Raw genomic sequence first — 288,358 nt, forward strand, 5'->3', positions numbered from 1 at the left:
TACAAACTACATTTGAACATTCAATCTTCTATTCAGCCCCACCTCAGTTGGCATTTGTTCCTCCCCACACTGCAAATGAAGGTGTCAGACACCACTGTAGCTAACTTTTATTTTCTCCTCCAGTTTTCTGTCTCTCTGTCTCTGTCCATGCTGCCTTCTTGCCTTCTTTCTATTTAGATCTTTCCCAGAGACCCAGTTTATTTGTGATCTCACAGACACATTAATCAGCTGTCTTCACCACCCACATGTTTAAGATGAAGAAAGTGAAAAGAAAAATGGTGACGTTTTCTGTCGGAGTGTCAGAACATCCTACCTTGTCTGCATTTATTTCCTAAATAGTTCAGACAGAGACACTTGGGTCTGGGTTTTTTCTAAACAGCAGTGACTTTACAAACATAAGTAATAATAACTGAATTACTAGCTAGTTCAGAACAGTCTAAAATTGTCAGTTGTATGCAATGTGCATGTTGCATTCATGTATATTGCATAAGTACATATTCTTCTGTATCCTGTGAATAGATAAAGGAATGTGTGTCATGAAACCCCCTGCTTTAGACAGCTTATAGCATGAGGCTTGCAGACACTTTTCCCCTGTTATTTCTTTATCAATATGTATAAAAATCCATGCCTTTAACACCAGCCTAACAAGGTTTTCCTGGGAAATTGGATAAGCTGAACTGGCTGAGGCAGTGGGGACTGCCTCACCTAAGCCCTTGAAGAATCTGAGAACTTCTGGGCATTCAAAGCCTGCATATCAAAGTAACTCTCTTTGGTAAAAGGGGTATAAGTTAACTCTTTCTAGAGAATGTTATCACATTTTCTAAAAACCTGCTGGGAAGATTACTATCGGTAAGTAAACCAAGCACTGATAGTGAGCATGTATTTGTGAGACATTCTGCACCTCCTCGCAGCTTAATTTCATTGCTTCACTGGGATCAAGCATGAACCTGTTTTCCTACCTGCTGGGATGGCACAAGGCCTTTGGAGCCAGGTGTTCCTGCTAACAGTAAGAAGGACCGTTTTTAACACCTTCTGCTGCAGTGACTCCAGTCATAACCACAAAGGCAAGGCACCCAAAGCAGATGCACATCAAAATCTTAAAATACAAAGCTGATAATACTGTAACTTACTTGAAAACTTCTTTCTCCTGTCGCAAGAACACTATGTTCTATTCTGGGAGACGGCTCTCTTCCCAAAGTGTTCTTGTTTGCCTAATGCATTTGCTGAAGGATAGGACATTATCTGCCTACGCACAAAATGCAGCAGTGGTGTTATTTCTCTAATTTGCATTATTCATCCAGAAGGAGAAAGCTTTTCTTGTCAAAAGGAAGCTTGCTGGGCTGACTTGCTCTGCCTATTATTAATAAATAACTGAAGCATCGTTTTAGTCACCTAAACATAGAACAATGCATTTTATTTGTTTAAAAGCCAGAGCCAAATGAATAACCAAACATTAATTTTGGTAAAAAACAATAGAGTAAATTCTACGGAGAGGCAAGATTTTTCCAACATGTTCTTACCTGCAAAAGGGCAAGGAAAAAAAAAGAAGAAACGAAGGAGGAAAACAGAGTTCTGACAGTTTAAGGTACTGAATCACTAATTTCAGAAGATGCCCTTTGTAAAAACAGCAGGGTGTGAAAGGCAGACAGGAGAAGGCGAGGATCAAGCCAGGACAGGAACAGAGAGCCAGGCAACGGACTGCAGAATGGGCTCTCAAGTGTTCATTGTTACAACCCCTCGCGTTGGATGCTAGCAACAGCTGGATCCCCAGCAGTTCAATACATCTCACGGCAGTGTAACATTTGGCGCTGATGGGCTTAACATGCACAGCGTTATTTTCACATTTTGCAGAAATATAAATTTGATATCCCTCGGTCTGCCATAGAAACTAACTGCATAGAAGTTACATGCTTTTCTTTTTGGTGTGCTATGTTTTAACACATTTCACTGTTATGCTTTACCCAATTAATCCAGAGTTAGAGCTCGAAGGTGGGGGAAGAAACCCTCAAAAACACAAAATGCAACTCTTTTCCAACATCGTTTAACTGTGGCTTTCCTGGCAGTCAAGGGAGACTAGCAGGGCTCTTGTCCCCCTATTTGTACCCATTCATGTAGTGGTGCAACCTCCCCAACCCAGCTGCAGCAGCCACAGCCATAGCGCAAACTTCTTGAAGCACAGGAGGAACAGGACTATTATTTCTGTCTGTGGTGATACTGATTTGTGCCACTTTGGAGAGTTCAACCTAAATCTACCTCTCTGCCAGTTTCAGTAGTCTTGAAAAAAAACTTCGTAAAAGTGTTTGATATTTAAAGAAGTAAGAGACTTATATAAAGTATTTATAATTATTATTTGATACTTAAACATGTGAGTTTAGGACAAACTGCGTTAGCCAAGATTTTTGTTCTTAACACATCTGCCTTCTGTATTTCCTACAAATTGGTGTACACATGTGCTTTTGTAGTTACGGTTGTAGTGATATGTTGCATTGACATTATGTCTGTTAACAAGTTGTTGTGCCAGTTTTGCATGACACACATGACAGCAAATTATTGCATAGATGAACAGTCTGCTTAAGCCTACTTGCACCAGCTTTCCAGTGGGAAGTCTCTTCTGTTTGGTATCAATGTCACAGTGACACACCTTGGCTTTGACTGTAGCTTTGAATATTCATGTGCTATTAGGTATTTGTCCTTTGGAAGGTGCTGAACTCACGGACTATAAGGATCGCAGGTGACTACATTTCTCTGGAAAATCTGGGAAATTATTAAGAGAAACTGCAAAATATGTGATGCATTCGTAGAAATTCTGCACAGTATGGCCAATTTAATCAATGGCTTAAAAAACCAAAACACAGCTCAAGTGCATAAATCCAGGAGTTACACACTCACCCTAAAAACTAAATATAGACATATCCCTCAGGCTAGCATTTGACATTTAATACTTTTTAATGAGATGCTAAAAATGGTAGGGTTTGTATCATTCCTGCAGCATGGATATTTTTCAATGCCGTAAGTGGAAATAAGTAAATTTTTAGTTAAAGAAAACAATGGAAAAGGGTACAGTGCAAACATGTTACAGTCTACATGTTGCAACACACATAGTGGCTGATGACTGTAGTGGCAGGTCTAACCCTAAGGTGCACATAGGTCATTACTTCTCTGCAAAACATGGGTAAAAGTAAACATGGGTATGTCTGAAGTCATTCTCACAACAAAGTACAGGTAAGCTTTTCTACTTCAGCAGAGGAAACAACTGTGTGGAGTCAGTTGCTGTGGCATCTTTGTAGAGTTGCCCACCTTCCAGCTGGTAATTTCAGGGGACCAGAGCACAGTTACTCCAGGGAAGCCTCTCTGCTCACTGCAGGCAAGTCATCATAGACTCTTTCTAACCTGTTTTTGTCTCATACTTCAGGGAAGATTTCTTCAGTGTCCCCATCCCAGAAATTCATCCATACTGTTCATGTTTTACACAGATTCACTTTTCTGTATGAATGGCCAGTTAGTGTATTTCCTTGTTGCCACTGTCCTCACAGCTACTTTCCCTGTCTGTAGAAAAATGGCAACTTTAATTAAAAAAAAAAAAGTTTGTCATATTCTAGCTATCATTTTAAAATTGTGTCACGATGTACCAGTCCTGCAAATTCATTTTTTTAAATTAACTGCATATTAAGGCATCTGCCTAGGCAACCAGCAGCTTAGCTACAACTACTACCTATGGTGAATAAGACCCGAAAATCCAGACCTAGCCAAAGACAAACAGAATGCTGGCCATGAGCCAAATGTTGTTCTCCCACATCACTGTGTGTCATTTTGGTGCTGCCAATCTTTTGCTTCTGTTTTCTATTTCATCAGCCTTCATGTCTTCCCTCTGCCTGACTTCACTGCTGGCTTGCCCTTCATCCCAGAGCCTGTTTTGCACGTGAGCTTTGTAGCTGCTTGACTTTCAGTCTTGTCTCTGACCACAGCTCCTGCCCAAGTTCTTGGAAAGGTGCAAGTTTCTCCACTTCCTTACCAGGACTCACCCTGATTATCTACTGGCTGCTGGAGATCTGTCTTCTCCTAGCATGTTCCTCGTCATTGGCCACATCTGTCCATATCTAAATAAATATTGTCCTGCAACAGGAAGCAGGCAAAAGTGTTACATCTGCCGTGCTGAAAATGAAATGCTTAAAATCTGAGTGTTTTAACTTGTTCCTTTTTCTTACGTAAACTTCCAGCTCAACGCAGCTAAAGGAGTCAGCTGCTGGAGCACCAGATACAATGTGGAGTGAAATATGAGTGTTGACAGGCCAGGGAAATGTCTGAACAAACAGGTTTTTTAACACACCTCCATACTTTTCATGGCAGAGTAGGAGTTGAGATACCTTTCATCACCATGAAAGTCCTAAAACAGTAGTAGAAACAGACCCCTTGTTGTTGCAGCAGCTTTATTACCCATCACTGGCTTTTATACTATTTCAGGCATTTTTGGTGGGAAAGAGACTAATGGAGAGAGAAAAGAAATGAACAGAGGATGGTAATTCTGGCACCAACTGAGCAAGCAGCTTTTCACTGTGCTATGAGCACAGGACATCTTTTGCAGGGTTGCTAGAATTGAAATAGCTTCTGAGAAGTTTCTGAAGTCAAACTTGCATCTCAAATGATCGATCTTCTCATTTTACCTCCTTCCTGCTCTCCCTCACTCAGTTGCACAGATCCTTGGCCATTAAGCAGTGGATTCTTAAAGCAGGGGGCTGGCTGGCATTATAAAGTACATCAAAGATAACTGTTGCAACATTTCATTACAGTGGATGTACCAGACCTTATGAATCTGGTCTTCACTGAGTACCTAAATGTCTCTTCAAAAGCACAGCAAGTCCATGCCAGAACAATTTCTGGGATCAGAATCACATTTACCCACCATGAACCAGATTTGCTTGACTAATGAAATAAACTGCTAGGGCAAGGGTTATGCTTAATTTTTCTTTCTCTTTGAAATAGATAACAGATAGGCCTCTTGCAAATGCTCAAGGCACTCTGGCAGATGGAAAGCTCATAAACCCCAAAGAGGTCTTATGATTTATTAACAGAGTCTAACCAAGGCAATTTAGTGACGGGAATGGAGTGCAGGCTGCAAAGTAAAAGTCTTCCTTTTCTGCTCATCTTGTGTAATGACAGCATATGTACATGAAGAAGAAGAAGAAATTCCCTGTCTGGCAATCTGATATATTATCAATGTGCCACTGTTTGTTGATATCCACAGAGAAAGAATTTTGCTAGCCTGGGTGTGTCAGCAGCAAGGAAATAAAATTTGGATTTGCTATTCTGGTTATTACAAAGAGACATCTTTACTATCAGAAGTCAGCCTCCCAACTATCCACCATTTGAACTGGTGCCTCCTCTTCTTTCAGAAACCAGAACTTTGTCTGTTCTTCAGCATTCTTGTTTGTCATTTCTTTGGACATCGCAGAGGCAGATATTTTGGGAACTCCTTTGGACAATGGCTTCCCCAGCATTTTGCTGCATACCGGCTGGCTCAGAACTGGCATCCTGAAGCTCTGAAAGACAGGGAGAAGATAGGGTATATGTGGAGAAGGTAGAAAGGGAGATGGGCATAGGACAAAAGAAAATAAAACTGAAATAATTGTTTAGGTAATTAACTATATCTGCAGCCTTAGTCAGCCCTTGGTGGCTCATTGTCCCAGTAAAACAAATACGTATCTTTTTGTTCTGTTGAGTCTAGTAGTAAATATGTACTCCCATTTCACAGTATAATTTATTCCCAACCATTTCTTTTCAGATGGAACTTTCCACAGTTGAATTGTTTGTAATTTTTAAATTTTCATTCTGGTTTCATTCAAAACCTCATCAGCTCATCTTTGCTTGCTCCAAAGCCTCAATTAATCCTTTAGCACAGGGCCAATGAAAACTTTTTAAGCAAAGTAACTGGAAAACAAACAAACAAACAAACAAACAATTTGTCTAGAACTGTTTTTTCATTCTTATGCCCCAGAGAAACTTCTGCAGATGATGCTACATTATCATTTAATAATTAACCAGTCATTTTAGTATACAGACTTGCTTTTGTTGCCATGTTAATTACCAGATAGCTATAAATCGGGGGGGGGGGGGGGGGGGGGGGGGGGGGGGGAATGTTCTTATCAGCATTTAGAATTTCAGCAAGCACTTCATGATGTTATCAGCACTGCAATTTTCTACTCCAAAAATTAATAACTGGAATTATGTATCATACATCCCAAAATTCTTCCAGAATTCAGGTAAACTGTATCCTGCTTTTTTGTTATATTTTCCATAATATTGATTTCCCAAATATATCTAGACATTTGCAGATCTGAACATGGTTTTAAGTGTCTAGGGTACCTGTTGGAAAAATATTTTTGAAAAATAGTTGAACTGTTTATCCAAGAAACAAACCACAGAATCAATGTCAGATTTGACAAGATAACTCAGATACTATCACAACTAGCAGGAAAGAGAAGACTGCTTAAAATCATAAATTATTTAATTGTAATCTCTTTATATTTGGCAATAAAATAATGCAAATTTCTTATATTAACAAAACGGTGGTTCTTCTCTTTCTTTACATTTTCTAAAGTGTTACCCTGCATCTAAATACTGTCTAAAAAGTTGGTTTTAAAAACTAAATGGCAGCCATTCCGTTCTTAGGAGCTAAAATTATCGAAGCAATTAGGCCAAGATATTTGTATGCATTGGTCTAAAATGGCTCAATCTTTGAAAAAATGAAGGTATTTTTTATCCTATGGCCAAATATTCTCTTTTCCCACTCAAAAAGTAAAAGAACCAGTAACTAGGAAAAAAATACACTATATAAGTATGGCTTTTTTCAACTGATGAAATGGGACAAGGGGTCCCATTATAAAGGAAAAGCATCAGTACAGTTATGTTTCTGCCACTGGGCCTTCCTGATGGGCTCTGTTTCATTGGTCTATTAACACTATAAATCTATTTTTTTACAGTTGGGATGGGGAGCTGTGCCTTTCTATTTATAGTAAAGACTCTTTTCTTAATCATCTTGTTAAAAATAGCTTCATGGATGGATAAAAGCACAGAATATAACAGTGCAGTCTGGGTTAGGGTCATCAACAGATTATTTCCAGATTATCTGGATTATGCAAATACTCCTGTGAAATGTAGGTGTGTTACAAATTAGAAATTAATCAGATTTTACAAAAACTATTATTAAATCAAGATGACAACTGTTGGCCTCCTTGTATCTAAATCATGATGTATTTTAGTGTGGACTTCATCATTAATACAGCAAAGCATGAAAAGACTAGTAAAACTCATATTCTTAAACTCATTTAAAAAGATCTTGCATTGACTATACCAAGTAGTCTTGGTGTAGGGGTTTTGCTGCTGTTACCCTGTCCACTCCCAAATGAATTTCAAATATGTCTTTATCGTCAAGATTTCCCCCTCCTCCAACATTCCTCCAACAGCTTTAACAAAGCAAACTTCATTTTCACTTGGCAAGTTGGAGCTTTGATTCTTCCTGGAATAGAGTGCAGAAAAAGGCCCATACATTTCCCTAGTTACACAAAATTCAGTGCAATGGATCAAAACTGTAGCAAAGGGAAAGAACTCCTCTGGATTTTCTCTCATAAACCAAAACACCCTTTCCACAAGAAAGGTCATGCTCTGACCAGAAGAAGCAAGTCAATTCCAAGGGACTCTCCAGAACAGTCTGGCACATAAAATAGCCCTACTCACCAGCAGCCAACTGCAAGACCTACTAATCCCTCTGCATTTCTTGGAAAGAGATAACTTTACAAAATGTAGTGAAGACACAGTCCCACGCTGTATTCATATCTTAAAGTTTATAGACAGACATCGAAATCTTTCTTGCAACTATCATACAACAGAAGTTAGCCTTTGACTGGTGGACTAGAAAATAAATCAAAACACACATTCAAAATTCAGGCCAAAATTTGCTTCCACTCTTCACCAGGAACAGTTCATGTTACAATGGCATTGCTAATACCACTTCTTTGAAAAGGATATGTACAGGAAAATGTAAGCAGAGTTGGTTAGTGCCACTCAATGCACACTGCAGGATCCTAGCCCACCAGAGGAACTAAATTAAAATGCTGACTTAGAAATCAACAGTCAAATTTACTTCAGTCAAATTCACATTAAAACTAGCAAGAAATCAATGGAATGACTCAGAATAAAAAATTGAATGAGGTGCAAAGTATATGAAAATAATCCTTCTGTTCTCAATCATTAAATACTTCATGTGAAAGGAACTGTATTTCTCCTGCCCAAATAATGGCTGCCTATAATCTGTAGGTTAGCAAGGTTAACACAGAAACACATTAATGGACCACAATGGAGACAATTTGAAAGCTCTTCTGTGCACGCCTAATAACTACTTGCTATATGTAACTTACCTATGTGTGATTTAGGATTTCATTATTTGTAATGCAGTCTAATTACCATTTAGATATCTACTGTTGAAGATTCTATTATTTGTTTTAATTTACATGCTATGCATATTTTTGGCAAAATAACTTTCACATCCTCAGACGTGATCATTAGGAAGTACTCTGTCAAAGAAGACAGCCGTCAGAGCAACATCAGAAGCCCTGGGAGAGACTGAGAGGGTCACAGGTGGTTCAGGATGAATTTGCTCCTGTAACAGCCTGGTAACAGTGGTCATGAAATTTTGAATTGTCCACTATTACGCCCAGGTCTGAAAACCTTGTCCTCAACATTTTTTGACTCATTGCCTTGCAAAAGCAGGCTGCAACTTTCTAATTACTTAAGCTTGGAAGTCTTCCATAGATTTTAATGAGCTAGGAGCATTCAATCTGCAGTGTCATAAGCTGCCTTGAGATGTTCAAGTACATACAACCAGCTGTTAAATTCCTATGGAATTTAAGAATGCCAGCATGTTAGTGAATATATGCAGAATCTTTCACGCTTGCCTCTTTGTGCATAAAAAGTCTAAGGTCCTGGCTTTTATTGGCATATTTTTTATGTTTCAGCATTTACAGGGAGAAAGGCAGTCGTATATTTCACCATTATGAAATATTAATAACTGGGAATAGAACATCAGTGTTACACAAAAATTTCTATCATCTCTTACTTTGTTGCTTTTGTGATTAGGTTGTGGGGGTTTTTTATTAAAAGGAAAAATATTGGTAGACTTCCTCTGTGATACTTTAATTGGGACCATGGATAGGATTACTGATACCATTTCATGGCACCAGCTTATATGTCTACAGGATTTATTACTCAGTTCATGTCTGCTCTTTTATGGATTTCATCCAAGAGATGCTTGAACAGCGAGCTCTTGAAATGTCTCCCTTGTGGTGGTTCAACTGCACTGAGCTGCATCAGCAAATAGCATTGATACTCATGAAGGCAGCAACTGTTACATTCCAGCAGTTTGATTTAGTGCAGAATTTTTATAGATATATTCTGCTGTAACCCTTTTCTATCCATTACTTGATGTAAGCCAGGTCTAAAAATAAGTTTAATACCAGAGTTTAAAAGACTCTGGTATTCTTCTGAAATTTTATCTTGCAAATATGGTAAATACTAACACAGATACAATCCATCATGTGAAGAAAAATCCAAATGCATAGTATTTTTCTTAAGTCATGCTTAACCACTTACAGAAAAATGGTTAAAGAAAATAATCTTAATTATCAAAGTATTTTTAAAGATACTTCAAAACATGTAAAATCAAAGATCATTTCTAGAAAGCAAGGCATAGCATCTCTACACAGCTGGCATCTATGTCTTCATATTCAGTTTCAGTGCTGATTCAGTTAGCCTGCTGCATACATAATGGTGGTAATGAGTGAAAATTTGGGTGTGGAATTATGGAAATATCATTAAATATTTGGCTCTAAGCTTTACACTGATATGTCAACATACAGTGAATATGAAGCAGGTTAAAGGAAGAGGTCAGTATGCTGCTAGTTCACTAATCAGCCACTGGCCTCTTACCAGAAACAGCACTCAAATCTCATTAAACTGCTCTTTATCCAAGAATGCACATCAGCTGCCTTCATTGGAGGACAAATGGCATGCAAGCATTAAGGCTCCTAATGCTCTCAGTGGTGAAGGGAAAGAACAAAAATGCAAACAAATAGCATCTGCCAGGTGTTATATTGTGATTATTAAATAATGGACAACACTGGAACAAGAAAAGACAATGACTGAGGCATGGTGACAGGTAGGAGGGAAGAGTCCTCAGTGTTGTGGTTATAAAGCACAAGTCTCAGAACTGATAGATTAAAATGAGGCTGGTAGCTGTTCCAAAGACTTCTCAGGTGATGCCAAGTCACCTAGGCATCAATTTTCAAAATTCTGCTTTTGGACAAGCTTGAAAAATGGGACATGGAAATTATCAGGAGCTCAGAATATCTCACTCTAACCCTAACTCTCTCAATAGTGCCCACAATACAGGTAGATTGTCATGCATTTGCCGTGGTTTAACCCTAGCCAGAGACTAAGTACCACGCAGCTGCTTGCTCACACACCATCTCCCATAGTGTGATGGGGAGAAGAACCAGAAAAAAAGTTAAAACCTGCGGGTTGAGATAAGAACAGTTTAATAACTGAAATAAAAGAAAATAAAATAATAATGATAACAACAACTATGATGACAACAATAATAGCAACAACAATAACAACAATAATATCATCATTTTAATGAAAAGGGAGACAACAAAAAGAGAGAGAGAAATAAAACCCAAGAAAGTGATGCACAATACAACTGCTCACCACCTGCTGACCGGTGGCCAGCCAGTCCCTGAGCAGCGATTGGCAGCCCCTGGCCAACTCCCCCAGTTTATATACTGAGCATGACATTCCATGGTATGGAATATCCCTTTGGCTAGTTTGGGTCAGCTCTCCTGGCCATGCTCCCTCCCAGCTTCTTGTGCACCTGCTCCCTGGCAGAGCTGGGGAAACTGCAAAGTCCCTGACTTAGGGTAAGCACTGCTCAGCAGCAACTAAGGCATCAGTGTGTTATCAACATTATTGTCATACTAAATCCAAACCACAGCACTGCACCAGCTACTAAGAAGAAAATTAACTCTATCCCAGCCAAAACCAGGACACTATTAAAGGTTAATGGACATCAAGTAGAATCTCTACTGCTTGAGGTTCCCCACCTGAAAAATGGCTGCTGCTTCAGGTTAACAAACATTAATGGGAGTGTCTTCACTGTCTCTTACTATAGCATCACTCTACCAAATCTGTATAATTCCAACTTGTATTGCCTGCCTTTCTTAGAAATATTTATTGAAACCTCAAACAGATAGACTTTGGTGGCCATTCTTCCTTTGTAATCTCCCCTACCTGCTGGCAACATCACTGTAAAGACTGACGGATGAAGTGCACAAAGAACTGATGCTCCTCTTGGTCCACTATGATTATGTAACTTCTTCACTTTCTCTGCCAGCTTGTTCTAATTGAGGATGGGCAATCCTAACTGATAGAATGAGCACCCAAAAGCATGCTACTTGTCCTGATTTCAGCTGGGATAGAGTTAATTTTCTGGTGCAGTACTGTGTTTTGGATTTGGTGTAAGAACAGTGCTGGTAACACTGACGCTTTTAGCTGTTGCTAGCCAATGTTTATATCAAGTCAAAGACTTTCAGTTTCTCAGGCCCTGCCAGGGAGAAGGCTGGAGGGGCACACAAAATTGGGAGGGGGCACAGCCACGTCAGCTGACGCAAACTAGCCAAAGGGATATTCCATATCATATGACATCATGCTGAGTATATATAAGCTGGAGGAAGAAGAAGGAAAGGGGGAGCACTCAGAGCAATGGCGTTTGTCTTCCCAAGTAACCATTATGTGTGATGGAGCCCGGCTTTCCTGCAGGTGGCTGAACATCTGCCTGCCCATGGGAAATGGTGAATGAATTCCTTGGTTTGCTTTGTTTGTGTGTGCGGCTTTTGCTTTACCTGTTAAACTGTCTTTATCTCAACCCACAAGTTTTCTCACTTTTACTCTTCCAATCCCCTCTCCCCCCCACTGTGGGGGGAGTGAGCGAGAGGCCACATGGTGCTTAGTTGCCAGCCAGGGTTAAACTACAACACTACTCCATTTCTGTTTTTTTCAACACCCTTCCATGGTCAATATAACGTGTTCTACCATGGCACAAATATCCAAGGCACTGTATGAACATCAAAGCAACATTACAGTGTGCATGTCAATAACCATTCATTCATGGATTCTGTTCTGGGAAATTACTCGTTGTGCTGAACTACAAAACTGGTGCACTAGAGGTGGGGTATTATTTGGAAATTATCTCAAAATATGTACTACAGGTTAAATAATGAAGTAGATCCTGTTACGGTTAATTTTAGAAAAAATACTGCCTTCACATTGTCCCTGAAAAAAGCACCACAATAGCAAAAAGAAATGTCTTAAATGTTGAAAAAAAGTTAATTTTCCAGAAACAAGTCCCTAATAAAAACATTGCAAGAAAACAATTTCTTATGTAGATCCCTTGCTGCAGAGAAGGCTAATGATACCCGCTGCATTAGGAGGAATATTGCCAGCTGGTATAATTCAGTGTACCTGAATACCTGAAGGGAAGGCACATAGAAGATAGAGCCAAGCTCTTTCCGGTGGTGCCCAGTGGCAGGACCAGAGGTGGAAACACAGAAGGTTCCTCCTGAACACACACTTTTTTTACTGTGAGAATGACTGAGCAGTGGCACAGGTTGCTCAGAGATATTGTGGAGTCTCAATCCTTAGAGATCTTCAAAAGCCATCTGGACCTGGTCCTGGGAAACCATCTTTAGGTGGCCCTGCTTGAGCAGGGAGATTGCACCAGATGACCTCCAGAGGCCCCTTCCATCCTCAACCATTCTGGTATGCTATTCATTATGATTTGAAAAATACCTCCAAAAGAAAATAAAGCCATTCCTGAAGTCTATATAGAATCAGATCCTGTTATGTATTCAGAAATGAGATTTTTCTTACCTAGAACTGCCATATGCTACTTTCCTTGACTGCAAATGATCTGTCCATCAGTTCTAAAATTCAGCATACCAAAGGAATGAACGAAACAAATATTGAATTGCCTTATTGTACCTGAACACATTTTCAGGTTCATAACTTGTTTTTTTTCTGATTTATGTGTATTTTTTTGTATTTTTTCATAAGGGATATAGCACAGTGATGAGCACAGTAAATCAGTCTTGAAGAATTATATCTATAAAGAAATCATTAGCATAGCTTTCAAAGAAACAAAAAGAAACACTTCTCCAACTGGGCAGTAATATAAATCTTTTGTGGAAAGAGACTTCAGTAATACTTCCTTTTTTAATTGCTAGGAAAGTGAAGATGTTTGATGAATATAAATGTTATTTAAAGATGACAGGCAGAAAGGATGATCAGCTCCTTTGCAGAGCTGGGAAACAAATAGGTTCGCTAGTACACAGTATTTCTTATGGAATAGCCATGTTGGCTGTCAAGCTCTGCTACTAGCTGCTGTCTAGGAAAATTGTTTTCAAACTGAAACCACTGATGATCCATGTGGTCATGGTAGTTGGTCATAGATATATAGAGAGCAATATAAAGCAGCAAACACCAAAATGTGGCATTTAGAGTTTTAATGTTAAACTGTGCAAAAAAAGGCTGCAAAAAAATTTGAGGGTTGGCAGAAGTCCATCTGTTCAAAAGGCTGTGGGAAAGAGTTTGCAGTAATGCCAGGAAATTGATACAGAGCCTAAGGTCTGCAAAATTATTACAAGCACCAAACAATCTGCTGTCCCTTTATGACAAGAGGAGGTACATATGAAATAAATACACAACCTGAACATGACAGATCATGAGGCACTTAGAGAAATTCTCCATGTAGAGCCTCTTGGGACTGGAGACTACCTGTTAAGAACTTTGAAAAAGAGACACAAGGTCTCACAGCCTCAAAAGAATTCAAACTAGAAATTTTATGCTTATATTAATAATAAAATCCAGAATTATAAAATTTTGCCCACTGTAGCTGTTTATTTTTCCTTTCAACATCCAACACTAGAAAATAGCACTGGATGAAGATAATGGGAGCCTTTTATTGTACTATATTGTACTCTATTGGCCTACAATATTGAGAGCCACAGACTGTATAAAAATAGAGTAAGTGTATAGAATTTCTCTTTGTAAATGAAAACAATATCTAGTAACACAGTGCTGCTAAGATTGAAAGATATAAACAGCTGACTTTCATCCCTTATGATGCACATTCCTTTCTTCAGCTCCCACGTCTCCAAGGGGAATGTGCCTGGTGCAGTATGAAGTACCTCTCTGAAAGCATCTGTGTGTCTTCCTGGAATTATCCTTTCCAATGCCCAGGGTTGCAGAGGCAGAAGAGAAAGGACCACAGGTATCACGTCCTCCCCAGTCCTCCACCTTTGAGATGGAGGTGAGAACTAACAATATTCCATGCCCAAAGATATGCAAAAGAAATAAAAGTACATTGTGTAGTCTCCACCCGTCCTTTTATGTCTGCAATAGGATCAGACATTATTTTGTGATTTTTTGTGATTTTGTGAAATTATTCTTGCTTTCAAACTGCAACAGTGAACGTAAGAAAGGTTGTGCAATAAATGCCTTCAGTAATCTCCAGGATGATTCTGGCCAGCAGTCAGAATACCCCTGGGGATCATAAAGAAATACATGTCAAAGTAAGAGCTCTGCTGCCATCCAATCAAACTTAATACCTCAAATACTGTAAATTAACTTAGCCCAGTTAAGGACTGTTTAGAACTGTGAGGTTTTTTTCAGGCTCATCTCCAGTATTTTATAGGGGGATACACTGACCAGGAAAGGTCAGTTAATGTCTTTCTAAACATGTGTCCTTAGCAAGAATGTTTACAGCTTATACTGGAACACTTTCCAGGGATGTTTGTCCTTTGATAAATTTCCAGTATCTAAATAAACACAAGTCCAATTACTCATTGTTTCTTCTGGTGGGTTAGGGAGAGAGTGAATTTTTCTCTCATGCCTAACGTGTTCATCATTCTATCTTTTTTTTTTTTAATCAACTTGGAATTTGTTGTTTCAACAGCCATTTTAATCGCGGAGAAAAAAGAGTGATGCTTTTTAAATTACGGTAATGATGCCTTGCTCAAGAGCTGCTAGTATATTTTTCAAAGGTGCTTGTCACTGCAGTGCTGTAATCACCCAGAGTTCCTTTGGAATCATTTTTCTAAGTTAAACTTCAGCATTTTACTAAATATTGGACATCATTATTATATCAGATTGGGTATTCCCATATTTAAAAAGTTGGTGCCCTTTGTGAAATCCAGCTCTTTGGCCTTTTGGTCTCCATTGGGCAATGAGTGAAATGCTAGCACCATATAAAATGTGGGAATGCTGCCAATGCTTTTGATGCAGCCAGTTAGTTAGGGATGATGTCATAATTTTATATTTACTATACAACTTTCCTGGCTATGTAGACCTGGATATGACTTGGATACCATAATATATTTTAAGCTGTAATCATGAAACACATACGATTTTTTTCTTTATATCTGTCAACATAACAAAAAACCTCACCCTAAAACAGAGGAGAAAAGCAATCTAACCTTGTTTGTAATACTGAGATGCTTCATATTATAGCTTTTATACTTCATGCCATTTTGCCATGTCATCATTTTGGCTTTTAGTATTAAGTTATTTACAAATATAACTTGCTGGAATGCAAGCAATCAGTTTCTCTCTTTTTATATCATCATGGCTGAGCACTTTGGGACCATGTATCCTAATGGATGAGTAATTGCATTTCTTCTTAAGCATAGAGTGTAAGAGGGCACACAGAAGTCACAGCTGTGTCAAAGCTAGCACAAATCTAGCCGATGGAATTTGGCATTTTTCCTTTCACTAGATGAGGATTCATTGTCATCTCTTTGAGGATAATTGTGAGAGAAAACAGTAAAATTATATTATTTGGGCAAAATACTGCAACAAGTACTTTTATCAGAACATTTCAGGGCACATACAGATGTATGTGGTACATACAGGATACAAGATCCCTGGATATCCCTTGTATCCAGACCCTTTGAAACTATTCTAGTCCCTTTTTAAAGGATTTGGTAATCACTCTAGACCCCACAGACAGTGCATTTGTTGTGTGTGGGACTTCCAGCTGTCACACAAACCAATAATAACCTCTGCAATTGCTAAGCCAGACTTTCCAAAAGTCTTTTTAGCCAAAGACACTCTGAAAAATTAGTGGTATTCTACAGAGTGCTTGTTCAGCCTCCCATACCTGTCGCCACCTCTCCTTTGCCCTGCCAGCTGTACTGCTAGTGCTGGCAGGACTCTTACCCAGCCAGGCTCACCAGGCAGGCAGGACCCTGCATCAGCAGTGCAGTCAGCTCTGCCCTGGCTCCCAAGCACACCAGTCCCAGAAGCACTGTGCAACAACAGCCAGGCTGCTTCTTCAGGGCCAAGACAGCTTCACCAGGTACACTCCACACCTCAACATTTGAAGTGGGCTTCAGATATAGCAATTTATAAAAACTTAAGTCAAGGAGCAACAAATTAAGTTATACAACATTTTCTTCTAAGAAATAACTGAATAAACTAAAGAGAGGAGAAGAAAGCTGGCAATCCTCCTTCCCTTTCTCTGAGTCCTTTTTATTCCCAACTCCACTGCTCACACATCTTGGATATCTACCTGATATCCTCACTATCTTTTTGTCTCTTCTACAGCCTTTCTCTTTCTTCTAGTACCTTGTCTTAATTTCTTCTCCACAAAGTTTTCTTCATCTTTCTCAAGTTAGCCAATCTCTAACTTCTCACAGTATTTCCTTTCTTTTGATCTCCAGCACTGCTGTCTGGGAGATAACCCACATACAGACCTTCACAGCTGACTAATGTAGTCACCAGCACTGCTCCTGAAAAGAAGAGGGACTTTCAGTGCTCCTTTACTGCTGTTGCCTTCACTCACTGTACAGAAGGAAGCAAGCAGGCTTTGCCTGCATCTCTATGCCACTTTTTGTAAATTTTGTCATTCCCACATAATAAATCTTTGCCTGCTAGGCACTTAACATCTTTTCTGCCGGTTCTACTACTGTCACTTTTCTGGAGTTGAAAACTTCTATAAAACACAGTGCTAGTGGCAACAGATAACATTCTGAGTGCAGATCATTCATCTCCTTCAGATATCTTTAGAAATTTCCTCTGTCTACGAATTCCTACTGTTTCTAAGTGGACAACCAGTAGTTTTATGAAACAGGAATCAAACAGGTTCCATTGTTCTATTGAGAAAACTTGGTTGGCCAACCGAAAACAACAAGAAGATGACAGAAAATATTCATGACGAATTTTCAGCCAGAAATGCTACCTGGACAGATGGTGAATTTGTTTATTACATCTGCAGCTGCCACCAGCCTTGGTTTACATGTTGATGGCCTGCTTCACACGTTTTCCCTATTTCTTTATTTAACATACCAGCTTTTAACCTTTTTGACCTTCAGCCTGTTCAGTGAAACTATATCCTTAAAGCATGTATTTTGTTTGGTTTATTTTAAACACAAGCTAATCAATACACTTTTACCTTTGCTACAGAGCATTTATATTTTAAATTCCACTTAAAATGTACTTGGCATCCTATGACTAATCTCAGAGAAGTGGCTGGTGTAGATTGCTTCAGGCAGTAACAGCTTTAGTTGCTACTGTTAAATTTATCTTCAATTGTGAATCAAAACCTTTAGGAAGGCAGCTTATTCCTTTGTAGTGATAGGAAATAGGAACTAACTTGAGATAGATCTCAACAGCTAACACTAAACACCGTCTTGCCTGTATGTAGTTGAAAAAATATTTTTAGCTTGGAAAAACGGTGACCCACACGTAAAAAGTTCATAAACATTTCTGTTACCAGCGAGAACTTTCAGCCCCCAGCTTAACAGAGATAGTTTATGAACTTCACTAAAAGAAATACTCTTTGCATAGGCAAAATAGCAGAGATGTTTTCATATTCTTATAGATGAGGAACTAGTTAAGTTAGTAATTTTGCACATACTGAAGGTCAATGGAAAATGTTGTCTATGAAATTAATTAATTATTCTCTGATATTTCTGTCTGAGCAGCACCCCCGGTTGATAATGTATTTCTCACAGTTAGTGACCAAGTTACTCATCTTACTTTGTTCTCACATATAATGCTTCCAAAAGAAAGTTACTAGAGTAACTAACTGTACACAAATATATATTTCATTAACTACTTAAATCTTCTTTTCTTCCTTCCATCTGTCCTATTCTTCTTATTGTCTTAAAAAAGGTGTATTAATGCAAATACTCACATTTGCATTTTGTTCTCCCTTTTTAGGACAGCAGTTTTCTATCAGAGTTCTCATTTTTTGCCGGGTTTCTTCATCTCAGTTATTTCTTTTCTAAGGAACACAATAACCGCTAGTACTCTGAAAAATCCACCAACATTAAGAAAGAACAAACATCCTGGCTATCACATGATGGAGAATCACAATTTTGTTTTTCCCCTGACTTTGATGGTCAATAAAACAGTAATATTAACATTTAAATATGGTTCATAACCCTCTAAGTTGGCATCTCACTGATATAAATCGGACAATAACACCTCTTCTACCTGTTGTTTTGAAATTTGCACACTCAGACAAATATCACAGCACCTTTACATTAATTTCAAGGTTTTACTCAATCATAACTTTACACTTACAAATAAAAGACAAAAAATTGGGGCAATTGCGGGACACATTATCACCATCCATAGAACATGTCAGGTTGTTCCCTATTTCTCTGTTCAAAGAACCAAAAATTCAGTTAAGTGATTCTTTGTAAGCTAGAGAACAAATTTGCATGGGAAGTGCACAGCTTTCCTCATGACTAAGAAAACTGCTCTTGCATCCAGATGACTTATCTCCACTGCTTGATCCTGCCAAGGAAAATCAGATGCATAAAAGACAGTTGATTAGGGTAACAAATAATAGTGAAAATAACTAGAACTGCTCCTAAGAAAAAAGATCTGTAGTCATGCAGACAGAATTGCAGCCTCCAAACAAAAGAAAATTAAATGCATGTCTGTATAATGCACCATCTAGTGCAATGTAGAGACAATTAAGCTGGTTCCAAATAAACTTAAGAATTCTCAAACACAGGACTTTGTCTTTCCAAGGCAAACTTATTCTGCTGAGAAAATAGGTTCATTAGCTCATGGTTTGCTATGTGCTGTCATGACTAGGCTGTGTTTAGTACCCAGGTAACTCACCCTCACAACATACTGCAGTGCATGAACATGGAGACAAAGTTCATTTTCAATAACCTGTTTCCTTTGTGCATTCTTGATAGAACATCAGCACCACCTGAAATGAACCACCAGGGAAGAACTTTCATTCATACAGAAGACGTCTTTGATGGACCTCTTCAATTGATACTGAGTGTATGTGGAAAGCAGAAACTACCTAAACAGTTTGTGCTGCTGTCTGTCATTAGAACAAAAAAGAAATATATTTATGTGCCTTCTTTAGGTGTAGCAGCCTAGTGCATCAAGTCTGAAGGTACATTTCAATAGAGCCTAGCTAACCGAAAATGTGTTGTTTGCTTACAATATTTCATTTTATTAAAACAGAGAAATTGTAAGAAAGTTGTCAGGAAGTTAATACTCTGTATTTACCTTAAATCTGGTTAAAGTCAGGCAAAGGTCATTCTCATCTTTCATTCTTCCATCCCTTGGTCTCCAGCCAGTGACACACTAGGCCTGGATTGGTTTAAGTGTAATAGCCACCAAAAAGGCTGTTCTGCAGTTGGATATTGTGAAGTACCAGGGCAATGTGGCCACACTGGCTTCCCTGTCACTTTTAGCAGGAATAATTGAATATTGATTATGACACTTTTGTAGCTTTCTTGCACTATGAACTTATTTTAAATACCTATAGTAGGAAGCAGGACATACACCACAACCTAGTATTCTTGTTCCCCACCATACCCACTGAACCCTGTGTTACCGCGAGCTCCTTCCCTCATCTTTGGACTGAAAGCAGGGCCAGAAACAGTGTTATGAGTCTCGTTTTAAATTATGTGTGTGGGACGGACTAGCCTGTATGTTGGTACTGACAAACAGGCAGAAACTATTCCTTCCTTCTACCCCTTCCAACATTAGTACAGTCCCTCTCCTCTACCTACCTCCCTGCTGTTTGTCACAAGACAAACTTCATTCTCAGTCAAATTTGACTGCAGCTGACCAACGGGTTGAAAACTCTTAGGAAAAGAATAGCAGAGGACTGGGCATCCAGGCAGACAACAGAATCACACCGCATTGTGTCAGGAGGAAAGCAGGCCAGGACTCAACTGATGCCATAAGAAATTGATAGGTATGTTTTGTGAATTAATTGCAAAAGTGTGAAAGCTATAGTACCCTGGATTTGAAGCAGCTGCTGTATTTGCAGTGTCCATTTAGATATTCTAGTTTGGATTTTATGCATTAAATGTAAAAAGTGAAAAAGTTAAATGGGCCCATTTTGCTTACATAAATGTACACCTTGTAAATGTTTGCCATATATCACCATGTAAAGCATACAATTTATACTGTGCAAATATATTGTAAATGATTTTCATTGCTGTGCTGTTTAACTTCTTTTTGATTAGAATAATTGTTCTGTTTCTTTCAATATAATAATGTATTATTAAAAAATTTCTACCACCAGCTTTTACTCCAGCCTGTCCAGTTTCATGTTTTCAACATGAGACTCAAGAATCTGGCTTTTATGTCCTTCTTCCTGGCCACAGTAACTGCAACTAATACATTTGCAGCCTAGCACTAAGGCATCTTGCCTGCTGTACCTGTAGCTGGCATGCAGATCCCCAAAGCTAGAGGTAAGCTATAGGACTTAGGTCTCTGTACTCAGGAAGGCTGAACTGGAAGACATAGCCCCATATACCTGCTTTCATGTTAGCTGAGAGATTGGGTTTTATTGTGAGATTGTGGATATACAGTGATTGTTACAGGTATAAGTATTAAGCTATAAATCAATGTATTGTAACTAAATACAGCCTATAACTACAATGCAATCTGCTCTGAACATTATGCAGTAAAATAATACCTGAGAAAAATACCAGGTATTTAATTGGATTGTGTGGATGGGGCTTTTTATAGGGGGAAGCAGCCTTCTGAATATGCACATACAGGTCTTTCAGCAAGTGCTAGTACTTGCAGAATCACCAGACAGGTCCCATGAAAATCATCAAATTGGCATAAGCATTGGAATAATAGATGATGGACTTGTTATGGGTATAAACTTCTGGTATTCAGACCAGTTGTATTTTCAAGTTTCCCTCTGCAGTGATGAGGATTAGAAAATGACCTTTAAAAGATTTTAAAATTAAATTTTAAAAAAGTTGAAGTAGCCTGGCATATGCTAGAGCTGACGTAACACAGTGACATTAGACAAGTGGCTGGGAAAGCAGATCACTTTATGGAAGACACTGTCAAGGGATTTTGGTTGTTGGGAAAGCATGGTAGTATGCAGTGTGGGCAGGAGGGGCATGTCTATGCCTAAGAGGCAGACAGAGAGTAAGGGAGTATCATCTGGGTGAGGAGTGTGCCTGAGAGAAGGCCACGTGTCCCCAGAAACAGGAGATGCCCAAGGGGACTATAAGCAAAGTTACCAGCTCTGAGTTTGTCTCAAGACTGTGCTTTTCTAAATGTTCTGTAAGCTTTAGAAAATGGGTGAAAATATTTAGCTTTCATTGTTAAATAGCAGTCAAAGAGATAGGATTGCAGAGCAAGTAGAGTTTGCTGCTGTAACTCGCTGGGGTACGCACAGCCATGAATGAATGTGCAGTGGTCTTTCCATGAGAGCTGGCCACAAAAGTCTATCAACCATAGAACCACAGAATAGTTTGGGTTGGAAGGGATCTTTAAGGATCTATGAGTGCACCCACCCTGCTAGGGGCAGGGCCATCTTCCACTAATTCCAGTTGCTCAAAGCTGCGTCCAGCCTGACCTTGAACACTTGCAGGATGGGGCATTCACAACTTCTCTGGGCAACCTGTTCCACCCTCACTATAAAAGATTTCTTCTTTATATCTGGTTTAAACCTACCTTCTTTCAATTTAAAACCAGTGCCCTTTGTTTTGTCACTACAAGACCTGGTAAAAATTCCATCTCCATCTTTCTTACAAGCCCCTTTAAGTATTGAGAGGCCACAATAAGGTCTCCCCAGAGCCTTCTCTTTGCCAGGCTGCACAACCCCAGCTCTCTCAGCCTTTCCTCACAGCAGAGGTGTACCACCCCTCCTATCATTTTAGGGGCCCTCCTCTGGATCCCCTCCATGTCTTTCCTGCACTGAGGGCTCCACAGCTGGATGCAGTACTCCAGGTAGGGTCTCACCAGAGTTGAGTGGAGTGGTAGAATCACCTCCCTTGACCTGCTGGCCAGCATACAATTGTCTTTCTGGGATTTGAGCATACATTGTGAGCTCATGTCCAATTTTTCATCCACCCGTACCCCCAGCCTCTTCTCCACAGGGCCGCTCTCAATCTATTCACTCCTAGAGAAGTCTGGGAAGACCTTGCCTATGCACTTGCATGGCCTACCCTTGATGAAATTGAGGATGCTGTGCCTTTGCTGCCTAGCCCTTCACCTCATTTTTCATTTTTGAGATGCTTGACATGCGTCAGCTGCCTCCTGTGGAGCCCCGACAAGTCCCTGCTGCCACTGGTGTGGGGAGAGGAGCCTGGCCTGGGGGAGCCCAGTGGGGCCCGGGGGTAAGGGCACCTGAGGAGCCTGTTCTTGGCGGTGGGTTGGAGGGACAGGTGCTGCTGCTGAGGGATGAGAGCTCCCTAGGGGAGGTGTGCTGCCCGAGAAGCTCGTGGCCTTTCACTTTTGGGCCTCTCTGGAGGAGGTGGTGGCACGTCAGGAGAAAGGGTGCGTCTGAGGAGGGCACACCCATCCCCAGGGGGACAGCTGCTGGACGCAGTGCCTCGGCACAAAGCCTGCGTCCGAGGGTCTGCAGCGCAGAGCTGCGCGGCACCAGCGAGGCGCCACGAAGCAGCGTCCGTCTGCGTGGGAGCCCGGCAGAGGCCGAGAGGCTGGGTGGGGCCGGGCGGCCATTTCACTGCCGTCTCCATCACACCCGCAGCCGCGGGCCGCAGCTGAGGCCACCGTTGCCGGGGTGACCGGCCAGCGGCGCCCCCGTCCTCGCCGGCACGCCGAGCCCCGCCCCGCCGCCGCCCCCGGCCAATCGGAGGGGCGGTGGCGGCGGAGCGAGGTTCCCTTTGTTCAGCCGTTTCGGGGGCCAGAGCGGGCTCGGGCGTAGCGCTGCGGAGGGAGAGGACGGGCTGCTCCCTCGCCACTCCCCTGCCGCCCACTCCCCTGCCGCCGGGCTCTGGGATGGTGTGGGTAGGTGTCCGGGCTGCGAGGGGCGGGCTGGGACGTCCCATCCCCGGCCGCCGCGGCCAGCCCGCGAGAGGGGTGCCGGGCCGGGGCGGTCAGCTGCTGCCGGGGCTGCCCGGCGCCGCGGGCCCGGCCGGTGTCAGGGGCCTCCGCGCCGCCGCTGGGAGGGGAGCTGTGGGAGCCCGGCCGTGGGCTGCACCTTCCCGCCGCTGCCGCGGGCTCTGCCGCCTCATGCCGATGGATGGTTGGATAGTGGTTGCGTGGGTGGCGGGCGGCCGGGACGGGCGGCGGCCCGAGGGGCGGTCGCGACCTGAGGGCCCACGCGTGGCCTGAGGGGCCGAGCACGCGCCACCTGCACCGCCCGGCTCCTCCCGCTGCTGCGGCTGGTGCCGTCCCCGCCGCCGGGCCGCGGAGTCCGGCACTGCAGCGCGCCGGGAAGTGGCAGCCGGCTCGGGATTCAGGAGCATGGCCGTATTTCCTGCCTCGTTTTCTGGAGCGCGTGGGGTCCCAGCTGTACAGATTTGGCTAGATGGGATAATTTCCAAACACACACACACACACACGCACACCCCACCACCACCACTACCCCCCGCGAAAATGAGAAAGGAGGGAAAACTTGTTTCTGTTTTGTATTTTTGTTAGCGTGCTTAGGGAGGTTGTTCATTTAGGCGCTCCGTGGAAATAGCCAGTGGAACTGGCAAAGCTTTCGTGGAGTAACTGCATAAAGGGCAGGATTGCTTTTCGAGTTGGTGTAAGTAGCTTGATTAGTCAGTAAGATATTTGTCTCCTTGCTGTGAAGGTAATAAATCTTCTCAGCTGAATTTCAGTGCAGGACCTGAGAGATCCTCCAACTGTGAAGATTGTTCTGCATTGTATTCTGGCCATCACAGCTTCATAACTTGTTTGCTTGCCTTCTTGCACATTTAAGTAGTCCGTAATGTGGTATTTGAATACTTCACAGGTGTTCTTCAATCCTTACAACACTCATTGAACAAAAAGTTGACTTGTGTCCTATCTGTACATGAGTAGTTGAACAGAAAAAATAATCACATGCCCACAATCATATAAGGAGCCTTTGATAGAAATGGAAAGTAAGCCTGTAAGTCCTCATTCTGCGTCTGCTGTGTGAACTGTAGTTATTTTTGTGTTATATGTGGGAGGTTGGAAGAAAGGTGCCTACAACTGGGAAGAATAGTTTCTATATGATCAGAATTACTTTAGAATGTGTTTCTTAAAAATCTAGCTAGCTAATATTGAAAGCAGTGTAATACAAAAGGATGCTTTTGCAGGATCAAAAGGAAGGATAAAAAAGCAGTTTATCAACTGTCTTTCTCTTAAAGGAGTAAAACTTTGGTTAGAATTAATATAACTAAGGACAATGTTTACCATTGCATACAGTAGGGATGCACATTTCAGTGACCTCAGAAACTAACACAGATGTAAGCACAGCTGAGAAATAGAGTTAAGCCTGTCTTGTGACAGGAAGGTGAAAATAACATTGATGGTTTTATGAATTTAAGCTTGTCTTGGACTATCTGGCATACCTTTCTATTATATTTATTTAAAACCCTGTTTAGGAGTTCTTGTATGTGGATATTCAAGAGAAGCCAGATATGTGTGCTCAATTTTAGATACATCGTGGCAACCCCAGGGACAGAGCTACCTTATAATCAGGTGATAGGTGTGCACAGAGCTGTCCAGCAGACTGGCAGAGCGGGAGTAGAGTATAATTCAAGTTTCCTTCCCATTCCTGCCTCAGGCACACCAAGATGCTGTGGCTACAAAGGAGGCTGGCAGAAGGCCAGGTATAATCTTCCTTCGTTGAAGCTGCTGTTCACGATCTGTACAGTTTGAAAACTGGGGCTGAAATCAAGATAGATTTTTATCCTTGAAATGTCTCATTGATAGAGATGTTCTTTTGTAGACCTAGTGTTGTTGTCACTGTCATAAAATAATTTGTACAGGTTTGTGAAATTGGTACGCACTGATTAATGCATTATTGTCAATAATTGAAGGTGTGCCAGTGACATGCAACAGGGGAAGGATTTTTTATTTGCTTGTTTTTTAAAGGATAGAACTGGTTTTCCATTATTTTCATGACTTAATTATGTTGCAACTTTGATTAATTTTGACCACAGAAATTAATTTTACCTGTTAATTCTGTTCCAGAATCTATGAACATTTAAACACATCTAAAACGTGTAGTATGTTTTGATCACCAATTCCACTTCTTTGCACTCTTTTCTAGTACTGATTTGGATAGTTTAGGTAGGTTTTCTATATGTTGATAGACTTCAGATATATATAATAAAGTATTACTTATTATATTTCTTCTATTATTAGATATCTTTTTAACATTATAAATATATTCATATAGCTATAGAATGCAATTCACACTGAAATTATATCTATTTTTAAATCTGTCATTGATAGATACATGTGTAGATTCAGTGTTGCTGGGTACATAATTGTTAATGTGTGTACACGTGGATGCCATGGAGTAGGGCATCTTTTAATGGTATGTTATGAAATAAACTTTTAAATGTCACTTTTAGCCTCTAGAAGGTTGTCCTTTGTAAACCAGACTCCAGAATGAAAATTAAACAATTTAAAATATTCCCTGATCATTTCCTGTGTACTGAATTCAAAATACAAAATTCTGAAATTTTGAATTTGCATATATATATATATGTATGTGAGTCAAATCTGAAAGGAGACATAAAATCAATAAAATTAATGTTTAAAGGAAACTTGGTCTTTAAATATTGAGTATAAAATAGGAAGTTACTCTTAAATTATTCTTCTATTAAATTAATTTTGTAGAGCATTTTCTACAAGCCATTGTGAGATACCCTTAAATGTTCAAAACGTGCTGTTTCTGATGAGCCTGACGTTAAGTGCATTAGTTTAAATAATAGATCAATGCTAAATATAAAAGCAGAGGGAAAGGCAAGAAAGAATGGTTTTGGCAGGGAATAGAAAATAGGTAGCAGTTGAGTAGGTACAAAGACAGAAGAAAATTCTTACTGTATTAGAACCTAGAAAGGACATTTGCAGAAATGATGGTGAGGTACCCGAGACCACGGTTTCCAAACCTAGTTAGTGGTTATATGATCAGCATCAGTAACTTCTGGCATCCAGGGTCATGTGCTTTCCTAACGATGCAAAAGCAGAACCTTACATATGGTTCCCACCTTTCCTACTGCATGTTCCCTCTTCAAAGTTAGCGTTGTCCAATGCTCACACTTAACCTTCTGTATTCATTCATGCACCCACAGAAGCTTACTCTTAATTTCAGACGTCAGCTGCGTCCTTTGTCCTGTACACACCCAAATCCTGAACCTTCACTTTGAATAAATACAAAGCGGAACCTTGGCTTCCCCTGTGTGCATGTTCTTATTTGACCATGTCTTGGTCTTCCTGTATCCTGAACCAGCAGTGCTGATCTGCCCTGGCAGCAGGTAGAGCTGTTCATTATTGTTGAATGCCAGTGGTGGCTGCGATAGTTCCAAACTGTTTACACAGGCTTTACAGGACCTAGGACTTACTAGAAGTTACTTGTGTTGCTTGTATAAAAGCAGTGAGACACAGAACCTGTGGCTTGGTTCAGTATTTAACATACCATGGAAGCAGACACGAGTGGCTTGTGCACTAGAGTTTGGTTGCCTCTTTTATGAGAAACAAGGAAAAATCAGTAGCAGACAAGTGTGGAGAGGCAAGAGTCTAATTCTCATCAGAAACTAAAAAGCACAAGTCTGCTTTTTATACCAAATAAGCTAAATCAATGCAAAAGTCCAAATAGATACCTGTGTTTTAGTCTGGTTTATATCAGTTGAGCCCAAGTCAGTTGCTCAGGATGGGGGGAGCATAAGCCAACGTTGAATTGAAAGAAATTGTTTTGCACAGGATTTTCCAAATTGACGTATAGGCAAGTTTAAGCTAAATTAGCCTGACTTTCTTGTGCAGGCAAGCCCTGAACTACTTGGCTGGAAATCAGGAGTGACTTCACTGCACTCCGTTAGGTATGTAAGGAAGAAGTAGAAGCTTCAGTTGTTGAATCTGGCTGGTAAGAAGTAGTTCAAACAAGATGAGGTTTCAATGGAGCTTTTGAACAAATGAGAACCAACTGCATTAACAAGAACACAAGCGTCATGTTATTGTAGTCTTTGCTTGTGTGTGAGAAACGAGTTAGCACAAGGCTGAAAACACTAGAGTCTGAAGCAGTGGTGCTTTTGGAGCCCCTTGGAAAAAGAATTAAAGTAAGCCAACTGATGAGAGAAAGTGGTTGGTGTAAAAAAATTTAAAAATGTATGGTTGTTTCATGATGCTCAAAGTGTATACACTAGTGCAAATATGTGTGTGTTTGTTAAAATCTTCTAACCTTTTGTATGTACAAATCCAGTTTAGGCACGCTACCAAGTGACTACAGACACCTTCACTTCCTAAATCCTCCCCCTCTCTGTAGAAGACTTTCTATGGTCTTCCTCTGTTTCTTCATTTAACTGGGTAGGATGCTATAATTTCACACAATTCTTTGCTTCTGGAGAATACCCTATTCTCCCAGAAGAGAACCCTATTGGTTCTCTGAGCCAATGAGTACTTGTAATATGTTTTACAATTTATGGTGAATACATGCCTTTCAGTTTAGCAAGGAAGCGTATTTTAGGTTAGGCACTATCTGTTCTAGTGATTCTCTTGGTGATCACACAGATTCAGAATAGCAAACAAAAATTAAGTACAGCACAAGTTGGCACTATTCACAGCTTCCTTCATTTGCAATGTATGTTTCAAGGTAGGCTTTATTTTGTCTGCTGATTCCATTTGCAGTCTTTTAGTGGGTTGGAAAAGACAATACTGATAGGGGAATTCTGTGAGAAAGAGGTTACTCTTGCATGTAACCACTTAAAAGCTTAGTCTTTTTTTGTTTAGTAATTGTACAGCATGTTTGAAGGATGAGGTATGTAGCTTCATATATTTTTTTTTCTAATCTAAAAGAAACCTGGGTTTAGTATTTTTTCCTTTTTAGAATAGGGATTTTTATATTGGCGCATGAGATTGAGGATGATTATACGTTGAGATTACTGCCCTTGCTTTGTTTCCTTTACCCTAGGTAACAGGACTAATGGATCATAGTGAGGCTTTGATAACAACAGCTCCACTGGGGTGGGACTCTCCCATTATTTTTTTTTTTTCTTTTAAAGATAAAATAAGTTAGTGCAGCCTTTTGAGGATCTGCTGGTAGGTTTTGCTTTGGATAAACATATTTCAGGATGTTTCTAAATTCAGAAGTAAAGCAGATTTAATTGGAAATAAGGATGTTTTAAAACTTCTTTACGACACTTATTTCTTGAAGCACTGGAGAAAGAGTATACCCCTGAAAACAAGTAACTATCCTAAATTATATGAGGTCATACAAGTTTGGTTTATACTATGATAGAAATTTTAAAAGTTGGCTTGTAAATTATTGGTAATCTGAGTTGCTGTTTTCACAAATAACACCTGATACTTTAAAAATATTTGGTTCTAATGTAAAATTCTACAGCTAGACAAATAATAGAAAACAACATTTCTATTTTTCATCTAGTTTTTCTGATGCTCTTGTTTTATCAGAGGTAATAGCAGAAGTCATAATGAAGTGTCAGAATTGAGAGATCTGGCGATAAAGTGATAAATAAGGAGGTGAGGTATTATCCAGTATAGGAGAACTTGATTTTTATGTGATAAAACATTAAATCTGTCAGAAGGAGTTCTGGAAAAGGTGCTATGGTGTGTGCTTTTGTGCTCTGCAGTATCCCTTGTGACAACTTCCGTGGAGCTTACAAGAGATACCTCAAGTTCAGAGGAAATTTAACAAGATGTCTCTTTAAGATAATAAAAATCATGACATGGTTGTGACCATATTGCATAGATGAATTATCTCAGCCTTGCATCTAGGAGTACCTGAATGAAGGCAAGCAAATGTATCTTTTCACTTGAGTGAAGTTTAGCTGTTCTGTCTACACTTTCGGTAAGCGCATATTAGAGAAAACTTGTTTATTATACAGATGTCCTTTAATATATGATTAGTCATAGGTGTGTTTGGGACTGAACTCTGCTTTCCTCAGTTAGACTTTTAAGTTCAATTTTGAAGTCCTGAAACAAATAATTAAATTTTGAGTTTGTCTTATGCATGCTAAGCAACTTTTAACACCATTGGTATGCTGTGATGGTAGGGCTAAGTTTCACAAATTTATTTTTTTAATTGTATGCGAGATGCCATTTTAAAGCTAGTACGTTGTCAAATGCTGTTTTGTTATTGAAGATAATTTGGAAGAAATTTTTGAAAAATAATTAAAAGAAAAAAATTGGCTGCCACATCATGTGGAAAGTAGCCAAATCTTTTTTGCAGCTGACTATATTTCATAGTTAATACTGAGTTACAGCAGTGCCCACTAGTTTCACATACAAATTAGGGCTCTAACACATCAGGCAAATGTAACAAAATAATGGCCTTTTCTGCATATGGTTTACAACCAATTACAAAACAAAGGATAAGTGTTCTACAATAGGCAGATAAAGGGAGAATGAGAGCTATGAGAGAGGCTTAAGGTATCTGTGAACACTGCACCAAAGGAGAATTTCCACATGAAATGTGAGAAATGACAGAAAGTATCTAGTAATTTTTGAGGGGTTTTTTTGAGTGGTCTGATTTAAACAAACCTCAAACAAAAAAAGCCTTTTGTGTTACTTTTTTTTTTTAAGAGCAGCATATGAGAAAGCATGCTGCAAATCAGTAAGTTGAGCCTCAAAGTGAAGACCATAAAATCAGTAGTAGGAAAAAAAGCCCAGATTCTGCACAATGGTAATGATATGTGGTACTGAGACATTGATTTATTCATGTCTGTAGAGAGTTTAACCTGTGACTGTGATTTCAACTCTTCATAGTTTTATGTTTCAGATAGTGGTTATTTTATTATTTTAAGACAAAGTTGGTATGTAGAATGCCAGCATATTTATTTAGTGGAGTTGGTAAAGCTATTTGCAACAGGGTTTTATTTAAAATGTATTAAAATGGCCTTAAAGTTATTAAATTACCTGTGCACTTAAGGTAAATTGAATTATTTTAAATTACAGTTTCTCCACTAAATAAATTTCCTTTACCTCTGGCAAGGGAAAAAGAAAAGCAAACCTTTAAAAGCCTTGAAATATTTGTTTTGTATTGGTTGCATTATTAGTAGCATTTTAAGGGAATTACTTTACATACGTAGCTATTTCATAAACTAATGTTAAAGTATTTAAATGCCTAAAATATTGAAATCTTACAACTCAAGAATGACAATGAAACTCATCATTCAAAAATTCATCATTAAGATTCATCAAATTAAACTTTTACAGGTTCAGATTCCTTAAGTCTGTCTGGCTTTTCTAACCTGAATGTGTAATGTACTTTTAAGTTATTTTTTTTTTACTTTTAATTTATAATTTTTTTTAAAATACATACATTTTAAAATTTTTTTTATGTTTATTCTTTTTGGCATGAAATGCTGCATTTGAACTAGAACGAGGTAAAGTAATTGCTAAGGGGACTGGTATCACTTCGAATGTCTGTAATTTTTGGCAAAGGCTGCATTAACTCCCCAAAGAATGTTACCTGATTATTCATTTATGCAGCAGTCTCTATCTGTTCTGTGTAGAAACAGTAACGTAGCCACTTCAGTGCAGAAGCTTTATTATGGGTGCATTGCTTGCACTTGGACTTGCTTGCAATTTCTTTTACACTCGTTCAATATTGTTTCAAAGCTGGTTTAACAGATACAGTTGTGAGAATGCTTTTTCAAAATAAAAGGGTAGAAATGAGAGAATACGGTAAGAATTGTATCATTATACATTTTCAATTCCTTCCTGTATTTGTGCTTTTTTTTAACCAGACAGTGTAATTCCACCTGTCTAACTGGAATTATTCAGTGATCTCTTAACACCTGTTGCTGGAAAGGGTCATGAAGAACTGTGTAAAAGAACTATAGGCTTTCTTTTGTGATATCTATTGGCTTCAAGCTGTAGCAACATGAATATCTTGTTTAATTGAAAGTCCAAGACTTCTTTCAAATCTCATCGTCAGACATCAAGTCCAAGAGCATTTAGAATATGACTGAATATGCTGAAACTGAAGAAGTAGAAAAATTATTTTGTTGAAACATCCATTTGTATTAGGTAGTGTTCATCTATTTATTGAAATAGTCTTCACTGCTAAGATTATGCTATTTTCTTTACAGATTATCTGGCAAGTTTTATTGTTCTGGTGAGATGAAAACTGGAAATTTTCTAAAGGAGTTTTTAATACTGTTTTAATTTCTGAGGATATTTCTGTATTCTTTTATGTTTGCCTCACATAATTCCTTCTGAGTTAATGTTGAGGTACTGGTATCGTACTGGTTTTTATATTAAACAATAAACAAATCCAGCTCATTTTTATTTGCCGTCTAAAAATACTGATGTTCAGAGGAGGCAAAACCATAATGTGTCTGCAAATTCCTCTGTGTATTTATATGCAGGAACAATCTGGGGGTTGCGGAGGGGTGTCTGTACCTCTACATTTACCCCTCGTTCTTTTTTACCCTCTTCATCATCTGAGGCTTGAAAGGCAAAGAATGTCTGCAGTGATCCTTAGCAATCTCAGTAAGATCAAATAAGTCCTATTTGCTTGTTTACCTTAAGAATTTTGCTTCTTTGATTAAGGTGGCTAGGGCATCATTCCTTTTGTTTATGTGTATGGTTGGAGCAGTTAATTCCCCTCACTGCTAATCACATGTACAGCTTTTTTCTCTTTTGGAGGAAGCTCCTTTCCAGATGAGTAATTATTTGCTCACCCTTTTCCAGGAGGATGCAATTTCAGAATATTTATCTGACATTAGAGATTAGAGAAGGCCACATAACTATAGTCAGGCTCACAGGATAAAAGACTGAATTCGGTTTCTCTCTGAAGCTTTTTAAGTCTTCCATTCATGTCACTACCAATTCATATAGGACTCCCATTAGTCCCTATGCAGCACAGATACCAGCTTTCTGGAGTCACGCAGGGACTAATATAAACCCAAATACTGTCACTTCCTTGAGACAACAGCATCTTAAGGACCTTAGATAAGCCACTTACTGCAGTAAGGAAATTCATCAGCCATCCCGGGAACAATATACTAGCCTTCTGTTACAATGACCAGCAGTGGTGGTTTAGCTTACAGTATTGGTGTCAGTATTGCAGGTATCACCAAAGCACCCGTGTTGCCACCAATGACAGATCTGACTGTGGTAGTGTCACTGGCAGTAGTATGTCTTAATGTGTGTTCTGTATGTGGATGTTTCAATACACATTGAGTATTCAGGAAAAAACAGGAAGTAGGTGAGTGTGTGATTTTGAATTCTGTACATCCTGGATGCAATATCTTTTGCCATGAAGTAAAAATAAAACCTAATCCTGGCTAATCAGTTCTTAGTGTTCCCATTATCATTTTTGCCTTGACCCCTATACTGAATTCCTAATAATGCCTGATGAATTTTGACCTGAGGAGACTCAGGTTTTTTGAGACCTTTGTGCTCATTTATTTACAGTTGGTGCAGGTGCTTACTGTGAAAAGACAGTCTGATTTAAACAGTGTAAAATAACTAATTTAATGATTTACAACAGAAGGTAATTAAAAGCAAATACATAAAATTAAACTTTTTTTGCTTTACATTTGTAACTTTTTTTGTCCTCAATAGATCAGTCATCTCATTTATGCATCAAAACATACCTGCAAATAAATACACCATTTGTCTTGTATTTGTTACTTCTTTCTGCTACCAGAAGGACCTCAGTACCTTTACATATTCTGTTTCTTATTTAATGAGATTCCTAATTTTTACATTTTAATGTAAAATATACCAAAGATGTTTCTAATGCATAGTTATTATTTATGAGTGTTAAGATGGTGTTGTACAAAAAAAGTACTTAAGCTGGTGAAGTGTTTTACAGGGGATAGATAAGTGATTTATGCCTTAAAATTGGTTGGTTTATTAAAGTATGTATTGACTACAGTTAAGAGAACCACGGATGTATTTTGGTTCATCATGGTGCAGATTTTTCAAAGTTAGCTTAAAAACAGATCACCACTTACTTAAATTACACTTTTTCAGTAATTGTGAATGACTTAATTTTTAAGAAGCAATGCACTCTTTTCAGAGCCAAGAACTTCCCAGATTTGACACTACCCCATGATGAGGTGTACTGTCCTTTGAATTTGCGGTGGTGTACTTCTTAATTGTTGGAACAGGAGATCACTTCCTCTCTGAATGCTTTTGAGAGAGAGAGATGTTTACCATATGCCTATGTCATCAGACCTCCCCCTTGTGTGTCAAGGCAGAGTCATTGTCAGAGGATCAGGCACCTTGGAGTCTCATTCAATTACTTTCCTTCCAAGGTTTACAGGGGCTAGGCCACTTTGTCAGACAGGACGTAGAGATAGGAATCTCAGCTGTGTTTGTTGCTTTGGTTTTAGTAATTTCTTCTAGTTGACAAGGATGAGCACATAACTGAACAAAAGTAAATGCTAGAGTTTCAGGGAGCTTCACAGCCTTACATCATTCTCTTCCATGGATGTGGATTTTTCAGCTATAACTTAAATGTTAAAATTTTATCTGCTACTTTTCTCAGGTGTTTTCAAAAGTCTCAGTTCTGATGTATTAATGCGAAACAGGTTCAAAAGCTATGTAGCACTTGGTTTTGTCTCCATCTTAGTGCAGCCTGAATCATCAGTTACAGAAACTTAAGTTAAACCAAAATCCTGCAGCAAACACCAGCTGTTTTGCCTCCTACAGCTAAGAGAAAGAAAACTTAGGGAATTGAATAGGGTTCATATGCACCTGACACTAATCTTACTTGGAAGACTTTTAAGCTGGCAAAAAGCACATGCTGAATTACAGGCATGAGATTTGACAGTAGAGATTTAAGTAAGACTCAATATCCTCAAGAATGACTGCTGCCTTTGCATACGCATTTATCCCTTTGGAATAGACTTGGCCTGTTACAGTAATGACTGTTACCTAGGGCAGAGCATTACACTTTCACCTCCCAGTCAATACTTAATCTTTATTTTCCATGCCTTCAAAAATCCCTCTCACATTAGGCAATTACAGAGGTTCATATGCTTCATATAGGAGGGCTAAGTAAACTACTGTGGAATTTGGAGAAAGAAGTGTGTGTCCGCGAGGGGGAAAAAAAAACCCAAACCCCACACAAAAAAGCAGAGTGGGGAACAGTTTTACCATTTTAGAATTCAGCTGACAGATCTGCTATCTTCTGTCACAAATTCAGGAGGTGGTGATTTTCTCAAACAGTTCTCCATTCAGTTTCAGATTGTTTTATGACTGCCAGCATTAAGAACATGTACTGCTATTTTAATAGCTAGCATGTGTGATTATAGTGGGGCAAATCATTAGCAAGACGGGATCCTTTCACTTGGCATCTCTGGCTGTGGAAATGAAGCAACAGCAAGTTCAATGCGTCCAAATATATCCTTGTGCAGACTACTAGTTGATCAAAGGCATTTTAAATCCAGGTATCTTTGCAGTTTTGCACTATGTCTACCACTTGTTCAGTCAGCTGGACATTTAATGAATTGTGAGAATGGTGTTTCATCCTATCAAAGTGGAATTCAAAGGACTCCTGATGGTTTCCAAATTGGTGAAAGCTTTACAAGTTTTTTGTCTCTACTGCCTGACAATGTCATGTATCTATTTGAACCCAACAACAGCAATAGACTTGGGTTTCAGTTCTAACTTGTACACAGGCCTGTGCTATGTGTTGATGTTTGTAAATCAAATTTGCATTGTCTTGTTCTAGAGAACACTGAATGTTAGTGGGTGCTGTGGCCTGTCATCCATTTTATCTGCAATGGTGTGGTGGTTTCGCACCTTTGTCAGTATAGAAACTATATTGCTGTACTCTTTCCTTGGATGCATGAGCAGCAGAGGTATTCATTAAATAAAGAAGGAACATACTTCTGTCAGAAGAGTGGAGTTAGCGGCTGTCAGGTTATCATACATAGTATTTCATCCGCTCTGTGGGATTCCACAGTGCAGGCTTTTACAGATATCTGCAAAAAGAAATACTACTCTTCACCTTTGGGAAAAGGAACAATGAAAATGTGGACAGTTGATACCATAACGATGAGCCAGAACAGCTCTCCCTTTCTCACAGGCAACAGAGTAGCAGATTTCTCAGCAGGAATGTTGCCATAACTGCAGGTACTCTCAGAACAAGTCCATCGTCAAGCAGATGGAGAGCAAATCACATTACAGATTTACTTGCTTCCAGTATTGAAATATCCAGTGTTCTAGAAAATTTGAGTTCAGCTTTGTTACAGTGTGTCGTACTATGGGATCTATTGTACACATATACCACTTTCAGTATGATACACAACATGAGACAAAACCAATTATAGCTGTAATTGTCTCGGGAGAGTAGGAAGCTAGTTTCTTCAGCTTCTTACACTACTGCTAGACATACCAGCTGCAGGGAATGAATGACAGTAGGAAGTGAAGGTCAATTAACTACCCAAATCTGAAATTGTGTTATCTGAAAGCCCATACGTTTGCTACTTTGAATGTTGCTATTAAATTGTGCCTTACAGATAGAAGAAACTCTATCCATAGACAGAAGAAAAAAAGTTCTTTTTTAAGGTAACCTTAACCCTACCAATGAGGCAAATTCTTGGTTTGGTACATTACACAAAACGTTTTACTTTAGTCCAAAGCTTACTGTTGGATTTGCCTTGCCTTCTGTTGGGTGGATTTCCTGCTGGTATTGTGTTAGTCAACCTTTTGTCATCCTCTGACATTGAAGAACTCCTAAAAAATGTTTTTTGTGTCCTTAATTACTGGAAGAAGATTCCACTCCTGCATATGGGAACTTTAATACCATTTGTGCAAATTTCACCATGAAGTCCTGCGTTCAACAGAATTGTACTTGCAACAGTGAAACTGTTGCATTAGCCACCAAGTAGTAAGCTTACAGCCTGTTCTGACTCATGTCCAACGAGTCTCTACAATGTTGAGATCCCATCTTAAAAAAATTCTTCAAAAGTTTCCTCAGACTTCAGTTTAAAACTGTCCTTCTACCTTAGTACCCAAACAGCTCTGGAAGAGTAGAAAATTAATTTCCTAGGTATTTCAGTCATGGATAGAAAATCCTTTCAGACTGTCTTTCTATCCGTCTCCTCAGTAACCTCTCTGGTGCTTCACAGGGTCAAACTGTCTTCTTCTAAAGACTATTCAAATAAATCATTGTGTAATAAATATTAATCTTATGGCTGAACTCAGGAAGACTGCACTAAATATTTTCGAATGGGTTCTCTGATATGCTAGATGTGAGGTGTTTAAGTGAAAGCTTAGGACATGTCTCAAGGTAGTTGGCATTGCAAAATAATACAGCAGTAGCTATTCTCCATGAGCTCCTTCACATAGACACTTTTATTCTGTATTATGCGAGCTTTTTCTCTGCTCAGTTTAATTCACATTAGCCTAAAATAAGAGGGTTTACACAGAAAGGTATTGTGGAATATCAGATATTTCCTTTGTGCATACACACCTGCTATACACAGAGGTACAGAGAGACACTATAAGTAGCCTGCACGGAGAATTGGAAGCCTAGATTTTAGCAATGGATTGAATAATCGATTCCATTATTAAATACCTATTTTACAGGTAGCAGTGCCTGAATTTTGTGACAAGAAGATAGCTTATTATAAGTCTTTCTAAAAGAAAAAATATCTAATATTACCAGTGTAGTACAACTAAAGACTGGAAAAAAATTTCTAAGTGGTAAAGTGGCTGAAAGTATCTAATCATTCTGAAATTAGGGCATATTTGAGAATTAATTTTGATTAGAGAGTCATTATTTGAAATGTGTTTCAAAACCGTAGCAGCAAGAAGTGGTACTTCCTAATGATACAGCTTGGAGGCTATGGCATTTGAGGGATGTGACATCTTCCTAGTAGTGCACATCTCTCTTCTGTCTGCTTGTTGGGAGGGATTTGCATCCATCCATCTCCCATTTCTCTTTTTAGTGCACTGAAGCTGCTGGAGGGGTGGGGAGGGTATTCTGTTATGAATCTCCTCTATTTGTACATTTGTCTGTTAACTGTCCATTATTATACAGGTTGCTGATTAGAAAACGGTTCTTAATCCAAGTTCCTGTAATACTTTTTATAACATAATAGAAAGAGATTAAAACACCTAGCACCAAGTACACTCTAATGTGATAGTAATGACACTTTCCGGAAGAAAGATTGGGTTCATCACCCTAGGAAGATGTAAGAATTGAAGCGTGCCTCGTGCATTCAGAGCTACTGTTCTAGCTAGTGGACTTGGAATAAGTTAGCAGCGCTACATATTGTTGCCATTCCTTTTGTCTCCTTGCATGACAGATGCCATGTATGTGTCATTTCAGCCTGATCTAATGGAACATTCTGTGAGAGAAAGGGAAGAGTGTATTGGCAACAAACCCAAATATAAGAAATTTACTTTTTGTGGATACTTGAGTAGAACATGGCAAGGTGTGTGGAGAAATTAATTAAAGATTAGTGTTTGGGGGGGATTTTTGATTATTTATTTTTTTAAATTGCACATTGTGATACCCATGGATTCTGCTAGTGCTTGACACCTGCAACTTGGATAACATAGAAACCAAAGATTAGCCTCAGCATTTGCACAAGGCTCCTGTCTTCAGTGAACTTCTGTCATCTTAACATATGTAGGTGAAGTGTTTCAAATTTATTTCTGGTGCATTCTGCTGATTGAGTGGGGTTGAACCAGGCTATCTTATGTTTTGAATGGTAGCTTTCCTGCCTCTGCCTGGTACTTTGTTTAACATTGATTCTGATTTCTACATGAGAAGATTTTTGCTTGAGGGAAGAAGGTAGTAGAAAACAATTTCTTCTTGACTCAGTTAAATTATTTTCCTCTGTCCTGCTTCCTTACAGAATTTATAGGTTTGTAGATGCATAAGAATAGCTTACAGGTAATGATCAAGAAGAGAAGGCATCCAGCAAGATGAGGGATCTACTTTGATTTCTATATATACCAAGTAGTTCCGAGTGGCAAAGGATCCTGTATGAAACCTAAGGAGGAACCTATCTTGGGGGATGATCATCTATAGGCATTTAAATGTCCCCATTAATTGTAGCAACTCCCATCCATACTCTGATTTGTACGTCTTTTTGTCTCCTTTGCACTGCAGAAAGATCTTACCAGGATTTGATTCTGGTCACAATCATGGAAAGGAAAGCTATGTTTTTCTTAGTTATGGATCCGTGGCCTGCTTCTCTTCCTGCTCTTTCTTGTTCTGTCTCTCAACCTTCCTTTGTGGTCTTTTCCCTTGTTACCCATATTTAATGTTATTTTTTGTCTAGTGCACTTGGTTTCTGATAAAATCAGACAAATGTAATCCTTCTGTATAATTTCTGAATAGTAACTTCTGAAGCTCTAATAAATTTCAAACAAACTTGACAGTGGGCCCAAAGTCTCAAAGATAATCAAGTTTCTACAGCCTTCCTGGTAAGGCAGCATTTAGGGAAATGAGGTACAAATTGGCATGTCCTTGATTTTTTGGACCTCAGCTTTCATCTGCTCCAGCTGTGCAAGCTTCAGTATGGGGAGCCCTCCTACGCGTATGGTATGAGCCATGAACATCAGTTTTAGTGGCCTGGGTCCACATCCTTTGTTTTGACGCTTTCTTGTACTAGAGGGAGACTAGTGGAGATTCACCCTGGTCACAAAAATGTCTTTTTTCATTGTGCCCATCCTTTCCTAGTAACTGGTGGCATGCCTTCACACACCTATCTTTGGTGACTCCATCTTGCAGACATTTTAGTGTGACAAGCTCTCAGGAGGTGTGCTGCTTTAGTAGTCTGTCTCCTAAACAACCCTGTGATAACTGTGGCAATTGGTTAAAGAGAAGAGCTTAAGAAACATCTCATTTCTTTTTTTTTTATAAGTTGGTTTTGTTCTCTCCATTGGTTTTGTTCTCTTGTGTGCTGTGCTGCATACTTCTCTGCTGTTTAGCAGGTTTTTGCTGCTTATTCCAGCATGCATGCTTTCCTGACCCATCAAGTAACCCCTTTCACTGTCCTCATTATCCAGATACGTAGATACTCTAAGTACACTGCCTGTCTTGTTGCCTGGGAGGTGCCTTTAGCTGTTTTGTTGGAGACTGTGGTACTAATTTTGTATTCTTCAAGGAACAGTCATTCATAGTAATAGAAGGAAAGTTGGCTCAGGACACTTCTTAAAGGCACCTGTGGCTGGACAGCTGGCTGTCAGCGTTAGGAAGGTGAGGCACACCGTTAGGAGTCACCAATGTTCCCTGTCCTCAACACCTGTGATGTGCAGCACACATACGGAGTCCTATACTGCAGCAGAAGCAACAGAGCATGAAACTCATTTTCATACAGTCAAGCAAGATGCTTACACAGAGACTAGAAGTTAAGACCATAAAAAGCCAAGGAATTATTTTTTTTCATATTTTAGTGAATTTGAAGTGGCGTGTCTTCATATTTTGTCCATTAGTGTATCAATAAAATAACATTAAAATTGTCATATATAGGTATGTAAGGCGTATGTATTTTATGTATATATAAATATATGTATATGTATCTAAATTTCTGATTATGACCTGAGATCTCCCCTGATCTATTTTGAGGCTAAAGATAAGAAACACTAGCTATGCAATGCAGTTTCCTTTGAGTTCCCCCCACCGTGCCTTCTTGTGTGGTTGGCCTTTCCCTCTTTACGCGGGTAATGGGGAGCTGCGCAGACAGGCTCCGCACCGAACCCAGTCCCGCAGAGCTACGGCAGGCGGCCACGCAGCTACCGCGGCCCTGCCGCCTGCGCCGGCTCCGCACCGCGGCTGCCCCGCCGCTCGCTGCGCCCCCGCTCGGGCCCGGCGCAGCGGTGCACGCCCGCAGCTGCCCCAGGGGGCCGGGCCGGGGCCGCGCTTCGCCCCGCGTCTTTCGCGGCCGCGGGCGGTGTCCCTGTGCTCGGGCGGGGGGCTGCGGGTTTCCCGCCGGCCGGGATTGAGGGGCCCGCGTTTTGTCGCCACCAGGCTCCTGACGGTGTGGGACGCAGCAGGGACAGGCTGACGACGGCGCCGGCGGGCCCGAGGCGGTCCGGGCGGGCGGAGACGTGCCCGGCGCTAGGACCCAGGAGGACTACAAATTCGCCGTGACTCAGGCTGCTCGGCGCGCAACGCGGCGGGTGGTGACGGGAGTAGGTGGGTGTTGTCCGTGCAGCGGCGGGGCCGGGCGGCTGTGGGGCGCTTGGCTGGGTGCGCGCTGCGCGGCCGAGAGCCGGGGCGGGCCGGGCGCCGCGGTGCCCCTTCCCTCCCTGCGGCCTGCCTTCGTTCCCGCCCCACCGCCCCTCCCGGCCTGGGCCCTGCCGCGCCGCTAACCGCGGCCGCCTGTTGTCTGGTGTTTTCCAGGGAACCAAGATGGAGTATGAGTGGAAGCCGGACGAGCAGGGGCTCCAGCAGATTCTGCAGCTACTCAAGGAGTCCCAGTCCCCGGACACCACCACGCAGAGGGCTGTGCAACAAGTATCCTTGGCCGAGGCCTGCGCCGCGCGGGCGGGACGGGACGGGCGGAGCGAGGCCGCAGCGGCTCGGGCGGGCGCTGGGTAGGCCGGGGGCGGCGGGCGGGGGGAGCGCGGCCTGCGCGGCGTTGTGTCGGCGCTGCGGCAGGCGGCGGCCGGGCCTGCCCGGGAAGCGCCACAGCGCAGTGGGACGAGCCGCAGCCGGAGCAGGCAGCCGTGGCGCGGCGTTTGAACGGCCGAGGCGGCCTGTGGGCCCCGGGGCCGCCTTCCCTGCGGCGGGGCCCGGGCACCTGTTGCGAGCCTGGAGCCAAGGGCCGGGTTGTTTGGTGGGTTTTTTGTTGTTGTTGTTGTTTTGGTTTTTTCTTTTTAAAGCCCGGGCTCTGGCGCGGCTCCGCCGGCGTCCGCCGCTTTCCCGGGTTGCCCCGCGCTGGGCCGCCGTCAGCGCCCAACCCCCCGCCGCGGCGGGCGGGAGCGCGGCCCTGGCGGGTCCCGCCGAGGGGCCGGGGGTGGCCCGGGGAGGGCCGGGCTGAGCGGGCGGCGCGGCGCGGGGTACCCGTCGCCTCTGCGGCACAGCGGGGGCGAGCAGCGGCCTTCTGGGGTAATCCGGCTCTGGGATTCGAGGCGAAAGCCGTATCTGATGTGGGGGTGTGCCCCTGGCGGAGCTGCTGCCTGCACGCCCTCGCTGGCCTGCTGGCTCTGTCACTGCGCATTTTGTTACGTTGTGAGGATGCTTCTGCTTGCCTAGAAGCCCGAGCCGAAAATACTGCTCGTTACACTCGTTAAAATCCACGGGAAGCGGGTAATCTCTGTATGTGGCTTCTTGTGCTGCGTTGCAGGGCATTTGGTGTTGTGTTGTGTATTGTTGGGTTTTTTACCCCCTAAGTGTCTCTTGATTGTCGAAGTGATGAAATAGCAAGGCTTTAAGAACAAAGACTGAGTAAAATAAATCAAACAGAAGCATAGGTCTTGAAAAAGAAAGCCTCATCTGCTGTCTCCTGCTCCTTGAGCTAGCCATATAAGCACTTTAAAATATCTGGAAGTCATGATATTCTATGAAGCATATGAGTTTATCATCTTGATCCCTTTTTACTTAAGGCACTTGTGTGAAGACCTTCACACAAAGCAACGGAATTTATTTAAGTAGGTAAGAATACATATTTATGTGTCCGTATAGAGATATTTACATTATCTTTACAGTTTAGCTTGAAGACATATTTGTTCCACTTTCATAGCAGATGCGGTCAAGCTTAGGAAGGCATCTGTTTTTATGTGAATGATGTAGGGAGTTTTCATCTCAATCATCTTGTTCCTGCAGATGTGTTTCAGACTTTTAAGATGCTATTGCTTCCTTTGAAAAATTCAAAACAGAAGTGCCCGACTAGGTAGAAAGTGTTCTGATAGTGCCCCCAACTTAAACTAGTGCTCTTTAGTATTTAAAAAGAAAAGGGTTTACAGCAACAGTGTTTGTAGCATAGCTTTGATGTAAAATTGTATTTTAACGCTCTGCTTCAAATAATACTATCTGGTTTGTTTATTGAAAAATAAAAGTGTACATGTGGGATGGGCATTATGGTTCATGCTATCTGTCTTGAAGATGAGTAGAAATTAATTAACAGAACTTTTTTTTTCATTCAATGTTTGAAATTCTTTTTAAATGGTAGTGGTAACTCCCTGCTGTTCTGAGATACCTATGTGGGCATTCAAGGTCCTCATATATTGGCCTGTAAAGGTTAGAGAGGTGGTGTGTTTTTACCATTGTATTATACAGCAGTTTGGGAAAATGTTCTAATATAACTTGAATGGCCATGTCCTATAATTTAAAAATTAAATATATATGTATATGGCCTTTGAGACTATCTCCACAAAAAAATTGTGATGGCTGTTGTATTGTAGAATCCTACTTGGGTGGTGAATAATGGTTTCAAATTTGAAGTACTCTCAGCTGATAATTTTTCGTAAAATCTTCAGTGTGTTGATTCTGTCATGCTCTTCCATTACGACACTATTTTGGCACGTTTGGGTCCTTAGAACTCAAATATAACAAAGTGGGGAGTATAGATTAGCCAAAACCCTTTGTTAACAGTTATGAATGCTTAAGGTTTCAGATGTTTTTTAAATTAAGATGCTAGATGTTTCTTGGAGTAAAAAAGAAGTGGGTGAAGAAGTTGTTAAGAAAATACGGCTTATAAGCTGTTCTTTGATTCCTAGACCAAGTAAGTGTTTTGTCATTAAGTTTCTGTTAAATACTGCTCTTCCAGTTCTTTCTGCTCACTGCTTCTGCTGCTTCTTGTTTGATCCATGGTTAGTTGGTCCATTGATCCAACTGCTAGTAATGTTCAACTGACTGATTTGGTGATTATGTTGCTGAAGCTTGGACAACAAGAAAAAAATCTTTGAAATGTGCTATCTTGCTACTTGGCTGTTCCTGGAGGAGCTCTTCGGCTTAGCAGCTTTGACAGCAATCTTTGGATATGTAGTTTTTCATTTCTTGGGGCCATATAGAGTGTTCTATATTATTTTCACTTACCTTGACGGTCCTGTTTACATTTCATCTCCTGTGTGTTACACAGAAGAGGAGCTTGTGTGTCTGATCAGTATGCTTTACTCTCTTTATTGAGGGCAAGCTTCTCTAGCAAAGTTAGTACTTGATACGAACAGCCTAAATATCTAAAAACTAAGTTTCTTAGTGTTTGAGACACTGGCTGTTGGTTGTTGGGAAGAAGTAGATCCTTTAGAACTGGAAGGGATTTACTGGGCCATGAAGTCCTAACGTACATGTATTTGACTAAAGTTTAGTTGGTTTGAATGTTTGCAGATTTAGCTAAACAGCAAGCAAAATAACTGCCTATGGGACAAATGATGTTACTACTTCTAAAAGTAATTTTTTTTAATGTCTTGATTGTTTGCCATACTGATGATATCTAGTAGGTTTAGTAACTTAGAACTGATACTGCACTGACTTAAAATATTGTCAAGCAGAGTACCTGTTAGTACCAGGGCATGAGAACAGGATACAAGGAGAATGCCAGATCACTGCACTAGCCAAGCAGTGTCAGAATAATGGGAAATTAGAGGCAGATGTAATGACAAATTTTGGGAAAAGCAACTACATACCTTCACAGCTGTTGATAAACGTAAGGATTCTTCCTGCAGTTAAGGAGGATTTTGTCATTTGTTTTTTTGTTTTGTTTTATGAGGCTGTGGATGAGCATGAACTTCTAGGTACAACTATCTGTGCATTTACAGTTAAACAAGTTCTCACTGCTGAAAACTCAGGCTGTGGCTAGTTACTATCATAAAGAAGTATGTGTCTACTGTTAAAATGAGTCACTTATCAAAATCATAGCTGTTGTATTTTGATGCTGAAATGCTTTTATTTATTGTGGAGGGGAAAGAAAGATGTATTATGGGGATTATGTCTCAGTAGATTCCTTAGGTTTGGCAGTCTTGTAAGCGTAAATATTGAAATCCAAAACTGTACAGAGGAAGCTTTTTTGAGTGGCTTTACAAATATTTTTAAGGATCTATTACTTTCTGTGTCTGTCCCTGGATTTACTTTTTTTTCCCAGATTTTCCCAAAACTGAAAGGTATTTCTTCAGTAAAAAAATTACAGAAACTGGTTTTAGATTGTTCATACTCTGCAATTATAAGCTTATAGTTACAGCTGGTTGAAGTGACACAGCAGTACATAACTCAATAATCTTTGTATCCAGAAAGATAAATGTTGTGTGTGAAGATTCAGCTTTCCTTAACAGTTTCTCTCTTCAGAAACTAGAACAACTCAATCAGTACCCAGATTTCAACAACTACCTGATTTTTGTTCTTACAAAGTTGAAGTCTGAAGGTAAGTTCTTGAGATGTTTACTGTTTTATTCCTTTTTTTTTTTTCGTTTTTAAATTTACTTTATTTGGCTTGAAAGAAATAGGAAGCTGATGCCTATGGTCAGTTTGCTGGTTGGTTGAGCTCTATAGTCATGTAGAATTCATGTATCCTCTTGGAAGTCTTTTTGGAAAAAAAATCTGGTAACTTACTGATGCTTGTAGTTTCAGCTTTGGAATAGAATCCATTCTGAATGGCCTGTGAAATCTTCCCAGAAATGTTGGAGTGTCATACCTCTGTTAGACTGCAGTGAAATTGTGGAATAACTTTTATGAATCATGACTACACACATAATAGTACATGCTGATAAATTCAGTTATGATAATGATCTCCCTAGTAATGAGACTGAAATACTTTGGAGATCACATGCTAGAGCTGTCCAAAGATTATGTCTATCAGAATCTTCATTCTGAAGGCTTAATTCGAGTAAAATGCAGTTAGAAATCAACTGGCTACTTACTGTTGTCTTTTTCTTATGGATGTTAGTACAAACTGTATATGGCATACTATGTCGCCTTTACCAGCTGGTAAGTTCAGACAATTCCTTACTAATGGTCAAGGTGTGTGAAAGACTTGTCTTTTTAGTGTACTAAAGCCACTAATTTGTGAGGTTCTTGACAGTGAAAGAAATTTGTTTCAAGATCTGTTTTAGCACATCTGGCTTCTTTATATTTGTTTCTAATTAATGTGTTCAATTTATTGGATTGTTTTCTGGTTATTTTTCTTTTTCCTTAATATCCTGATACTAGTGCTTTGTGTGCCTTCTAGTGTTTCACCTCTGGGTTTCTGGATGCTTGCTTTTTTCCCTTTGAATTAATTTTACCTACATGTGACCCTGTAACATTCAAAGAATCTGTAAGAACATTTATCTTAACTAGTGTTTTGGTTGTGCTGTCACCTTACTTTGGAAGGAAGGAAATGGAAAGAGGGGAACAAAGTAGATTTTCATATTTGAAGGGGAGAGTGTTTTTGTCCTATGTTGGAAGTCTCCTGATCATCTCCAGGGCCTTGGGGGAATACCTCAGATTTGGGAGAGAAAGCTTTCAAGACCTAAATCAGCCAGGATACTGAACTTTTGAGCAAGGTGTCAGTGTAGATACACCATGTGCTTTAAACCATCAACAGAGAAATGAAAAGCAGAGCAAGTCCAGTAGTGGGATCTGGAGTCTGTACAGACGATGTGAGGAGAAGGATGTTCCACTTTTTTCCCCCACAAATTTGTTTTTAAACACTGCCTTACTTGCTGATTTCCCCGTTTTCATTCTATTCACCACTTGAAGTTCTGGATACTGTTCTGTGTTTAGCAGTGCATCAGAGTCTGTCTTCCCAACAGATCATCTTAGATTATCCAGTAGTCTTCTTTTACCCTTCTTGATGTTTGGACACATAGAGTGTGTTTGCGTGGCAAGGTTCTGGTAGTGGGGCGGGGGGCTACAGGGGTGGCTTCTATGAGAAGACACTAGAAGCTTCCCCCATGTCCAATGGAGCCAATGCCAGCTGGCTCCAAGGTGGGCCCACCGCTGGCCAAGGCCGACCCCATCACAACGGTGGTAGTGCCTCTGTGATAACATATTAAGAAGAGGGGATGGAGGTGAGAAATACGCACCAGCAGAAGAAAGGAGTGAGGCTGTGCGAGAGCAACAACTCTGTAGATACTAAGGTCAGTGAAGAAGGATGGAGACAAGGTGCTACAGGCACCAGAGCAGAGAGATTCCCCTGCAGCCTGTGGTGAAGACCATGGTGAGGCAGGCTGTCCCCCTGCAGCCCATGGAGGTCTGTGGTGGGGCAGATATCCACCTGCAACCTGTGGAAGACCCCACACTGGATCAGGTGGATGCCCAAAGGAGTCGGTGACTGGTGGGAAGCCTGTGCTGAAGTAGGTTTGCTGGCAGGACTTGTGAACCCATTGAGAGAAAAGCCAACACGGAAACAGGTTTGCTGGCAAGACTTGTGACCCTGGTGGGGACCTATGCTGAAGCAGTCCGTTCCTGAAAAATGGCACTGGAGCAGTGTGTGAAGAACTGCAGCCCCTGGCAAGGACTCACATTGGAGAAGTTCATGGAGAACTGTCTTCCATGGGAGGGACCCCATGCTGGAGCAGGGGAAGAGTGTGAGGAGGAAGGTGCAGCAGAAACCTGTGATGGACTGACCGTAATTCCCATTCCTTGTTCCCCTGCGCCACTCAAGTGGGAGGAGGTAGAGAAATCGGGAATTAAGTTAAGCCTGGGAAGAAGGGAGGGGTGGGGGGGAAGGTGGGTTTTTTTCTGATATGAATGATAATATTTTTAATTTCCCCAAGTCAAGTCCGTTTTGGTCGTGATGGTAATTGCTGAGTGGTGTCCCTGTCCTGGTCTTGACACATGAGCCTTTTGTTATGTTTTCTCTCCCTGTCTGTTGAGGTTGAGGAGGAGAGTGTTAGAGTAGTTTTGGTGGGCACCTGGCATTCAGCCAGGGTCAAACCACCACAACACATCAATCTGTTTGGAATTGGATGAAGAGTAGGAGATGCTAACTGTTGCAAAATGGTTGGATGAAGCTGTTTTATCTGAGGGGGAAAAATTAGGATCTGGCAGATGGAGGGGGCAAGAAAGTTGGGGAGAAGTGACAAGTTAATGTCTAAGAAGAGATGTTTCAGATCAGACTGCACTGATACCTTTCACAGCTACATCAGGTCTTTTGGAGACTGCCGAGAAGCAGCTGTTGCTTCAGACATGCTCTTGTGCTGCATCAGTGACATTTTTAGAGTCATAATCTTTTTGTCTAAAACCATTATTTCCTAACTTAGTATTTCTAGTTCAGGAAACTTGCAGAATATTGAGGGTGCCATAACTGAGTCTGATGTTCAGGCTTTTCATATTATTTGCCAAGTTCTAAATACCGTGTTACTTCCCTTGTTAGTCCTACCCAAGCAATGACGGAACACTGTTGGTTGGATTTACTTTGAATCCAACCAACAACCCTCTGTCATCCCTTATTAGTCCTACCCCAGCATGGTAGAGAGACCATCAGATCTGCTGTTCAGTAGCTGCAATACTCTTGCAACTTCTTTTGGACCAGTAAGGGGAAATCGTGATGGACTCATCAGGTAGGTAACTGTCTTCAGTGCAACTGGGAAAGTATTCTTTCCTTTCCCCTCCTGAAGAAGATTCACTTGGCACTGTCCTACAGTCTTGCAAAGTTTGTTGACTAGGGGAAGGAACTTCTGTGCTTTACACCACAGACTAAAGCATAGATATTCATACTTTTGGAAGGTCACACTTTTGTTATGGCCATACTGTCTCAGCAGAAGGAGCTGAAAGTAAGGTTCCAAGATCACTGCCAGTTTATTCAATAAAAATTAATGTGTTTTGATAGTGCATGAGAAAGAGAGATTGGTTTGATAGCAGGTGGGACTAACCTTTTGATTCAGTTTCTGCCACTGTTGAAATCACTGCTGAGAAAACTTTGCTTAAGGATACATTTAGGTAACAGCTCCTCAATGTGGGAATTCTGTAATGGTTCATTGAAGTGTGTGTTGAATAGCCTAATTGTACGGCAGTGGAGGTTGTACACCTCTGCAGGCAAATAACTTTGCAAGCAAACTTTTATTTGCAAGCAAATAACGTGGCTTGCAAAGCTGGCTGTTCCAAGGCCGGCCTCTAAGATGCATAGGTAAATCTTACGTGTAGGGAATTTGCTTTGGTTTAGCGCCAGAGAGACTGCTTTTCAGTTGCAAAAAGTAGTAACTTCATTTTCCCCCCAATGTTAGCTGCTTCAGATTTCTGCGTCTGAATGCTTGTGACTTGTCGGTTTTAGGTCTGCTGTGATACTCCTGCAAGTACGTGGTAGTTTTCTTGGTTTACAATTATGTGGGCCTTGTTAAGCTGTCAAAGCTTGTTAAGCTTGGGTATTCCTGGAAACAGATGTTGCCCTGCTACCATTTCATCTGTGAAAATATATAGCCTGGCTTGCAGCTTCCTTTCTTTTCCTGAAGTAGTGTGCATTTCTAAAGATAGTGCTGTGAATTTGGATGAACCACAGAATATAAATGATGTTGAGGAAACAGCATTCAGTCCTGGAAGCCAGACAGTAGGTGGGCTGATGGAATAAAATATGATCCCAAGCCATTAAAGTTTGAGGTGTAGGTCTCTGGTATGTACTTCTCAGGAGGCATGGTGCTCGGAGGTCTTGCTTAGGTGGGTGAGATGGAATCCAGATTAAGATCTGAATGAAAGAAGCTTGGTTTTACTAATTTATCTGTAAATTAACATATTACTCAGATGCTTTGTTAGGTGTAGCTGTGCCTTCTTGGTTCGGTAGGTATAAAACCTCACAGACTATATAGCGGCACTGCCCTGCCTTAGTGTTGGTTTCATGGTTTTGTTTGAGTTCTCTGTGGGGTTTTTTTTCTGGTGTCCCCTGAGCTGAGCTCAGAATTCTGTAGGCTTCTGTATTTTGTTGAAGAGCTGTTTTGTGGAGTGTTTTGAGTTCTTTGATTGCTTTCTGTATTTTGTGTGGTTGACTGAAACAGTCCAGCACTGCAAGGGAGTACCAGCTTTGCCTCTTGTTGCTTTCTTTGCTTGCCTTCAGCTTCCCTTCCTTGTCCCAAGTCATACATTTAGATTCTCCTGCCCTTGTTCGCGTTTTTCTTCTTTAGTCCCAAGTCTGTTCCCTTGATTGAAAATACAAGAAAGTATTGTCCCAATTTCAGCCTTCTTGCTGAGGCCAGTTCTAACCTTTAGTGAAGGTACGTTGGAGCAGTTGTCCCAAGACATCTGAAGACTGAAGGAGGTGTGAGGTCCTGCTCTGCTATATAGGGAGAGATGAGTGACTCAGATTCACTAGTTCCCCAGGCTGGATTAAGGTGAAATGGCACCAGGGCCCATAAACATGGGGTCTTTGTTCTGGGCTCACACATTGAAGTGGCAATAATAACACTTGGCAATTATCAGTAACTTACAAGGGTAAGGTCTGCATTTCTTGGGAAAGAGAGGTATTGAGTAAGAAAAGGAAAGGAGCAAGAGAAAGAGACGGTAAGGGAATGGGTGGGTGGGTGTAGCTGACAGTCCTGGATCCAGCATTGGTCTGGCCCACAGGGAGTGTCTGGTGCAAAGAGTCACCAGAACCTTTGGGGAGTCCCCCTTTACATATGGTCTTTCTCCACCCCCGACATGCCTTCTCCACTTCTCAGGTAAGTTAGCTCACATGCGTAGTTAACGGTTTCCAGGACATTCACCTTTTGAGGAAGGGGATTCATGAGCTGGGGTGCACCTGCCTCTGCATGGTGACTTTGCCTGCCTGCATGTCAGTTCGTCCTTATGATGCTGCCATGTCCTCGGCCGGGTGGCTTGGTTGGCGCAGTGATCCCTTGCAGTTGCCTCACTGCTTGAGAGAAACTTCTCAGCCCAAACTCTACATACTTAGTTCCTTCTGGGTGTCACAGCAGGTCAGAGGAGGGACCTCTAGGTGTCATAATGCAGACAATTCATACTGCAAGCGTAAGGTGAGTTTGTTTCAGACCTTGGTGACCGTAATGAAGAAACTCCTGAAGTTGTCTGTAGCAAAGCCTTGCTTTGTTTGTACCTTCTGTAGATAAATGTTTATAAGATCCCGTTTATTCCCCCATGTAAAATAGACTGACAAAAAGAGCATTCTTCTTAATTCTTCTGTCTTTTCCTTTTGTGGGACAACTTTGTGAATTGCCTAGTATTTTCTTATTTTTAGCCTGGAATTACTCCATGCTTCAACTCGCACAGCATCCTGAATTTTTGCAAATGATAGATCTGGCTTGCATTAAATTACCAAAAGATGGTGTCCATTGTCATTCACCAAGAATACTCTGTAATCTTCAGAAATTCAATTTGTCAGTTAGGGTGTTGGGTGTGATGACTCTGTTGTAATCGTGCCGTAGTATTTTGTTGATGCGAGGTTGTATGAGCATACTGTGTGATGATAGGCCTTACTTGCATCAGCAAAGACTACTCTGTTGCCTTCTGGTAACATTTCTCCCTTCAGCTGTAAGGAGAAACTAAATTGAAACTTTGTAATCTCTGCAGAGCTTCCTGGTGTTTTTCTGCATGTATCCATTGTTTGTGAACTTCACACCTGTGGGCGAAAAAAGGGAAGCTGTCTTTATTTGAGGGCAGAATTAATGCAGCATTCTGCTTGGCCTAGTGTGGCTTTCATATTGGTGGATGTTTTATATAAATATTGCAAGAACAAAAGTGGTGTCAAAGATTACCACTTCTTAAGTAAGATTTGACATACCTAATACCTCTTTATGTGGTGAAAAAGGAACAGAACTACTGATAACGATGTGTATTCCAGTTAAAATTCAGACGGTCCGTCCTTATTCCCAAAACTCGCATGTCCTTTCTCAAATCTACCTTTTTATCCTTGGGCAAGAGACAGATGACATGGTTAGTTTGTGCACAGTTTCTGTAAAATTTTGCATTTGTCTCCCTCTCCCCTGTCTGCTGGGTTCTTGTCAGGACCTAGTCTAATGAGAACATATAGACACAAATGCGTGATGGTTGTGGTGGCGTTCTGCTGCCCCATATAGCTGTAGCTAGCTATCCTGTTGCAGCTGTGCAAAGCGTTTGCGATTCTGATCTTGGAATGTGTTTTAGCAACTGACTCTTCTCACCATCCTGACATAACATGGGAACTGTAGTCTTTGGTCTCAACAGGATGTTATCATGATGGATTGATCATGACTGGGTGTAAGGCTATCACAGTCAAGGATCAGAATCGGAACTCTTACTCTGAAGGTGAATGAGCTGGGATTGAGAACAACTGCCTTAGTACTGCCTTTATCATAGGCATTAAGAACGGTCTTTTTATTACCAAAATGCTTTGGATTTTTATAAATCAGTTAGAGCACTGTCTCTGCAATTTTTGATCTTGTTCATGTGATGACTTAGTCATTCGGAGTACCTTATTTTGACATGGAACGTTGTCACGGAGAAGTATCCCCATCCTCCCAACCCCTCATTTTTGTTTCAGCAGAAGTCCATGAAGATGGTAATTTATTTTCTGGGAATCATGACACTAATAATTCATATAGCTTTGCAAGCGGAGTTTGGAATGGGGTTTTGTAACCCATTACTGGGATCCGAAGTGGTGGTGTGGGTTTGGTGTGAATGTTTTCTGATGAGTGTTGGACAACAGGGCTCATGAGTCTATATATATTAGCTGTATACTATATAATTCTTCCTTTCCATGCCTCTGTAGGGATATTGTAATGCAGATTTAAGGAAAAGGCTTTTCCTAAGTAGCTGTATGATATAGATGCCACATGTGAGAAGTGACAGATTGTTTATTTATTTATTTAAAGTCATGAAAGCAACTTTGAAGTTATCCAGTGGATTGAATTTTGTGATTCAGTGTTTCAGAAATGCTTTCCTGGAGCTCACTACTCTGAGGAGGCAGAATCAGAGTACGGGATTGCCATTTTTATCTTTCCCTGTCCCTGAAGCCCATACAAGGAAAGCATTGAAAAAGAACAAGTAGAGTAACAAGTTTCTTGATCATAGAGAGAATTTCTAAAGAGCTACTGGGCATGAATCTTCCGTCAAAATACCCAATGGTCTTTGAGTAATTACCTTAGAGTCTGGGGCTGTTACCTGAGAATTGACTTACTTGTGTCCAGAAGAAACAAAGATCTGCCTGGAGATGCCTATGAGAAGCCCTGGTGACCTGACAGGAACGAAACCGCCTCTAACATTGAAAGAACTCCTCAGGTAGCTGCCTTGGAGGAGTCTGGGGCTGCTACCTGGGAATTCACCTGTATCCAGAGGAGACCAGCACACTCCTGGAGATGTCTGGGAGAATGCCTTGGACCTGCAACCAACATTGAGAAAACTCCTCAGGTAGTTACCTTGGAGGAGTCTAGCACTGTGTCATGAAGGGAGTGGTTTAGGTTAAGTCACGTGAAGAATCACCATCAAAGGCATGAGCAAAATATTTTGAATAGGAATTTGTGGCAATGCAACTTAACAAAGTTTGGTGGCAAGGTTCATTCTGTTACTTACTGCACAGATACATCACACAAAGAGGAATCAAGTTAAAATGAAGCTGGAATGATTTACAGAGACTAAAAATGTTAAAGGGTAAGAGAGACCCTCCCGTTGAGTCACAAGGTTCCCCTTGCTTTCTAAACTCTTAATAGAGCTTAGGTATGGCTAGATCCAGTCTTAGTCTCGGACTTGGTCAATGCTGTATATCTAAAGGATGTCTAAGGTTTGTTCACAGTTTAAGGTTTATCATAGGATTTAATTAAACTACAAAAGTAACTTAATTACAAATTTGAAATGGTAATACTTATTATGATGTACCTAAATCAATTCATACTGACATGCACGCAAACACAAAGGAATAGATACCTAGATATATGTATGTACAAAGGTATATATATACCTGTTAGAAGTTTTCCTTGAGTTTGGTGAAATACACCAAATGCCTTGGCATTCCTCAACAGGCAAGGGGGTTGAGACTTGAGAAGCAGTCAAATCAGCCTAGGCCTCATCGTCAGCTTTTGGCAATGGTCCCCCTTAGTATTGCAGACTTGGGAATTCGTGAGCCCTGAGTGGTGCCCCACTCCAGGGGAGATTGCTGGTCACAACCTGCTGCAGTCCAGGAGCTCAAAGGGTCTCACTTAGGACTGCTGTTCATAGGGTCAGAGATGATTTGCTTTAGTCAACAGTAACTTCCATCCTGTCCACAATCGTGAGTTTGTAATTACTGGAATTTTTCAAAATTCCAGTGATGGTGGTACATTAGATTCAGATAAAGAGTGTTCCTGGTCGTCTTAGGAGGTGTTATGTTTCAGATAAGGAATGCACCAAGGCTGTCAGGTGGTGCTGTGGTTGAGATAAGGAATGTTTCTGGTACAGCCAGTGCAGTTTTCCACTCCAGCCATGCAAGAGTTGCTGGTGTGGTCAGTGGATGCTTAACTGTCCAGTTCATTACATGGAGAACAAGGCTTAAGCGGGATTCCTAAGATTGTAGAGCAGCCCAGGAGAAGAGGGTGAGATGCACCACCACAGGCTGCTATCTGAGAACTCTGCTGTCTCCCAAGAAGACCAACACACTCCTGGAGATACTTGTTTCCAAGCTCCTGAATGGAGGGAGTCTTTTGTATGTTGGAGACTGATCCATGCTCTGTACCTTGCTGGGAGTGCTCGCAGGCAGCTTTGGAGTGTTTCAGCCTATTGAGTCACCTAGTGCCTTCATGTACTTAATCACATTGGGTTAGGTTCTTCAGAAGTCCTGTTCACTGTAAGCATTTTGGGGGCGAGTCTTGGTATATATTTTCTCTCTAGTAGCTTGTAGAGAGAAAGTACAAAAGTTTTCAGACTTTCCCTTGATTCTTAAGGTTATCAAACTTGTGGGTTTGTTTTCTATGCCTATTTCTGAAGTTCAGGTAGTCTTGGATGAGGTCTGTTTTGGCCTTGCAATAGATGTGACTTCTGGGGGGTAAGTTGGAAGTATGTAGCCAGCTATTTGAAGCCTTTATTTAGTGTGTCCTGTGAGTTGAATGTAGTCTGCTGCAAGGGATAGCAGAGGATCAGTCACTTTGTTCCTAGTAAGAACTCTTGTGTAGCCAATACTAGGTCAACTAGTCCTTGGTCTGTGCCCCCCTCTGCCACCAACAAATAAACACCAGAGAGAGATGACAGTACTTTTTAGACCTTCTCAAACTGCAGCAATGTCCTGCGCTTGTTACATAGTTTGGGATCTTGTAGTGAAATCATACTCTCATCGCACTAAATCTCTATTTCTTATTAAGGATTCTTCTGGTCTTGATAGAATTCTAGCACTGGTTTAACTGCAGGATCAGGTGGTGATACATAAAATGGCATTAGATAGGAAAAGTGCCAAGACAACCAATTTGTGGTGATGTGACAGAGAAGATGAGAGTAGGAGTGAAACCTGAGGATTAGTTCTTTAAACTTTTTGTGGTTTTGGAAGCCTATAGGGATGTACAAATTTTGGCATTCTGATTGACCTGTGGTCATTATTAGTTAGAATGCAGAAAATTCTGTAACTAACCAACAAGCTAATTTTGATCAGCAGTTCAACACCCTTCCCGTATTATCTGCAGCTCAGTTTTATTTACAACATTGTCTTCAGAAGCGCAGCTGTTGCTACTTACTCAATAAATATGCAACAATCAGCATTAGCAGACATTTTCAGCTTTGTTTTGGTGTCTTTACAGATGTTCCTAATCTTAGACAGTTGTGTCAGATTATTTTCTATGACTGACACAAGTCAACTGAGCACTGATTCATTTCAGACTAGCCACTATATTTCAAGGTCATTTTGTGTTCAGAAACACTGAAAGTTTTGAAACATCATCAGTCCTGCTTCTAACATGATACCAAACCATACCAGTTTAAGCAAGAAGTGGTATGCTTAAGGTTAATTAAAAATCCAGCTTAAAAAAAAAACACAAACCCAAAACTAGACAGTTTTTCTGCTAAGAATCTCCTGAAGGTTTCTCCATACTGTATTCTTATACATTAGGGCAGAAGAAGTTCTAAATCTTCTGCTTCCCATATGACACTGCTGTGGTGGAATATTTTTTTTATTATTATTTTATCTCTTTTAAAAGACAGTCTCTCAATAATGGATCAGAAATCTTCAAGTGCAGCAGACACTGGTCATGTTTTTTATCGCATTTTGTATTTGTATGTATTAAATCCATATCACTAGTTAAAACATTGAGAATGACAGCTTTTCTGAAAAATACTTAACCGGTTTAAGGCTGAAATCAACAGACACAGCAGTTTTGCTTTAGGGAAAAAGTCTTACCCTAACATTTAAAGTTGCCAACATTACAAGAGTAATAGGGAAAAATATAGCCATGCTCATAATCATTATATCACAATCTGTGAATGGATAAATGTTACCCTCATCCTAGTCACTCGGTTCTTTTAGCAATCTAGAAAGTTATGTTGTAAGGAAGAGAGGATGAAAAGGCATGGTGAAACAAAAGCTTACCTTGAACTTGCAGGTGAGCTACAAAAACCTCATTGCTTTCATATAGGCATCCTGTGTCATACAAATCCTCATTAGAGGAAATACAGCTGGTTGAGGACACAAAAGCACTGCAGTAGCCCTAAAAAAATTGAGATCCATGTAACATGGGTTTGTGTCCATTTGCTCTGTCTATAAACCATTAAAATCTGGAACTCATATTAAAGGCTTGCAACAGATTTGAAAATTTACCGAGAAACAAATGGTGATTACGTGATACAGCTTTATAATAAAGTGAGGCAGTGTAAGAGGGGAATCTTCCACTGAACTGATTGGCACCAAAGATGATAGCAAATGCCAGAGGTCTGCTTTGCTTTCTTTTTCTTGTACTATATGTTCTTGTCAACTATATTTCCAGGTTGACTGAGATAGAAGGAGGCAAGACTGTGATCTTTTTTCTAATGGCTGAAGCATATGGCTGACAGCAGTTATCACAGAATCTATGAAGACTAAAGAGTGTATTACTCAGCTCATAGGCCATCTGCCTGTAATCTCTGTGTTACAGCAAGAACTCGATCCAGACCTATATTACTGTCTTCTGACAGTGTAGCTGTTAAGTTATTGAACACCTTGGATTCCATAAATACCTTTGTGTAGTCATATCAGAAAAATCTTTCTCTCAAACTAAGATTTTGACTATGGTATGTTTTGGTTTGGGTTTTTTTGTGGTTTTGGGTTGTTTTTTTCCCAAATGCCAGGGTATCAGGTTCTGTCCTGCTTCTCTAGCTCAAGTGATTGCTGTGTGCTTAGCACCAAGTCCTTTGTGACTTTTGCTTGTCACCTCTCAGTATGGTGATGGTTAGTTTTGCTTTTTTAAAAAAAACTTTATTCTTTTTCTCACTTGATGAATTCTTTTTCATTCATCAGAGATGCGTTTTTTGCTATGAATCCCGTGGAATCTTTGTTGCAGGTATATAATATAAACACTTAGCATACAGAATAGTCTTTCTTTTATGTTGGCTGAAAGAATCAATTTAACATTCTTCATGAGCTGCATACCATAGGATAGTTCATGAAGAAAAAAATGGTGCTAAAGTTTCACCTTCATGTGACCTTGATTTTTATCTAAACCAGCTGGCTAATCTGCCTATTTCTGACACAAGGAACTTAATAGTACCTGTATCTCTGATTGGTTAAATTGGAGCTGTTGCCTTGTCCCTTTTGTAATTGTAGCCAGGCATTCTAAAGGATTAATGTTTTTCTTGAATGCACTGTTTAATATTTTCATATTGGACTTTATGCTAATAGTGGCTAATGTACTGTATTTAGTCAGGTTTGGTTTTGACTTCTTTCACCCCCAGAAGATACTGCTGGCTGATACAGAATGAGTAACTATTGCATTCTGCATCTAACCAGCTGCTGACAATGATGGGTTTATTGTGGCTTGAGAGTATTTTAAATCTGTGGAAGCATAGAACAGGCTGGGTTGGAAGGGACTGTAAAGATTATCTAGTTCCACCCCCATGCCATGGGCACGGACACTTTCACTAGACCAGGTTGCTCAAAGCCCCATCCAGCCTGGCCTTGAGCATTTCCAGGGATGGGGCATCCACAGCTTCTCTGGGCAACCTGTTCCAGTGACTCGCCGCTCTCACAGTAAGGGATTTCTTCCTAATGTCTAATGTAAATCTACCCTCTTTCAGTTTAAAGCCATTGCCCCTTGTCCTATCACCACATGCCCTTGCAAAAAGTCCCTCTCCCTACAAGCTCTCTTGCAGGCCCCCTTTAGGCACAAGAAGGCTGCTATAAGGTCTCCCCGGAGCCTTCTCTTCTCCAGGCTGAACAAACCCAGCTCTCTCAGCCTGTCTTCATAGGAGAGGTGCTCCAGCCCTCTGATCATCTGTGTGGCCCTCCTCTGGACTCACTCCAGCAGGCCCATGTCCTGTGCTGGTTTTGGCTGGGGTAGAGTTAATTTGCTGTATAGTAGCTGGTACGGGGCTATGTTTTGGACTTGTGCTGGCAATAGTGTTGATAATACAGAGATGTTTTTGTTACCGCTGAGCAGGCCTTACACAGAGTCAAGGCCTTTTCTACTTCTCACCCCACCCCACCAGAGAGTAGGTTGGGGGTGCGCAAGAATTTAGGAGGGAGAACAGCTGGGACAGCTGATCCCAAGTGGCCAAAGGAATATGCTATACCATATCACGTCATGCTCAGCGTATAAAGCTGGGGGAAGAAGGAGGAAGGAGGGGGACGTTTGGAGTGGTGACATCTGTCTTCCCAAGTAACCATCACACATGATGGAGCCTGGCTTTCCTGGGGATGGATGAACACCTGCCGGCTGGTGGGAAGTGGTAAATTAGTTCCTTGTTTTGCTTTGCTTGTGTGCATGGCTTTTGCTTTACCTATTAGCTCTCTTTATCTCAAGCCACGAGTTTTCCTACTTTCACTCTTCCAGTTCTCTCCCCCATCCCACTGCAGAGGAATGAGTCAGTGGCTGCATGGGGCTTAGCTGCTGGCTGGGGTTAAACCACAACACCTTATGTTGAGGGTCCCAGAGCTCAACACAGGACTCCGCATGGGGTCTTACAAGAGCAGAGTAAAGTGGGGAAATCGCCTCCTTTGACCTGCTGGTCATGCTTCCTTTGATGCAGCCCAGGGTACAGTTGCTGTTCTGGGCTGAAAGCACACATTACTTGGTCATATTGTCCTAATTGTTATCAATACCCCAAAGTCTTTCTCCTCAGGGCTGCTCTTAATCCATTGGCCAACCCAGCCTGTATCTGGGCTTGGGATTGCCCCAGCCCAGGTGCAGGACCTTGCACTTGGCCTTGTTGAACTTCATGAGGTTCACACAGGCCCACCTCTCAAACCCATCAAGGTCCCTCTGGATGGCACCCCTTACAATCCAGCATGTCAACCACACCACACAGCTTGGTGTTGGCAAGCTTTCTGAGGGTGCACTTGATCCCATTGTCCATGTTGCCGACAAAGGTGTTCAACAGGACTTGTCCCAATACAGACCTCTGAGGAATGCCACTCATCACTCGTCTCCATTTGGACATGGAGCTGTTGACCACAACTGTAAGTGCGACCAGCCAGCCAGTTCCTTATCCACTGAGTGGTCCATCCATCAAATCCATGTCTCTCCAGTTCAGAGACAAGGATGTCATGTGGGAGGAGAGTCAAATGCTTTGCACAAGTCCAGGTAGATGACAGAGGAAATTAAGGAAGACATTTGGCTTCCTTCCTTGCCACAGGCAACTTTGAATCTTAGTAACAATTTGTGGAGGACTGGATTTCTTGAAGATGTGTGTACCTATCAGTGGGTTACAGTTATGTAAAACAATCAGAGTTTGATTTTTTTAATTGGTGTAAAAGTTCATGTGGAGATTTTACTTTTAATTCATAATATTTCAGGCAAATCTGAGACTGATAAAGCGTTCAAGTGAGAACTTATTTCTTTAGGTCACTCTCCACCTCATCTTTATTAATAATATCTCCAAAACTTCAAACAAAATTACTTGATTTAACTTGCCAAGTAGTGACTACTAATAATAGCAGTAGTACTTGCGACATCTCACAACCAAGTTATGTGGTTGAGAAATGTTTGTCCACTCATTCAGTCTTCAGTATTTTTACTTAAAATAATAAAGCCTTTCTTCTCTCCTTCTCCATTGTCCCAGATAAGTTATTGGCCCTTGAAATGCAGTGCTGTATAATTGAAATATCTAAACAATATAAAAATTAGAAGTTTTATATTGGTGGGTATTTACAGCTATAGTATAGGTAAAGCTATAGAGTTATTTCAAAGGTGTATGCATAGTGTGGCTTCCTGGTTTGTGATGTTACTGAATTCTATGTAAATGATACATTTGTAAATCAACACATATATAATTATGGAGCATGAAAAATAGTGCTTCTTTAGGAGAACTGAAATACGAACATAAAAACAAGACTCGTCATTATATGATGGCGGCCTGTTTTGGCATTCAAATAAAATCAGTTGAAATTAATTTTAGTTCCTGATCAGCCAGACAAAACCCCTCTTCAGAAAAGTTTCTGTTCTAACTAGCATAGATCACAATGGAAAGCGTCTTTAATGTTCATAAGTCAGACCTTGTGAGTGTAGTGAGTTTTGGTGTTGTGATGCAGTAGCTCTAGTTTGAAAATACTTTCTGTTTGAAAGTTTTATCTCTTATTTGGCTTATCCTTATTTCTGTTGGGATGTTAATAGTTTTGAATGCCCAGAATAGATCCATGTCTAAACTAATTCTTGACAAAAAGGAACTTTGAAATTTTTTTGTATGAAGTCTTGATTTGGGCAAGAAATAAGGATGCTCAAACAAGTGACTAAAATGCTAATTAAAATTCACTTACTGTGCTGATTAGGGTTGCTGGAAACTGTAAATTCAAGTTTTCATATACTAAAAACTAATCCTTTCTATCTAGAATATCTGGATCTCACTTCCAGCATATTTCAGAAGGATTGCCAAGTTACTCATGCTCTTGCTTGAAGAACCAAGCATGAGTCTGCTCCAATATAAATGAAAAATCTAGGCTGTTCTTTTTCTGTTCCTCTTATCCCAATAATTGACAGAAATTTGCAAGTGTCCTGCTTTTGTCAGGGATAGAACTCATTTTCTTCTCAGTAGCTGGAGCAGTGCTGTGTTTTGGATTTGGTGTGAGAACAATGCTGACAGCACACTGATGCCTTTAGTTGTTGCTGGGTAATATTTATACTGAGTCAAGCAGTTTTCAGTTTCTTAGGTCCTGCCAGCAAGAAGGCTGGAGGGGCACAAGAAATTGGTAGGGGACACAGCCGGGTGACCTGGACTAGCCAGAGGGATATTCCATACCATAGAATGTCATGTTTGGTATATAAACTGGTGGGAGTTGGCCAGGGTCTTGGGATCGCTGCTCGGGGACTGGCTGGGCATCGGTCAGCAAGTGGCGAGCAATTGAATTGTGCATCACTTGGGTTTTGTTTCCCTTCCCTTTGGATTTTATTCCTTTCTCCCTCTCTCCTTTTTCTCATTATTATTATTATCATAATTATATTTCCATTATTAAACTGTTCTTACTTCAACCCTTGAGTTTTACCTTTTTCCAATTCTCTTCCCCATCGTGGGGGAGTTGGCAGGGGAGGGTGGAGTGATCAAGCTGCTGGTACTTTGTTGCTAGCCAGCCACCTACAGCAGGCAAAAAGAGCTTAGTGGAGAGTACTCAAACTGTTGTCTGAACTTAAATTCTTACTCAGTTCAAATCAGTTCTGGTCACTTTGTTCTTACAGTTCACACTATATAACACTTAACTGTTAACATTGTTTAAAATCTTTTTTCCCCCTTCTCTCTCTAATTATTAATTTAATAGATTAGTAGAACAGCTGATATTTAAAGGGATCACAATACCTTATTTTGTAGAAAAATTGAACACTTTCTGTGGGAGTAGGGGGTGGAGGATTTACTATATATGTGTATATAAGTTTTGCTTTTTTGCATTGTTCTGGCAGTCTGCCTTATTCCTATGAGCTGATTGAAGGTTGACGAGTTATTTTCTGTTGCAGATGAACCAACACGTTCCTTGAGTGGTCTCATCTTGAAGAATAATGTAAAAGCACATTTTCACAACTTTCCCAGTGGTGTAACTGACTTCATTAAAAGCGAATGTCTGAACAATATTGGTGATTCCTCCCCCTTAATTAGAGCTACTGTAGGTAAGTTTGCTCTTATTGCTGTCTTTTGCTTAGTCTATTGCTTCACTAGTGATGTGAAGAGTTACTAAACTCCTAAAACTGTTTGCTTCTGGTAATTGTCACAACTTCACTGTTTAAATGCTGATATTTCTCTTCAGTGTGAATATCCAAGTGTCACACTTAATTTTGCTTTCTGTTCTCTTAGAATTGATTTAGCAATTCAGTTCATATCCCTTGAAATATAACTGAACAGAAGTTTTATTTGAATCTACTGAAATTGAGCTTGCTGCCAATTTCTGTGCCTAAAAACAGGGACAAGGTGAAGGTTTGGCTTTAGAACTATGTAAGCACTCCTCCTGCATCGATGAAACACTTCTGTTACCTGACTTCCTGCCCCCTATATGCAGACATACACACATCCCTTTGGGGAATCATTATACTATGCATAACGCATTCACATAATGACTTTCTGTTTTTAAATACCTTCTGTCGTAAAACGGTAGATGAAGTGTGGTGTGCAGAACATCATAGAACTGGAAGTGACCTAAGAGATGATCTAGTTCCTTTGAAGTTTTGTTGTTACATGGATTTCTGATTTCTTAGGTACTTTGTTTTAGTGCACCTCTTCCATAAAATATGCATATTTGCTTTATGTTTACGTATTTCTAGGTAAAGTTGCTTTTCTATCTGCTTTTTGAGAATATGATTTCCTCCAGTTACTGCAATCATTGTAGTAATTTTCTTGTCCACTCAAAGAACTAGAAAAAAGTAGAATGAATATATATTTGAGTATAGTAGAGAAAATGAAGGTGAGTGTTCAGAAAGAAATTCAGCTCGTATCAGCTAATTCCTCTTACAAAATAATCTAATTTTTCTATAGGATTCCTTCTCCAGACATCTGGCTTAGGGACTGTGGACTAGAGAAAAATGCTCATCTCTTAGCTTTTTCCTGCTGTCTTGTCAGTTGTTAAGCTGCTTTACTATGAATTTTATTAATGTCTTGTTTTCTTAATGACACTAGAAACAAGTCTTTGAGTGGCAGGTACTTTTGTGATTTCAGTTTGTAGAAGAGTCACACTTGCTTGTTTGTTCATAGGAATTGTCAGTGGAGTACAATGATGTTGACTGAAGAATATATTCCAGCTCTATTTAGTTTACTGCCTTGGGGTATTTTGGTGGTGGTGGTTTGTGTCATGGGTTTTTTTGGCGAGTGGGAGAGTTGTTTGTTTTCAAGCAGTTATTCTTGATTTCTGCTAGTACAAAATACTTGCCGATTAGTGGCTCGGTTACTTTCAGCTCTAAGGGATCCTTTCAGGGATTATTCAAGCATGTATGAACTCTGAAGATGAGTAGCAACTGATGAACTGTATGCTTGCCTAAAAGTTGCTATTTAGTGCATGCCATTTAAACTAATGACGTGTTGGATCCTTGTAGCCTTAATAATGAGATTGGTCCTGTGCTCGCTGGTACTAGCTAGGTGTAAATGTATTACTGACTACCTAGGCTGCCTTGGTTGCATATGAGTTGGCATGTGATAGAGCTGCTCTTTGGGATGTGTACTGGTTTTTGCAGTTCAAGCACAATCAATTTAATTAGTCAATTTCAAATAAGATCTCTGGAATTCTGATAGGAAGATGACAAGTACATCAAAATACCATCATAGAAGATTTAATGCAGCATTCACTCTCCTTTGTGGTTCCTAGCTTTTGCCTGGTAAACACTAGATGCTGATAATACCTTTTGGCCAAGGTAGAAGGAAACTAATTAAGCCCATCCTCAGAATTTACCTCACTGAGGACAATGAGCATGGCAATAGAGTCGATTTTAGAACTGTGACTTGAGACCAAATGGTGACTACATACTGTTGTATTCTCACTTATCTTTTACCTCTTTCAATCCTGAAATGTGTACGAGTGTGGAACTTACCTGTGCTGTTTTTAAACAGCTCTGGGTATACTTGTAATATGCGCAAGTTTTACAGCTGAAGGAAAGACTCTTTGAAAACTGCTTTAAGTGTTCTTCCAAAAGGCTTATCCCAAATAGTAACAGGATAACCTAGGAGGAAATACTTCCAGATGCATAGGCAAAAAGTGATCTGAGGCCACTGCCTCTTGCAACAGAGCTGTGTGCAGTTTAGACCATTCATGTCATTATGAACTTTCTGTACAGGTCTGAAAAGAAGCCATTTAATGCTGTGCTAGTGTTTTTTAAATGGTAAGGGGACACTTCGGTGGGGACAAATAAAAAGAACAGTATCAAACTGTTCAGTTTTTGTGATGTTCATTTGTGATGTTCAGTTTAATTAAAAAGAAAAAAAAGTGGATCATTAAGCTGCAGTACAAGTAAAATAAGTATTTTTTTTATTAATGCATCTGATATTCTTTGTAGGACCATAATATTCAGGAGAAGTGCAGTCTTTAAGACTCCATAGATCTCCATAGGCATAGGGAATCTTTTCTATTCATTGCAGTTATGAAGAGAACTGGACAAACTACTTCCGGACCTGTAAAACTGTGTTTTAATTCTGTCCCCATTTTTGCCCTTTGTCTTTGTGGGCTTTGCAGCCTATTGCATCAAAGAAAACATCATGCAAAATACTGTTTAAGTTACTGTGTGTCTTTATTTACTGTGTCCAGAATGTCCTTATCTCTGTAATGGTGTCCCATATTCTGGTGTAAACAACAGGAATTGTAACATTTTCTGCCAAAGAAAAATGGTAAATTGTAATTTGCTCAATGAAAAAGCTTAGGAAAGCTTTTTCATCACTTGTCACTTAGGAGATTACTAGTTGTAGTATCAAGTTCTGTGTTCATACTCATTAGAACTAACTGCGAGTAGAATAACGAATTATGCTACCCGTTCCATTTTGTCCTGAGGCAAAATGGATTCATAGAAAGTCAGTCCTAGTTCATACGCAGCCTTCCATGTTCCTGCCACCTAATTAGTTTTTCCTGGGGTTTCTGTGTGTGCTGGAAACAGAGCTGACCTGTCTGTTTGCTGGATCTCAGTCAGCCAGCCAACCCCTAAAGGTGATCACTGGATGACCTGTTTTAGCGTGTAAGCTCTTAGTAGGTATTTCGGTCTTAGAATGCCTCCTTAATGTTTTGTGTAAGCACAGTAAAGTTGTGAACACGTAACTTACCACTGGGTTGTAAGTTTACTGAATGACAGATTCCCACATTCATGCTTTTGTATTATAATAAAGAAATTACTTGAGGTGGGTACTCTATATTTACTGGATGTCTAGATTTGTACAGTGTCTAGTAAATTTAGAGCCAAAGCTGCCATGCAGTGTTTGGGCATGATTCTTTCCTTAACTGGATTTACTTTGTGCTTGATTTCTCATGACTGAGTCCTTCATGGTAGCAGGAAGGGATAACCCACCTTTACATTTCAAAGCCCTTCAAATACCATTTGTGATTAAATGTACTTCCTGGTTTTATGCTTGCCAGTTCTTTACAAAATAAGAAATTTCTTAACTACCTAGGTCTTTGAGAGGAGAAGAATGAGAAAAATTGGTATGAAATATGTGAAGGTGTATATAAGATCTCATTTTCTTCATCCCTCTCATTCCTTTAGGCATTTTGATAACAACCATTGCTTCAAAAGGGGAGTTACAGAATTGGCCTGAACTCTTACCAAAGCTTTGCAGCCTGTTGGATTCTGAAGATTACAATACCTGTGAGGTAAGGAGACTTTTAGAAATAGAAGATTATAATTTGAATTTGATTATTTTTATCTCTCTTCATAGACACGATGTATATGTATAGTATTGCATGTGTGTGTGTGTATATGCACATATGTTCTCCTCAGAGAACAGTGGCTCAAATTTGATGCTTTTTTCTGCCTGCATTCCATGTTCTTACTGTTTATCAAAACAAATTTGTTTTCTTTGCATAAAAGCAGAAAAAGACTGCAGATGGGTAGTCATAGTATCTCAGCAGAGAAATGTTCTCAAGTTTCCACTCTATGGTGCCTGATCTTTTAAGTGTCGTCAGCATCATCAAGTTGACCCTGAATTTTCTCTTACTTAAAAGTAATGTTCGTTATTCTTGTAACTTAATCTGGAAAAACAATCTGTCATTCCTGTGTCAGGGTGAAATGAACTGTCTTGTCCAGTTTAGATGAAGACAAAAAAACCAAAACAATTGTTTTAAACTTTGAGGAGACAAAAAGCATTGTCTGATTTTAAAAAAATTTAAAATTGGTGATCACATGGTTTTAGTTACTTGATACTGTCTCCATTGAATGAGTGTGAAGCATTTTGTCTAAAGTAATCCTCAGAGATAGGATAATGGTCCAACACATCATGCTGTTATGTAGTGGTTTAGTGCTGCTTTCTCAAGGAAAAGAAAAAAGCACTTGAAAATGAAACTCAAATTGACCATCATATCCAGAGTTCTGTTTTGCCCCATAATAAACTATGAAAGGAAATACAGTTAGATATGTAATTAAATTGGATAGTTCTGCATGTGGACATTTATTTCTCAAATAATATCTAGCTTTTAAGCCTTTTTTTTTTTTAAATATGACTGAATAGATGGGCATGGAATGCTGAAATTAAAACTGACTCACCTAGCTTGAGAGTTTACAGGTGCAAGTATAAAGTGCTTAAAAGCCTTTAAGGATGTTTCAATTTAACTCCGTATTTAGTTAGCTGCATTTAATGTGTTAACTAGCTATATTTACTGTGTTGTGCTGAAATTACCTGTTCTGTACAAAACCTGAAATTTTGCTTTCTTCAGAATGTGTAATAAGAGATTTTTATATTTTTTAAACAGGGTGCTTTTGGCGCTCTTCAGAAGATATGTGAAGATTCTGCTGAAATTTTAGATAGTGATGTATTGGACCGACCACTCAATATCATGATACCTAAGTTCTTGCAGTTCTTCAAGCATAGCAGTCCAAAAATAAGGTAGGTTTAGGTGTTGTACTACAGTTTCCTGTTAATTTTTTTTTACATGAGCAGCAAGGTAGCCATTTTATAGATCTGTTAAAAATGTGTTTAATTTTTTTAAATGATTCTGCAGAAAGCCACAGAGATTCCATGTGTCAGTAATTTCCTTGTTTATCTGCTTAGTTAATAAATCAGTGTCACGTCATTATAAATCTTCCAAATGTGCAGTCAGCCTACAGTTTTGAAAATCAGTTTCTTTGAAGTTTTTGCATGTTTGTATGAAAAATTCGATGCTGTGGTTAGAACTTTAATACTCTGATTAGAAAGAACAATTTTGCATTCACTTTGTAATGACTTCAGCAATGGGAGAGTCAATATTATTTTCCTGACAATAATTTCTGAGTTCTTGCAGAAAATGTTTTCTGCTTTAATTGCACCTAAGCCTAGAAAGCTCTTTATCTTTCAGCTGAATCAAGTTAAATGGGTTCATCGTCTTGTCACTGTAAAACTGTATTAATCTCTTCAAAGTAACACAAGTATAGGATAGGATAAAAATTCCAGAATTAAATTGTTATTGCTAATATTCATTACAAGGAACAGTAGCTTTTACCCTGAAACAAGCCAACTGTGTGCCTCTGCCACAAAGGAGGTTGATGGTATCCTGGGCTGGAGTGCTGCCAGCTCGTTAAGGGAGGTGGTTCTTCCCCCTCATCTTCCAGATGAGGCCACACCTGGGGGTGGTCCAGTGTACTGTGTCCAGTTCTGGGCTGTCCAGTGCAAGAGAGACATGGACATACTGGAGAGAGTCCAGAAAAGGGCTGTGAAGCTGATGAAGGGACTGAAGCACCTGTCCTATAAGGAAAGACGAAGGGAGCTGGGTGGGACTCGGGGAGCTCATCAATGTATGTAAATACCTGAAGGGAGGGAGCAAAAATGACATGGCCAGTCTCTTTCCAGAGGTGCCTAGTAACAAAACCAGAAGCAACAGACACAAACTGAAACACAGGGGGTTCCCTCTGAACGTCAGAAAACATTTTTTTTACTGTGAGAGCAACCAAGTACTAGGACAGGTTGCCTACAGAAGTGATGGAGTGAGTCTCCATTCTTGGAGATACTCTGAAGCCACCTGGACATGGTCCTGGGCAATTGGCTGTAGGTAGCCCTGCTTGAGCAGCGGGCTTGGACCAGTTGACCTCCAGAGGTGCCTTCCAACCTCAACTGTTCTGTGATTCGCTGTAATTCTGAAAAAATTGTTTTTTTAACTCCTGTTTGAAAGTTAATTGGAAAGATTCTGCATGTTGGAGGTGGCAATTCTTTATTGCCTGCAGTAGTTGATGGTGAAGACTAAAAGGAAGAGTGTAACCTGGAATATTTCATGATAGGATTCAAATAAGATTTAGAAAATCACCTAAAATAGATGCACACTAAGAAAAATGGGTAACAAAGCATGAACTTGCTCTTATTATTGACAAACTTAATACTTCCCTGGAGCTGGAAGAGATGAGAAAAACATGCTTTTTTTCCTTACCACATTATACAGTCTTCACTTTTTTCCTGTGCTGCAATGTTTATGGCTTTGAAACTGTTAAACGAGTTTCAAGTTTGAAGCAGGCCACCTGCTGACCTGCAGCCTGGTTTCAGTGCACAGTGCTGAAGTATGAAAACTGCTAGTAGTGTCAGTAAAATACTTTCTATTTAAATCTCTTTAAAAAGAGACAACTTTTGAACCATGTTTTGAGGCAGCCTTCCAAGAAACATCTGAACAGATTTGGAGTTACATTAGTAAAAATACTTTAATGGATCTTCAAAGGCTTTAACAGGTAGTTTTACATTGTGCCTTTACTTAGGGAATTTGACTTTTGTATCTCTGAGAATGAAAGAGACCTGTAAGTAGTGGCTTGCATGAAATGAAAAGGAAGAACTAACGTTTCTCTTTTTGGTATGTTTCTACCAGAAGTGTTTTAGTATGTATCCTACTATACGTGTGTGTTGTTCAAAGCTACAGCTATATTGTTGACAAATACAGGTCTTGCTAAATACTAAAAATATTGCAAAGGCAGTTGGATACTTAACAACAAAGAAGGTCATGCTAAAATGTCACTATTTCACTATGTTAACTTGTATGGAATTGTTAATATCTAATAAGATCAGTAATGATAATATACTGAAAAAGAACATCCTTACATACTGTTTGGAACAAACGTGCCAGGTGTAGTCATTCTGCTCTTGTTTTTATTTACTGAATACTGTATTTTAAAATATTTATTAGATATATCAGAGTACAAGGTGGTACTTAAGATGTGGTTTAGTAATTTTGGTTGGTAATACTGCAGATGTGCAGATTTGTTCCCCCTTGCCTCTAGAAGATGTTCAAACCTTGCAGTTTGCTTCCTAATGTTTTCAATTTTATGAGCAGTTTAGAAATTGTTTGTAACTCAAAAAAGCGTATATTTTAACTGTTCCATTTGTAGGTCTCATGCTGTTGCATGTGTCAATCAATTTATCATCAGCCGAACTCAAGCTCTTATGTTGCACATCGATTCTTTTATTGAGGTGGGTGTGCATTCTTGGTTTGGGGGGGTTGAGTCAGATTACATATCTGATTTATCAAGAGTTTTGAATTATGTTTTACAACCGCTTCTACCCTCAAACTCCTCGTTTCTGGCTGCCCATTTTTACTTCAATCCCCATGGATTGAAGTTCATTCTGTATGCTTATGCTCAGAATTGATTAGTCTAAGCACTCTTCAAGCCCAAAAATAGTATTTTGAAAATGCTTCCTGTTCCTAAGTAGAGGAAACACTTGTTCATAAAGGTGTAAAAATAATGGCAGCAGTCTGTCACTTAACTGTGATGGAAGGTGCAATACAAGGCTCATCATGTCACGTGGGTCCATCTGGGTCTCTCTGAATACTGCTACTGAATATGGATAACAAGAGTGGTATTTTAGGTTATCTAGAGTATTTAATTTGATGCTGTTGTTACTGACAGAGTTTTCTGGCTTCGGAAACATGGAGAACTTAATTCATGTTCAGGAGGAAAAAAAAGTCTAGGAAATGCTGTTCTTGTGTCCATGCTAATATTACATAGTGTTTTGTTTATGTGTAAAATACACATCAAGAGTCTGTAGAGTTCATTTGATAAACCATATGTCTTTAAGAAATAAAATGGTATTCTGAGGTGTGGGAGAGTACAGAAGTACATATGTGCATACTTTTGCTTGCCAGTAATGTCAATTTAAATACAAGTTGAACTAGCTGAACAAGGGATTTTTATACTGGTACTGGTTTCCAACAGAATCTGTTTGCACTTGCTGGTGATGAGGAGCCTGAAGTGCGCAAAAATGTTTGCCGTGCTCTGGTAATGTTGCTGGAAGTTCGAATGGATCGCCTGCTTCCACATATGATTAGTATAGTTGAGGTGAGTCATTTCCCAAACTGCATGCTGAAAAACCTGTTTGGGGTTGCAGAAATAAATTTTTAAAAAGCAGCTTTCATCAGAACAGGTATGTTACTCTTGCACTTGTTTACTCTTAATTTTCCTTCAAGACTTGAGATTGCAAAACTTTCTTATTAGCTAATTGCCAACTTGACATTGTGTTTGATAGGCAATGTCTATGGCAGTTTATTCTTCATTAAGTTAATTGATCCGGAAACAGTCAGGATCAGCTATACTATGGAGCAGCCAGGCACTGCTTGACCCCCAAGTGAGAAGGTAGTGTTAAAAATCTAGTGCTAGTGCTGATACTGCCATAGTTTACACATTGAAGCTGTCACTTTTTTGGGATGTGTTGACCATAACAAGGATAAGGCATGTTATTAAATATAGCTGAGATGCTCTTTGAACTACTAACAATGTTGTCTCCCATTGCATTCAGCTGTAGAGGTTAATGTCGTTCAACAGTTCCTTTCCCTTTCTAAATTAGTGGAGACTTGTCTACCAGAGGACCAGTTGGCTTTGGATTTTCAAGCCCTCTGGGGGAAAAATGCCAAATCTCTTAAGGTACATTAAGGAAGTCTTGGCTGCAATGAGTAGGACATTTTTCAACTCTTCTGAGCTGCAATCTGTTGACAACTCAGAATAGAGCAGTATTTCTGTTACTGTGAGTTCTTAATCGCAATAGTGAACCTTTAGGAGCAGCTTGTGATTTAGTGCAATTCTGTAGGAAGGGGTGCTGTTCTTGGCAAGTCGTGCATCCCTGAAATGCATAAGGACAATAAAGGTCCCTCCATTTTATTTAATTATGAGAATAAAATGGTATTCTGAAGCAACTGAAGAGGGATTTCTTTTGCTCTAAATTAGTGTACGAGGAAAGGTGGCTGCACGGGCTTCCGTGAGGTTTTCTAAACCGAATGGGAGAACCAACTGTTTCAGAAATAAGGGCTGACTTGAAAGAATACAGAAATTACTATTTTGGATGTTGCAAGAGCCTTCCCTAAATCATTTTGGCAGTTGTCTGTAAGAAATTAATGTACCAGCATTAGGCTTTCTGTTTGTGCAGCTATTTGATTATTTATGGATTAAATTTTAATAGCAAGCTGAAAGATTTTATACTGAATCTCTGAATTGCCGTTCATGCTAGAAAAATGTGAGATTGCCACCCCCTGGTTATAGGTTCTACTTAATTACATCCTGTCAGGTAATCAAGATTTGCAGGGGAAGCTTTTTTTATGTACTGGAAATAAAAAGTATTTCCATCTTACTAAGTACTAAGGGTATAGTTGTAACTTTTTTATTCAAAAGTACAAAGGGGGAGTAAAAAAACAAAAATCTATTCACAGGAGACTGCTTTTAATTATCTTGGGTCTCTGCAGTTTCTGGGTAATAAAGCTCTTGCTTAATCAGTGCAGAAATTTAGAATTAAATTATCGAGCATTAAGAAGGAAGTCCCTTAGCTTGTTCTCTCACCAGCCTTAAGCAGTCTCTTATGTCTGTTTCTTCTGTTTGCCCCAAGAAACAAAATTGCTATGGTAGCATAGTCTGGTTTTGCAAATGCATTTTCCAATGTTGGTACCTTCTTCTGGACACTTAAAATTTCAATTTATACAAGTAATTTATTTTCATATTGTGTAGTACATGCTTCAAAGGACCCAGGACCAAGATGAAAACGTGGCTTTGGAGGCTTGTGAGTTTTGGCTGACTTTGGCTGAACAGCCGATTTGTAAAGACGTATTATGTCGGCATCTTACTAAGTAAGTATTAAGAATTACAACTCCATTTATTTTGAAATAGTCATTTTTAAACTTCAGTTCATTTGTTCCTGGTTACTTTTATAAAGAATGTATCTAGCTTGCAGCATTCTTCAAAGAATTTTCCTGTCGCTAGTTCTTGTGCATAGTGAAAATGCTGTAGGACAGCGTTCATTGAAAAGAATTCTGAGGATTTCAGACCAGTGACCTCCAGAAGCAACCCATACTGTGTCACTGTACTGCTTTACCTCAAGCTTAACAGGCTGTTAAGCTTTACATGGATGCAAAGGTGTGCTAACATGCACTTAATCTTCAACATACATCTCCACATGACAGTATCTATAATATCTGGTATACTGGTGTACTGTAAGCACATCGTGACTCCATGTTGTATGTGCATAGTCATGCAGAGGGATCTCCATTTTAACAAGAATGTAAACCAGCATGACATCAGTTGGATTTAGGAATTAAATTTATATTAATTTCTATTGCAATTTGAAGTTAACGAAAGCTTGTGCAATGTGTTCCTTCATACTTCTGCGGCCTGGTATTTGTTTCAAAATGTATTTTTTTTTTAAGTTTCAAGAAGTTCTCTTATGCCTCAAAATGTTGATCTTTGATTGAATACGTGTTTTTGAGATGTCAACATCTGCATGTCTTTGTCAGTGCTTGTCACTTTTTTTCCAGATTAATCTGAAGTCTTCTGCAATAGGAAATGAATTTTTTTCAGTGTTCACAGTAAATGGATATTCTTTGGTTTTGTATATGGTGGAAGGTTTTTGAAATTACTGGGGCAGTTCTCTCAAGATCTGGAGTGAAAGAACAGAATCACAGACAGATGCATTTTTCTTAGCAATAAATCAGCAAAATTTCAGGTTTTGTAAGCAGTTAGGAAGTAGAAAGGAATGAAATACCTACTGTAGCAGTGGAGGGGAATAAAAGCTGAAAACAGAACCAATGTTATGAGAAATAGTTTTGAAGTTTTAAAATGGTTTTACTTAGTTCCTACTCTTGTAGCTCAAAAGGCAAAAGAATGATAGTGTAATTCTTGAGTACCCAACATGTATACGTATGTGAATAATTGTAGTTATTAACTACTAGTTAATAACTTTATACTGAGAATAGCAGTAGTTATTAATTACTAGCTAATAACTACTTGTATTAAACCTCTTTTGGCCTACATGAACATTGACACTGCAGCAGGATCATACTCACTCGATTTTTATTTTTCTTAAAAAAAGCTTTAAAATTTCTAGAAAAACAAATGTGAGTAACATTACATTTCTCGATCTTTCAGTGTCATGCTTGTTGAAAGCAACTTACTTGTTAGTGAGTCCTGTTTGACTAGTGAGCTATGTAAGTTTGTCAATACTTGATGATAATCTTAAAATTTTATATATTAAACTAAAAGTGGGACAAGATCTTCTAAAAACCTGTTCATGTGGAATCTAACATCTTGTTCCATTCTGCTCCTGCAGGCTTTCTTATAAATTGCATATCTCCTGCATACTTCATGAAGTATGCTGCAGAAATGCCAACGAATTAGTGATAATGTGTGTAATTACTGTTCCTTCATTAAAAGGTCAGAAGGTAATGTGCCATTGCAATGCCTGATTATTACTGGCCTGGTACCTTCAAAAACTAATACTCCTCACCTGCACTGTATAGAGAGATTGAGTCTGTCACTGCTACTGGGTCAGTCCATGATCATTATTAGCTTATCTTGGCTTGTAATACATATTTTTATGGATTTTTTTTCCTTTTTGTGGAGAATGTGGTTTTTTCCCAAGTATTTGATGTTTTTTGTCTTAGTACTTTTTTAATCTGTACGTCTGTAAAGTGAAGTCCCATAGCCATAACCAGTTTTAATAGCAAAGTAAGTCCTAATACAGATTAGTCAAGATCTCTGCAATGCTGGGGACTTGTCTTACTGAAGTAGTCACTAAAGGATAGGAGGGCTTAATGTAATTAGCCTTGTATCTTTAAGAGTAGTGAGGTAGAGTCGTCGGCAATAACTAAACAGTGACAAGTACTATTGGTGAGAGCCAACTTAGGCACATGATGGGAGTTTGAATTCTTACTGAAAACCTTTAGACTTAATTTCTGAAAGGTGCTTCAGAGTAAATCCATCATATGGAAGAATATCTGGTTTTTAAAATTTAAAACTTAGTTCTGCCATCTGGCTACCTCTAGTTAAAAGTTTGTAATTTGAAACAAACACTTTTTCAGATTTCAAAGTATTGATTAACCTTATGACATGGAGCTTGGTTTAGAGACTAGCTTTTGTTGTCAGGCTAAGTGGGGTTTTTCTTGTTTTGGTTTGGGCGGTGGGGGTTACAACCAAAATTATGGCCCAGGTAACTGAAAACTGGCTTGCTTTTTTATGTGTTACTTTGACATGTATCAATATTTCTTTGTAGGCTGATACCTGTGCTGGTAAATGGTATGAAATATTCAGAGATCGATATTATTCTGTTGAAGGTAAGCATCAACTTTTTTTACTCTTACAGAGTATCTGGTTAGCTTCTGACCTGTTAATTAGAATGATTCAGACCAGAATGGGCAGGTGCAGCCTACCATCCATCAATGGAGAATTAGCTTTCCAGGGCAGGGTGTGCTGTTCCAAATACTAAATACAACTGCTACCATGTTTGTTGGGAAACACTTGGCGGGCTTTCCTGCTTTGCCCCTGTCCCCTCTCCCCCCGCTCAGACAGAGCTGTGATACCATTACCCATGAACTACTGCAACAATGCAGCTTGAAAAAGAAGTTCAGAATTAGTTTTGATGCCTTCCAGGTTGAATACATGGCTTTTTCCATCAATACATTTTAGAGTATGTCTGTGTACCAGAATTTGTCTATCACTTCTTTCAATTTCATTTCCATCAAGAGCAGTTTCTTGACAAGAAGGATACCATGTGTGTGAGCTTACTTTTCTTGCTTATATTTTCCTGTTGTTTTTCTGGTAAATGTGGCAGCAGAATGCAGGAACAGCAGCATTTTTAGTTAGCTGGCCAGCACAAGTGGAATGTGAATCTTTTATATGCTTATAAAATCTTGAACTAAAACTACGTTCTTAACTTGCTCAAGCAATATAGTTGGACTAGTTTGTCTGATAAATCATTTTGATGACAGGGGGATGTTGAAGAAGATGAAGCTATTCCAGACAGTGAGCAAGACATACGACCTCGTTTTCATCGTTCACGGACAGTGGCTCAGCAGCATGAAGAAGATGGTATTGAAGATGATGACGATGATGATGATGAACTTGATGATGATGATACTATTTCTGACTGGAATTTAAGTATGTCAGAGTAACGTGTAAAATGTTTTTAAACTTGCATAATACAAGAACCACAGTAAAAAGGGGACTTTGCTTATAGGAATGCTGAGGCTTTGCTTTTGAATACAAAAAAACTATCTGCTGACATCATTGGTGGGAGGGGTGGAGGGGAAGTCTTTCAGATTGACTTACGTAAATGTATTGGCAAAATCTAGCCATTGGTAAGCTTATTTTGAGTATGGCAGATTGAGCTACAAATATTTACTGGATGCAGTTCAAGATAACTTTGGGGCTTAGAATTTTAATTCTACAAGATAATAAAAATCACGTATCACCTACTTCAGTTGAAAAAACCTCTTACACATTGGTAGATGGAGGAGGTTTAATAACCCTTTCTTTTACTTCAGTCTTCCCTCTAAAATTGGTTTGTTTTGTTTTGGGTTAGTTTTGGGGTTTTTTTTAACATGGTACTACTGACAGCCATTACTGGTAGTTCTTTTGAGGATTGTATTGCCTAACTGCAGCTACTTGTATAATAAGCAGAGACTAACGCTCTTAATTCCCCTCAGGAAAATGTTCTGCTGCTGCTCTAGATGTCCTAGCCAATGTGTTTCGTGATGAACTTCTGCCACACATCTTGCCCCTTTTGAAGGAATTGCTTTTCCATCCTGAATGGGTAGTTAAAGAATCTGGTATCCTTGTTCTTGGAGCAATTGCAGAAGGTAAGACAACAGTGCATGCTGAATTAAGCAGCTGTGTGATTCCTTCCAGGTGAATTTACTTATGCAAACAAGTATATGTCCTTAGCTGGTTTGGTTTTGGTCATCTATGTCCACATCTACTAATGGGTGATTACTGTTACTTAATTCTTCATTTTCAAATCCATGAATGTGTGGGAGGCTAAATAGCTTAGATAAATTATTTTCTCTCTTTCTTAACTTTAACTACAGCAACAGAACATATTTATTGGTCTCTTGTGAAATAACACCTTAATTTCATAGAAGAGTAATACTTAATAAATTTGAGCCTTACATTTCATCCAAGTGTTTTCAGAAGACCACCACTCCTGTGACTTGAGTGCCCTGAGGTGCTTATTGTGGATGGTTCTCCAATTTAAATATGATAGCTTCCATTCCTTTGTACTTAGTCTTGCGCGCCTTTTTGCCTGCATTTCTATCCTTTTTGCAAGCTGCAGGAATCTATTTGTGTCAGTGCCGAGATTATTTTTCTCTTCCAACAGTGCCTAGTAAACATACTGTTTTCTTTGTTACTAGAAAACCTTTTTTTTTTTTGTTGGTTTTGATTTTAAGTCAGGCCAAGGTAAAAGTAATTCTGGCAAATCTCAGTGTATTAGTGCTCTTGCTGACTTGAAATGTGTCGCTTTTGTTGCTGGTCAGTATTTGTATGGTATTAGGAGAAAACAAGAAGAAATTTAAATTTCTTAAGGTATCCTTTTTAATGATGTGATGATTTGTTGTCAAGATCAAGTCTTTCTCTGCTTGGCGTCTTGGTTACTCTTGAGTAGGACCTCCAAATTTTATAAACTCATTTAATTCGGATGTACTTGCCATACTCCGTTTAATAAAGAAGAATTTCTGCAGAGTAGAAGGAAGCACTGAAATTGAAATATAGATTAAATGAATCTAAGTTTGGTTGAGGATTTTAATTATTATTTAAGTAAAGTTTCTTTTTAGGACAATGTAAATTAGGTAGACTTGGTTTGTATATTGTTAAAATGTATTCCTGTTTATGTAAACGAAATATACAATGAAAGTATGCCCCTTCTAGGAAACAAAACAACAGAACTTTTTGTTAATTCTGGTACTGCAATAGCTGTCTTTTTCTTTCTAGGCTGCATGCAGGGTATGATTCCATATCTTCCTGAGCTGATCCCTCACCTTATTCAGTGCCTCTCCGACAAAAAGGCTCTTGTGCGCTCCATTACATGCTGGACTCTTAGTCGCTATGCACACTGGGTAGTTAGTCAACCCCCAGACACATACTTGAAGCCATTAATGACTGAGTTGCTAAAGCGTATCCTGGATAGCAACAAGAGAGTACAGGAAGCTGCCTGCAGGTGAGCCAAAGCTTGAGCAAAAAGCACTATCCATGACACTGCTTTTTCATGGGAAGCTGTTTTAACGCCGTTACCAGTGAATGCATGACTCCGTTTCTAGCTTTTACTGTATTTCCTTCTTTTAAACTTGAGTAGATGCAGCTGCTTCTGAAGTAGTCAAAAACTACTGTGAGTTGTAATAACATGAAAAAAGTTATTTTGTATTTCTCTTGTCCAGTTTGTTTTCAGAGTATATGACTCACCAATCTCAGTAATTTATTGTAGTAAAAGGAACTACCTGTTTGTAACACTTTTTTTTATTTTATTTCACTGACCTGGAATATGGCTTTTTTCTGATATGCCTATGAGTAAGGTTGTTACTGTTTGCAGTGGAAAACTATCCTATCATTGGATTAATGATGTTTATGTTTAGCTCAGGATTAACAAAACATTTGGGTTACGGTTATATCAAGGGATGTTCTCTTTCTTTTGAAGGGAGAACCTGGGATATACGATTCTCTTCTTCCCCTTGTTTGACTATTTTTTTTTTAATTAATAAATGAATGGTTCCATTAATGGACACACCATTAATGGAATGGAAATATGTGGACCTCTTGTGCAGGAAGCTCATAAATAAAGCTTTTACATGTCAATTTGTGTGGGGCAGGAGTATACACAGCAGACTGCCAAGAAGGTTTCTTCATAAAGCAAAGTTAGATCTGCATCTGATTGTATTCTAAATACTTGAACCAGGTAGCATTATTATTATTATTATTATTATTATTATTATTATTATTGGTGGCAGAGGTAGAATGATGATGATGATGATGATTACTACACCCCACCCCCAATATCAGTAGTGGCTAAGGACAAGGCTGAGGTCAGAGTTCTTGTGATAAGCTTTGCCCAAAAAGGGACAGATGTATACTTGCCTGAGAACATATACAATGAATTTAATGAAATTTACTTAGTAAATTAGAGTATTAAATATGGTTTCCTTTTTTTCTCTAAATGTTTTCCAAGATTAGGCTAGCAAATTTGTTGGGCTTTAACACCTGCTTCGTTCTGTCTTTTCATAGTGAGTCTTCTGTTCCTTCCTGAATGAGCACAAAAATGTTGATATAACACTACTTCATGCATTTTCAGATCCAGGGAATCAGATTAAGTACAGATTCTACTAAAAAAAACCCAAACCACACCCACCCTCACCCCAAGAAAACCAACCCACACTTCTGATTATACATTCCTTGTCCAAAACATGGTTGAAATGTGCATGTAGTTGAACACAGCTATGTTGCAGTTGTTAAATAATCTCATGTAGAGCTTTTGAAGAAAGTGCAATGGGCAGTCAAAGCAGTTAAGTTGGTAGGAAAGAGATAAAATGGAAATATTAAAAATAACAATACACCTGATTACTGTTTTTATTTAAAGGTCAGTGTCAAATTTATAGCACATTTTTAAATGCTTTCTTTAGAGCAGAGATTCAGTAAAATTACTGTTGCAGCTAAAAAATAAACTGGGAGACTTCACATTAAGGAAAATGTAGAGCTGTTACAAGTCAAAACATACTCACTAGCTTTCTAAATTGCAAGGAAATACCATGGTCCTTCCTGGAGAGGAGCAAAATGCGGCATCCCTACAGTCAATAGTTGCACAGTTAATTTCTACCAAACTGAAAATTGGTAGGATACTGGATGTTTTCATCATTGACTTCTGTATCCTAGCCAGATGTCTTAGCTTTCGTTTTTGTGCTGTTGAGAAACTGCTTCTTTAGTTGGTGACACCCAAAAAGGTAGTTTACTGAAACATGTTTTCCTGCTCACATTGGATGGCTTTCTGGAAGAATACTTCATAATAATATAAGTTATAAATAAGTAAAATAAGAATGCTAGCCACTTAGCATTCACAGTTGCATTGTGTTAAGAAAAAGGCATTTCTGTATTTGGTAGCACAGCAATAGGGAATGGTTTGCCTCGTGCAGTGATGCATGCATTTTTAGTGCAGGGATAGGCTAATAATAATCCTGCTGACACAGGCTAGGCCAGTAAATCTTCAATAGCTCATATTTTTTTCCTTTCTTTAGTGTTTCTCTCTGAAGCAGTATATCCAGGGCGGGGGCGGGGGGGTGTGCAGGAGTGTAAGTTTTGTTTGGTTTGGGTCAGTTTTTTTTTAATACTGTTATTGAAACACTTGACAGACAACCTGAAAATTTTCCATGATGCCATGACATGTGTTTTGACCAAGCCTGGCTGAAATTGTTTATCCTCTGTCTTTGCTTTTGGTTTCCTGTGTCTTTCTCTATCTGTTTTCTATGCAGTGTACAGCTGAGAGTACAGGCTGATTTTGGCATAATACTGGCACAACAGCACTACAGCTTGTAGGTGCAGCTACAGCATACATTAACAATGTGGGCCATTTTTAAATTAAGTAAACAGCTTTTTGTTTAACCATTTCAGTTAATATATTATAAATAGTTTACAGTAATGCTTTTCTTGGTCAGGGCTTCTTGTGTATACCTAAAGGGTTTTACAACAGTGTTAATTTTTTTCATCACAACGTAAGAGCCGAATCCTTACATGCTCAATCAAAATAGATCAAGGTTATCTCAGTAATACCATCTTGAAAACACATCTTTGATGAATTTTAGGACTAAATACAGCTTTATGTTTAAACAGAAGTGGATTGTGTGGTGCATTTGGGGTCATCTTGTTTTGTTTTTTCCAAGATACTAACTGACCTGTTTTTTTGTCCCTCAGTGCCTTTGCTACTCTAGAAGAGGAGGCTTGTACAGAGCTTGTTCCTTATCTTGCATATATACTTGACACTTTGGTCTTCGCATTTAGTAAATACCAGCATAAAAATCTGCTCATTCTTTATGATGCGATAGGAACTCTAGCAGATTCTGTAGGACATCATCTAAATAAACCAGTGAGTATACCTTATGTTCTGTAGCAGCAGTCATAATTGAAAAACTGATTCAGTGGGTTTTGTAGTGCGCTTTACATGTTACAAAACAGAAATGCTGATATTTTCTGATACTAAATATTCACAGGTAAATTACATAGACTGCATGTAGTTTTCCCACTACATAAATACTTGCTATTCTGAATAAACAGTGGTGTGTGTGGTGGCTTGTGAAATGTGCTTCTCATCATATTTTTTCTCAGGCTCAGAATTTTTCAGCTCAGAAGAGGTATATGTATCGCTATGGGACTTTAAAGGAATTGGTGGAACGTGTATTTTAATTTCCAATGGCCACTTTTTTTTGGTAACCACTTTAAGCATAGCTAAGCTGCTTTGTGTGTCTCCAATGTGTTGGAGCACATCATCACTAGAAATTGCTTTATCAGAGAGTGGGACAGCCATCCATTGTATATATAAAAACTTTGTCTTTGGACAAAGCACAGATAATTCACAAGAAAATACAGTGGGGGTTTCTTTTAGTGTACATATATTAATTAATAGAATATGTATACATGTCACCTGCATGCATCTTATGTTGGTTATTGAAATTTGTTTTATTTCTCTGGAGTGCTTCACTGACATAGACACACTAGAATAAACCAGTTTGAGTTGTTTTCATGGCATTGTACTTGCCATCCGTGACCCCACACCATCAAAGGACCTCTTTTTCAGTCTCTTTTTGGCTCTGACCACCTTGACATTTGACAATACCAAGAGGAAGCTAAATGGGAGCTCCTGGTGATGGTGGGACTTTCTTCAGTCACTTAGAATTTTATGTCATTGGACAAAGCATTAGCTGGCAGCATCTGTTGGCTTTTTAGATACCTTCTGGGAGCAACAGCACTATAGGGTTACTTTATTCAATGACCTTGTGACTGTGGCTGTGCAGTGACAGGGAAGATGGAACACCTTTATTCAGAAGGGTTAAGTGTCCTTCTGGAGGGACAGGAAGTTACTTTGTTCATGGATGCTTAATTGCTTGAGGAAGAAATTTCAGGAACTTGGGAGGATAGGGTTGTAGCACCAGGACAATGGGAAATCATTGAGAAAAGCAGGTGGCAGATGTACAGCCAGAGCACACTGCTAGTAAAAACATTTTCCCTAGCCTCTAAGGCAATCACAGAGTTTTGTAGCAACCCAGGCAGCTAGTCTGAAACTAAACCTGGAGGAAAAGATTCACTCTGCAAAGGTACATACAGGCTTCAGCAAAAAATCTTAAGACAAAAATTGTAAATTCTCTTGTTAAGCTACTTCTACACATTGCAACAATGATTGAATTACAGTACATCGGGGGAGAGGGGTGTTGCTGAAAAAGAATATATATTGATTCTTAATACATCAGTTTCCTAGCTTTGAAATGAAATGGTATGCAGTGAAGTGTTTCAGCAGCTGATGTGTTTTCATCCTGCACAGGAGTATATTCAGATGCTAATGCCTCCATTAATCCAGAAGTGGAACATGTTGAAGGATGAAGATAAAGATCTCTTCCCTTTATTAGAGGTAAATATTAAAATTTGAGTATTTTTTATCAATTTATTTTAGGAATTACACTTTCTACCAAAGATGCTCCCACTAGGAAGCATGACTATAAAAGCTGACAGTTTCCCATTATGGCAAAAATATTCTGGCCATAGTAAGAAAATCTTGTGACTGAGGAAATATCATTAGGTTTGGCAGAAATCTATCTTTTTTTTCACACACACCCCCCCCTGCCATTCTGGAGTGTTTTCTTCGGGATTCTTCTAGGAAAAAGAAATGTTCCATCCTCCTTTTATTCTTGTCTACTCTCTCCTTGGTCTCCATCCCTTCATTAAAACTGTTGTCAGACAGCCTGAAGGTACGAACCAGACCATGTAGTCTATTCTGTACTTCCTGAGCGTGAAGCAGGAAAGCACCTCTAGAAAAATTATTTTCATAACTCTTAGGTAGTGTTAGGGCTTGCACATGGTCAAGATACTGAAGTTTAGTGTAAGTCCCGGCTGAATTATCCTAATTGGTTTTGTATGCACTTTCTTGGGTACCTCTAAGAAGATGCTGCTGCTGAGAAGTTTTCTCAACTGGCATGCATGGGAGAGAGTAGTAACTTGCTGATAGTTGCCTTGGCTCAGCTAGTCCGTACCGCCTTTCTAGGTTGTGTTTACTTAATCAGTTACATGTGCATATGCTTAAAATACTAATATCTTTTACTTTACCTCTCCCAAATAAAAGGCACTTCACAGGTGTGAAAAAAGTAGTGACTGTTTTCTCTCTCTCTCTTTTTTTCTTTTTTTTTTTTTTTTTTTTTTATTTCCAGTGCCTGTCGTCAGTTGCTACTGCCTTGCAATCTGGCTTCCTTCCATACTGTGAACCTGTGTACCAGCGTTGTGTAAATCTGGTACAGAAGACACTTGCACAAGCCATGGTATTTTTTTACTGCTATTCCAATATTTTCAGAATCTCTCCTTAAACCAGTTTATTAACTGTATAAAGTTATGTGTGTGTTGGGAGGTTTGTAGTATAACCATTTAATATATAAATGAAGCGGCAGTTCTGAAACTTTTTTCACACGTTCCCCTGAGAAAATCTAATACTAATTTTGAAAATGCATACTTATTTGTTGCAGTTGCATAATGCTCAGCCAGACCAATATGAGGCTCCAGATAAAGATTTCATGATTGTGGCGCTTGATTTACTCAGTGGTTTAGCTGAAGGACTTGGAGGCAACATTGAACAGCTAGTGGCTCGCAGCAATATCCTGACACTAATGTACCAATGCATGCAGGTGAGATGAGTAACCTGTTTGATCCAAGGATTTTTCTTAAGAGAATCACGCTTCTAGATTCTAGAATTCTTTTTTTTTTCTTCCTCTTTTTAGGATAAAATGCCTGAGGTACGGCAGAGTTCTTTTGCGTTGTTAGGTGATCTGACAAAGGCCTGTTTTCAGCATGTTAAACCTTGCATTGGTATGTTTCTTTTACTTGTTAAATGATCAACTTGTTTTACAAACTGATAGGAGGCTGGTTTAGCCATGTTAAGCTCCCTGTTCTGTGGATTGCCTTTTCATGGTGTTTTAAGTTTTCCTTTTCCTTATCCTTATTCCTGTCTTTGCGACTAATTCTTTCTTAAAATTTAATAAAAGATGTGTTTGCATTCTAAGCTTCATTGCTTTTTCACACATAGCTGAATACATAGCTACACAGGTGATTTGAGGGTTATTCAACTATATTGTAACACTACAAGTACTTGGTACCCGTGGTTTTTGTCTTCTCTCATCTTCTCATCTCTCCCCAGCCCCAGTATGGGAAAAGCAGACAAAAGACTTCTAAAGCTGTATAAAGATAAAGCCTATTAAAAACATTTTAAAATTGTAATTTGAAAAGATTTTCATCTGCTTAGGTTTGAAAACCCAGGTTAATCTGATACATAGCAGAAATACAGCTCTTGTTAATTATATGTAGCTCTTCCCAAGTGTTTAAATAGGCTTACATTACTTCTTTTAAAAAAAACCTTCTTTTTTCCTCCATGATCTTACAGTAATGGGACAAGATAGTTGTATTGTGTTATGAGATTTTAAAATGTTGTTCTTTCTAGCTGATTTCATGCCAATTTTGGGAACCAACCTAAACCCTGAATTCATTTCTGTGTGTAACAATGCCACGTGGGCAATTGGAGAAATCTCCATCCAGATGGGTAAGTTTTGGGTTTTTTTCTTTGAATCTCTGCACATTTAGCATGGTTTGTCTAGGGGTTCTGGATTTTTTTATAGTGATACTTCCATGTTAAAATTTAAATTAAATTTTAGATTCTTGTCCTTGTTCAATGTACCCAATCTATTTGGATTATGTATATTAATGGTAATTTTCTTCTGAATTTTTTTTTTTTGGCTGTTCCAGGTATAGAGATGCAGCCTTATATTCCAATGGTGTTGCACCAGCTTGTAGAAATAATTAACAGACCAAACACACCAAAGACGTTGTTAGAGAACACAGGTACCCAAAAACTGAACGATACATGAAGGGAATGACAGATTATTTTTTTTTATAATGACTTTAAAAATTGCATAGGGGAACCACACCAGAACTGATATTATTGCTGTGTATTTGGCTTTTATAAGCAAAAGCAACTCTGTTTTGCAGAAGCTCTTACAAGTCTCAGTCTTGCAGCAAACCATCTATCATATATCTAGATTCTTAGTTATTGCTTTCTTACTTTTATAAGTTTTATTGTATTTATTTATCATCTGTTTAAGTATTCTTCCAGTTTTATTTATGTATTGAATATGACAAATGTATGCAGTAACACTTAAAGACCTAGTTCACAGATTTTAATATATGCATGTCCTTACACGTGTACTGTATATATATGTCTAGTGTTTGAGACAAATGTAATTGGCATACATAAAACAAATAATGAACTCATAGAATTTACAAAAAATGCACTCATTTTTAAGACAGACTTGTAATATTGTGCACAAAAATCTAGATCTGTGATGGCAGTTTTACCACAACATAATGAAATTATGTTTAACTTCTATTGACTGGTCACTTAATAACAAATTTCTGAAAAGAATTCTAATAACGGCATGCATGGTTTATGTTCTAGCCCACAGCTTTGCCTTCCAAATTGGGAGTAATCCCCAAATGCCTTACTGAATCAGAATTTCTGAGGCTTGTTTCTTTTGCATTGATAGAGGGCACGTTCTGGTATGAAGAGCACCTTCCATACTTCAGCAAAACTTTATTAATAATTTGACAGGTTCTGGTTTACTATTTTACTCATTGAGAATTTTTTTTTTTCTGTTTGCAAACTTAACTGTCCTGCAAGAAAATGACACTTTAGTCATGATACCTGACATGTTTGAAAATGATGCAAATTCAGTGGTACAGTTACATTCTTTGAGCTAAGCAAGAGATAAATTTTCAATTTATATTTTTCCTCTGGCATTCTCTAAACTTAAAAGCTGTACTTTTTCTGCGTCACTTCCCCTACCCCTATTTAGTATGGAAGGTGAACTTGAAGGAAAAATTACCTAGTTGTCTGGCATATTATAGGTACTACTTTTTGCAGAGATAATTTTGGAGCAAATCCCTACTTGTTGTGAAATATACCATGGAATAGGATAGCCATATAAATTTTCTTTCCCCTGCTCCTTGCCCTGCCCCCCTTCCTCTACACCAGTGGATGTGTAATACCTGTAACTGAGAGGCATCCAGTATGTAAATGTTTGCTTCCAGCATTGTTAGAGAATTTTTGGAAGCATCCAGGCACTGACTTTTTCTTTATTCTCTTAGTAGTTACTTTAAATGTGGATGCATAACTGCAAATAAATGTTGAGTGTGGTGTACTTATTATAGTTTGTTGTGGGATATTGTGCTGCATGCCACTAGTATATGCAAGAATATTACTGTTTTCTGGTTTAGCTTCTATGTACTGAGCTATGAAAACACTTCTCCAATGGAAACATGAGACCACTTACAGTCAAAGTAATTGCATAGAAAATAATCAGTACATGCCAAGAAGTTGATCTTTGATAGAGATGACTATTCCTGTGAGAATTTACAAACTTAGAAGTGTATTTTCATTTGAAAGTAGCACTTCAAATGCAGTTTTGTAAGTTAGATCTGCCAAAAATTTTAGACACTGCGTATTGAAATTGAGTAACATCAGGGAAAAACAGTACATTACCAGTGAGCTGCAGCTTTCATGGAATGAGTATGTTTCAAACTGCTAGTATATCCTACACCAAACTTTTACTGGAGAAAGCATCATCTGCTTTATTGCATGTTTCATGAAACTGTTCACAAATGCCTGTTAATTAGAGTGTTGCATAGTATGTCCCTTGAACATAGGTTTCCTTTCTCTGCTTCATATAAATCTGCTGGATTTTAGTATTATTCATGTATTTTGCTTCAAGTAATCCTGATACATTATTCCCCACCCTTTCCTTTTTCTAAAGATTAATCTTCTGTGAGTTGAGCAAACACCATTAAAACACATTTACGTGATGATACTTTCTTCGGTCTGTCCCTTGGAACAAAGGACCATACTACCTAATCATGTGATGAAGCAGCTTTGCTTTTCATGTGTCCTTATGTCTTGTTTTCAGAAGTCTGATTCTTGCATGACTTCTATGAGGAAGTCTTTTGTGAACAAGAGAAATATTGGGATTAAAGAATAATTTTCTGCAGTCAGTTGCTGCGAGTTAGCATACAAGATAATGAACAAGACAAATATTTGGTGCTCTCTGAGAAGTGTTTCTCATCTATTTAGCATTTTTATATAGACCACTATTTTCCATGTTAAAGTATTTGTAAATGTATTTTTACTGACACAGTAGATCTATTAAAATCTTGAATTCTAAATATTTAAAGAAAAATGTTTACAATACTTGATGCTAAAACTGAAAATGGTTAATTACTTTTTATCAAGAATATCCATAATAGTACATTTCAATAGAAATTTTTAAATGTATGGTAGCTAAATTTATTGTAAGAGATTACTCTGAAGAGGATAGAATGACTACTTACATCAGAAAGCCTTTGGATTTTAAATTGTGTTTTTGGTGTTCTCTCATTTACTTTAATTTTTCTTTTACCCTGGAGAGTATACCATATATGTTGCTGCCTCTTATTTAGGGGGTGGTAATAAACAGCACTGGTGAAATCTTATGTTTATTATCATACACAGATTCTGTTGGTTTCTGTTTCTGAGTTATTTGTTGTTTTTTCTTTATTTTTTCTCCTCCCCCCTCATTTGCTCATGTCTTGGTTGGCGTTTGGTGGTGTATAACCGTGATTGCGTTACCTTAGCAATAACAATTGGTCGTCTTGGTTACGTTTGTCCTCAAGAGGTGGCCCCCATGCTACAGCAGTTTATAAGACCCTGGTGTGTATTATTCAATCTTTTTTTTTTAATTCATTTTTCTTCACTCTCTTTCTTTCTTTCTTCTCTCTATCTCACTTTTAGATATATTTTCAGTTGGTTACAAAATCTCAATCCTTAATCATTGCCAACCATGTGACTAATCTTGTCCTATCAGGTTTGTGAGTTTTTAGTAGCACCGTCATGTATCCTTTATGTTGTGGCTAACGACTAATTTATGCATGGGATAAGATTGTCACATGCTTGCTGTGTTAAAGCTTGATTATGAAAGAGCATTTTAAAATCCACCAGAATGATAATACAATGCATGCAAATACAGTAAAATTTAAACTGTGCATTACTTTACTTAAAATTCAGTCTGAGGCTTGAATTGCTGTAAGGAGTATTTGTTTATAGATTTGTTATGTATAAAATAGCTTGCTTGCTGCTGTAAAAGTTAAATAACTGTTCTGTAAGTGGTACCTGACATAATTCATACTGTGATAGTAGTATATGTCCCGTTTCTAATAATGATAGTTCCTATAAATATTTCAGATACATGTTTCCTTTGTATTTAATGGAATACAGGTCACACTTTCTAACTGCATATAGTGCAACAGGAGAACAAGATTCAGGAGATGATGCCTGATGGGAATACGCTAGTAAAGACTTTGGGCAACAAGTGTTTTTCTAAGTGTTCAAAGTAGTATTTCAGATCATCTGATCAGTGTGACTTATTCCATCAGATACTGTCATCTAGTTCTGACTTGATTGAAGAGAAAGTAGTAGAGTTAGCTAAATTTTGTTCTCCAACTTGCTAGGTGCACCTCTCTGCGAAACATAAGAGACAATGAGGAAAAGGATTCAGCGTTCCGTGGGATATGTACCATGATCTCGGTCAACCCTAGTGGAGTAGTCCAAGTAAGAAATATGAATAGATCTAAACTTCTTTTCTTTACTCGTGAAATTTAGTGAAAGCTGTATATGAGGTATGAAAAAGTTCAGTGTGACATGATTTCCTTCAGTACGTGATGTAGCTTTATTTTGGGGCCAAAATGTTTATATTGCAAATGATACATATCATGGTGCGTCGGTAATTATCACCTAGCAAAGGAAAGGAGAAGAGCATTCTTAAATATAGGTTTGGTCTTTTACTTACAAATAATATGTAAATAATGAACTTCAACTAAAATAATTGTGTTTTGATACTTCTGTCAGGCTGTTGTCAGGTTCTGTATGAAAATAAAAGCCAAAAGCTGACATACTTAAACCTATTTTCCAGATGTAACCTAGGCTTTTAAAACAAGAAGCAGAACAAAAACAGTAACCACCCATGCATTCTTAAAACTTGGGTAGGGAAGGTTCTGTTTCAGCTTTGGATATTGCTTAAATACTCAATGTGACAAGGAACGTGGAACTCTTAAAATAGCTATTAGATCTGAAGAATAGACTGACTTGCTCTTTAGTCTCCACACCTCCAAAATAAAACTGTATCAGTGTAATATTTTCTAAGAGGAAAACAAAGGTAATTTTCCATCTCCCCTGCCTGGAATTCTTCCTGAAACACAAGAATTGAGCCACTACCTTGTTTTGAAATGTTCAGTTCATTTCACTTGTGCCTTGTTCTGTACTTAGCATTTGCCTCTTCTACTTTCCCTTTTGTTCTTTCACATAGTTTGAGGGGATAATTAAGGACTTTTCATTATCCTGTGTCTCCTTCTCTGTAGCCGTTATCCTTGTTTCTTACCCAAAAGCAAGGGCATTATCAGCTTAATGATTAAATACGTAATGGTGTAGTAGGGGGTAATGCAGGACAGCAGATGAACTAAGTATAGGGATTTTGGGGTGGCTTTAGTTTTGAACCTGTATGATAAACATTCTGTGTGTCCCAGGAAAAACTTCTGGCTCTGATTAAAGTAGTACAACAGCTTTTTTTTCTCCAAATGGAAATGTGCGAGAGTGAGTGAGTGAGTTGCGACTGTCTTGAATTTGGTGCTTGTTATTAAGGTGATTGGTTCTTGAACTTAGTATGTGTACTGAAAGAATCAATGTTAGAGAAGCGTATGTGGGAGGGGAGGGTTGTTGGGGTTTTTTTCTAACTGTGGTTTCGTTTAGTCAAAAATCTGATTAAACCAAGCTATTCCTACACTCAGCTATTTCTATTTCTGAACACTTAGGCATACAATAACTTACTGTTACTGTCTGAATTAACTGAAAAATGAATACATAAAAGCAAAAGCAGTTGTGAATTAGGATGAAAGACCCTGCATAGTTCATAGAATGAACATCAAGCATTGTTTGCAGACCCATAAATTGAGGTTTCTAACCTGTGTGATTGTTTAATCTTATAGGACTTTATTTTTTTTTGTGATGCTGTTGCATCGTGGATTAGCCCAAAAGATGATCTCCGAGACATGTTCTGTAAGGTAATGTTTCTAATATAACAGTATATCCTAACAGTGGTTGTTTTGGATCCTCTGTTGTTTTTTTCTTCCTTTCTGTTCCCACCGTTAGCACTTACTGTATTTGTGTTCATGGAGGCTTCTTTAAAAGGTCATAAATTTTCAGACAAAACAAGATAGAAATTCTAACTTTTTCTTTTCTAACCTATATTTTCTTATATGCATTTGGATTATTCTGAACTTTTTTAAACAATATTGAAAAGTTCACTGGATATCTTATTTGAAAGGATAATCATCATCCTTAAAGAACTTTTCATAATGTCCACCTTACTGAGTTTTACCTGCATTTAAAAGAACATGGTTTTTTATACCATATGTAAAACTTTTATCTGTAGAAAATAAGATTTGTATGGTTCAAGATTCCTTTTCCATGAAGATGCTTACTTTAATTTCTCTTACTACTGCTGGAAGTAAGTTTTCAGGATTGCTTAATTCTCCACAGAATCTCTCTTGGATGAGTTATATGCAAGCAAAAGAACTGTTTGCCTTGTTTAAAATAAGCAAAAAAAACCCACCCGTAATGTGATATATTGTGTTTTGGCACTAATGTATCAGATTAAAAAAAAACAACCAAAAAAACACAACTTACTTCTGTTACATGAACAGTTGCTGTTACTGTTCAGTAGTGTGGCTCCCCTCACAAACTGTAAAGTGAAATCTCTGTTTTTAGGAAGGATGTATGTCAAAAGTTCATGATGCTCCTCTTAAAGAAGAAATAGAGTATATCCCTAAGCACTTACTAGGATAATGGGTTAGTACTGGTGCTTTTTTTTAAAGTAATGCCATGTGTGAGCATTGGAAGAGGAGATGGAACTTTTGTATCCCATCTGTAAGAGCGATGACAGAAATCTCGCTGTCTTAGCCTTTTGGATAACTGGTCTCCTCTGAAGGAGCACCAGGCCCAGGAAATGCACAGCTATGAGTGTTCTAGCATCAGCAAACAGTAAATACAGTCTTGAAAGACAATCCAGGATGCTGTCTGTGATGATTTTCCAAAGCAGTCTCAGTGTTTCTGCACTGGTCCTTCAGCATTGAATACTTGCATCAGTAAGTTAGGTTCCTCTTTTTCAGACTCTTTCCACATTATCCATGTGGGATCTAATGCATTCAAACAAGACACAGTGGTTCTTGGTCACTTGGCATAAGGAAATCCTTGCTTTTTGAAGTGTATTCTTTTGTGGTTTTTTCCATGCAAGAAAGGAAATGAAGCTTTCTTCAAGTGATGGCACGTACAGTTTTTAGATTACTGCCTCATGAATACATGACTGCTGTAGTCCAGTTAGATGTTTTTCCAACAATAATTATGCCTATCGGGAACAATGGGGAAAAAAAAAGATTGCCCAGTGTTTCTTTTGTTTGTTTGTTTGGAGTGTTTTAGCACTAGAGTTGAGAGAGGAAATACCTCTTCCAAAAGTATGGGTGGATGAGCTGCTCATGTTGAACTCTGACACATACCCTAAGAATTTTATCACTTTTTATAAAAGCAAGGTTTCTGAAGACTAGCTGAAGCTCACTTGCTAAAACTCTACTGGAAGATGATTTTTTTCAAGTGTTCCTTTAGTTATACCTGAACATTCTTCAATTTTCAGTAGTTTCTTGGCAGCTGGCTAATCTGACTCTTGGGGTAAGGAAAGAGAGGTGAGCCTGCTTGTGGAAGGTCTTTTCCAGGGAGAAAAGCAGTAAGTTAATTGGGGGCACTGTAATGTCGTTATTACTACATCCTGTTTAAGAGCAACTCTGCTTGAGAACGTTGTGTTGAGGGTGAAATTGGTACCATGAGCTTTAACTTTGACATTGCCTTTTCTGTGAGCATGTGTTCATGACAGACTGTTGCACAATTCAGTATCATTGAATTTAAAAATAGAAAACTTCAGACTCTCTTGGCATAATTTCCTATGAGGAGGAGCCATTTCATAGTATCACAGAATGGTCAGGGTTGGAAGGGACCTCTGGAGATCATAGAGTCCAGTGCCCTGCCAAAGCAGGTTCCCCTACGGCAGGTTGCACAGGGTTGCATCCAGTCACGTTTTGAATGTCTCCAGAGAAGGAGACTCCACCGCCTCTCTGGGAAGCCTGTTCCAGTGCTCTGTCACCCTCAAAGTAAACAAGTTCTGCCTCATATTCGCATGGAACTTCTGGGGTTTCAGTCTGTGCCCATTGCCCCTTGTCCTGTCACTGAGCACCACTGAAAAGAGCCTGGCCCCATCCTCTTGACATGCACCCTGAAGATATTTGTAGACGTTGATAAGGTCCCCTCTCAGTCTTCTCTGCTCCAGGCTAAAGAGGCCCAGCTCCCCCAGCATTTCCTCATAAGGGGGATGCTCCGCTCCCCTCATCGTCCTCATAGCCCTCCGCTGGGCCCTCTCCAGCAGTTCCTTGTCTCTTGAACTGGGGAGCCCAGGACTGGACACAGCTCTCCAGAAGCAGCCTCACCAGGGCAGGGTAGAGGAGGAGGATAGGCTCCCTGGACCTGTTGGCCACGTATCTAATGCACCCCAGGATGACACCATTGGCCTTCTGGGCCACCAGGGCACACTGCTGGCTCATGGGCAACTTGCTGTTGACCAGACCTCCCAGGCCCTTCTCTACAGAGCTGCCTTCTGGCAGGTCAACCCCCAAGCCCCAGCCTGTGCTGGTGTGGGGGGTTGTTCCGCCCCAGGTGCAGGACCCTACACTTGCCCTTGTTGAACTTCATTAGGTTCCTCTCCACCCAGCTCCCCAGCCTGTCCCGGTCCTGCTGAATGGCAGCGCAGCCTGCTGGGGTATCAGCCACTGCTCCCAGTTTAGTGTCATCAGCAAACTGGCTGAGGGTGCACTCTGTGCCTGCGTCCAGGTCCCTGATGAGCGAGTTGAACAGGACTGGAGCAGCACTGACCCCGGGCACAGCGCTGGCCTCAGCCTCCAGCCAGGCTCTGCGCCGCTGATCACAGCCCCCCGGGCTCTGCCGTCCAGCCAGTTCTCAATCCACCTCTCTGTCCGCTCACCTGACCCACACTCCTCAGCTTACCTGGGAGGCTGTTGTGGGAGACTGTCATCTGCTTTTGTTCTTTCTAATATTTGCCTTTTAACCTGCTGTTCTCAGAGCTAACATACGAAGACCTTTTTGATAGTATCATTTAATTTTCATAGTTCTCAGCTAATTTATTACATTGGAAGGTCTAGACTGAAACCTGTAAATATTTTTTTTTGTCCCTTCTCACTGGCTTTTGACTACCACTGACTGTGGATCCCTGTTAATTCAAAGCACAAAAGATTTTAACAGCTTCCATTTTCAGTGACAGTCTTACAGATTCCATGGAAAAAACAGAGCTCTCAGCGGATGCTTTTGCATCTGTGCTAAAGCTAACAGGTATTCATTCTCTCAAGTGCTGGCTGCAGATTTGGCTCAGGTTTCTTCCCACAGTATATCACACATTTTGAAAAGAAACATGAATACAGTAATCTTAACATATGTAAGCCATTTTAATTGATGAAATATTTAGCCTTCTGAAGTGGCCTATCTCTAGGTTTTAAGTCACCTTACTCATTAAAAATACATATAGGTATGTATACACACACTAATTTTGTGTGGACAGCTATATTCCATCTGTCACCCTTAAAAGAAACATTTCCGTTAAAAAAGACATTACTAGACTTTCTTTCTTTCTTAGTAGCATTTCAGTATTAAATTGGAGAATTCAAATGGACAGATGTATGATCCAGCAGTTTGTGGCTTACTGCATATGTTGCTCATAAATAATGTAACCTCTGTTTAGTGATTATTTTGACTTCCCCCCTCTTATTTGTAGATTCTTCATGGATTTAAAAATCAAGTTGGGGATGAGAATTGGAGGCGTTTCTCTGACCAGTTTCCTCTTCCCTTAAAAGAGCGCCTTGCAGCTTACTATGGAGTTTAACCTCATGCACTGTAGCTGCAGTCCCATAATTAGAGGTAAGGACACAAATCTTTGGTAAAAAGAGCTGTATGACAGACTTCCTCCCTGTTTGCATTATATGAATCAGAGTAGAATTTTTCAGATACACTGGATATCTTCCCTACCCATAAGAAGGAAAAAAAAGTGGGATGATAGTATACCTAAATGATGGTAGCTGTAGCAGAAGCAGTTGTCTGATCCTGTATTTTATTATTACAGAGAGAGAGAGAGAGAAAGAAGGAAAAAAGACGAGTGTATCGTACACAGGATAGTCTATCAAGATAAGACTGGAAGTGTAGGTATAACGAAGTGACAGTTCAAGTTTAATAAGCCAAGTGATGAACATGATCCTCAAGCCATCATACTCCCTTATGTCTTATGAATTAGTAGATGGCAGGTGTTGTCTAAGCAGGAATATTCATTCCTTTAGGGTGGGAAGGCAAGTTTGTTGATGCACTTCAGCTATGAGAGGTCCCGTATGCTCCAAATTGCATACTAGATCTTTGCACTGAATAAAAGATGTTATGCTGATCTGTAACTGCTGTAACTGTAGAGCATGCTGTTTTGGGGAGGCTGTTGTGTTTATTATTGCCACGTTCCATTTTGTGCATCAATTCAGAATTGTTACTGTTCTGTGCAGAGAATGATTCAACTTCAGCCAAGAAAAGTGACAGTGCATTCTAGAATAATTATATTATACTACCCTGCTTTGTATGCTATCTGTGCACACGATAAAGCAAATTTCCCACGTGTGAAGTAGATGATACTGTGAAGAGATTGTTACACTAACCAAAAAAGAATGTGAATTGAGTTTATTCATTCAGTATAAATTTGATACTTGCTGTAGAACTTTTATACTGAAAATATGTGAGTGAATCATGCAATTCTCTTCTCATTTATTGTTTAATAGACAACTATTTAAAAGTCAGCCTAAGATTTTTTTCAAAGTCAGTGACATAAGAAATCCTGTTTGAACTGTATGTTTGATTTGAACAATGGATTAAAAATAAACCAATGTCAAATATTTACACATTTATCAATGAGGGCGTTCTAGTTCTGGCATAAAGGTGTTTTCCTCTCCTAATGAAGAGGAATCCAAAGTGATAGAATTCATCATGATCTTCAGTTTGAACTGAGGAGACACTATCTATGGCTATCTTGTTTAATCTACCTAAAAGTAAAGTTGTCAGGTCAGTAGCAGATACGTTTAATATTCTTTCTCAGTGTCATCACTACCTCTTAAGTTTGTGCTATGAAAAGCTTGTGAGAATATATAGGACTCGTTTTATCTGTAATCCAAGCTTAGGCACAATAGTGAACTGTCAATGTAGCTTTAAAGCATACATTGTTTCATGAATAATAATTTACTTGATATAAATGGGCTTTTCTCTTAACACACTTAGAAGGTGTAATCTAGGTGTTAATTCATTTTTAAGTTAAAGGTTGGTGCCTACTGCTTAAAAAAGGCAAAAAACCTCTGTTTAAGCACAGATTTGTCAGTTAAGGTTAAAGATAAGATATAATTGTACCTTTATCTTTTTCTTTTACAGGTCCTTCAGTCTGGGAGACTATGAGGGAGCCTCTGCACCCAGGGAAAATGTTACCCTTTACTGGGGGGAAGGGTAAACCAGTAGGGAATACAGTACAATCCCAACCCTACTGGGAGGGGCGGGAGGGAGGTGTTGCCGTCACTGTATTAAGTCGATGTTGGGAAATGTTTTAACATCTGGAGCCTTTGTGGGTGGAAATCTGTCTCCTATTACAACTCTGCACTGTATGTGAAGAAGAAAAAAAAAAAAGAATCTAGTCACAAAACAGCACATTCTGGAATATTATGGGGAATTGTACCAAAATAAGAACCATGTAATTGAATCATAGGGATATGTAAAGAGGAAAACTATTTTGCGCACAATAAAGGAAACCCAAGAATGGGGGTCGCAAACAGTAAAAGGCTTTCTTTTTTCTTTTATGTTTTTTTAAGTAAGGGTTTTCTACATTATTTCATCCTGCTTGATGGGATTCCTAGGTATTTGCATGTTAATGAAGAACTACACAAATGAAGTTAGTACAGTTAAAATGCAGCTTGCATCTGTATTAGGCGCAGGCACTTGCAGTGTACAATATAGAAACCCCATAGTAAATTTAATAAAGGTTAACTTGGACAAAGTGAAGCAACCTGCAAGCTGCCAAATGAGTCACTCCTTTCATTTTTAGGGTAAGGGGAGGGACACTTCAAAGGAAAGATTGACATCTTTATTTTTACATTAAAAAATAATTAAAGTAGTGGATATGATTTAATTATTGTACTTCATTAGATTTAATTTCTAGAGTAAAGCATTATTCTTAATGTGCAGTTTAAGGTTCGGGCATGCATTCTGGCTCATAGTGATCAGAAGTAATTTAGTGGGAAAGTAGCATGCTTGCATCACATAGATTGAAACTGGTATACTTTTACCTATGTTGCGCCAGTTTTGTGTTGCAGTTTACCAATTCAATATAGCCCTGCATTTAAAATTCCTTTTCAAGATTCTGTGGATTTTTATTTGATTAAGAATATAGATATAAAGTACTGTAGTTAACAATTAGGCCTTGAAATACCTTTTTAGGATCTGTTAAGAATAAGATTGATATTGTATTGTGTGTAACCTGCACAATGTGGAAAGCTGATATAGCTGTGCAAAATATTTGCCTCTGTGCTGTCAGTGTGATGTGCTTTCTGCATGGTTATATACTAGTGATTTTATCAGAATCTCTAAAAATGAGTTACATGGTAAGACCCGTTAAAGGCTGCATAAATGTTAGTTGGCACGTAAAGACAATTGTAGAAGTTGATGACATGATTGCTATATTTGTGTTTATTCCCACTCAACATACTACCTTCTATGCTTTCTTTTTGTTCAAAGCATGATCTTAAAGAGATGTTTTAAGTTAATAGATGTAATGCAGGGTATCTACACTGTATCGGCGCATGTTGGTGGCCCTTTGTGATGTAGTTAAATGCACAAGGGTGCAAGTTTAAAGCTACGGAGTGAAAGTTGGTTTGGATCCTCTTCATTTCATTTGTTTAGCTTTTCTGTTGTGTTTTTTTTTCCCTCTACTTACATGTGTTCCTGTGAATAAATCCTTGTTAAGTTAACCCTTTACTTTTCCTTCCATGTGTATTTTCTTAGTACTGTGAATGTGAAATCCTAACTGGTACACTTGATCTTGTGTCCATCTGAAAGTGGCAAGTCTTTAATAATTTAGATTGCCTAAAGAGTATCCCATGATGATAAAGGAAAATGGAGAGATTTTTAACTCTGCTGGTCAGAGGTGATGCCACACCTTTCCATTTTTCAAGTGCTGCATAATTAATCTGCAAAACAAAATTAAGCCATAACAGCCTTTTTGTAGATGTAGTTTCTCACCTTTGCATTGCAAAATGGATACTGGATGACAGGTTTTGGGTTTTTTTGTTTGGTTGGTATTTTTTTTAAGAACTTGCTCTTCTTTGCATGGTTCTGTTCTTCGACTGTTGAATGATTTAGCCATTGCACTGAAGTTTGAGCTGTGTGAGTGTGAACATTAACGAGTTTTTATTTTTATTTTTTTAATGTATGATAGCATGCATGTTTTACATGCCCCCACCCCCTCTTTTTTTGGCTTTGCAAATTTTAATGGATTATGCCTGAAAAATAGTTTGGGCATGTACTGTATGAAGTACATTCACTAATGCTAGTACATAATATTTATTCAGTTTGGTCAAAATTGCATGTGGTAACTTGCTTTCAAATTACATCGCTTTGGTAGCAAATGCAAAATTCCTTCTTAACTAGTAACTCTGAAGCAAATTAGTAGTAGTCACTAAAACCACTTTAAAAGCAAATTCTGGAAGGGAAAAAACCCCAAACCTTTACAATTTAGCAAGGTGGGATGTTATTTTAGATCCAAACTTGCTTTAATTTTGAGTGTGTTTTGAACATTAGGGAAGAGTTTCAGAGAAATGACATTAAAAAATCTGTAGAAGAAAAAAACTACCCAAATAATTTAGAAAGCCCTTTTAACCAAATAAAACCACTCCACCTCACCCCGGATTAGCTTAGGATGCCACTTTTGTACATACGTATTTTAATAGGTATTTGTACAGATGTGAACTGATCTCGTATAACAGCAAGGAAAATAATTAAAATAAGGCAGAAATAAACAGTACTGACAAAGTAGTCTCTTGTATCAGTAAGTTCTGTCATGGTATATTTTACTGCAAATAAACCATTTCCTATTGCATAATATAGCACAGAGATTTGCAGAAGCCATTTAGGGTTTAATGTGAGGTAAGAAAAGTTCTGAAACAGCATTAACATTTATAATTCAATTATTGCATCATGGGATATGTAAAAAGCATCTTAATTCTTGTGGTGTAGTCTTGACAGTTCTTGAATGTGGACTGAATGTTTTTACTGGTAGAATTGTGAGTTTGTCTTTGTTACATTCCAGTGTTTCTGCCTCTTGGCATGCTAAAAGCACGGCTTACTTCATTTGCTCCTTACACACTGAATAAAGTGCTGTTAGTGTGCTAAACTACAGAAATAGCCGCTGCTAAGTAATGGTGTAGATTTTCTACTTGAATATTTTTGTTGTAGGAACCTCAGGAGGTCAGTGTTTACTGTTTTTTATATATGCCTTTTTCCTGTTTTGAGTTTCCCTTTTTGAAGGATGCTGAGAGTGAACAAAAGCTGCTGATCAACCTAAGTTGGTAACAGAAAGTATATTTACAATCTTTGTAAATGCATCTTTTTGGCAGTTCTAAATTGTTGTTAATCTTAAATGAAGTTCAATACTAAATTTTTTTCATTACACATTCAGGAAACAGCTCATTTCATTTAGGGAAAAAGATCAGAATGGTTCATTATTTTAACCAGTGCAAGCAAAAATAATCAATTTTGTAAATTTTTTCCAAAGCTTGATTATTTTCTAAATCAGTGAATATGTATATATTTAAATTGTAATAAGCTAATTCTTATGCTTTAGTTTATTGCTCCTTAAAGCTTGTACTCAGAAGATTACTTTTAGAAGAATGGGTTTAAAATTTATAATCATTATAATTTTTAAAAGTTAAGAAATCAGATAAATTTTGTAACTACTGATATACACTGTGATTTTTTTTTAATTTTTTTTTGTTAGGACTTTTATGTTAGCTTAGCATCAGTCTTAATTACTTAAACTGCATATATTGTATAGTAGTAAAAAGTATATTTTAAAGCTTCAAGTGGCTTTCCTCAAGCGAAACTCATTGCTACTTAGAAATATTCAAATACTAGCTTTATCTCAGGTGAATACTCTTGTACCCTTTTTGTTCAGAACACATGCTAATAAAAAAGTGTCTTAATTATATTAGTTTATGTATTTAATTTGGGCAGCTTCTCTGTCTTAAACTTACTCTAACCTTCTATTGTGGGACAATAACAACTTGCTTCACCTATTTTATTCATATTGAACGTATTAACACATAAGGTGCAAAAACATTCTTCCCTTGAGGAGAATGCATCCATATTCAAACAATTAAAAATATTTCTTGAAAAAGGCTTTAAATGCACCGTTATATTAGATATCATTTGTTTCAGATTTTCTCAAGGAAAGAAGTTGCAACTTAACACTAATTGCTTCAATACTGTCTCTTTCATGAGGATGATAGATGCATAAAGCTTCTATATAGGGTCTAAAGAGTAACTTTCTGTCTTAGATAAAGGTTAAGCTCTACAGCAAAATGACAAAACATCCTGCCGTTATCTCAGTATAGACACTGATGTTGTTTGTATACATATTTGTTACATATTACATAAGTATTTCCAGTAACCTCATCTTGAATAACTAAAGCTTGATCAGTAGCTGTGTATTTCACTCACCTATGCATTCTCCAGAATGACTTGCATCCATCAGTCTTACAGGTGTTCTTCTCCAGTAGAAAAAGTTTCTGTCTGCCACTGATGCTTACTCTTTGCACTTAATGGTTGCAGCAAGCCAGTTTTAGATTATTGTTTTAAATGGGAAACTGAGGCAACTTAAGGAAACTTGTTGCTTGCCTTGACGAGTATATTCTGCTAAAATAATGATACTCACTTGAATGTACTTATATGAGGGAAGTTTAAAATGGCTCTATAAGATGAATCCCTGCGTGATGTTACATTATACTTTAAATAAGCCAAATCCACTTCTCAAAGAATTCAGCACTTACAGTATAGTATCGTTTTCCTGTAAGCTGGTTCTGTTGTGCTACTTTCACCTTAGGTATCTATTTCCTTACTTTGGGTGAGCAACAAAATGGGGTGTTTCTTGCAAGGATGGAGATTAGAAAAAAAGATTTGTATAAGCAGGTTCATTTGGCTGTCGAAATCTCCAGTGTAATACTATCTCTTTTCATGGGAAGAAATAAGTATTTATGTTGTACGTTGTCTGACTTACTAATATTAGAAACTTAAAAAACCTTAAATTGGATGCAGTGTACAAAATAGTTTAAAATGAGAGATGACTGGATCTTTCTGCTGACAACTTAGGTTGTGTGAGTTTTGCTTGAAAGCTTTAAATCTGATGTTTCTGTATTCCACAATGTTGGACTGTTTCCTTCAAACATATCCTCCTGCAACCTCTCAAACTGTACTAAATTGAGTGATATTTCCTGAAGTCTGCCTATGTGCTAACAGAACTTCATTTTAAATAGAATATGGTTTTAATTTTTGATAAGCTGCTGAATTTTAAAGAGTTTTTGGGGCCACCAAATATTTTGGATCATGCAGAGAATATATATTGTACTGTAGTAATTTTGTATTTACATTTGTATGATGTGACATAATAGATGTGAATGTTAATCACTGCTTGATTATGTTAATAAAGTTGTTTAAATATAGATGTTGCATTCCAATTTTTAATGAAAGATGAAAATTTCATGTTCAATTATGTTTTGCCTGACCCAGTAGTGCACTCTTCTGGTTCAAAGGTGTAAGTTCTGGAGTCTTTTGAATAGGGATTTTCATTGTATCTGAAAGGAAATTATCCTAGGATAAGTTAAGGTCAGTTCAGTTTAGATGCTTCATGCAGCTGGAGGGCAGAGCAGTGTAGAAACAGGAGGTTTACATGAACTGAAATTAATGACTGTTGTTGGATGATAACTGGTAGCCGCTTTACTACTGAGAAATGGTACATTGACTGTATTTTTGTTTGAGACATCTGGTAATTGCTAAGTCTGACCAAATGGGAAAGGGGAGGAAAAAAAAAAAATCTCATTGATTGTGCTATCAGTAATGTGAATAATATACAAGGAGTCAACTAGAAGTAAGTTAAAAATATTCCAAGACCCTGAACCAAAACTTCCAGTGGTCTTGGTCTAATTTGATCTAGATTTTATGGGACCATGATAATACAAAATATTTAAAGACCTGTTCTTCCATTTATGTAACTTTATGATACAGTAGTCTCTAAAATAAAAGTATGAAACCAAGAGCAGCAGCTTTCTGGACAAAATTCACCCATGTTGATTTGAACATTTTATGTTTGCTTCTTCCAACATTTAACAGTTGGTCAATAGCATGTAGACAATTTGGAGATTTACATATACCTAGCACAGACAGCTTCTATAGTAATGATTAAATTCAATAAAATGCAGTTATAACTGCTTTCTAGAATAATAAAATTTATAGTATTAATTGCTGCATATTTAGCTGAAAGTCTGCTAATGAAGGACTTCAGTTTCCGCCTCCAGAAAGAGGAGCTGTTAATAGCAGTGTAGGTGTGTAGAGACCAAGCTGATGAGCAGAGATCAGTTCCTGTTGACTGACTGAACTGGTGGCTGTGTGGAAGGGGATGGAGGGAAGTCTTTTATAGCGCTCCTCACTCCCCTTAGGTTGCGGGGTACCTGTGATAGAACATCCTGCTGTCAGTCAGATGTTTTGTTCAAGTCTCCTACTATCAGCTTAGAGCCTGATCTTAAGCTGCGGCCTCTGATTTTGAGTCTGAGGTTAATTAATATCTGCATATACAAACGAGATGAGTAGAGTAAGTACTGTCATCTTCAGTAAGTGAAATGAATGTTATGACTAAGTTTGTGGTCAGGTTGCAGAAGTGCAAAGGATTGTAGTTTCAATGTAGGTCATTCTGTTTCTTAAAAAAAAAAAAAAACACAACCAAATTACATCTAATTTAAAGAGGTACTTGAATGAAAAAGTGTTTCTGTAGGAACATTGTGTGTGTAAAATGTATGTGTGTTAAGTGCTCACAGAGTAAATGTTGGTAGCTTTTATTATCCCAGAATGACTCGCAATGAAACATACTGTTTATATAAAGTGTTAACATGTAAAGTACATCTCTTTCAGAGGCATTTATCCTTGTTTTGCATAAAATTAGCATTATATACCATCAAAACCTCCCCAAAGATACCCAAATGTTAATCTGAATAATGGCAGACTTAAAATGAGGTGGTTTCCAGTAATTGCTTTTTTAAGGAAAACATGCAATTATACTGCACATGTATTAATGCATATATGTGTAATTGATGGTATGTAAGGGTTTTTGTGACACCAATTCTTTTTTGCCATACTTTCATTTGAATCATAAAATGAAAATTGAGGTATTTATTTTGTAGCTTCAGGTATAAATAATTTTTTAATTGGATTTTAATTTATATTTAAAATGTGGAAATAAATGACGTTGAACTGTTATGCTGACAGTTTTAGCCATTTTTCCTTTTCTTATTGCCACTTGGCAAAATGGATAGTCATAAATTTGTCTATTAAATATACAGGAAAAGTTAACATCTTCCCCTCTGTTCACAACATACAGGTTAATTTGGATGCATAACTACTGCAGTATTACTGTAACTGATAACAATGCATTTAAATCTTCCATTATTTCATTCTGCACACCAGTGCCCAACACAAATTCCAAATAAAATTTTGTTTCCCTGATAATGTGCACAATGAGAAGCAATGTTAATTTGCCAGTCCTTTTACCTTGAAATGATTGTCAAGGAATGTCCATATACATACGGCATATTTAATTTGCAGTTTTCTCAAGCTGTCTTTCAGCTTTACATTCATGTTGACACGCTGAGGGGTTTCTGTGGCTTACAGATAGAGAAAATGAAGGGTGTTTCATATTTTGAAAACTCAATAGCAATTGAGACCATAAAAAAAAAAAAAAAGGAAAAAAAAAATAGAGGGATTTGCAAATCCAACAACAACCAACCAACTGTTTTACAACAAAACTCTGAGATGGTACTTTCCTTGCCAGAACTGCTTCTTGACACAAGGCATTTTTCAGTGTCTTCCTTTAACTTAATCATTATCTCAAAAGGAAATGTTAAGTCATCTTATTGTGGGGTTTTTTTTCTTTTTAACATATTGATGGTCACTGTCTTGCATATACATTTTTCATTCTGAAATGTACATTCTCAAATGAACATTTTGGAACCATGTCCAAAATATTCCCAGGCATATAAATACATGCACCTTTTCATTCTAGCTTTGTAATGCATTGGAAGAACAAATAGATTGCATGGCGAAGTAAGAATTCAAGTATTTTCTTTACATACCTTAGCATAAGAGAGTAAGATAGTTGCATAATTTTCTCCAGTACTTTGCCATAAGATGTAGCTAATTTTAGTTTCGCTTATCCCCATCCTCCTTATTGAAGGCCTTGCACACCAGAGCTGTTGTATCTTTGGGCCAAAACCAGATGGAAGCTAGCTGGAACCTTAGGCCACAGCTCTGATATGTTACAAGCATTCACTCATCTGTGTAACTCGTCCATAAAATGGCAGTGTCTAACAGGGGGTTGTTGGACAAGTAATTGCCCAGTGTAATCACTAGTAATTCAGTTTGTCTAAGAACCATTAGGTATCTTGGCTACTTTTATTTCTTTAAAAAAAAAAAACAACATACCAACAAAAAACCCCCACCAAACCTCAGTATCTCAATTTCAAATTCAGCAGAAACACCAGGATGCTTCTCAATGTGTGTGGAGACAGGAGGCCCTCTAAATCATTGCTAGTACAAGTCTGCACATCTGCATAAGCACTTAGGCTTTAAGAGTTTTATCAAGGTGATAAGGACACTATGAAGTTCGCATCTTTCTTCCAGCCACTCGAGCTGGTGGCTGCCATTAGTAAGCACTGCTATGTGTATCTATGGAGGTTGTGAAGAATCAAAGGTAAGAGTTGTTTTCACATAGCGTGGCTTCTAACAAACGCAAATCATTCACTGTGCATTCTGCACATGCTGCCATTCTGATTTTTAACATGCAATCCTAATGAAGGACCTGCATAACCAAATGTCTTACCTTTCACAGTATTTCAAACAGCTGCTTCTTACCTAGACGGCTTAAGTCTGCCCAGACTAATATCTTTCATTATTTAATTTACTCTCTTCCATAAACTCATTCCCAAACCTTTGCACTTCCTCTTTAAGTATAGTAATAATTATGAGCTGTATTTGGTTTAATTAAGAACAAAAGCACTATTTATTCCATGATGCTGTACTAAGAATACTTTTCTGAGATACCATCTAGTCTTACTAGCTTAGCTTCAGACCCTTCTGCACCAGCTACACCTTTTCCGTTTCTGTTGTGTATTATAACCAGGGTGAAGAAGATCTTTGTGGTCTGGACACTGTAACTTGCTTGTGTGGTTGGTACTATGGAGCGCTTTGGTACTAAGTGAAGTTACACAATCAGAGCTTGCTCTTCTAAACATTTCAGATTTGTTTGCTTTTCTCTGAGTTCAAATGCTTTAAATATTTATGTCTTTTTTCATTTAGGTTATTTTTAATTGTTGACTGTAAATAAAAAGCTGCTTCAAGTTCACTGATTGACATATTTGCAGGTAAGTGCCTAAAACATAGACAATGCCAAATACATTGATATATCAACAGTATAAATTCAGCTAACCATTGAATGTCTTCTTGACAGTATTATAGTGTAATAATTTATAGTGCTATTTCCCCATCTTACATAGAATACAGATTAAAAAAATCACACCTCCTAAATATCTTAGAAATCTCCCAGAATTTTTCATGCAGGGCTGAAGTGTTATTTGAAGTCAGAATGGAATCTACAAACATCAGACTCTTCCAGTTTGTCATTACTAATGTTCACTAATGCTTTCTAATTCTTCCATTTGATTGAAGGTTGATTTGATGAAACATGCTTTTGGCAGCAACAGAGCATGAGAGTAATAAAGGTGCAGTATTGGCACCAAGTGACGCACTGTGAAACAATGCTGCTGGGTTCGTAATTCAAGTAATTGAAGTAATGAAAGGGATGGGATCAAGCTTGGTGACTAGATCAACAGAATTGTGCATTTAAGTATACAGTGAGTCAGATCATATAGCCTAATGGAATACATAATTCCAGGAATGTTGAAAACAGTGTCATTAAAACTTGCTGTAAATCTTCAACAGAACACAGAAATCACTACTAGCTTTGAAAGACCTTTGATGAGCTACTGGACCAAGTTGGGAAAAACTCATTTGACCTTACTGTAAAAAATGTGGCTCTCTAAGTGTGTGCAAGTATTTGTGTTTTATCTTAAACTCAGAAAGATGTTAGAAATATCCATCCAACCCCAAATGTAGGCCATAATCTCACCAGCGTTCTCTCATTAGACCATGATTTGAGTTTGTGCATATATTTCGGAAAAGGGCCCTAGCCTGTCTTAAGATTGTGTGGGAGAATTCCCAATATCCTTTGAATAAATTACTTCAAGTTGGCTGCATTTGCTGCTAACATTATAACCTCTTTCTCCTACCCAGATTTTTTTTTCCTAAGCTTTTCTAGCTTTAACTTCTGTCTATGGTGGGATTTCATTACACTTTATGTACAAAAAGGCTGCAGTAAATGTCTAGTCATGAAGGTAATGTGTAGGTTGTAAGCAAGTGAATTATTAAACCCTGGGTAATGTCTGCAAGTATTCAGGTACAATTGCTTGATTAGAAAATAATCCTGTTTTTTTAAAAATCCTACAAGGTAGCGTGACAGTAGCTACCAAAGTTAAATGACTTTTGAAAGGGATTTAGCTCACAATTCACTCAGTCTTCCTTTTCCCCATCTTTTGTCCTCACAGTGGTAAACAACTCTGACTTTTTATATCACCTTCTGGTGTTTATAATCTTCGGAATGTACCTCAGCTGGCAGTATAAATTCCTGTTTACCTGTCAAGATTCTTTGTGTAGCTCTTTTAACAAGGACAGTAAAAAAAGAAAATGCATTTTTCAAGGCATATTCTCAATCTGGTATACGAAATAGATATATAAAATGGCTCCACCTCCACCAGCTTCTTCAGGTTATCTTTAAAAATAAAGTGCTGTGTTAGATTATGTATTTTACCTGATCCAGTTTCTTACTCATCTTTAGTTTAGAAAGAGTTTTAAATATCAACTGGGTCTTTGGCAGTTCACTGTGAAATTAAGTAATGTAATAATCAGGATTGGTTTTGGCAGTTATTTGGATTCTTTGTTCTTTTTTTTATAATCTTAAAATATTAGCGTATTCAGTTGTAGGTTCATGTGTCAAGGGTTTTACTAATAATTCCATGCAGTTATTTTACCTAGAGCTCATAATCTATTTTCAAATGGCTTAACATAACGTAAATTAACTTAGGTGAAAATACAATATACAGTCTTTATTGTTCATTCATACTGATGTCTGTAGTCTAAATGCACTGTAATTGTAGTATCCTATTTGACAAGTTCTTTCAAATAACAATTCAGTGTATATAACACATCTCAAATTATCTATACCCTTTAAAAGAATTGATTGTTGAAAATAAGTTAATGTCAACACTTGTAAAACTAGAGGCTGGAAATATGGGAGGATGGGTAAACTGAGATGCGAGAGCAAACTGCGGAATCGGGGATGATTTTCTGAGAGGGTAACTCCAAGCTAAATACCTCCTTGCACATGTATGCCACCCACATTAATGCTAAATTGCAGGAGGGGGCCTGCAAATCAGGACCATAAAGTGGCAATCAGTTAGCTGAAAGGAATGTGCTCGAGCTTGTAGGCCACAAACCCTGGGAGAGCAAGGAATGTGAATAGATAACAATCAACAGGGTGAGTCATGCTGAGAGAAGCTAAGGGAATGAGGAACGGATGGCACCAAGGAAAGGTAACACCTTGCTGTTAATTGATGGCAGTTAACCACCAATCAGGGATTGCCTAGCCTGCAATGCTTAGCTTCAAGAACCAATCTGTTTAAAACGCGCAGCTTCTGAAAGTGTATATAAACTCGTGCTTCTGTACAATAAATTGACATCTTGCTTGCATCAAGCTGCGTCCCGTCTCTTCATTCGCAGCACTAAACTTTCAAAAACTAGGATTATATTAATGAAATATAATTTGACTAGTATAGCAAAGAAGAAGCCTCCTTAGCTCCTCATACCCTTGCTATAAGGTTTGTTGTTGTGGTTCTTTAACCTTAACGTTTATGTAGATGGCAAAAATGGGAGAGGAATTGCTTTTAGCTCTCTGCTGAAAAACTGGTAATCCAGAAAGCTACTTGGATCCTCCATGAAAGCTACTGAAAACATTGAACAGAGAGGTTTGTTTTATTATACAGGACTTACTGTGTAGTTACGGCTATCAAAATAATGTTTCTCTCTGTCCACCGCCATGACACCAGGAGAACAAAAAAGAACAAAAGAACAATTGTACTGGGTCAAACACAGTCCACCTAACCCAGTACCCTGTCTTCAGCAGCCAATACCTAGGGAAGATGATAAAATTAAAGTACTATAAGTGATACTATTACAAAGTATTCTCACAGGCTTCACTGACTTGCAGATCAGGGGCTTTTGGAGTAAGTGGTACTGTCTTTGTATTTAGTAACCCATTATGGGTTTCTCAGTCTAGAGAAACCTAGAAACTTTGTCCGGTTTCTCCTTCCTTCTAGCTTGACTGAATTCTCTGATTGTGCTCATCTCCTCTGTTCTTACTTATGAGTCCTCTGTATCGTATTCTTTCTCAGTCATCTCTTTTCCAGCCTGATGAATTCTAGTTTACGTGGTGGATGTTAGTTCCCATACCTTGGATCCTTTTTCTTGTTCTTATCTCAAGCCTTCTGAAGTGTTAGGTGGTTGGTTGGTTGGGGTTTTTGTTTGTTTCTTTGTGCTTTTGGGTTTTTTGTTAGGGGGGTGGTGGTAAGATGAGGCATACCAGTACTGTGCACAGCATTCATGGTGCAGGCATTCACACACACAGGTTTGTACACTGGATGAGGTTCTCGATTCTTTGCCTAATATGCCTAACAATTTGTATTGAGTATGACTGAGCATCAGTCTCTGCCTTTAAGTACTGTATTAGCTGGTCCCACAAACATCAAGATCTCATGTGATTTATGGCTCAGAGCTTGTCACCTTCTAGAATGACCTTAATAAACTGTCTGGATATTGACCCAGCACATAAAGTTGCCCCCCCATCACACCTCTGTGTGCTTCTTTACACTAAAACTTAAATTCAAATGCAAGATCCTGAGTGCTGACATCTACTAAAACCCACTGCTGAGTATTATGCAAGCATTACTGAAAAAGTGTAGAAATACCCAGCTGGATATTGCCATGGCACTGGCACGCTACATGAACTGCTTCTTCACTCATGCTCACTACATAATATCCAGCAGCACCTAAAGCAAGGTAATCGGCAATCTAGGATTTCCTTATCTAGGCCGGTCTACAAAGAAGCAGCGTGCATACCAGGACTGTCCTTAGTAAGGATTTTTCAGTATGTGCTACTTTAAAAGGTAACTGACAAGATTGGCACGCAGCCTGCAGGTTGGTAAAGTTTAAGGACAGGCCTTTGTTGCTGGCAGAGCTAATTTTATGATACTTTATGGAGTTCAAAAGAAAGTTCACTCCTAAGAAATTAATTTTATTCTGGGGAATTCCAGTGTGCCTTAAGAATGTAACTATTGATCCTGATCATCATCCCTATCAAAGTGGTTTTCTATATAACTGTACCTATGCTGTAGGTTGCATTAAAGCTCAGGTTTATAATTTTGCATTTCTCTTGAATTTTTGTGGGAAGCTGTTGTTGAAAACCTGAGGATGGGTTTGATATTTGTGTGATGATAGATTGCTGCAGCACTGCAGCAGCTACTGCACATCTAGATGCAGCAGTAGATAAGGAATTCCTTTACTACATAGCTTTGAAAATGTGGAAGATGGGAACTTCTCTATGAAATGTGGAAGTGAACCCGACTCTCCATCCATCATAGCATAGTATCTGTCCCTGTGGAAAGTATTTTTCTATCTTCTACGGAATAAAAACCTTCGGCTTTGATCATGCAGCTTTTATCTCAGTTTGCCCTGGTATACGTCCTTACAGGTAACAATGCACAGGTACTGTATTTGTATCCTTCAGATCATAATGCAGGCTGCTTGCTTACATCAAGTAAACAGATACATAAAGTAGTTTTTTTCTTAAATGTAGACGTACAGCATGTCATTACTGTTTAGAATTACGGTGCACATGCTTACTGCTATTATCAAGAGACTGATCCAGATCTAACAGTCTTGGGACTTTGAAATTTGGACTGTGAAGGAGGTCCAAAAGTTTTCTCTGTCTTGGGATCAGCAATTTGGCAAGCTTTGCATATACTGAAACTTTGGGAGACACTGCTAGAAAGAAAGGAAGTCCTAAACTTACCATGGAGCTACAGGAAGCGATGGATTAAAGTTACAGCCAATTACTTATTACTGTAATACCAGTTCAGAATATGTTTATCTTCCATGAAAGTATCTTTAGTAAAGGTAGTTGAAAGTTTGTAATGCAGAATCACACTGATGTATATTGAGATGAATAATACAGATTTGGCTGTCTTGTTTGCCCGAACTTGTAATTTTTTGCTTGATGAAATTTTATAGCTCTGTAAACTTCTGAACTACATTTTCGCTAATTTGGCTTTCACAGATGTCTTTAATCAGCATAAATTTTATCTAAGTTGGTGAATTCATAAGGTTCTTAAGAGATGACTTGAATGTTCTGCTCTATGCCTTACCTACCTACAATCTTAAAGAATGAAGGCCGAAGGACATCAGTATTAAGGTGGAGGCAGATGAGATTTTTCAAACCAGAACAGATAGGGTTTCCCATGAGGGGGAAGGCAGGACCTTGAACACCCAGCACAGAATATCTGCTGCTTACATTTTGTATCTTGGATAAAGCTTTGTGCTGGCAAAACCATAGATAAAAGTCTGGATAAAGTGCTTACCACAAAACAGGACAACGAACTGCTGCCCCCCCCCCCAACACTGCTTAGACCTGCCCCTCTGTTTGAGGGCCCTCAGTAATGAAAACCTCCTCGCTGCTGTACTGGGCAACGAGTCACCTCATTGAGGACTCTCTGGGGTCTCAGAAGGATCCCAGTGGTGCCGACTCCACCATGAAGAAAATACCGAAATACAGTCACTGAAAAGCAGGACTGCAGGTACAGACTGACCACAGATGTGCTCAGCCATCAGCATCACCCCACTGGCTGATAACCTACACCGAGTAAACGAAGGGTCTGGAAACTGAACTGCCGCTGAGGAAGATGAAGGTTTGAAGTAAACCGCTCTCCAGCCTCCATGGCTTCAAATGACGAGCATCATTCTTAGGAGCGTGCCACTGAAACTGTAAAATCCTGCGCGCCGAGGCCGCGGGGAGGGTGGGCTGTGCTGGACCCGCAACGCTCCCGCGGCCCGAGCCAGCGCCTGCTCCAGGGACCGGGGACCGCACCCCCCCGGGCTGCAGCGGCGCCCGGCCGCGAAGCCAGCCGAACGGCGTGCACTCAGCCCCGTGCGCGCCGGCGCCCACCGCAGCCGTTCCTAGCGGTTACTGACTACCTTTGAAGGGCTTTCCTCAAGATTTCGGGGGCAATTTTCCTCACACTTTCGGGGGGGGTGGGGAGTAGGGGGGTGGGGGGGAACTGCCGGCCGCCGCCCCCCTCCGCCCCGCTGCGGCGCGGCGGGCCCGGCCCCGCGCATGCCCCGGGCGCACGGCACTCTGCGACTGCGCGGGGGCCGCGGCGCTCGGCGGCGGCGGGGCGCATGCGCGAGGCCGGGGCGGCGGGGCTGTGTGGAGGGCGGCGTTCGCACCGTAACGGGAAGGCAGCGCGCCGCCGCGGCGCCCGTTTCCTCCGTTGCGTTCTCGGCGGCTGAGGCGGCCGGGGCCGCGCTCGCTGGTGGCCGGGGCGGCGGCGGGGTGATGATGGCGTACTTCGTGGAGAACTTCTGGGTAGGGAAACGCCGCGGGCCGGTTCCGCCGCGCCGCGGGTGGAGCGGGCAGGGCACGGCACGGCAAGGTGCAGCCGGGGTCCCCTCTGCCGGAGCAGCCTCGGCTCTTACGCCACCCCCGGGACTGGGCCGGGGCCTTGCCGCGGAGGGTGCGGCCGCGGGGACGGTGGCTGCCGCCTCCCCCTGCGCCCGCCGTGGCTCGCTTCGGCCGGGCTGGGCCGTGAGGGAAGCGGCTACCTGCCTGCGCCGCCGCTGCCCCCCGCCCGGGCTGCCCGCGGCGGGGAGAGGGGACCGCCGCCCCCTGCCCCTGCGCCGCCCCCGGCCTCGCTGCGTGCCCCGGGGTCCGCTGGGCGGGGGCGGCGGGGAGAGGGGCCGCTGGGCCGCGGGGGGCGCGGGCACGAGCGGGGGACCCGCGCCCGGGGGTCTGTGCCGCAGGCAGCGCGGTGCGTGGGGGCGGCGTGGGCTGCGGGGCGGTCTGTGGTGGTGAAGCCTCCCAGAACGCAGCGGTCGGGGGAATGGCACCGGCTGGCAGAACTTGGCAGCTGTATCACGCAAACGCAAAGCTGCGCCTCGCAGCGCTGCGCCTTTGTACCGGTAACTTGTCCGTGCCCGCATGTCAGAGGGGGACAGCCCGAGCGGTGGCCAGCTGGGGGGACAGCGGACCTCCCAGCCTGTTGTGGGAACGATGTTGCTCAGCCACCTCTGTGCAGATGTGTATGTTTTTAAGTGGGTAGGTAAATACGCAGAGGGAGAAAATAAAAATACGGATCTGGATTATTACGGAGCCTCACCTGAAATGAAACTTTTCATGGTGACCGTGGCTGGTCTGTAACGTTAAAGTTAAGTGTTACTGTAGCCACTGAGCTGTTTACAATGTTGCTACTTCTTTGCATGTTTAGTTTTTCATCTGCATCTCTAACAGCTAATAGGGGAAACACAAAAATGGTTGGTTGTTGAGACTGAAGCCAAAAAAGGTGAAAATATCTTTTAAATGTCAGCTTTCTCTGTGTAAGCAACAGTTAATATTTAGGAAAAAGTAGTTTCACAAATATGCTATACTATTCTTGAACATAAAGCATAGGTCAAGCCAATTTTCATGCCTTGTTTGCAGCATTGTGTTTAATTTCAACTCTGTAAGTTTTGCTGTCAACAGAATATTAAGATTTAATGAAACAAGATATTACTTCTGCTCTCCTGGCATACAAATCTGTTTAGTTTGAAGCCTTGCTGTGGGAGATCAGCATTAATCTAATATATGGAAATTCTTTTATCTTTCATAAAAATAAGACTTAAATTAATATTAAAGTCACATTTTCTTCAGAAAAGTAACGATCTCCTCCTAAGATTAAAGTAGAAGCTTTTTATTCAGTTATCTCAACTGAAATCAAATACTTTTATATTTAACTATGTTAGGTACTGTGGCGTGTTCATGGTTGATTAGTTGTATTTTATTTTGTTACTAAGTCATTAATTTTGTTAATGTAGTGAAGGCCATGGGCCATTCCCATACACTGTGTTTTCCTGTCTGTGTCTTCCTGAATGCTATCAGCAAATGTGAGGTAGCAGACATCTACCCAAACTTCCCATTCCCTCTTTGTGCTCTACAAAGTCTCTGCCTTATAGCTCTTTTGGCAAAACTCCTAGTGTGGGTCAGCAATGTGTGCCAGGGGAAGGACGTTTTCTTCTGTTGCAGATTTTTCTCCTGCCTCCAAAAATGACACTAAGTAGGACAAAAACAAGTATATTCTTGGTTGTCTTGCAGTTTGCAACAAAGACATTAGACAGGGTCTTAATCTTGCAAAACTTGACTGAGAAACCTTTATAATACCATGGACAGTGTTTATTTTGTGAGAAGTAAAATAAAAAGGAATAGGAACTGCTCCTTCATTGCTGTTGTGGGTAAATATTTTTCAAGATTAACTGTAGTATCTAAATATGGTGGATTTTTAAAATCAGAAGGTATTGAGTTTCTGTATCCTCAGAACCAAGCATAAATTATAGGTTTGTGTGTTTTAAATCATTAGGCTTCTCCATTTCTACTAACTTTTCAGAACAAGTTATTGTTCAGAATTGTTACTGCAGTGCATTGGAAGACTTGGTGTACAAGCTATGTATGCTTTGAAATGTGGTGAGAAGGTTAAGACAGAAATTGAAAGATTGCTGTTAAAATGCACTGAATGCATAATGACTAAAAATAACCAAGAGAAATCCGTAAGGAGAAGGAAAGGTGGTATTGTGTAGAACTTTTGGAACAATTGCCTTCCGTTTTTTGCTTTTGCCTTGCCGTTCTTGATAATGCCACACAAAATAATTGTGTCGCCTATGGAATGAGAAATTACACTTTCTAAAAGCACTGATGTGAAAATTAATCCAAAATGTAATTAATATTTAATTTCGATGTACAATAATTTGCAGCTGAAATTGTGCATTGGAAATGGAATTCTGGATCCTGAGCTGTAGGATGTTCTTTCATGGTTTGTTAATTTGCTGTAACTGATAGGAAAAAACATCAGAAACTTAAGGGACTTAACTGATTCCTTCACAAAAGGGAAGTAACATGTATGTGAATGCGTATCAATTTCTTGAACATTCTTTAGGCTGCTGTTTTTTAAGAACTTCATTAAAGTGCTCACATAAAGAAAACAAATCTTAGCTTCTTTGTGGTGATAATCTGGAAGTCTATGGTGAGACTTTCATCTTGTACTGCTTTTAAAAGTATTTGAATAGTTGCAATTTTGTTTTGTTTTGTTAGAGAATGTAAGAAAAATTGATGTTTTATGGGCTTGCCATCTGTTGACTGCGTCTAAGATGTCATTGAGAGATAAGCAAGACTAATTTTCAGGATGTGTAAAGTTGAACTAGAGAGACCTGTAATGTCACTTGAAAATTTTTGCTGTAATTTGAAAAATGTAGGCGTCTGTTAATAGACTAGCGCAGCACTCTAGAGCAGCGGTTTTCAAAGCCAGTAGGATACAGTTACTTTTTTTGTGGCATCAAAAATTATAAATTAGCAGTACAGGCTATAAATGGCGCTGATTCTTGAGTTTTAGTCATTCAAGTCACATGGCCAAACATTCCCAACTCCTAGTTCGGATGTTGTCATAAAACATTGGGTGCTTGCTGCTATGTATGTGCTACATCAAAACCATGATGTAATTTAAAGGGAACACTTTCATAAGTTATTTCCGTTATATGTTTTGTCACTTTGAGTACACTTATACTGGTACAGGAGTATGTACCAGTATACTACTATGTAGAGTAAAAAGCATTTGTTATCAGTGGCTTACTCTTTTCTTTACACTGCTTCAGAAGTGTTGCATAAGCTTTTACATTGTATTTAAAGTGACTGGTGCAGGTGATACTTCTGTAAATTGTAAGTCTATCAAGTCAACTAAATTAAGCCACTTCATAGCCTGTCAGTGTTTTCTTTTATTAATCATTCTAAATTGATTTGATTAAGCTGTTGGAAGTTCTTTGTATAGCTAAAACTGGTCTCTGTAATGCCATTCTTGGTAACTCTGAATGTTCTGGGGTATGAAAATGTGTGTTTAAAGTGGCTTTGACAAACTTCTTTTATTTAATTTTTTTTAATTCCTTGTGTTACCTGTAGCTTTTGAGAATGGCTATGAGAATTTTGAGGAGAAAGGATGATTCTTTTCAAGAGCTTTTCTAACATGTAAGCGCTGGTGGTATCCAGGGGTTGATAATCTTAGCTTTGTGAAGAGGCTTGCTCTGGTAAGTGTAAGACGTATTGTCTTATGCACTTACGTGGTATGAGTGACACCGAGACTTGTCATGCTTCCATCTGGAGTTCCGTTCATGTTTACGCAGTGCTGCTCTTTGGCTTGGCATGCAGTTGGATGCTCACTTTCAGGAGAGCTGTGGTGCAATATTGGCTTAGTCTCCTCCCTCTGCGTGTCTGCATCTAGTATGAGTTGGCAACTTTCCGTCTTTTTGTTCAAAAAATATTTTTAATTATCAAGATATAGCGGAAACTCTGTCATTCCTAATATGTGTAGAGCTTCTCTGGAGCAGATCTTTATTTAATTCATTGAAGCTGGAAGAAGAAAATTGAAATTGCCAGGTTGCTTTTGTCTTCAAACTTCACAAAACTTTCAGAACTGAGTTGCCTGTGTAAACATCAGGTGATTGCTTCGTTCTATGTTTTGATGCTCTCAATTTTCTGTAGCTTTTTCAGACACCCAGAGATTGAAATATACTGAAATATACTTTCAAAAATGTAACACCATAATATTAATCACTAGAGTATTTTCCCATATATGGGGCCCATTAAATTAACTAAATTGCCTAGGTGGAAAGGATGAAACACATGTTATTTATTTGAAACTGCAACAAGGCATAACAGTTTAAAGAAAATGATGACAAATTTTTTCAACACATCTGAGTTTACATATCCCTGGAGTCGGGGGAACTTCTGTTTATTTCTTTGAAGTGTTACTCCTGTATGAGTGACTGAAAAGTCGACAGTACAAATGGACAAACCATAATGAATAATATATGTCTTTCTAAGTTGGTGGCTAAAGAAAAGATTGGGTTTGGTTCATATTTGGAAATTCTATTTTAGAATTGCAGGAATGAACACCCAGGCTCTATTGTTCTGTTGCACTAACATCTGTACGTTAATTGTTACAATAGGATGCCTTTTAAACTGAGTAAGTCAAATCTTATCATTGCTGAACAGTTGCACCTTGTTTCAGCAAATACTGAATTTCACCCCTATGAAGGAGTTGTGCTCCCCCACCCCTCCATTAATGGATTATCTACAGTAACTACTTGGCATATCAGTGCAACTCTGAAATTTTCTTGCTACAAAAATTTTTTTACCAATAGGACTTCTATGGCATTTATGACTTGTGTTAGGATTCTTGCAGGCATAATCTGCTGATCAGAGCTGTGTTTTTTACATACTTGTATCTGACAGAGGAGCATGAGCAGTAATTCATGTGTAAAACTAGCTGTGTAGGACAGCTTCTCTGGACTTGACCAAAACAAGAGGCAAAGGATACAATTTTTTCTATTCTTACCCCCAAGACTAAAGCTATTCTATTTCCCACATTCACTCTTTTCTAGGCTTTTCCTATTTAGCATTTATCTAACAAGGTGGGAAGATGTTGGTCATATTTCATTGATGTATCATGTTTGCCAAAAGCAGTTTTAGAGTTTAACTAGGATTTGAAAACTTAATTTGGACATTATCCAGTTTTCATTTTATAACAATTTGAAGTAAATTAGGGACCTACACTTTTTTATGGTTAAAAAGAAATCCTGTAGTTAAATTGGAGTACCACTTCCAAATGTTGTAGTTTGAGTATTTGTCTGCCTGTTTCCTGGGGAATAAGTTATGGGTTTGGTAGGCTATTTTAAAAAGAGGATTGGGCAAGTTATAACTTAAGTGGTTTGTAATTAAAAGTACAGTTTTCTCAGTCTGATCTGTTTCTTCTTTGTAATGTGGCAACGTGGTCACGTTTAAAGGGTTGAAGGAATGATCATGCATGCTTAACCACTGCTGATGCAGGTTCTAAAAGCGTAGTTTGAAACGACAGTAATTCACTTATTACTGAAGTGAGTTAGGAAAAAAATCAACTTCATTTGAACTGTCATCAAGCTTCTGAAGTTTGACCAAAAATCAAAACATATTTAAGAACTGCATGTGCCTCCTCTTGTCTCATGTGCTTAGTTTTGCTGTGAAAACAAAATCTGCAGCTGTCTTTTCTTGCTTCTTACACTAGCTAAATGAGTAGTACGTATTTGACCAGTCATAGGAACTTTAAAATCACCTTAATAATTCAGAAACATTTGTTTATGCTGGGTAGAAAGACAGTGTTACTATAGAGAGTATTGACTTTTAACACCAATAGGCATTAGCGTTGAACAGTTTTAGTCCAAAGGAGACAGCTTGCACTTGCGCTTAGGTAATTTGATCAGAAATCTAGGAAATAAATACTGCTGCAGATTGCCTAGAAATTTCTGGCTACTTTACCAAATGTAGATTTTAAATTCAGAATTATCTTGATATGCAACAAACTAACTTATTCTTAACAATTTTCAAAGTCTGTTAAGTAGCTCAGTAAAACAGTTCCTGTAATCTGTTTCCTGTTATGCACAAGTCATGGAAATGCTGAATTCTGACTTCACATTTGCTGACAGGGTTGCTTTCATTTCCATGAGAAAATCATTGCAGTTCGTTCTTGATGAAGGGAAATGGAAGGACTGTCTGCCCTTGCTTTCTGTGACATAATTTATTTTGTATATAGAGTTGGTCAGTAATGCCTTACTGTAGTCATATTGAAATATTAACTTGTATTTGAAGTCTTGTTTCCACGTACAGCTTGCTGTCAGGGGACGTCCATACTATATATACAAAAGAGCTCTTTTACAGCATTATAAAATGGGAAACCATCTCAACAAGAACACTAGCTTCTGAAGAGAGCGTTTTGTTAGCTCTAGGGAAGGAGGAGAAAACTGCTAATGAACTTCAAAGTAATTAAATTGAGCCTATATGGAAAGGGGACCACTTAATGTTTTGCATTCTCATACACACTTTTACAGTTGTTTCTGTTGAGTAATGATGGAATCATCCTCAACAGATGGTGTTTTACCTGCAAAATGACATTCAGAGTGGTCTTTCAAACTGATCTTGGGAGTTTGTTCAATAGAACCTGATGCTTTATGTGGAAACAGAGGTTCCTCTTTCTCCAAGATGCAACTTCTAGAAGAATCGCCATCTGACTTCACTGTCTGTCATAGCAGTGGATGGTAATTGTTGCTGAATGTGAGTGGAAGGTCTTATTTGTTCTCTCTGCTATGTGGTGCATTTATTTTTAAGTAGGCCAGTACTGGGCTTTTAGTGATCCCCGCCATTACTGTCACCACCAGGAAGGAGAAGGTAAAAATACTTAATGAAGAAATATTAGCTAGACACACAATTCCCACATACAGAATTTTATGTGTGTGGGGAGGGGCAGCTTTGAGGAAAAACCACCAAAACACAAATAAACAGTGTTGATGGCATATGTGCACGTAAGAGGATACATACCTGATTTTTGTAAATTGAACTACTTTTCCTCTTAGGCATAGTGTAAATCTCTGTTTTTATTTATTCTATTTATCCTAATGTATTGTGTTTATCCTAGATACAGAGCCTTAACTCTGGTGCTTATTGTATGAATTACTTGAGCTACTCTTTGTGAACGTAGCTGCTGAATGAAGGAGTTGTGGATAGGCCATATAGCTTTCCCTAAGCAGAAAATTGTCTGCTCTCTGCGTTGAGATACCATACTACATTTGACATAGGTACACATATGTCTCCAAACACAAGTAGAAGATAACTCAGTTTATAGAATTGTCATCAGGTTAATCATCAGAACTCTTGATCATGTAAATTTTTTGGCATCTAGATGTTTGTGTGTATAGGCAGAACCTGGTATTTGTAAGGTAGGCTATGCCTGACATTATATTCACAAATGAAAACATGTCCTTTAGTTGTGCAAGCTTAAACCACATAGGCCCTCAAATCTGGGAGCCTGCTTTGGACTTCCTGCTTTGTTTAAACCTTAATATATTTTTCACATAGTCTCTTATCCTGTGATAACTATTGATAATGCATAAAAGATGTGGCTTTCAGGGGACTTTTTTTAATTGAGGAAAGTATCTATTCTGTTTCTCTTGTACTTTCTGCTATGCAATATGATGTCAGGAACAAGAGTAAGACTGATTAGAAAACTTGATTTAAGTGGAAAGATGAGTTCCTTTGCAGTAACCTTCAGTTACAGTTAGGGAATCACATGATATTTGGAATTGGTTCTGGCTCATTTTGTTCTCAAAAGGTTTGCAGAGTTAGATTTCTGATAGATTATCAGCCATCAGGAAGGCTGCAGCCAGAGACTAGGTCATGGCTATGCTACCCTTCCTGTATTTCTGAAGTGGCAGGAAATTTATGGAGCTGCAATATAGAAAAGTCCCTGTTAAAGGTCCCGTTATGAAAAGTTCAGAAGCAGTGTTCAGCACATTTTGATCAATGTGTTGGTTTAGCTAGAAGAAATGCCTTAAGACAAAGGGAAAGAACGTTTCCTAAAGGAGAATTCTGTAAGCTTTTCCGGAAGAAATGCACTTCTTTGTCTGTCTCCAAATTTGGATACAGTAACAACTTCGAAGTAGTTAAGTAAAAATTTTATTTTGTATTCTAATTGAAAATATCAATGATGTTGTAATTATGGAGTTATTCTGGTGGTTTTGTATTACAAAATACAGTGGCATTCAGGGTTTATTCTGTGTAAATAGAGAAGGTTAATAAGCTACCTGTTAGTGCACAAGTAGTCAAAATTATTGTGGGCTTCAAACTACAAGGAGTAATGGTTACATAGAAGTGAAAGGGCAGTGAAACTGTTTAGACTGGTACTTGAGATAATAAGATAGCATATTAAAAAGAAACAAAACATTTCCTACTAATTGATGTTCATATAGTTTTATTTTTCAAACATAGATTCTGCCTTGCTCCATAGACCTGTTAGTTTGCTGTATTTTTACCCATTTAGTTCAGCTTTTACTTTTTACAGACCTTTCTGTAATTGCCCTTACGCCAAAATGATCTGCATTTTGATGAACTTTTCAGGTTACAACTTGCTGCAGCCTTCGAAAACCTGTGATTTTATAGGTGTTTTTTCTTTTTGTTTGTGTTTGTTTTCCCACATGCTTGGAAGAAGTAGAGCAAATAATCATGGCTAGTAATCTGAATCAAATTGCCTTCCATCATATGCTATTTGTAAATGTATGTGTCTGTGCATGATGTACTTTAAGGCAACTTGCTATATTATTGACTGGTGTATTCTCTAGTGCAGTTAACACTTCAGTGTAGTGGGCCTACTACTGTGGCTGCCGCAAAGTTCTTCCATCCACCCGTGGTTGCTTCCACCTACTTAAGCTGGCAGATCCCTGTCTGCCTTCTCCTTGCTGTCACCAATTCTGCTGAGCAGTGCAACTGTTTGTGCCCTCATAGTGATCTGGATCACCAGGTGTTTTTTTTTATTTGCCAGCTTTATTTTTCTGCTATATAATTTCCCTGATCAGGTGCGCTTTATGGCTGCAAACCCAAATGTTTTTCCAGAAGAGAAAGGACATAAATGTTCGGAGCGGTGTGTGGCCAAATCCTCAGGCTCGTCTCACTGGAGATGTAGAGCGGCCATTGTGAAAGGTCCATGGTTTTAAGGATGTTAAGGTCCTTGAATTCATCCAGAGGAGAACAACAAAGCTGGTGAAAAGGCTGGAAGGAATGTTGTATGAGAAGCAGCTGAGGACTTTGGGTTTGTCTAGTATGGAGAAAAAAAGGCTGAGGGGGTGACCTCATTGTTCATTTATGGCTTCCTGAGGAGAGGAATCAAAGAAGGTTCTGATCTCTTCTCCCTGGGATCCAATGGTAGGATGCATGGGAACAGTTCAAAGCTGTGCCAGGTGAGGTTCAGATATGAGATATTCTTTACTGAGAGGATGGTCGAACCCTGGAACAGGCTTCCTAGAGAGGCGATTGATGCCCCAGGCCTGTCAATGTTTGTGAGGCATTTGGACAATACTCTTAACAACACGCTTTAACATCTGGTCAGCCCTGAAGTGGTCAGGCAGTTGGGCTAGATGATTGATGTAGGTTCTTTCCAACTGAAATATTCTATTCCTTTCTATTCTGTTCTGTTCTATTCTGTTCCATTTCACTCTGAACATGCATGCAGTTTTCCTGAGGGCATCCTTCTGCATCTTTTATATCAGCAGTGTTATAGATCGCTTTTGGAAGGCAGGAGGGGAATGAGTAGTCTGATACTAAAAATTCTATAGTAGCACTGCTATTATGCCATGCCTTCCTTTCATTCCTATTGTTGCTATCTCCTGTCCAGAGGAAGTTCATCACAGTGGTGGTAAGCTGGCTGCATTTATTATCAGTGTTTAGGGCAGTGTCTCAGTTTTAATGGTGAGGTACACCTTACTCACTGGAAAATATTTTAACTTTCAAAAGGGAAGCTACCTGTGAGAAGGAAGGTATTAGTGATTTGGGTTTTTTTTTTACCAATTTAAGAAAAAAAAGAGAGGAGGAAGATGCATGAAGTGTGAAGAATTAGAATATCCAGTGATCCCAAAGTGTGCATTTTAGTTTGTGGAAAATAATGAAAGACATGAGAGAATGAAGAGAGACTACAATATGTAGTATGTGTTTATTAAGACGGGAAGTGAAAGAATAAAAGGCATATAGAAATCTAGAAAATAAATTACTTTGAACATAGCTTAGAAATACATAATAGAAGAGTTACCATTAGAAGAGCCGTAGTAGCTGCTGAGGTAATTTTAGACTGTTTTACTTATAGGGGATTGAAGGGAACTAACAGCAATTGGTAAAAAGCTGAAGCATTAGAAATCATGTACTTCATGGAAATTGATCAGTTATTAAAATGCGTAGGTTCTGTAATTGGACCTGTAATAGCTTTATCGTGTTGTGTTTCATAGTTCTACTTTCTTTTCATTAATCTTTAGGGGGAAAGGAACAATGGCTTTGATGTCCTCTATCACAACATGAAACATGGACATTTGTCAACAAAAGACTTAGCAGACTTTATAAGAGAAAGGTAAGTATTCATCCTTGGTAATCCTGGCTCTTTAATATATTGTTTGTGGTTTTCATTTAAGTTTATAATTATCTTTAACAGTAACATGCCAAATATGTCAAAATCAATAAGCATTTTAAAATATCTCTTATAACCTACAAGAATATCTAGTTTTATTCCATTCACTTAGAACCGAATTGTGACTCTTAAATATTGATTAGTAACAAGCTTCTAATTTTTTGGATTGGAATTAAAAAACAGGAATGAAAAGCTAGAAGTGTCAAATTAGGTGTCCAGGATTTTATTCAAATTAATCCAAATTTTCCATCGTGTTTGGTAGAAAAGCAATAATATAAAGTTGCAGAAATTATCAGTTTAACAAAGTTTTTGACCATAGCTGTAGAATTGGGGTATTAGTGACTGCTAGTATGATCTTATAAAAACTATACTTTTTAAGATGTTGAGAAACTAGGTTCATTAAAGACAGGCAGTGATACATAGGGACAAGAAAATAATATGCAGAAAATAGTAGAGGTTCTTTTTTATGGGGTGGACGGGACAGAACTGCAGTCTGCAGATGTGACAGCTTCCAAAACAGATGACCTAGTGCTGGTTTTCGTTCTTGGTGAGAGAAGATTGCTGCTGTTACATTGAACTTAAGAATTCTGGACAAAATTATTTGTATGTCTACTTTAAAATTTTGTCTTAGTTCAGTTACTGACATCAGGTGACACATGGAAAAAACTTGCAAGAGACTGATTGAGGACCTGTTTCAGTTTCTTGCGATAAAAGGTGACCAAAAAACCAGCTTTTATTTTCTGGACTTTTCCATCAAAATTTCTGTTCTGGTCTTAAATAGAACTCAACAAAGATTTTCTTTTAAATTTCCACAAAATGTAACCACCACAGATCTGGAAGGTACTCTGTTGCACTGACATTTGCATAGTTTCAAAGTGAATTGGAGAAAATGAGAAAAATCTTTCCACTAAGAAGAAACAAGTGAGTTCCAGACTCCATATGTGATGGGCAGTCTCCTGTTGTAAAGACTACACAACCCAAGGAATCTTATGTTCCAGGAATCCCCAATTCCAAAGAACTCGTTATGAAGTCAGACAGGGTTCCAGTGAAATCCTGCATTGGGTTAAGCAGAGGGATATCGCACTGTTCGTGTTTACCTTGAAATGCTTAAGGTTCACAATCAGAAGCTTGTACTTCTGATATTGACTGCTAAAAATGTTTGCTTTGTGTTATCTTTGTGAGTGCCTGGATCCTTCCTTTGAAACATGCTTTAATTTTTGGAATCACTCAGTTTTTATAGCAGTGGCTCATAGACCTAAGTTGTGTATCACCTGGGCACACTTAATTTTATTAGTTTTACATCTGTTGCATTTTGATTTACCTCCATATTTAGATCAGAAGCTCTCTCACTCATTCTGCTTATCTCCTTTATGTTGTATTCTTTGGGCATGCTCCATTTTATTTATGTTGATATTAAGGAGGAGGGTCTTAAGTAAATGGGTAAAAATAATTTGATGCTATATCTGTCTTAGATTCTTTGCTTTATTATAGTGATATGTAGAATTAACAGTCAAGTTTTATTTATAACATTCCTAGTAAAAAGAATGTGGCGTTCTAGTTTTTTTCACTCTATAAGCTCCTCCAAATTAAATTTTAAAGAAAATTTGCCTTTGCAATCAATCAATAAAGTATCTGGACCTTTCTCCACATATTAAAAATATTTCAGCTGACGTTTCTGTTAATTAATTCTAGTGATTTGTCAAGAAGGTGACTTTTCTTTTTCCACAGTTAAACAAGATCAAATAACATTTAAGACTAGAGATTAATGACTATGTTTGTGGCATATAGTTTGTAGTTTCAAAGAAAGAGATGGACTTTAAATATTTGGTATCCTCACTTTAAGTGAGTTTATGGGTGCCTGTAGCTAGGCAGGGAAGCCGTTCACTACCATTGTGAAGTTACTGTAGGATGTCAGTCAGTTTCTCAGGAAATCACAGAATGGTCAGGTTTGGAAGGGACCTCTGGAGATCATCGAGTCCAATGCCCTGCCAAAGCAGGTTCCCCTACGGCAGGTTGCACAGGGTTGCATCCAGTCACGTTTTGAATGTCTCCAGAGAAGGAGACTCCACCGCCTCTCTGGGAAGCCTGTTCCAGTGCTCTGTCACCCTCAAAGTAAACAAGTTCTGCCTTATATTCGCATGGAACTTCTGGGGTTTCAGTCTGTGCCCATTGCCCCTTGTCCTGTCACTGCGCACCACTGAAAAGAGCCTGGCCCCATCCTCTTGACATGCACCCTGAAGATATTTGTAGACGTTGATAAGGTCCCCTCTCAGTCTTCTCTGCTCCAGGCTAAAGAGGCCCAGCTCCCCCAGCATTTCCTCATAAGGGGGATGCTCCGCTCCCCTCATCGTCTTCATAGCCCTCCGCTGGGCCCTCTCCAGCAGTTCTCTGTCTCTCTTGAACTGGGGAGCCCAGAACTGGACACAGTGGATTGAGGGAAAGAATCAGAAAAGTAAAAGTGAAAAAACTTGTGGGCTGAGATAAAGGCAGTTTAATAGGTAAATCAAAAGCCGCACACGCAAGCAAAGCAAAACAAGGAATTCATTCACCACTTCCCACCGGCAGGCAGGTGTTCAGCCGGGCTCCATCATGTGTAACAGTTGCTTGGGAAGACAAATGCCATTGCTCTGAACGTCCCCCCTTTCTTTCTGCATCCTCAGTTTTATATGCTGAGCATGAGCATGTTATGGACTATCCCTTTGGCTAGTTTGGGTCAACTCTCCTGGCTCTGCTCCCTCCCAGCTTCTTGTGGACCTGCTCTCTGGCAGAGCTGGGGAAATGTGAAAAGTCCTTGATTTAGTATAAACATCACCCAGCAACAACTAAAAAAATCTGTGTATTGTCAACATTATTCTCACACTAAATCCAAAATGCAGCACTGTACCAGCTACTAAGAAGAAAATTAACTCTGTCCTAGCTGAAACTGGGGCAGTAGCATGCATTTATTGCCATGGGTTAAATTCTTGATCTCAAAAGAAATTAGATTGAGCAGTACTTCAACAATATTTTACAACATTGCCCAGTTGTCTCTTGAGTATGTTCTATTTTGCATCTTTGTTTGTTTCAAAGAGATTAAGATATGTTGCACACAATTATGTGTTCTCCTCCTTGCTTCACAGAGTATAGTGTGAATATGTGACTGGATGAACAACATTAGGATCCTCCTAAATCTAGTGGGTTTGTGCCCTGGCTTTTAAATACCTGATTTTCTGAACTAATGCCTATGAAAACTAAACACATACGTTTGAACTTTCTTCACATCTGTCCTTTTGAACATATTGGCCACCTTTTTTTCAGAAGAGACACAGGAGAGTGAAAACTACTGAATAAGTAGAGACAGATCAGAGTTGGTGATACTACTTTCAACAAGTTAGAGTACTTAACCTTTGTATGTACTGTTTGACAGTAGTAACCTGTTCAGTCAGGATTGCTGGAGTCTCCAGACTATCCAGATAATTTGCTTTTTTATGGAGTGATCTCACAGAGAAAGGAAAGATGGCTGAGTGTATTTGGATGTGTAGACTGCTTAGGGCACAAAGGACACATGAGGCCAACCTGTTACTTTTGCTGTTCAGGTTTGTGTTTTGGTTGTATGCAGCCTCATAGGGGAAGAATCTATCATTCCCTTTTCTCCTTAGAAATAGTAATGAAAAAGAAAAATTCTATAGGATGTGGGATTTTTTTTTTTTAAATTTATAGACAGTTTAAGCATTTTTTAAAGATTTTTCTTCCAAAACTTCTATAAGAACCTCTGAAATTACATGGTTGTTTCCTCTGAAAAAATACCCCAAACTTTGAAATGTGTACATAATATAGTATTTCTGTACTGTATCTGCTGTTCCAAAGAAGGAGCAGAGTTTACCTCCTTGGCTCTGTTCAGTTAGTCAATACCGATTTAGTTTTCAACAGTGTTTTAATAGTTTTTCATTTGTGTTTTTGAGTACTTGTTAATGGTCAAGTACTAAAAGAACTGTGACACAGTTGAATCTTTGGTTCAGAAATACGTCACCTGAAGGAGTGAATTTTGTGGCAAGCAATGTGCTCAATGTTGATAAATCTTGGGTGGGGCAGGTTATCTACTTATCTGTTGGAAGATAGATATCTTTGTTCTATTCTTGGTAAAGCATGTAGAATTTTAATTTTTTTAAAGATGTAAAAATATGAAAAGGTTGGGCTGTCCCCACAGGTTTTTTTTTCTTTAAATACTGGGAAGATTTTGTAGGTGAACTGTATTGTGTTTGTGTGTATTTAACACCTAAACTGTTTACATGTGAGAAGCCACTGTGCTCAGCTAGGGACTGAATAGGTATTGTGTTAGCTTTTCTCCAGAAGTCTTTCAAACATTTTTCTGCACCATTTGCCTGTGAGTGTCATAAAAAGAATCTCCTGGGCCATAAGAAACTGGCAGTGGGTATATTCCAGTTTAACTTTTAAATGTTTAACAGATCCCAAGCAAAGACAGATTTTCAAGTGGGTAAAAATTAATTTACTGAGGTGTTTATACAGTGTTACATTGTGCACCACAGTACTCTGGAAGGTCAGTCAATAGAACAAATGTAGATACATGTGCCCAACTGGTCAATAAGAGCATCTTGCAGTTGTTAGTGTTTGTAACTGTTGTTTGTTGATATTATGTGGTAGATTGTGGAACTCCTGTTTTCTGGAGACTGTTCAGGTAACTATGCTGTAAATTGGTCCAAAGAAAAAAAGGTGTGGATTTTGGTCAGAAATCTTGTGTTTAAAAGAAAAAAAAAAAAAAAAAGGCACTGATCTATCAGATTTAGAAAACTTCTACAGAAGCTATTCGTAATTAATGGAAATATATTGTTCATCATGGAAATTAAAAAACCTGTCAGTGTGTCTTCTGGGTGTCTGTGTATATGTGCTTGTTGCTGTGCAGCAAGCAAGAATTCCAAACTTTGGAAACTTGAACTTTTTCTTATCATTAAAATATGTACATATGTAGAAGGAGGATAAAGTTAATTGACTTCTTTTATGGTGAATAACTTCGTGGTTTTTTGTAGATGGTATTTAAAATGTAATTGAGTTACTGCATTTTACAGTTTAATACCCTTTTCCAAACTGATGGTCCAACTGATCGGATGGTTATTTTGTAAGTTCACTAGGTTTAAATGCACACCCCTCTGCTTCAAGTGACCACTGCTGCTTTGTTCTTTTTGCTTGGAAAGTGTTGCTGTAAAGGAGAAATAAAAACCTTTGCCTCAGCAATAACTAGTTATAGCCATGGTATAACTTGAAAGGGGTGAATTCTTCATCTCCCTTTTTTTCCTCTTTTTATTCAGTAGCCCCGGAATAAAGGTACTACATAGCAGGAAAGAAATCACTTCAAGCTTTTGCATTTTCAGGAAAAGGCAGTTACAGTATATACTCAAATCCAGGATGCTTCTAAATCTGAGTAGAGACTATGTACTGAATACTGAGTTAGGGTGGAAAATTAAAATAGTGTTTACTCTTTACCTTAGTAATAGGAGGGTGAGGAAGATTAATGGAGGAGGGACTTTCAGGGATTCACTGCTGTGATACCCTGTGTGTGACTGCTACTCCATGGCAAGTGGCCCAGCAGAGGCTGTAAAGAGGAAATCTATGCTGACCCTTGGATTCTGAATTTCCAAAAGACAAATAAAATTGTGGGTTTGAGTGCAGGAAAGCGTAATGAAAATTTATGTATGGAAGAGGTTTTCCAAGATCAGAATATATTGAGACAACCTTCTTCAAAGACGAGTATAAATAGTAGAACGCAATAATTTTCATAGCATGTTATTTTACTGTTTTCCAAACTCCAATATCATTATGTGGGGAACTTAAAACCCCAAAACACCCCATTTTATTTAACATTATTTCTTGGTAAGCATTCCATTTGTTTATGTTAATGTTTTTATTACAAATATATTTGATTTTGTTGCTCTGTAAATCTGTGGTGTTTAGACAGTGTTAGGTGGGTGATTTTTATGTCACTTTGTTCTGACTGTTACCAAAGAATGTTAAAGTCAGAGGGGAACAGCAGAGTATAGGAAGGAAGGAATAGTCTTTTTCAAGTCTTGAGTCCCTAGGTTTTACTTCTTTCTGTTCCCTGCAACATTCTGTCACAGGGTTCTTTGATTTATTTTTAAAATACACTTCTGTGATTTTGCATGTGGTGTTTGAGGTGTCATTAAAGTGAGTCATTTTCAGCTAAAGAAAATAGTCCTGTTTTGGACCTTTAGAATGCATATTCATGCGTCTTCAAATATCTTCAAAATTTCCATTATGCTTTTGATGGCTTTCTTTGACAGGGCTACAATAGAGGAGGCATATTCAAGGTCAATGACAAAACTAGCCAAATCAGCGAGCAATTACACACAACTTGGGTAAGTAGGTGTACATAAGAAAGAAATACATAACTGCACAGATTCAAGCTTGATTCTTCAACATCATCAATAAAATAATCAGGTACCATAACTTTGTCACCTTTAAAAATGTTTGTTAGTTCTTCAGTAACCATGCAAAATATCATGCAGCTATGACAGAAACAAAGACAGTACAGTTCTTTGTTCACAGTTTGAAAAAATCCAGAGCCCAAACACAGAGGAACTGTCTTTCCTCTGTGTTTAAAGCTGAGTTCTTTTCAGACATAATAAAGAACGTGACTTTCTATTCTGTGCTTCCAACCCTATGGTAATTACTCTGAGGAGGGAACATGTGGTCCGCAAATGTGGCAATAAATTTATTTATTTATATTATTTCTGCTTTCTGGAGTGTCTTCTCTGTCCTCAGAGATGTTAAGAATGAGAGTTTTCAATAGATTTATTCCATAGTTTAATTAAAGCTTTCTAAGTGAGGTATGTTTTTAAAAACTGAATGATTGATGGTTGTTTTTTCATTAGAAAGATGATGCCAACAAGAACTCAGACTTCTTAGATGAGGCTAGATTTTTTTTTATTTGTAGTAATAACAGCTAGAAAGGGAGCTTTCGTCAGTGCATAATTTGATACCAGTTGCTGCTGCTCTTCAAAGGTTCTGTATCTGCATGTTAGTTTGAACTTCAGTGCTTTAAAAACTGTATAGTACTGATTTTTCAGCAGTGTTAACTAGGAAACTGAGGTAAGAGTGTGTCTTTAGTAGAGAAGCCGTAGCTGGAGAAGTCCATTCAGTATAGAAATCTGAATCTGAGGAATGACCTGTCCCCCACCTCCCTGTCCCATACAGTTAATCTCTGTTAATAAGTAAATCCCTTTTACTGGCAGACCATCTTTGCCAATTTTTTTTCCCAGTATCTTGTAGCTGTAATGATGTAAGATAACTAGAAACTTAACTAACCAAGTAATTTCTGATTTGTTTGCACTTTTCAAGTATATGCATAAAAGTACTTCTACATGTTAAAGTATTTTGAGCTGCTCTTGCATCATCTTTAGGAATACCACTTGGCATTATTGTGTGCTGATGATAGAGAAGATTAAGTGACCTGTGCTGTGTTTTACTCATTAGAGTTAATACAGGTAAAACATAAACCATGGAAAAATTAGTAGATAGGATTCCAAAAACATTTGAAAATTATTTAATAAGAATATGTAGCAGTTGTTGCAGGTTTTGTTTGTTGCAGTTTTAGAAACAGAAGTGAACTTCTGTGAACTTATATACTTCAGCACTATTTTAAAAATAGATCATAGCCAGCTAAAAGGAAAAAATCCAAATGAACATTAAATACTATTTTCCTCAATCTAGGACATTTGCACCGGTTTGGGATGTTTTCAAAACCTCAACAGAAAAACTAGCAAGTTGTCACTTGGATCTTGTGCGAAGATTACAAGAGCTAATAAAAGAAGTTCACAAGTATGGAGATGAACAAATCAAAGCTTACAAAAAGGTTATTAATTTTTTTTCTTAAATATGTCCAGTGACTAGTTAACATTAAAATTAAAATGGATTGGTTTTGACAATCATATGATATTTGGCAGACTAAAGAAGATGTTTCAGGAACATTGGAAGCAGTGCAAAATATTCAAAGTATCACTCAGGCCTTACAGAAATCAAAGGAAAACTACAATGCAAAGTGTGTTGAACAAGAGCGTTTGAAAAAGGAAGGAGCAACACAGAGAGAAGTTGATAAGGTAGTTCTGTGACATCTTACTTTAATTCGTAGTCTTGTCAATCAGTAACCTGTATTCACCTTGTATTAGTAAGTGAAATGCTCAGAAGGGGTTATAAGTAGTTAAAAGTAGTAATTGTGACTATTTCATAATGTGCATGACATTTTGAATACCTAGTTATGTTTTGTTTACACTTACTCCTTATCTCTTCTAACTGCACTGCAGTTCTAATCCTGTATTTTTTGAATATTTGCATCATATGATAATTTTTTTTAGTGGCTTTTACAGAAATTGCATGTAATTCTTTAAGCATCTATGATGGTTTTGGATAAATATCCTTAGGTAAATATTCAATGCCTTGGTATTGAATTGAGGAGTAGGAGGTTTTGTGTTGTCCTTTCAGTGAAACAAAGTAGCTAATTACATGAGTATTTGAAGTCTGTTCCATTGAGAAGAAAAAGAAGTTAACTTTACTTTCAGTGCTAATTTAGAAGGTTCCAGTTTTATGGACCAAAAACCCAAGCGATGTGTATCTTGATGTTGTATTTAATACTGTCCTTGGGTTTTGGGGGAGTGCAATCCATTCACAGAATCACAAAATTACTAAGGTTGGAAAAGACCTCTGGAGATCATCCTGTCCAACTCTGCTGCTCAAGCAGGGCCACCTAGAGCCAGTTGCCCAGTACATATCCAGAGCTTTTGAATATCTCCGAAGATCAATATCTCCGAAGATCAACCTCTCCGGGCAACCTGTTCCATTGCTGACCCACAGAGGAAAAAAGTGTTTCCTGATGTTCAGAGGGAGCCTTCTGTGTTTCTTTTTGTGCCCATTGCCCGTGGTCCTGTCACTGGGCACCACAGGAAAGAGGTTGGCTTTGTCTTCTACATACCCTCCTTTCAGGTATTCATATCTATTGATAAGATCCTCCCTAAGCCTTCGCTTCCTCAGGCTGAAAAATCCCAGCCCTCTCATGGAGGAGATATTCCAGTCCTTTCATCATCTTTGTGGCCCTTTACTGGACTCTCCAGTATGTCCATGTCTCTCTTGCAATGGACAACCCAGAACTGGAGGAGTACTCCCGGTGTGGCCTCACTAGTGCTGAGGGGAAGGGTCACCTCCCTTGACCTTGCTGGCATCACTGTAACTTTTTCCTGTTTTCAGGAAACTAAATAGTAGAGAAAAAGAGGTCATGTTTCCCTGTCTGTAATGATGTCTTCTCTTTTTTAAATCTTGATACCTCTGCCTATTTCTGTTCCAATTGCCTGATCTGTGTAGAACCCTGCCTGTTAGAATGGTCTTAGTGCCTCTTATACCGCTGTCTTCATGGAGCGATAGAGTTGGTTATTGTCTTTTTGCTGGTGACAAAAGTGATCCTTTGACCATGTTCTTCTGATTGTTTTGTCTTTGATATAGATGTATTTTTCCAAGCTTCTGTCTCGAGTGATAGTCAATGTTGGATTCTAGACATGAATCAGAAATATGTGGGTTGGCAGGTGTTTTCCTACCAGTGTATTCAAAGTATAATTTTTCTGAATTCTTTTAAATAGATTGAAACTTTTCAGTAGAAAAAGTTGACGTGATAGAAGGTTTGTTTTTAAAATGTAACATTATCATTGTTCAGCTGGAAACAAAAAAATGTCCAGTCTTCCTGATGTCTACATGAGAAGGGAGAAAGAGGAAGCACTGTAGGATGAAGGCCATTTTTTACTGCTTTATGCGTATCCCCTAAATACTTCTGTTTGAGCAATAGGCCATAGTTTAATGCTTTGCAGATACTTAAAAAATGTTTCCAGTGTGAGCAGGTGACCATGACCCTCACATCTCTTCAGTCATGTCTTTATTCAGGTTTACGCTTGTAATTTCAGAAACACGGTGACAAAGATTGTATTCATTTATTTTTGGTAGAGAATAGGTTTATTACTTTTAGCACATGAGAAGTGTTTTCTGTCAAAATCTCATAATAACTTCTTAATCAGAAAGCAGAGGATCTGCACCAATATGCTGAGAGCTTATCACAAAGCTAAATATTTGGAAAAATACTTTATTGAATAATCTGAGATATCTGAGACCTTGCAATTTTCATTGCAGCTGAAAGTCAGTGTGAACTTGTGTAATAATTTCCTGTTGTTCTCTGACATGTGAACTTCTCTATTTATAGTGACTTGACAAAAATTCGTTGACTGATCCCTATTATTTCACTTGCTGTAAATCTGCTAAATAGAGTTCTAGCAGTTGCTGCACCTGAGAATAGACATGTCCTGTTTTCAGAAGAGATTACTAATTAATCATACAGTGTTCATGTGTTTTATCATTTTGTCTGTCCTGCTGAGTAGTTGGTTTTTGTAGGTGCTCTTCAGCACATAACACTTAGGTTCTGCTTTCATTAAACATTACAAGAGACAGAGGACATTTTGATTTTGTCAAAATACTATGCATATGGCGTTCAATTACATAACGCTCTACAAAACCCCTTGGTTTTGAAGTCTTTTAACTTGGCATTTCCTTCCTTTTAAATGGTTAAGTTTGAAATAACCTTATTGCTAAGTAGTCTTAATTATTTTTTAAAGGAAGTGTTCATAGAGCACTTTGTACTTGCAGTGTAGTAAATGGCATTTGGAGAGCAAGTTGGGACTGTTTTCTTCTTGGTAATTCTCCTGTGTGAATGTGCAAAGTTAGGAATCATGAAGTAAAATTCAGAACAAGTAACTGGTGAGTTGGATACAACCTGTCATGCTTTCCCTTTAATGCCTGAAGGATCCATATTCTTCATGCAGTGTAGTGTTTTCAGGCTCTGTTATGCTGGGTTTAGAAGACTACATGGTTAAGATCTGCTTAAGCTTTCTTTGTAACTGGAAAAATGGAACTGCAGGTTTGGTTCCTTTTCCTTTGAAGTCCTGGTTGATGTTTCCCCAGGTGAACAAGTGCTAGTACTATCCTGTTGCTCATGAGTTTCAGTTATTTTTCTCTTGGAAATTGCAGAATATAACTCTTTCCTGAGGGCATCTTTGTGTTAATTAATTTGAGTTAATAGATAGTGGTCAGCTTTGCAAGTCATTGCAAGTGATAAACAGTTTTTACTGTGGGAGAGATGAAATTAATTTGAAAGAGGGAAGGAGAGGTATTCAGAGCTAGAACAAATAGTAAATACACAGCTATCTTTACTGCTATCATTAACTACTCAGGATTTCTTCTGAGTTACAACTGATGGGAACTTTCAATGAGATAAAGTAGGCATGTTGAACAAAGAGGCTAGAAAAATGCTGGTGTTCAAGTTTATTTTTATTTTCATTGGCTTTTAAGTAGGAAATAGCAAGAATATCGAAGGTTTGAAAAAATCCATATCCTGTGTCATGCTGTAAACTTTGAAAATAACTTCTTCTCTAACACGAACAATCACTTCATTTAATTTTGTTTTGCATGTAATGTTGGGATTCTCCTGTATTTTGCTTTGTCTTTTGAGAAACTCCCAGAAAGATTTTTTTTTAATTATTAGTAACCAATAATGGGAGAAAAAAATGAATAAATTATAAAGACAAAAAGGACTATTATAAACAACACCGTGCTGCATAAATTTGGCCATCAGTGTGTTCTGCATTAGCTTCACTTTCAAATACCTCTTAATCTTAAAACTCTCGTTGATGTAATGTCTGTACTTACAAATTGCTTCCTTCATTTCTAGCAGAGAACTGTACCTTCTTGGGTTTTTAACCATTGAGTCTTTCAGAATTGCACAACCCTGCATCATTCCTGTTGCAAATCTAAATATTTGACAGGAGCTAATTTGTTAACTTCAGCAATACAAATTTGATCTCAAAGTAAGTGTATTACAGATTTGTCATTGCTGATAAGGGGAAGAGATTTAAATGAAGTAATTGCTTTGTTACTGTTTTATGTGGTTTATGCATACCTTTAAATAGAAATCTCTAATGGCTTGAATCTGAGTTATTTGGTGGTGAAATTCTGTTATGACACTTAACTGTTTTGATATGCCCCTGGTTACTTTTTATAGATCATCCCAGGCTTTCTTTTAATAGTGACTTTAAAAACCTTGGGTCAGATTGTATGTGTGACATTTGACACTTTTTTTTTTTTACTGATCTGCAGGCAGCAGTTAAAACAAAAAAAGCTACAGATACTTATAAACTGTATGTGGAGAAATATGCTGCATTTAAATCTGATTTTGAACAGAAAATGACAGAAACTGCACAGGTAAGTGTTACATTAAATGAGTTACCTTTAAAATAGATGAATATATGCTATTTCATCTATGAAGGCATCTGAAATCAAAGCTTTTGGAAAAGTGGTTCAAGATAGAATGGTCTCCTTTGGAAATTAATATGAACAATTATGTCAGAAGTAATATGTTTGAAGGGCAAACACTGACCATGTATATTGTGATGGCACTGTCCTTGAACGACACAGTTGAGCACTAGCAGTCTAGAAAGACTTTTTGAAGATATTGTCAGGAAGAAAACAAAATGAACTCCTGGAAATATCGTAGATGCATTGTGATCACGTGGGAAATCCTGTGAATTGTTCTAATTCCAGAACTGATTCATAGGAGTTTTACGTTTTGGGATCCATCATGGTTTTTTCATTATTATTGCAGCAAAACATTTAGTTATTTGCTAAAGTGTCTTCCCAGGGTTTACCTGAGGTTGTAAAAAGTCCTTACATCTGTTGAAGTTTCTAGGGGTTTTTTTAAAGGCTTTTGATCTGTGTTCCAGAGGGTATCAAGTTCTCTGTATCATTTCATATGCTGCTGCTTGTTACATTTTAAAGTTTCTCTTTCAAATCTGTTGATACCAGACTTTTTTCTACTGCCCCAGATTTAAAAAAGCAAACATCATCATTCTGATTTTTATGGTTGACATATTTATTTCTACATGTTTCTTGGTTTAGTAAAGCTTTTACAAGATAGGAAATTTCTTTTTAGTTGAAAATTATTTGCACTTTTCATTGTTTTCAAAGGTTCAATTTTTAGGCATAGATGAAATTATTAGAGAGATTCAGTCATATTTGTATTTTTGACATCTAATTGTTAGGGTTTTCCGTAACTCCTTGGAAATTAAGATTTCACAGCATGAGTATTATTTAGGTTGGCATGTAAAAAGCTGCCCTGTCCTAAACTGTAAACTGCTTTCCTACTTCGAGAACTTCGTTAGAATCCGATCTAATTCATCTCTGAATAGATGCTCAACACAGCTGTTAGAGAAAGGAAGCCACATATATCACATACCAGAACTCTTCTCTCCCACCCCTCCGTCCAGGCATTTGCAGCAAAGAATTGCACAGGCATGCTACTGCAAAATTCTGCTCTTGACATGACTGTTACATTAGGAGTCTTGACAATCTGCCCCTGAAGAGTTCACAGAAGGCATCTTTTTGTGCAGTATCTTGACGTGGTTCTGGTTGAAGGAGCTGTACTCCCTATGCTTTTTCTTTCCAGTTTGAGTTAAATTTGGTTATGTGCATTGCAAATGCTTGAGGCCAGCTGGATGAGGTTCAAGAAGGCTCCGTGCCGGGTCCTGCACCTGGGTCACACCAGCCCCACACAGCGCTACAGGCTGGGGCAGAGCGGCTGGAACGGGCCTGGTGGGAAAGGGCCTGGGGGTGCTGGTCGGCAGCCGGCTGGGCATGAGCCAGCAGTGTGCCCAGGTGGCCAAGGAGGCCAGCAGCACCCTGGCTTGTGTCAGGAGCAGTGTGGCCAGCAGGGCAAGGGAAGGGACTGTCCCCCTGCACTGGGCACTGGTGAGGCTGCACCTCGAACCCTGTGTTCAGGTCTGGGCCCCTCACTGCAGGAGGGACGTAGAGGGGCTGCAGCGTGTCCAGGGAAGGGCAGCGGGGCTGGGGAAGGGTCTGGAGCACAAGGCTTGCGAGGAGCAGCTGAGGGAACTGGGGTTGTTCAGCCTGGAGAGGAGAAGGCTCAGGAGGGACCTTATTGCTGCCTACAACTACCTGTGAGGAGGCTGTAGGCAGGTGGGGATGGGTCTCTTCTACCAGGTAACAAGTGACAGAGTGACAAGACAAGAGGAGATCGCCTCAAGCTGCACCGGGGAGGTTTAGATTGGATATTAGGACAGATTTCTTCACTGAAAGGGTGGTCAAACATTGGAAGAGGCTGCCCAGGGAGGTGTTTGAGTCACTGGACTCAACCTTACTGGAGGTATTTAAAAGACATGTAGGTGTGGAGCTTTGGGACGTGGTTTAGGGGTGGACCTGGCACTGCCAGATTAACAGTTGGACCTGATGATCTCAAAGGTCTTTTCCAACCTAAATGATTCTATGATTATTCTTCATTCCTTTTAAAAAATCTGTCCCTTTTAAATATTATTTCAGAATTTATTTTGAAGTGTAAAACAGTGATGATTGCAGTTACTCACTGCTGTAATAACACTTTATTTAAAATAAAAATTCAATAAGAGAACTCATGGGTACCATGGTTGAGGCCATACGGCCTGTTGTACTTCTCTCTCATCTCTGATGTGTGAAGCTGTGTTTTCAGTATGTTTTAAATGAGTACTGCTGATAAATACAGCAGTTGTCCTAGTTCCATGCTTCTTCCTTTGTCACTTATTTGTGTGAGGAACTACCTTGCAGAACTAATCCAGCTAAAACTAATGTTTGAAGGAAGGTTGGCTTTAACCCAGAAGAGACGAGACACTTATGGTCTGGTTAATTAAGAGATCTCACAATCATTTGTGCTGGCACAAATGCAGAGGCAATGTAGTACCAAGAGGAGAGAACTGCATCTTTAAGCTGGTTTAATGTGTGACACTGGTGTGGACTCACTTGCACGTGGCAGTTTGTTTAGCATTGTGTATCTTTAAGTAAAAACACTTGCATATCAGTTATCTTTTTTATATCAATTATGGTATCAAAAATGCCTAGGGCAGTTTGACTAGGATTAGGATTGGAATTGGCATGTATGATTACAAGCGCTTGAGAATTTTTAGTCTAGGCAACCTTTTAAACTTAACCAATATGTATCTTAAAACAATTCTTGGAAGCAAGTATAATATAAGAGCAACAAAAGAATCATTGAAGTGTAACATTCCTCCTGGAAGTTTTCCAGAAGTAATAGTAGGTGGGATCAAACTGACATGTGAATACATACTGCTGCTACCCAAAATGGTAACATTTTTTGTAGTGTTCCTGTTAGTGTAGCTATTGTATATGCTCAGTAAGCATTCCAGTAACTCCATCATTGTGTGGTTTGTATAGTGTGTGGCTCTTCTGGATCAGGAAGTTCCCACCCTGTTTGTTATTTGCCTTGCTCTGGAAGTTACTGAACCGCCACTGAAGCAGATCCTGTGAATGCTTCTGATCCACTGCAGAACAAGTTCAGTCAGGTGGCTTTAAATCTTTATAGTCTCACAAAAGCTGTCTGCAGTCTATACTTTTACCTTACAAGAAGGAGAATGTGTTTATAGCAGTTGACTTACTGCTCTTTGAAACAGTAAGAAAAAATTTAACAAGTATGATTTCAATAAGCTGGCCTTGCTAAATTGCCCTGTAAACTTGTTCCAAGTAAGCAAGAAAGCTGCAAGTAACGAAAAGGAGTTCCTGTTTAGAACTGACAGAAGATAAACATGAAATGGGTTTTGTTGTCAGTGAATTAGTGGAGGAAAATGTAGGGGCTTTCAGCAAGCAGAATAGCTGAGCTCTTCAGTATGTACTAAAAAAAATATCCATTTGAAAATCATCTACAACAGAAGAAGACAAAAGTAACAGCTTATTTTGTATCTAGGGACAGAATATAAAAGTGCTCTTTCTTCAGCTTTCTTATTTGTGTTATTAGGTAGGTATTATGTATTTAAACCAGGCTGAGATGTAGAGGAGGAAAAAAAAATCTTTTTACTGTATCAGATGTTACAGCTGGGGAAACCTCACCATGCTTTTGGGCTGCTTTGTTGTTTTGGATTTTTTTTGGGAGGTGGCGGTGGGGGGGCAGGGGGGGAGTGGGTAAGCAGGGAGCATGGGGAAGTTGGTTAGGATCTGGTTGGGTTGGGTTGTTTCCCAGTACAAAAGTGGTACAAAGTTACCTCTCTCTACAGACCACGCTTACCTAAATATCTTTACTTCCTTAACTGCAGCAGCCCTTTTAATTAAAATTTTAATTTTCACTTAACATGATAATGGACACCTTGTCACTTTCCACAGCTGGCCACATTGGAAATAAAAATTGCCATTCTGCCAGTAAAAGTCATACCTGTGGAATTTGTTTTAAGTATAATGGTGTAGCTGCATCTACAGTTTGGTTGTAGGAGAGCTACTTTAAAGATGATGCAATAGGAAAAATAACAGTGCCCATGAATATGTGGAAGCCCACTTCTACATGAAACACATCTTAGATTATCTTAATTTAGAGTACATTTCACCTGAAACATACTAGTTCAGAAAAGAAAACCAATGAGGAGTGTGAGCATTCTCAGCTGACTCAGTGCAAAATCAGTAGGCTTAGCTTAAATCTGCCTTATACTGTTCACATTCTGTTTTTCTGAGGACAAACATTTTGAATTGCAGTGGTGTTACGCCAGAAATCATGTAGTAGTCCTCATTTAGCTGTTCCTTTTCTCAATTAAACTCCACCAATCTTGTTGTATAAAATTTACTTATTGTTCCTCTTCTGTCATTTACTATCTCACCTGCAGTTATCAGCTGAAGTGACTCATGATATGTGATTTTGAGAGGCTGAATTTTGAAACATACTATCTTCCTAATCTTGAATTGCAGGTTGTTATTTTTTGCTGGTTTTATTGTGATTAAAGAAGCAGCATGTCCTGGTTTTGGCTGGCATAGATGTAATTTCCTTCTTAGTAGCTGGTGCAGTGCTATGTTTTGGGTTTCATGTGAGAATAATGTTGATAACGTACCCATGGTTTTAGTTCTTGCTAAGTAATGTTTATACTAAGTCAAGGAGTTTTCAGGTTTTTAGGCCCTGCCAGCGAGAGGGCTGGAGGGGCACAAGAAATTGCGAGGAGATACAGCCAGGACTGCTGACCCCAATGGGCCAAATGGATTTTCCGTAACATACACCATCACGCTCAGTATATAAACTGGTGCGAGTTGGCCAGGGCCTGCCGATTGCTGCTCAGGGACTGGCTGGGCATTGGTCAGTGGGTGGTGAGCAATTGTATTGTGCATCACTTGTTTTTTTCCCTTGTGGATTCTATTCCTCTCTCCCCTTCTCATTGCAATTGTTGTTGTTGTTATCACTATTATTATATTTTATTTTAATTATTAAATTGTTCTAATCTCAACCCTCAAATTTTACCTTTTTCCCAAATCTCCTCCCCATCCCTTTGGGACAGAGGGACTAAGCAAGCAGCTGTGTGGTACTTAGTTGCTGGCTGGGGTTAAACCATGACATGGGAAAATATAGTTCACTGTTGTTTAGAAATTGGATTTGACAGAAATTCCTCATGTTGAAAGATTCTTCTGGGTAAGGTTGTCTTATGCAATTGTTGTGCAGTTGCTAAGAAAGTATATCTTATTTGCCAGATTTTTCACCTTGCTAGAAGCTTTTTTTAAAATCAGGTAGCCCAGTCAATTATTGGAAAGGCTCAAACAGCTAGAAGTGCTAAATTACTCTTCCAACAGTCTTCGGTCCTATCTAGAACTGCATAGACTTGAGTTTTGATGATTCTGCTTTTGAGCAGTCTGTTCAAGAATGATTTTTTAAAAAACATTGTAAAACTTATAGGAAAACATGCATGTTTATAAACAGCAGTAACGCTTACTTAAACTTGGACAGCTAAAGATCCTGTTGATGATGATTTCTCATTTGTATTGTACCTTAAAACACTCAGTGGCTTGCATTTGTGGTGTCATTAACATTACAGATTTATTTTAGTACATCTTTTTTTAATGGACTGGTCATTCAAAAGTGAAAGTAAACAATTTGGTTAGTGATTATATCTGTGATATGAATTACATGGTTGTGTTATAGTAGCTCATTTTATTCTTTGATCAGAACCTTTTTGTATTAGATACTGTACAAGGCCAAGATGGCTCTGCTTCAAGGATTTTCAGTCTTAAGTATAAACAATAAATAAGAAATAGGGAAACAGTTGGGGAAGGGGGATGCTTTCCACTGACATAAGACCAAAAATATCCCTGAATGGCCAACTGTTTTGATATAAATTATAGAGAAGAGTTTAAAGGAGACTGGTACCTCTGTTTTGATGAGTTTTATAGGGAGTTCAGACCAAACATGAAGGAAACATCATTGGCATAATTTCAAAAGCTGACTTTGTGTTTGGGTTAAAATTAAGTAGTGGAAACAGGTACACATTGGAAGGACACATTGTGTACATGTGTTGACACACCAATAGTGACTGACAGCAGATAGTACCATAAGTAGTTTTGAAAGCAAGGGAATATAGTTTATATAATAAGGCAATCAGTAGAATAACTAATATCACAGAGGGTGACCGTATCCTCTGTAATTAAGGGGAAGGCTGCTGGAGACAAAAACTAATTTTAATCCCCTTGATTGATGGCTAGAGAGGCATGTAAATATGGCAGAAGATTGAGGGTTCAGAAGTTAGAAGTACTTGTTTGTATGGAATTGTGTTTGTGAATCACAGTAGCAGGAGGTGTGAAACATGGAGAGATGGTCTTCAGAAAACCCTGTACAAACCAGACAGAGGATTAAGTGGTGCGTCAAAGTCTGGACACACTTGAAAGGACAGTTATAGAAGTAGGAAGAGAACTAGCAAAGAGAAGAAGTAAACAAAGATTTCAAGACAATTATACTTGTCTGTTGGGGAGGATGAGGACATTTTTAGTTCTGATCTTTGGCTAGGAAGGCATCATTGAAAACACTGGAAGAGATTTTGAAATGGCTGTTGGCTGGAAGTCTGCAAAGGTTATATATGGTGAGTTTAAAAATCAAAAAAATGAATCATATGTAAAGAAGCAAAGGATGTAAGTGTTAAAGGAAAAATTCACACAGATGGTGGGTACCACTAGGCTTGCTTTAATCACAACTCAGAGTTGAGCCACTATCTCAGTGAGTGGCAGAGAACAAAGGGATGCAGCACAGCTTAGTACACACTTATAAAATCATTAGTCAATGTCCAGAGGTTTTTAGAAGTTCCCTTTGGCCTTGTCAGTTCTGCAAATCCATCACCTGACTGTCCCAGGTGATTCATCTATTCGGTTCCAGTCTCTGCCTCGGTTCCAAGGTCCTCCTCGGATCATGATCTCCTTTCTGCCTGCTTTAACTCACACAGTCCTTCAAGCACAATTAGTCTTTGAACAAGCAATTCCTATTCACATATACTATTTTTTTTTAAAACACCTGCGTTTCTGAGAGCACCTGTGTATACAAATTGATCAGCTATTGTTTCTCTATTCTCCTACTGATTAACTTGACTAAATTTTAAACCAGCCTTGGATTAGGGCTATAAAAGGGACAAGGCCTGGTTCTGCCATTTAGTAGCTCCAGCACTTTAAATTTCTTAATTCAAAATACATTTTCTTTAACAGTAGGTTTAACTAGAAAAAGAGAAAGCATGTGTATATTGTGAGAAGGAGGAGAGGGTGCTAAGAAGGAGGTGGAAAGCAGATCCAAAAATAAGATTTCTGGGTTTAGGTGAAAAAACGAGACTCCTGAATAAGAAGAGGTTTTGGTTTTTTTAAGGATCCTCTAACCCTGTTTTCTTTTGGTAGAAATAGGTCAGATTACATGGACGGTTAAAGAGCTAAGTAAAAGAATTGGATAATGGTTATGAAAGGATATATTATATTTTAAAGTACATTATTTTGTAACTCTGAATTCCACACCTTCCTTTCTTAAACATTGTAAATACCGTGATCAAGGTCCGGAGGGGGAAAAAAAGGCCGATTTCTTTTTTCCATTTAGTGTATTTAATTACTAGAATTTCAGGTTTAGTATTTCAAGAAATATTTCCATTATGATTAACTGTTTGTATTGCTTTACAGAAATTTCAAGACATTGAAGAAACACACCTTCTTCGCATGAAAGACATTATAGAATCATTGTCAAATACCATAAAAGAAATTCATTTACAAATAGGAGAGGTAATTTTTATATTATCATTTCTTTGTTTGAATTATGCTACATAGTTTTCTTAACCATTAAATGGAACATTTCTTACTGTCTTTGTGTTAATTACAAGATCACATCTTTCAAATGATGGTGAGTTCAAGATAAACTCAAATTTTGATGGCTTCCTGTTCCATTTGTAAGTTCAGTATAGCAAAATCTACAGAGTCAGTCTGAATAAATTTTGTCTTAACAGAAAACAAAATATTTTGACAATTTGGAGAACTTTTAGTGTATTTCAAAGTTCTGTTCCCTAGATACTGAAGTAGCACTCATTTCACACAATTAGGGTACCTGTGCTTTTCTTTGACTAAAACTTGAGATTATATCTCTCTGAAAAGTTTCTAAATTTTTTTACACACTTTGGGTTTTAAGAACAAAAGTCGTTCAGTAACAGAAGATTTTGTAGTATCTTTTCTTTAGCTGTAAGTTGGTTTAATTATTAATCCTTGTAAGTAGACCTTAATTTTTAGATGTTTTGTGTGTAACTTTATTTGCATACACTTAAGAGTCGATAATCTCTTCAGTTTTGAGGTTTTCTGCTAATGAATGATGGTCACAAGGGTCATGCTATTTATTTCTAAAGCATATGCATACTGTCTTGTTGGAAAAACTCCTTATTGACAACATGTGATTATTCCTTTATCACACCAAAAACATTACGATAGTAATGCTTTTACTCAAGCAGGTGGGAGCTGTGATAATACAGTAGTTACTGTTCACACCCTTAACTGGTGGTGGCTTAAGAGACTGTTCATATTCCTGACATAGACATGTTGCTGACAAATGCAGAATATGATACATAGACAAGTTGTTTACATGGAAGAAATGGATGTAAATCCTAGACCTGTCATCAAGCTATATTCTTCCATTCTTAATTTGTATCTGTATTGTAGTCACACTTGCTAATACTGAAACAAAGAAGGGATTTCCTTCATAAAATGCCTGTTAATTTGTGGAAGCCCTCTAATATATTTTATAGGGAAGTATTTGGATCCTTAACTCTAAAGAAAACCACTTCTTAAAGTTAATTACATTTTTTTCAATTACTGTTTTTTAAGTTCTTTTTATGTGTGGTGTCTATTTTTTGAAGGTACATGAAGAGTTTATTAATAACATGACAAATACTACAGTTGAGAGTTTAATACAGAAATTTGCTGAGTCAAAAGGAACTGGAAAGGAGAGACCTGGTAAGCGATTAAAAATAAGGGTAGGAAATGTTGATTTTGAAATTATAGATTTCCACTCCTAATAAAAGGTCAAACAAACAAATATTTGTTAATCTGTTATATTTTTAATGTACTTATTTCAAATTTTCAAAATTAATTAGGTTTGATATTAAATAATCCATAGAAATCCACAAATTATTATGTACATATAACATTTGTGTTCATAAAACGTGGCAATTTGTAGCTCTGAGTAGACCTTCATGGAAGCTTTTAAACTATACTGTTCCTTGGTATGACAGTGAAATTTGTCAAGAAACTTCAGTTTCTTGCACAAACTGCGTGTTGTCTGCTATGTGTTTCTGTATAAATTCTATTTCAGAACTTTATTTAATAGAAGTTTATTAATATATTTAGAACAGGTGTCTATAAAGCTGGTTATTGAACTGCTGCAACAGTTGCATCAGTTTATTTGGTTATCTTACAAAATTACCCATTTTAATAGATTGTATATAGAGTGTTTCTTTACTAAGCAGTAAATTGAGTAGTACTTTCTGAAAGTATTGCTTTTCAGGTGTGGTGTATATGACTTTCCTGGACTAGCATAAAAAGACAATCTCACATTACTGTGTATCTAGCATTATAGGAAAAATGAAGAGTTCACTTTAATATTAGGGCATGAATACAGAGTCACTAGGTGTGTGAATACAGAATTTCAGTAGTGCTGTTTTCTATTCAGCACTGGGACTCTTGACTAGTATCTCTGTCTTCTGCTATAGAAGCACAAAGGCTTTTTCAGAGTGAGGATGTATTACATAACAGAGTAGAACTTGAGAATTTATATTAAATTGTTAAATATGTTTAGCAGGTATCTTACAATACCTCTGTGAGGTGTTTTGAACGTAACATTGTTTCATGTTCTTTCTGTGATCCACTAATGCTGATATCTGAGTGGGCTGAGGTAAGATTGTACATGGAACAATTTTCAAATGTTTCCTGTGTATTTTGCAATTTTCCAGTAAAGATTAAAAAAGGAAAAGTATGAATCTTAGGATTTCAAATTCAGTTGGTCTGATCAGGATAAAGGTGTGAAAATTCAGTGTTCAGACCTCTTGGACTAGCTATTGCCGAGACGTTGTGGCTGGGAATCTCCATCTTGCATTTAGGATTCTGAGTCCCTGAGTTCCAAAGACCCTTGCTAATGTGTCCTAGAGCATTGTGCGCTTCAAGTCATTTATGTTATTAGTGTGATTTTTTTGCTAGACAACATAGTAATTGTAAGAAAAATAACACTTTGCTTTTTAATTTAGTGGGAGCAGTTATACAAACTCTGTACTTGCTGCTTTACAGATTTTTCAAATCCTATTTGTATTCTCTGGGGCCAAATAAAAGCTTTTGCAATAGCAAATGTAATTTCTTCAACTCTTTTAGTAGCAAAGTATTCAAAGAAAAGGTAGTGTGTTTAGTGTGGAAGTGTTTGCACCTTTAATTTTCTTTACAGTGTTAAATTATTGTGTTGATATCAACTTTATAACATGGTGCAGAGGAAAAGCACAGGCAAATTCAGCAGTAAAAGAATCAATTAACAAGAAGTTATGAAGTGTCAAAGACTAGAGACACCAACTGCTAGTGATGTTAATTACAGTTACTGCTTCTATTATACTCATTTTATTAACTTAAGAGTTATGCAGCTTTGATAATTACAAAAATCTGGGAGGCAAAGTGAGGTATCAGTCTTCTAAGACTGAAATGGAAATGTCCAGTGTGGTAAACACTGCTTTTTCTTGATTAAAAAAAATACTTTTCTTCATAGCAAAGTATTTTAACTCATGGAACGAATGTTGAAAGTCTTTCTCTGTGTGATGTATTTATTAATTAGGCTGGAGGAACATAGCTCCTCAGATAAATCTAAATGTGCAATGTAAAAATTACACTGACTTGGTGTACGAAACAGCTGCAGAAAAAAGGTCTTTCGGATGCTTAAGATTCCAGTCCTAAATCTGAAGGAAATGCTTTGAAATTCCCCAGGACTATGTAGGTCTTCTCCCTTCCATGTTATTTGTGGGCTAGTATACTAAGATGATGAGTTGCTTTCTGAAATACTGAATTCTGAGAACAAAATAAACTAAAATGATAATACATAACGAAGTAGTTTATTTTAGTATATTCCATCTATAGTTAAAGTTCCTTATAGCTCACTTGCTTCTGTTTAATCTGTAAAAATAAGAATTAATCTGAAATTAAGTACAGAGGAGGGATGTTTTATTGCATGGGCTATAAAGAATTTACAGTAAGATTTTCTAGATATAGGCAATTTTTTTCTTAAACATTCATCTGTGTATCTGAAATTTCTTTGTGCAGTAAATTCCTTTGTACCGGATTATATGGGCTCCCTCTGGTGGCTAATTTCTGTCACCTGAAGTGATAATATACAGGGCCTTGTAGAGTTTTAGTTTTAACACTTTTTCTAGTACAAATAACGTTTCTTTCAAGCAGTAATGCTTTGTGATTTTTTTTTAACTTCACTTATGGACTTTACAATGGCTCTTTTTTAACTGCTACCTAAACAACTTACCTAGTCAGCTTTATCACCTTCTTACTAAATTTACATTAATTTTTTTAAAATCTTAGTTTATTTTTTAGTTTGCAATTTTCAGTATATATACTATATATATATTTCAGTATATATACTATATATATATATTATATATACAAATACAGTATTTGAAGAAGTTGGATTCATTATTTGTTTTCTCACTTCCATTCAGTGTAAAAGTAATAGCCACATACATCCAGTTGCAAATCTTTTCATTTTAACTGAAGAAAGAATCACTTCTTGTAAAACATTTTAGAACAGAAAGAGAGCTGGCAGGACCTGCAATAACCATTAAGGCTTCAGGTCAGAATTTAATGTGTTCTCTGAACTGTTTCTCACATCCAGAGGGACCTGGGCAAGGTCAAGAAATGGGCCCATGTGAACCTCATGAAGTTCAACAAGGCCAAGGGCAAGGTCCTGCACCTGGGCTGGGGCAATCCCGGGCATCAATACAGGCTGGGGATAAAGGGATTGAGAGTAGCCCTGCAGAGGACTTGAAGTTACTGGTGGATGGAAAGCTGGACAAGAGCCAGCAATATGTACTCACAGCCCAGAAAGCCAAGTGTATCCTAGGCCACATCAAAAGAAGCGTGCCCAGCAGGTTGAGGGAGGTGATTCTGCCCCTTTTCTCTGGTGAGACCTCAACTGGCATGCATCCAGCTTTAGAGTCCTCAATACAAGCAAGACATGGATCTGTTGGAGGGAGTCCAAATGAGGACCGTGAAAATTATAAGAGGAGTGGAACACCTCTCCTGTGAAGAAAGGCTGAGAGAGTTGGGGGTGTTCAGCCTGGAGAAGAGATGGCTCCAAGGAGGTCTTATTGTGGCCTTTCAATACTTAAAGGGGGCTTATAAGAAAAATGACAGACTTTTTAGTAGGGCCTGTGATGATAGGACAAGGGCTAATGGCTTTAAACTAAAAGAGGGTACATTCAGACTAGATATTGTAAAAAGTTTTTTCCTTATAAGGGTGGTGAAACACTGGAACAGTATGCCCCATGCCTGGTAACATTCAAGGCCAGGTTGGACAGGGCTCTGAGCAACTTGATCTAAGTGGAGATGTCCCTGCTCGTTGCAGGAGGGATTTGGACTAGATGAGCTTTAAAGGTCCCTTCCAGCCCAAACTATTTTATGATTCTGCAATATGTTCCTGCTGTTAGGTCTAATAAATGGTAGGTTTGAAACCATCTGTTGGAAGAAAGTTTTGTCACACACATGGTCTTGCAGTGTTCATCAAAACTTGTTGCTCACTTCGGACGAATCAATTTTCTGTTAGTGATAGGCTGTTGCTCCACGTTCTTAGGAAAATTCATTCATTGCATGGCAGAAAATGTCTGCTTTTCTTCCACCCAAAGTGTATGTTAAATCAATAACAGAGATTATGTTTAGTCCAGATTAATGATATACGAATGAGTGCTAGCTTTATTTACCTAATCTTCTAAGAATCCATCAAAAAAATTGGCTTGTTCCAATATGAAATGTTGATACCGCATGAAATACAAATGCTAGGAAGTATGAGCTCATGTTCTTCCTAGATCTTATGTCTGAAATTGGCATGATAATATCTAATGCATTTGATTGCCTTTATAGCTGTGGTTTATCACAAATTACTTCTAATTTTTAGCTACTGAATTACTGTACCCTGTTCTCATATGTGGGGAGCTAACTGTGTGTTTGTCCCTGTATTAGTTTTTGCCCACTATACAATTTACCCAGAAGGTACCTTGAAGGCCAAGTAAGAAGAATGAGTTGTGTTGCATTGTCCAAAAAACCAGGAATGAAGGCCAAATTCATTAATTAGTTCTGGTGTCATTGTTAGTGGCTGTTGGTAATCTATTAAGTTGTTCCTCTTATTTTTGCATTTTTTTCTTAAAAATCTAATAAGGAAGAAATAAAATTTTGTATTATAATATTAAAAAAAAATTAAAGCCATAATCTTTGTTGGCTCCTGTGCCCTCCAATAAAACAATGATCTGCAGATAGCAACTGCTACATATGCTGTGCCATTATTCAGTGTGGGAGGTGTGGTGAGTCATCTTTTAACTGTAATTTAAAAATTGCACAGTCTGAAGAAGCCAGAACAAGATTTGCAACTGGAACACACAAGTAGGCAGAGAAGATCTGGTAAAGAGGAGTAGTCAAATGCAAGTTGTCCTTGAAGTATACTAGTAAAAGCATTAGAATGTGAGCTGTGGAAAACACAATATCCAAAAAGATACTGCATGTCTCTTTTCATTATCCATCCAATAAAGTTGAACTTTATGGAGAGTCTAGAAGAAGTTCGCATTTTTTAAAACATTGTAAAATTAGTGCCTGCAATCCATCAGCTCTTTGGATTAAATGATAACAAAAGTACTTTACACTATTTATTGTCCACAGTTGTTGTTGGTCAGTCATCACTGGCTCTTGCACATATATTAAAACATTTGACTTTTGTCCTCCTTATCCGTTTAGATATTAAGAATAATAGTGTAAGTTCTTTTAATCAAGTGGTGCTTCCACAGATAACAAGATTCAGAAAAGGACAAATGTAAAATTCCTATACATTTCCTTCTCCACAAAATCAAAAAAATGGCAATTTGGTCAATAATTGATCAGTGATGGTGGTTAAAAAAATGTTTGGTCTGTTGCTTTTTGGAGCTAATGAAACCTATTTTGGTTTATTTGCCCATGCAGAAAAAATTGTCTCAAGGCTGCTGGTAACTCCAGTCATGGGAAAGTTTAAGGTCATAGATGTCAAATGGGGACATTTATTCAGGATTATTATTTTTTTAAAATGTTGAAGTTCTTTCTGGGAAGGCTGTTGAGTAGTCTAGACTTGAAAAATTTATCAGTGACTTAGGACAGATTTAATGTCAAGATCTCCACTTCCTCAGAATGTAGCACATATCAGAAAAAAATAATCTTGGCATCCTTGTCAATGTGCTAGTGATCCTTGTCTGTTCTGAGGGAACACGTTTGGGAGCTCTGTTTCTGCAGAGCTAACTCATTTTGTATTGTGAAGTCTTAAACAGTAATGGTTTATTTAGGTATGGCATTCCTGCTGAAAGTGTTGTGGACTTTTCACAGGGTGCAGAACTATTGGTAAACCATAATGTTAACAATTTGGATGGCAAGCAAAGCAGTTTAATCTGGATTCCTTACTAGTTCATTAATGCTGCCAGCATTGTCTGTTAGCAGAATCATAAAGCATTAAAGCTTCAATTTAGTAAACATTTCAAAACCAAATTTTACCTAGGCTTTAATTCAACTGATTTCAGATTCCATGAAACCAACTGGATTGTTGGTTATTTGATTAGAATAATGTTTTATGTGGCTCTCTGTTGGCTGTGCTGGGGAGTTAGTGCAGACTTTGGTGTGAACTTATGATGTGCTGTCAGGTCTTTTTTATATTGCTTATGTGGGCATTTTCGTCCTAAATCCCTATGGGACTTACTCCTTCTGTGTTTTTTCCGAAGAGCTTAAAGTAAGCTGCACAACTGGAAAGCTAGTGCAAATAGCTAGTGCAAATATGTAAATGTACAGTTGTGCTTACTCCATGTTAATCATAGAATCATAGAATTATTTAGGTTGGAAAAGACCTTTGAGATCATCAGGTCCAACTGTTAATCTGGCAGTGCCAGGTCCACCCCTAAACCACGTCCCAAAGCTCCACACCTACATGTCTTTTAAATACCTCCAGTAAGGTTGAGTCCAGTGACTCAAACACCTCCCTGGGCAGCCTCTTCCAATGTTTGACCACCCTTTCAGTGAAGAAATCTGTCCTAATATCCAATCTAAACCTCCCCGGTGCAGCTTGAGGCGATCTCCTCTTGTCCTGTCACTCTGTCACTTGTTACCTGGTAGAAGAGACCCACCCCCACCTGCCTACAGCCTCCTCACAGGTAGTTGTAGGCAGCAATAAGGTCCCCCCTTGAGTCTCCTCCTCTCCAGGCTAAATAATCCCAGTTCCCCCAACTGCTCCTCATAGGACTTGTGCTCCAGACCCTTCCCCAGCCCCATTGCCCTTCCCTGGACACGCTGCAGCCCCTCTACGTCCCTCCTGCAGTGAGGGGCCCAAACCTGAACACAGGGTTCGAGGTGCAGCCTCACCAGTGCCCAGTGCAGGGGGACAGTCCCTTCCCTTGCCCTGCTGGCCACACTGCTTCTGACACAAGCCAGGGTGCTGCTGGCCTCCTTGGCCACCTGGGCACACTGCTGGCTCCTGCCCAGCCGGCTGCCGACCAGCACCCCCAGGCCCTTTCCCACCAGGCCCTTTCCAGCCGCTCTGCCCCAGCCTGTAGCGCTGTGTGGGGCTGGTGTGACCCAGGTGCAGGACCCGGCACGGAGCCTTCTCGAACCTCATCCAGCTGGCCTCGGCCCATCGGTCCGGCATGTCCAGATCCCTCTGCAGAGCCTCCTGCCCTCCCACAGATCAACACTCCCCCCAGCTTGGTGTCATTGGCAAACTTACTGAGGGTGCATTTGATCCTCTTTTCCAGATCATTGTTAAAGATATTAAACAGAACTGGCCCCATTACTCAACCCTGGGGAGCCCCACTTGTGACCAGCTGCCAGCTGGATGTAACTCCATTCACAACCACTCTTTGGGTTCAGCTGTCCAGCCAGCTTTTAACCCAACATGGAGCACACCTGTCCAAGCCACGAGCAGCCAGTTTTTCCAGGAGAATGCTGTGGGAGATGGTGTCAAAGGCTTTGCTAAGGTCCAGGTACACAACATCCACAGCCTTTCCCTCATCCACTAGGCCAGTCATCTTCTTGTAGAAGATGAGGTTTGTCAAGCAGGAGCTGCCTTTCTTAAGCTCATGCTGTCTGGGCCTGATCCCCTAGTTGACCCACACGTGCTATGTGATGGCACCCAGGATGATCTGCTCCATAACCTTCCCCAGCACCCAGGTCAGGGTGACAGGCCCAGATCCTCCTTCCTGCCCTTCTTGTAGATGGGTGTTGCACTAGCTAACCTCCAGTCAAGTGGGACCTCCCCAGTTAGCCAGGACTGCTGATCAATGACGGAGAGCAGCTTGGCGAGCTCCTCCAGCAGCTCCCTCAGTACCCTTAAGTGGATCCCATCCAGCCCCATAGACTTGTGCATGCCCAAGTGGAGCAGCAGGTCAGTTACTTTTTCCTCCTGGGCTGTGGGGACCTCATTCTGCTCCTCCTTGTCCCTGTCTTCCAGCTCAGGGGGCTGAGTGCCCTGAGGGCAACTGCTCTTGCTATTAAAGACTGAGGCAAAGGCAGCATGAAGCACCTCAGCCTTTTCCTTACCCTTTGTGGCAGTGTTCCCCCCAACATCCAATGAAGGGTGGAGATTATTCTTGGCCCTCCTTTTGTTTTTAATGTGTTTGTAAAAACATTTTTTGTTACCTTTTAGAGCAGTGGCCAGTCTGAGTTCCAGCTGGGCTTTCACCTTTGTAATCTTTTACCTGCATAACCTTGTGACATCCTTATAGTTCTCCAGAGTTGTCTGCTCCTTCTTCCGAAGATGCTAAACTCTCCTTTTTCCCCTGAGTTCGAGCCAAAGCTCTCTGTTCAGCCAGGCTGGGCTTCTCCCCTGCTGACTTGTCTTCCAGCACACGGGGACAGCCCGCTCCTCTGCCTTTAGGATCTCCTTCTTGAGGAACGCCCAGCCCTCCTGGACCCCTTGGCCCCTCAGAACTATCTCCCAGGGGACTCTGTCAACCAGGCTCTTAAACAGGCCAAGTTTAAGGTAGCCATTCTGCTGACACTCCCTCCTTACTTCACCAAGAATCAAAAACTCTTACCATCTCATGCTCGCTAAGTGCAAGTTGTCCTGTGACCACCACATCCCCCACCAGCGCTTCCCTGTGTGCAAACAGCAGGCCCAGCGGGACATCTCCCCTGGCTGGCTCACTGACAGCTGTGTCAGGCAGGCATCTGCCGCACACTCAGGAGCCTCCTGGTCTGTGTCCTATCCGCTGTGCTGTATTTCCAGCAGACATCGGTAGGTTGAAGTCCCCCACAAGAACAAGGGCTAGTGATCGGGAGACTTCTCCCAGCTGCTTGCAGAATGTTTCAGCTGCCTGTCTGGCTGGGTGGATCCCTGATCCTTACCCACAAACATTGAACCCTACTGTCCCATCACTCAGCTCCAAGCAGTGGAAACAGTCCCTGACATACGGAGCTACCCCACCGCCTCTCCTTCCTTGCCTGTCCCTTCTGAAGAGTCTGTAGCCATCCCTTGCAGCACTCCAGTCATGCGAGTTTCCCCCCATGTTTCTGTGATGGCGACTATGTCATGGTCTTCCTGCTGCAAGTTCCTTCTGCAAGTGCACATTCCTGTTCAGTTAGTGTGTTGTGTTAAACTACATGTTTTCTATATAATGAAGAAATGTACAACAGGGTAAAGTAGGGAAAAAAAAGGGTTAAGAATAACTGTAATTGTATTGCTGCTAAGAATTTTTAGAAACTAATCCTTTCCCAGACACTGAGAGGCTATGGTGTATTGAAGCTTTCTTTGATTGAAGCTACTTGCTTTTTATGTCCTTCAATAATGAATTCTGCTTTGAGAGAAAGATTTGAAAAAGTGCTGGGTATGGCATTTATTTTTTCCATGGGTTTGTTTGATAACAAAATATATTTATAACTTTTATGAAAATGCTTTTCTAGGACACTAAACAGCAACCAAACAGATGGAAATAAATGCTGAAAATGGTTAATACTAAGTTTTAAACAGCTCTGCATGACATTTGAGCTTCTTTTACACAGAGAAGTGTAACAAAGCAAGTATTTATTTTATGTTCCTATAAATTATTTTTCTTTGTATTTTCTGTAAATATTGTGAATATTTTAGTATTTCCAACACTTGTAATTAGGTGCATAAATAGCCTGAAGTGTCACGATTTCTGAAGGCCTGTGCCCATGCGTAATTCCACACAGAAGGCTGACTGAGGAATGAGTTTAATTTATCAACACTGACAGTATCCAAGCAGTTCAGAAAAGTATTGTTTGTAAAGGAAGGCAGACCATTGCTGTACTTCAGAAGTTAATGGAAGAAATTAAGTGTGGATATCTTCAAGGATTTTTATGAGAAGCTGGGCTTGAGGCAGGTAAAAAAGTATTTAAGGGTTCTGTGCTGTAGAGATCTGGTTTTGATAAGGAGCTGCAAGCTCAAGAGCTGGACCATCAAATGTGGCTTAATTCCTGTCCTAGATATCTATTTTATTTTACCTGCAAAAATTGCATCCCTTCATAACCAACAAATGTCCCAAAACTGATGTGGACTTAAGGAAGTCTCATCTGCCAGCATAGATTTTTAATAATCATATATACCTACGTTGCAAACCTGTTTTAGATTGTGATGTATTTATTTTTAATGGTCTGGAGAGTTATAAATGTACAAGTTTTCTTCAGAAAGTCTCTTAATGCAAGGGGAAGACTAGTAGCATTGATGAAAATACCTTGGACAATGTGTGTAGATACAACAGGGCAAAAGCTGCGTTTTGAATGATCTTGGACACACAGTAAGATGAAGTACTGTTGGGTCTTCTTGAATTTTCTTGCTACAAACAAAAACAGTTGCAGCCTGAGGCAAATAATTTCTCAGGGCTGTGGGAGTAAAGCAATGTCCATTTCAGTAACTTAAGTAGGAAGAAGATATTATTAGGTGATAGTTGTCAGAAGATGCAGTAGCATGCAGGATAGGTGCTATGAGCTTTTATGCACCTGAAAATAGAAATAACATCCTGAGATGTGTTTTATGCTAATAAAGAAAATAAGACCTCTACTTCAGTTACATAAAGTAACGTAACCTGACATAGGATGAATTTTCAGGGAAAGGTTTGGGGTTTTTACTTTGTTTGTTGGAGGCTGGTTTTGTTTGGTTTTTTTTAAGATCGGAAACGTTCTTTGGACAGGATTAACTAGGCCGTTAACTAAATGGCCTTTTCAAACACAAGATTTTCACATGAAGCATATTTATCAAAATCAGAAGGAAGAATTGTATTCTTTTCTCTGGGTTTGGGGTTCGTTTTTTTTCTATCAGAAGATAAAGCTTACAAGAAATTATATTTCCTTAAATCTGGAAAGATTTGGAAACCTGTTTGTAAACATATATGCATGTAGTTCATTCATAGTAGACTGCAATGTTAGAGAAGAACAGTGGCTTGACTTTTAACACAAGCTTTTTGAGGAAAAATGTGGTTTTAAACTAAGGAAGCAAACACAGGAGGGTAAAGTTGGACTTAAAAACAAACTTAAAACCATCTATCTTGTCTAATAGTCTACCTTTCTAATAAAATTTAAATAAATCCAAAACCTTGCATATAATAGTCTATCTAGTATTAGTAGTCACTAAGTTGTGTTGCACAGGTTTCTGCTTCTAATTAACTCAGAATTTCATTGATGATAATACTGCAACATAATAGTACATTATACCAGGACAAACTACTATTGGACAACATCTGCATTGAATTGACTGCCTGGTCAACTACATTTGTATGTCATACTCTTTCTTGAACACAAATATTTATTCAGGCGTTTAAAAATGAATTCCCACTTGACTTGTATTTGACCTTTTGTGTCCATGGTGGTTCTCCGGAAGTGCAGGATCTTTTCTGCTTTGTCTTCATTATCTTTTTATTGTGGTCTTAACTGTTATAGATCACCTGGGTGACCTTCAGTGTCAGTAATTCCATTTTAAATGATGTATATTGATTCGTCTGCATTTTGGTAATGTAGGGTACAGTAGGGTACCCCCTGACCTGTTGCCTGAATAGTATGAGGGTAGGAAAAAGGAAAATGTCTAAGCAGTAGCTAATTGAGCTAGCTGCACAGACCCAAGCCCAGTTTTAACCACAGCAATAAAATTCCAAATTCCTATCTTTTACTAATAGTGTCTGTAATTTAAATTCTTTGTATAATTTTGTAACTAATTTGTTTTGAAGAATTTTCTCTGTTGGTTGCTTTTTTTCAGGGGAAAGCAATACCAGAAAAACAGTATAAGAAATGCTGTAACTGTCATTAAACTTCTTCCTAAGCCTTGGAAATTGAGTTTCAGAGAGTCCCTCTCTGTTTTACTGTCATAGCTGATACAGTGCTTTAAAAGGCTATGTAATTCTGTGTCATTTTTGATAGCCCGGTTCAGGAAGAACAGACAGGAGTGGAAAACTGGGGTCTTGTTACATGGATTTGTCCTCTTTGCAACCACCAAGTTGGATACTACTATGGATAATATTGGATAATAGTATGCGTATTTTGTGTCTTTAAATGCTGAGGTACATTTCAAGGTCAAACCTATACTGTCTTGGGCTCCAAGTAGCTCTTTGGGCATAAACATGGGGAAAGATTTTAGGGTAGTCCTTAGTAACATGTCTTGTTGTGCCCGTAGTTTCAACTTTCTTCCCCCACAAAGCAGAAAAAGCAAACCAGGAAGAATTTCACCCTCACTCTCTTTGCTTATTGATGGCACATGTATGGAAACTGATACTTCCCATTTTACAGTTGGGGTGGAGGTGGTTAAGCATGTATACTTTTCTTCCTTTCCCTACAAAATTAATCTTTGTACAAGTAAACACTTTCAAAGCACTACAAAGCAGGAAGATGCTGCCATGGAGAGGATTTTGCCTTAATTGAAAAAAGATTTTTTTCTGTCTGAAAAATTCTGGGTATTATAAAATGTATTTTCCTCTTCTTTTGAAGAAACAGGTCCCATTAAACATCTTAACTTCTGGTGATTTCATATGTTTAAGTTCAGAACATCAGTAAGAAACCATTCCCCTCTTCATTTACAGGGGCAATGTATGACTGTTACAAAGACATGATTCTTTCAAGTGGTCTTTAAAAGATGAGGGCTATAATTTAACATATTTACAATGTCTAGTGTTCCAAAATTTTAGCTGACTTTAAGAAGAAAACTACTGGAACGTTTCTCTGAATTTCTTTCATCACTGTACTTGCATGGTCTGTTTTCAGCAGGTGAATCACGCAGCATGCAGTCAGGCAGAGGCATTTTTTGCAGATGCTTATATTTATACACTAGGCTTATGCAGTTCTGCTGCTTTGCAGGATTTTCCCACAGGCACCCTGTCGCAAGACTTCACTACTTTCAACCCAATCTGACAGAAGAGTAGAGGTTTCAAAGACTTTATAAAAGTGATGAGTTGAGGAGAGAAGAAGGACCCAAACTAGTCATGCCCTGTAAGGGAAGGGCAGTTGTAATGGTGTAAGTTACTCACCTGGAGAGTTGGCAGACAGTTGTGTGTGTATGTGTGTGTGTTAGCCACCGACTTAAGACTGTGGATACTTCAAACCCAGCCACATGTCACACCCTGTTGTTTATGCAGCCAGAAAGGAAATACGGAGTGAAGCTTAAGTATAGAATTATAGAATGGGTTTAGTTCTAAGTGACCTTAAAGATAATCTAGTTCCAAATATAAAGCAGAAGAAGAATAGAAATGGAAGAGAAAAGGGACTGGGAGTGATGTGGAGGATGGGACACAGGGAACATAACGTTCTGCAGATTGGTCTCTTAGCTGACTTTAATTTTGCGGCTCACACACCTCATGCTTTCATAAACTGTGGCTGAAATTTCCAGTGCTGTTGTCATATTCAGGTATTGCAGGCTAGTTAGATCTCTACTTGAAATGTTGTCTTGGGTATGTGTATAATGTCTCTTGTTAAAAATCCTTGTGTTACCTGAGCACTAAAAATACTTAATTTGTAACAGATGATGTTTGGCACTTTTTTCATTTACAGGAGAAAAAAAAATATTTCTACTTGCTGCTGATAAACATCTTAATTGATAATAATTATTTTAAAGCTACTCAGATTATGATCCTTTTCTGCTTTGTTTTTGCTCTGTAAGCCACATGGAAATACTTCTCCTTGAGAGCAGTGTGCTTGCAAGCATTTATACAGCTTGTGTCAGAAGAGCATGAGATGAATAATGTTTCCTTTGATCCAGTGAACTGAGTGCAGAACTAGAAGCCTAGTAACAGAATTAGTGTTAGAACTGATTGCTTATTTAGTAGATGCTCTCCTTGTATGTTAATTTTTTTATCTAAAAAAATACTTGCTTTGGAAGTGCTACATATGTTGCTACTGATAATTGTAGTTATTTATGCTGCCACTGTCACCCCTATCTTTTCTTTTTCGAAAGGAGTACTATCACCATGCTATAGTTTTCTTTATTCAACATGAATTTGTTTTTAAAAAGAGGATTCAGTCAAGTCTTAAGCATCTCTAGGGGCTATATATCAGCTATGCTGATATATGATCCTGAGGATGAGGTCAAGAGTAGTCAGAAATTCAGTGGTTATTGTGGTGGAACTGTGTATTTGTAGAATCAGAGTAAAGGATACCATTTTACCAGTCTTATTGAAATATTTTCCCTTAGACTGGCCAGTTAACAGGCCAGTTGTATTTTCTGTCCCTTAACCTCTTTTTGGCAAAGTTGAGCTGACTGAAATCCACAAACTAATGTTTACTTGCAGTAGTCTGGTACTAGCATGGTAAATATATCACAAATATATTTTTACCTCAAAGACAGTAATAGCCATTCATCTTTAGTCTGCATTCCTGCAAATAAGCTATGCTTGAATTTGGGTCTGTTTCTTCTTTTTTCAAATTTAGAATAAGTCCTTTTCAGGGGAAAAATAAAATTATCTTTATCTTTTGTAAAAATCACTCTTTTTTTTTTTTTTTTTTTTTTGACCGGCAACAAAAATGACAAGTTAGTGTTAGAAACAGTAATGTTGAGAAAATACATTTTGGCTTCCTGGCTTCTAAATTTGAAAGCTTGAATTTTTTTATAAACATGTCACAGTATCAGATGATAGCAAGAAAAAGATTGCTTATGTGTTTGTGTACATACATAATTGACCTTTGTGATGCAGCTTGACATCTAAACACTAAAAGCAGTCATTTGTTTTAACAGCAGAATTAATTGAGGCTAAAACAGTCGAAATTCCACTTGTATCAAGCTGTTCGTTAGGAATTGCTGTCTGGCTTTAGTGCTGTCAGAAAAATAACCTGTTCTGCTATGATTAAATAGCAGAATGATGGTCGGTCCACTGAATTTGAGAGAGAGGTTGAATAAACTTTATACTGCGGAAACAATTCAGAAGTGACACGCTGCAAGGGGGGGCAGAATGTGCATTGATATCCAGCTGAGCTGTCAACTGGCACTGAGCCAGGCACGCAAAGCTTTGCCATTTGAAGCAGCATGTGAAGCATATGTAGTTTAAAAAAAATTGTCCTCCTTTCATGCATGATTTACACTTAGAGACAAAGTTCTGTTTTTATCAAATACAAGAATATGGTTTGTTATCACATTTGTAACTACAAGTACAGATTTACAGAGTTTTCTTAAAAGCTTTTGCTTGAAACAGATATGTTAATGTTTATATGTGTGCATGCATGAACTGATTCCTCAGGATGGGAGGAAGGGCAGATAGGGGTTTTTTGAGTGTGAGAGTTTCTGGTTATTAACAATTAAACATCGTGAGTAAAAATACATGCTTAGGTGGGATGATGTTTCTTTCAGTCATGCATATGCCCTTAAACTAGAAAGGAGACAGTTTCCAAAAGCAGATGCAAATGTAACGCAGTTTTTAGTTGATTTGTGACTTCTTGATTTGTTTACCTTTTTAGCTCCACAGGATTTTCCAGTTCATTGATATACTTACTGGGGGCTCTTTTTCAGGGTATGACATAATATTATGTTTTCCTTCCTAGTAATAGTAGTTGGCTTTTATATTTGCCTTGTTTGTTTAAGAATCCAAACAGTATAACTTTTTTTATGACTTTGTTGAGGAAAGTGCAAATTATGTTATTGTTTTGACCTTAGCAAAACATTCTCCGAGTGTCTGCCTCACAGAGGTTTTGTGTAATAAGTATACAGATAGGTTAGAAAACCCGTCTGTAGGGTTTTGCAGCGATAGGTTTTGTAGCTCTTTTCAAGGCAGTTGACAACAAATTTAGCTGTCTTCAAGATAATTAGTGTCACTTGTAGATAGATCAAGTAGCAGGTGTAAGGTTATTTATAAACTCTCTTCTGTAGTTGCCTCATGTATACTCTGAAAATACTGTTCCCATAGATGGGAGCTAAATATGTAGTAGATACTGTAATATAATTTACAGTGTAATTACATCTTCTTCTTTCATCTTTGAATAACATCAGTATCTCCTTATTGCTAGCCATCCACTTTGCCTCATAGTGTCATGAAAGCCCACATACTTACATGCCTTTTGTAACAAGAAAAACAGTACATGTATTTTCCAAACAGTCTAGGAGATGCATCCTGAGCTGCAGACTCACTGGTGCTTAATTTATGCCAGTGTTACTTATTTTAAGTTATTAAATTAATTGAAATAAAATATTTCATTTGGAAAATTGCCTTTTGCCTTTTCTGTTCTAGCAAACCAAAGCTTCCTCATTTTCAGGAGCCTGAGAACTGACCCACTGCTGATTTATTTGCTTCAGTCTCTTGTCAAATAGCAGCTGTCTGTTTCCATGTGCATGTAAAACCCTCATCCAATTGCCCTTTTTTCATGTCTGTATCTGTCCCAGCTGGTAGAATGCTGTGAGCTGCAGCAGCTTGCCTTGGAAAATGCTTTAGGATGGCGCTTGGTGGGAATGTTTACATACAAGTAAAGGAGCTTGCTGATTTTTGACGCCTGCTCACTTTGTAGAATACTAAATTCTCATTAGCAACCTGACAGCTAGGGATCCTTAAGTGACTGAAATCCCACTAGATACTCGTATCTTTTCCTGTTATAAAGGCTACTCTTCATTTACGTACTGTATTTTTTTTTCCGTTCCGTGTGTGAACAATAACAGATACTTTCAAGTCTATGTACAGGCATTTGAAATGCTTAAACCACAGTTACCGTTGTATGGTTCAATGTAACTACAGGCTGACCAGACTGTAAAAAAGTTATCTTGAGTCTGAAACAATCCATCCTTAACCCAACAAAACAGTAATTCAGAGACTTTTGCAAGGGCTGGACTAGATCTCAGCTATAACTTTTTACTTACATCGATAAATGTCTTAAAATGTATTTTTTATTTTTACAGTGCTGCTTTAGTTCTAGTATTTGCTTTAATTTTGTGTTCATATGAATGCTTGAGAATAGGCTTCCTCCTCAATTCACATTGTTTTCTTGTCATGAAGAAAAGAAAAAAGTAAACTTCAGTGCTCTGACTGTAGTGCTACAGAATATCATCATCAATGTTACTGTCCTCATTGCAGTATGGCAACATGTAGATGGTCTTAGGTGCTTTGGGCTATCATGTGGCAGGACTGTAGAGCCTGCTTTGGGGAATTACTTCAGTCCCCAATATCAGCAATACTTCCTAAATGTGAAACAACCACTCTTCTTTCTTGGCATATTGCAACAGATGGTGAATCTGTGTGCTTGCTTCAGAAATTTGGGCCATTATAAACTCTCAGATTTTGAGCTGAAATCCTTGTTGGTGTTAAGGCTTTGTCCATACTTTAATCACTGGGCACAAGTCCATCAAGAAAACGTTTCTGCCTCATAAAGAAGAGGTAGGGCATTCACCTTCAAATGTTTGTGTAGTTGTTACAAAAATTATTGTGATATCAGCACATGAGTTTGCATGCTTTGACTTGCAACTGTAGATTTTACCTGTCTGGCATTCTCCATTCATGCCAGCCCACTGCGAGCTTTTGACTATACCATCGGATGATGAAAGAATCAGGAATCAGAAAGATAGATGTTGTAGTGGTTCAGAGAAGAATGCTTTTTGAGTGTTTTTTTCAGGGATAGTGCAGATTCTTTTGTTTTCATATGCATAAGTACAGTGGACAATGCAAGGGAACTTCTTACAGAAAGCATCAGAATTCCTTGTTGATGCTGTGCTCCCATAGCAATATGTGCACCTGAGGCCTTGTGCCTGGCTCAGAGACTGCAGCTGGTTCTAGAAGGAGGCAATGTGGTCACAGTACACACTTTTGGCTGGGCTATAGTATTATTACCTCTTTGGGCACGAAGACATCTGCCCACAGAAGACTCTAGCTGTTATGTGGGCTACCAAAAGCTCATCACAACTATCCCATTTTCTAAACTGGTTCACCATAGAGTGCTACAGAAAATGTCTATTTCTGTAATGTTACTTTGATTTAAAAATACTACTCCCCAGGCAAAACATGGTACTCTTTACAGCAGGCATATAGGAAGCAGATCTGTTGGGAGATCTGAAGTTACAAAACAAAACTCTAGGAAAATAAAAAACAGCTACAAATTTCACTCTTCTCTGCTCAAAAGGGCAAAATGTATGAATTTGCCTTTGCTGCAAGCAAATAATGCAACATGTTTTATATTGGTGGGGGGTGAGTTAAGTACAAGTTTTACAAAACCAGCAAACATCTTTGGGCATTGGAGGAACATGCTGAACTTAATTTTTTAATGTTTGAAGATTCATTAGGGACAGCCTCTGGCAACATGAACTTCTGAGATTCCAGAGGATGAAAAGCGCTATAGAAATTTGAGTTAACTGGGAGAAGTAAGTTAGGATCAAAAGATGCTTTCAAATTGTAACCGATGCACACAATTTGTTGTAACAAAATGCTGGTTTCATGATCGCTATTCATCTTTCCTGCGGTAAAGCAGGTGGTAGATGCAGGGGAAGGAAAGAGGGCACATGTGGGAGTAAGGGACTCCTATGATAACTCTGCCCACTTTGGTGAAGCATAAAATAAGCTGATAGGTGTCATTAAGAATATTTAAAATTTCCAAGTTAACTTCACAGGCCTTAGTGAAAGGTGGGACCTGCTTACTGAAATTTTTTGCACAGCTTCCATCTCATTACTATCTTGGGCAATACTTCAGTAACTGAGATTTTTTTCTGGTCCTGTTTTATACTCTTCCCTATGAAAAAAGAATGTTGCAAGAGTGAAGTGAATTTTTGGGAGATTAAATGAGCTTTAGTTAAATTAATTAAAAATACTAATCTGATCTTCCTATCTATGCCTTTCTGTACTAAGGATGAATGTTTGTCTCTTCAAATAAAAAGTTAGCAAGCTGTAAAAAAAACCCACCTTCAAAGACTATTGTTATGCAAGTGTAATGGATAAAATACAGGAACTTGGATATGTTGTTAAAGAAAATCTTTGCTTTCTGTTGATGTTAGAAGTGAAATTAAAGATACTGATCTGAAATAAGGATGAGTTTTATATGAACCTTGAATATTTATTTCAATCATTAGTGTAAAAGTCTTGAAAGTCTGGGGATCAGTCTTAGTAGCTGGAAAGGATAAAGAAAAAGAGGGTAGTCTGAAAAAGCTTAAGTATTGTTTTTCTCTAAAAAAGTTTAAGTCTCTGTTGATTACAATTTTTTTCCCTTCTGTTTTTGTTTTGGGGATATGTGTTTGTGGTTGCTTTGGCTTTGGGATTTTTTTTCCCTGACCAAATGAGAATATGTGTAGAAGCAAGAAACAGAAGTAGTTGGATCCTTAGCAAAGTGATGAGAAATATATAGTCTGAAGTGTAATGCTGAAGAAGTAATGTCTTTGTTCTTCAGCTTCTATGTTTTATGGCATTTTTCTGAATTTGCTGCTCAATATATTCTCTACAGGAGAGGTTAAATTCCTAAAGTAAAATGTCGATGAAAACGTTGTAAGGATGTAGGCATTTACAGTTGTCTAAATAATTTTTCTGGACTTTTTTGCTGTTTTTTGTTTTGTGAGATACCCAAATTTGCTGATTTTTGGAGCACGCTGACTTTGGTTTACTGTGAGTTTAATGGAGAGCAAAGGAGAAGGGATTGGGACACCAGCTTAAAATACCCATGTATTTACGATACTTAGTATTTACAACAGATAGAGCTGTTAGGAATTTATATTTCATCTTACTATATTGAATAATTGGACATGCAACTGATATTATTTAAAAATAAAAATTTAAAGGGCAGTCTAAGACTGCCATTTGAGATTGGTCTTTTGATATTCTGCTCTCAAGAGCTTCATCTGAAGGCCAAACAATTACATTATGGTAAGTGGGACAGTAATGGATTCTAGTCCCAGATTCTCATCCTGCTGGTAGTTTTACAACACAGATCTTTTTTGACTGGCAGGGAAAATTTTGCAGACTCATTCTTAATAACATGAAATAAAAGTCATTACTTTGAGCATACCTTTTTTTTTTTTTTTAATTCATTAGAAGTCTGCAAAATTTCAAAGAAAACACCTGGTAGATTTCATCTAATACGTTTAAAATAATTCAGGCTGTTTAACATTGGTGAGCATTGAGTTACATCATCAGTTTCTCAATTGTCTTTCTATTTGTTTGACATAAGCATAATTTTTTTCATTTGCAGTTTTGAGAAATGCTATCAAAATGTAGCTTTTGTACAGAGCTGAACACAATCTTGCACTGCAAGAGTTAAATATATATACTGGGGATTATATTACAAACAGAACTGTTTGAGGTACTTAACTGCATGAATCAAATACAAATTAATCCCAGTTGTATAACTTACAATGCTAGTTTACAGCAACGTTATTTTTTTACTTTCATTGTGGCATCTCCAATTGCATCACATTGAACTGCTATGGCGTACAATTTAAAGTCAAACTGAAGCTTGTAGTCTTACAGTTTTTTGTATCTGAGATTTGTTTATATCAACTGTTTATTTTAAGCAAAGAGTATCACATGCTCATTTTGAGAAGAATGCAAGTGAAAATCCTGGAAAACACTTTCAAGTACAGCTTATATTTTATGTGAAAACACCCTGAAAATTGCACAGCTCTTGATTTTATAGTGGATACTCACGAATAATCATAACTAAAGATAAATAAATCAGAGCAGTTACTAGCAAGTGTGTTTTGGGGCAGCAATGAAAGTAGTTTCTGTTTGAGGTTTTCACAATCACTTAATTTCCAGTTGGTTTTAATTGAAATTTTCAAGATTTTAAACTCTTCACTTGAAGTAGCTGCACAAGTGTGGAGGCAGGGGACAATGTTGGCTGCCTTTGGGTGAAGAATTGAGAATGGGATTTTTTCCCCTCCATTTTATCTCTAATGTGCCTATATATAAACTTGTGTGCATGCCCTCAAAATAGTTACAGAAGGGTAAGCAATAACCCCTATGTCACAGTGCTAGTATGCTAAAATTTTGGGTTTTCTTCTGTGGATACACTTACAAGCTACTGTTTCAAATGGGTCAAAGGGCTCATTCTTAGTATGGGTTGAAAGTAATGAAACCTGCCTGCATTTACTCTGTTTCCTTTGCACTTGCACAAGTGCTGGTGTGATTCTGCCGTTCCCTGAACAGGGTCCTAAGAAGATCACTTTTTTCTGCGCATTTGCTCTGTAAAATGGCTTACATTGGGATTAAATAAATTCTAGACCTGGCCAGGCTGAAGGAGTGAGGGTTAGGACTTCACTTTGCAAGGACAATTTACTGTTACTTCCTGTCAGCTGAAATCAAAAGCTATAATAATGAATTTATTTAATCTTTATTGCTATATTTAGGATGCTGCATGCCTCTTTTGACTTTTAATTTGCTATGAAGAGGAAACAGAAGAATTAACGATACAAGTTAGCAGAAGTGTGAACCTCAAAATTAGGCCTATAGCAGTGCTTTTTTCCTTTTCAATTTTTCTATGTATAACTCTTGTTATTAAAGAGAAATTGAAAATTTTACACTAATACTATATCATAGAAGCAGTTTTGAATGAGGACACCAATTAGAGATGCTTCATGTGGTTGTAATAACATAGGCAATTTAATTTTGTTTGGACAGTGTGCACTAGCATTTTAATTTTCCACTGTGAAAGAGTGAAAATTTTTAATTATTTGCTGCATACGTATGATTTTGCAGTCTGTTTGACCGTTGTCAGGGTAATTGTGCTTTTCAGTTTCCACCTAAATTTATAATTAGATTATCTAGTATTTTCAGGAAATAGTAATAATTGTTAAAGTATCTCAGATTAAATTTGACCTAATGTTTATATTCACTGTAATTTTTTTAAGGCTCTATTGAATTTGAAGAATGTAACACATCCAGTGCAGTTGAAGGTGAGTTGTTGTGGCATAGTTATTTACATAAGAATGCTGCAGATAAGGACCTGAAACTGTGGAGGGGGGGTATAGTCACTGTGTGAATCTGTTATACTTTAAAGTACTCCAGTGGAGTAAAAAGCAGTTTTCCTTTAAGAAACAATAAGACCTATGATACTTTATAAGCCTAATGCACGAAGGTTGGAGAATGTTAATGTTTCTTATAAATACACTTTGGCTAAGATCCTGCCTTTGCAGAGGTTTGGATATGGTTCATTTATGACTGTGTTGTAACAATTTGCAAGTGTCAAAACATGGCCCAGGCTCTTTCCATTGTTACCATGTTAGTTATACCAAGTTTATTGCAGTGTTATGGTTGCAAAGCCTTTCTTTGTTGTCATAGCTTATTTTGCTTAGGGGATTGTTTTAAGCAGTTAAGAACTGCTTTATTTGCATAAGCTATGTATTTACTTTTGGGACAGAGGAGCTGACAGTATAACTATAGCAGATGACAACTTTTAAGTTGCCAACATTGCAGCAGAGACTTAAAATCTTTTTTGACTGAAGCAGAGACGATCCATATTCAGAAACTACTCTCATACTCCATCTGTCATTGTTTTGGGCTGCATAAAGCACCAAAGTAAATAAAGCCCAGACTAGCATTTAAAAATAATTTTGGAGCAAATTCTGTCTCCATTTAAATATAAGATGTGGCTGAGTTTTCAGCTACCTGATTTGAGAAGTTTTGAGTTATTTAGCCTTAAAAATTTCTAAGAGTAGAGAGATTCTTTATGTGCTGTGTAATGTATTTAAGGGGAATATAATGACTTGGGATTTTTTGATGATGTTCTTGAATTGTCAGTTGTTACATTTTGGATACCAAATTATTTCCACCATTTTGCTCAAAAGCATGCTGTCAGTAGTATCATGTGTCAAAACAAATTGTAGACTAGTTGGATATGATGTTTGCACTTGGCAATCTACTTTGCTTCAGCAAAAATTGGGGAGCAAAGCAAATATTGCAGCAAGTCTGGTAGAATATTTAAATGTGCTTTAATTTTAGTACATTAAACAGGTATGAAAGCAAGCAAACTTTTTTTCTGTATTATAGCTACGTGTATCTGGTGCTAAAAACAGGAAAGAAACAACAGAGGGGAGGCATGGCTCCAGACTCAGTGAGAGCCAGCCTTAGAGCTGGCTACAGCACTGGGAAATCATGAGCTCAGCATCAGCTGGGAAGCCAGAACAGATTCTCTGGCTTTTTACAGAACCAAGATCCTAATTCTTAGGAAAGACAGGGGCTTGCAGCTACTGGGAACATGCAGGGAAATAGCAACAGGGTGTTGAACTGCAGTATCTGAGGGAGGCAGGGTTCAGTTTCTGATCCAAGCGCATTGGCTATTCAGAACTGGCAGGAGCAATAGCTGCCACTGAGTTTCTGTGAGCCGAGTCCCTTTTCTGAAAACTGGCAGTACACCCATTTTTTTTTTTTTTTTAAAAAGTGATAGCCTGCATACCCAGCTTGGAGAGTTGGAAGTACAATGCAAGTCAGTTTTATAAGGACTTATGTTATTAATGTGTTGAACCATATTTTAGTTTAATTTTTTGATTTGCCTGTTACTTAACAACAAATGGGAATAATGTTCCCCTAGGTTGGCTCCATACTTATCTCCACTGTTAGATTTTTGTATCACTTGCCGCAGCATTTAAAATGTATGCATTGGTATGCACTTAAGTTTGACATGGCTCAATACATGCTTATCTCCTTGATTTTTAAGTGAAAAGTTTTTATTCCATAGGAGTAAAACCACGGAAAAGAAAGCCTTTTGGTTTATCAGGAATCATGAAAAAAGAAAAAGATGCTGAATCTGTGTAAGTATATTTTCCATCTTGAAGCCTTGTCTTGTATGAAAACTAGTGAAAGTATGGGGATATACATTAGCTGATGCTTAACAAAAGGCATGAGTATGAAAACACAGCTATTGAACATTTTTATAACTTAAGGATTTTAAGGAAGTAACATAGTAGTCTACTCATGTTTCATTCTTTCCTGTGCATTGATGCATAGTTCTCCCTTGTTTTACATTTGAACATTGTAGATAATGTGATTCTCATGTGTGCTGCTAATGAAATAGGACCTCTGTACATGGAAAAAGTACTGGATGTCTGTGTTTGCAGAATTGAAGCTCCAGTTATTCTTTTATTAGAAAAACTTCTGTGTACAGTATTGAGGACAAAAAAAATCTTTTAGTGTTTTTTCAGTACTATATCATGTGCACACTCATTTTAAAGACCATCATTTTAACTCTGATGTCCCAGCTGTGCCCTTTGCCATACTGATTGCCTGTGCTCTGTCTCTCAAGAGTTAAAACTCTCCAGAAAGTGAGTTTGAATAAAAGTTCTTAGATGGATAGGTTAAAGTCTGCATATTATTAATGGTCACTATATTACAATATGTTTTCTTTGTAATTTCTAGATGTGTTTTCTCAGTAGAAGTATTTGTTTTAGAAGAAAATAGCTTACAATTTGACAAACTTAACAATATAGAAATATTCTCAAAGGCAACATCTGCAAACATACTTTTTAAAGTTACTTTTTAAAAATATTTTAGCAGCCTTAGCTTTTAATATAATTCTGAAAAACTAATGGCCTAAGAACTGCAGTTGCTAATTATTTGCTTATACAAAGTGCCTTATACGTGTTTTTCTTTTGGTGTTTAGCTTTAATAGTGATATACTCCTAAACCATGCTTTTTCATATCTGTCATGATGCCTTTAGTGCTTGAAGCTGTTGGGGTTTTAATCCATTCCTCTATATTTCTGTTCTTTCTGTGACTTAGTTTTCCCCCAACTTCTCTTCTGTACTTTATGAAGCTGGAGTAAATGGTGACAGAAGTGTTGTATATCATGTGATTTTGGCCACTAATAATCAGAGAATACTATTTTTTTTACAAAGAATTATTTTTTCTGATGAGGTTTAGCTTAAAATAATTAAAATATTTAAAATATTTTATGATACTCATGTTTTAAACAGCTTTAATGCCCTTTTTGAAAGTAATCCATTCTCTCTGGAGTTTGTTTACTACATTTTTTGTGATTGCAAAACTGTTGCAGTATCAAATAGCAGCAAAAAATATGTTCAATCATTTGCATTTTATGCCTTACAAAGTAGTGATTTTGATAGTATTGAGTACTGTTGTATGATTGAATTCTGTAGCTGTCAGCTTTTCTTGTCCAACAAGATAATTATTTTGCCATCACTTGGGTTATTATGCAAGCTAATCTCATGTCATGTGTGTTATAAGCCTCCTTGCAAACCAGGCATCTCCTTCCATCCATTCTTTGACAGATGATGAAACATAATCTGGCCCCATCAAAGATTTAGGGCTCTTAATAGTAGCTTTCTGGAGCCAGTAAAGACCTGGAAGCTCCAAATTAACTCTTCCTAGGTGTATGACTCAGTGTGTCCTTGCTTAGAGATCATGTTTTTTCTTTGACCTGTAAGAGAAAGAAAATGTCCTTTGGCACTGAGGGCTGAAAACTGGCTTCTATGCTATGTGAAATACTTTCTACCTTGTAGAAATGTTTACCTGTTGTAGATCTGAATACCTTTCCTGAAAGGTGCTTCTTCCCAAAGATATTTTATTTAATGATGAAAGGTAATATCAGTGTCTCTGTCTAGAAATAATTTTGTTTTTCATAGCACGATGATGTCATCAGAAAATATAAATCAGCTCAGCTACTCCGAAATGGGAGCAGGATTTGCCTTATTTTCAACAAGCTGGACTGAAATTTGGTTTATTTTTTTTATACTTGTTATTATGTTTACACACAATACAAAAATACATAGATTCTGATGTCAGAAAGCAGTATGACAGCATGATATTGACTTCCTGTCTAACACATGACATAGTCTTTTACAGAGATTTTCGCAATAATCCATGACTTCTAAATAAACTAGAACATCACACATAAAAAACCAGAGAATTCATTATGTGCTTAAGTGAAATACTCCAATAGTTATTTATGATTTCTTTTAAAAAAAATTATTACTAGTTAAATTTTGTGTGATTTAATCTTTAGCTGATGATCCTGTTATAGGCTGTAATGATAAAACTCTGTATCATCAGAAATGTTGCTGCACATAGATGTCAAGTCCTTTCTTAATCTCTTGTTAAATTAGGCTGTAATTTTGTTTAGTTTTTGTAGGAAAAGCTTTCCACATCTAGAAAAACTCCTAAGGTTTGCTTGCTTTTCATTTCATCAGTACTGTTTTTAAAGTGTTGACACCTAAGCTGGATGTTGTGTCTAGTAGTGGTTTTACACAGTGAGATACCATACACAGTGTGTTCTACTATATATTGCTATACAAGTTAGTCAAGAATTTCCCTTCTTTTTCCTAACCACTGCTTTGCATGATTTGGTTGCTCTGGTTTCTATCTACAGTCTTTAAATTCCTTTATAGAATCCCCATTTGCTGAAATGTTACCTTATACTAGAAGTATGGCCTAGTTCTTTAATCTTGAAAGAAGATCATGCATCTAGTGACGTAAAAGCACATCTTTCCAAAACCTGATGTCCTCATTTTCCAATTCACCAGCATTTGCAAACTATTGAGTTTTCCTTTGTGTCTGGTGAGCAGATCTTGGAAAGTGCTGTTGGTGCTCCTCTGAATGATACTAGATCTGCCCTTACTTTTTAAGATCTATCGGCTCGCTAGTTTTGAAAATCCTCATTTTAGGCTGACTTCGCTGTGGTTTGCCTCACATCTTTCACAGTTCTTAACAAGCTGTCCTGTTCACATACAGACACTTTTTAAAACCATCTCAGGAAATCTGTTTGTTATATCTTTTGAGAGAAGTCTTGCTGTAAAATAGCTGTTACAATAGCAGTTTCTATTGCTATGAATTCAGCTTAGCCAGCAGAGGGAGGTAAAGACGTTAAGTCAATGAGGAAGGTCACATGCGTTTTCTTTTGTTTGAGGCCTTTAAGAGGAGGTGGGATCCTTCATCTCACTGTCAATTCTTTAAAAGAGCGTACTGTGTTTCATATTAATGCTTTCATGTTAGCAAGTTTTTGTATCTGTTTTTAAAGACGTTGTAGTTTTTACTTTTAACCTGTTTAGCCTTTCAGAGAAGATGATTTAGATTGCAATAAATTTGACGGTTTTTCCTCTTCTTTTCTGTAAATGCATGTTTAGGATGTTCAATTTGATTATATAAAAACACTGTTGTTCAGTTACACTGGCACTTGCCGCTTTATTTCTCAGGGTGAAAATTGGAGAGGACTTGTATGCTACTCAAGTATTCCCTCAGTCTGTAAATGTGGTTGCTTCTGCTTCTGCAGACGTCAAAAATAATTGGTGTCATTAATTTTTTAAAATACTACTGCTTCAATTGAGGTTATAGCAGAAAAATATAACACTTATGAATAATGTGCTTACAATCACTGCCCTTCTGCTGACACCTTTTTTTTTTTTTTAACTGCTTATTAAGAGGGTGCTCCATTATTTTTTCTGACATCTAGTTTCTAGTCTTTGACTGTAACTGTGCTTGACAAACACAAACTAAGAGTGAAATTCCAAAAGAGGGAAGCTCTGAATACCTCTAAGAATAGTCTTAATTTCTTGGGGAGCTGGTTATTGTCCGAAATGTTTTGCAATTGCATGTGGACTGTTTCATTAGGTTTGGTGACCTCTACTTATTGTGCGCATCAACCACAGAGACCTGACTCTTAAAGGATATTCATGCAGAATACAGCATGGTACTCCTGGCTTCCCTTGATTATTTTTTTTATTATTAATTTTTCATTGTATGTGAGTTTGCTTTTTCAGAGCTTCTTTTGAGGTTTTCTTCTGTGGTGTTTTGAGCATAAACTTTCAGCTTTTATTTAAATCTCATTCAGTTAAATGTGGATTACAGTGAAAATTTCAACAGAGTCTGAGAAGCAAAAGGGTCAAATGCAATGTTTCAAATTAATTGAAAATATTTAAGGAAGTACCAGAACTGTATGAATAAAATAATTTGTGCATTTTATAATTGTATATTCTCTTTGGGTTTTTTAACAGGGAGTGTCCGGATGCAGACTCAGTTGTAAGTAGATTTATTTCCAAAACATGCATATGCTGATATTGTCAAGCGCTACAGTCTGATGAAACTTAACATATACAGTCCCTGCAATGGATTGTTTATCTGATAGAGGAGTTAATATTTTGATAACACTTGAAGTATTAATTTTGCTCAGTACATAATCTTTAGCGGTATATACAAATATGTGTCAGTACTGCATTTATATTTCCTAATATTTTTAGGTTCTAAACAAGGTGTTTTTACTGCGGGTATTTGCTACTTTACTTTTCAAGTTATATAGTTTAAATTGCTTGCCTAATAGATTCTCAGTAAGAAAAACATTCAGTTTATTGAAGAGACCCAACTTTGTGTCATTATATTCCTCTGCTTACTACTGTTTCCTTTGAGAAATTATTCTAATATACTTATTAAAATATAACTTTAAATGCAGTTTTTCTAGATGCACTTTATTAATGGCCTGTTTTTCATCAGTTTGATCTGTGATATGTCCTACAATTTTATTTATTAAATTCAAATAAGTGACAGTTGCAAATTAAATTGCTATGTTAATGCTTTTTTATTTCCTTAATTGAGCTTTTTTATTTAAACACGTATGTTGTCTTGAATTATATGTAACAGAGATTGCAGCTCCCCACAGCTATAGTAGGGAATAATTTATAGAATAATTTAAATTATTTTCTGTAGACTGATTTGGTTTTCAGTTCATTTATTTATAAGCTAATTATATTAAACAATGTAAGTTTCCACATTCACCTATTTTGTGGAATTTCTTCTTTGCATTTAATATCTGGGATTTCTAGTACCTAATATTAAAAATTCTTTTGAGAAACTTGGTTTGAAAAATCTGTCGGAACCATTCTTCTGAATAAGGAAAAGTAACTTTTGCCACATAATGGAACATCAAGACAGTTATTATATCCTGTGCAAAGTCATCTTGATTTAGAGAAATTTCTTCTATAGGGTACATTTAAAGTAAAGTAACTTTAGAATTATCCCCATGATTATCAGGCTTTTCATGGAAATAATATCTTTTGACAGTTCAGGTTGAGTCACTGGAGTGAACCACAACTGGGTTTGACTTGCAATGTTTATTTTCTTCTGTGTTTATTTTGGTCTCTACATTTTTAAGAAATAATTAGTTCAAAAAATCAACTCTAAATGTGTTTGACATTCTTTCTGGCTGCATGAAGCATGCCATATGATCATTGAAGTTAATTGTTCTGTCTATATGAAATATATATTTGGTTTAAAAAAACCCTTAACTTTCATAGTGTCTAACAGCAAAACTGATACTTTTGTTGCATTCTGGTTTGGGTTTTTTATGGCCAACATGTTATGACTGCATTTGGAACTTAAAACTTGGTCTGCCATTTATTCTTGCCTTTTACAAGCAACAGTATTATTCTGAATGGTGGAATGCTTTAATAGCAGAAGCTACCATTCTCATGAAAAATAATGCAGCATAGCATAGATGAGATTCATTTCACCCCTTGCAAACAAGCACCCCAGAGTGCTTTTATGTCCTTTTCTGGAAGGTCCCATTTCAAATGTTTTTCATTTTTCTTGTCATTTACTTTTACGATTTCCTTTCTGTTTAATTTTTGAAACTTGATCTAAAAAGTTAGAGCTATCTGTACTGTTATCTTTATGAGGATTTCATTTGTATGGATTTTTGCAATAAATTACACATTTCAAGAAATTGAACTTGGAAAATCATAGTTGTCAAAAAAGTGTTTTTGAAAGCAATTATCATTTGTGTCTGATTGCTAGAAAATACTAAGGACCAGCCCTCAGAAAATCCAACTTATTTAAGGTGTTCCAATTATGATTTTGGTCAGCTTTGGTCACTCACAGAAAATTTGTCTGGCTTTTATATTATTAACATAATCTTTTTTTAAAAGATGGTTTTTATTTGTTTGTCAATAATTTTAATTGTGTGAAAGGAATGTAAGAGTTAACCATTTTGCAATTATTTATAACTGTAAACACTGAGGTAACTGTATTGAAATTTTAGAAGTTAAGGATCCAGTAAGAATTGACTTCAATACTTACTGGTTCTACATGGTATTGTGGATCTTTGGACATACGGTGTGTAGCCAATACCATTAAGGCTTCTCACTAGTCCAAAATGTAAAATGCAGTGTATTCAAACTTGTTCTCTGGGTTTCCAGAAAACAAAACAGTGAGATAGTCCTAAAAAATGTCTTTTGTACCAAAATGGAAGTTCTCAAATTTATCTGTGGGAAGCCATCTGCTTTTGCTCATTCTTTTCCTAACTGCCAGATTGTACGTATTGGAAAATGTAATGCAGTTGAACAAATTGTTAATTCCTATCAATATTTTTTTATAACTGCTATAAGAGGTTTTTATGTGCTCGTGAGTAGGAAGGCAGCTGTGAACTGAGAACTGGTATTTATTAAAAAGATTGGCCACTTCAGTAAGCAGTCTCTGTTTAAATATAGATGACAGTATGTGTTACTATATGACAAGCTATGCATGTAACTTTCATTAAGCAAAGCCTTGATAATTAAGAAACGTAGAAAGCTAACTGTGTGTGCACTAGAAAGAGATAGCAACTAAAACCTGGCTCTGTATATGCTTATTACCTAGAAAGTTTTTTTAAAGGCAGAACTAGTTGTCTTGTTTCCCATGGGTTTGTCATGTCTCTAGGGCTGGTCTATAGGAAGATAAAAGCTGTAGTAAAAACTTTCATTTTGGGGAGGCATTTACAAGGTTCCACTTGCATCCAGCAAGATCTGAATCTGGATTGCAACCCTTCCACTGGTTGGGATACTTGCAGGTCTTCTACTTGACTGCCTATTTTCATGAAGACTGTAGTAATGTAATTATCTTTGAGTCCTCTGTTCTTTCTGTCAGATCCATTTGAAATTGTCCAGTAAGTTCAAAAGTAATTAAGAATTGAGCCACAGATACATGGAACATAATGCTGAAACTTTTTTTTCATTGGAAACCAGAATGCAAACAAAGGTATTGAGGCATCCAAAACTTGCCATTAACCTCTTTACATATCAGTGTAGCATAATTGCAGTTGTGTAGAATATATATTGCTGGGGACTGATTGAATTTGGAACCACCGAATTCTAATTAGTGGAAGACAAGAGTAACCTTATATTTAGTGAAATTCAAATGGTTTTCTTTATTTGCATTTTGAATGTTTAGTTCTGGCATATTTTGAACAGCTGCCATTGATAACAGGGTATGAGGCTTTGTAGTTACAGCACAAGACAGGGGAACTTTGAATATCTGTTTTCTTTCTTCCTTCCTGCATCTCTGGCAATGGAAGAAACTGACTGGCTACTCTCTTCTTTCATGTCTTTTGGGTTAATAGGCACCCTAAGCAGAGGAGACTGATAATATGTAATACTTCTGTCTTAACCTAAGGATATACCTCAGTCAAATCTACATCTCAAATATGTTAAAAGTAGAGAGGCTTTTTTCTCTTGTTCCAGACTATGAGCTTCAACTGCTTACTTTGCGTTCACTTCAGTCCTCATCTGAGTTACAGGAAGTCAGTCCAGTTCAGTAAAACAGCAGAAAGTTCATCTGGCAGAAAAAGAAATGGTGTTCAGCTGTGCTGTATCTTGAAGCACTGCCTGAGGAAAACTTGATAAGGAGCTCTCATAACCGCTGTAGATATCCCAGGAGAAGCGAAAATGGAGAGAGATCAAGCTGAAGTGTAGTGAAACTGCTTTGCTTCTTGACCGATGCCCAGCCTGTAAGCAGTGCTGACATCGCTGAGGAAGGGCCAAATGAAGTAGCTAGACTGCAATATGCTCCACATGTTCCTCTCTCGTATGTAGCCCAGAGGAACTAATGACATGGTAATGGTGTGACTTTTTCTGTTGCTTTTGGGTGACAGATGGGACAAAAAAAGGAAACTGAGACAAAGCATTCTCCAAAACTCAATTGAGTTTTGGCAACAGAATGCTTAGTCCTCACACTTTTTGTATAGCCACTTCTACTTCACTATTTATTATGTCCTTATGTTTTATTTCTTTAAAAAATTATTCACCCCAGAAAGTTCATAGAACATACTAATGCAAAGACAGAGTTATGAACCCTGTATTTTTAATGTATATTTAAAACTATGTAATACCTTAGTTTGTAATGTGTTGTATTACATCTACAAACACAGGGAAACCTGTGGGGTTTATACCTGTATGTTTAGTTGCTTAACAGAACCTCTGAGAATGTGAAACTTTCTTCCAAAGAAGTCTGTCTTTCCAGTTACTTCCACAGAGTTCAATTCACATCCATATTGAGCTTTTTTTTTTTTTTTTCTTCTACAAAGAGTATAAGTAACATGTTTGGGTAGGGGACTAGACCAGACCGTCATCCCTGTTCTATTAATAACTACTTCTTTCAACAGAAACCCTAAGTTTGCAAAGATCTTATTTCCTGTGTTGAAGTTCAAAAATTACACAGGTATATGTGAAGGCTGGGGTAAGGTTGGGGTTTTTTTCCTCTGATCAGCATGGTAGGCAAATCAGGTCTCTTCTGCATGCTGTGCCTGCTGATACTTAAAAAACACACTAGCCATGACATAACATACAGTTCTGTAACTGTAGGAGTGGGGAGAAGGGAGTAAGAATTAGTCAAGTAAATGAAAACGCCTTCATTAACATCAAATTTGTGAATGTGTCTCTGTAAAAATTCTGTGTCCTCTACCACTGTTACAAAATTTAGATTAGTAAATAAAATTCTGATGTTTCAGAAAGCAGAACCATTCACCTGTTTACCAGTTCAAAATATTGAAAAAAGTATTTTGAAATTACTGCTTAACTTGTAAGTCAGATTTTGAGGTAACGTCTTGCTCGTATGTGACACAATTTGTCAGTACAAATGTAGATTAAGTACTTTGTACTGAAGTGCAAAAGCTCAGGGACCTCATTGCTCTCTACAACTACTTGAAAGGAGGCTGTAGGCAGGTGGGGGTCAGTCTCTTCTCCCAGATACAAAGCAGTAGAACAAGAAGAAAAGGCCTCAAGTTGCACGAAGTTTAGATTGGATATTAGGACAAATTTTGTCACTGACAGGGTGGTCAAGCACTGGAACAGTCTGCCCAGGGAGGTGGTGGAATTGCCATCCCTGCAAGTTTTTAAAAAACATGTGGATGTGGTGCTTAGGGACATGGTTTAGTGGTGAACTTGGCAGTCCTGGGTTAACAGTTGGACTTGATGATCTTAAAGATCTTTTCCAACCTAAATGATTCTATGATCCCAGATACCTCTTCCACCCTTTTCTACTATTGGTTTACTTCAGAATCTCATTAATTAAAGCAGGTGTTTTAAGAATGATCATAAATTGGTACAAGACCAATCTGAGTCACTGACAAAGCTGGATACACAAAGAGGATGATTCCTGACTCTGTATACACTGTGAAGAGTCAGATGTTTTAAGTTACGTATATTTAAATTTTTAAAATGGGAAAAAGAAATTACAAATTCAGTTTTCTGCACAGTGTTAGAAAGAAGTGATAAGGTAGCCCTGCTGGAAGAGAAGCAAGGGATTTTTCAGTTGCTGTGTTCAGAACTTAAGCTGTAAAGCATCCATCTGTGTTATGTATGTATTTGAGTTTTTGTCTGAAGTAATAAATATAAGCTACATGGTAAAGTGCCATTCCTGAGGAATAGATGATTCAAATATCTCTTCAAGATCAGAAATAATTTACATGAAAGTATTAAGAAAGAAATTTAATACTTAAGAACTTTTAAGATTTTAGTGCTTGCTAAGGATTTACTTGATTCTGGGGATTATTCAGTAAATTAAAATAACAGTGAAAATAACTTGTGAAAATAACTTCTGCAAATTAGGTTCTTTCACAATTCTGTATCAAAATAAGTCAGATTTGCCAGCTAGTTTGTTCATGCTGTGTGTGCCCTGTAATAATATCCTTTACATATATGGCCCAGCTGGAAGAAAAACTAAATGCTGTATATTTAAAGATTTTTGTTGGTTTTCAGTTCATCTTAACCATGAATGATCCTGATCTATTGAAAATTGCCAAGTATGACAACTAAAATAATCTTAGAATTCAGAAGTTGTAGTATTGTAGGAAAATGTACCTACCCTCTAGCTATATGTTTTTGTTCTGTTTACTTTGATGTCAAGTTTCATTAGTGTATTTTGGTATATAAACAAGGTCGACCTGAGGTCAAGCGTAGCTAAGAACCCTGATTTGAGCAAGTAGAGCTAAGGTACTGGACCGTGTGATCCTCTCTTATTACTTCTTTTTTGTTCAGTTCTTTTTCTTCTTCTTCTTGTTATTTTTGTTGGTGGTTTGTTGTTTTGTTTTTGGTTTTTTTTTTTTAATCAAATAGTGGTGAAGTCCAGATCTTACAAGTATTTCAAGAAATTGCATCTGTATGTTCCATATTTTAAGATCTGAGCTTAAAGATTATTTTTTGGCCTTAGTTTAATGTGCTACTTAATTGGGTATGGTATTACATCCCACATACAGGATTGTATTTCTTACTGTATTTAGCAGAAATATTTGATCTATGTTTAAATTCATTCCATTTAATTCAGAAGTGCTAGATTTAGAGAGCTTTATAGAGGAAAATCTTTCTTAGTAAAATATCAGACATCCCATTTGTAGTATCTGTAAAACGAACAGAGGGACTACTATGTTTTTGTTTATCTTCCTCTGTAATTCAAAAGCTATTCAAAGTTAATCTCTTTAAAATTGGCCTCAAATGTTAGCTGAAGTCAAGTGGTTCCTTGCTAGTCCACTTGAAGTCTCCAGTGTAAGTCACTCGTGACATACAACAACAAGGTATATTTTGGCCACACTGTACATACCTCTATTAATCAAACTGCTTCCCAGTACCTACTTTCTGGTAAAATAAACTGATTGGTACACTAGAATAAATCACTGTTTTATATGAATCTTGTAATTTTTATAAGGAATTTGTAACTGGTGAAATCACTGCATTTTGAAGGCATTTGAGTTGTGGGGTTTTCATAATAAACTTACTGAGGCATCTCGGCTGCTCACATAGATTAACTATGCCTCCAAAGTCATGAGTGGGCTTTTCTGTTCAGAATGGGGAGAGTATCTGTGCATCCAAGTTTATCCCTTCATATATAATATACATGAGTGTGGGGGTTTGCATGTTTTTTAAATTTATATTGTTATATTAGAGACTTGTTCCTTTCTGCCCCAAAGCTATTTTATGAAACTAAGTTCTTTTCTAAGCATTCTGAATGATTTAAACATAATTCTCTTCAATTTATATTTAATTGCCTGCAAAAAAACCCAAAAAACGGAACTAGTCTGAAGTTCTCAGGTACTTACTAGCTTTGAAAATCCAGGATGGTGCTGGAGGTGTGTAAAGGAAAACTTTGGAACCTAATTTTGAGCACTTTTATTAAGTTTCATCCACACCCTTAAATTAACGTGGATATTCTTTGCTAAAGCAAAAGTGCAGGCTTGCTGCCTTTGCAAGAGGGAAGAGGAAATTGCAACTTGTGCAACCTGGAATGCTTTTATTCACATATTAAAGTACTGACTAGTACTTAGGAAGGATTTTGCTCCTGCACCATCAGTGCTTCCAGCAACTTAACTGAAAAGAGTTACATGTAGAAATTGGGAAAATAGGGGCTGAGAGAACTGTAGGCTTATTTAACACTCAATAGTAAAGCTGAAATGCTTCTGTTGGTTTCTGACCTTTCTGGTAAGAGCACCAGTAAAAGCAGATGCGTTCAAACTTGCCAGTTTTCATAGCAAATTTTCAGGTTGTTTTGTTGTATTCTGTTCCTGACAGAATGATTCTGTTCACAGTACTTCTGAATTACAGATCATAGCTTGAGGTAACTGTAATAATTAATGGTGAAGAACAATGACTTTCATGAGTGTTCATAATCAAGTTTTAATTTGTCAATGATACAAAATTCGGTCTGATTTAAGAACAACACTTTTTTTTTAGTCATTTGTCAATATAATAACTTTTGTTGTTGTTTTAGAACATTCCTGATGTAGATGATGAAGGATACAGCATTAAACCAGAAACAACACAGGATATCCTTTTCACTGTTATTGTGCCAAGTTATCTGATGTTATTACAATTCTTTGGAGAGAGGAATTACTAATTAAATGCTATGTAAAGGAAGATGAATGACATTCATGCTTATGTTGCAACCTTGTATTCTTATGTTCATAGCTTTTACAAAATATACAAAATTTTGTCTTAGATTTTGTGTGTGTGCAAATGTCGAAAGATTAGATCTTGTGTATTGGGACCTTTAAGTAGATGTAGGTGTATTGGGACCTTTAAGAGGGTGGGGGTTGTCTCACAGTAAAAGAACAAAATAAACCAAAAAAAGTCTGAACAAAAGCTCTAAGGTGACCATGCAGATCTTTCTCCTTGAAAAGCTCTTAGAGAGTTTTTAAAGTGAAGTTTGTAAACTTTTTTAAGCATACAGAGTGGTTATCTGTTCTGTACCTGCACCTTTCCACTTTTTTGTAACACCATTAAAAAGACTGGGAGCTCCAGCAGTCTAGAAATATAATTTCTGTTACTTAATGAAGTCATTACACCACATGCTGTTTCTAACTGATGCTCATAGATGTTATTGTCTTTTTAAAAATAGCTATGATATGCAGAATAGATTTTTGTTATGGGTCTTTTTTTATGGATGCTTGTGATTTTTCTTTGCTCTTCCTTTGAAGGAAAAAATTCTTGTCCTCTTTTTTTCCATCAAAAACAGAGGGAAGCTGTACTTGAGCTGGAAATAATTGCTGTATATCTAAGCAAGTCTAATATGCTAGCAAGATAGCTCATTTTTTAAAATGTATTCACTGAATTCTTTAGGCACTGCAGATAAAAAGTAAACTTATGCTTTACAGTTAATGTAAATTGTGAAACTTTTAAGCAGTTAACAGCACTTTAAAAGTGGACCAGTCCATCATCATAGCTTCTCTGTTTTCATCAGCTTCGCAGAATATGCCGCTATTACCCCTGGTGAAGATTCTTGTGCCGATAAAAGCATTTCATGTTATCTTCTATTTACAAAATTGATATAAAAATGGAACACTTTTATCCAGTTCTGAGAAGGACAGTATTTCGTGCTTTGCATATATTTATAAGAGGCATGAACAACATTCATGCTTTGTAAATGATTCATCTGAGCATCTTTTTCTGCATTATCCTGTTTGTTGTGAAACAATAGAAAAGGCCATACATACAGTGAAATAGCTCAGTGATTTGCAATCCCTGTCAGCCAGGTAGTACTTCAGCTTCTGAAAATCTGGACCAGATTCAGGAATTCATCAGTTCCCTTCCTGTTCCCCTCCCTTACCTTCCAGGAGTGGATATTTATTCTGTTGATGGAAACTCTTGAGATGATTTGTTGGAGGACATTATTTTACCATAATGGCAGTCAGTCTTAATAAGTCCAGTATTAAGTGTTTGAAAAACACTTTACAAGAGCTGCCTGATTTGGAGAAAATCAATCTTGAAAGTTGGTGATAATGTTCATAACAAGAGAACTTTTGATGAAATGAAAAATGACTTGCTTTGAAACTTTCACTTCTAGATATGATCCATTTGGGAGGACAGGTAGGCTGTAAGATGAACACTTGACTTTTTCCTCACCATGACTTAGGGATTCTTACAGTTGAAAAGGATTTGGACTCTCTTTAGGGTTCAGGTTTTAATCTTTGTCAGGTAATAGTTTGAAGAAATGTCATTCAAATGGCCGGCATATTTCCAAGTGAAAATAATGGAAGCAAGGTATAGAGTATATATGCTCCCCTAAGTGGTACAAAACTTGAAGTAGAGGAAAATTTTCAAATTCTTTCTTACCAAAACAAATGCATCTTTTAAGACTTAGCATAGCCATTTTCAGAGCTTTTGTTTAGTGCAGCTCCATTCATATAAAGAACCAAGGCTAAATTTGTCTGTATATTTTGCTTATTTTGAGGGCTGAATTGTCATTATGATTCCTTTTTTTTGCCAAGGATGACAGCGCTTTAAGCAGCTGACATTGTTCAGTTTACTGTGCAGACTTCTATGTAACTGACATCCTTTCTTGCAAAATTTTCAGTGCCACTCTGCAAAAGGGGCAAGTAATGGTGGCTGCCACTGCTGCTTCCTCCACTGTTAATGCTTGTTACAGGTACCATGGGCATTTCATTTCCAATTAAAAAGCCTAGGGCTTTCCTTCACTTGGTTTAAAAGGATTTCCACATTTTTCATATGTGTGTTAGAATCCATGATTGAATCTTACAAATCATAAATTTAAGATGCAGAAATGTTGCTGCTGTAGAATCTTTTATCCTGATGCCTTCATATATGCAGTTGTTACATGATACTGCAGTTCAGTTATATGACAGACACTGCAGTTGTTCATTTAGATGACATAGTGCCTTTCAGAACAGAATGCTGTTATGAAGATGACTGGAATATAAAAACTAAATTTTAACTCTCAGTTGTGAATTTTGGACAGTGGATATATTTGAAGTGTCTGTATAAGCACACAAAGAGGTTAGGCAGCATTGTTTATCTGTGGTGTTCACTTAATATAAGCATTTTGTGGGGTGTAATTACAACATTGATTAAGCAGATGAAGTATTTCCATCTTAACTGAGAAAAACATACCAAAGAGAACCATTTCTATTCATCCAGTGATTCTGACTCCGACGATGATGAACCCAGGAGGTTCCATGTAGAAATAAAACCTGTCCAGCCAAATAATAGCTCTCAATATACCATGCCTTCCTTGGATGAATTAAAAGTATCTATAGGGAACATCACCCTTTCTCCAGCAATATCTGTAAGTTCCTTTGCTTCTTGTATTTTTATTGCATAGAAAAGTGGCAAAGAATCTTTAGTATAAACAGGTATTTTACTGTTCTGAATTTATTCTAGGTTCAGTTCCAATGATTATTTTTTTCTTGTGCACTAGGTCATCTGTGGTACCCGTTATTGCAGTAATTCTCCCTTCTCCAACTAACTTTCCTTTGAGTCTTGGGAGTGCTCAGTCCTTGTCTTTCTGCTGCTGCCACCACAAGACACTGGAATGCATTGTAGAGTTTGCTGAGCATGGCTTTCAACATAGCTTACTAATTAGTATTCTGTAATATACAGACCTTTAAAATAGATCATATCATGTGGACACATGTAACATTTACAGTGCCACTTTATTGATGTATTTTGCCAATCCACAGAGTGATCCTTTATACCCCGAGATAATACTACAAATAAATAGTAGTAAAGTGTGCTTATACAATATTCAGATCAGAATAAGAATGACTCTGATTATAAGGAAAATATTGTGCATAACAAATTAAAATAATGATTTTTTTCTTTTTTTCCCCCACATTTTGAAAGCAGAGACACAGTCCTGTAAGTACAGAATGGCTTTATATTTACATTTTTAGATTAAAACCAAGTAAGTGTAGTATGTGACGGGAGTTTTTGGGAAAACCTTAGGAATGTTTCATTGTCTATATACCACGTGATATATAAGCTATTCAATTTTACTTCCCCAGCCTGTAAAGGGATTTGGTAATACTGCTCCCTTTGTCAGCTGTACAGTGTTTGTTCCTGCCTTTTCTTACTGGTGTGCTGGGTGTGCACTGGTTGCTCTGTCCTGGCTGATGTCCTGGTCTTCTGCAAGCTCAGAATGTTTTGCCAGGCATTGAAACAGAGTATCTCATAGAAAGTTGAGTGGGAATAAGAACCCTGGGACTATTAAGTGGTTTATTTGACAGCTGGTAAAAGAATATATTGCTAATTTACTTTGTCCTGTTTCAGGCACAAATGAACCAAAATTCATCCAGTAAGTGTGAATCTTTAACTTTTAGTCTATTTATGTCAGTTTTTTTAACAGAGCATGAAAATGGTGTTTAATTGTTGAAGAAATAAATGTCTTAAGTATCTGTATTTTAAATAGAAAAAAAATACTTATCTTGTCAGTTCTAAATACCTCTTCTTTTTCTATATATTCAGCTGTTCCCTACTCTGGGAAACAGATGAGGCTGTCTGTGACAGTGATGAGGAACATACTCAAGAGCCAAAGGGGAGATCCCATGGAAAAGACTCCTGTACAAGTTCTTAAAATGTTTCCACCCACTAAAGTTTAGTATGATCCACAAACCAGGCTCTGTTTTATAGTCAAACACATAAAATGTGGCCATGGAGATAGAGGATAGAGCATTAGTATCTATCCTGTAGGGTTTTTTTCAGTGGGAAACCAAGCCAGATTTGCTGAAGAGTAGTATTTTGTAAAGAGTATAATTCAAGGAAGAAGTTTCAAATGTCCAACACTTCCTCCCCAAATGCATTACTCTATGTAGTCCTCTTCTGTCAGTAGGTATTTCAGGAATGTCTGAATTTATATTATCAGAAAAAATGCATTTTTGCTTTTCAATTTTAATAATTAATAATCAGTTTCAAACTGCAAACATTTATTTTAGTATTTTTTTAATGAAGATGAGTTTTTTGTTTTAGAGTGTCACAGCTTTGGTGATAATATTGTGTCTTTTCCTTAGGTGAAGAGCTAACAAAATCAAAGCTTTCTGCTCCAACTAATGAGTAAGTTCAAATTTAAAATTCTATGAAATGTAGGTTTGCCACAATTTGGTCTTATTTTGATCTAATACTCAGAAACTCAATGGAAATACCAGCTGACTGCTATTTTAAGTTGGGCGTCTATTGTATTATAAGACCTAGGGAGTAATTATGTAATAGTGGTGATTTAATTTTTCCCCTTCTAATGCATTTGCTTCATTGTGATCTGTCTCAATTGCTGTTTATAATTACATGATTACAAAATGCTGCTTTTATTAAAATCTCAGATTTTAAATAAAACAGGTTTAGTTTCTATCCTATAGTGTTCCATGGTAAAGTGTTTAAGTGTTTACAAGCCCCAAATTTGGACAGCTCTGTATATGTTGCTTATATATGTAGATACTGAAATAAATGGATTTGAAGATGTATGTCTCCTTGAAAAGGACAATCATTTAACTGATGTTATGAATTTGTCCACACACAAACTTGTACCATGGTGTCAGTTCAGATATTCTCCTCACATGTAAATCAGTTCCTTGATCTATAATTTCTAAGTGCATTTTAGATGCGAGATTAATAAAGGTGATCTGTCAAATGTATTTATCATATCATTGTTTTTGTTATATTATCAAACTACTGAAGTTGTAGTTTGATTTTTATGAGTATGTGCATCTTTCATTTATATTCCAATTGTAACTTTTAATGTAGAAAAGGGAACAGTGACCTCCTGACATGGGATCCGCTCTTCAGCAGTTCTCTTGAGTCTTCCTCTTCAGCTTCCTTGGCATCCTCATCCTCCTCAGGTAGAATATTGATAGTAGAAAAATGTTTCCTCTACATGCTTCTTAATGTTCTGTTGTTGTTTTTTTAATTACTGCCAAGGGGACATGCTTTGACTATGGAAATTAAAGACTTTTGTAAAGAGTGTACTATCTTATAAGTAATACACAACTGAAGGTGCAGTCTATCAGACTTTCAAGCTAGGGAGCAATGGGGAAGAGGGGACACTAGACGCCTTAGGAAAATTCTGTCTTGCTTCTACCATTTTTTATCACCTTTTCTCACTTTCCAAAAAAAATCACCATCTAGAAAATAATCCTATTTTTTCAGCTGGTAGGGCTGGGAGATTAAATGGAGGTTGTTGCAGCAACTGTGAGACAAGCTGAGCTTGCACTGTGAATAGGGACAGGTTTCTTCTTTCCAGGAAAGTCCATTGAGCTTTGCAGTTTGAAGGCACCTTGGAGCTTTGCTGTGAGGAACTCATTTCCTGTAGGAAACCATGATTCTGTTAGCAGATGTGTGAACATAATCCAAGGGGAGCCAAATGAAAATGGCAGGACTGAGAACAGAATTAAGGGGAGACCCTGAAGCTGGGGCATTGGGAGGAAAAGGGTGGACTGAGGAGTATGAGAGGGGTAGGGCAGATGTTGCGTGGGAATTTTGAGGAGCAAGATTCTGGAAGATATTAGTGTGGGCAGGACACTGTTAGGCTTTCCTGAAACCTGTTTTTGGGGAGAAAAAAAATTCCACACAAATAGTCAATATTGATTGTCACATTCAAAAGGCAGTGAAGGAGAGGGAGGCAGAACAGCATATGAGTGGGTATATGTGTTAAAGATGCTGAGAGCACGAGATGTTGAGAAACCAGTTCAGAAAAAGGAATGAGAGACTGAAACAATAGCAGGTATTATGGCAATGTTAGAACCTGCTTACTAAAAGTACTTACTTAAATTGTTTATTATTTATGTTAATTTTCTCAGATTTAAAGCACAATCTACTATTTACTAACAGCAGGTATGCTGTTTCCATAGCTTTTCTCAGTCTACCTACTGCATATCTGTTTTCAAACCCCTGCTATCTTGTTGCACGGAAATGAATGCCACATGCCTGAGGAAGTGTTCACTATGTCTTTTAGCTAGGTATTCATGTTCAAAAAATTGTAACAGACTATACTTCTTTGTTCACAATCATGGCTTTCTAGCTTTTTTTCTCTGTACTTGATTGAAGAATAATAAGGAAGAGTACTTGTATTGATAGGGGAATTCTGCACAGCTAGTGTTAATTCTTCTTGGCCTTCATAATGTCCTTTTAGGGGCAACCAGCATTGCTATGTAACCCTTCGGGTTTTAAGTAGAGCTTATTCTTTTGCTACAAATTCACATTCCTTAACAGTTACGGGTTTTAACAGTAATGTTTCTGGCTTACAGAAATCATTACATTGTCTCTTCCTCACTTAGATACCCAGTTATTGGTTAGTATTGGATCCAAATTTGTAACATATTTAAGGATAAATTATATATAGATGTATATTACTGTAATATGCTGAAAAGAAGTGCTGCTTTCTCAAAATAATGTTTTGCTAGCTTTTGTCTGGTGTTGGAATCTGTAGAGGAAGGCAGAGGACACTTTATTTGTTGTGCTGTTGTTGTTATTGTATCAAGTTGTTTATTGCTATTCCTGGATGGGAAGTCAAAGCAGGGTGGGAAATGTTCATACAGTCCCTCTTGGCAGCAAAGTGTGGAGAAAGTAGTCTCTGGCTGTTGAATACTGGCAGGTAATTGGTATTCATAACATCCTCTGCAGCCATATCGAGGGGAGGGAGTCATCTAGCCAAGCCTTCATACCCAAAAGAAGCATATGCACAGAGCCCTACATTTCACTGAAACTGGAGGAAAATAGTGTGCTGTGAGCATAAGTCAATTTTAAATATAAGACATCTGTGCCTTGGCAAACTTTTATCTGCTACATAATTATTTAAAGGATTGTTCGTTCAGGAGTTATATAAGATACTTAGACTTGTGAAATGATCCATGTAGTTAAGTAAAAAGTGGGTGTTCAAAAGCATAACTAATTATTCATGTATTTTGGGGGGAAAAATACTGGATCAATGTAGGTCATATTCTTGTTTAAATCAAGTTCTGGTGCTCACTAACCTGCAGCTTTGTTCTAAAGACTTAAAAAAATACACAAGTGATCTGATTTTATTTTCCTTGAAGTCAGTGTTTTATCTTCAACTTGAAGGTTAATGTAGGTAAGCTGATGCTTAAAGCTATTGAAAATCTCAATCTAAAACTTAATTTACTTAAATTAGTTGTTTTGTACACAGCATATCTGCATATCATGATGTAGCATGTCCCACAGATTACGGGTTTTTTTCCTGTTAAAACATTTTAGATACTGTTTTCTAACTCTGTATTAATGATTGAACACTTACACTACCATGGTATTCCAGCAGACAGTGATTTATGCATCACAGAAGTAAACTTTGGTCATCCATTAATAATTCTGCTTTATTAGAAGTTTAAGCTAACTTTGTTACCTTGAACAAACACAACAGTTTTTTTAGCCAGTGTCGTGGTTTAACCAAGCACCACACAGTCACTTGCTCACTTACCCCCCTACACCTCGAGGGGTGGGGAGAAGAATTGGAGAGGAGTGTAAAACTCGAGGGTTGAGATAAGAAAAATTTAATAATTTAAACAGAATTTTAAAATAAAGGTAAGAACAAAACAATAACACTAATAATAATAACAACAGTTATAACAAAAAGGTGGGGAAAAGGATAAAATCCAAAGGAAAAGGGAGAAAAGAAAACAAGTGATGCACAGTACAGCTGCTCACCACCTGCTGACAGATGCAGAGCCAGTCCCCAAGCAATGATCCCCACCCCCAGCTAACCCACCAAGTTTACATACCAAGCATGATGTCCCATGGTATGGAATACTTTTTTGGCTGGTTCAGGTCAGCTGTCCTGGCTGTGTCCCTTCCCAGTCTCTTGTGCCCCTCCAGCCCTCTGGCTGGCAGGGCCCAAGAAACCAAAAAATCCCTGACTTAGCATAAACATTACCCAGCAACAACTAAAAAAATCAGTGTGTTATCTCACATCAGAGCCAAAACACAGCACTGTACTAGCTACTAAGAAGGTTAACTCCATCCCAGCCAAAACCAGGACAGCCAGCTATTGATATTGTAAAAATGGTTCTTTTTATTTATCTTCCTCATTTTCATCCATATGTATTTTTTAAATAGTTTCAGACATTTCCACATTGGGTTTTGAATAGGATTTATAGTAGTATTTTAAAGCTTTTGAATTATATTTAAGATATCTGTTAGAAAGGGAAGGCTGCATTAAAACTGTTTATGTGGGCTTGTTACCGAAATCTCGGAATGAAGAACTTATCGACACCAATGTGATGTAGATAAGCAGACACTTCTTTATTGACGGCCGGGTGCGTGAGTGAGTCCTCTCACGATCGACGCACACCAGGTTTCAAAATCAGACACCATATATAGAACTTATTCATGCATATTCATTAAGTATTCATGCATAATCATAATATTTCCCATAAATATTTAACATACTCTCCTCCCATATCCGATTCTGCGCAGTAAAGGTTAGAAGGGTCCAGAAATGGGTCTGGGGTACGATTTGGGTAGGTGGTATATGAGTCGGTGGTTGCGATCTCCCCCTGCCGGAATTACCTTTTACTAAAGTTCACGGTTCCTTGGCAGGCAACTACAAGCTGTTCCAGTCGACTCTCCCCAGTTCCCATTAATCCTATATTCAGACATTTCAATACACTATCTACATACGGAAGACTAGTTAACTACAAAAAAACCTTTCAAACCCTAAATTTATTACCTAAGTTTTAACAATGATTCTAGCCCATTCTTCTGGCCTTGGTATGGGACTATGCAGAGGATCTCATAACAGCTTTTACTGTATAAGTTTCACCAAAAATCATTTTTTTACCCCTCTATATCAAAAAATGATTTTATAAAATCAAATAAAGTCAATCAATCTTAACTTATTAACAAATCTGTAACGGGCTTAGAGAATGTACTTGTTCGTGGCAAAAGGACTGCAGTGAAGAGGATAGCTATACTTCTGATCTGAACTTCTAAACGTGTTGCCCTCTTTTTTTGATTCTGTATGTCACTCTGCTGTTGCTCCTAGCTTTGCCAATCTGCAAGATGTTGAGAATTGACTTTTTTTGAGTTGAGAATTTGTATTTCCTGCTTCTGTTGTCACCTACTGCAACAGGCACAGCCAAGTGCAGGGGATATTTGGGGAAACTCCTGTTTTCCAGAAGCCTGAAGACTGCAGGATAGGAGAGGAAATAAACTGCCTCATGCTTAAAGTTACTTACTAGATATGGGTTAATACAGATAGAAGAATTTCAAACAGTGTCTCATGACTGCATTGCCTTCATTCATTCACTGGACCGCTGTTTATGTTGGACCTTCCCATTACAAATGTTGAGGGTAAAAGGGTAAAAAAGTTTGGAAGGAATAGGATAGGTTTGATTAAATAAATTTGAAAGAAATTAAAAGCAGAAAGCTATGTACAGGAAACAAAAATAGAGTAGGGTGCAAGAAGAAGACAAAGATCAGAGGAAAACGACAGGGAGGAAGATGGAGGAATAAGGAAGGTCATGAGATGTAGGGCCTTACCTGGAGACAAACACAGTAAATTACTTTTTGGGTTACTTAGAAAAATGGGAAGTGACATGGTTAGCAGTATGCGTGAAGTACCTGTGATGTTTTCTTTCATTTGTAAGTGATGGGATTTTTAGCCTAGTAGAGCAGTTATTTTTCATGCTGGCTAGTAATCCTCTTGCAGTGGATATTGAATACTTTTTTGAATATTGAAAATTTTATCTTTTGGTCCTAGTTTCAATTCTATCCTTTTCCTTCAGCTACACTAAAAGAACACAATATGAACTCCTCCTCATCTACCACTGATTTGCCTGGGTGTAGAATATCTCAGTCTTTGCTTGGACGCCAGACAGATTCTGGGTCTACAAGCCCATCCTCACCAGATTTTACCATTAGCACTTTGTGCAAATCTGGTGTTACAGGAGCGCCATCAGGGAGTACCAGTACTTTATCCTCTGTGTCCTGGTCTCAGAGTCAGTGGATTTCCTTTGCTGATGAACTTCTTACAATTAGACACACAAGCACAGACAAGAAGGACCCCCAAAGATTGCATTTTAAACCTGAAAATGCCTGCCTTGCCTCTTCTGCCTTGCTTGGGAATTATTCCAGCGGCTGTGCTTCTGAGGATCAAAGTGACCTTTTCAATAATACTATATGCCATGAACAATTACTCATTGAAGAAACTGGCACTACTGCTGAAATTTCTTCTGCATCATCTTCAGCACTACTGGACTTTAGTTTAGTGTCTTCTTGTGCTCATACAAATAAGGGTATGACAAGCATGCATTGTGTACTGCTTTTTGCTAATAGCTGATTCCAAAAAGAAAGCTTTGGAATTATTTTTCTTTTTGTTATTATTGCTCACCTGATGTTAAAATTAACTCATCTTCTTACTTTGAATATACTAAACTGCTTGTTAGCACCAACTTCCTTGACAGTTAGGACAATGTAGTAAATATTCAGCTTGAAATAATAAAAATTCAAATTATTCAATTGAAAGCATTGCTTTCTCTTAACTGTGCAGAGCTTTACTTTTCTAGAAATAGAAATGTCTATGGGATGTGGGACAGCAGCGAGATGTCAAAGATTTAAGTGATTGAATTTGCAAAAACAATTCCATTCCCAAATGGCTTTGTATAAATATTTTCATATTAAATAAAGTTAAATAAATTGGATTTAAAACTGTTCCTTTTTAACACCCAGTATTTTGAAGCACAGATGCTATCATGGTAATGCTACATACTAAGAGGGCAAAGGAAAGTGCATTTGGGCAAGCATGCCATGACTCATTGAATACCCCTGGTACTGCCACAGACTACTCAGTGTTTAGTATGCACTGTTGTCTTGGGGCATAATAAGAATTTTGCAGGAATGACTGATATTTTAGAAGTTAATTTATCTGGGGACATTTGAGTTTGCAGCTCATAAGGTGGATGTGGTCAGTATTAGCCTAATTTCCTTCTTCCCAAGTCAGTGATGAAACTCCTGTACTTAAATGACAGCAGAGTTGTGCTGAATGGCTGAGACCACTCCCCACTTAAAAGTTGCCTTTTAAATAATATTAACTAATTTAATTTAAAAAGAACCATCCAGAATAATTTGAGGGAGACAACAGGATGTGCTGCAACAACATAGTCATATATTAGGATTTCAGTTTGATTTGGAGTTAATTTTATATCTGGCATACTCATTGGATAGGATCTAACATTTATTTTTAAATACAGTTCTATTCGTTCAATTCAGAAAAGTGACTTTGTAAAAGTGGCATCTTTGTACTGCTGCCACCATCTGTTAGTTGTTTGTTAGGTTTAGAAGGACATGGGGGCAGGTGGTTTTTTAAACATCTTATAGCTCAGCTAAACAATTATTAATATATTAATAAAAACAAGTAGAAGTTAGTGTGTTCTTACAATCAACAGAGTAATTTAACTCTTACACTGGTGTATACTTATTGAAGTCAGTGGTATTTCAGTGGGCAAAATTTTATATAAGCAGTTATGCCATTGTCAGCCAGGATGAAATATGAATTTCCACTGAATTTTCCATTTGTGGTGAGACATTAAGTACTATCCTATATTCTGAATCCACATCAATTGTACATAAGAGGAAACTCGGTTAAACCATCTTTTTGCGTACAAACCTCCAAGAAAAGCTGGTATAAAATCATTTGAGAGCAATGAGAAAGCCCATGATGCCATTTTTAGGGTCACTTTTCAGGGTATCACATGGTCCCATTTTAAAAGCATTTGTGATTTGTAGTAAATCTTACAGAATGGAGCTTGTAAGATAGGAACTTCTAACCGAAACTTAACTTCCAGTTGTTCTGTTCAAGTGAGTATGTATTTATGTTCAGTGTGACTTTTCTAATATTTGTTTCCTTAAATTTGCTTTCTTCCAGCAAGGCCCACAACTCCTCTCTCTGTAGGCACCATTGTACCCCCTCCAAGGCCTGCTTCAAGAACAAAGCTGTCTACTGGGAAACTTAGTGGGATTAATGAAATAGTATGTATTGATTGTTTATTAATTTTCCATTGTAACTTGATTTTAGATATACCTTTCATTTACACTGTTACAGTGGAGTTATTTTCCAGCTAATGTTCAAAGAATCACATAAGCAGATTTTCACCATTGGCAATCAGGCATGGAAGGTGTTCATGATAATTATATTACTATAACAAAGTAATTCTTAACAGAACTATGAAGGTCCAAAACATAATTTTTGCATCAGCTGAATGTTTTTAATTGAATGAATCAGTAATTTGATAATGAAGGGATAGCAAGTGTATGAATTTGAAGTTTTCAAAATGTAAAATACTAGAGAGGTTACTAACAAAGCTCCATTGATCCAGGGATATCACCAAAGCTTTGCGGAATGCATGGCATTAAGTAGATCTTTATCAGTCGTGTGTTGACACAAGTAGCCCTGCTGTGACTTCTCCCTGCACTTGCCCTTGGTGCGGGTTGGTGGAGAAGGGAAGTGGCAGGCTGCAGCAGCTGCCCGTTGGGATAGTGAGAGGCTACACACTTGCCTGCATCTCTGCTTACGGCCCGCAGTGCAGGTCCACCTGCTGATACGGAGTGTGGCAAAGAATGCAGATACGCAGACAGCATGTCAGACCAAGCTGTGCTAGTATTAGAGTTCTTTGGGTTTCATTTGACTTACTGACTTGCACAAATCTTACCATGATAAGATCCTCTTACTTTCTTTCAAAGTAGCAAGGTATTTTCACCATGTTCTTGTTAGGGACAAAATTCTGGTCTTATGCTTTGACAAAACTGAAACATTTTAAACTGTTCTGTATTTTTGTAAGTTCAGAATAGGGTTCATTTTGACATTCTTTTCTCATTCCAATATAAAATTGTAGTAATTGGTCTTAAACCAAGGAATCTGTTCTTCATGTCATCATAATTAAAGAGACAAATTTAGCTGGTACTGTTCTGCTATAAAGTAAGATTCTGCACAAAGATGCATTCATTTTATACTGTTATTTTAGAAATTGGCTATTACCTGTATACAAGTTGAAGCTTGTCAGTCGTCTTCCACTCCTATTACAATTTCCACAGTCTGTATAAAAAGCTACATACTCAGCAACAAGCTTGACAGAACCAAAATTTAAAAAAAAAAAAAAAACAAAACAAAAAAACCCCAAAAACGAAAAACCCCAAACAACCAAACAGTTAAGTGAATCATAAAACCACCCAGAGATTTAGGATGGAAGGGACTTTTGAAGATCTCTAGGCCAACCTCCTGCTCAAAGAAGGTCCAAAGAAGGTTGCTTAGGGACATGCTGAGTTGTGAAAATATCCAGAGAGGGAAATCTTAATATCTCTTTAGGCAACCAGTCCCAGGGTTTAACCATGAGGTTACAAGAAGGAATTTTGTCCCTGAGTTCCTTTGCTGTAGCTCTTGCATCTCTGAGAAGGGCCTGTCTCCTCCTCCTTTGCACCCCCTTTTAGCTAGTAAAGGACTGCTAGTAGATCCTTCCTTAGACTTCTGTTCTCCAGGCTGAACAAACCCAGGTTCTTGAGGTTGTCCCTCTCTCTCACTTACTCCAGTCTCAACTATTTTAGTTGCCCTCTGCTGGACTCAGTTCCAGTTTGTTAGTAGCTCTCCTTTAGCTCTGTAAATCCACATTTGCTGCACACATACACAGGGCTGTAGGCTTAGGTTCCGCTACAGTGTTATAGCACAATTATTGACCAGCTGCTACATAATCAAATATATTAGACTTAACTACCTAGGCAAAAAATTAATAATGGTAAACTATGAAATAATGGAATTGATTCCAATGGAAAATGTGGATTCTCTGTTTTACTCTAAACCCCAGGGTAGATAAAGCAATAAAGGAATTGTGTTAAGAAACACTGTGAAATTGACTGGGGCATGAAATTAAGACTCTTTTTACAGTCTTTTTTTCATCTCTTTAAAACCACATTATGTAATACTTTTGTAATCTCTTTTGTTCAGCCTAGGCCATTCAGCCCTCCGTTGACTTCTAACTCAAGTCCACCTCCTGCAGCTCCCTTGGCACGTGCAGAGAGCATTTCCTCAATATCCTCTTCTGCATCCCTCAGTGCAGCAAACACACCTACAGTTGGTAAGTTAAAGTAACCATTTTAACTTATTTTAGAAATAGCATAATTCTGCCACTAGGTTCCATTGGACTTAGTTGTTCCATATGTGAGTCCAGTCTAGGTACTTCAAGCATCCTTTGCAATACCTGCTTCTAAATGACACAGAAAGACAGGAGAGTGGATTAATTAGATTAGACCATAGATCAAATTATGGCATGTTCTTTAGAGAAATATTTTTCAAAATTAGTATTCCATGGATTCTTATTTGGTATGCTTGTATATCCATTCATCAAGCACAAAATGTTAACATGTATTTATTCAGATATTATTATATAGGTGCAGAAATATTTTGGGATACTGATAAATTTAAATGAATACAAATGTTCTTAAAATGGAGTCCTTTTATGCTCTTTTTATTTTATTTGTTATCCTGTAATTGCAGTTTCCAAAAAATTAAACTAATGCATCTTTTTCTTCAAGTTAGTGAAGTATATAGGCTAAACAGAGGTGTTTAGTAAAAGCAAAACAAACATCCAAAAAAGATGATGAAAAGCAAATGTGTTGCCACTAATTTCATGTTTTTAAAGGAAAGTCCTTCAGTTTTGGTATTTGGTTATAACAAATCAAAAGGAGAGTTATTAGGGTCTTTTGGTTTGTTGTGGGTTTATTTAAGATGTTTTAACTTGTTTCTTTAGCAGAAAAGTATTTAGTTCCTGGACATTATTACAACTTAAACCCCAAATTAAATCAGATTCTTGAGTTAGCACTCAGTTGGTTATCTGTGAATGTTACTGATGTGAAGGATTCCTTGCCCAGGCTCAGCAGGCTCAGGAGCGCACCTGCACAGCTTCTAGTGGGAGTTCTGCAGTGAAAGCAGTGCAGCAGTTGCCACCCTATGCAGGACCAGAACTAGTAAGGTCTGCCCAGCCTTAGGTGCTACAGTTCAGTGTACACCAGTTTTCCAAATGCTGAGAAGAACCATCACAGAAAGATAACTGGTATTTTGGTTGCCAAAGTCCATCTGGGCTCACATCCTCAGGCCTCAGCACTGGTAGCAAGGAACCAGCAGTTGGCAGCAGCATCAATAACACCAGCTCTGAGTGTGTGTGTTGTTGGGGACAGTGACAGAGTGAAATCATGAGATGAGGGAGGACATAAGGAGGTATGTGCTGACACCAAGGTTTGACATGGTTATTAACCTGGCCTAGCAAAAATAAACAAAGCCAGTTCCATCTGCACTGACTGTTTGAATTAAATAGTCCTGAAGGGCTGGGAAGGACAGTGCAAACAGCTGAAAGACTTTGGCACGTGAGGATATACTCTGCACTCCATTCTCTATTCTTTTGGCTTTTGCACAAACCAGTGTTCCCCTTACCCCATTTGTTCTGAATAATGGAAAGTTTAATGGAGACTCTAATTTTCCAAGCAAACTTTAAGGCATGCATAATTGAATGTTTCTTTTATGCTTTAGCCTTGTTTTAATTTGCAAAGTATTTTTATATACATTGATTTTTTTAACATCTATTTTTGCTTGAAATATTTTGTTTTCTTGCAATGTTCTGTTTCATTTAAATGTAATAGAGGATGATCTTTTGATTGGAAATCTTCCCACAATTGAAAAGCTTTGTGAGACACCACCAGGTATTGTACTCAAAGCAGATTTACATGTTAACTAATCATCCTAATACACTACATCTAATAAAATTGTATTTCTTTTGAAATAAGTTTCTCCAGCTATTCCTGGTACCTGGGAGATACAAGTATTTTGAACTCTCAATTACTTAACACGTTTTATTTTGCTGAAATCACCAAAACTTGATATAACTGCTTTTATGTAATTTCTGTCTATCCCCCCGCTCCTCAGCCCCCCAAAACAAGCTGAAATTCCGTCTCGCTTCTTTGGTTTGTCATTAACTACTTTCTTTCAAGTAAAGTGAATACATTTTCACTTTGACAATCCTTATTCTCATAAGACAAGTAGGTAAAAATATTTCTGTATTTACATGTAATACAAATATTTGATAATAAAGATAGTCTTTTTCAAAAAATATTTTGTTTTCATGACAGCGATTTAGCCAATATTAAAATTGCCTGAATCTCTGTTCCTAAACTGATCTAAAACCATTTGATCAGGTTTATTTATTTGCCCATTTTATGACCAATGATAAAGTCTTTTGTCCTGCAGTTTGGCATCTTCCTTGAGTGTGTCAATGCAACTGTTGGCATGGTTGTATCACTGGCTGTTGTGTCAGCACAGCTCAGGGGCTGTTAATGAGGCGGAGGCAGGTAGCAAGGCATCAAAGCAAGTTTTGCTGTTACTGCCGAGGGTACTAGAACTGCAGCCTTAAGCTCGGCTGCAGCCTGAGATGCAGCAAGCCCACCTTGGTGCAGCTCTGTGACGTCCCGTCCCTCTGAGAGCTTGCAGCAGGCGTGGAAGGCCCTGAAGTTGGATATCACTGCATCGCATGGTGTTTTCAGCAGCCAGATAACAAACCAATGACTTCCAGAGTTAGGTTAAACAATTATGCTTGCTTCAATTTATTGCTGTTTAGGAGAATGCTTAGATCTTTGATGAATCAAAGAGTGATGAACAGTGAGGGCAGAAGCAAATAAGAGAGAAGTGATCTCATTTGTAGTCCCTCAAATACATCTCGGAGAAGTGTGTGAAAGAGAGAGAGTGTGTGTGTGTGTGTGTATTTGCTTTGGTGTTCCCCAAAAACAGTGTAAGTAGTGTTATTTGCAATAAATTTCACTCGCCACTCAAGAAATCAGTCTTTGTCTTTCACTAATAGGAATATAATTTATATATTTGCATTATTCTTCATGATTTTCAGATACTAGACCTGTGAAGGATGTCCAGACTTCCTTTTTGCTTCTGAAAGAGCTGAGGAGGCACAGCCACAGTTTTAGAGTAATTAGGATTAGTTTGCCATGAGCAGTATTATATGGATGAGCAGGATTATATGTATTGCAAAGTATTCTACAGTATGAAAGAAAAATTTCTCATTTTGCTCATGAAAAGAGAAAGATTGCGCCTCCTTTTTGATAGATAATATTATGTGATACAGGCCATTTCAGCAGTGGTACAAAAAATTAGTAAGATGCTCTCCACTGTGCTGCTGCACTAATAAAAAGATGGAACTTCCAGTATTGTCTTTTATATTCAGTACAGATATAAAACACTGGCAAAAAGTAAAATCTCGTGACAACTGGTTTCATCAATTGTACGCACATATTTCAAAAAGCTGTAGCATGAGGTCAGAGTTGATTTTTATAGCCATGCGTTGGAATTGTGTTGTTTTGGCATAGTCTTCTGTGAAGGCTTCTCCAGCAATTTCTCCTGGGGAATTGTAGTCTTTGTTGGCTGAAATAGTCAAAAGAATATTCAACAGTTTGTTTATGTGGGGTAATATTAATGCATTTGCATTTAAATTCATGCATACTTTAAGTGAAGTCTTTGCATTTCTCTGGCCATGTTATCATGCATTCTTCGGTACAATAAGCATACAGTAGAGGGGTTTTTTTAAAGTATCCTAGTCAATGTCTAATTTTCTTTGAATCTGTTGACTTCACTCTCCTCTGTAGCCATTTTAATGCAGTGTTGCTCTGTCTCATATGTATTTCCTTGTGTCCATGTACATAATGTCATACTGATAGTCCTGTTTTCTTAGGCTGCTAAGCAGTGTTTTGATGGTACAACTGTACTGTACTATGTTTATATTTTTCTACTTATATATCGAGTAATACTTCAGATGCTACTGTGACCTTGATGGTAGTAACCTCTTGTGAAAATTACAGATGTAGTAAACCATTCTGAAATCTATTGCTAAGCTCTTTGAAAATTAAACCTATACACTGTATGTATGTATTCTAGGTGTTTCACGTGGTCCCAGCCCTGTCAGCCTTGGAAACCAGGACACCTTGCCTGTTGCAGTAGCCCTTACTGAATCTGTTAACGCCTACTTTAAAGGAGCAGATCCCACAAAGTTAGTTAAATAGTGAATTGTTTTGAATGTAATAAATTACAATAAAAAAACACACCGGGTTTATTTTTTATATTTTTGGGGGAAAATGTATATATATTAGAAGGGGGATTCAAAGGGGTCTTTTTGTCCCCTGTGTAAATGACAACAGTGGCTTGTTGCTCTGTATTGGCGGGCATCCCACTGGGAATTCATATATCCCTGCTTTACAAAAATGTGTTCAATGAGAACACTGAAACTGAGAAGTTTTTTATCATAGTCAGGTAGGTGCTATGTGTATATTTGGGCAACTAAAAGCACTTCATTCCCTCTGTCACATCCCTTGCTATGCTACTTAGACCTCGCCTAAGCATAGTTGTGCCATGTTTTCAAAGCCTGAAAAATATCCACCAAGACTACTGTATGCTTAACCAGCTAAACTTTTTTCTTTACTTATTTCATCTGACTTCCAAGATGAAAATGACAGTACATTGTCACATTACCCATATTTGAAATTTCAGTCATCAGATTATGAAAGCACAGTGATTACTTTAAAATTAGTATTAAAATTAGACAGTTAATGAGTTGCAATGAAACTGATATTTTCTTTCTCTTCTAGATGCATTGTGAAGATTACTGGTGATATGACTGTATCATTCCCAAGTGGGATTATTAAAGTCTTCACCAGCAACCCATCTCCAGCTGTGCTCTGCTTCAGGGTGAAAAACACAAGCAAACTAGAGCAGATTCTTCCAAATGCACAACTTGTATACAGGTTTTGTATTTTTTTAATATAATAGCAAACTACGTGATTTGTAAAATTTGAATTGTTATATAGGTAAATCTGAATTCTCTACAGTCTTGTTGATTTGGTAATACATAATTTAATTTCCTGAATTAGTCTTGCTCAGCTCAGTTCTCTCCACTGCCACCATTTAAAATCTCAGTGATTACTGGACTTGAAAATTCTGCTAACAGCCATAAAAATTAGTTTGTAAATGTAGCTGTGTTTTTACATGCATTTTATGAATTTTTTCTTTTTACAGTAGTAACTGGTAAGATTAAATGATGAAACAGTAGATTTAAATGGAAAACAAGTAGTAGGAGCCACACCTAATCTCATTTGTCAGTTACTGGTGTATTTTTAAACTGTGTCATTTCTACAGTAGATCAGATCAGCTACATAACTATATCTCCTAGGTGTATAGCAGCATGTTTGGGAGAAGTCTTAAGAAAAATGTTTGCCAATTGAGTAGAATAAGTGTTGAAATCACAGCATTTGGAGGTCTTTTAAAAAAATCTTAAAAGCTGTAATTATTGAGCAGACATCTGTTTCAGCTGAGCAGTTTCTATTTTATTTATGGGATAAATTATTTGAAAACAAGTTAAATACTTTTAGATGCTACATTTTATAAATTACTGAATTAAAGACTCAAACCATATGCATCTATTCTTTTGTATTTAATTTCATTTTGATCATTCATAATATAATGAATGATTCATACAAATTTAAACCTCATTGCTTTTTGACATGAAAGTTTATAACTGAAATGTTAGCAGAGCTGTATATGACAGGGTGAATTATACTGAAAAAGTACGTTTTGAAAAAAAAAAAAAAATGGTATTCTTGTGTGAGTGCAATAACACTTCATTAGTTAGAGAGGATGCATGTAATGATATTTACAAAGTTAAACCCAAATAATAGTAATTTGACTTTTCATCATATATTGCAAAGGGTATCATTTGCTTGGTATTTGTAAAGTTTTTAATGAGAGTGATATTTGTGGTGATGTCCAAATTTCTGATTTGAATTTAACTTGGTTGTAGAGCAGCAGTAAGATTGTACTACTGGCTTCATTTATTTAAGTTGTGGAAGGCCTCTGTAGTGATACATGTTTATATTTTACTGAAAATGGAAATTTCATTAATTGCAACAGTGTATTGAGAACCAAATTCTAAGAAAATTGGACAGAATACTGGTACATAAGTTACTGTTCTAGGACATTGAACACATTGCAGTCATATTTACTTTTACTCTGCAGACACACTCTGTACTCCTCTTTAGGGATGAATGTAGCTCCTTACTGTATCCGTAGACATTCAGATGAGGTCTTTGATTCTTAAGTGATGTGAATTTTGGTTTTGAATCAGTTTTCTTAAAAGCTTCATCCTTATTCAAAATAAGGCTGATGCAACCAGAGCTGAAAATATTCTCGATCTGCAGAACACATGCTCCAGTACCTCCCAAACAGGATTTTGCTTTTGCAGTCATGTACACTCTTTCCTACATATAGAAGTGATATACAAATTGTTACTAAGATTGAATGCAACTATAAGTATCTGAGAAACAATTGTCTATAGTACTCTGAAAATCACTTTTAACTGAACAGATTTTGAAAGCTCACACTGTACAAATATATGACAGTATGGTTACACATACAGCACATCTTAATTCAGTGCATATGTTATAACCCAAGCTAATTATGATTTTAGGATTTATTCCAAATTGGATAATGTTCCTCTTCAAATCCCACTTTCATCCCCATGTCCCACACATCCTTAAGGCACCTAATTTTATTAAAATTGTGTTTTATTAAGTGTAAAATCCCAATTCAGCACTAACTCCGTTTTGTGATACAGATCATCATTGGAGGAAACTCACTGCTCCACAACCTGGAAGCAGAACTTTTACCAGATAAAACAAACAGTTAATTTGTCTTAATATTTAGGAAGGTACAATTATGTGTAATAAAGCGTTAGAACAAATTCTTGCTTGAAATAGTGAGGAAGAGGAAAGATCTAATCTTAATTTTTAGAGATCCAAAATAATAACTCACTGTTGCCTTTTGACTTACCTTTCTTCCTTGTAGTGATCAGTCACAAAGTGACTCCAGTACTAAGGATTTTTGGATGAACATGCAAGCTATAACCGTCTACCTCAAGAAATTATCAGAGCAGAATCCATCTGCATCCTATTACAATGTGGATGTTTTAAAGTATCAGGTAAACACTTTTTTTTCCCTTTGGAAATTTTAAGGCATATTTGGTATGTACACAGAAATTAAAAGAATTGTTCTTTGCCTGCTAGCATGCAGATGAACTGTCATCTGTCATCTAGACCAGTCCTGGGTATGTCACTGTTTACAATGCATAGGCTCTGCCTAGACTTAGTGCCTTCCTGCTACACTTATGTCATTCCCTTGGATTCATGACCTGTTTCAGCTTGCTCACACATCACTCTAGTTCACAAGTGCAAGCTTCAGACATTGCTTCTTTAGGTATTTGTTAGCAAAGCCTAATTTTCCTTGAATTTAGGAGTTTTGGTGGGAGGTTGGTTGAGTTTGTAGTGGTACTGTCTTTGAGATTATAGTTGCCCAAGTTTTGGATGCTGTAGCTGATGAATTCTGATATATGAGAACGTCTGATATTCTGACCTCTCACAATGTAATGGAACATCTCATCCTGGAAACCATTTACAGGCACACAAAAGACAAGAAGGTCGTCAGGAATAGTCAGCATGGATTTACCAAAGAAAAGTCATGCTTGACCAACCTGATAAACTTATGTGATAAAGAGACTGCCCTGGTGGATGAGGGGAGAGCAGTGGATATTGTCTACTTAGACTTCAGGAAGGCTTTTGATGTTGTTTCCCATAGCATCCTCCCAGAGAAGCTGGTGAAGTACAGGCTGAATGAGCAGACACTGAGGTGGACTGAAAACTAGCTGAATAGCCAGGCCCGGAGGGTGATGGTCAGTGGCATGACATCTAGTTGGAGGCTAGTAACTAGCAGCATACCCCAGGGGTCAATACTGAGTTTACAGTCCTGTTTGACAGCTTCATTAATGATCTGGATGGTAGGGCAGAGTGTACCCTCAGCAAGTTTGCTAATGCCACTGAACTGGGAGGACCTTTTGGATACACCAGAGGGTCATTCTGCCCTCCAGAGAGACCTCAACCAGCTGAAGAAACGGGCTGACAGGAACCTCATAAAGTTCAACAAGGAGAAGCATACCTGGGGAGGAACAACCCCATGCACCAATATATGCTGGGGGCCGCCCAGCTGGAAATCAGCTTGGCAAAAAAGGACCTGGGGGTCCTGGGGGACACCATGGTGAACAGGAGCTAATCATGTACCCTTGCTGCAAAGGCAGCAAATGGTCTCATGGACAGCATTGGGCAAAGTATTGCTAGTAGGGCAAGGGAGATGATCCTTCACTTCTCAGCACTGATGAGGCCACACCTGGAGTACTGTGTCCAGTCCTGGGTGGTCCATTGCAAGAGGGCCATGGACATACTGGAGAGAGTCCAGTAAAGGGCCACAAAGATGATGAAGTATCTGTCCTGCAAAGAAAGGCTCAGAGAGCTAGGACTGTTCAGCCTGGAGAAGGGAAGGCTCAGGGGGGATCTTACCAATGTATACAAATACCTGAAGGGAGATTGTAAAGATGACAGAGCCAGGCTCTTTTCAGTGGTGCCCAGTGACAGAACCAGAGGCAATGAGCACAAAAAGAAACACAGGAGGTTCCCTCTGAACATCAGGAAACACCTTTTTTTTCCTGTGAGGGTGACTGAGCAGTGGAACAGGTTGCCCATAGGAGTGTTAGGAGTGTGGGAGTCTCCATACTTGGAGATAAGCAAAAGCCACCTGGACATGGTCCTGGGCAGCTGGCTCAAGGTGGCCCTGCTTGCACAGCAGGGTTGAACAGGATGACCTCCTGAAGTCCCTTCCAACCTCAACTATTTGGTGAACCTGTGAGAAGGTGTTCTGGCTGTCAATAAAAAATCTTGAAAATTCAAGACGGACAGACTCATTCCAAAGGGAGAACAGGGATTCGCTAGGCCGCCGTTGAAATCATTGAACATCAGAGACAACTGTCTACACCAGAGAACAAAATAACCTGTTAGTCCAGCTATTAATACCATTGTAGTTTCCACATCCTCCCAATATAGTTTAAAATCTTGGCATACTGAATCTATAAAAATCATGTTAGGCACACAGAATTCCTGAGAAAGATGGAAGGAGCAAAACATTTCTTTGGATTGGAGAAATGAGTACTGTGGAAGAATGATATCTATTTATGATCTTTACTCTTGGGGAAAAAATGAGGCATTGGCACGCAGAAGCCCTGACAAATAGAAAAGGTTATGGGCTGCCAAGGAAAGGTGAGAAGGGACACCAGGACATAGCAGTATCCTCGGGTACACTAGGAGGGTGGTAGAGATGCAGCAGGGCAGTAGCACAAGCTCAGCCACAGAAGCAGCATCCAGCTTATCTGCAGCAGGGAGATAATGCTTTGAATAGGTAAGAACTGTTTTGCTGGCTGCCTGTCTCATAATGACAGGTATTGCCCTCTGCTGCTGGCTGCTTGGGCAACTGAATTGGTATGGCACGCAACTGCTAAAAATGAAGGCGTTTTGCTGCAGGTACGCTTCTTGTGTGGGGCAGAACACAAGACTAAAACAAAATTATTTTGACTTACAAAAGCCAGAACAGGAAGGAGCTTCATGGGCCAAAGGCAGTTTAAACCTTTTCTTTAATTATTTTAATTTAAAATTAAAAGAAGAGGAATTACTTTAGGCTGCGACGGTCTTCAGAATTCTGCAATTAAGGAGTCGGAGGTCAATTGTTGTCTTGATCTTCTGTCAGGATTTAGTTGTATTTGTATCATTACCTCATTCTGCCCAAAAGGGGAATATTTTAATTAAGCTACTTTCAATGGTTTATTCTTTTACAGGTATCCTCAAATGGCATCCAGTCCACTCCCTTAAATCTTGCAACTTACTGGAAATGTAATGCTAGCACTACTGATGTGAGAGTGGATTATAAGTACAATCCAGAGTCTATGAATGTGCCTAGTATGCTCTCTAACGTCCAGGTTGTGGTACCAGTAGATGGAGGAGTAACAAACATGCAATCACTTCCACCTGCAAAATGGTAATATTAATACTTTTGAGGTTATTATTTTGGATTCATTTCAGGGTATTCATTAGTGTCATAGACAGCCTGAAAATTTTCACTGGAAGAAACAGCTGATTTTTTTTTGTTTTGTTGTGATAAAATGCATAGTATCAGATATTTAGGACATTTTCTGGTTCACAACAGACCATGTGCAGCCAATTTGAATAAACTAAAATGAGACAATATACACCCGTTCCAATTGTGTAATAAACAGGCCTTTATGAAATTTCCAATGTTTGCTTTCTTTTGGCCAATAGACAGGATAGACATTTTTAATACAGTAACTTGAAAACATAATCTCTTAATGGTTAAAACACATTTTGTGTGTTTATATAAATATATTTATGTATATGGATTAGAGAGAGAGAGTAGAAGAAAAGCAGTTCTTGAAAGAATTTCTTGATTTTCTAGCTTAAAAATTAGCTTCTAATTGAAATGGGTTTAAACCAAACCTGAGTAACTGAGGAACTCTTCATAAGACAAGTAGCACTGTCACTCAATTCAAGCGTCATGCAGAGTATTATCTGACTAGCAGCTACCAGCCACCACCTTCTAAGCCTACATGTACAGCAGCACTTGAAAGTGAGACACAGACCATGGGTAATTATGTTTCTGGAAGTTAATGAAAACAAGCAGAGGGTAGTGGGAATAGGTAAAGCAGAAGGTGAGCAGATTTCAACCACTGCACCTGTGGTTTGGTAGCACATAGGTACCTTCCCAGCTGTAAGGTAACTCCTGGACTGTTAATTCCCAGAAGAGTCTTTTTAATTTGAAGAGGGCAAAGAATACCAAGTTCAAGGAAGCCAGGCTTTTTTAACTTTGTTATTTACAGGTCAGTTTACCTTATAAAGCAAGGTTCAGAAGAAAAATAAACTGCATGCATTTATCAGGGAGGTTCTGGTGTTTATGGAGGGAAAACATTCAAATATGTTAATTGGACAAAATGGTAATACCATTTTAAGTGGAAAAAAATCCTGGCAGGACTGAATCTTTCTTGACTTGGTATTTCAAGAGAGCAATACCTTTAACAAAATCACCTTAAGTTTATTCTGAGTGAGGGTAGGTTCAGTATCCTGCCTGAACAACGTGACTAGAATGACTGGTGAAGCCAGTCTCCCTGCCCGGGCTCCTTGCACAAAACCTTCTGTAATGACGCCTGAGTGAGAGCAGGAATGCCCGGGACCCAGCACACCTAGTGTTAGCTAGGAAGACTCAAATCTGAGTGACAGTTTCATTACAGATCATCTGATTAAAGGATTTGAGCCAGATTCTTTCACCTAGGTAACTACCCAAGGCCAGAATTTTGAGCCTGGAAAACTGACAAAAAACCAAAAAAAACCCCAAACAAAACAAAATACAGTCATGTTCCAGGCAGCTGTAGTATTTGTGGTGTGCTACCTGCTTGGTCTAGTGGATTGGGTGGTGGGGTTTTGATTTTTTAAAAATAAATGGTTTATGACTTGACCTCCTGCAACTAACCACTACCATCTGTGCTACTTGTGTGAGCATTTCACTCCTGCTACACCAATGCCAAAGGCAACTGCAAACCTGTCAGCGCTTCATGCTGCTCACAGCTTTGAGTTGTTGACTTTCCTTCAATGCAACTGCTGCAATGTGCTCCAGGAGGTAAAATGCCCTGCCAGCTTAGGTACTTTGGTGCTTGGTGCCCTCCTCTGCCCCTTTACAGCTCAGAAGTGAGCGTAAACCCTGTATCACTTACAACAATTCATTTTACTAGAGTGGAAGCACACTAACATTCATGCTGCCAGGAGTATCTCATCCCATCATCATGAGGCATAAAGACATAGCTTTCAAACTGCTTGCAGAGTGTTTGGCCTGTCTTTACCCTTTGAGACTACGGAGGGGGTTGAGTTGTGGAGACACAGCCGGGCCGTAAGATAGCATGAACTGTATCAAAAGGTCCAGAGCTCTGCTGCTCAGGGGCAATGCAGACACACCCTTCTCTTCATCTGTTTGCTTTGTATAGTTCCCACAAACATACCTTGTGTAATATTTTTATAAACCTCCATTTAGAGATGTCTGTAACCAGTGTAAATCTGGGTATAATATGCCAAAACTGGTGCTTATAACTAACCTGCCATTCTCTTACAGGAATGCAGACCAGATGAAAGCGTATTGGAAAATATCTAGCATTTCAGAGAAGTCTGAGAATGGAGGCAAGTTGAACTCTTATTATGTTTCCTTGTACATAAAAATTGTAACAGTAAAAAGGTAATTATTATAGCCTCTACACTCTCACGCTTGTTTACACATCATCTCACACTGTATCCTGTTTACCAGTTTACCTTGTTCTCAACTAACTTCCTCCTGAAGAGTTTCCATTAACAGTGAGATGTCAAAATATAAATGTATTAATTAGCTATAAAAGAAAAAAAATGAATGAAGCCCCCTGAAAGCAGTTGGTAGGTCTAAAATAGAGTTTAGACTTAGTGAGAAATTATTACATTAATGCTATTTGGAAATGAGCAGTTATTCAAAGGAAAATATGTTCAATATCTGTGTCTTGCCACACACTAACAATAGCAATAAAGTAGAAAGATGTACAGGGAAGACCTAGGGGACTGTGGAGAAGGGGAAAAAAAAAAAAGATCCAAAAGTCCTGTGCTGAGGTAGGCTCAACAATAGATGATTCTTGACCAGCATTTTGAGGGTCTTTGTTTTGGTCACATGTTGTTTATGGTCATATGTACGACTCCAGAAAAAAAATTAATCTATGCACATCTGCTGAGAGTGGTAATTTATATAGCATTTTATAAGGTATCAATAGTTGTCCTCTGCCCACCTGCCTTTCCCTGAGGTCTAGTCGATGTTGCAGCCCTTACAGCCTACGCAGGTGCAATGTTCTTCTGAAGCAGAAAACAGATGGCAAAGGGAGTCATCTTATCCTCAAAGCCTCTGTAGAGAATGAACTCATGGTGTAAAGGGCGGTCCTTAAGCCCTGTTTAAGAATTTAGTGTAGGGCATTATGAGAGCACAGATTTGCTTATAAATATGACTGGTTTCATGTGGAAACCACAATCCTGGGAAGGGAAGACCTCTTGTATGCCTGCAAAGGCTGCAGAGTTGTGGTCATCATTCAAACAAAACCAGAGAGAATTTTATGTGACAGAAGTTGTTGCTGTGTTCTGGTGTACTTTGTCCTTCACTGACCTCACAGTTCTTTGCCATCTGTCTTCCATTATGATTATGTAGGGATAGCTGTCTTCTTTTCCAAACTGTGAGCTTCTTTTAAGAAAAATTGCACTAAAACACAAATGCAGCCAGATGAACAGCTACTGTATACCTGCAGAGCAGCATAAAATGGACTGCCAGTGATGCAGATTGCATCTTGTGTGTGTTCAACAGACTGGCACATATCCCACTGCTTCTGATATATTCCCTTCTCTTTCCACCATCTTTCTTCCCCTTTTCTTTGAGTATAAACATGTAGTACTCAAAATACGCTGTCTAAGAAGAAGTAATACTGTGATGGTTTTACACTTACAGAAACAAAGGGAGAAGTTGCACAAACACTGTTAATAATAGGTCAAATGTGTTGAAGTCTTCTTTGTTCTAGTGTACAGGGTGGTAAAGTGTTTTGGGGTTTTTTTATGCTCAAACACATTTATGTAAATTGTCAATTGCAGACAGATAAAACAGAACAAACTTTCAGAGCACTTGAATATATGAGTTTCTATACTTAGAGTGGAAAGAAGTTCCAGTTTACCCTAACTGTGGCAGACCTACTGAGGAAATGAAATGGACTTTAAGCCAAATTTATCAAGAGCAAGCCATTGCATAAAAGAGTTTCATTCATTAATTCAGGCTTTTACCCCAGTAACATTTCACTTACTAACTTTTCTCATCATTTAGCAGTTCCTATTGGAATAGCAAGTTGTTGTAAAGAAAAAATACTTGACTTTCATTATTCCATTATTAATTATTTAAAATTCATTCTTCCCAGCATATTTCGCAAGAACAAGAAGTCTTGTTTAAGAACTAGAAAAAAGAATCTAGTAACAACATTGAGGGCTTTTTAAGTGCCTTGTATTGACTACAGAAATGTACATAAAATTATTTTGAAATATTGCTGCTTTATAACAGCATCAAAGTGATGACACTTCACCACTGTCTCTGAAAAATCAACTGAAATTTCTGGGTTAAAGTATTTAATGAGACCTTGTCTTTATTAGAAAAAAAAGAATTTTTCATCTGGGTACATTGCTGTATAGCTGCATTTCTTCCAGTGGTTTTGTTTGTGTACATTCATCCAGACAGATTGTGACAACACTTAAATATTCTGATGTACTTTCAAATCTGCCGATGAAAAGTACGAGACAGGTGTTATTAAGTGATTATTTAAGGAACAATCAGATATTTCAAATGATAAGTGATTACCAGGCTGTCTAATACACACATTCTTTATAATCTTGCAGAAATGTGTATAATTTCTCTTTAAATTATTCGCTAGTCATTGTCTTAAACAGAGTATTGGGGGAAAAACAGACTTTCACTGTCATCTTTTTTGAAAATTTTGTAGGACTGCTGCTAAGAATAGATCTCAAAGGTCACCATGTTAGTTTCACTTCTTACTGCTAAAAAGTTTGGGACATCATCTTGTTCTTGCAAAACAACCAGCTTTTCGGTTTTGTTATTTTTGTAGGTTCTGGATCCCTCAGGGCAAAATTTGAACTTTCAGAAGGGCCCAGTAAACCAGCAACACTTGCAGTGCAATTCATTAGTGAAGGAAGCACCCTTTCTGGAGTAGATGTAGAGCTTGTAGGCACTGGCTATCGGCTTTCCCTCCTTAAGAAGAGATTTGCCACTGGTAAGACACTGACATGCTTATATATTCAAGTTAATATTACATATTCTATAGTGCTGAATTATAAAACATGAAACTGTTAAGTAAGTGATGCATAAATAGTTGCTTTTTATTAAAATGTGGCTGAAAACTGTTTCACAGATTTTTTTATTCTCCATAGTCACTCAAACTGCTCACAGGAAAATACTGATAAAATCTGTTTTGTCTAGTGACTACAAAAAAACTGCTTTTTTTTTTTTTTTTTTTTTTTCAGGACGGTATATGGCAGATTGCTGATGTACCTGTGAAAGTCATTGGATCAAAGGAGTGCAAGAAGCTCACTCTGCCCCTCTTTACTTGTCAAACACTATTTTAATATGCATTAATTTTTTTAAAATGTTGACCTACTTTGAGGCTGAACTACGGAACAGGAAATGCACTTTTAAAAGTCATTTTGCGAACTTTTTATTACTTTATAATAGCACTGAAGTTAACTTCAACACTGTCTGTAAATGATCAACTGCAATATTTGGGAAAATTTGCTGAAATTTTGGTAAATTTCTATAGATGAAATCAAAACAGTAATCCATAGTTGTAATGGAAGTATAAAATTGTATGTTATACTGTAAGCAGTAAACCTAAAAATGTAGGAGATTAAGAAATATTTGAGGTTTCCATAAGTAATATTAATTTTTCAGATTCTTCAACTGCCAGTTTTTAAAGAAAGCAGAGGCAAAGTCTCATGTAATTCTTGTATCCACTCATGCCACAAAACCAGCTGAGTTAGAGATGTATAAAAGAAATGTACCTTGATGCCCATGTATCATATATTATTAACATAAAAGTTGTTTCATATAGGGTTTTTTCCTAAGTGCAATGTGTTACAAAATTGCAAAAGACAGCAGAGATTTACTTCTGCAGTTAGTAAATTTTATGGGCATTGTGATTGTTTTAATTAATGGTGTAGATTTAATTTATTTTTATATGAACTGCATAACATTTGTGCCTTTAAAAAAAGCCCGTGCCTATCCAATTTGTAATTCATGTGCCTCACTTCATTTTTCAAAGTTTGGCTCTTCATCAAGAAAGCACAGTGTTTGTATAATACACACAACTTTATAAAAATTTCTTTGACTGGGATTTATTTAGAAGGCACATTTGCAAAGAGTTAAGATTGTTTTAAAAGGAGTTTAAAATACTGGATTACTTCCTCATGGAGTAATTCCAATAAATGTGGCTGTAGTAAAGGGTGATGCATTATGCAGGACTTCGAAACTTTGAGATAGTAACTTTAATGTCACCAAAGATGAGAATCCTGAAAAATCTCCGAAGATGGTAAAAGCAAACTTTCAAAAGCAAACAGCATTTCCCTTCACTTTTACTGCAGGTCTTCAGACTGTGAGTGGTTTTGGGATATATGATGTGAATGTAAACTTAATACTTTGGCAGGAATAGCATTTTAGAAGTATATTTTATGGCAGCAGGATGACAAGTACTGCCATTTATATTAGTTTAATCTTTTTCTGTAACCACCAATTTTAATATTTGTATTGTCACCTAATCTGCTTGCCACAGCCTAAGCACAGGGAAGTGACACATAAGTAATATTTTTTAAAGCAAGTCACTAATTTAGAAAATCTTCTACGTATTTCTATCAAGTGTTTTTTCAGTGCTGAAATCAAAAGTACTGGGGCAAACAGTAACCTGCCCATGGGGATATATGACTATTTTGAATACCTGTATCTATTTTAAGTTCTGTATTATATATATGTTTTCAGTGAAACGTGCTTGAACTAATTAATGCAAAACCAGTAATGAATGGACTGATGAAGCTTTACAAGAAATTGAGCTTTGTAGAAGCTGCGTAAATACTAATGTATACTACAACTTTCGCAGATGAGAGTTCTATTGTTAGCACTAAGCACATACTGTACTGTAGATTTGATGGCAAGAGTATATTTGGCTTTTAATTTGCTAATCTGATGGAATGGTAAATTCCTAACTCATAAAATGGTACAGTCTTTTTACTGGAATCTTAATTGTAATCTGCTTTGCAATCAAACTGTGTTTAACAAGACAATATTTTATTAATGAAAACCCAAAACTGCGTTGCTATTTTTAATCAAGTATTACTTTCTTTTATAAGTTAAATGAAGTAGTTATGTTTCAGCACTTTTAAACTAGCCTTCATTCAGGTAATTATACATACTTTTGCATTGGGTGCAGGTTACAATTTTGAAGCCATACAAGTTTATATAGACTTTTTGTAAAGAAATTCAAAAACAATGTAAAAAGCACATGTAGCTATCTGATAAAAGCAAAAACAAAACATACATAGCAAGCTGGTTCTTGCTTGTGTGTACAACAATATCCATTGTAGCTGCCTCCTAAGAAAATTAACTTGTAAACACAACTCTAAAGAATCTGAAATTTTATGAATTGTTATTACATCAGACTGTAAATTAGAGCATACAAGTTTATCTTACAAAAATTGTAAATACTTCTGATTTTTCATAAAATGTAAATTTTTAAAAATATGCACCCATAATAAACATGTAATATATAATTTACATACTGATTTATATTGCCTGTACTTTTGCATAGTCCCACAGAGCTTCTAAGCGATAATAGAACAAAACTATACCTGTATTGAAAAATGTTAATTTCTTTTTCAGTGATAAGGGGTAGAGATAATATACAAAGTCTTTTACATATTCAAAAAACACCACACAGAATGTGGGTGGAAAGATGACTTCTGCAAAGAGTTGCAGCTTTACTAAACTGGAATGCCTGAGATGTCTACAAAAAATGGATTATGCCTTTATGATTAACTAACCACTTAGATTAGGCAGAACTGTAGATACATTTATTAGAAAAATCTCAACTTGATAGGCATGAGCTGCTCTGTAAATTGTGCTATCAAATGCTGTACATTCCGTAACTTCCTTAAGCCTGTATCTTGTTGAGTGCACAGGGAAAAAATCAGTAGCAAGATTAAAGTAATTCTTTCTGATTTCTTCTGTTCCACCAGTCTATAAAAGTAGACCATTTAAGTACTACTACAGCAGCCTGAGAGTAGTCCTTCTAAGCTGCAACTACAGAAACAAAAGTTGAAACTGAATAAATGTGTTTGAATCTGTCTCTTTCCTACTAATCCCACAGCCTATGTAAGTTTAGTCAGTCATGACATTAGATTCATTTTCTCAGCTGGCTAGATATCATTGCACAAAGTACCATTCTTGTCATGCTGGAAGGCAATAGTCCAAGAGCTTGATTCTTATCTTCTGCTAGAAGGCAGGAGTGAAGAATGTAAGTGCCTGATAGTCAGACCAAATGGTCCATCTAGCCCAGCAGCCTGTCCAACAATGGCCAAAGAACAGACTGTGGCATGGAGAGCTCACAAGCCATTTCCATTCTACTCCTCCAGCATCCTCAGTTACTGGATGATAGGGATGTAAACAAGTACAGAGCTGCTCAGTTCTTCTAGTATTCATTGAACTTCAAAGTGTCAGAGATCATTGCTCTGCTCTGGGACTTCTGTTAACATTTGACTTTTGTTATTGTAAGCCAGTGCCCACATACTACTCACAACTACTGTAAACTGGATTTATACTGCTCAGGCAGGTTTGTGATTATCTGAGTACGTGATCAGGTAGTTTTTCAGGGGTAACTGACTACCTCTACCACTGCCAAATTTATGTAGGGTATTTGAAGGAGGTAAGATATTTGATTATCAACTGCAACAGCATGGGAGTTACAGCTGTGTTGGGTTTTGCTATCTATCTAGAAAGGAAGGTCTTGCATCATGCCAACAAGGATTAAATTTTAAAACTTGTGTGTTTGAGAAGCTTAAGATAGGCATCTTAATATCTGTGTACCTTTTGTTTTCTTGGAATTGCTACATAATTAGTTTCCATTTCAGTTGTCATGAAAGGGCAATTTTACTTTAGAACATGCAAGTAAAAACTCTGGAATTCCTCCAAGGATAGAGTAAGCTAAAAACAGTTCAAGGTACTAAAGCAGCAAATAACATACTGTGTGGTGCCCTTGACAGGACTGATAACCAGGCCCCTTCATTTAAAACTTAATGCTTATATTCCAGTTTGCATATTATTACGCTACTGAGTATTCCTTCTCAACTCAGTTTGACCTCCATGTTTACCAACATGTTGATTTTTAAGTTCTCCCTTAGCTCATTCAATAACCAACAGAATGCAAACAGTCTTTAAAGAATAAAATAATCTTAAAAACACAAGAGGCCTTTTCTGGATTACTTATTAAATATTTAATACTCATATTCTGCATTTTCTGTAGTTGCTTGCACTTCCTTTGGAATCCATTCTTTCCATTTTTAAATCTGGGATGGCTATTTTAATTATTATAACTGAAGTATGATTTTTTTTGCTATTGTCCCAGCTATATTTCTTTCAAAAAGCCTTGTTCTGTAACTTAGCTTTTATTTTTTCATTATTAAAACCTAGCTGGTATAGTTTTTTTAAAAAATAGGTTTAATAATTACAAGCCATAAATCATGCTAACTTCACCACTTTGATTACAATTCAACTTCTTCTCTTAGCATCACCCTTAGCATCATCTGCCTTCTTGAGGTTCTTGTTTCCGAAGTCATGTTTTCTGCTCCAGAAAGCAGTGGTAATGTGTTCAGTGATGACTCAGTTCTTTCTTCATCATGGCTAAATGAAGCAGCCCATTTTTACAACAATTGCTGATTGTCCCCTCCAGATGTCCCCCCATGCTTTGTAATTAGATAAACTCCTTATATAATCCCCACAGCCTTCCTTTCCACTTCACACTACTGTCATCAGTAGGTTATATGAATAGTCATCACTAATACAGAAATACTAAAGCTGCCCCAGTGTTAGTACTGAGAAGACATTGCATCCAGGCAAGATGCACCAATACAACTTGGGAAGGAAAAAAAACCACAAAAAAACAAAACACAACCACCAGAGCTCAGAAACTGTTACTTACTTACCTTCTACTTCTGTTGCACCGAATTTCTCTGGAGCCTTACAGGACTGTGGGTTTTGACAGAGAACTAAAGTCCAAACAGACAGAGCTTTCAGCCTCTGACTAAGCACCTCACCTCGCTCCTGAACACAAGCTTGTCCTCCACACGCCAGTATCCCTCAGCCTTTGTGTATAAGTCTCTTCTTGCTTCTGAGCAGTTCCTAGATTACATCACACACCAAGTACTTGAGTATGTGAGCACAGGAGTGTCACAGTCTCTGATCTGCCATCTCTGCAGCTGACATCTCTCCAAAGTCTCACCAGCCTGTTCCCATGTACAGACCAAATGCTGCTGCAGTTTTTCTCCTGCTCAAATCACGTTTCCATGTTCTGAGTCACTTGATAACACAGTAAGCTGGATGTCCACTTCTACTGAGAAGATAGATTGAATTTAGTTTTGTTTAAGGTCTAAAATGCAGAAGATTTCTCAATTTAAGAACTGCATCTTGCACACCTAGGACAAGAAACAGCCTCAGGCAAACACACTGTTACTTTGCTGTAATTTCTCTAGTTAATACAGAGCAAACACTGCTCTCACAGGAGACAGAATAAGGAAATTACATGGAAAAACAAATGTGGGCTCCAGTGTTCTCTTTAGATTAAGGGGTAGAAGAGGTATTTGACATAACTTCCCCATAAAGGAGTTGAAAATTTTTAAAAAGTCAGGGTGATGGGCCATTACAGCTATTCTTTTGGTGTTCTGCAATTTATTTGTGGCCCTCGTCCTTCTCAAAACTGAAGTTGTACCTTTAATACTGTGGGAGAGCATGCAGGATGTCTTCCCTTGCAAGAAGTGCTGTTCTGTCCACAGAGCTGTGAGCTAAAACTTGGCATTACTGCACTCCGCTGACTGAACATGGGGAGCACAGTTCATCTAAGCATCTGCCTTTGCTTCCAGGCAACAAGAGGGAGAAGTGGGGAACAAGTACCCCCATTTCCCTGACCTTTCCAGATTGCTCAAGGTGGCAGCACTTTTGCCAGCTGATCCCCAGGAGATGCCACAAAAACAGGCATTAAGAATTCAGAGGGTTTTGGCAAATAGCATCTTCTAGCATTTCATCCAAGGGATCATCCATCTTAAAACAGTCCTACAATAACCTGGGTTTGGTCAAAGAGTAAAACCATAATTTGTGTTTCAGGAAGTGGTTCATCCCCTGTTTAGGCACCAACAGTGCAGTCTCCTGCTTTTCATGCTGCTGATGGTTAGGAAAAGACTACAGTTGTCACAAGTTGAAAACAAACTTTCAAAAAATGATGCATCTTTCTTAAAGTGGTGAGTATTACCTCAACACCAGTGTGTAAGCAAAAATTGTGCCAAGTTTCACCCTTGAAGAGCCATTCCCAGCCCAGGGGAGCATAGACTCGGCTATACCTCCTGTTCAGGTCATCAGTAAAGGTAAGTGTGCAGTAGTATCTAGAAGACATGTTCACTATTTCAGCTACTCACAACAATCTACAAGCCATTATTTTAGCATCTGGAGCAAATCTTAAGACCTTGCTCCAATGTCCAGCAGCACCAGTAGCCTGCTACAGCCTCCTCGTAGAAGCTGTATTCACAGCATACTGTGCCATATACAACACACTTTGAACACAAGACAGATTACTACATCAACCTTGTAAAAGTTAACTGGTAACACTGGGCATCTCCTGCTGCTATATTTGAAACCCTGTGATCTCTTCTATTGTTTTTTTCTGGAATTAAGAAAACAGAATATTTTTAAGAACTTGATTAGTATTCATAATGAACATCAGTATCTGCCATCACCCGTCTGTCCAGTCCAAAGATGGGTTATCCAACTGCATTAAAATTCTTGTTAAGTCTCTTCTGGACACTTCCCTTTAGTTAAAGGATCTTCTATTCTCTTAGACTTTGTAGAGCATTTTGTACTTGCCTCTGTATCTCTGCCATGAATGTTTAGCAAAGCCGCCTTCACCTCTCTCCCAGCAAGGCAGGGTTTTTTACTGTTACTGCTGCCATTAGCTATATTTAAAGACACACATGAATTGTCATGTTCACAGTAGATACACAACCAGATCTAACCAGACATTTGCAAATAATGATTCAAATGAACGTCAGGTCACATCAGGTATGTCTTTCAGTGTTCTCCCCAGACTTTACTGGCTCTACAGAGAATACTCTCAGCATCTTGCATGAACTCCACTGTCATCTCTGTAACCCAACTATGGTAATTGTAGCGACTGGGTCAAGACAAGGAATTTGTTAAAAACAATGTGGGAGTATTTCTGTAGGGAATAAACTGATGCCATCCTTCCGGAATAAAGCACACTGCACCAAGATTCGAGAAACGTTGCTGTAGTCAAGATGTACTTTCAAATCAGGACGTGCAGGGCTGCTGGTAAGGACCATATTAGAACTGCTTACAGCCTGATCACACTTTGACTTTGAGAGATACTGTTAGGATTCAAGTGATCTGCTGTCAGCCACATCTAATCTTGGAGACCCCCTTCGGCTTGTCACCTTCCTGAGTTAAGAAATGCTGCACAACTGCTTTCCTGTAGGAGTGTCCTAAACTCTGCAGAAACTTGCATGCTTGCTGGCTGTGAGTAGATTATGAGCAACTCATTTGTAGTGCTCCAAACTGGGCTCAAAACTGAAGGTTGGAGAATAGAAGTTGTGAAAAGAATTGAACATAAATTAAACACTCTCTGATGCAGTTGCCAAACAAAGAATCATAAATTATACCTCATCTTAAGCTGCCTGGCTGGACTGCACAACCAAGTATTAGTGACAACCAGGTCACCATAATTTGATTGCATTTGTTGTTTATAATCAGGTTCAAATAAGTATGAGCAGGTGGTACTTGAAAAGGTCAGCTTTTAGATTTTCTAGATGCTCATAAAGCAATAATCAATGACTGTGTTGCCTACACTAATTAAAACCAGCCAAACAGGCTTAGGCTGCAGCTTCATGATGAGCCAGCTAAACAGTCCAATACTGCCAAAAGACATGGGCCACGCTCTCCATCTTCACCCACCACACCTTGTACCAGTTCTGGCCATGCATCATATCTGTTTATGAGTCAACTCACCAACCAGACACACATCGAACCCAGTGGGGAGGAAAAAAAATATTTGTGCTAAGTTAAGCCAACTGAACCAGCTTGCAGCTGCAAACATCAGGCACAGGAATTCCCAACTCAAGAGCAGGAAGGGGTAGGGAATTTTGGCAGGAACACACCATCAACCCAGCTCAGCTGTTCACTAAACTGCAGCCAGAGAGGGGAACTAAAAGCAGCTGGCTCCAATGACATAATGGAAGACTTCTCTTAATAGTGGCTATAAACCCTGAAGTCATAAACTGTGAGAGATTGATAAGAAAAGCAAATAAACACAGGAGGTAGGAAAGTTCATTTAGATAGTTTAACTGAGGGTGATATAAAGGAGTCTGTTCTGAAAAACAACAACAAAAATACTTAACTTCTACTGTGTTACTGGACCCATACTAGCTGAAAATGCCAGAATCAGTAAGAACACAAAACAGAAAGAAAGAAATATGTTCAATTAATATTTTGTCACATTTCTTAAAGGATACCTAGCTTATGTAGTCCCATGGTGAAAATGCTTTGCAATCCAGCAGTATGTAAACAGAGATGTTAACACATCTAAAGCTAAATATTTTTAAACCACCAGATCAGATAAACAACATCCAAGAATTTAGGAAGCTGAATAAGCCATACTATGGACCATTAATTTTTACTTCAGTGAGTCCTAAAATGCTGGAAAGTATTAGAAGATTAGGAGAAAGCTAACACTGTACCACCACAAAGAGAAGAAAAGGTAACAATCCAAATAACTGTAATATAGAACTTGGTAAGAAAACTAAAATACAGTTAAGACAATTAGTGTCAGTCATGGATGTACTGAATATAGGTCTTAAACTAACTTGGGATTAGGTTGAAAATCTGGATCATAAGAGTAATAGGGTAAAAAGAAAACAAGATTTATGTAAGATATCCAATATAGCAGTACATGACATTTTGGGTTGTAACTAGAGCAATGCAAGAACATGATGCATTTAAAAATTAGTCTTAAGATGTATCTAAACAGGAAAACAACTTTAAGCACTTTTCTTGTAGATTCCTGCAGACTTCATAATATTTACTATCTTTCCAGTTACCTGATGTTGAAAATACTGAAGTTTTACAGATGACAAAAAACTGGGGGAGAAAACTAATAAGCTACAACTCATGTATAAGCCATTTTTACCACTTAATCATCACACAAAATAGTAGGAAGAGACTTTAGGATCAAATAAATAAAGACAAAATAACATAGCACTTTTGGATAACTAAGGACTTTTCTGAACTTATTCTTAAAAGACATCCAGGGCTAGAACTGCTGACAAATCTGCAGATCTTCATGGGATCACAGAAAAGCTGAGGCTAGAAGGAAACTCTGGAGATCATCTAGCCATTTCCCTTGCTCAAAGCAGGACAAAGACCTGGAGTCTTACAAAATTAATGAACTCTTCTGAAATTAAAATGTGGGTTTTAACAACAAAAAGGTCCAAAAAAGAGTGATTACTGTGGAACCAATTGTTCCCTCATTTACCAGTACAACCTCCTCCAGGTGATACTGGCTTTCTGGACCTTCCATTAGTTCAGTGAACATCTATTTAAGTATCACTCTCACCTTACTCTTTTCCTCATTTTACCCCACTTGACTGAAGCTCCATGCTCAACACCCTCCTTTGAGTTTTTCTTTCAATAAAGAAACAAGTTCCCTGAAGAGAGCTCGATTTTACTCTCTTGATCTCAAAGGAATAGTGAGGTAAGCCTTTGTTTCTATTTATTCTTTTCCACCTCAATAAAACTTGATACCTGGCATCTTCTACTTTAGCGACTGGAAAAGACATAGGCCAGTGTGACAGATCTGCCTATACAAAGGAGTTTTGGAGGCAAAGTTCACTTCAGACTGATGTAAAGTTCCTACCAGAGGATAATTTCTGAGCTCACCTAGAGCAACTACCCCTCCCTGAATCCTGTCCTAAGTCTTGTTGATCCAAGACAAAAGCAACACTCTCTACCCTCATACTACATGCTCAGATTTTCTTTATTTGGACAGAATACATTGCTGTTGTTGCTTTCTCCAAGGATCTTCCTGCAATCTCCACCCATGTTTTTCCAGTGTCTATGTCAGACCCTACCAGGCCCTTAAAGGCAATTAAGCTGTCTGATATGATTCAAGCACATATTATGGGACCAAGTCAAATGTTCTTATCCCTTAAATAAGAGCTGTACCCACAAAGCTGATCTAAATTCTATGCACTATAGGATAGTCAGGTACCGTGCAGAGAAGACACGAAGCTTGGGGGAGCACTCTCCTAGTCACTGGTTTCTGGAATCTTTATCCAGATAATTCAAGGTTTATCAGTGACTACCTGCTTGGAGTCACTCATGGTATGAAAAGGCCTGTAGACCACATGTCAGAAAAAAGATACGATCTGTATTCAGAAATTCTTCTTCACGGCACATAACCCAGCCCTTTCCCTTTCTCTCTATCTCAAGGTTTTCAAAATTACCTCTAGCTCTGAGTTTCCTGAATAAGTAAGAGAAATACAAGTTTGAGAGAATCCAACTGTCAGAGAATCCAACTATCTGTGGTGCTGCACAGCCATTTAAATCACTTTCCGCATTGGGAGACAAGTAGCTTAGGTGTGTGACAGTGGTATCCCATAGATACCATTAATTAGAAAAAGGCTTTCGGCTTCAGTGCCTGGATGCATCCACGCATAGGCATGTACTTACAACACTCAGAAAAACCTGTAATCTGCCTTTCTTCTGTGATGATTAATTTCAATACAGGAGAACAAACTTTGAGATTGCATGGAAATTAACTCTCATAATTTATAATGGCAAAATAATCAGATAAAGCAAGCAAAACATCACCAAAAAATCAGCTCAGGCAAGGTCCCTCTAAAAAACAAAAAAATGTAATAGATAAAACCTTATAATTACATGTGAAAGTACTGGCTGTGATTAAGCTACCACTCCTTGCTTCTCAATTTTTATTTTTAAACAAGATGTACTAAAGTGTAAAATCCAGAGGCAGAGACACTAAAAATAGTATTATTCCATTTAACTTACTTTAAAGCCAATATTGAGAGTCTTAAAATAAAAATAAAAAGCCATGGGACTTGCAAAATCAGCGGAACAGGACACCAATGATTTGAGTCTATTTTATACTGTCAAAGTCTAAGGAGTGACTTCATTACAGATGATATGAACACAGGTAGAAAAACAGCACTGTACAGGAAAGGTGAACTGAACTTAGGTATGACTAACAGGGCTTATGCTAGATCCTTTAGTTTGAATTTTAAAACAAAGACTGTGTAACTTTTTAAGACATCTGCTCTAATTTAAGGAGATCACATAGAAATATTCCATGGCCTGCACTTTACCGGCTGTACTAGAAAATTGCAGTGCTTTGAAAGTTGTGAGTTTGAACAACAAATCTTGGGAATTGCCTTAAATGCAATTCCAATAAACAGGTCTTCTAGGTCTATAATCTCTGTGTTGAAGGATGAGAAAACAAATGCTTGTAGATTTTTTCCCTTTTTTTTTTTTTTTTTTTTTTACTTTATTTTTTAACTTGTGGATCCATCAGAATGGAGTTCCATCCTTATTTTGAAACTGAAGATGCCTATCCTTCAAATATTACCCCAAAACGAGAACTTGCAAGCTGAGACAAACAGTATTAGAAAGCATCATCCTAAGTTTGGACTGATCACCTATACAACAAAAACACATTACACTCTATGCACGTCTGCTTTAGATAAAATTAATCAAGAAAAAAATGTTGAAGAGAAAGACATAGCATGTCAAAATAGCATTACTAACAGACAGTAAACTGTACTTTAGTTACAGAATTCTTACTTTTCCTTCAGCTCTCTATATATTTAATTAAAGGCATCATTAAACCTTCTCAGGGATATGCTCTACATGAAAGCATGCCCAGTGTGATGACACCTTCATTTACTGTGTGGCCTGGTGATATCAGCAGGCAAACTGAACTTTATATGGCTCGTTTTATTTACCCACAAGGATCGGTTAATCTTGCTCAATGAAACACAGTGAAATCTGAAATTCACTACAGAAGTCCTCCTCTCTAAATACTAAGTAGACTTATTAAGAGGAAATTTCTGTTGTTTGAGAGCAATCCACCTACACACATCACTCATGCAACTGTTTGGTTAGTTCACGAAGCAGTGAATCCCATGCAAAAGCCTGTAATCTCAGGAACTTCATAAATATAAACAGCTGGAGGCAAAAGACCTCCGCAATCACAACGTGCACTGGCATGCCTCTAACACATTCTGTATGTTCTACTTAAAAGTGTCTCTCTGAATATTCAGGATTCGCTTAAAAAAGGAGTAGTCCAGTAAAGAACTAGAGAAAAAAATGTTCATAAATCAAAAAGCATCTCCTTCAAGTCCCACTTGCATGCTGTATGTCTGGCAGGACCTAAATCTTTCTTTGAATTACCTGGCTGTTACAATCACTAGGCACCTAAACGGCACCTGCTTCAGCACAGGGAGAGGGAAGGGAGACGCAGCTTCAACAGCAACAACAACCTGGTTATCCTGCCCAGCCACAGTTCACTGGTTAGCCACGTTTATGTTTTCAAATATATCCAAGCCCCAGTCTTTGAGAGAAATGAAACCAAATTCAAAGAGGACTTTCCCCTATATGAGTGAAACTATCAAAACAAAGCTAAATATCACCTTGGAAGCTCAGAACATAAAAGTTACTTAGAAAGTGTAAGAACTGATTAGACCCTGAAATAGAATCTAGATGGAAAATGTACATGCTGCTATGGTGAAAGTAGTTAAAGCTGATGATCTAATAGCCTAGTAATTTCTGCCTTAAAATAAATTAGATTTCATTAGAAGTATTAAGAAAAAATCCAAATAAGACTGCTAAAATAATCACAGTTCATTAAGACTTGTTATTCCCCTCCCCCGGGCAAAAATTTTCATATTCCAGGAAGTTTGTCCTTCCTCAAGTTGCAGTGTCACAACATCAAATTAAATGCTCTAATTTTTTGTATCAGATGACAGACGATTATTTAGTCTTAGCTAAGAAATGAGTCAGATGCGTGAAAAGCCTTCAATACATTATAAACAGTAAGTTCAGTACTGTTCATACTACAACACAAAATTTTACCTTTGCAAATGGTTTTCCAGCCAAAAAGCTCTACAGGTATATGTTACAGAGATAAATTTATCTAGTCAAAAGGTTAATAATAATTTCAATGCTCTTACTGACAGGAGAAGACACAAAGTACAAAATGAGCAGCTATGCACCACCACTTGCACATCTGAATTTAAAAAGTATTTTCCAAAACTGTACTCAGGAGGTAATTGTGGTTAATATTAACCACAGAAGATTAATTAAAGGAATGCTTAAAATATTTATCAAGCCAATAACATTTGGCACACAACCTGGTAATGTTCTGCTCTATAACCTTAAGAAATTTTATTTCCCATTCAACACGTGTCAATCCATAAGGGCTAAGTATAGCATCCTTAGCTCTGGTATCACACACTGGTGATACAGGGTTACCATCTTTCTCATATAAACATTCATCTTTTCACTAAGACAGAGGTAAACCAGTCCATTTTGGCCACTCAACTCAAGCACTTGGGACAGTGCACACCTCTAAATGGCAGAACTCATTGTATACTTCCAAACAGATCCTCTCCTGCAAATAATCTCACAACTGGGACCTACCCTCAGTCTTGAGAAGTTCAAGGTTTCTCCTCTACTCAAACTCTGCTGTAATTTGGGCAAGGGCAAAACCAGCACCTACAACTCTGGAAAATATAATAGGATGGGAGCACAAAAACACGTGGATGCAGACCTCTGGCAAATCGAAATACAGTACTCCCAGGTCACAGAAAGTAAGCAGTCGGACCTTGTAGCCTAGAAATGAACACTCAGCCTTCCGAGTCATAGAATCATAGAACTCTTTAGGTTAAAAAAGGCCTTTAAGATCATCAAGTCCAACCCTTACCCTAGCACTGCCAAGTCCACCACTAAACCATGTCCCTAAGCGTCACTTCTATCAGTTTTTTAAATACCTCCAGGGATGGTGATTCCACCCCGGGCAGCCTCTTTCAATGCTTGACCACCCTTTCAGTGAAGAAAGTCTTCCTAACATTCAATCTAAACCTCCCCTGGAGCAACTTAAGACTGTTTTTCTCGTGTCCTATCACTTGTCACTTGGGAGAAGAGATTGACACCTCACTATAACCTCCTTTCAGGCAGCTGTAGAGAGCAATAAGGTCCCCCCTGAGCCTTCTCCTCTCCAGGCTAAACAACCCCAGTTCCCTCAGCTGCTCCTCACAAGCCTTGTGCTCCAGACCCTTCCCCAGCCCCATTGCCCTTCTCTGGGCACGCTGCAGCACCTCAGTGTCTTCCTTGTAGTGAGGGGTTTCTCCTGGAAAGGCCTCACTGTAGCATGTCCTTTCTCCTGGCCAGGAGCCACTTACTCATCTACATTTAAAAGTTAATTGAACTCAATCAATGACACACCATCAATGTGCATTTTCTCCTGGTTAAGTGTATGTGTTCCTTTTAAATAAGGGCACTGATGATAAAAGCCTAAACAGAAAATCACAGCTTTTTTCAGACTGCTTTAGAAGCTTGCAGCTTACACAGGGAAAGATTTCCTCAAGTCCAGATGGGGTCTCCATGTGGCCCGGATGAGAAGAAATGGAGGAGCTTTGCATCCTGCTTTGCATCCTTCTTTGCTTCCTTCCCCAGCACACTCAAGCTGCCCTTCTCCAGGCTTCAGCTCCTGACCACAAGAGGCAGCACAGCTTTCAGCCATGGAAGGGGTGTCTGCCACCAGCCCCTGCGCTGGTGGGTGCAGCATGTAGGAGCACTCACAGGGCCCACCTCCATTTCCTGATCCCGGTGCCATCACAGTGCAGTGCAACAGGTTAAGGGTTACCAGCGCCACCACCTGAGGTATCTGTCCCACCTTCCTCTTAAAAATCAAATGCAAGCACGATAAGCAAACCCAACAAATTAAGATACAGATGTGAGATACGGTTCTAACTCTCCTGGCCAAAACAAAGCTATTTGATTTTTATTAGGGTTAATGCATGATCTCTTTGAATCGTTAATTTTGAATCATTAATAATGAATCATAAATTGAATCATTAATCACTTCTCTCTAAACATCTCAGTTTCCTCTCAGTACTTAGAGGGAGCTTATAAGAAAGATAGGGACAGACTTTTTAGTAGGGCCTGTAGTGATAGGACAAGGGGTAATGACTTTAAACCAGAAAGAGGGTAGATTCAGGATATGTATAATAAAGACATATTTTACAATGAGTGTGTTGAAACACTGGCACAGGTTGCCTAGAGAGGTGGTAGGTGCCCCACCCGATCCCTGGAAACATTCAGGGTCAGGCTGGACAGGGCTCTAAGCGACCTGCTCTAGCTGAAGATGTTCCTGCTCATTGCAGGGCAGTTGGACTAGATGAGCTTTAAAGGTCCATTTCAACACAAAACATTCTGTGATTCTATGATCTACTAACAGAAATACTGAAGGAGTCTGTTGCATTCACACAGTTTCTAGAAGGAAGGTGGGGCAGGTGGGGAAGAAGGTTTATGAAGAGGAGGCAGTCACTGCCAGCCAAGTCATGAACACTCCTGGCATGCCCAGGCCCTGAAGAGAGCAGTGATCTTGGTTTTGCTATTGGGGTTTTCTCAGTTCCTCCTAGAGGAGGGACCTTCACAGGTCACTAGGGTACACTGCATGAGTACACCCCACAGACCCAGGGGGCTACTGGTTTGGGGGCGGGGAGGTTGTCAACGTTCACCCTCCCTTCCAGCACAGCCAGCGTGATACTCTTTTCTGTGGTTCTTTTGTAGCTATCTGCCAAACTGCAAGGAACAACTATTTCAGGGTTAATTAAATTTGGTTCAAAAGCTTACTGAAAGTTGGCAGCAATGCTTTTGTCATTTCTGGGCCTATGAATTGACAATTCTAATAAAACAAACATTTTTATATCCTCTTATTTCTAAATACAGCTCTTTTGAGTCTACCAGAACTTAAATTAACCAAAACACACAGTTCTTAGCTACCCAACTGAGCCTTGCAGTTTCTATGCACACTTGCTGTGAACTGGTCATACATAACTTAATGGAAGTTGGAGAATTGGGTCACTCTTGACTTCTGCACCATCATCTCATTTTGTCCACACCATCACAGCAAGCAAGTTGCAATTTATAAAGTAAAATCTTCAATGTGTTACCTCCATGCATTCTTCAGCAGCTCTTGCTTCAAAGTATACTAACTAAAGGTCAGCTCTCACTGAAACAAAACAAGTAGCACCAGCCTTGACTCAGGGATCTTGTACAATTTCAGAAAAATAGACTGGAAAATCTTGCAAGTGTGCTGTGAATTATAAACACTAGCTATTTCTCTAGTGGTTACACTCTCATCAGGACAGTTTAGCACATCTGGATTCTCTCACTGTGTTTTCAAACATGTGAACAAGTTCTGCAGATCATATTCAGTGTTTTGAACTGAAGCACAATCTCAGGGACATCCAGTATTTTGCATGTCTAATCTCAAAAGAGAAATATTACTCTAACATCTGTGATTCTATTGACCAGTTTCATATTGCCCATAACAGATTAACACCTCTTCCACACAGTGGAGTTTTATTGCAGAAGTGACCAGCATTTAGTCCTACTGCACTTGTGCCCTCATTTCTAGACACCATCATCGTTAGGCAAACAATCCAAACCACGTAGTTGGCTTTGCTGTTTATAAGCATGTTTGACAATTTAAAGAAAAAGAGGAATGCAAAGTTAATCAACTTCATTTATATTTCATCAGACTACTGCTGTAATTAGTGGTTTCCATCAAAACAGCTTCAACTAATACCCAACCAATAAAGTATCAACAACCGTATTTCTCTGCACATCATCCCAAATGGTACTCTTCTTGTCAGTGTCTTCACAAGCATTACTGTGACTCCAGAAATAATCTCAAAAGCATTGACTTTCTGGTAGGTCTGGGTCCCTCGTCATACTCCAGGTGCAAAGCACTGTGGTTTTCCATAGCTCTAGGATTGCTCTCCATGCCAGTTCAAAATACGCTGTTTTCTTTGTTAGCATAAACGTCCAAAAAACAGTGTCATACAACTATGTCCAGACTTAAGACAAACAACCCTCTCAGTACTCTCCTGTATGGCAAAAAACACTTTAGCTCCATTTTTGCCAAATATTACCACTTAGGGTCTGGAATTAAAATATGCATTGCTCACAGTTAAACAGTTACTATGTTAAAAGTAAAAAAAAAAAAAGTTAAAAAATACTTCTTATCTTAAGTCACAAGATATGGCTCAAGATTAGTTTTATGACTACAGTCATATGACAGGAACCATTATCCACTTAATCCACTGAAAACTCATACCAGGCTGAGTCAGAATCTCACAACCTGAAGAATGACATTCCTGAAACCCCTTCTTTCATCATTGGTGTCAAATCTTGAAGCCCAACACTACAAGAAAACCAAGTAGTAGATGGAGGGGAAAAACTGATTGCAAGCTTTGGGGAGAGACATCATTTGCATGTAGACGCAAGTCAACAAGCTTGTTAACTTTTTTCATGACTGACTTTTTGTTTAAAAAAAGTACTTCCACAAAAAGAAACAAAGTATTTAGGTAACTGGAAAAGAGAGAGAATGTATATCACAGCAGTGGTCCAATCATTTCATGGTATCAGACAACTGGAGAAAGTTTAGCCTGACAAAATACTTCGTACAGAAAGGAGCATCAAGGAAAATGGGGATTTTGTTTGGTTGGGGTTTTTTTATTATTATTTTTAACAACCTACGTTGAAAGAACAACAGAAACAGAATCAGATAATAGAAACCTGGTATATAAACAAAATTAAATCTTCTTGTGTCACTGTTGTCACACTCCACAAAGTAGTGTGGTTATACATTTTGATGCTCTTTCACTTTTTGCTTGACTTCAGCTTGTGTTTGTAATGATGCTCAACTTTTGTTCTCTTCAGGCTTTTTTTCTAATTCTCTGCTTTTTTTCTTTGCTGAAACACCTCACTCTTCACAGAATACAGGAATCATTACTTCCCAGTCTCTCCTTACCATGTGACTCTTCACAACAGTATCCAAGTGTTTCACAACTGAAGCCCACCTTCCAGTTAGTGATAGCTGAGCTGTGATATAAAACAATCAAGACAGCAAAGGGTCACTAACATCCAGGAATCCACAGCTCTGGAAAGCCTGAAGCCTTCTACCCCAATCACAAGCTCCTTCCTACACCCCATATGTATTTTCATACACTTTTTGTTTCTTCATTGAATTCCAAGTCTTCCCTAGTTCTCTACTCAAACCCGGATCCCCCCAAAAAACCTACATATCCCACTTCCCCCCCAATATCATTGTCTTACCAAACCACACTTTAACCCACTCCTTTCCCTTCTGCCATCTATTTCCTGTGCACCACACCACCTTTCACCCCTGTTACCGCTCCTCTCAACTCACATAAACTTGTTTCCCTCACACCTCACTGGCTTTGTGCCTAACCAGTGGGGCAGCTTTAGTCCCACTGTCAGTCAGGTCCTACCGCTGCTGCACACACATCCGAATGGCACATCCAGACCTTCCTTCCCGGCTCCTCATCAGCTGCTTCCTGCACTTCGCAGCTCTCTCATCTCCACCGCCAAAGCCAGCTTCTTCCTCCACACTGCCAGCACCTAGCAAGCAAGAGAAAAAGCATCTTCTCCCATTTCCAGTGACTGAACTGGCTCACCACTCAAGGAAATCACTCACATCTAGGCTTGGCCCGTCTTTAATTCCCAATTGTGCCGAATTGTCTCACGCTGGTAAGCCCAAAGTGACTATAAGAAGACGTGGCACAGCCTCCCTGAGCGGGCTGCTCACCCCCATCACCTCGAAGCCACCGGTATTTCAGGGGCACACTAGACCTCGGCCACGTACACACACCTCCAGAGACGCCTGCAATGGCCCGGCTGTTCCTGCCAGTCCAGCCCATCGGCCTGACAACCTCCCAGCCGGGCGGCAAACCCACCCCGCCGCGGAGCCGGCTGGCCCTCTCCTGGCCTTCAGCGCCCAGGGGCGGTCAGTTGCCTCAGCGCCTCGAGGAGGGTGACAAACATGGCTCCAACGCGGAGCCGGCCGCCAGCACGGCCCCCCGAGGCCGGTCGGGCCTGCGGGCGAGAGACAACGTGGCCGCCCCCGCCCCGGAGGCCGCGGGAGGGCGAGAAGCGCCCCGGCTCCAGCGCGGCGGGGCGGCGGAGGGGCGCCGCCAGGCGGCCGAGGCACCGCCGGGCAGGGCGCCGGGCACCGGGGGAGGCGGCGCCGCAGCAGCCATCGCCGCGCCCATGACCCCCCGGGGCGGGGCGGCTCGGCTGGGCGCGGCTCAGTCCTGCCTCGCGCCGCCGCCGCCCAGGTGCGCGCCGCCTGGCGCAGGTGCTTAAATAGCGGCGCCGGCCGCGCCGCCACAGTCCTTCGCGCCGCAGCCAGGTAAGGGGCGCGCCGGCGACCGATTGCCGCACCTGCTGCGCTCCGCCCGCCCCCGGCCAGCCCGGGTCCCGAGGCCGGGCCGTGTCGCGCCGCACTGCGGGGTGGCCGCCCCGCTGCCCGCCGCCATGGCGGGACGCCGCCCCTCGGCGCCGGGGCCGGCGCAGCGCCCGCCGTGGGCTGAGGAAAGCCGCCGCGCGGGCGCAGCAGTAGCGGGCGGCGCCGGCCGCTCCTCCGGGGGTCGGTGAGGGAAGCGCGGGTGCGAGGAGGCAGAGCGCGGTGGGAGGGCGGGCAGGCCTGCTGCCGGGGGGGCGGCTCGTCCTCCGGCCGCCCCGTGGCGGGGCCGCGGCGGGCGGGTGGGCTTGTGCCGTGTGTCCCAGCGGCTGGCGTCGGCTCAGCCCCTGTCGCTGCCCGCAAGGGCGGAGGCTAGGGCTGCGCCCCTGCGTGGCACTGACCTAAGGCACGAATGCTCTGGGGTTAGAAAAGCCAGTTTATCTCCTCCCTGGAGAGTCCACCGCTCCCCACGCTGCGTCCCCGGAGTGACCTTTATGCCATCCCTGTGGAGGATGGGATGTGGCTGAAGGGGCCTCTACAGACCATTCCGTTGCTGTGTAACGCCCCGGTTGCTGCTGGTGGCGGGCCTCAGAGCAGGCGCTGGTGGGCAGGCTCTCTCTCGCTGGGGCGGTGGGCTGGCGCCGCACGGGCCGGGCCCCTCTCCCCGACGGGAGCCGGTGGACAGGCTGCCCTGTCTCCCTGCAGCATGTGCGCTTGGGGCATAGTCCATCCTGTGAAGATCATAGGGTGACTGGGAAGGCTTAGTGACTTAGAAGAGAGCGTGCCTGACAGGCTGGTGCATGAGGAGGGCTGTGACATGGGATGCTGCATTTTCCACATGGAGCAGAGCTTAGTTGCTTGCTCATGAGTTAGCAGTGGTTTAATGCCCCAGACCAACCCCAAGAAACTGGGACAGGAAGGCTTTGGGTAGCTTTTGGGGTCCTACATCATCTTGAGTCATATCTGTCTCAAAGACTTGTGTAAGTCTCTCTGCCACTTGCCTTTTGCTGCTTTGACGTGCATCAGCCCCATGGGACAGGCTTCAAGTTGCTCTGTCCTGATTTAGCTTTTTGAAGAAAGTCAACTCTGGCTTTAACTGTGTCTGTTTACCTTTTCCCCAGTCTCCCTGCAGGTACTACAGAAAATAGGAGCTGCTTTGTCCTGGCTCTTCTATACCACCAGTGTGTTGTGTACAAAGCATCTCACCCACATGTGTGGGACCCTTCACAGCCTGTTGTTGAAGCTACATGCTGTCTTAGTTGCCTGCATGGCATCCAACCAATGAGTTACCAGACTTTGCTTTGCAAGCTTTTCTTTGTGTCCAGACACGCTTTTGGTGTCCTCGCATCCAACTGTGGCATCAGGACTCTTCCCCCTGCCAAAGTGAGTGGGAAACATTTGTGGACCAGCTTTTTACTCTAGCTGTTTTTCTCTTGTAGCCCACAGGGATAGTAGTTGGCAGCTTCTTCAGAGCACAGTTCTGTCTGGCACAGGTCAGAATCCCTGACTCTGCTGGTTTGTGTTAAGGAGGATCCCTGGTGCACATGTGCCTGGAGACTGGCAGGATTCATCCCAGTTTCTGGAAACTCCTACCCTAGCTGCTTTCCAGCACTTCTCCAGACATTGATTCCTGCCCCACCTGCAGTGGTTGTAAACAACAGCATAACATTACCCTTCTTATACTGTGAGCTAACATAATCATTTTCTCAACCGATATGGGCAGAGTTTCCCTCTGTGGCATCTGCTCCCTGCATAGGAATCTTCTTGCACAGCAGCATCCAAATCTTGGAAGTCCTTCTCCCTGGGATATCAGAGTTTATGCTCAGTGAGATGAGAGCACTGTCAGGCACTAATTAGAGACTGCATACACAAGAGGTCAGGTTGGGTATTTGGCATCTCAAAACTTGTTAGTGCTTGTAGACTTAACGTTGCTTGAAAGTAGAAAACTTAGAAGTACATCCTGTTGAGCATTTCGCCTTAGCTCTTCACATAAGTGATTAAAAACACTGTGGGGAGGGCAGCGTGTGAGAATGAAGGTGGCAAGCTCCAATTTAGTTTAATTTAACCAGCTATGCTCATGGCTGGGTGCTTCTGCTGAATGTCAAGTGAAGAGTGCAATCCAGGGGGGAATTGTGATATGATAAAGACCGGAAAAATGGCACAGGTACAGAGGCAGATGTGAATGGAGGAGAAAATGGGATATAAGGAGTGAGGGGAAGTGGAGAGCCATTATGTTTTGACATGGAAGTTAAAGTGAATGAAGTTGTGAGGACTTTTTCCTTCCAGGTAGCTTGTCCTGTCAAGAGTCATGGTTTAAAGTGAACCTGGGGGGGGGGGGGCAGGGGGCAGTGCTGGGGAATCAAAAATTTAATAAAAAAATAATCACACAATGGTGGTGGTGGTGGTTCCCAGTAGCAGCTCAAAACTTGGAAGTATGGGTGAAAACACCTAAAAGGAAAACTCTTGACAAGGGTGGCTTGTAACTTCTAAGGGGGTTTCCATTGTGGACTACAACTGGCAAGGTATTGTAGTTCTTGAAATAATAACACAGACCAGACCTGGTCCTTCTACATGAAATCATTTGGGTCCTTTTGCAAGTGAAAGAACAGGAATGGGGCCTACTCTGGGAAGCATAAAGCAGAGGGACAGCAGTGGTTTCGTTCTTCCAGTGCTTTTTTCTTTTAATGCTCAGTTCCTGAATTCATATGGTTGCATGAGGCTATCAAATTTCATATGAGTAGGGGGGAGTAGATTTATAGCCCTGCAGTTTGCAGTGGAAATACTGGACAATATGAACTCTCTGAAGGTTCAAGCAGAAAGCAAGAAGTCTCAGTTTCATCATTAAAACTTTTATTTTAAAACCCTTGGAGTTGTTCATAATATGAAAGTTGTAATACAAGTGTTACACAGAAAAATGACAAGGAATTGTGATGTTATTTCCTGTTTTATATACCTGGCATGGGCCAAACTTACAAAAGGGTAAAGCACTATATCATCTAAGTTAAGCTCATAACCAGACTTCCTTTACAAGCTATGTTTCCAATTCCCTCTTCTCTCATACTTAGCTGCCTCTACACCACTGGATTTTGTTCTAAGCAGTTTCTGACCTGGTATTTCCATGTCTGGTCTCAGACTTGGGGTCAATATGAAAGGCATATTCTCTTATATCAATATTCCAGAGGAGATACCAGATCTAATGGAATTGTTTCAAGCACATGCTCAATATAAGGCTGGCTGCTTTCTTAAAATATTTTTTCTTGAAACACAAGAAATAAAGCTTAATCTTGCATTGGGCTTTCCATTAAAATTTAGTGGTAGTGTAAATGAAAAGTAGTCCTCCCTTAGACTTTGCAGCATAAAATCTGTGGCTTTCATCTTCAAAGCCACAACAGACTGTTCTGAATGTTCCTTCTTCTGTGGCCTGAAAGAATTAAGAAAAAATGCACATGCTTCATTTCTAATGTGTGTTTTAATTTAATCTCATGACAAGATTGGTGGAAGAGAAGCGGGCACTGTTGGAGTAATAAGAACAGATCTCTAGTTTTTTTCTTCTTAAGGGCTAATTGTTTGAAAATTTTTTCCTTCACATTATTTCCTTTTGTCCTCATTTACTTGTACTTATGTCCATATTTTCTTCCCTAGAGGGAACGGCAAAGAAAGGATTCAGAGTTCTTTCTAATTATAGTGTATTGCTGTTATAACAGTTAATGTGCCTTAGCAGAAAAATACCTCAAGACAGTTGTGTTTGAAACTGGGCTTTGCTGGGGTTGGGGGTTTTTTGTATTTCGGGTGACCCTTACTCAGTTTTGGGCCTTTGTTGGTAGGTCAGTAAATCTGAGCCACCTCAGATGAATTATGAAAACAGAAATTTTTCAATATGAAGGAGCATATGCAGTTATGAGAAACTATGTTATTAATTTAGGAAAGACCAGTAAAATTGAGGAAGGAGGAGTAATCAGCCTAATCCCACTTTCTGTGCTTGGTAGTGCCTTCAGACTGACTCGAGCTCACACAATATTGAAAGTGTACTTGGCTAAAGGTCTTCAGTTTGAAGTCTACCAGAATGTCTAATATATGGGGGTTTTGTGACATACTGTCCTATCTTTAGTGCTCTTCGTAACCTTTTTTTTTTTCCAGACTATGACTCTTCTACCAAGGGCGCCTTAGCAGTTTTTCAAACCAGTGTTAGTAAAGGGGTAGACTGAATTCAGAACAGTGAAGAAACACTTAGCAGACATAGTTTACAAATTAACTGACCATAGTAATGGAGTGCGTTAAGGGAGGTCCCTCAGTTTTGATATTTGAGATGGCTAGCTGGGAGATTTTGTTGCTTCCTGCAGTGGCCATCTTTTTGAGCGGTGCTGCTCTTTCCTTGCCCGTCAAGTCTTATGCTTATTGTGCCTTTTACCAGCATGCAGCTCTCTGCCTTCTCCCTTGTTGCTGGGGGTCTGGTTTGATGTTCAGCAGTAAAACATCTAATAACTTCATCATTCGTGTGTCTGCTCAGCCAATTCTTTAATTGGGTCCTACTCTTACAAGTGGCTAAGTAAAGTGACTCAATAGATTGCCTTGCGTTGCAGACAGATAATTATGTATTTGAGTGACTAGTGGGTTTTATGGATGTGTCTTGTTTTTATCTCAGTGGGGCACTGCAGTTACAGGGGAGTCATGCAAAGCTTGTTGTGGCTGACACATGTTCAACAGTTTGTTTCCAGAAATTACATAATACTTTGTATTTCTTGTGGATTAACTGTTGGGGCGTACGTAAGGAGGAGGCAGTATAACCTGACTTTTAGCTTACAGTCATCTGAATTAGTGGCAGGGCAGTGAAAGCTGGTAGAGGAAAGGCTGAAGGTTAACTAACAAACAGCAGCAACCAAACCAATTCTCTACTTGCATCTGTGACAGACTCTGCAGTCCCTATATATCCTTCCAGATATATCCAAATCACAGATGAAGTTGCCTGTCATGGGAGGCGACTAGTGAGGGGAAGAAGGTCATGCTAAAATGCTGCAAGATGAGTACACTGAAGTACCTCTTACACTTGGTAGGGAACAGCTTTCTCATGGTCTCTCCAGACTTGTTATTTTCCATAGTCTGAAATTCCGCAGGTTTCAGGTTGGCTTTTGGTGGATGGTAGCCACTGGGGCAGAGATGTCTGTAGTTGCTAGTCACTGTGGTATGGAGTACAGGTGGCTGTCTTGAGTCCTTTAGGTCAGGATCCCACAAACTTCCTTGTGGGTAATGGCAGAATTTATTACTTTTTTTTCCCCTACAGCTCACTGAATGGCACTCTGTCCTAACTTTCAGTCAGGCTTTCACTGTCACAGTTTGTCCACATCCAGTGCATTTCTCATCCATACTACCATATGGACTGTTATTTGCCTCAGCACTATTTTCTTTTGTTTTACTTCTGAATCTAGACTCCTATGGGCATTCTGGGAGCCACCTTTGGTATTTCTTTTTAAAGCTTTCTTGGAGCATAGACAGGATTCAGAATTAGAAGAAGTTGAAAGGAAGTGTGGGAGCAGTATGCTTACCAAGTCTAACTGTGGAATCTGTGAGACTTAAAGTATATGGTCCTTAGTATGTTTTTTTCCTTTTTTTTTTTCTGTCTTTTCAAGAGAGAAGCCCAAAATCTTCTGTGTACTAGCTCTTGCAGCTGTATAGGACAGGAAACTGATTTAAGGAGAGAAACAGAAAAGTCTTCATAGCCGGTGGAAGGAGAAGCAAGATTTATATGCTTTGAAAAGGTATGTATTAGAAGATTTACTTGGTTATAAGTCCAATAGTCAGCAGTACTCATTTGCAGTAAGGTTCTTTCTCTCAAGAGCTGTCACTTCCTGCCATTCACTACAGAAATTTTCCATAGCTTTCTGTTTTCAAGGGGAAAGCTACCCTGTCCTTGTTTCTAAAATTCAGACTTTGAAAATTACGTACTCTTAATCGTAAGACTGTTATCTGAAGAAACAAATCATTTAGGTGTGAAACAGCATTTACAGTTGTTTCCAGTCTAACTGTAAAGCAAATTCTGTCGTTTCATCAGCATTCAATGGCAGCAAAATTGGTTAGGCCCTTAAATCCATAATGGAGGTAATACAAAACAGAAAATACACCACGAGTGTACAATATAAGGAGAGTAGCAAATGCAGAAGTAAATACTATAATGTAGCTAATTCCACTGATTGTTTTTTCTTCTTTTGATTCGTGTATTTTCATGTTCACAGATCTACTGTAGTTTTCTGCCACTTAATGGTAACGGGGGGAAAAAAATCCAAAAAAAAACAACTCATCTGCTTGAGGAGATTCTCTTGTAATGTATCCAGTGGCTGTTCCTGCATCAGGAGGTGAAGGAAATAATGGACAACATAGGAAACTTATTTTTTTCCTTTTTGTTTTTGGAGCTGTGTTGCTTTGTGCTGGATTCCTGCTTTCAGTCTTTATTCTCCAGTCATGCCCATCTGGAACCTTCAGTGACTGTAATGAGGTCCTTAAGGCTGCTGGGCCTGTGCTGGCTGTAACTGGACTGGTTTGTGTTTTACTGGCACGATCAAGGGCCAGGTTGTATATAAGACAAAGACAATTGCAAAATGAGCAGGTGTACAGCCTTGTTTTTTGTCAAGGGAGCTGTCAGTTTGCCCAGTTTCTCATATTTGGATTCCTGTTTTTAACTAGTGGTATGCTAATTAGCATCCTGGGCATTTGGGTTCCTGGCTGCAGCCCCGGTTGGCACACCATACAGCTCAACCACACCGGCAGTTCTGATGTGGACCTCCAGGGCTGTGGATTCCTGTCACTTCAAATCATGGGACCTTTGATTGTGCTCACTGGGTTGTGTTTCTTCGTGATAGCTCATGTTAAAAAGAAACAAACCTTAAATCTCAACCAAGAATCCTGCGAAAGTGAAGAACATCCTCAGAGCCCTGAATCTTTTCAGGTTACAGTAGGTGGGTAAAAAATGTGTGAACTTTACATGTAAGAGTTAGTAGGGGTTTTTTCCCACTCATGATTTGCCTCTGAATATTACTTGTTTGAGCTCTAAATGTGTCCGTTCTGGCATGTCAGACTATCCAAAACTGAAAAATGTTGTTTTGTCACTTAAGTTTTCTGTATGGTCAGCTGGGTTACCTTTCTATTAAAGACAGAACCTCTCCTTTGGCATAAAAAGGAAAGGTCTCATGGTCTGTGCAAAAGAAGCCATGTAATCTGACACAAATGGGTCCAATCCCACTTCCTTTCCCAAAGGGTATAGCTGACACTGCAAATCACAGGTCTAATGACTTCTGTGACTATATTTAAGATTTATTTTAGTCCTGAGCTCTGACCCCTTAAACAGAAGAATCTGACTCATAAGCATTGTATTGTATTTCTTTTTAATCATGGCCACATCTTCCATCACTCAGAGGTGTAATTACAAAATGTTTCTGTTAATTGCACAGTTATTTGAATAAATGTAAGTTAGCAGGGAATGCTCCCCTGCATATAGTGCTACTTTTAATACCCCATGAATACATTTTATGCATAGATTATTCTGATAACTTTCTAGCTCTCAGAAAGGTTTGAGTCAATCATAGTGTTGCTTGACTATCATCTGACTAACTGGACTTGGAATACATTATGCAAAGCTTTTTTTGTTCTGCCTGTCAAACCAATGTACAGACCTGTAGCCTGGTAATCCTTAGAAAATGCGAGGATTTAAAGTCAGCTTTCCAGCCACCAGGATAAATCACAGGGTCAGAGAAAGGAATTTGGATTGTCTTTAAAGGCAAGAAAGCAAAATCAGTGGATTCCTTTTATACTTCCATCAGGAAAAGTAAAACTGAAAGGCTGAGGTCTGGTTGGCATAGTGACGTTCTGGAACAGTGGTGACTCAGCTAGAAAACACCCCTTCCTCACTCAACACTCTTGATGCTCCCTGACCTGTCCCTGCACACAAATTACAAAGGAAAAAAAGTGCCAACCAGCTGTGAATATTTATATAAATTATGCAAGCTCAGTGGCCAACAGGAACTTTCTGCTTAAAGAAAAAATAAGTGTGAAACTCCGCAATAACGAAGTTGAAATTGGCAGATATATGCTGCACAGTATGATAGTGAGTTATATATCAGTAGTGTTGTGGTACTAATGTTAATAGTGTGCCTTCAGCTACAAGTAATTTAGTAGGGAAACTGTCAAGGCACACAATCAGTCATCAGAACCATTAATGACTTTTGTTATAACACTGCAGTAGATGTGGAGAAACTTAAACTGTCCTGTTTTGGCTATGTGAGGAAAATTAAATACTTGGCTACCCTTAAAATGAGCCAACAATAACTGTATGCTTTGCACTTTCAGTTTCTGAAGACAGCCAGCAACGAGAGGTTTATGTCTCTTCCCTAGATGGAACACTCCCCTGCCCTAGCTGTATTTCCTAAATGAAATCTTCCATTTATCAATATGCTGCATGTTTTATTTTTTGGTTTTGAACATACCTCCGTGTATTCTTAACAGCGCAGAATATAAGAGTTCTGTATGTGGGATCATTGCACTTTATCCTAAATGGCAGACAAGTACAAATACTGTCATTCCAAAGACAGAAAATATTCTAGGATACAGTTAGAATAAACAGTGGTGCCTAATGTTTCAGAGGTAGTAATCACTGGGGTTTTTTTTCCCTAGGTGATACTGTAATGGTATTCCCACCTCCACCGCCTCCTTATTTTGCTGACCCTGTGTCACCAACTGTGACACATTGTCTTATGTCAAGCGGCTTGCCTACAAGTGAAAGTCCTCCACCATACCACTCTATCTTCAGTAATGGGTAAGACTTTTCTTCTCTGTCTTTGGAAATCTGAACTATTTCTTAAGGTATCAGAGACAATGTTCTTAAATAATCATTGTGAATTAACTTTACTAGGTGCTGCAAAGTTTTCTAGTGCATCACTCAACTTACCTCACATACCTTACTTGAAATGGCATTAAAATATTCTAGTATAAAAGGGAAATCACAAGCCACTGTGTCCTTTATGAAGGTTAAATTCTTACCAGTTTATGACTGAAAACTTCTGAAGTGAAAACAAAGCCTTATTTAAACACTTACGCAGATTGTCCAAGAGAAGGTACCTCTGACAGCAATGCTCCAGTGGCATAATATTCACACTGCCAGATTTTAGGAAGCCTCTGTAGAACCAGTGCAGCAAGCCCTACATGATACTATCTACAGGCCCTGTGACCCTGGGAATGCCACTTTAGTGTGTTCTGTGCTCCCTGTGACCCTTATCTCTCCACCGTGAGGAAATGAGACCTGCCATGCTGGTTTGTCTTGTTGCTGTGTCAAGATAAAAGGATACCTTGATACTGCAGGAGTCTTCAGAGAGCTTGAAGGGAAGGTTGCAATGCCAGCTTCATCTCAGGATGTTGTACATGACACATGCAGCCACTTTTCCATACACGAGTACAGCTGATTTGCTAGATGCCGCCACCACCAAGCTCAGGGAGGAAGAGCTGCCAACTGACAGAGTTGTCTGCACCACAAGAACTTGCAGGGTTATTTAGCCCCTGTGGGTTACCACCAGTGGGCTGCTAACTTGCCACTGCAAGGGCCATACTAGGAGCCGAGAGTAGGTCTGGCCAGGAGAGCTAGATGCCACATGCCTAGAGCCCCCAAATACTTTTCAGGCCCGTAATGATTCAGAATTGACTTGGGTTTATCTTCTGGTAGATCCTATGTCAGCTTGTTTTTGATCTGTGAGTCAGTAGGTGGTGTGGTATTTTTTTCATTGGGTGACTTTATTTTACAAGACTGTACCTGCAGCATCCTAAGCACCATCACTGCAACAAAAGCCCCAGCCTGCCTGGCTGTATTCCATTGTAGTACTTGTTGTGCCATTACTTTAATAGCTTTCTGCTATACTCCAGACTTCTCTGCTCTCTTGAGGCAGTGTGTTTCATGACCAGCTGTACCAGCTGTGTGCCTGATGCTGTGTACTTCTTCAAAATTCAAGTACTAATCTTCCTTTTGAAGCAAGCAAGCAAGCACGAACCCTCTTCCTGCTCGAAGACCTACATGACACAGGAGGAAGATACTTGTGTTCGCAGTGGTACTTATTACTATGCTGTGAGCAGCCATGTCTGTGGGTTTTTAGTCATAATTTGAAGTATACCTGGTGGATTCTTGAGGCTCAGCCCCAGCTTGCAAAGCATTCTGTTCTGTAGGCAGTCACCATCAACAACTACTCATGTTGTCTTCCATTTCCTAGTGCCCTCCTTCAAACATTTTCTCCCCGTGTTTGTTGGACACAGCAGATGCCTCCTTTTGTTGCTTTTATCACAAGCCAGAATGTCCTTCTGCCTCCTGTCAAAATATCTTTATTTTTTAACATAAAATAAACACCTCTATCAAAAACCCTACTCACTCTTACTTGCTACTAGTGCAACACTCTCTAGTGCACAGAGGAACTGGCTCCCAAACAAAAAAACCGATCATGTATATACCACCTAGGGAAGGGAGACACTCAGTGTTTGCTTCCCACTGACTGAGGTTCAGCTTAAGGTTGATGACCTGTGCTGAAGGATGCAATGTCTAATAAACCTGAGCTACACACATAATTCATGCAGCCTGCTGTTTTTGCACTTAAATTTTCAGACCAAGTACTTTTTCTACAAAGCTTGTGAGAATCTGTTGATTATTCCTTGCCCTAAACACCTGCCAATTCAGGATGACAAGGGCAGATGCAGGGATGGGAAGATGTCAGGACTGATAAAGAAAAAGTGCTTTCCAGAGAGCAGTGGCTCTTATGACCTGGCACAAATCATTGTGTGAAGGAATATTTTATTTTAAGTATAAATGTATTTGCCTGTTCTCAAATTGTAAGTGAAATCTACCAGCTCTCAGAGCTATACACAGAGCAAGCAGGAGAGAAAATAAACTCCTGCTGCTGAAAGAAGGAATTTACATGAGGTCTCTGTGTTCTAACTAGGCTGGGTGAAGGTGTCCACAGCTGGAAGGTGTTTCATACCAGCTGCTGCTAGTCCTGGAGTTAGGCACCACACTGAGCCTGTCTGTGCTACAACTCCAGCATGTGCTGTATTCCCTTCTGGCATGTACATCCCAGATGTACATACAAAGCAAATGGATGTGTGTGGAGAAATTACTTGCCCTGACTGTGAACCTGGACCTCTGGTAGCTCTGCAACAGCCAATTCAAATACAGTCCATGAGCACCCTCAAAAACCATTTCAGTTTGAACACAATTAGAAGACCAGGCTGGAGTGGATGACTGGAAGAAATACAGGAATATGCATGTTCTCCTGTAGCCTTGCAAGCAGCTGAAAGACAGCGATTCATGTACCACCACTCTGTAAAAGTACGATGCAAAAAACTGAGGGCCACAGCTCCTTTCTACCCTGTATTTCAGGCCCTGAGTTCAGATGTGGGCTGCCTGCCCATGTGCTTGGTAAAATGTGTGGATTATCAAATGGAGTTAAAGAATACAGTGAGTGCATCCTGCACCGAAAAAGAAGAAATAAAGGGCAGTGGGAAAACGACACAAAAGCTAGTTCATCAGACTTCTTGTGGGCTTTCCCTGCAGGCACACATACCAGAGGACCCCTCTTTCCCTCATCCATTCTGCTACAAAATCCCCTGCAGCTGGATCAGCTGCCTCAACCCACAAACGTCCAGTTCTGGTGCGCCAAACTTGTGTGTGTGATCCCATCAACTCAATCATTGTTGATTGTCTGTCTGGACTTCTCCGTCTTGTGAGCATATGTACACAAAGAGGCAGCTGTAGCCCAGCTTGTTGGGGCAGTTTCTAGTAGAGTGGACAAAACACCTCAAACTTGGATGCAGAAACCCTGACCTCCTGCTTTGGTGTTCTGTGGCTGGGGGTGCGCATGCTTTGTGCCCATCCATGCTCCCCAGGGTCCTCACAGAGACCCTGTGAGTTGATACCACCTCTGGCTATTTCAATCAATCATACTCTCCCATGGCTCAGCACTTGGTAGCAGCCACAACATCTTGACTAGTGCAGATTGGTTCCCAAGACCTTTCATTGAGAAGCAGTTGCCTCATTCCTCATAATGTAATGCCATGCTTGAAGATCCCAAAGGTGGAAGGGAATACCCATTTTATATGTGGATGGTTACAGGCAAATATAATTTGCTCTTAAGTGCATTGCTCCATGTTCTGTCAACAAGTGCTGTGGTGGAGGCAGTGCTGCATGAGAGAGCTTGTAGGAAGCTGAGTCATGGTCTGATCCCAGAAGTGGTTGGGTTTTTTCCTGCAATCTATTATATAGTGTTCCAGCATTTTTCTTGTATATTCTCTCTCTCCTTTAAACACACACACTCACACACCAGTAACAGCACTGAAAATGAATTAACTATGCTCTGTATTCCTGCTCCTCACAGAATGTTAGTGGGATTACAGATGTATGCACAAAAGCAAGAGTCAGCTCTCAGAGTGAGTCGTGAGAAATGAGGAGGTCTTCCCTTCCCTTAGGAAGCAGCTGAAGCGGTATGCTGAGAGCTAACTCCAGGGCGAGATGAGCAGGGTACCGGAACCATGTGGGTGCAACCGATTGGGATCCAGTTATGATGGTCAGAGGAGAGCAGTGAATACTTTGCTGCCCTCCTTGACTGTCATTTGGAACTTAGCATTCTGGTCATGCCCAGTTGCTTCTGTTTCTCTAGTTCTGAGCAGGACTGCTACTCCTTATGTCTGTCGTGGGTTGCTGGAAAGCCTAATAAAAGTTTCAAGTTGCCTTTCCTGGAAGATCTCAAATGGCCAAGGATTGTGATTTTTGAGATACAATTCTAAGTCTGGTAACTGTCTTTCATAAGGGAGGGGGACTGTGTCTGTGATACGACTACAGAAGGAAAGATACATTAGGAGCTGAGGATCAAGAGATTTAATAAGATTGTGAGACAGCCCTGCCAGAAGCAGCTGATACCCATAAGCCAGGCTGTGACTAGTGATGTGAAAGGTTAGAAGGGAGCATGTTTGCCCTTCCCCTCTGAAGAAAGAGTTGTCCTATGAGTCATAATGTAGCCCACAGAATGAAATCCTAATGCTTATGCAAGTTCCTTGCTTCAGGGATTTTTAGAGAGAGTGTGTGCCTACATATATGTTTATATAAGTCAAGTAGCATTTCACTCGCTGTAGAGAAATGAATTATGCTAATATGCAGTTTTGTGTTTTATAGAGCACAGCTTGCAGATGATGAAAGAACAGTTGCTGTTAGAGACTATGAAACCATATATACAATTTCTGGAAGCAGCTCACCTTCAGACATTTTACCGATGCTTTACCTCTCCTCTGAATCACCTCCAAAATATGAAGAAAAAGCATCAATAACAAGTAATGACTATTCTCCATGTTCTTCTTCATCTTCATCATCTATTTCCTTAGCCACAACTGACACCAGCTCATAGAGAACTGTCAGTTAGATTTAATTTTAAATTAAATTGTACACTCAGATTTAGAATTTTTGAATTTATTTACATTTTGTAATAAAACCAATAATGTTGGATGTGTCTCATTTTTCATTAAAAAGCATAAATGATGAATCTGGGTTTCAAGAAGTATTAGGTAATGTTGGTCTCCTGAGCCAGCAGTCTGAAGGGATTCAGTTCCCTGCAAGAATATTAAATGCTCATCTTCTATTACAGCTTCAGTTTCTATTTTTAGTTGTGCTTTATATAATGGGAGGTGCTAAGTAGAGACCAACTTTTTTTGCTTATTTTATTTAAATCCATTTGGAGCTTCAAAAAAGAAATAATTAGGAAGTGGTTTTATTTCTGTATGACTTTTATGGAAAATACTTGTTTGCAAAGTTACTGACTTTATATGTGCTCTGAGAGCATTACAAATAGGGTGTTGAATATTGGGACCAAGTATATTGTGGAGAACTTAAATGGTTACTTTTTGGTCTGCCTAGTAACAAACACTCCATAGCTTAATTTAGACCCTCTCTGTTCGTTATGTAAGTATAATCCCTATGAAAATCAGTTTTAGCCAGCAGTTAAGAGCCCTAAGGCAGCACTGAGGATAGTTAATAGGCTAACAGTTTAACTGTGGCAATGACTGTTTCAGGGGGATTAAGCTACTGTTATATATCATCATTCATGGTTTATACAAGGAGAGCTTGTTTTGTGAGAGTGAGTGCCACTCAGCGATGTTATCTTCCAGGTGCAGACATTACCAGCAAATGCAAGAGATGCAGTTTCACGGAAATCCATGCAACAGGCGTTTTTAACTGACACAGAACTTGACAGACCCTTCAGAAATACAGCCCTCTCAGCTCCTCTGTCCCTATGCTAACCCTAAGTTAGCAGTAGCTGCCTGCCTTCACGATGGGGTGACAACAGGCTTTAGTTTGACTTTGTGATTGTTTGCACCCATTCCCAAACTGAACGATTTGCTTGTAGTAGGTAAGGACAATTAGCAGCAACTGAGTTGCTGCTGTCTAATGCTTTACAACTTGCTCTGAACCTGATGCTGTGTCCAAAACCAGAAGGTGGCAGAGCTACCGTTTGGGCTTGGTTCAGCGTGGTGAACTTACTGGCGTTAAAACATCTTGCAAGAGCGATCTATGTCTTAATCATCTGAGTCTCTGAACACCTGTGTGCTCTGGGACCTCAGCTACAGCTTGACTTAGTCTTCTGCCATGCTGAATTTCAGGGAACATGGCTGCAGCAGAATGCCAAGCTTTGAATTAAGCACTGAAGTTCCTTCCTGTGCCTGGGGAAAGGTGATTGCCTTGTGTCATCTTTCTATGACCATGCCTTTCACCTGCAGAGTTCTTCGGAGAGATGTTCAGGTCCTGCATTTGGCCATTTAATTCTACCTCCGTGTTGTTCCCTGAGTCATGCTAGGGCAGCTCTTTGTGCAGGCACACAAAAACAAACCAGCCAGTCAAGGGAGGTATATTTAGCCATCAACAGAGCTCAGGGGTTTAAGCGGGCAGAGTAATAAGCAAACACAGCATAGAGAGGGATTTAGTGTGTGGGAGCTGATTAAACTGGCATGGCTTAGCCATGGGAAATGTCTGTATGAAGAAAGGGGATCCACAAAAGCCAGCAGGTATTTTGTCCTCTTTTCTCAAGTGTTTTTTACCTAGTGAGTTTTTCAAGGATGCTATTCCTTGAATGCCTTCTGTAATCCAAGCTATGGTGTACAATCTCTTTCATTATTTTTTTTAAGCTTTTGTTTGTAACCTGAAGCAGTGGTGCCCACTGCCCTGCATGGTTCATGCTTACAAGGCCTTGCACATGTCAAAGAAGCTTCTTTCTGTCTCTGGATTTATCATGCTGTTATATAGCAAGTACAGAAGCTGGGGTATTTTACCTGTGCAAAGATCAATGTTGGGTTTGTTCTGTTATTTGAATTACAAGTGAACACTCATTTGCTGAAAAGGTTAAACATCAAAAAGCATTTACTCTAAACAAATAAATCTTGAAATATGGTACCGTCTTCAAAAAAAACCCTACAGTCATGTCTGATTGCTAACTGTAAAGGTATTAACCTTTTGTGCTGCCTGCACTTTGCTCAATCAGTTGTTCCCAAGATGTACCCAGGAGACCAGACAAATCAAGTATGTTGACTCTAAGCTGAGTCCTCTGGAACTGAAACATGATCTTGTTTTTCTTCAGGGTTGTTGTGTTTTGATCTTCTACTGCAGAGTCTCCAGTGCAGATCACCTTATTTCTGAAAAAGCAGTCTTCATGGAAAGCATGCTCTAGAGAGCTGCTGACCTGACTCTTTGGAGTCAGTACCTGAATTTCCTGGGAAGGGTAGGTGCTAACTTACCTCTGAAAAAGAGGATTGAAAACTGGTTCTCTCTGTGTCATTTTGATAAGATGCTTAAGAAATAGTTCAAGTTATGGCTGTATTAGTATCTCCCATTTCTGACTTGGAGAATCTTTCCTTGAAAACTTGGTGGGTGAGCTGGTTGCATTTCCATAACCTCAGCACAGAGAGAGCTAACATAGCCAGGGCAGCAGTATTTGCTTACTGTGCTGTCAAAATCTGTTTCAGCAAGGTCAGAAAATATAAGAGGCTAGCAGATCTGCCTCCACCACTGAAGGCTACCACTGGTCGAACAGCATTAGTGGGAGGAATTTTTGATGTGGGGAGTAGGGGTGAAATGTCTGTATTAGAAAGGAAGCAACACCTTGTAAAACTATAAAAGTAGCTTAAAATAATACAGAATAGCATTTTTATTGAGGAAGTGAGATACTTTACTGTCACACTAATGGTGCTATAACCCCCTTTCTGCCCTAAGGTTAGCTTAAGTGCTTGACATACAAATGCTAGGGTGCAAATCAAGTTGGTTACTGATTCACACTTACTTAAACAGGCAAAGTGGGAGGTAAGGATTGCTTAGCATTTGTAAGTGAAGTTAAAGTCTCTCTTCCTTGCTGCCTGCACTGACATTGCTCTGCTTCTAACTGCAACACTGCAATCCTTTGGATATGAGAAGGATTTACTAAAATATAAATGGATACCTCTTCTCTGGCAGAAGTCTTTCTTCTTGCATCACCAGCAGCTAAAAATAAATAGAAAGCTAACTCATCTGAAAAACTTGAGATTGCACAGATCTCTGCAATGATGCTGGTTTTAGGACAGCAGCACTTGCTGGATTGCACCCACCCCATCCTTGGCCCTTGTGGTTAGTAGCGCTGTTATCCATCTATCCCTTTTCTATCCTGCCTCTTCAGAGTCATGGTTCGTGGAGCACTTCTGTGTCCAGGCAGACATTTTTGTCAATATCTCCACATTTCTGCAGCGAACATGTCAACCTTCATCTAGCATGGTGCTCCTCCCTCTATCACACGTGTGTATGTGGATCATTAGGTATGGGAATACCTTCAATTTGGTGTGCCTGCTCACAAGACAACATTTCCTGGGAGCATACAAAACTACCTTGCAGGCAGATGCAGTTGCAGGCAGCTGGCTGAACCTGCTCCTCACAGCTTATTTATGCTTTGAGGCTGGCACTGTGCTGGTACAGGGCAGGAGTGCAAGGCCCACTTGTGATGGTTATTTAGGTTCTGCTCTTACACACGTAATGCATGTTTTCCACTGGAGTTGCCGTGTACAGTTGCCTTTCTCTAGGAAAAAGTCTCTCTTAGTCAAATCATTGACTCCTTAATCTTCCTTCAACTGAATGTTTCAATATGGAGTATACCTTGTACCTACTCTTTTTAAAGCCAATCAGTATGTGATAGCATGGTATAATTTTCTTTTATACAACATCTTTTGCATGTTCTGTGACTGAGTCCCTGACTATATTATAGGCATGTAAGAAAATAAAACTTCACTACAACAGGCTGATAATGTGAACAACTATGTAAAAATAAATAGCAGAAGGACAGGAGAAAAGGATTAAGTGTAGGCCTGTCAGTGTTTACTAGGATGACTCTTGAAACAGGTTAGAGAGCTGAGGAGGTGCAGAGCCTTGCAGGAAACCTGCTTCTGACAGCAAGTACTGCAGGGGAAGACTGCATTGGTGACAGAAAATTGTGTAGAGGAACAGAAAGCAAAGAAGCACTTGTGTTCAGGGGTAAGGTCACTGAAACAGATGGGAGCAAAACTGTAGTGAGATCTCAAAATGGCACCCATTCTGAAAACCTTGCTCTGACCAATTCCTTAAGGTTTCACAAATGTATTTTCCTTTGTTTAAGAGTTATTTCAGGTAAAAGGGGATGCATTTAGTAAATCAGCATGTTTAAGTGAATTCCCAGAGTGTACGCTTACTTGGCAAAGAAAAGTACTGGCCTTAAAAACTCAATGTGATCCAGTGATCTCTTAAGATTGCCTGAATGCAGCATTGCCACCATGTCTGGAAATAATGGGAGAAATCTTGGGAGGCTTAGAATAAATTGTATCTTACAAAGAGGGGCAGTTTACAGGGAAAGGTGTAATTTCAATTTAGATCCTGCTGCACCAAACAGAAGGTGTTTTCCATCCCATTTTCAAAGTTCAAGAGACAAGTAGCCTTGGAAGAAACCACCTGTATTCTCCAGCTCTGCTGCGGGCTTGCTTAACAGCCATGAAGTCATGTCCTAGGCCAGAGGCAAAGAGCATCAGCCATGGGATGATGCAACACCCAATTTGGAAAACTCTGACTCCAGCCAGCATCTAAGGACCATTGTGTAGGACCAAGGAAGCACTCCAGCACAAGCTTGTTGCAAATAGCAGTTGCAGAGTTCTTGAATGAATGAGGGGAGGAAGGTGATACTACATCTGTACATACCATTAGTTACCCAGCTATTGTGATACAGTGCTGCTTTCAAAAGGATGTTGGAAAGCCTGGAAGATTCAGCATTCAGTGACAAGAGTGATTCATGGTATGGAAAAACCTGACTTGTGGGGAGCAGTAACACAAGTCATTCCATTCAGTTTACCAAATGCAAGGCTAAAGGTGACTTAGATTTTAGCTATAATTACTAATATAAGGACAGCTTATCTAGTATTTCAGCACTTTCTGATGTAGTTGTCATCATAGGAACCCACTGCATTGCAAGCCCTAACACTTTGCTCAAGTGGTGCGGGCTGTCCTGACTAGACTTGGTGCTCTGGCAAAGGCTGGTTAGAGAATTTGTTGGCACCCTTGGTGATAGAAAACACGTAATACTGACTTCGGAAACTTCCCAGATGTTTTTTGAAGGAGTCCACCACTAATAATCCCTCAAGGTCTATCTGCTAACAAATGAGAAAAACACATCTGCAATTGCATTCAGCAGCAGTTGATGCTTCAGCTAAAGGTGCCAAATTTGGTGAGCAGCCCCTTTCAGAAGTGAGCTGTTGTCACACATTGTGCTATGAACGAACGCACAGTAGACTAAAAAGGCACCTTTACTGATTTTGAAGAAGCAGTCTGAAAGGTGGATTTTCTAGTTCTAGAGCTATTTTTATCTTACAAATCTGAGGATAAGCTTGCTTCCCCAGAGCCGCTGGTAGCAGGAAATAGCACTATATGTTCTACCACCCGAGTAGTAATCTCTGTCCTGCGTGTACTCCCCTGCTATGCTAGTCAAAACAGATCGAGTAGTTGGGAGATTTTTCCTCCTTAAGGAATTATACAGGCATTCTACCAGAACCCTCTGGCAGCAGTTACTTTAGTCTGAAACTGTTAGGAGAGAGAAGATCTCAACATTCAATTAATCTGTCTGTTTAATATATGGGACATATGTTCAACAGACCGATTCATTGTGATGTAAAAAAACATTCTAGGTACTTCTGAGTACAGTGTAAGGTCCCTCACTTCACCAGGTTTAAGATTACGGAAGATGCTTTCTCATGTCTGCAATAGTGTGCTATTCAGTGTATGTGGGCTTCATTCAGTGTAAACTTTAAGGAAGGGGTGGAGACCCCACAACAAAAAATGTCCATAATTAAGGGGAAATTACAGAGCAGTTACGCTACCTTCAAACAGCTGGAAAGCTTTGGCTGGCTTGAAATAACTTCTCCCACAACCAGCAGCTCTCCCAAGCTGTTCAGCACTCACCACCCTGTTGCCGCTTACCCTCCCACCCACCTACTGCTCCCCCTTGGCAAAGTATCAGAAAACCTACTTTGATATTTTTTAAACCACGGAAGCTCTGGGCTGCAGAACAAGCTGCAACAGGGGTCCAGGCATGGCTATAAATGTCACACTTCAGAGCACTGCAAAGCACCCCCAGCAATGGCCACACATTTTCCTGCAGAAAATGGAGCTGGATGTGGTGGCCAAAGGACAGCGAGAGTCACCACACTGCTGTTGACTAAACGTATGCTGTCCATATGTTGGATGCGTCAGCTGGCAGGGGGCCTAGGAAAAGCTGCAGTGGCTGCAGCTTCCTTTCTCTCCCATCTGGCATGGGCACAGCGAGGAAGTATCTGTGGGTGCCAAATTAAAGAAGAGGACAAACAAAGAGATAAGCAGCCAGGCAAGGATGAAGCCATTTTGGAAGCAACGGTGGTAATTCAAGGAGTCTTTAGTGATCCCTTCAGGCTTCACTTCTCAGACCTTTATTCTTCTAAGCAAAGTTTATTCTTTCACATGATGGACTCTGTTAACCATACACACACACAGTTCTTGTATAACTAACTTGAACCTTTGACTTTCAAAGCTCTGCCTAGTCCCTTACAAGCTCCCTTTCTCTTGAGGCAGAAGATACATTACACTCAGTAATGGAGCAGAACAACAACAATGTAGAAGATTTCTCCTTGAATGTCTTTTCTGTCACTCCTTATCAGCCAAACAGATCCGATGCCCTGGTGTCAGATGGGGATAAAGCTGGTGCCACTTTGCTCTTTTCAGGTGTGTTTTTGGGACTGGTGGGGATCACTTTCACTGTGATGGGATGGATAAAATACGACGGCATTACTCACCTGGAGTGGACTCAGTTACTAGGGCCTATTCTGCTGTCTGTTGGAGTAACTTTTATTCTGATTGCTGTTTGTAAATTTAACATGCTTACATGCAAGCCCTGTAAAGAAAGAGAGGAAAATACATCAGACCTTGACCAGACCACCAGCGGACAGTCCTTTGTCTTCACCGGCATTAACCAGCCTATAACTTTTCACGGTGCCACGGTGGTACAGTACATCCCTCCGCCATACCCACCCCAGGAAGGCATTGCTGTGAGTCCTGGCTACCTTCACCCGGTACTCAGCTGCTGCGGTGCTGCTTCCTCCAGCACCTCACCGATTCCCACTCCGGGCTCCTCTCACTTCTGCCCTGCCTACCCCCTGGATAATCCAGCTTTTACTGGAGATGAGAACTACACTACTTATCCTGCAGAGAATACCAGGTATCAGAGGTACATCTTCTGAAATGCCTTAGTGTGTTTGGACAGAGGCTTCTGAGTATTTTAAGTGCTTTGTATGGTTTCAAAGGAAAGAAAAGCTAGTCCAGGGTGTTACCCTTCTTCAGACATATTTTTTGTCTTTGTTAGGAGTATTTCTTGAGTGAAGGCTATGGAGTCATAATTTTTCTGGAAAGCATTTTTATCCAAATTAAATTAATTTACGAATCCCTTTCAATATTCAATCTACTAAATCTCATGTTATTTTTTAAGATATTAGCATATATGCTCCTGCCTGGGTGGGGTGAGGGGTGGTGGTGTATGCTTATATTACTACCTTTAGGCTGTTGACCAGAAGGTTATCATATGTACAGCCACAGGCTTCCACTCAAACACAATCACAACACACGAGTCAGCGCACAAACAGCATTTTTACAACAATGCAAGAATCAGTTTGGTACCAGATGCTTTACCTCCTGATTATGCCTGGTCACAACACACTGCTTTTGCACTGTAGCAACCTTCCAGCCCTTAATCTTTTCCTGGTTTTGGGGCATAAGTAAGATCACTGCTATTACAGAGCAGTACGAAACTGCTTTAATCAAAATAATTTTCTATAGTTCTTTCCCCTAAGGAAAAATATTCTAATTATAGAAATTAGCGTTATATCCTTCTTAGAACATGTCACTTTTAGTTCATTTATGAAAGTCTGTTTGAAAAACTGCTGACTGACCCATTGTCTTCAGCAAGATGTGTGACAGGCATAGGCAGCACGAAAACAAAGGTCACCTCCTGACACTTTTATACCTCATGAAAAGAACACAGCAAATGGTTGAATCACAGTAAAACTTATCTTGTAGCATTTCTGAAGAAGTCGGGAAGTGCTTTGCTCAGATAAGGCTGACAGAATGCAGCACTGAGGTTACTTGCATGTTTTGTGTTTGCTAAATTCTTCTTGTGCCCACTCACCCTCCTATTTTCAGGTCAGATGACAGTTCTGATGAACCAGAACCGCTGGAAGTCTATGCCTGTGATGACTTGTCACCTCCACGTTATGAGGAGCTATACCCACTGTCTTCATAAAATAACCACAGACAACAGATGACAATTTTAAGAGACACCAGCTTTTTAATCCCAAGAATCTTTTTCTTTAAACACTTGCGTGATAAGTGAATGTGAGCAAGGTCTTGTTACTGATACACAGTTTAGTATCACTGAAGATATTTAACCAATCCCTTATTTTTTTGCCTCAAAATTCATTAGCCTTTTGCTATGCAGTTTAATAGCAGAGCTATTAATTATTTGATGCCAAAACTATTAATACCAAAGCTATAAACTCAAGGTTCTAAACCCATATTAGAGTTGCCAAAAAAGAAGCCCGATTTTCAGACTTGCTGAAACCAGTGTGAACTGTGAATGCACAAGATGCTTGTGGAAGGTCGTGATTGCTGCTGGACATTCAGCATTATTAGAAAGCACTTGATGTGTTCTTGATGTATTTTCCCTCTTGATTGCTTGGAAAACTTCAGAAGTGCTCAAGTGTCTGATCCATGAAAATGCCTGTGATATTTTAATTCTTTCTGATTCCTTAGACTAGCACATTTATTAGCAACTCCAGTCAACAGATCAGACTTCTTCTGCTTTGTTCACCTGTACCACATGGTCCTGTGGGCATTTTTGGAGTGCCCTGCTTGAACCAGAGCATCCCAAAGCAGAGAAAATACAAATAGTGACCACTGCCCAGTTTTACGGAGACCTCTGAGAGATCCTGTTTGCATCAAATTCAGTTCCCTTCCCCCCCTGATGGGATGTAAAACACCGTCTTCCACCAGGAGTCCTAACAACTACTAGGTTAATGTCCCTGAAGAAAATGGAACCTTTCTGGAATGTCGACAGAGGCATGTGGTCCTACCAGTTTTAAAGGCTTCGAAAATCACAGCTTTTCCCTGCTGCACCCTCACTCTATGGGAGACCTGTGGTGGAACCCCTCCTGAGGTCCCTTTCTTGGTTGAATGTGGGTTCTAGGCACACAACTTGGGCATTAGGTTCCTCCAGAGTATCCAGACAACTATGGGTTGCAGTGAACTTTCTTGTTCAGTTTCAACTTTCAAGATCAGCATGATTCCAGATGTATCCACAACTGTATTTACAGCCATATCTAACAAAGGATGAGGTGCATAAGCTCCAAAATCTGGCAATCCAGGATGGAGGTCCCAGAAACCTTTACTCAGGTACTGCATAAACCCCAGAGCAATGAGAATGCCATGAATCTTTTCATTTTTGTTTTGTATTTGCACCTATGCTTCAAGTTCTGCTTTTGAGTGTGCCCAGAAACACCCTGATGCCCTGACACAGCTGAAGAAGTCAATACCTCCCCATGCAAGATCCCATCAGTTTTGCCTATCATCTCCCTCGAAGGGCTCAAAGTAGAAGCTGTTCTCAGCCCACACCTGCTGGAGCAGGCACCATGCAAAATGATCTAGAGGGCCATGGTCACTGTCCAAAGTAACCAAGCAGTGTGCTGATGGTGTGCCTGTGGGTCAGTGTCCTGGTCTGGAATAGCAGAGCTAAAAGCTGGTGTCCATTACGGAATGCATGAACTTTCTCTTACTTGCCAACACAGCTGTCTCAGCTCCTGCCAGTTGTCATCAATCTCATTGATCTCATTCCCGAGGGCTGGAGAAGCCTGGTGTCGAGCACAGGCAGGTGGTACAGGATATACCTGGCAGCTGGAAGTCACCAAGTGTCCATGCAGCCTCACTAGCAATCAGGACACATAGCTCTGGATGCAGACATGCATTCAGAACATTGTTCAGTTGCACAGAGCTGCAGATGCACACCAACCTCCTTGTCTTATATACTTAGAGGGCACCAAGAAAGAAAGCATTTGCAGAGGGACACAAGACAATCATGGTGCTCCACAGTGATGGACATGACACTGACAGAGGTTGTATTTGGGACACAGCATTTAAACAGACTCAGAGGTGGGTTAGCAACTGCAGCAGCAGCTACTGGTCAGTGACTACAAGCTGTGTGCCAGGTTCTTCTCACTAAAGAAATATGTGGCATGCTGATTTTCAGCAGGAATGGCCTGATGTTAGCAGGTAGAGGTGTAGCTGGAGAAAGGCAAGCACTTTTTGTTCAGCGTGTTCTCTACGGGATTCAGTGCGAGAACAGAAGGTCTAAAAATAAATGCAGCTTTCTCTTATGGAAATCTCTTGCTCCTCTTCCAGAATTTAAACGGAGGTGAACTCATCCTCCCTTCACAGCAGGAAACTGGAAGGTCCCAAATCCCCAGTTAGTTCCACATGGACAGATCCCTGCACTTAGCACATAGTTCTGCTGACACCAGCAAGCACTGCAGGAAGACAGAGGTCAGGCTTGATGGATCCAATTGCAGGACCAGGGTCAAAATTTCTACCCAGTCACCCTCCCCCACAAGAAGAAAATTCCTTTGGTTAGAAACCAAGAAACCACAGACTTTTGCTGCTTCTCATCCCACCAATGCTGCCCCCCCTCCCTCCGCCCCCCCCCCCCCCCCAATACATGGCGTAAGCATGTTTTATGGGGTAATAATAGCTTTATTTTTATGACATCAAATCATACTGTCAGACTAAATATGAGAAATCCAGAAAGTTGCACTGTGAATTCCATACTGGTTTTAAAGTTTACTTCTGTAGACATTAAATTTGTTGAAAGAGCCCTGGGTTTCTTTTTAGAGAAAAGGCTGTATAAATAAAGTTAAATAACTATGTATTAAAATTATCTTGACCTGTCAGATGAATTCTGCCTGAATTCTATAGAAGTTTTTTCATGCTGCACAGGTATCTTGAGAAGCTCCAGTCTGATGACATTTCCTTGATATACTGATTGCTGATTATTGTTTGTAAGAGTACAGCAATAGGCTATGAAGGTTTTTTCTTCCTCCTCTTCCTTCCACCTTCTTCCATCCTTTTTTCTATTTTAACAAATCTTTTATCATTAGGGGTTTTTTTTTGCTTTTGTTACTGGATGCTTAGTGATTTAACCATCACATTAATTCACGTCTCAGCTTTATGACCTCTTTCTGCCCTATGATGAGTGAAAGAACAAACCTATTTGGCCAGACCTTCAACCAAGGTGAACTGACAGAGCTCTGCTAGATTATACTGATTTAGCACCTTAGAGCACCTGGAAGATTTATGTGAGATTTTGCTCAATCCACTTTTCGTTTAAACTAATGCTCTTTAAACAAAATTACCTTCTCCCACATTGCCTGCAATGCTACTGCAGACCCGCAGAATGATGCTTTATTATAGTTAGATGCATCTGGACTTCTAGCCTTGGTGGCAGGCTGTTGTGTGCAAGTATTCAACTATGTAACACTGAATGAGTTACTGGGATTTTTTCTAATATGATTCCATTGGTAAGATTTTGACCATAAGATGGTTAACATATGAAGTTGGTGGAGATGTGTCTATTAATACGAAGCTGAGCACAACCTGTTCGTAGCAGTAAAAATTCTGCACAGAGGTGCTCTAAGATTGAGGAGCTATTTAGAAACACTAAATGCCACATGCCAAATGCAGCTGCAGGATGCGAATTGCTTCTCAGATAAAATCTAAATCTGAAGTCTGTTTTTTAACCTCGGTGCTGCCAAATCTGTGAGGAAGTACAGGACCATATGAGCCAGTGCTCTGGTGTGCAGCATCTTCTCACGAAAGCCCGATTCCACCAGAGGTACCAGTTTCTGCCACTGGTGCTCCTGTGCCAGGTCCTGCACACATACTCGAGCGGAACGCCTGTACGAGTGGGTGTTCAAAAGCAGTAGTGGTGAAACTCTTCAAAGCGTTATTTTTAAACTGAACCGGGATTTAGAAAATTGAGGTCTCGGGGAAAAAATAAACCCGTAAGTAGGGCTTGTTCCTTTCCAGAGAGCCCTGTTTGCACACAGGGCAGCCTTCGGCGCGGGGCCCCGCAGGATGCTCGGGGGCTCTGCGCCGCGCCCTGAATCCCCCCGGGGCCGGCCGCCCCCGGCCCGCGGGCTCACCCCGCCAGCGCCCGCAGCGCTCGCCCGGCCCCGGCCCGGCCCCCCACGTCCTGCCGCCCGCCGCCGCCAGGGGGCGCCGCGGTGGCCCGGAGCCACCCGGTGGGGCCGGGCCGGGCCGGGGGCGGGGCGGAGCCGCTCCGGGCGCGCCCCGTCCCGCGGAGCTGCTGTGCCGCCGGCGGCAGCCGCAGCGCGGCGCGGCATCCCGCAGGCGCCGCTGGGCCCCCGTCCGCTCGGCCGTGTGGCGGTGGCGTGTCCCCGCTGACCCGGCAGGTGGCAAGGCTGCGGAGCCGGGACGCGGTAACGTGCTGCCTCGTTGTGTGCCACCTGGTTTTGAGCTGGGAGCGCTGAGGCTTTTCTCCCTTACGACGGATAGTAAAGATGCCATTAAAAAGTAGGCTGAGCTCCCGCACCGCTGGGAGCTGCCTTAAGGGGAAAAAAAGCTGTGGTGAAAGATCCAGCGAAACCACTGAAGAACCGAGTATCCCCACCCTCACAGGAGAGACGGACATCTGGAGGGACTTCAGCTTGGGGAGAGCTGCTGCACAGTGCACTCACATGCACCTTCCTCCCCCTCCTCCTCATCGTCCCTGTGACCTAATGGGACAGGCTTCTCTCTGCCTGAAGGAGCAGGGGGAGGTCCAGGGGTCATCTGAGAAGAACTAGGGCATGCTGTTTGTATACAGCATGGAGAATAATCTGTGCCTGCTGCAAGTATCATTATTGGCTCCACTTTAGCTGTCAGAGCGAATAGACGTCAGCAGGACGTGCCGAACATTGCTGTTGCTGCCCCATTCCCCAGTGTGCACCAGCGTGTCTGGCAGAGACGCACAGCACGGACAGGTGGGGTTCTCGCGGGCGGTGTCTGCATCAGCTGAGCAGCACGGCTCAGCGGGAGCGGGTCTGCAAAGTGAAACAGCAGGTGCGGGGAGCCCAGCGCCCGTGCTGGGGGGGGTGGGGGGGTGGTGCAGGTGCAGGGCTGTGTGTCCGACTGTGGACTGAACGCCAATTAACACTTGGCATACACAAGTTGCTCTCCTAGGGTGTATTTTCTGTTGCTCGGCTCATGCTTGTGATGCGATGCGAAGCCTCACAGGGCAAGTGAGGACTGTGGGGAGAGCCTCTTCCAAGGTGCCTGATCCAGAAACACTCGTTGCCCTGCAGGCGTAGGGTGACTTGCAGCAGCTGCCAGAGTTCCATGTGTGGAAGCATACCCTTGTGGACCTACGTGAGAGGCTTGCCTCTGCATCCTGACACCAGCGAGCCCATGGCAGAGCCTCTCCCAGTACTGATGGAGGGGACTTTGAGAGGTGTCAGGGCGGTGTCGACACCTCCAAAGTTACATTGTGTCTAATTTAGAGACATAGCAGGCCTATGTCTTCCTGAATAACATTTGCAAAGCGATGGCGTTTTTCCATAGGGAACAGCCAAAAATGGCTTTCTAGTTCATGTGATCGGTCAGAAAATGCCCTCCTGAACTTCACCCCGTATGTCATAACAGCACAGGGTCAAGGAGAAATCAGTAATGCCATGTTTGCTTGTATCTGTGCCATGTGTGGCAACTCTAATGAACAATTGATTGCAGCTACACACGCTATTTAGCAAACACGATGGGACATGCTGTAGCAGGGGAGCTGCTGTACATCTTCTATAAAATCCTGGGATGGCATTATTGCTCTCCTGCTTGGGTTATATTGTGTCAGATTTTTTAAAAAGATAGTGGATGGTTTTTGTTTATTTCTGAGGGTGAATCATCACACTATATGTAAGATGCTGTGCTTGCTACTTAGTGAACAGGGCATGCTATTTAACAGCCCTGGGTATATGGCCTGGTATTTTCATGTTTTGTGTAGCTGCAGCTTCCTCTTTACTTATGGTTCAGTGAGTACTGTCAAGAGCTTAGCTTTAAGGTAAAGGTTCAGGCTTTGTCAGCCTGAAGACATACTTAAGAAGATACTGAACATTATGCAGTCTGAGTAGGTGACTGCCAAAAAAGAAATAGGCACGCATTTTAAACTTGTAACCATGAAACTGGTGGTAGTTTCCATGCTTGAGGTACCTTTATTGTTTTTCTACTGCTTTGCAGCCCAGACCCAGCCAGCAACAGGCCACGCCAGCATTCAAGGCATCATTGGCTTGTCACAGCCTTGTGTTCCCAGGCTCCTGCCACACATGACTCTGGTCGGCTCAGACAGTGCTGCCTCACAGGGAGGCCTGGCAAAAGCTGGCAGCTTGAGAAAGCTGCAGTTTGCACCTCTTTGCTGCTTTTGTCACCTGTGGTCACTTCTTTTTTGCCATTTAGCATGCCACCTTTGTCATTTATGTAGAGCAGGAGAGCAGATACCATAGTGCATGCATTATGATAATTGTTTCATTATCTTTTTCCAAAGCCACATTATTTAGATAATCAGTTGGCTTCACACAGCTTATGCCATCTTAAGAGAGGGAGGAAAACTAACTAATAAGACTTCAGCAGAAATTAATCTCTTCAGAACTGTAGATGTGCAACAGGATTTTTGCCAAAAAGCAACAGTTCCCTGGAAAATCTTCTGTGGAAAGGGACAGAAAAAGATGGATTATTGTAAACAGTGAAGTCAAATTGGTACATACATAATTCATTGGGACTGTGGTTTTACTAAATCCTGATAAAATAGTAAGGGAAAATAAATATTATTTTAACCATATTTGCCCAAATAAGGCTTATATATTCCACTTCCCCTGATTTTGTCCTTAAAATCAGAGGTACCTGAGTGTTTCATGATGTGCCAATGCTCTGCATTATTATAGCCTTCTATGTCTTTTTGGTCCTTTGCAGACACATATGTGCTTTCTCCTCCTGCCTTCCAAGCCGGCTGGACAGGAACCGATCAGGACACCCATAGGCAGCACTGTGCTGCCACAGGGGCACAGAGCTCCCTTTGCATCAGGATTGGGTTTTGACCAGATGCCTTTTTTCACAGAATAAGCACAGCTGTGCCTGCAAAAGCTGTGCAGATACACACATGCTTCGTCTTTACGAATTGATCACATCATATATGGACTTTATTCTTGTGTTTTAAGATCCTTGAATGTGGCCTTTATTTGTATCTATCAAATCTTGTGAGGACAGAATTCTTGACAGAGTGAGTAAAGACAGTAGTATGAAAAGTCTAATGCTTCTTGTGTGTTTATGGTTTTTTTCAGCCTGTTAAAACCTGGATAGGCTTGGAAAGAACAGGAGAGAACATAGAGAAGAAGCGGTGGTACGAATCACATCTGCAAATCCTTCCCTTAACTGTAGTGACACAAAATTCTACCCAGCTTCAAGAAAGCCACAGGGCAAAGGCATAAATGCCCAGAAAAGTGGAAAGATAGAAAGATGGAGAATTGCAGGAATGCCTGTGGAGGATGGCTTCTATTCTTATACTTCTATAATGAAAAGGAAAGGCAAGAAAAATAGAGCAAGCATAACAAATCAGTAATAGAGAGAGAAAAATATAGGGAGCTCTTCACCCCACCAAATCACGCAAGTGAACACTTTCCTAAGCAATGTTTCAGTTAAAAATAATTTCTTAACTCTTCCAACAAAAAACATTTGAGATTCTCTCCTAGAGCTGCATTTCTGAATAAATTCCATTATATTCGAAAAAGCTGCAAGATAGATGTGCAAAGCACAAAAATATGCAAAGAAAGATACACATGAACGCCAGTACCCACACTCAAAGAGCAGAATAACTTGCTTAAAATCACTGACTGTAGGGATGTGTCAGTGGGAGCGGGACTAATGCAGCAATTGATGAGAGACTGCATCACTGGGAGCATCAAAGTGGAAAAGATTTGCACAGCTCCTGCTGTGGTAGGCAACTGCACAAGCCCCTTCATAAATTGTTTAAGCTCCATGTTAAAATTAGGATTTGGATTTTTCCTAGCTTTTAATGGAAGGTAGGAAAAAGTCAAGAAGAAAGAATAAGATCCAACATGGTAGAAAAATAAAAACCAGGTAATAGCTAAGGGGGAAAAAATCAACTCCTTTTACACATTATGCTACCTGTTTTAAATGCTTCTACTTTCTTAGCCCATGCTCTGTATGTTGCACTTAACATTGATGGTTCATCAAAATCAAGCAACAAATGTGTTAATCTTTAATGTTTTCTTAGCCGTACAGACCAGGAGGTGGTGACCCATAGGGTAGCATTACTAAGCTATTTCAGTTTTACGTTACATGTTCAAGTATTTTATGTTACCTTCCTGTTATTTTCATAAAAAGCAAGCTTTCCTCCATCTGTTTAGTAAAAAAAAAAATAAAAAAATCCAAATGAGCTGCAAAACTATGACCCTACTTCCAAACAAATAATGAAACCTTAATGTGAATAAACATGCCTGCCTAATCAAAGCTGGGCTTGTGATCTAACTGGATAATAATTCACTTGTAATATCATCAGCACAGAATGAGTATCAGCCTAAGTATTGTTGGTGCAGGTGTAACTTAATGAATTCAGGCTCATTTTGTCTGGCATTTAGTTGCTTATATTGGTGTTGGGAACAGTTAGTCCTTCAATTTTTTGTAACAAGCAACACCATTAAACTGCCACAGAGCAATGTAAATCAGAGATTTTTCTTAGACCCCATAAAACAACCTACAAAAATGTTATTGCCAGATTAATCATGTGCTTTTATATATCCAGCAAACAGAACTGACTATAACTATTTTCATTTGGCTATTATTTTTTGCTATTATTTCAACAGTATATGGAAATACAAAAGAAAGAGTATAGTCTGAACAACTTGCTGTCAAAGGCGTAGAGATAACAGGATCCCAAACACAGAACAAGATCCCTGCTTGTATGCTTCTCTGCTGCACTGGGACACATATTTTAGTCAAGCTACATGCACGGTACAAGTAATGAGGACAGAAAACTGTGTGATTGCAGAGTCGAGTCACGTACCCATTTAGAGCATCTTGGGGTGCATGAGTGTATGTACTTTGTTTTGATTTGCACATGCGGGCATGACTAAAATACATATATCTTGATTTAACCTGTTAACACATAGCTGTATTAAGTCACTGAAGGGTGAAAAACAAGAATGGAAATACTAAGGAAAAAGCATCCACTGGTATTTTTCAGAAGTTGATGTTATTGTTCATTGTTTATGAGTGCATAAATCATTTTCATACATTTCAATAGGAACTATGATACATTGTATAATAAAAATATTTCAGAATTTGTATCTTGCAGGTATATTTTCCATCCTCCATTTACTACAGAGTCATCTAATCCTGATTTGATGCCCCTCAACAGCAGAATTTTAAGTTACTGATCTCTCTTGCCTCTCACCAGTTTGACTAACTTTGCCTGACCTGCCACAGAGGACTGAAGGAAATCTGTCCATTTCAAAAGTGGAACATTACACACTGCCTTTCATGTTTCATACATGAATATGTTTTTCAGTCCTCTGTGAAAGCTTCTAAGATGTACATTACCTGCAATAGTGGAATAAATTCAGCTGTGCTTCCCTAGGTGCAACCATTTAAAATAAAGTCCCTTGTCCCCAGTTATGCCAGATTGGCCCAATAGATCTGAAAAATAATTATCTTCATATCGGGTACTTGTTACCATTTACCAACGAGCTATAGGAGCTGAAGAATATGATGAACTCTTCAAACCAGTTTTAATCAAATAGCTGCCAGAAAATGGCCAAAACAGAAAACTTTGCTGCTTTTATAAAAAATTCATAATTAATGCATGAATAAACAGTGTATTTGAATTTTCACCAGCACAACTGTTTCCCCCAGCAAAAAGTTAATAGCTGAAGTACATGTTCCTTTAGAAAGTGCACTTTGTTATATAGAAATAATCTTAGCAGTTAATGTCTGGCAAAGCTTCAAACTCGGAATTACATTATGTTGGTAATTTTAACTTTATCATCTTAAATTGATCTAGTTTGGATGTATGAACGCAAGCGAAGTAGAACAGCCCTCAAAGAGCTGCCTTTAAGCAGGCTTTATTCTATCCCATGAAGCTTTGTAATTCCTTCTGTTATTATTAATAGCTGTTAAGTGCTGACAGCATGCTTGGCACTGAATGAAACGCAGGAGCAGACATGGTTCTTGTTAAGGGTGGCTCTCGGGAGGCCATTTACTGTGTGTAACAACAACAACAACTTTATTGGAGCAGTAACCCACTGACACAGCTGCAGCTCGTGTATCAGGAGGTGTCGCTGTTTAGACAAAATAGTGATGTGCACATTTGATGTATGCAGATATGAATATGCAGAATTTTGCCACAGCTAACAAGGCTACCAGCTGAGTAGCCAAGACTTTCTGAGGTAGCCTTTGGCCCAGAGTGCCATTTATGCAGGAGTTTCTCCCTCAGCAGTGGGAGTACAGACCGCTGGAACACACTAAGAGCTTAGGAGCATCACAGGTGCTGGATGCACTGGGGTGGAAGGAGGGTCTCAAAGGGCAAACGTCTGCTGCTAGGGGTTATGGAAGGTGCAGCCACTGGATTAAAGGAAATGGCAGAAAAGGACAGGCAAGAATTTCAAGCAGAAGAGCCTTGAAGCTGTCTTATGTGGATGGTGTCCTTTAGAACCAGGAGCTATGGAAGCGTTGGAAAAAGGATTTAAAGGGACTGAGTCGGTAGTGTAGGAGGCAGCTGCAAACCTTGAACCCAAGACACCTGGAGGGAGCCAGGCTGGTGCTCCAGATTGGAAGACAGGGTGTCTGCTCCTCTGCTGCAGGGAAGGCTGGCAGGCCCACTGGACACCATCTGTCAACAGTCACAGGTAACCTGCAGGGATGATGCCAAATTTCCAACCTCCAAGGTCCTATCAGGTGTTATTGGTTGGTTTTAGCCTAGCCCATATCAGACCTCTGCTGCATTATCACTTGTGGAGGGTAGAAGAGAGAGAGGAGAGGCAGTGGCACCAAAACTCTGCCAAAAACTTCACGCTTTAACATGTATGTGAGTCGAGAGCTTTTTAGGGAATAATTACCCTCCAGCTCCTGATCAGGCATCTGTGTGGTGTCCAACGCAGAAGAAAATGTGACTGGCTCCCACACACAGTGAGACGGGTGCTGACACCCACCAGTGGGTCCGACCTGACACATAAATGCCACAAAGGCAAGGATGGCCATCCTCTGCTGTCTTGTCCTTTGGATCTGCTCTAAGACTTCATTGCTGTGTCCGAGAACAGCTCTTGATACTGCAGGTGGAGTCATGTTTGCTTCTGCTTCGCCAGGGATCTACTCTGCTACTCCAGCCACAACCAGCCTTAGGTTAAGCACGTCTTGCTGTGGGCTTCTGACTTGGAAGCACAGGGACTAAAGCTCCACTGCACTAGATGCTGCACCGTATGGGAAGTAAGTTACCCCTGGGTGTACAGATGCTGGCTGGCGACAACGGCAGGAGAAAATAGGTCCAAACAGGCTAAAAAGTTCTCTTGAAACTGTTTATTTTAGTTTCTTTGTAATTGCCTGGCTGGCTTGTTTCCTGCTGCACAAAACCTTCCCTCCCCCTTCAACATCACCTACTCTCGAGCAAATTCTAACAAGCCTCGCCCCCTTTTTGCTGTCTGTCTTCTAACACTAATTTTAGATGCATCTGCTTTTTGAGTACCTTTGCCTAAAAGCAACCCAATTGTCAGAAAATGCCTAATAACACTCTGAAAAACACAATAGCTTTAAGCTGTTACAGCTGGGTACTCAAAAAATGATTAATTCAGAAGTCATTAGTCACCTGTGACCATTTAGGCTATAAAATATATGAATGAAATGGATTTTTTAACTTCCTAGGGAACAGCCTTGCTTTCCGTACTCCAGTATGCAGTGTTCCCAGTGCTGTTAATCTCTGCATTCCTGTAAACCATTGATTCTGTCTGGTGTATTAACACTTGAGTTTTTAAAGGCTGTTCTCTGCACAGTGTCTAGAAGAGTTACACCCATTTGCTCGTGATGTGTTCATAAAAGGACCATTGGAGGGGGTGGTATGGAAGGGGGGAAAGGTCTGCAGGAACTGTATAGTGACTGTGCAGAATGAGCTAATTTCCCTATCACTCCTCTGCTGGGAACATGCTCTCATACCTCACACAAGAGTAAAGTTGTGACAGCATTATTTGCAGACAGGCAGTATGAGGTAGATGTTTCCCAGTGCACCAAAGGGATCTGAGATCATAAACACCCTGCCCAGATTGCTGGGATCTACTGCGCTGCTGTGCCTGCAATACAAGAGGCAGAAGTCCCAGCGAGGCTAGAGCTAGTCACCTTGGGTACTGGCAATCATGGAGCAGAGGCAGCATGGAAGGATGAACAAGCTGTTTGAAAAGCTGAGTAAATATTCAAACAGTTCACCCATGATGCTACAGCTGGACTAAGAGTGTCAAAGTTGTTTTTCAGCTGCGCTACATCGTGTTGCAGTGGCTGTAGAGCAGACCTCCTCCCCAACTCCTTGCACCACTATGGTGCTGATATAATGTTAGTCTAAGGAAAAGATAAAAGATACAACATGCCAGCCAGTCCAGAAGTGGCTCATTTTCTAGAAGACTTTAATTGTGACAGCAGAAATAATGTATCTGTTACAAGATAGCAAATAGAAAGGACTTCACTGAAATTACTGTTGTCTGTGTGGAAATTGATACTTATATATCCCTGGTTTCTCCTGTCTCCCCATCTCTCAAAGAAAAATCTAAATTAAAAGATTGAGCAATAGAGAAGATGTCTCACTCACACTACTATTTACTACTGCTTGATTCATTTCACTTCATAGTTTTTCTTTAAGCCCAAGGCCGTTCCCAGTCTCCCTCCTCAACAACACACCCACTTCACGTGTCTCCTATCACTGCTCCTTGTTTCCTTCTGCACTGAGGACAGAGTATGCTTGATTTAATTAGTTTTTAAACATTAACTCCTCCATCACCACCCGAAGAAAAGCAACCTTGTTCCTCTACCATAGAAGTAGCCTCTTTGTTTTGCTGTTGTATTAGTAAATTAGTTAGCCTTTTGTTTCCCCAGTGTCATTGCAGATAAGATGGTCATAAAGGCATTGCCAAGCAAGCTTTAAGAAAAATTAAACATAGAGTTGCAAAGCATTGTAATTAAGGCACAAAATAGGCCTGGCAATCCTCATGGTAATTAATATGTCATCTTCTTCCTATCTCTTAAACCAAATAATCTGCAAACCACCACTATATTGGAGCATTATATCTGCTATAACTTATGTCAGCTTGGATCATGCATCCCCCTTTTTCTTAAACAATGTTTGGCAGACAACTGAGTGTGGAAACTAGACTGTTTTACATTAGTCAGCAGTACAGTTAAATCATTCTTACCAAATGATTTACTGTAGATTACAAATTCTTATATGGCATTTTAAGTTAGTTATTAGGCAAAGTAATATATCACCAAAATGATGGGGTGCATATGTATTTTCCTTCAACATTTCTAAATTTCTCTTTGGTTTGGAAGACCTCCCTACTCCTATTTTCCCTAGTTGAAGAAAAAAAAAATGTTTTTAAGAAAAAAGGGTAGAAGACCCCAACGTTTCTGCCTGTCTTCTCCAACTATTGCTTGTCAAGAGGATTTTTCTGCCTGTGGGAAAGTCAGGTCATGAGGAGATACTGTTAAGTTGGTTAGTGCTCTCCAGATAGATATTAGCAGGTGTCAGTATTGCACAGCATTTCCATACCTTACTGTGTCCCAACAACAGGAGGAAAAGCTTGGAGGAAAAGGGTTAAGACTTTATATCAAACTGGAAAGGCAAACTGTTGTGGCAGAATATATAAAGTGGAGTATCTCACAGGAAAAAAGAAACAACTGTACTCATTCTCTATGCACAGACATCTCTGCAGACTTCTGAAAATTGTAGGTGCTGTTTGACAGTGTAAAAAGAAGGATTTGCTGACTTTGTCTAGCAAGTGGACTTTGAAACCCAAATGAAAGAAAGGTAGAGCACACTAATAAAGCATGGGCTGTTGCACCAGCTGCTCACAGGTAACTGGAATCCTTAAAAAGAAACACTGACATAAAATAAATTATGTGGTTGGGGTTTTTTTGCTGTGGCCCAGGGTCCTGCAAGCACTAAAAGACAGCAAGCAACTTTGCATTTACAACATAAATGAAATAAGGTGTACTATTATCTCTGCTTCAGAGGCAATAAAAATAAAGGAAGCTGTTCATCAGAGCAAAGTTACCTGTGTGTAACTGTGTAAATCAGGACCTATGGCCCTAACTCTGTAGCCTGCTGCATGCAAACACTGGCACAGTTGGTTTCACCGGGTCTGTGTGTGGCTGCAAGGATCCATTCATGTGAGCTTTGTGCCTGGCACAGCCAAAATAGACAAGATCTGCACTGCATGCTCATTTTGGCACCAATCAAGTCTTTATCTGCAGTTTCAGATGGTTGACAAATAACAGATGGGATTACTACAACATTTATTTCATTTATTAATGTTGTAAGGTCTTACTCAAAGCATATAGCAAATAAAAAAAGTAAGTGCCCAAAACAAAGGAGTGATCTAATATCCATTATTAACTGCTGCTTGAACTTCCCTATCCCCTCCTCAGGTTTCCAGCACATTCTGTAAGAGATCAGACTCTGTACACTCCTCAGAGAAGTCTACCCCAGATGATACCAGAGGAGGTATGCGGTTCCCACCATCATGACTCTTCACTGGAAGCTTTCAAAGAAAGGCACCTCCCTCTCCCTGCACCAAAACCAGAGATGTTAGGTCTTCTTCCTCAGCCAGTGCCAACACTCCAGACAGGAGATGAAGACAGAGGCATTTACTGGGACAAGATTTCAGATTATCAGACAAAGCCGATGTTTTATGTTCGCCCTAGGACAAAATTGAAAATCATTGCCAATTATTAATCATAGGCACAGTGTTGTCTGATGAAGAAGTAGGTTGAAATGGATGATGTTCAGAAGGAGTGTCCAAAAAAAAAGGGTTCAAGAGAAATCTGATCTTGAAGTGAACAAGGCACAGGTAACTATAGCAATGTGAGCCTACCTGGAAAAAAAACCCTACAGATTCTCACCCCATCAAATCATGAGACTGCAATACAATAAGGAATTAAACTAGGGGTGATACCAGTCATTCCGGACTGAAACCCAGAATTCAGTCTAAAGTGCTCAGGTTTCCTCTACAGTGCATATACACCTAAGAAGAGGGCCCAAGCAGTTATGAGTCAGAGCACAGAGCTGTACAGAATGGGCTAATGAAGAATGCTAGGAAAAGGGGAGCCTGTGAAATTGCATCTGACCTTGTGCAGTTTAAGCACCTGATGGGTATCTCTGTAGGAAGCTGTCTTCACCTACATAAGTAATACAGCCCAGTACCCTCTTTGGATCCACACAGAGCATGGGGTTTATCTCAAGTGAAGGAAATGTTAACATTGGATATACAGTTTAAAAAAAGAAAAAAAAAAAGAAGTGGATTACAGCATTTTGTCTGCAAGTGGGAAGGATGGCTTCATTTCCTGTCTTAGCCCACTTGCTGGTGACTCACACTTGCTTCTGACCAACCCATAGAAGCATAGACATTTCTCATTCCTCTCGTAGCTGTATGGACTGAAGAATTTAGTGAAGGAACATGGCTCTGGCCTCATAACCAGCATCACCTGGAAGGCATGGGAGTTTTGGCACTTTGAGTCCTCTTCTGAGGAATTAAAAATAAAAGCATTATATTAAAAATATTAGCAGACCAGGAAGCAGGTGCTAGAATGCCTGGAAACCAAGGATCCAGAGCTGTGCTCTATCACACTGAGTTTTGGATTAATTTCTGCAGTGCAGCTCAGCTTAAGAAGGGAAGTGGCTTAGATACTCTCATGACAAATGGGACACAGATTTCATCTAAGACTTTTCAGCCTCTGAGGCTGAGGGGGACGTTGAACCCAGGTGTCTCACTTCTGTTTCAGTGTTATATATACAATGAGCTCCATCCATTTAGTCTGTCTTTCAAGCTGGCATCTGGAAGCACATTTAATCCAAAATAAATTAGATCCAAAGTCAGATCTTTCCAGTGTCTCCTAGATGAGCTTAAAAGTCACCTGCTCAGACAGGTCACATAGGGAAGGTTAGGAAGAAAACCAGCAAAAATTTCAGGCTGAAATTGGACTCTTGGGATCCACATTGCACTCATCAACCCCTGGGAAGGGAAGGGGGAAAGAGAAAGACTGTTTAGTAACCTTCAGCAAAATTGTATGATGGTGCCCATATAAAATGCAAGTTCTCCTACACAGCCAGTGAAGCCCAGTATTAACTGGGACACCCAGGTTTCCAGATTTGGAACAGACCTAAATAAGAGTGATGGTCTCAGGGTTCAGAGTAAAATGATTCAAGGTAGGGGGACTGTAAATGTGAATATCTGGAGAGTTATACAGCTGCCTAGCTGGGATTTTGTGGGACCCAGTGGCTATCCAGCCCTTCCTGAGCCCTTTCTAAATACCTATGTATTTCATTGTAGCCTACCCCAAAAGATCACATAAATTGTCCAATGTTGCACAATAGTATAGTGGTGACAAGACAGCTCTAAGCCTTAGAACACATTGCTTCTGCTTTCAAAAAGGTGAAGTCTAGTAAGTAACAATTTTGTATGTACTACTCAGTGAGCTAGAAAAAAGACAATCTTAGCTGAACAGTCTCCTTATAAAGGCCCAAGACACAATCCGCATGGAATTTATTTTTTCTTCCAGCTAAGACAGCAGGATTGAGCCTTAAAGATTCTTTGTTAAACTGGTTAATAGATTATTGTCCAAAGTAAACATATTTCAGTAAGTGCAAGGCTGTTTTTTTCCTCCCTCTTTCCGTCTTTTGTTCAACTTCAACTCAGCTATTTATGATTCATTTCATGAGACACTAGGTTTTCTCTGAAGGCACTAAAAAGAGCCAGAGCTATCAAACAGTTTTAGTGACTACTGCCAACAAGGAACTGTTTTCCTCTATGCCATAAAGCAGGCACTGTCAATAGACTACAACCGGCAATAAACTATTAAAAAAGGAATTTATGATGGCTACTTATTATCCTCCTGAAATAATGTTGTTACAAGGCTGCCCTTTCCAGTCCTCCACCCGGATCACATGGCAGATGTCTAACAAAGGGAAAGGCCCAGATCCGCAAGGACTGGCTGCGAACGGCCGGGAATTGCCCTGCATTTCGTGGGCACACACCGCACGGGGGTTTCAAAGCAGCACGGCAATTGTCCCATGTTGGACTGGGATTGCTATACAGGAGTGTTTGATTTAAGGTGGGATCTTAATTAAATTATGTATAGAACATGTTGAATCGTTTTAATAGCTAAATATCAAATTATGTAGGAATGTCTATTATTGTTTAGCAAGAAATTGGTGAACCACAAAGACGAAATAAGAAACGGCAAAAACCTCAAGTGGAATCAGATCTGCCTCCTTTTTTAGACTTCAGAAAAAGTCCCAGTTCTAGTTCTTGTCCCTTCTTCTCCAACCCCATAACAGGCTTTCTTCTTTGCTGAAGTGTCTGCCTCTGTTAGGTTGACATTTGACTGTGATACAGATCTGCAATTGGCATAAATTGTGGCATACCGCTGGCATCAATAGAGCTATCATATCTTACTCCAATTAATGAACTGTTGCCTTCAATAAATATTTTAGAAAGAAGGGAAAAACAATACAGCTCAAGCTTCAGCGTCATTTGAGTTGTCTCCTTTTGATCTGGACCTTCATCCAGTGTGCCTCTTGAATTCCCAGTATGTCAGACTGGAGACACACAGGCTGCGGTCAAGGCTGAATGCACTGCCCGGGGGGATGTCTCCTAATAACGAATGTCTTTCAGGAATGATGGAGAAGGCCCTAAAGGTGTGTAGGGGAAAGAGGGGGGTGGTTTGAAGACCTTAAGGGAGAAGGAGCTTTTGGGTCTAGAGGAGGGAAAGTTAGGCTAGGCTGAGAAAAAGAGCCAAAAATGAAGTGTGGAAGAATGGGAAGGGGATAGTCACTGAGTTTCAGTTTAAAACAAAACAAAAACAAAAACAAAAAACCCCCAACAAAACACAATTGCAGCATCAAGGTTTCTTAATGTCCTGATCTATCACGGTGGTGTTACAGAGGGGGATCCTCCTCTCCTCCACATCGCTGCAAACAAAGAACGGTTGCCTGATACCCTGTTCCCCAGACAGTTCATCTCAGGGAAAGAACTATTTTTTTAATAGCATATATTAGCCTGAGAACACAACACTTAGTCTCAGCAAGGGACAGCTCTGGAGTTTTTAAATTCAGTTCTGTTAATTTTATGAACTCCAAACAATGTACACCACAGAAGATCAGGAAAAGGCGTGCATAGAGACCTCAAGCAAAAATGAACCATTTTACTACGGAGAATTTTTTACAAATAGTGTCTCTGTGCTAAGAGCACTGATGAGCATGAGTTAAACTACTGCTGAGATTATAACATTGCGTTTGCAATGTGTTCAGTTATTATTTCTCAGCGAAGGACACAGTCTTGCCTGTGACTGTCTCTTACTGGCTTCTTGACTTCACAGCTCAGCTGTGTCAAGACTACATCTCTACAGCAAGAGCAGCAACAATTAAAATGCCAAGACCATATGAGAAGCCATATATCCCGCAAAACCACTGGAACTAGGAGTTGTGCACTTCCATCTCAGAGTGCCTGTTTACATTATTGCTTTTCAGTAATAATAATAATAATAATATTAGTAACAGAGTTATTGTTGGTTTTGTTATTGTTATTGTTATTGTTATTATCATTATTATTACAATGCAACCTTTTATTTCCACAGCACCTTCTGTCCCTGCGACATTCCCACAGCCCGCGAGCACCCACCCAGCGGGCCGGGGGCACGGGGGGGAGCCCAGCCTGCGGCCGGCCACACAGCAAAACCTCCCCTTCTCTGGGACGCCACTGAAATATGCTCGTTAATCATTATTTGACTCTTCCTGCCAGTGTATGAACGGTCTGAAGTGAAACCATCACCTTTCATTTAGTCCAGAGAAGACCGCAGTAAAAAAAACCTAACCCTTTAAAATCTATCGTTTGGTAGTATTTTTTAAGCAAGGGGCTTCGACGGCAAGTAGAAAAGTGTTTAAGTGCACGAAGAGAAAGAATCGTTTAATTAAAAGCATGAAAGAGGACGAAAGACCACATTCGTTCTTGCTGTCGGGTAACGTATGCTTATCCTGTAATTGCCTGTAAATAGCCACTGCAAAAGCAGTTCAGATTAGTGGTTTTCAGAATGAGGGATGGAAATTCTGACGACTTTAGCTCTCGAAAGCTTGCTTACATGAACTTGTGTTGTACCCGGGAAGGGGGTGGGGTGGGGGTGGTGGGGTGGTGATAAAACCAAACCTATAGAAACGCTGGCTTGCAGGAATATTTTTCCAATTATCACCTTGGCAAGATACAGTTCGTACTTCCAAAGCCAAGCTCTCCCTCTCCAGCACGGGTTTTGCACTCTCCCAAATGTCCTCCACTTCCCTCCCTTCCTCCGTCTCCCGAGCCTCCCACGGGTTTGTACAAATCACTCACAAAAATGCCCCTGGGTGTCGTCGCTTCGCGGTGCTCGGAGGCGGCGGGCGAGCTGGGCTGTGCCAGAGGCTCCCGCGCCCACCGGACGTCAGCAGCCCCGCCGGGGTACAGGCAGCGAAAGCCGCTCTCCTGGGCCACCCCATGTCCCTCACATAGGCTCGAAAACCTTTCATTATTTTTTTTTCTTGCTGGTGAGAGGTACCTCTCTGTAAAGCGCCTCGGTAAGACGCCGCACATTTTAGGACATGGCTGCAGAGTGGTCCGTGGGGAGAAACGAGAGGGTCGACGGAAGGCAAAGAGCAGGGTTGTGCCCATGGGGCGCCCTGCGGGTCCGCTCGCAAGCCCGCAGCCCCCGGAGCGGGGGCAGCCGAAGCCCCGCAGCGGCGACGTTCCCTGAAGCACCCACCCGCCGCCCCACAGCCCGGCGTGAAGCTGGAGGAAAGCCGGGCTCCTTGCTGGGGGACGAGGAGGTAGCGCCGAGCTGGGGGTCTCCTCCCCCGGCAGGGCAGCGACTGGCACCGGTGCCCCCGCAGGGGCTGGCGGAGCCACCGGCCACGGCGCGTTAAGGGTGCGAGCGGCTCCGCGGTGTGGGGGGACCCGACTGCAACGAGAGCCCGTGCGCCCCTCGGGAGGGTGGGGGGCTGCGGAGGTAACCCTGTGGGGCGGCGTTTTGATTTCTGAGACGTTCTGTTAATAACGCGTTGGTCACAGCACGCTCGTGCTTCCCGGTGTCGTGGCGCCGGGCTATGATTTTATGAGGGGACCGAGCCAGGAGATAGGGACTCGCACCACATCACGCATACTGCCCACCCCGTCTTACTGAAACACAACAGGCTACGTGGCTACATCGACAGCTTATTTCAGGCACAAATATTAGCGTGCCAGGTGGCCGCAAACAGCACCCAGTTCCCCGACTTGCATCCGCGCAATTGCATCGGGACAACCACAGATGCTCGGGGAAAGATTTATTCCCAAAAATTCAGCTCCCGCGCGTTCCCCTCGGCCGCCGGCGGCCGCGTGTGCGCAGCTGGGAGCGGGGAGCGCAGCACCGACGTGTGGGCTCCCCGCCGCCCCCCGCACCGACGCTGCTCCCCTCCGCGCCACCGGCCGCAGCCCCGGGGCCGGGGAACCGGGTCCTCGGTGCGGGCTCCCTCTGCTCCTGGAAAGGCAGCGCCGGGGTGCGTTTGCTGTACGTGCGGCACCGGGCGGATCTGGGAGACGAGATGAAGGCAGACCTCCTCTCGTCTCCTGACCGCGAAAATCTGGTTTTGAATACGTGTGCGTTTTTTTCCAGACGGAGTTTTCCACTACCTGTTGACTGGAATCACGTATACAGGGGAAGCTTTCGATATAATGCTGTTTTCGCTCACTGTAAATCCCACATGTTGCAGTCAAATTCTTACCAGCTGGGAGGGCCAGAGCAGTAAAACCCAGCAATTCCGTTTCATCATAAATCAAGTTTATGAACTGTAGTACGAGGTACATAACTCTGGAAGCTGCGCTCTTTAGTGGTAAATGGCTGTTGAAACGTTCAACTGCGGCATTGCCAAATTCCCTTTTCCAGCTAAAACTTGACACAAGGTAATTCTTACAGTGATCGGCATCTCTTGCTTAATTTGGACGCAGACCACCTGGCATAAATTGTATTAGACAAACAGAAACGTAAACCTCGGAGCGTAACATTTAGAATAAAACCCCCAGGCGCTGATGAAGCATTCAGCCTGCGGTTCTGATCCGTATATTTGTAATCAGATGCGTGCAGGCGCTTGGCCGCGGCAGGCTGTCACGCAGTTGTAGTCGAAGAATAAGTGACCTCATTTTAAAAGGAAATATAAAAGAACCCGTTCAAATTTCGTTTTAAATGACACCTTCCCCCCTCTCTACACTTGCAATGTGTACAAGATCGGAAGAGAATTATGCCCGCACAAGAAAAATCGCCCATCCTAGCGTCCCAGCGTACGTGGTATTTCCTCCTGGCCTTAAATTTCTTACTGGTTTATTCAGGAGCTTTTTAGGAAAAGGGGAGCTGAAGGAACAAACCGGTGGTGTCCCCTCGTTCGTGCTCGGAGGCTGCTTTGCAGTAGACTGAGATGACTCTTGCGCCTCTCATGTAAATTACTTCAGGTTACCATCTACACCGAACTTCAGCGTTTCTTGTTTGAGGTCTGATCCTGCACTAGGTACGAAGGTTCTCCAGGAGTTTGTGGGGGAAAATAGTTTAGCCCAGTATTTGCTCTTATTTTTTTTCATAACTGCACTTATCGTTTCTAGCAGGCTTTCAGAACGAGCTACGGCGTTTAGCAAGTGACTAGCGATTATTACCATTATAACACAACTAGGAATATTGCGACGACGACCAATAAAATATATCGGTCCAGCAGCGGAGAACACCGCAATTACGGCAACCTAATAAAAGTCTTGGGTAGACTCCTCTGAGTCCCAGGAGGCAGGATAGGGTCTTTATCAGAGCTCTGTAGCTTGTCAAAACTTGTCTAATCAAAGGAAGTGAAAGTGAGGAGAAGGACTGGGATTTCGCGGTGTACCTTTGGAGCTGGGAGATGGTTAGGGATCGAGTCGAATTGGGTTTGCTCATGCCAGCGTGCTGGTGAGGCTGCTGCGGGCATTTGGGCTAGGAAAAGTCTCTTATACGTTGACAATTTTTCTCCATATAAAAACCACATGAAAGATTCTCAGGATTTTACCCTTGGGAGAAAAAAAAAAAAAAAAGCCACACGCCACACACCCACACACACCGCATTTAAATGACAACCTGTTATATGCTGGGGGCTCCCAGGACTCTCAAAGAGGTGTCTCTTGAGTTTGAACCAGCTGAGAGATACTCTAAAAGTAATTGTGACTCTGTTTAATAATTGTTCCATTTTCCCGTCCGGTAGCAGAGGATTTAGTCATAGAAAAAGCTCCATAGATATGTGCAACAGCTTCGAGAAAGTACAGAGACATGCTGCGTCTCTCCCCGTGGGACCGGCCTTGCGTTTTGTGTTGTAATGTACGTATTTTAATATTTCTCCATTCAAACTTCCACTCAGTATTTTTGTGCAGTTGAGGAAAAAAGTAACAAAAAGCAACCCCGAGGATGCTCTGGCTGGCACGGCTCTGTGTGAAAAAACGTGTTTCCTTGCAGAGTTTTCTGTCTGCAGTTGTGATTCTTGCATGGAGTGACCGCGCAGGCAAACGCGGGACAGGGGCAGCCCGTCCAGCCCGGTGCTGCGCCTGCATCTGCTCGGGGGGAACGGGAGCACGGATACGGGCAACTTACTCGCTCCGTGTTCTGGAGTTATGGGAGCAGGCTGTAATTTTTATAGATATGTATATCTCCTTAACAGTTTTTTATAAAAAATAAAAATTGCCGGGTTTTTTCTGTATAAAGTATAGACAGAGTATAAAGTCTGCGCAGGCAGATTTTATATTAGCAGCTGAGAATGCTTGAAGTCCAGGATAACGGGAAGAAAATTGCTACCGTTTGTAAGGTGGTCATAATACTGTAAAACAAGATTGGGAGATTTAAACCCTCCCATGCATTTTATTCCTCGGTGTATTCTGAAGTCAACCAGCTTCTGGGTGTATGGGATGTTACACAGATGTAAAAAAAAAGACAAACCAACAAAACAAAACAAAACACTTTTTTTTTTTTTTTAACGGAAGCGAGCTTTAGCAGTGGAGACTGCTCTGCTGGAATTAGATACGTTACCGTTTTCCTTGCCTTGTTTTAGCCACCCTTCAGACCAGTTTTGTGTGATAATCCGTATTGGCACCCCACCACCTAACCCACAACAGTTCCAAAAATGCGTCTTGATTCATGTTCGCAAGCGCCGCTGCCACAGCAGTAGTGATGCTTCTACGAAGGATCGCGTTTAGGAAACGCGTTCGCTGTGCCTCATTCTTCTGGAGGCATACAGCTCCATTTTCATCTCCGCTTTCACAGGAGAGATCATAACCTTGCTTTACCTTCCAAATGGAAAAGAAAAGCGTCTGCCTGTTCCCGGTGTTTTAGTGTCCGACGCCTTAACGCTACCATATTGACCATTAACACACAGATATAATCTCTTGTTAAAAGGTTTAGCTCGTCCGCTCAGTCAGCGAACTGCTGGCTGAGCCGGCCCTAATGTGAGGCAGAAGAAGAAGGCAGGACCAGGCGAGAGACAGAAGGCGACCGGGAAGAGCTGAAGAGCTTTATTAGATAAATGTATTAATCTGGATCCCAGCTGTATTTGCAGTGTTTTCCAAGATTCCTTTCAAAAATCTTTCTTGTCGGATGTGGGTTTCCCTAATTAATCACTCATGCCGTTGTATACATTACAGCTCGAGAGTGTAATTTTAGTCAGTTGTTTTGAAGCGCGTTACCGATCCCATCTGATTTGCATTTGTCGATTAAGCGTAGAAGAAACGCAGCACTTGCAGATAGGAGCCCCGGTGCCCGGCGCCCCCGGCCCCGCGCCCGCCGCCGCCCCTCGGGCGCGCCCCTCGGCGGAGCGGTGCCACGCTGCGCCGCCGCCCCGGGCGGGATGCGGCCGCCCGGCGCCGCTCCCCGCGGCAGCGCGGCCCGCGGGCCGGCCCCCCCGGGGCGGAGCCCATCGCCCCCGCCCGCCCTCCCGCCGAGCCGGGGCCCCGGCGGGCTGGCAGCGCGGAGCGGCGGCGGCGGGCAACGCTCAAACCACCGCGTCTTCTTGCCTAGCCTCCTCCTCCACGTGGGCCGCCACCCCCCGCCGCAGGGACGGCACGACCCCCGGGGACCGCCCGGGTGCTGGGGTGCCGGCGCCGCCGAGCCCCGCGGCCGCTGCGGGCAACTGCGGCGCCGCCGGCCGGAGCCGGCCCGAGGGCGCGGCCGCCATCGCCTCCGGGCCGCGGCCGTCACCGCCTCGGGGCGGCGCGGCCATCCCGGGGCGGCGCGGCCATCCCGGGGCGGCGCGGCGGCTCCGCCCGCGGAGGGGAGGGCTGAGGCGGGGCCGCCCAGGCCGCTGCCGGCCTCGGCCCGCCCGGGCCCGCCCCGCTGCGCCGCGGATGCCCGGGGACGTCTCGCTTCATCTGTCACCAGGTCTGCTCGCCTGCCCAGCTGTCAAAACAGGGGGTGTCTTTTTCATTCCAGCTCACAAAGTACCAAAGGGGAAAGGGGCTTTAATGCCTGTGTTTGGACACAAGCAATTATCCCTAATTATTGTTTTTCTTTTGAGCCTGCCCGTCCTGCTGGAGAGCCAGCAGATGAGCATGCTCTAATCCTCCCCAGTCGGTTGATCTCAGTGGGTTTGCGGGACAAACCGGGCGAGAAGGCGTCGTAGCTTTCATCTCGATGTGAGTTTTGAACTGATTGAAACTCGTTGCGATGGGAGAATTAACCTCGGAGAGCAGGCTTTCAATGGCCCCTGATAAGAGATTATACGTGTTGATGGCAAGCTTTTCTTGGCAAAATGGTTTCAAAGGACTCGGAGCTGTTAAATCAAAGCCCTATTGAATTGGTGGTAGGCCCCCCTTTAGAGTTCTCCCTCCTTCTTCATCCCCCGGTACTGTGTGTTGGTAATTACTAGCAGGGGTGGGAGAAGGAAATCAGAAAATCTTCCAGGAGGGTACACACCCCAGCGCACAAGGGTGATGAGCAACATCAGCCAGAGAACTACGGCGAAACCAAAAGAAAATTTTTTTAATCCCACAGAGCATAACTCCATAAACACTCAGGGCCAGAGCAAGATAAATCCTGTTCTGCTGCAGTCTCCTGTCACATGTCTGCTTCTTGCTTTGGTGGGGGTGCAACAGCAACCCAAGGACTCTGTGTGTGTGTTGAAAAGCTAGATAATATTTAAGATCAGCAAAAACCTTGATGATATCTCTTTAAACAGAAGCCACTTATTCTTCGATTTTACTTCTTCTCCACCTGTCTAAAGTGTGTGTCCTGGGCTGCGGAATTACACATCTTGGTAAAGAGTCACCATTATTACAAAATTTGAGTCACATTTAGTTGAATACTTTCTCTTCCCCTGTCTCAGAATGGGGACTTTGAAAAAGCCTGCGCCCAAAAGTGAAAGTTGTCTGCTCCCACCACTTATGACTTAGGGAATCTTTGTGTGCTGATCCACCCTGGATTTCGTAAATGAATGTGTGTTTGTTCAGAGGCAGTTCTGGGACAATAGATGTGGTTCTGATTTTGATTGTGGAAAGCTAAAACCTAACAGAAGAAAATCTTCTCAGAATTACAGGAGGAGATAAAAGTCTTCCATCAGACAGACAATCCACTTCATGAGAAACGCTGACAAGAATGCAGCACCCACTGCAGAAAGCTGTTGAGACTGAAGTTTTTCCAGCTTTTAGTTCCGCATTGGGATCTGCTGGCAGGCAAGGAGAGATGTTTGGATGGGCCAACCTTTATTTATATGGGTATTATATAGGACTTTGGGACTTTCTTATTGAAATTATGTGCCAGTTGGGTGTTGACAAGAATAAAACATTAATATCCAAATCCAGAAACATATGAATTAAGTAATTTTATGAGTGCTGCTGACAGTAAAAGATTAACCTCTCCAACACTGTAGCCTGCAGTGGTAATGAAGAGCCAGTGGAAGCAGTGGCAATATGGTGACAGGCAAACAGCTTAATGGTGAAACAGCTGGAAACTGCCTTAAAGGGAAGAGATCAGTGTGGCCAGGAGCTGAATTTCTGTAAACCTGGACACTGACCTACGGAGCCATTACAGCTAGCTGCCTTAGCCGATGATCCAGCTGTAAGAGGGAGGCCTAAGTTTAGGGTTATTGGAAGTATGCGCCGCGTGCTGGTAGTCACGCTACCCAGACTGTCAGGTTTTGAAGTTGGTATTTTGTTACATTTGCCTTTTCTCTCCAGTAATGTTCCACTATTTGAAGTCTTTTGTTTAAAATCTTTGTGTGTGAGGGAACATTGCTGGTTTTAGAGTGCTGCGCTGGTTACTGATATGCCTTGGGTTTCCAGCTCCTGATCCAAGCTCAAGCGAAGGTAATTTACTGAAACCTCCATGACCTTGAACCCAGCCCTTTTTAATGCCCAGAAGTATTTGCCAGAATATAAACATATAAATTTTTTTAAAATCTAGAAGATTAAACTATGATTATGATTAAACTGCAATTGCCTATGCAATTGCACAGGCAGTATGAGTGCCAGAACAGTAACCTTTACTTTTTAAGTGACATTAAATTGCCACAAAAATCCAAGTTGTTTGGGATCCATTCAGCTTGTATTGAATCATGGAAGTTTTCTGCCAGCAGATTGTTTAGTGGAAAGCCTGATAGTAATTGGAAAACATGGGTTTGAGTGGAAAATTAGTAGAGGTTTTTTGTTTGCTTTTGTCAAACTGTATCTCAAGCACCACTGGAATTACAAAATGCTACTCAGTTCTTACTGTTGACTGGGCCTGTGAGTATTGTGGAAATTTTGGGAAGAAGAATAATAGCTTTACTTGTTCTTACTGTTTTGGTTGTTGGATTGCTCTGCAAATGATCCTAGAGAGTTCACAGACTGTGCAGGGTCTCGGAACTCATACACTGCACAGAATCTCTTCTTCTTTGGTGAAGTGCCTGAATCACCACTAAACTTTTGCAGAGCTTGTCAGGAAGAATGAACTTGCAGAGTTTATACTCTCCATAGAAGCAAACAGCTGCAATGTGGATTTTATAGCTTACATAGGATGAAAGAAACCTGTAATCGTTAGAGCAGATAGAATAGAGTGGCTTTATATATATTTGGCAACTCTGAAGAGACATCTGGGGCAAGGCTTTTTCATCGTTACTTCAGAAATGCCTGCGAGTCCTGAACAGTTAGAAAGTTTGCCACATAAAATAGCGTGCATACAATTTATCAAATGAAAGGGCTGGTTTCAGCCCCAAAGACCCTAAAATTTATATACTCAGTGAGAAGCAGCACTTGGATCCAACAAGCAGATGGTGGAAATGTGGTATAACAGCAACACCTTCATCAGTCCCAGCAACAGCTGCAACACACCAGCTTTCAGCCATGGTCACAGACTGACATCCCAGGCAGATGTAGTCTCTTTCACCAAAGGAGAGAGACTCCCACAGTATCTAATACTGTGATGGATCTCCTGAGGTTCTTGGGCTCAGGAAGGTATTTTGGCTCAGTAGCTTCTGTGGTCTTGACATGTGGAACAGTTTTGGCTCTAGCAGCCTCTGGACAAAAGAAACTCTGTGACAGAGAAATAAAAAAAAAATCCCATTTATACACCTCCATCCCATTCATACCAGGATTACCTCTCACTCTCCAGACTCCGCAGGAGTCCTTGTTCAGATATTTCCCAGACAAACTCCACATGTCACAGAATCACTGTTGGTCACATGAACTGACTAACCCACCCATGAAGAGTTCCAACATGTTTCTGTCCAGCCCTTCAGTAGCAGAAACCAACATTGCTATAACTATTTTCTCTCCTCAAACAGACTTGCTATGTAATCAGACACAAATAGCTATATAGTCCAACCCCTTCCACTGCATTATCCCTTGCCATAGGTCAACAAATGCTTCATTCTACAAAGCAATAACTAGACCATGTAGAATTAGACTTCAGCTGTTGCTCAGCAGGAACAAAGGTGAGCTCTTACGTGAAAGTATGGTATGGGCCAAATCCCACAGTCCTTATTTTTATACAGACTACTTGTGAAAATTTCTATTGGTCCCTGTAATTGTTTTCAACATTTATTACCATAAAAGGATGAAAAATACTGGGAATAGTTACCATACTTGCTGTGTCACGTACTTAATATGGTGCTACCGAGAGAGAGGAATGTTTGTGCCCAGAACTTGGTTGCAGAGCATTAAATCTTCTTTAGCATTGTGAGTCCTGTTTTTAAACTCACATCTGTTTTTCAACAGCAAGGTGGATTTTTTTTTAATTAAAAGATAAATATTTGGAGTTTCATTTCTTGATTAACAAAAGTTTTCCCAGGTAAGATAACTATGTTTCTGAATATCTTGATATAATGTAGCAGGATTTGAAGAAAATTGGCTCAAGGCAATCTGCAAACACTTCAGAGAGGACTTTTACAGAAGACTTTTTTTTATGGCTTATGAGAGCCAAAATTGAAAATGTTCCAGCCTATAGCAGGTGCCACAAGCTTCAGAGAAGAAATCACAAAGAAATGCTAGCCAGTAGGGTTTAATAACTTTTAAAAAATGCAGTCAAAGGCAAGTTAAGATGCACAACAATGGGCTCAGGCATTACTCAGTGGCTAAAAGACCCTTTGCTGACATGATGTTGGGTACTTAGGTCCTTCTGGCATACTGTCCATCGATTAACTTTCTAAGATGCAGAGTAATTTGTACAAAACCAGGCCTTCTTCACAAAGGCAGAAGCTTTAACTCAGTTTTTACTATTAACTCAGTTTTACTATTCTGCTTTCTCTAGCCATATCATTCTTAGAATTATATCAGAATATTTTGCTTAATGTCCCATATATATATAGCTCAATTAAATGTATTATATTATTATTTTTACCAATTGTTTCACTTACTATTCCACTGATGCTCTCTGAAATAGTACTGTTTTTTAAATACCTACAACTACATAGGTCTTAAAAATCAAATCTCCTTGCACATTCTAAAAAGCATACTTATTTCCCAGCACAAAGCTATGGATCTTCCCCAAACTCTGCCTTTTACCCTAAATGAAATACCATAGCTTTCCTACACAGATCCCCCAGACACTCCAGTATGTTCAGCTGCAGAACACTTACCAACTCATGGCCTTCCTTTCAGCTCCAGACATACTGTCTTTAGTGGCCCTACACAGATGGACATAGACATGATCAGAGATATGTGTTTAAAGGATTTATTTAAAGGAAACTTACTCATTGGCTGATATTTTGAATAGTTTGTCATTATGAGGGCCTTAGCTTTTTTACAGATCCATTCTAACCTGCTCAGTGATTAACAAGGCTAAGCAGCCTTTTGTTTTTTAAAAGTTGGGCAGATGACAAGCACTTTCAGTTTAAAATCACCAAGACTGTAGAATTTTTTCTTTGATTTTTCATTTTTCTGTGGGTTTTTTTTTTTGTGGTTTATTTTTTCGTTGTATTTTATGTTTGTTGATTGTTGTTGTTGGTGGTGGTTTTTTAATGGGTGTAATATTTATTGAACTGCTTGTCTGAATTCTGACATTTTATACCCATCCTTACTTTTTGTTTTGATGGTAAGCCTTGCTGTCCTCTCATCCCACATCCTCAAAACCATCTGTGCAAATTTCCCTGGGCACATGTGAGAGGAGAATGGGATACAAGGGGCATCCAAGCATCAAGGACTTGTGAAAGGGGCTGTGGGAAGTGCTGACTGAGTGGTTGGCTGAATGGCAGCAAGTGGGGCTGGATTTTGCAAGCTTATGCAGCTAGCTGGGTTATGCAAAGAAATACATTTGTGCATGAAATGATCCTGGCATAGCTTTGAAATCAAGATGCTGTCTGCACCAGGGCTCCCATAGCCACAGAAATGAGAACTTAGAAACACAGGACATCACAGGCATCAAAATATCCTCGATTATAACATTGCCTGAAAAAAACACTGAGATAGTCCTTGGAAACTGATGACTTTCTAGCAGAGTGACCAGTCTGTGACTCACAAACTGCGCAGTTTGTAGGCAGCCAGTGCAGCTCCTGTGCCTCATGATCTGTGGCTGGCTGTGAACAAATACCCCATGAACTGCACAATAGGTGCTGAAGAGCCTAAAAACACCATGTCATCTTGTAATGTAGCTTCATACACAGCCCAGCCATGTCTCCTAGTGAAGCAGTGGGACCTCAGCTAGCCTTTGCCGTATCTCAGGTGCTCTCTATTTCCCTCTTTTCAGAAGTATAAAATATATGTCTTTCATCTCTCAGCCCCTGAAGATCCTGGCATACAGCTTGTTGTATGAGATAGTGGTCATGAGACCCCTGGCCTCAAGTCTGGAGCACAGGCTTGGGAGACTTTGACTTTATGTAGACAAGGCAATCTATATTCCCTGCATAAAAGCAAGGGATAAAGTCCTAATACGCCTCACAAATTAACCTGATAGCTCCCTCTGGATCTGAAATAGTAGCACATAATCAAAATCCCACAGCAAGCAGCAAAAAGGAAAAGCATTCTTTGTGCTACCTGAAAGCACCAACACAGACTTTACTGCAGCCTCCACTGGTGACCAGTCTTGGAGACAAGTAGAAAAGACAACCCTCTAAAATAGAATATATATGCTGTAGAATGTTCTAGAGGAAAAAAAAAATCTTATTTTCCCATTGCAAGATCCTAGATGAAACCATAGCACATGACATGCTTTTCTTCACTAGAGTTTTGGCAAATCTTTTACTTTAATTGTACATTTGAGATACTTCCATTTGAAACACTGAAGGTATAACTCAAGAACAAGGCCATAGTTCAAAAGAAAAAGAAATTCTTGTGTGTCTGCATTTTAGCTAAGATGCATATCTGTCATTTTTGTGTGTTGTTGTGTTTGCATGGCAAGGTTTTGGTAGCAGGGGTGCTACAGGGGTGGCTTCTGTGAGAAGATGCTAGAAGTTTCTCCTGTGTCTGACAGAGCCAATGCCAGCCGGCTCCAAGATAGACCCACCACTGGTCAAGGCTGAGCCCATCAGCAATGGTGGTAGGTGCCACTGGGATAGCATATTTAAGAAGGGGGGAAAAAACCTGCTGGAACAGCAGCCAGAATAAAGGAGTGAGACTATGTGAGAGCAACAACTCTGCAGACCCCAAGGCCAGTGAAGAAGGAGAGGCAGGAGGTGCTCCAGGTGCCAGAACAGAGATTCCACTGCAGCCTGTGGTGAAGACCACGGTGAGGCAGGCTGTGCCCCTGCAGCCCATGGAGGTTAGCGGTGGAAGAGATCTCCACCTGAGCCCGTGGAGAACCCGACACTAGACCAGAGGGGTGCCCAAAGGAGGCTGTGACCCTGTAGGGAGCCCGCGCTAAGGCAGGCTCCTGGCAGGACCTGTGGACCCATGGAGAGAGCAGCCCACGCTGGAGCAGGTTTCCTGGCAGGACTTGTGACCCCGTGGGGGACCCAGCTGGAGCAGGGTGTGAAGAGCAGCAGCCACAGGGAGGGACTCATGTTGGAGGAGTTCATGGAGGACTGTCTCCCGTGGGAGCGACCCCACGCTGGGGCAGGGCAGAGCGTGAGGAGCCTCCCCTGAGGGGGCAGGAGCAGCAGAGACAGCGTGTGAGGGGCTGACCGCAGCCCCCACGCCCTGACCCCTGTGCCGCACAGGGGAGAGGCAGAGGAACTGGGAGTGAAATTGAGCCCTGGAAGAAGGGAGGGGTGAGAGGGAAGTTGTTACAAGATTTGGTCTTATTTCTCATTATCCTGCTCTGATTTGATTGGTAATCAACTAAACTGATTTCCCCAAGTCAAGTCTGTTTTGCCTGCAACAGTAATTAGTCAATGGTCTCTCCCTGTCCTTTTCTTGACCCACATGCCTTTTGTTGTATTTTCTCTCCTCTGTCCAGCTGAGGAGGGGAGCAGCTTTTGTGGGTACCTGGTGTCCAGCCAGGGTCAACCCACCACAATTGTGTTTCATTTACCTCAAGATGAAAGAACACTTTCCTTGTTTCTAATACTCGACGGTGTAGAGAGAAATGCCCAAGTGCATGGACAACAACAGTTATAAAACTGGAAAACCATTGCAAATTGACCTACAGGACCAGGAAAGTAAAATTTCTCCTGGTAGACAATAGGAGGTGATTCACACAATCGCATTGGCCTTGATGATCTTAAAGGTTTTTTCCAACCAAAATGATTCTATCATTCTGTGCTTCTATTAAAAGTTTTCAGTCTTTGACTTTAGTTTCCAACAAATGGTTTTGTAGAAGCACGAGAAAGAAACCCTGATATATAGCTAACTGCATGAATAATGTAAAAAAATATTCATATGTTGAATTTTGCCCTTTTATCTCAATCCTATTGGATTTACTTTAGCAGATGTCAGCATTTTAAATGCAGTTGGAGCATGTCTTCTGAAAGAATTTTTTAAGTTGTTTATGATCAGCTGTAGTGATGATGTGCTGTAGATTAGAACCTAGAAAGCAGAACATTACAGGCATGCTCAGTTTACAGATGTTGCTGTGTTAGTTTTTGGTGCCCTAGAGAAAAGTATTCAAAGATATTGAAACCAGCTGTTTCTCCTGTCAGTGCACCGGATGCTTATCTTCTTGCTCTATATATCAAAATATCAGTGTCAAAATTTACCATTACTGCATAAATTGGAGACACTTTGATCTAAAGATAAGATAAGATGTTTCAGTCAGTATTATGAGCAGCTGTACTTAGTATATTTAAAAACAAAATGTAAAGGAATATTTTTATTATTATTCTGCAAAAATATTCTGTAAAAATATGTAAATTATGTAAAATATAGTATTCTGTAAAGAAAAGCATGAAGTAAAGGAAAATAAAGCAAGTGATAGAACAGTCACAAAATAATTCCAAATCAACAAATTATTTTGAAAATAAATAAATGTATTTTTAGCAACACTTTTAGTTTAAGTATTTTTACATTTCTGGTTTTCAGGGAATTCAAAATGTCTATTTTTTTCTAATTCAGTGGAAGCAAAATTCAAGTCTCACTACAATCTGTAAAGTCAAACTTCTGAGTGCCAGCTGTCTTTAAATGTTTCTTGGGTCCTGCAAAACTTTTAAGACCAGTACTAAAAAGTAAAGACATAAGACACAGAAAATGTGAGGAACTTTCAAAGTGCATCTCTGAAATGACAAGGGATTCTTTAAAAAATGGAAATGTAACTGGAACAAAGGGAGGAAGGGAAAGAACACAGAGAATAGAGGGAGAAGGTGACAGCTAAACATCTACACACAGGAGATGGTGTACATTTATTGAGGGTTAAAGGAGGATCTCATACACCTGTACGTCTTTGGCAGAACATGAGAGGTGGCTCACAACAATTAGTGATTTCTGTGATTCTTTTCTGGCAATGGTCACAAAAGGGCTGCTCACAAATGTGCTTGTTTGGCAAACTGCATAAACCCCTTTATCAGACACCACCTCCCAGATGCCCTCAATACTGCATCCAGTCAGCAAAAGTGACTGCCAACATCCCTTGGTTCACAATAAGGCCCAGCAGAAGCTCTGCTCTTCTACCCATTTGCTGAAACTTTTATCTGAGGCAGCTAATTATATGTTTCACTTTTTCATTGCCAGAATCAAATCTATCTCTCAGTCTCTGTCTCATTGATTACATTAACTAGAAATATTTGCAGGAATCATGGACAGTGAACTTTACTTCACTCTGAGGATAGTGATAATAGTCTTTCCACCTCTTCTTTTTTACATTGTAAAACCGCTTAGAAGAGGGATAGCAAATCTGCTACAGATAAAAGTCTCTCTAAGTTTACCCTACAATAAATCTCACATTTTTGGTAAAATTGTACTTATATTTAATTTTTATACCTTGCCGCTGGTATGGTGTCTAGATATACTAAGTGCTGTGCAAGCAGTTTTTGATCTTTTAGTACTTCCATGTTTTTCAAGATAGCACCGAAAGATGCTGATTACACTGTGTACTGAAACAACCAAATACTTCTCTGGAGGGCGGCCTTACTAGTTTCAACTCTAGATGAATTTAGTGTGGAGCAATGCCTGGCTGGGAAGAAATTGCAGTGAAAAGTTACTGGGTTGCACGAAGTTGATAATGAGAGATTCAGCAAGCAGCACTCCCCTCCAGGTGTTAAAAGTAAGCCAATACTCCAGAACCGTTCTGGGACGCCATCTGGTACAAAGGTACCTGGATACCCATGTCCCACCAAAAGTGAGTTGCCTAAAAATCTTGTGGAAGGTGTAGCTTACCCAGTTGAAAGATGCTGTCTCAGGCTAAAGCACAGCAATTAGACTGTGGTTATTCGTGCATATGACCTATTCTGTCTCTCTGGTCTCCTTCTCTTGTTTCAACTGGTTACAGTGCACATACCCTTTCTGCCCAAAACTTCTCTGAACTGCTGTGACTCATTTTGCTTCACACAATAGCATACTGGGTGTTGATCTAAGTAATTTCATAGTCAATGTCCTATTATTTGTTCTTGAAAGATGATTCAAAAAAGGCAAGCTATTTTTGCATATAGAATCATAGAACCACAGAATCATAAATTGTTTAGGTTGGAGAAGATCTTTGAGATGATCATCATGGTCAGAAAGTCTGACTTTGGCCTAAATTCAGGAATATCTAGGACTTCATAGGAATTTGTTTTAACCCCTCCCATGTTCTGCGTAATCATAAAATCAGTTATGTGTCATGCTTCTCACATGACAGACATTTATAAGTGTTGCTCATGAGCTGGTAATCAAAATATATTCTATCAGATCATCTATATTGGCCTATTTTGTATTTTTTATTCTTTTTCAGCACTGTATTGCTGCAGCAGACAGCAGCAACTGGGAGCTCACTGCTCTACATGAGGAAAATGTTCCAGAAATGCAGTGATTTCCCTAGGGCCACTGGTAATAACTTGGTGATAGGAAGTGTGTGCTGGGCAAGCATTGCTGGACAGTTACAGTGGCTACAAGCAGATGAGAGTAGGGGTAAAGCTGTACCGCCAGCAATGAGCTGTTGGATCCAACTTAAACCACTAACAGGCATTTTTATTGTTATTGTACTTATTAACCTTCATGACTAAAACAGGCTTTATCAGCAAGAAACTAGTTGGCTGGCTGACTCTACGTTAGGAATAATTAGCCTTAGTTATCAAAACATTGCTTGCATATTTTACAAAATGCAATGTTAAAAAAGGTAACAAATCCTAAACATAGTTTAATCCAGCAGAATTTAGCACTAACATAGTATATCTTCCTCAGTGGAAGCTGCCCATACAGAGTTCTGTTTGTATATTCGGAGAATGACATTATTTGTGAGAAATACATTTGTCTGCTCTTTTCATATCACTTACCACCATCCGTGGCCAAAGTAATGTAAGTGGTGGGATGTACTATGGGTTTCCTGATCTTTTCTTCTTTGGGATCCTTTTCAGTAGGAACAATTTCAGCCTTAAGGAAAATGCCCTTTTGGGGATGATATGAAACCAGAAATTCTCTGAAGTCATTGTCACTGGAAAACTGCTTAAACAAGAATAGTATGTTCAGATAAAAATCCTCCCTTCCTCTGCAAGATGTTCTTAGGCTGAATTCATAAAGCTCTTTCTTTTTATTGTTGCTTCCACAGTTTTACTGATAGTTTTGTTTTACATTATCTGATGGAAATTTATGCAAATTAATAGAACAGAAGAAGACCAGGATTGAAGACAATTTTCTTTAGGAAGAAGATTTTATATACCATTATGTAAAATCTGCTATTTAAAGTTAAATTAAAAGTTAAAATTAAATATTATGTGTGATGTTCTTGAAATTCTTCAAAAGAAAACTTGAGAAGGTCCTGGGAAATGTTCATTAGTGCTACTTCTGCATTGTGTCAGAGGTGGTTAAAGCAATTTAGTTGTCATGTATAAGCACCAGGACCTTCTTGGTGTTGGAAAGTTGGTTATTGTGAGCTGGGTGGCCTAAACTTTGTGTGTGACGGCCCCACTTCACTTAGGGATGACTCCAGATTAAGAACATGGGAGAACTATGTTTGGTTTGAAATGCTTGTGGAGCCTCCCACTGGATTTTCAGGCATCACTTCTGACATCCTGTGATCTGAAACTACTTGCATGCAAGACCCGTTCACAATAAGCTAATAGAAAACTGTTGAATCCAATGGGAGCAGCATTACTAAGTATCTCTAAAGTTAAGAGAAGGAAAACAGTGCAACTCATGCACCATGCAGTGCATCAGAGATGTGTGTGTGATCACACAAGCATATTTTCGTTGCTTATCTGCTGGTAGATGTGTGTGTTATCAGCCATGAAATTGGTTACAGTGCTGGAAACAATCCCTTTCAGAACAGGCTTTGTATTCTTGTTCTTTCCACAGGAATTTTGAAAATACCACTTACCTGACTGCTGTCAGGGTATTTGTTATACTTTGCTGACACACCAGTAAGAACATATATAAAATCTGTTTCAGAGTTTTAGGTCAAATTTTGCTTTTCACTATGCTAATGTTAATACAGAGAAAAGCTACTGCACTTCCACTTGTGTAACCAAAAGCAGAGTTTTGCCTTAAGGAACATGAGTGCAAATGGCAAGGTATTAAAAACACAGATGGAGAGAGAGAGAGAGGTCCATGTGTGGAAATGGTTTATATTAAGAGTCACTTGCAGAAGCAAATGAGAGTTTTGCCCATGCAAGGCCCATTTGACCCAACATTTTTCTTTGTGAATGGTAGTTTTAGGGCAATCTGTAATGAAGACGATTTGTTCTGCCTAGGCATGAATGCCCCATATCACTTCCACTCTCCTTTCACCCTTTTGGTATTTTTCTGGACTGATGCTGAACCAAGCCTCAAATCCTAGTTGTCTATATATTCAACAAGGGTTGGCAGTGCAGCCCTGATTTTTTGATGTCATCAGAGGACTGTTTCTAGTCAATCGGGAATGTTGTCTCTTGTGATAACTGGCTGCATAGAAGATATAAACCTGTCAGTTTCCCGGTGCATTAAAGGTCTGCTAAATTCTCTGCACAAAATGTCAGTGTGTCATTGTAACACCTGAAGAAATTTCTGAAGAGAAATTTTTAGTAAAAAACAAATTCAGGTCTGCTTGTGTTGAATGGAGATGATAGAAAATAGTAAACAAACTGATTTCTGTTTTCCATTGCCTCCTGAGCAACCTTGGCGTCTGGTTTCAGCATCTCTAGTAACAGGCTAATAATAGGCAAGTAATACTGAAATAATAGAGTAACACTCTAATAATAGAGTGATATTCTTATTTTTTTGGTTCCCTTTCTGAGATGTAGACCTTGGACACTGTGGTCAGAGCTTCTGCTCCCTTCATCAAAATATTCCTCAGGATCAAAGTTAACTGTGATAAAAGTTATCAGTCATTGAGTTACTGGCTGGATCATAACAAGCAATCATAATAATTCTAAATTTGACAATGTTTGAATGTTTTATTTTTCATGCCAAAGTTCTTTTCACATAATTTAAGCACTAAGGAAATAATACAATTACTTTTACGCTCTCTTGTGCTGTTTCACCAGTCACAGCACTGTGCTGTTTCTAATGACCCAACCACACTTAAAATTTCTGATTAGGTAGAAGTCACTGCATGATTTGCTTATCTGGAGATTACATCACTGCTAACGTGTTTTGTATTGAAAGATGCAATCATGCCCGTGGAGTTGGTGGATCTCCTGTTACTGTCCACCACCAGGCGGAGTTTGGGTGGCCTCTAGGAAGTGTGTGTGTGCAAGTGGACACATGAGACTGACAGAGCTCTGGGGGCACACCGGGGCCCTCCAGCATGGCTTGTTACTGATGCTTTCTACCCTGGGAAACAACGATTTGTTTGAATCTTCTGAGGCTCATCCACAGTGCAGGTAAGAATGTTATAAAATCATAGAAAAGCTTGGAAAGACCTTTAAGATCACCAAGTCCAACCATTAATGTAGCATTGCCAAGTCCACCCCTAAACCACATCCCTAAGCACCACATCTACACATCTTTTAGATACTTCCAGGGATGGTGATTCAACCACTTCCCTGAGCAGCCTGTTCCAATGCTTGACAACTCTTTCAATGAAGAAATTTTTCCTTATATCCAATCAAACCTCCCCTGGCACAACTTGAAGATGTTTTAATGCTTAGTGCACACGTGAGGGTTTCCCCGAGCAAACTAGTTGAATGGCCCCCAACTGGACGAAAAACTGCAGCAGGTAAGCAGCATAGATGGATGGTGAACTTAGCTTCAAAGCCACTTGGCATTGCAGGGTAGATGGTATCACCTCAAGATTAATATTTGCATTTGTTTGAGCAAAGGAAAACTGCCATAATCTACTGCCCTCAGAGGAAGTGCAGTTATTTTTCTTGCCAGTTTATACTGGGTTTTGTTTGACCTCTATCTTTTTTAATAATCTGAGCAAGCAGCCAGAAACCTTTCACTTGTAAGCCAGGAAGAAACAGTAGTATTGTGAGTTCCAGGTATCTGCATTGGTGTAGGCTTTGTGTGTGCATAATTATTTATTACAGTAAATGGCAACATCTACTAACATATGCAGAATTGCTCATAACTTAGTAGAATCTTTAAAGCTGTGTTATTTCTTGCAAATGTATTTTTGAGTATGTCTCTTAGCATGGCGCCAGAAGTGAAATAAATTTCACTGCTTAACTCCTTTGCTGTGGCTGACTGAATGATTTCAGGCATGGCTGTGAGCAATACTTCATTCTCTGGTGCAATCTGCATACATGGGTTATTTGTGAAAAATGGGCTTTTTCCAGGGAAGCATGGAAAATGATGCAGAATAGATAAAGGAAGGACAGCTATCAGGGTGCCATATTGAAATAGAACATATGGCAAAGGATGTTTTTTGACATCTGTGTTTAGAGCTAAACTAAAGAAAGATCCAACAAAATCTTAAATAGCTTGGAAAAGTAATAGGTACCTAAAAGAAATGTAATGTTTCCTATTATATCCACTGGCAAAAAAAATGAAATCAGAACAAAGAATGATGTTTCTGTGAGAGTTTGGCAGATGTGCAGATGAACTTACTAGATACTAGAAAGTGCTAAGAATCAGTAACAATGCAGTTACCAAGCTTATATTGTCATGGCATTGGAACTGGGCGCAGCTGGATCATTGGTATTGATCAGGAAACACGCAAAAATGTGTAGGACAAAACCAGCTGAAATAACAGATGATTCACACAAGGTCAAGTAAAGACATAAACACAGGCTGAGACAAACCGAAGCAGTTTGTGCACAGAAGGATAAGCAATGTAGATGTTATGGGAAAGCGTTTGACAGTCACTTTTACCATGAACTTGCCTCCAAAAAAGAAATCACTATGCAGAAATGTACTTGTAATACTAGAACCATTTCCCTCTAAGTGGATGGTGAGAGTAACATCTCCTTTGGTGGGTTTGCCTTCACTAACACATGCTAGATGAATCCCTGTAAAACAAGGATTAAATATTGTATGCAATTTCAGCCATGACCAAAGCAAGTAGCTCAGACTCTAGTGCAGCAAGCATTAAGAGTAACAGCAGGATGAACTTGCAAGATAAATCCTTCTTGTGAGTTGGCAAGAT

The 288,358-nt window shown here is 39.6% G+C and overlaps 4 protein-coding genes and 1 long non-coding RNA gene across 15 annotated transcripts; 4 read left to right on the forward strand and 1 right to left on the reverse strand.

Moving 5' to 3' along the window:
- The first annotated feature begins 40,361 nt into the window (after window positions 1-40,361).
- On the forward strand, window positions 40,362-99,978 carry TNPO1 (transportin 1). 4 transcript variants are annotated; one of them, XM_055790589.1, is made up of 25 exons: window positions 40,362-40,642; window positions 40,850-40,963; window positions 44,729-44,804; window positions 61,366-61,515; window positions 65,074-65,180; window positions 66,276-66,409; window positions 68,863-68,944; window positions 69,688-69,810; window positions 71,464-71,582; window positions 74,000-74,060; window positions 74,715-74,883; window positions 75,432-75,584; window positions 76,714-76,939; window positions 79,675-79,846; window positions 81,296-81,382; window positions 82,176-82,283; window positions 82,485-82,643; window positions 82,737-82,824; window positions 83,453-83,551; window positions 83,755-83,850; window positions 86,671-86,746; window positions 87,544-87,643; window positions 89,074-89,148; window positions 93,052-93,115; window positions 94,649-99,978. In XM_055790589.1, exons 2-25 carry the CDS (start codon window positions 40,859-40,861, stop codon window positions 94,819-94,821), a joined length of 2,802 nt encoding a protein of 933 aa, XP_055646564.1. In that variant the 5' UTR covers window positions 40,362-40,642; window positions 40,850-40,858; the 3' UTR covers window positions 94,822-99,978. The 4 variants fall into 4 exon arrangements, with proteins under 4 accessions (XP_055646564.1, XP_055646565.1, XP_055646566.1 ...); XM_055790590.1 differs by lacking the exon at window positions 40,362-40,642 and adding an exon at window positions 40,653-40,696; XM_055790591.1 differs by lacking the exon at window positions 40,362-40,642 and having other exon boundaries at window positions 40,703-40,963.
- A 10,167-nt stretch (window positions 99,979-110,145) lies between these two features.
- On the forward strand, window positions 110,146-209,852 carry FCHO2 (FCH and mu domain containing endocytic adaptor 2). 4 transcript variants are annotated; one of them, XM_055790448.1, is made up of 27 exons: window positions 110,146-110,330; window positions 120,863-120,954; window positions 127,305-127,379; window positions 128,734-128,875; window positions 128,967-129,119; window positions 133,204-133,308; window positions 141,052-141,150; window positions 142,269-142,365; window positions 163,892-163,936; window positions 165,718-165,790; window positions 169,985-170,009; window positions 177,993-178,047; window positions 180,625-180,803; window positions 181,361-181,375; window positions 181,787-181,811; window positions 182,524-182,566; window positions 183,251-183,345; window positions 190,380-190,483; window positions 192,450-192,579; window positions 194,138-194,197; window positions 196,431-196,542; window positions 197,138-197,293; window positions 199,389-199,521; window positions 202,255-202,454; window positions 204,591-204,655; window positions 207,142-207,306; window positions 207,557-209,852. In XM_055790448.1, exons 1-27 carry the CDS (start codon window positions 110,301-110,303, stop codon window positions 207,577-207,579), a joined length of 2,496 nt encoding a protein of 831 aa, XP_055646423.1. In that variant the 5' UTR covers window positions 110,146-110,300; the 3' UTR covers window positions 207,580-209,852. The 4 variants fall into 4 exon arrangements, with proteins under 4 accessions (XP_055646423.1, XP_055646424.1, XP_055646425.1 ...); XM_055790449.1 differs by having other exon boundaries at window positions 181,364-181,375; XM_055790450.1 differs by lacking the exon at window positions 194,138-194,197 and having other exon boundaries at window positions 110,147-110,330.
- Window positions 209,853-224,216: 14,364 nt separating this feature from the next.
- On the reverse strand, window positions 224,217-227,081 carry LOC129782797 (uncharacterized). 2 transcript variants are annotated; one of them, XR_008744917.1, is made up of 3 exons: window positions 226,899-227,081; window positions 225,983-226,076; window positions 224,217-225,536 (listed from the first exon to the last, which is right to left on the reverse strand). It is a non-coding gene; the product is annotated as an uncharacterized LOC129782797 (long non-coding RNA). The 2 variants fall into 2 exon arrangements; XR_008744918.1 differs by lacking the exon at window positions 226,899-227,081 and adding an exon at window positions 226,327-226,488.
- TMEM171 (transmembrane protein 171) lies at window positions 226,721-240,425 on the forward strand. Of its 4 annotated transcripts, none has more exons than XM_055791624.1 (6): window positions 226,721-226,866; window positions 228,039-228,300; window positions 232,542-232,670; window positions 233,145-233,864; window positions 235,576-235,717; window positions 240,101-240,425. In XM_055791624.1, the coding sequence occupies exons 4-6, from the start codon at window positions 233,234-233,236 to the stop codon at window positions 240,327-240,329; spliced, it is 1,002 nt and encodes a 333-aa protein (XP_055647599.1). In that variant the 5' UTR covers window positions 226,721-226,866; window positions 228,039-228,300; window positions 232,542-232,670; window positions 233,145-233,233; the 3' UTR covers window positions 240,330-240,425. The 4 variants fall into 4 exon arrangements, with proteins under 4 accessions (XP_055647599.1, XP_055647600.1, XP_055647598.1 ...); XM_055791625.1 differs by having other exon boundaries at window positions 232,546-232,670; XM_055791623.1 differs by lacking the exon at window positions 228,039-228,300.
- A 6,619-nt stretch (window positions 240,426-247,044) lies between these two features.
- On the forward strand, window positions 247,045-249,099 carry TMEM174 (transmembrane protein 174). Its single transcript, XM_005244375.4, has 2 exons — window positions 247,045-247,706; window positions 248,675-249,099. The coding sequence occupies exons 1-2, from the start codon at window positions 247,075-247,077 to the stop codon at window positions 248,772-248,774; spliced, it is 732 nt and encodes a 243-aa protein (XP_005244432.1). The 5' UTR covers window positions 247,045-247,074; the 3' UTR covers window positions 248,775-249,099.
- Window positions 249,100-288,358: the final 39,259 nt, after the last annotated feature.

Source organism: Falco peregrinus, chromosome Z, assembly GCF_023634155.1.
Source record: "Falco peregrinus isolate bFalPer1 chromosome Z, bFalPer1.pri, whole genome shotgun sequence".
Lineage (NCBI taxonomy): Eukaryota > Metazoa > Chordata > Aves > Falconiformes > Falconidae > Falco > Falco peregrinus.

What these genes read in the sequence shown, in the direction of transcription:
- TNPO1 (XM_055790589.1), top strand. Translation starts at nt 40,859, where the DNA reads ATGGAGTATGAGTGGAAGCCGGACGAGCAGGGGCTCCAGCAGATTCTG. An exon ending in CATAGCAGTCCAAAAATAAG is followed by an intron (nt 66,410 to 68,862) that starts GTAGGTTTAGGT and finishes TTCCATTTGTAG; the next exon opens with GTCTCATGCTGTTGCATGTG. An exon ending in GACATCATCTAAATAAACCA is followed by an intron (nt 79,847 to 81,295) that starts GTGAGTATACCT and finishes CATCCTGCACAG; the next exon opens with GAGTATATTCAGATGCTAAT.
- FCHO2 (XM_055790448.1), top strand. Translation starts at nt 110,301, where the DNA reads ATGATGGCGTACTTCGTGGAGAACTTCTGG. An exon ending in AAATGACAGAAACTGCACAG is followed by an intron (nt 133,309 to 141,051) that starts GTAAGTGTTACA and finishes ATTGCTTTACAG; the next exon opens with AAATTTCAAGACATTGAAGA. An exon ending in TCACTTCCACCTGCAAAATG is followed by an intron (nt 202,455 to 204,590) that starts GTAATATTAATA and finishes ATTCTCTTACAG; the next exon opens with GAATGCAGACCAGATGAAAG.
- TMEM171 (XM_055791624.1), top strand. Translation starts at nt 233,234, where the DNA reads ATGTATCCAGTGGCTGTTCCTGCATCAGGAGGTGAAGGAAATAATGGA. An exon ending in ATCTTTTCAGGTTACAGTAG is followed by an intron (nt 233,865 to 235,575) that starts GTGGGTAAAAAA and finishes TTTTTTCCCTAG; the next exon opens with GTGATACTGTAATGGTATTC. An exon ending in CACTCTATCTTCAGTAATGG is followed by an intron (nt 235,718 to 240,100) that starts GTAAGACTTTTC and finishes TGTGTTTTATAG; the next exon opens with AGCACAGCTTGCAGATGATG.
- TMEM174 (XM_005244375.4), top strand. Translation starts at nt 247,075, where the DNA reads ATGGAGCAGAACAACAACAATGTAGAAGATTTCTCCTTGAATGTCTTT. An exon ending in GAGAATACCAGGTATCAGAG is followed by an intron (nt 247,707 to 248,674) that starts GTACATCTTCTG and finishes TCCTATTTTCAG; the next exon opens with GTCAGATGACAGTTCTGATG.